This window comes from Podarcis filfolensis (genome assembly GCF_964270895.1).
Source record: "Podarcis filfolensis genome assembly, chromosome: 13".
In the NCBI taxonomy this organism is placed as follows: Eukaryota; Metazoa; Chordata; class Lepidosauria; order Squamata; family Lacertidae; genus Podarcis; species Podarcis filfolensis.
The window spans coordinates 20,634,198-20,912,815 of NC_139615.1; the positions used below are offsets into that span (position 1 = coordinate 20,634,198).

General features: G+C 43.5%; 14 protein-coding genes and 1 long non-coding RNA gene across 28 annotated transcripts; 5 read left to right on the forward strand and 10 right to left on the reverse strand.

The window, feature by feature from the left end:
* Positions 1-14,926: 14,926 nt before the first annotated feature.
* Positions 14,927-21,166, reverse strand: ELOB (elongin B). The gene is made up of 4 exons (XM_083580532.1): positions 21,006-21,166; positions 16,990-17,124; positions 16,201-16,309; positions 14,927-15,289 (listed from the first exon to the last, which is right to left on the reverse strand). Exons 1-4 carry the CDS (start codon positions 21,006-21,008, stop codon positions 15,177-15,179), a joined length of 360 nt encoding a protein of 119 aa, XP_083436658.1. The 5' UTR covers positions 21,009-21,166; the 3' UTR covers positions 14,927-15,176.
* An 89-nt stretch (positions 21,167-21,255) lies between these two features.
* LOC310746587 (serine protease 27-like) lies at positions 21,256-31,909 on the forward strand. Of its 9 annotated transcripts, none has more exons than XM_083580502.1 (7): positions 21,256-21,343; positions 24,613-24,873; positions 26,799-26,825; positions 26,925-27,093; positions 29,037-29,314; positions 30,413-30,588; positions 31,444-31,909. In XM_083580502.1, the coding sequence occupies exons 2-7, from the start codon at positions 24,822-24,824 to the stop codon at positions 31,684-31,686; spliced, it is 945 nt and encodes a 314-aa protein (XP_083436628.1). In that variant the 5' UTR covers positions 21,256-21,343; positions 24,613-24,821; the 3' UTR covers positions 31,687-31,909. The 9 variants fall into 9 exon arrangements, with proteins under 9 accessions (XP_083436628.1, XP_083436625.1, XP_083436626.1 ...); XM_083580499.1 differs by having other exon boundaries at positions 21,308-21,949; XM_083580500.1 differs by having other exon boundaries at positions 21,333-22,036.
* Positions 31,910-31,960: 51 nt separating this feature from the next.
* On the forward strand, positions 31,961-43,060 carry LOC310746585 (serine protease 33-like; the record flags this gene model as incomplete). 4 transcript variants are annotated; one of them, XM_083580494.1, is made up of 6 exons in its annotated part: positions 31,961-32,114; positions 35,916-35,942; positions 36,488-36,653; positions 37,978-38,255; positions 38,871-39,049; positions 40,456-41,505. In XM_083580494.1, 6 exons carry the CDS (start codon positions 31,961-31,963, stop codon positions 40,708-40,710), a joined length of 1,059 nt encoding a protein of 352 aa, XP_083436620.1. In that variant the 3' UTR covers positions 40,711-41,505. The 4 variants fall into 4 exon arrangements, with proteins under 4 accessions (XP_083436620.1, XP_083436619.1, XP_083436622.1 ...); XM_083580493.1 differs by having other exon boundaries at positions 32,018-32,644; XM_083580496.1 differs by lacking the exon at positions 31,961-32,114 and adding an exon at positions 32,516-32,998 and having other exon boundaries at positions 40,456-43,060.
* Positions 43,061-43,699: 639 nt separating this feature from the next.
* Positions 43,700-84,569, reverse strand: LOC310747360 (transmembrane protease serine 9-like; the record flags this gene model as incomplete). The annotated part of the gene is made up of 10 exons (XM_083581724.1): positions 43,700-44,117; positions 45,540-45,709; positions 46,422-46,690; positions 47,838-48,000; positions 49,545-49,565; positions 52,876-53,043; positions 79,020-79,218; positions 81,586-81,755; positions 83,649-83,923; positions 84,346-84,569. The coding sequence occupies 10 exons, from the start codon at positions 84,567-84,569 to the stop codon at positions 43,872-43,874; spliced, it is 1,905 nt and encodes a 634-aa protein (XP_083437850.1). The 3' UTR covers positions 43,700-43,871.
* Positions 58,071-62,886, reverse strand: LOC310746595 (serine protease 27-like; the record flags this gene model as incomplete). The annotated part of the gene is made up of 4 exons (XM_083580523.1): positions 58,071-59,809; positions 60,973-61,142; positions 61,970-62,244; positions 62,663-62,886. The coding sequence occupies 4 exons, from the start codon at positions 62,884-62,886 to the stop codon at positions 59,564-59,566; spliced, it is 915 nt and encodes a 304-aa protein (XP_083436649.1). The 3' UTR covers positions 58,071-59,563.
* Positions 84,570-96,091: 11,522 nt separating the features above from the next.
* Positions 96,092-103,312, reverse strand: LOC310748360 (serine protease 27-like). The gene is made up of 7 exons (XM_083584082.1): positions 103,230-103,312; positions 101,214-101,367; positions 100,287-100,307; positions 98,956-99,121; positions 98,314-98,588; positions 97,307-97,476; positions 96,092-96,814 (listed from the first exon to the last, which is right to left on the reverse strand). Exons 2-7 carry the CDS (start codon positions 101,269-101,271, stop codon positions 96,575-96,577), a joined length of 930 nt encoding a protein of 309 aa, XP_083440208.1. The 5' UTR covers positions 101,272-101,367; positions 103,230-103,312; the 3' UTR covers positions 96,092-96,574.
* A 4,584-nt stretch (positions 103,313-107,896) lies between these two features.
* On the reverse strand, positions 107,897-119,976 carry LOC310746593 (serine protease 33-like). Of its 2 annotated transcripts, none has more exons than XM_083580520.1 (7): positions 119,924-119,976; positions 115,673-115,990; positions 114,213-114,233; positions 113,620-113,782; positions 112,025-112,299; positions 109,955-110,124; positions 107,897-108,808 (listed from the first exon to the last, which is right to left on the reverse strand). In XM_083580520.1, exons 2-7 carry the CDS (start codon positions 115,731-115,733, stop codon positions 108,530-108,532), a joined length of 969 nt encoding a protein of 322 aa, XP_083436646.1. In that variant the 5' UTR covers positions 115,734-115,990; positions 119,924-119,976; the 3' UTR covers positions 107,897-108,529. The 2 variants fall into 2 exon arrangements, with proteins under 2 accessions (XP_083436646.1, XP_083436645.1); XM_083580519.1 differs by lacking the exon at positions 119,924-119,976 and adding an exon at positions 118,210-118,237.
* Positions 119,977-123,990: 4,014 nt separating this feature from the next.
* LOC310746594 (serine protease 27-like) lies at positions 123,991-133,359 on the forward strand. Of its 2 annotated transcripts, none has more exons than XM_083580521.1 (6): positions 123,991-124,632; positions 128,974-128,994; positions 130,423-130,582; positions 131,057-131,328; positions 132,088-132,248; positions 132,440-133,359. In XM_083580521.1, exons 1-6 carry the CDS (start codon positions 124,578-124,580, stop codon positions 132,725-132,727), a joined length of 957 nt encoding a protein of 318 aa, XP_083436647.1. In that variant the 5' UTR covers positions 123,991-124,577; the 3' UTR covers positions 132,728-133,359. The 2 variants fall into 2 exon arrangements, with proteins under 2 accessions (XP_083436647.1, XP_083436648.1); XM_083580522.1 differs by having other exon boundaries at positions 124,570-124,632; positions 130,423-130,496.
* Positions 133,360-134,908: 1,549 nt separating this feature from the next.
* LOC310746605 lies at positions 134,909-143,676 on the reverse strand. Its single transcript, XR_014540764.1, has 4 exons — positions 143,567-143,676; positions 142,705-143,236; positions 136,234-142,454; positions 134,909-136,013 (listed from the first exon to the last, which is right to left on the reverse strand). It is a non-coding gene; the product is annotated as an uncharacterized lncRNA (long non-coding RNA).
* On the forward strand, positions 134,981-151,576 carry LOC310746592 (serine protease 27-like). Its single transcript, XM_083580518.1, has 7 exons — positions 134,981-135,111; positions 141,901-141,927; positions 143,344-143,370; positions 143,591-143,753; positions 145,623-145,894; positions 147,091-147,260; positions 149,231-151,576. The coding sequence occupies exons 1-7, from the start codon at positions 135,060-135,062 to the stop codon at positions 149,513-149,515; spliced, it is 996 nt and encodes a 331-aa protein (XP_083436644.1). The 5' UTR covers positions 134,981-135,059; the 3' UTR covers positions 149,516-151,576.
* Positions 151,577-155,979: 4,403 nt separating this feature from the next.
* LOC310746591 (serine protease 27-like) lies at positions 155,980-166,235 on the reverse strand. The gene is made up of 6 exons (XM_083580517.1): positions 165,991-166,235; positions 164,133-164,159; positions 163,114-163,276; positions 161,140-161,411; positions 158,220-158,389; positions 155,980-157,576 (listed from the first exon to the last, which is right to left on the reverse strand). Exons 1-6 carry the CDS (start codon positions 166,070-166,072, stop codon positions 157,280-157,282), a joined length of 1,011 nt encoding a protein of 336 aa, XP_083436643.1. The 5' UTR covers positions 166,073-166,235; the 3' UTR covers positions 155,980-157,279.
* Positions 166,236-195,316: 29,081 nt separating this feature from the next.
* On the forward strand, positions 195,317-211,229 carry LOC310747535 (serine protease 27-like). The gene is made up of 6 exons (XM_083582001.1): positions 195,317-195,679; positions 204,690-204,716; positions 206,252-206,414; positions 207,634-207,905; positions 208,577-208,746; positions 209,237-211,229. Exons 1-6 carry the CDS (start codon positions 195,529-195,531, stop codon positions 209,531-209,533), a joined length of 1,080 nt encoding a protein of 359 aa, XP_083438127.1. The 5' UTR covers positions 195,317-195,528; the 3' UTR covers positions 209,534-211,229.
* A 13,952-nt stretch (positions 211,230-225,181) lies between these two features.
* Positions 225,182-226,081, reverse strand: LOC310747361 (vomeronasal type-2 receptor 26-like; the record flags this gene model as incomplete). The annotated part of the gene is made up of 1 exon (XM_083581725.1): positions 225,182-226,081. One exon carries the CDS (start codon positions 226,079-226,081, stop codon positions 225,182-225,184), a length of 900 nt encoding a protein of 299 aa, XP_083437851.1.
* Positions 226,082-248,765: 22,684 nt separating this feature from the next.
* LOC310747362 (vomeronasal type-2 receptor 26-like) lies at positions 248,766-257,309 on the reverse strand (the record flags this gene model as incomplete). Its single annotated transcript, XM_083581726.1, has 6 exons — positions 248,766-249,667; positions 250,047-250,173; positions 250,519-250,746; positions 251,441-252,295; positions 252,734-253,025; positions 257,224-257,309. The coding sequence occupies 6 exons, from the start codon at positions 257,307-257,309 to the stop codon at positions 248,766-248,768; spliced, it is 2,490 nt and encodes an 829-aa protein (XP_083437852.1).
* A 1,987-nt stretch (positions 257,310-259,296) lies between these two features.
* On the reverse strand, positions 259,297-267,330 carry LOC310746575 (vomeronasal type-2 receptor 26-like; the record flags this gene model as incomplete). Its single annotated transcript, XM_083580467.1, has 4 exons — positions 259,297-260,198; positions 262,355-262,481; positions 262,873-263,100; positions 266,494-267,330. 4 exons carry the CDS (start codon positions 267,328-267,330, stop codon positions 259,297-259,299), a joined length of 2,094 nt encoding a protein of 697 aa, XP_083436593.1.
* Positions 267,331-278,618: the final 11,288 nt, after the last annotated feature.

Here is a 278,618-nt window from a genome sequence, read left to right on the forward strand (position 1 = left end):
GTGGTCCTCTTTAGTCGTGGTGGCTGCGTGGAACTTCCTTCCCCTTGCCTCATGCAGCTGGCCACTAAATTCCAGCTGCCGGGGGGCAACAACAGGTGAGGACTAGTGCTTTCAGCACCTTCCTGTGGGCATCCAAGAGACATCTAGCTGGTACTGGGAAGCAGGGTGCTGAATTAAATGGGCTGATCTAGCAGGGCTGGAGGCAGTCTAGGGAACATGGGCTATTCCATTTTCTGAGCTATGGCTAGCTGAGACACCATAGCGCTGCAGCAAGAGGAATTAAATGTTTTTCCACCAACATAGAAAGTCCACCTAACCCAGTTTTGTCTACTTTGACTGGCAACAGCTATCCAGGGTCTCAGGCAGGGGTCTTTTCCATTGCTTGCCATCTGATCCTTCTAAACTGGTTAAATCCATAGATTGAACACAGGACCTTCTTCATACAAAGCAAGGGTTCTACCTCTGAATTCTTATTCTTACTTTTACATATGTATAAAACCAACTTTACAGCCTGAGGCCATTGTGTGCAACAAGACAAAAACAACACACACAAAAATACAAATTCTAAAAACAAAACCGTTCTTACAGGCTCTGAAAGCAATGAAACCATTCCTACAGATTCCTATGGAAAGCCTTAAACAAAGATGTCTTCAGTAGATACCCAAACATCAGATGTTGGGTGCCTGCCCAATTTTGGCTGGGAATTGATGCTGGAGTTGGCCACACCAAAAGCCCAGTTTCTAGGACAAACTAAATACACCCTTTGAGGAGCGTAGTTGCTGGGCAGGGATATATGGGGTGAGGTAACCCCTTAGGTAGCCTGATCTCAAGTTGTTTAAGGTTTTAAATGCTAAAAGCAGAATCTTGAACTGCTCCCAGCTGCATAGTGTGGTACCTCTGGGAATCTCTGTTGCAGAGGCCTTAATTGGGAAGTTTTCCAGGACCTGAAATTTTATTCTTCTGACTAATTTGCAAGGTTTGGAAACTCCTTGGCTAGGTGAGGCAGCCTCAGCCACCTTGATTAATCATCACTGGGTTATTTATATCTTTGTGGAAGCCACAGATATAGTTGACCAACACCACCCACAATTTTGCAGTAGTGAGTTCTAAAAATGAGTGAAGGAACTGGTTAAGTAGAATGGCGCCTTTCTTTGCTTTAAGACTCATTTGTCTTCTATCTTTACCAAGCGCTGTTGGTGGCATTCCCCTGCTTTCTCCTCAGTCACTTGTTTCAGTCCAATTCACGAGTTCATGTACTACTGTAGTAACCCCCTGACCCCTATTAAATAATTACTTGAATTAGGCAATCCGTTTTATGACTTGCTCTTTTGCCAGTCCTTTTTGTCATTCTCCTCTATGCATTTTCCTGTTCGGAGGTAGGAAGTAAACACTCTGTGCTGTTCTCAAGAAATAGTACAAAGAAGCATTAGGAAAATCAACCGTGAAAACAAGGGTATGATTTTTGCCGTCAATCTCTTTTTATTGTTGTGTCCCTCATCAGTTACTTTCCAAAGTAGCAATGGAAAATCATGCCAACAATAGCTGGTGAGCCGTGGCTTAGCCACCCCTGATCTACACCTACTGGCAGCAGCACTCTTGCCTAAGATTTCAGACAAGGGTGAGTTGGCAGTGAGTTGCCAGGGGTTAAACCTTCAGCTCTACCACCGAGCTATGGCTATTTGGCAAATTCTTGGGTGTGATGGCTGACTGACAGAGACTTGTATTAAGTCATCGTTTTAAAAATGATAATAATAATAACAGCCTGCTTTTCCAGTTACATGTTCAGAGAGAAATGATATAATTATAAAAATTAAAAAATAACATGAATAGAAAATGTATTTGTCTGAAAAGTATCTAGGGACAAATCCCACATGAAATGGGGATTCAGGTGTTAAGATTTGAATGGGGGCTTCCTCATTTTTAACATCCACTCAGCCTTGAAGCAAGCTGGCTGTGTCACTGAGGGCCAATCGCTCTGTCTCAGTCTTAACAGCCCTCACAGGGTTGTTGTGATGAGAAAATGGAGAAGAGGAACAATGCATGTTCCCATTGGCCTTGACTATTAGCCACCCTGGCTGGGACTGATGGGAGATGTAGTTCAGCAGCAGCTGGAGGGTCAAGGGTTCCCCTGCCCTGTGCTACATGATAAACAGACATGCATGTTAAATTGGTTCCCATGTCCATTTTTTTAAAAGTATATCTAGCATGTGCTCTCCAGAACCTGCTGTGATTATGGGTGGGTCTGCTTCACCCCTCTGCTGTCTTGAGGTCTAATGTCAGCTTCAGGCATTTTTTTCTGGAGGGACTGGCTTGGGTGAGGTGTTCTCTGTCCCCCTCTCTTGAGAAGCACTCCTTATTCACTCCCTACTGTTCTGCTGCCCTGCCTCCTGCCTCTGGGCCATTTCTGTATCGCCACTTGGAGACAGAGTTTGCTATCAGAAGGAACAAGTGGGACTTGCGCTAAAACATTGCTGTGTAGTCCCACCCCCGAAGGATGCGCTTGTTTAGAGCTTGGGACAAGAGTCTTGTAGGGCTTCATCAGACGTTGGGGCAGTGGGGAGTATGCAGGTGTTAAGGAAGGGGTCTAGCATCCTCTCACAGTAGCCAACCAGATGTCTACAGGAAATCTGGAAGAAGAACCTGAGTGCAACAGCTCCCCAGCAGCTGGTCTTCAGAAGCATGCTGCCTATTGTAGCTAGTAGCCGAATCTGTTTAATTCTCTTTGGAACCCACCCAAGTTTTTATCCTTCCCTTGCCTCCTGTGGGAGCAAATTCCATTGTTTAGACTTGCGGTATGAAGAAGGCTAGAGTGTTGTGTTTCTCTAGATTAGATAGGACAGAGGCTGATGAAATTATGTACCTAGGAAATATAATTTGTTTCTTTGTCCCCCTTCAACACTATAATTTGGGGGCACTCTCAATCTGATTGACAGGAGATTCAGAACAGCCCCAATTCATAGGGCGGTGGTGATGGGTAAACAGAATCTCCATGTACAGAGATATAAGTCCATGCCAGTTAATGGCTGCTGTTGTGTGCGTGCCGGTGGGATGTTTCAACAGTGAGAAAGACCTGTTGCCTTTATCTCCGGCCTGTGAGCTTTCTAGAAACTTCTTCCTGGCCAGGGAGCTAGATGGCTCTGTCAGCAGGCACTTATGTTCTTGACACATATTAGGTCACCCTGCCCTATATGCTTGTGTTCTCGCCTCTAGTTCCCTTTGCAGGGAGTTTCAGCTTAGCCTGGGAGAGGGAACTGCAGAGACCCAGAAACATTTGTCAGAAGAGAGACGGGGCAACCACATCCTGCCCAGAGCCTGAGAGAGGAAAAGCAAAGGCAGGCTTGCACATCGGTCTGTCTCTTGTCTCATGCGTAGTCTGTCTTGCTCTGGCTCCTCCTCCTTCCTCTCAAATTCACAGTCTCCTTTGCTCAGTATGGCCTTGCTGTACCCACATGGCAACAGCCCAAGGTCACAATCCTGTCACACATCTGCTTAATAACTGGGGAGAGGGGGCTCAGGAAGAGAGGCTTATTTGCAGTGTGTGTGTGTGTGTGTGTGTGTGTGTGTGTGTGTGTGCACTCATAATATGAGCAAAGTTGGTGGACCTAGCAAGGAGGACAAAAACTGGAGCTCGCCGGTTGTAAGCCTTGTAAGCCTCCTGTTTCCCTCAACCACTTCCTCATAACAAGGATGGACCTGTGGCTCTCTTGGCATTGCTGTAATCCAACTCCCATCATGCTTGACTGTTGGCTGTACTGGTTGGGGCTGATGGGAGCTCAAGCCCAGTAACACCTGGAGGACCAAAGGTTCCCCACCTCTGAGGCAGTGGATGTTGGAAATGACCTCTGCCCTGGGACTCAGGAGAGAGCTGCTGCCATTCAAAGCAGGCACCATCAGGCTAAATGGTATTAAACAGTTGGGTGAGTGTCAACACATGGCACCCTTAGGGAACTGTTGAGTTCACAACATCTTGGTAGGGTCCAGTGCGGACACATGCCTTTGTTCCCTGTTTAAGAAAACAAAAACACATTGACCTGGCACTCCAGACGATGCTTCTGGGGTGCGGTGGGGAGCTGAGTGTAGCCACCATTTAAATATCCTACAGTGCTCTGTAGTGATGCTACATTGGGGGCATTGTGAGAAACAAAAATGGAGGCTTGACTCAGCTGCCCGGCACTGCTGGAGATCTGCTGCTGTCTCCATTGCCAGATAAACCCACCAGGTCCCAGTGGCGGATGAGGGGGTCCTCCAGCGGGTGCTTTCCCCAGGGACCCCCTCCCAACCTAGAAGCAGCCCCATTAAGATAGTCCCCTGTGTTAAGGGGGGAAATGTGTAGCTTTCTTTACTGCAGATCTGTGATCTGCCTGATGCTGCCAGGCTGCTATGACTCCCCTTCTTTGTTAGGGGGCATGTAGAGGGAGGCAGGCTGGTGAGCCAGGGCCCATCCCCAGCTAGTCCTGTTGCCTGCAGTTGCCTTTCCCGTCGCACCTCTCTGTAGGCGACTAGTGCTGCTGGCGGCATACCAGACTCCTCAAAGGGCTGGATTTAACTAGGGGAGAGGCCTCTAGTTTCTGATCTCTCATCTTGTCCCCTTAGGTGGATCCCAGCAGGGCAGCAGGGTCGCCATCTATTCCACTCTCATCCTTATTGACCCAGCATTGACTGCTGCTGTTCCCTGCGGCTGTCGCTGCCTCAGCAGCCTTGTTGACCCTGTTTTCCTAAGAGGTGAATGTCTAGCAGCAGCCTGCCAGAAAAGGTCACAAAAATTGGCAATGTCTCCCCACTCTGCCATGTTATTAACCTCCCTTGCCATCTCTGCCAGTCGTTTTGCAGCCTATTGGCTCCCAAAAAGTGTTGGGGGATTTGTGGGGCAGGGAGGTGAAGCTCTTCTTGTTTTCAGGTTTGGCTGCCCAGTTTGGTTGTTTGAAGGCAATTTTACCTCAGGTACATGCCTGTTTTACAGCATGAAATTGTTTTAGAATTGGATCTTCAACGCTGACAAATCTCCCACCCCACAATTCAGTTGCCTCCCCATTTTACCACAGCATATATGATAGAGAATTTAGGGGAGGGCATTCTCACAGTGTCTCCCCCCCCCATTTGTCCTAGTGTGTCCTTAAAGCATCCTGACATTTAGCAACTGAGGCTTTCCCACAGCCTTCAGATACAGTGATGGGGAAAGCACCACTTGCTAAATGTCAGACTGCTGAGAAAGAGCAGGACCCATAAAGAGGTTGACTGTCTTGCATAACAGGCAGGGCTTGAGAGTAGGACTGCATCTGACGAAAGAAACATTTCTTATTTTATTAAGAATTTCTTGTAAGTAAATCGAAACAGATAACTTTGTCCATGAGTCATCGAGCTGATACGAATTAATTGAGTCTGCGTTAATTTGCGTATGAAGAAAACCAGCTTTTTCCGAACAGAAAGTACTGTTACTTGATGCCCGCAATACCTTTCCTGGGGCCCCATTTCCTGTTGCGCTGAAGATTGGTGTGTGTGTGTAAGAATACCTCTTCTAAAGTCATTTTGTATTGGGGTATGTGTATGAAAATAATTTAACATTAAAAGCTGCACAATTTTGCTGGGGGCACTTTTCTAATGAATCCAAAGGTTTTCCACCGAGCTCTTCTTAGGAGTTTGTCTCTAGGGCTAACGCAACAGTCACCACTTGAGCCTCTCAGCCCGGGTGGGAGATGTCATGGGTGCATAACCCCCCAGGCTTTCAAATTTCTGCTTTATTGACTGAGCTAAAAAAGGCCTGGCTTGTAAGCCTCCCCTTCCCCATCAGAAACCCCACCTGCTTCCTCTCCAGTTATACCGTTCCCTTCACTTCCCCATTCTCTCAAAACTTGGGGGGGGGGGCAGGCCAGTGTGGGGCGGGTAGGGCAGAGTGGTTTCTGCAAGGGCTCAAATCAAAACCTGTGAAAGTGAGTGAATGTTGGGGTGGGGTGGGGGAAGGGACTTCAACTCCCTGCATACTTGTCGCTGGGACTGTCACCAGAGCCAGCTGCAGTTTCATCGTTTTCTGAGAAACATCCCCCCTCTCCTCAGAGAAGCAATTTCAGGGGTTGTTTGGAAAAAAGAAGTGCAGCTGGGACATTGTATATAAAGGTGTACATCTGGAGGATTTAAAGAACCCAAGGCTGGAGTGGCCTCATAGGCAAGACACCTGAACGAGGATCTATGATCCCCCCAACCCTCCCAGGATTCGCACTGTGCCCTTGGGCAAGTACGATACGATAATCTTTATTGTCATTGTCCCATACAGAACAACGAAATTGAAAAATCTACATCAGACATTCAAAGACCAACAAGCCTGCTATCCCAACTATCCCAGCCAGGTTACTCTCCCTTTGCTTCAGTTCTCATCTCGTCTGTGAAATGAGTCTAAAGAGAAGTTGCCTCCTAAGGCTAGTGCCACAAAAACCTAAGAAAATAAAGTTTTTGTGGGGTGAGGAGGGTTTACTCTATTAAGGGTCAATACAAATTCACAAGGACTCAAATGATCAATGGCCATGAGCCCCCTTTCAAGGACAGAATAAATATGGCTACCCAGTTTAAGGCACGAGGCACAAAAAACTCCTGGGGGGCTGTGGTTGAAGCAAAAAAAATGCTGGAGTAAGGTGCAGCTTTTGAAGAAAAGGACATTTGTGTGTGTCTTCTAAAGCATCACCATCATCATCATCATTATATTTATACCCTGCCCATCCTGCTGGGTTCCTCCAGCCACTCTGGGCGGCTTCTAACACATATAGTATTTGGGCCAGAATGGGTCAGAAAAGCAGGAAATGGAGGAAAATTTGCTACTTCTTCAAGATGGAGCAGTCAAAGTTAGGTGGAGGGGTTTTTCTTTGAACGCCTCCCAGTTACCAGCTTTTGTTTGCACATTTGTTTGGCTTGCTTTTGCCCTGGAGAAGGAGGTGGCTGTTTCACCATTTAAAGGCAGATTTGCTGCCACCATCTCAGTAGCTTTTTTTCTTTTCTTTTTAACCTCATGGCAAATGAGACAGGAAGGACCCACCCTTATCTGACAGAACTGATCTTCTCCGAGCAATAAGGGACCGCTGGCGGGGGGGGGGGATATGGGGGCTGCCGGTTTTGAGATGAGCATGACGGTTCTTCGTGTGCAAGCCTACTGAATTCTATAGTCATCCTGGGTCATTCGCCCCTACTTGCTCCTTCTCTAACCCTTGTCTTGCAGAGCTGGGGCATGTATAGTTTTCAAAGAAAGCAGAAGTCTGAGCCCTTCCTTCATTCTTACTCTCTTCTCCCGAAGCTTTCCTTTCTCGGAGAACCCAGGAAACCTCAACTCCTAGCATCACAAAATTTCCTGCAGAGAAAACCAGGAGTCCCAGTTCTCAGACCTGCACCTCCCTTTCCTCCTTGTTGTGACCTACTAGATTCTTCCTCCCCATGCCCTCTGGCCACCAAGTGGGGCAGGCTTGAGCAGTTGCTAGGCTGCTGAGCTTTGACTTCCCATGGTAGGCTGTGGGGCAAGCTGTAGCGCTGCATTGATTGCCTTATATGGGCAGAAACACACCAAGGGCGGAGGGGGAGGAGAGGGCGAGGCCTTTGGCGCCATTTTTGTGAGGCAGGATGTGGTCGGCCTGTGGCTTCGGCTACTTGCAGGAAGACGTTCAGTTATGTGCTTGGGGGGGGGGGATGTCACCTGTTAGCGTTTTAGACTCAGTGACCTGTTCTGAAACTTTCCTGGCGTTCTGCCCGCTGTGCATCTCCATTTCGCGCTTGCATCTCTTCCCCCTCCCTCCCCAGCGCCTGCAGCTGGATCTTGAGCATGCAAAAAGCGAGCGAGAGATTGAACTGCACTACAGATTGCACCCGGAGAACTTGCAGTGGATACTGAGAATCATGGAATTGTAGAGTTGGAAGGGGTCCCCAGAGTCATCTAACCCAATCCCCTGAAATGCAGGAATCTCAACTAAAGCATCCATGACAGATGGTCATCCAGCCTCTGCTTAGAAAACCTCCAAGGAAGGAGATTCCACAACTTCTTGAGGGGGACCATAAATTGTGGTGACAGCAGTTTGCTAATCGGCACAATTCTGTGTTTGGAGGTTCAGAAATTTTAAAACCTCCTGATCAAATTTGGGTGATAAGCACAGAACTACAATTGCAGATCTATGATTTCTTGGGGTGGGGTGGGGTGAGGAAGCTGACAGGAACTGTGGGTCCAGTTTGGAACAAATTTTCCCCTGGGATGAATGTGATAAAAGTGATGCACATTTTAATGGGGGAGGTGTAGAACAAGGCATAGCAAGGGGAGGAGCACAGGATAGCAATTCGGAAAGGGCAAAACACCATGGGACAAAATGCAAGTGTCAAAGGCACTCAGAGTCTCTGTTTATAATCAATGGTAATTATTGGAGTATGGGTGAGGTCCATGTGGACTGGAGGCGATCAGAAGTCGTCCCCATCTTCAAAAAGGGGTGTGGGAGTCCGGGGAGAAGACCCAACTACTAACTGCTCAGCTTGACACTGATACCAAGAAAGGTGCTAATACAGATAAAACAGTCAATTGGTAAGCACTTAAAAAAGGATGCTGTGATTACTAAGACCCAGCATGGATTTCTCAAAAACAAGCCATGCCAGACAAATCTCATCTTTTTTTGGATAGAGTTACAAGCTGGGTGGATCAGGGCAATGCTGTGTACGTAGAGTATCTTGATTTAAGTCTGGCTTTTGACAAAGTCCTCCATTATATTCTTGCAGAGAAGCTGGTAAAATGTGCGCTGGACAAGGTTACTGTTAAGTTGATTTGTAGCTGGTTGATTGAGCCCAAAGAGTGCTCACTAATGGTTCCTTGTCGTCCTAGAAAAAGTGACACGTGGGGTGCCACCAGGTTCTGTCCTGGTCCTGTGTTTGTTCAATGTCTTTATAAATGACTTGGACGAAGGAATTGAGGAGATGTTCATCAAATTTGCAGATGACACCAACCTGGGAGCGGTAGCAGAAAACAGAATAGGGATTCACTATGACTAGATTGGAGAACTGGGCCCAAACTAATAAAATGAATTCCAATAGAGCCAAATATAAGGTTCTGCACATGGGCAGAAATAACCAGCTGCAAAAAGATGGGGGATACTTGGCTCTCCAGCAGTACATGTGAAAAGGATCTAGGGGTCTGAGCAGACCGCAAGCTGAACATGAATCAACAGTGTGATGCAGCAGCAAAAAAGGCTAATGCAATTCTAGGCAACATCAACAGAAGTCTAGTGTCCCAATCAAGGGAAGTTCTGGTCCATTTTGCCTTGGTCAGACCACACTTGAACACCTGTATTCATTTCTGGGCACCACAACGTAAGAAGGAAATTAACAAGCAGGAATATGTGCAGAGAAGGACAACCAAGCCTAATGATGAAAGGTTGAGGGAGCTTGGTATGTTTAGCCTGGAAAAGAGGAGACTGAGAGGAGATACAGCCCATCTTCTAATATCTAAAGGGCTGTTACATGGAAGATTGAGCAAGCTTGTTTTCTCCCGCTCCTGAGGGCAGGACCTGAAACGATGGCTTCAAGTTACAAGAAAGGAGATTCCAACTAAACATCAGGAAGAACTTTGTGACGGTAGGAGCTGTTTGACAGTGGAATGATCTCCCTTGGGAGGTTGTGAGTTCTTCTTCCTTGGGGTTTTTAAAGCAGAGGTCAGATGGTCATCTGTCATGCTTTAGTTGATATTCCTGCATAGCAGGGGGTTGGACTAAATTACCTTCCAACTCTACAATTCTATGATTCTATGGAGAAAGAATACAGGTGGTTTTTTCATGATAATACTAGAAGCCTCTGCGCCAAGATAGATGAACTGGAGTCTTACAGGGTAGCATTGATATAGTGGGCATCATAGAAACCTGATAGAATGGAGAGGACCAGTGGGTGCAGAAGATAAAAGATGTACTTGAGGTGGTGTCACTCTATATGTCAAGGAAGGCATTGGGTTCAGCAAGCTAGAAGTCCTAAAAATGCAGACTCCTCCACAAAATGGTTGTGGGTGGTGATACTGGACCCTAAGAGCAATTTAGTACTGAGGATGTGCTAACACCCCCCAGATCAAAATGTCACAGGGTGGGGAAGATACGTTGTAGATGAAAAATATTTTCCACCAAACTTTTGATATATAGAATTGGAAAGGAGTCTGAAAAGCATATTATTTTTGTGAAGTGGATATGTGGGGACCTTGCAGCCCTGTGCAACACAAACTTTGTTTTTTTGTTTTGTTTCTTGAGTCATCCTGCCTTGCCATTAGGGTGTTGGAGCAGCGACACTCTGTATAGGATTATCATTTTAGTGTAGCTTATTGCCCAAACTTTGCTAAATCCCACTCTGCTGTGGCCACGTGGGTTTACTTCTGCTCAAGAATAGGCGAATTATGCAACTTGAATTCATTAACTACATTTGCATGCAATTTTAGACATAATTTTATCTGCTAGGCCTGAGGAAGGGCAAGGAGCAACACCCAGTACCGACATCTAGCTCCATAACAACTGGAAATATTTATCGGTAAAATATTTCAGCAAGCATCACCCATGACTTTTCATCATTTACTTTTGTAAGCTTAAGGACCCCATATTTGCTTTTATTGGGGGTGGGGGGAAACCCCAAAAGCAGAGATTCCCAGAACGAAATCACATGCTTCCACAATGCTACTGTGCATACACAGGATAAATTCAGCTTGAAAACCTATTGCAGTTGAACACTCCAATCCTGTACCTGGTTTACTCAAACAGGTCCACTGTGTTAAATGAGGTTTACTCCCAAGTGGGGTTGCCATATTTCAAATAGTGAAACTATGAACAAAAAAGGTATTGAGCTTTTCTTGAGCTATTTTTATGGGAAACTGGCAAAAACAGCACTGATGACATGGACTGCCATACGTCAGTTTTTTCCAAGACATTTGTTACTGATTTCCACAAGGACACTGCTGCCGACTGCAGTATTCTGGATATTTCCGGGAAATCCTGGACGTAAGGCAACCCTTCTCCCAAGTAAGCCTGGATACATAACTCAGTAATGTATACTGGAAGGATTTCAGAGTCTCAAAAGCTTGTTTTCTCTTACACGAGGACTGCAGCTTCTTTTCAGAGAAAAGGCTACAGACAGCTGTGTAGTCACACAGCTGTGCCTTTAAAAGACATTTGCACAGGGGCCCAGACCACGCTAACCATTTGTGGTGAGTCTCCCCTTCGCACAGACACCGACTGTTACAGTAAACTGCTGCCACCCAACCGGGACGTTGTTCTCCCATCTTAGCTGTTCCGTGACATGGTTGATTCGAAACCAAACCAACGTCTTCTACCCACATGCCTCGTTGCATGAAGTCAACCACGTGGTCTCCAACCGACGGCAGCGCTGCAAGGGAACTTGCTAACTCGGGCGGAGATACTACAAACCAGAAACTTAGCGTTTGAAATATAAAAATGCACTTGCTAATTTTGTGTCAGTTCATGTGGAGTAAATGCTACCCTTCACTTCTGCACTTGCAAGCATTATAGCCCTCCCCCTTTTCTTTAAAAGAAAATTTGCTTTTTTACTATTATTAAAAAAAGAGACGTTTCAGATTTTGACAGACTCCCATCAGTCCAGCCAGCAAGTGCCAGTGGTAATTGTAGATGGGAGCTGTAGTTCATTGGCCCCTGGAGGAACTATTGATTGACTTAAGACGGGGGAGACCAGAGTTCAAATTCCCAGTCAATCCTAAAGCTCACAGAAATAGGCTAGGGATCTCAGCCTCACCTACCTCAAAGGATTGTTATGACGATTAAAATGGCAGAGGGAGGAGCTGTGCACACCGCACAAAGCTCCTCCGAGGAAGGGTGAATTGGGGCTTCAAGGTTTGCAATGCAATTCTATATAAATCTACTCCGAAGGAAGCCTCATTGATTTCTGTGGGACTTCCTCCCAGGTGAGCATGCACAGGATTGCAGCCACAGCTGATAAAAAACAGACACTGCCAATTCAGAGACAACGTGGCCCTGTTTAATTGGGCAATTTTTAATTAAAAAAAACAAGTTACAAAACTTGGATCTGGTTAATGCCACCTTGAAAGGGGCAACTCTCCATTCACAAAGCAGGTAATGTCTCTCTTAAGCTAGTGTGCAGCAACACACATAATCTAAAAACAAAGTTTACGTTTGTATTTCTCACTAACGTCCCCTGCTTTGAACCACTCCTATCCCCTCTGCTTGAGCCACCTGTTTTAATGCAGCCAGCATACATAGTTGTTATTTTTTAATCTCCAACAAGTCTGTGAGGTGTCTTAGGATGGTTGGTTGAGGCGAGAGAGAACAACTTGACGTTCGTGACAAGGCTAGGCCGCTTGAATCCAGCTTCTAGACCAGCACGCCTCAAAATGACTCCCCAACTATCTTTTGCTTTTAAAACTGTTTTAACACCACCTGGTGGTTTGTTCCTCCTATTTACGAGTTTAGACTTCTCCCCCCCCTCCCGGGAAGTGAAAGCGAGGGCTGTAAAAACCTGTGATCCTTCTCTTCTCTGCCTCCCAACACCTTGCCATTTCACATAATCTAGGGATAGGGAAGATATGCCCCATCAGCTCCCACCCAGCTTGTTCATGGCCAGGGATGATGGAATCTGTAGACCAACAACCCATAGCAGGGGGCATAGTTCCCCATCCCCGATATGCACCTTCAGTGGCAACAGGACAGTTGGTTCAGGCTTCCACCAATCTACCCAGCCACATTAACGTGTTTGTTTAGGAAGAGATATCTGTCATGAAATTGCTCCACAAAAGAACCCCCTCCGAATAGTATCCTGAATCTCCAGATGTTCAGTGCCAGATGTGGAGTGTATGTGCAACTATAGCTCAGTAGAGCATGAGGCTCTTAATCTCAAGGTTGTGGGGTCCAGCCCTACATCAGGCAAAAAGATTCCTGCATTGCAGGGGGCTGGACTAGATGACCCTCTGTGTCCCTTCCAACTCTACGATTCTATGAATTAAAAAAACAAAAACCTGAGCAAGAGCTGTTCTTTTAAGCCCATTGAACGGCATATATTTTAATAGGAATCCGTTCTTGCAAATCTGCTGGTTTCTGAAATGAGAGAGCCTGACCCAGACGGGATTGCTTCCTGGCCATGCTTTAGATGGGTAATTTTAATAGCCTCTTTTCTTACCTTGCAACTATTTTAGCACATATATACTCTACAAAGAAAGGGGGTGCCACCCCAAGGTGGCTCCCAATCAGAAAAATGATAATAGCCTTTAGGGCATTGCTAGTAGCTCAATGCAGAGGTGATCTACACATTCAGGTAAGTTAAATGGGAATTTGAAGCTGTATGAAATACTGACAAGGAACTCCATGGACTTGCGAAAAGATAATAATGACGCTCTGTGGTAGGAACCCTTTAACGAGCTGCAAAGGGTTTTGCTGCGTTAGTCTGCTCCATCAAAATCAGCAAAGCCTTGTGAAATCTTAAAAGACCAATAAATTAAAAACCAATACCCTTAGAGAAGAAAAATCTGGGGCCCTCCAGATGTTGAATGACAACTCTCATCATCCCTGACCATTGACCATGCTGGATGGCTGATGGGAATCTAGTGCCATCTAAAGGACCACCTCCACTTTCAAAAGTGCCTCAAGTTGTGTTTTATTTCCATTTTTAAAAAAGGCCCAGTGGCTGGGGAACAAAATGTGCTGCTTGAAGACCATGAAGATTATCCTTGAAAATTTTGGGTACTAGCCATGCTGAAAGATCTTAAAACAAGGGTTTCTCCAAGTACAGCCAGCCTGCAACTTGGCAGTTGGCCCAGTTTATGGATGGGGAACCTATGGCCAAGATGTTATAATTTATTACCCACCCTTTATTTACCTCAGGGCCACAAGGTGGGTTACAAAATCAAAACACATTTCTACAAACAGTTTAAAACAAATTGCCACCACAGAATTAAGGTGGGTTCTAAAAATATGCACCTTAAATGTCAAAAGCCAGGGTAAAGAGGTGCATCTTCAGCTGTTACCAGAAACAAAAATAAAGGCGCCATAAATGCCTGTGTCAGGAGTTCCACAACTAAAGGTCTGCCATAGAAAATGCTTTCTCCTGGGCTACTGCCTCACAAGCCTCTGAGGGCAGAGGAACTACCAAGATGGTCCCTCTGCCTCTCAGCACTTGAGAGGGTCTGTAGGGAAGGAGGTGGTATTTAATGTAGCTGGGGCCTGAGTCATTTAGGGCTTCACACATGAATGTGAGCACCTTGAATTGGACCCAGAAATGAACTGGCAACCAGTGCAGCTGTTTTTAAAGGAGTTCTATGAGATCCAACAGAACCCAAGTCAGTATCTGGCTGCTGTATTTTGACTAGTTGAGTTTCTGAGTCATCTTTAAGAAGAAGAGAAGAAGAGTTTGGATTTGATATCCCACTTTATCACTACCCGAAGGAGTCTCAAAGCGGCTAACATTCTCCTTTCCCTTCCTCCCCCACAACAAACACTCTGTGAGGTGAGTGGGGCTGAGAGACTTCAGAGAAGTGTAACTAGCCCAAGGTCACCCAGCAGCTGCATGTGGAGGAGCGGAGACGTGAACCCGGTTCCCCAGATTACGAGTCTATCGCTCTTAACCACTATACCACACTGGCTCTGCAATGTGATAATCCAATAATAAAAAAGTTGTTGGACTCAAGTTCCCACCAGCATGATGGGAGATGGCTATTAACATTTGTTCGCTGACAATATACCTACCCTGGGGCTTAGAAGAGCATTTTTAGCACACAACAAATTCCAGAGTGGGAGCCTGTCCTAGTCTTTAAGGTCTCGTAAGACTCTGCTTGCTGGAATCTCAAAGACCACCACAAATTCAGTGTGGCATAAACTTTCGCTAGTTGTCACGACATGATCCCAGTCCCCGAAAGCAGGGTTCTTTTTGTGTTTCATAGCACAGGCCCACAACACAAGACAAGGGGAAAAAAAAACCAGCTGAACTTTTATTGTTTCCAAAACCAAAAATGAAAACATTGCTCTGTTTGATGAGTGGGGAGGGGCTTGGAAGGAGGTGTGGTCTTGTATAGAGAGGGGTGGAGTAAAAGGGGGATCTGGATTGGAGGGGTGGGACAGTGCCATGTCTCTCTCCACGCTGGAGGGTTGAGGGAGGGAGTGGGTGGTGGGGAAGGGGCGCCACGGGTTGTGCAGCTTGCTCCGTCTCCCTCTGGCCTCTCACTGCACCGCTTGCTCGTTGGCGCTGCTGCCAGAGTCCTGGGGCTTCATCACGTCTGGGAGCTCCGGGGGGCTGGAGAAGGGATCAATGCGGAGGGGCTCAAAGGCATCTTCTGCACGAGAGGAGAAAGAGGAGAAGACGACACAGTAAGTTTGAATTTGTGCAAGCTGGCAACTAGCAAGAATGGAACCAAACAATTCCAAAAGTCAACCAAGAGCGGCCCAAGGGTGGTGGACAAGGCCTGCGGTCAAAGAGTGCAGAGCAACGAAGGCAAATTTTCCATTTGCACAGTGGGCTAATTTTCAACACACACTCGCACACCCCTCTCTATCTAGGCAAACGAGAGGCATCGCCGCAAGTTCAAGGACAGGTTTCAGACAGTCAAAAAGACACAAGGAGGATGCAAAGCATGGCTGGTGCACGGATGTGTCCTGGGGAAGAGTTCTGAAGACCAGGCAGAGAGGACCGCATTTGTATCCCAGGCCTGAGGTTTCCAACCCCTTAACTGAAAGCTTTTGTAAAGGCACGGGTGAGCAGAGTGCAATGCAAAATAGCAGCTGCTTACTCCCACATCAGCCCCAACACGTCTTTCTTAAAAAGAGGATTTTACTTCTATACTGTTTCGCACAGATGCTTTGAATTGGGTGAAATTATTGTAGCATTTCTCTGCTTTGCCTCCTGCAAACTAAGGGGAAAGAAACTACCTATCGGCTTCCCCTATATTCCTTTGCACTGCAAGACAGCTTTCTGCCCCAAAGCAGCAGCTACACACTATTCGCCTTGTCAAAAAGGGTCAAGAGAAAAAGCCAAGGATCCGCAGCACCCAGATTCTTCCCACCGACTCATTCCTGCACAAGGCAACGGGTGCTCTGATAATTTCCACCAATGTGAATGGCAACAGGTGATTTAATGGCTAGTCAGCCTAAAAGTACCCAAATTGTAGGGCAGACAACAGATGCATGGCACAAATAAATTTTATTCCTTCCCCTTCCCAAATCTAGAAAGCAAGACACCCCAACTCACCACTGGCTCTGAAGGCCAAGCCAACTGTTGCTGGGGCCTGAGGTCGTGCTGTCTGGCTGGTGAAGCCACAGTCTCCGAGGGTTTTGCTGTCATCCAACAGTTGGTCATCCTGGAAGGTGAAGTGGCAATTGCACAACAAATTAAATCTTAGCAATGCACAAAAAACCCCAAAAAACTAACCTGGTAGCACAACACAACTTCTGCTGCAGTGGGGTGGGTAAAGAACAGCAGAGATTGCCTCTGTGAGGACAGGCTGTAACGTGGCCCCATAACACCAGCAGATTGGAGCATGCAAAGGCACACACCATTGTCACAACAGCATGCATCCTGGGGGGGGGGGGAGTGATGGGGATGGGTGTTTAATGAGCAACAGTAGGATTGAAGGGTAGAGCTGATATTTCAAGACTTGTTCTGGGGCATTCCAGCAGGCTGTGAGAGGAGCGGAGTGAAAAACTAAGCCAACGTGTTTGGTAAATCCACAACCCTATGCTTTTCACAATGGGGAGGCCCCCCACAGCCTTGAGCTCTGCTCCACTCCATCTGTGGGCAGTGGCATTACCCTGAGAGGGCAGGGACTAAGGACAAGGGGGAATCCCAGGGGCATCACCGCTGCCCAGGGTTGGGCCCCAAGATAATTTTGCCCCCCTAGGCAAAGGGCGTCATCTCTCTCTCCACCCTTACCGTATACAAAAGTTGACCAGACCAGCTGTTATTATAATAGCTGCAATCTACAGGGAGGGGATATTGGGGTATGCTCTGCAGTGAGAAAAAGCATCCCCCCCCCGTTACCTTGTATAGCCTTTGTTCTTCTGGGGGTCTCTTAAGTATCCCCTCAACAATTCTTTTCAGCTCATACACCGTACTGGACTCCTTGGCGTCTGTGAAGATGGTCGTCTTGTGACGTCGGATCATTAAAAAGACGTCCTGTCAAATGGAAAAGTGGCAATGGATGGTGAGCAAGTACAGTGGTGCCCCGCAAGACGAATGCCTCGCAAGACGGAAAACTCGCTAGACGAAAGAGTTTTCCGTTTTGGAGGTGCTTCGCAAAACGTATCTCCTATGGGCGTGCTTCGCAAGACGAAAATGTCTTGCGAGTTCCTGCGGGTTCCCCCCCCCCTTTTTCTAAGCCGCTAAGCCGCTTATCCGCTAAGCCGCTAATAGCGCTAATCCGTCAATGGGCTTGCTTCGTAAGACGAAAAAACCGCTAGACGAAGAGACTCGCAGAACGGATTCTTTTCGTCTTGCGAGGCACCACTGTATTCGCTGATGCACAACACCTTTTCAGGAGCTTGAGCCGTGGAAGCCATTTATAACTTTAAAAAGAAAGAAGAGAGAGAACCTCTAAGTTCTCAAGAGTGTTCCTACTCACTTTCATAAAGGCAGTTATGACCTTTCACAAGTGTCCATGTGAGTGGCTATTTACAGGTTGGAGCAACTCATAGAAACCTGCATTATACTATGTCTGACTATTTGACCAGATAGCTCAGCTCCAATTGACACTGGGTTTTCTATGGCTTCAGTTTTTGCCACCACCCTCTCCCCAATCCTTTCAACTGGAGACACCAACCCAGGATTTTTTTTGCGTGCAATGAAATCTTCTCCTTAACAGTTGTTTGAACCAAACAAAGACACCCTGAAAGCTGTACAAGTTGGTGGAAGGCACTGAACCACTTCAGACTGTAGGTGGGGAAAAAGCAACATTTTCAAAATCCTCCCCAAAGCTTAAAAACAAAAAACAACAACTCCACTTTTGTTAGAGAACTAGCACAGCAGCATCTAGCCTAGAACCTCTCTTTCTAGTGTTCTAGTTTTCTGCTTGCAGGGCATTTTTACACGGAGGAGCAGTCCAAAGTGTGGTGTCCCACCTGCGTCCTGATGTGGTAAAGTCTGCTGTACCACCTCAGTATCCAATCAACTCATTCTGCTGCATGTGTAGACTAGTCTTTAAAATTCTTTTGGCAAAAGGTGCAACATGCCCCTGGCACAATGACAGCATCCAGGTGTAACTTATTTCTTTTGAATTTGGGTAAACAAGGTTAATACCATGTTCTCATGGTACATACCAGCATTTTGCAGGTATGCAAGTCAAAGTGCTCAATGGACAGCAACTGCTGCATATCATGTGGTGTTTATATTGGCTTTTCAGCACCTGTGGAAGACTTACTTCTCTCAACAAGCTTTCTAAGCGAAGTTTTTTTACCCTAATGGGATATGGGATCCGAAATTATTTTTTACATATGCAATGGTTTAATATGTTTTTATTGTATTTTAATTAAATCACTTTCAGATGTTTCATAGGAAACAATTCATAAATAAAATAAATAAATATCCTTTAATAAGTCAAACTAGCATGGAACAGTCTCCATTCATGTTGGAACTGAAAGAATCCCAACTTGTCTCATTATTGCAAGGTCAGATGTTCATGCACTGAAATACGGTAACAAAAGTGATAAAGAGCTCCAAATGCAGACTGTTTCCTCCCCATTGGCCCAGTATTTTGATTTCTAAATGTGTTCACTGGATCTTGTTTCAGGGGAAGACTCAACATCTTTCCTCTTTAGGGCTGACAAATTCTAAAACAGTAATACCCCACAATAGGCAGTGCAGCAGTTTTGACACTGCATATAATGCAGATACATAATTTCAAGTATCCACATTAGCCTTTGTTCTCACATATGTGGGCATAATTTTCCAGCTCATTTTCTTTGAGGTGTAATCTACAGTCTTTTCTCCTCTGTTGAAAATCTTAGGACTGTCTTGGATACCTTTCCATTAAGAATTTGAGGGTCTCTGAAAGGCCATTTAGCTTCTCCTTCACCATGAAAGGAAGCCTCTCTTAAAGGTAAAGGTACCCCTGCCCGTACGGGCCAGTCTTGACAGACTCTAGGGTTGTGCGCTCATCTCACTCTATAGGCCGGGAGCCAGCGCTGTCCGCAGACACTTCCGGGTCACGTGGCCAGCGTGACGAAGCTGCTCTGGCGAGCCAGAGCCGCACATGGAAACGCCGTTTACCTTCCCGCTAGTAAGCGGTCCCTATTTATCTACTTGCACCCAGGGGTGCTTTCGAACTGCTAGGTTGGCAGGCGCTGGGACCGAGCAATGGGAGCGCACCCCACCGCGGGGATTCGAACCGCCGACCATGCGATCGGCAAGTCCTAGGCGCTGAGGTTTTACCCACAGTGCCACTGATGCTTAATCAACCCATTCTACACAAACCAATCCTTTGCTGGTTACATCTCCCGGAGTAAGAAAATCTGTATGACACCCCTGCTGACTGGGTGATCTCAGGCTAGTCACTTTCCTTTAGTCTACCATACCTCACAGGGTGGTTTTGACAATAACATTGCGTGGGGTGAGAATGACTGTGTATGTTTCCCTCAGCTCCTTAGAGCAATTGTCTTCTGCATTTTCAGACACAGAAGCCACCTTTAAACACTTTCCCCTTCTCTCAAGTTTAATTAGGAAACAAGAAAAGATTGGTGTCTTGACCCACCATAGGACAGGATGAGACCCAAGTCCCACCCCACCCCTTGAAGCCCAAGGAAGGATGGAGTAAAATAACAACAAAAACAATAATAGAACAAATACAGCTTTCTCTCACCCAACTCTCAGCGGCTGTAGGTTGGCATCCTGCTTCAAGCAACCTCTTATATTGAAAAGTCTTATCCCCCCCCCCCCAGCTCCACAAACTAAGAGCACTCAGGCTCTTCAACCTTTCCTTGCCACTCCTGTAATCCTGAAATATCACTGAATGCATTTTCCACTCCCCTCAACTTCTTGGCTTTTTTGTCGACATAAATCAGCACGGACAGCCTTGCTTCAGAAGCGTCAAACAGCTCATTTAACCTTACTAGGGAGTGGGTGGAAATCTTAGATAAGAGGTCACCTAACATAGGAAGCTCATCCTCTTCCCTATTTGCTAGTGATGCTCCACAACACAATGCAACCATAGTCTGTGTGTGTTAACGTGCGTTTGTGGCATGCCAGAATTAGCAACACAGGATAGATGTTGGTGGGTGGGTGACAGTAGAAATGAGGCATGCTTTGCAGAAAGACAGAAAGGACTATAACCAGGTCATTGGGTGTCATGGGTGCATTCTAGAGTGGGGCTAGAGTTCAGATTCTTCCAGAAAAAAGGGGCGGGGACTGTGAAACTTCCTGCTCCACCGTGTGCCAATCATCCCTTCCCAGCCCAACCTACCACACAGGGCTGTTGTAAGCATTAAATTTCGGGGGCCGGAGCAGAACCACAAACACGGCCCTGGGCTTCATGGAGGAAGGGGAGGATTAAAAAAAACACCGCCTGGACGCTATTATTAGTGTGAACAACAGCAAGGGAGCGCACACACCCAATGCTGGGCAGAGAGGGAAACAGGAAAGGGAAGAAGAGGACGAGACGCGGAGGGACCTCCTCCCGTTTGGACAAGGGAAACTGAGGGGGGCTGGAAAGGGTTGCTACCCAAAAAGGGGAAAGGAATGGTTGCCACGAAATAACATGGTAGGGGGTGAGGGGGAGGCAGAGAACAGGGGGATTGGAGGGTAAGAGGGCAAAAAGAAATGAATATATGAAAAAGATGGGGCGGAGTGGGGGGGGGGAGGCGCTGGGGGTCGGGAGGGAGATGCTTAAACCTGGGTCATGGGGGGTGTAGAAAAGGGTGAAGGGGGCCGGCGGAGGGGCGGGGGCCGGCGGAGGAAGTGGGAGGGAGAGTATCCCTATCCCTGCCACTATTATTACTACCAGCACTATTGTTATTATTGCCGACTGTCCCCCCTCCCTCCTCTCCTGCTCCCCCTCCCCTACTCACCATCTCTGCAGCCGCAACCTCAGCCCAGACCCCCCAGAGAGGAAAAAGCAGCAGAACCCCCAGTATCCCAACATGCACCGCAACCTCGGGACGGCCCAGCCGGGTTTGACGGAAGGAGCGGAGCGGCGCATGCGCTTCGGGAGCGCTCGGCTGCTTTCGATTGGGTGCGGAAGACCATAGACAACTAAGTCAAAGGGACGCTCGAGAAGGAACCATAGAGATAAAAGAGAGAGCGGAGAGTGGTGGTGGTGCGGGCGGGGCGGGGAAGGCAGGCAGGTTATGACAGGAATCGCCGCCATCTTGCGAAGGGCGCGCTCAAACGCAGCCATGCTGAGAAGGTCGTCTCCGCACATAAATTCTCTTCCCAAGTCCCATTTTATGAGGCGGCAGCGCGGGGGGCTTGCTTCCGCCAGTTTGGGGGAGGTCAAAGGTTGCCGTCATGCTATCCGTCTGTCAAGGCTCCTGCGTCTCTCTGTTCTCCGGGGAAGCATTTAATCCTTATCACTGGTGTTTTAACCCTGTCTAAGCCTTGACAGCAAGCCTTACAAGGAAGGATAGAAACGGCGATCGCCGGGAGCCATCTTAGGAAGGTCGTTTCCGCATCCCCGAGCCAAAGGAGGCTGCCCAACGACCGCTGGGATGAGGTGGTCAACTGTGGACTGAGGCTGCTGCCATCTTGAGAAGGACCCCCCCCCCACTTCTTGGAAGGACCACCATTTTGTAGCATTGTGTTTCATGGACTCTATTGAGTCCATTGCTCACTCATAACGGCAGCCAACTGACAGTTTGGATGTTGGCTGGAGAAAAGAGGCTCTTCTCTTTGCACCAATCCTTGACTCATTCATTATTGCTTTTGGAGGAGACCTGTGGAATCCCTGTGCGATTTTTATGGGCGACAAAATGCATCGTTACATTTACATGTAGCCATAATCTGACAACTACAGGTAGAAAGGGCCAGCTTTTTACAAAATTACTGGAGTCTCAATGATAAGGGATTATTCCAGGGTGTGGTCAGTTATGACTACAGGGAGGTGAGGATTCCCTAACACCTGTGCACAACCTCTCCCCTTGCCACAAGCTTGCGTGTGTAAACCTTGCATATCAGAAAAAGGCCATCTTCCTGACATGTACGCTTTGTGATCGCACTTGAGATTTGCATTTGCTTCTCCCTATTGTCCAGGTGACTGGGAAATTGCTATTTCTATTGTGTTGTATGCATCAACGTTCACTTTTCCTCTAGCCTAGGAGAAACCCCAGCCAGTGAGCTGCACAGGACCCTGCTTAACAAACCAGCTTAAGCTCCCAATCACAGTATTGAGCCTAAATTTAAGGCTCAAGGTTCAACAAAGTGTACATTTGAAAACATCTGGAGAAATGTTGGGAGTGCCTTTTGAAAATGTTAATCTGCATACAAATACAACCAAGTTCTGTAAAAAAACAAAACAAATGTAGCCATGTTGCCCCATGAGGAACCACACTCCTCTAAAATCTTAATACATTATTGAATCACATGCCACAAAAGCGTGGCAAGCTTTCGGGTTCCGAGCTCTTCACCAGGCAAAATGTTATATGAAGCAGGGGGATGAAGCAAAATGGGGTGGTGGTGGGGAGTTCATCAGGCTGATGTCACGGCCACGAGGCCACCTTCCAGAGTCAAAAATTAGTACAAATTATTGACTCTTTTGAAGTATACAATGAAGTTGGGCAATGGGACCAAATGGCTGCTAGGCATATCTGCATGTGCCTCCATGTCTCGCCACCAGGGGCCAGCAGGCACTATGTTGTCCAATCAATATTTTATTTGACCAGTGGGAGGTGGGGTGAGGTGTTTAGTCCACCATGCCCTGTCCTGCCCCACCACTCCATTCCATTCCTCCACCCACACTCCATCCACTTTGGTTTGAAGCAGTTGTATTGTTTTGTTTGTTAGAAATAAAGACTGGACTTGGGAGTGGTTCAGGTCATAAGTGCCAACTCCCTGGGGCCCTGGGTGCCCGAGCACCCATAAAAATCCCCATGAAGGGACCTGGCACCCACAAATTTCGGTGCCAAGGCCATGCATGCTGCATGGCACCCACGGCCCTGGGCACCCACAGTCGCGGGACCAAGTTGGCACTCCTGATTCAAGTAGCTTGGAATTGGTGACAACAAGAAGTGTATTGCATGTGTGAGAGAAGAAAATAGGCAGGAAGAGATCAAAGAATCATAGACTTGTAGAGTTGGAAGGGGCTCTGTGGGTCATCTAGTCCAAACTCCTCTTATGCATGCTCAATTCACTTTGAGCAGTAACCTGGCATAACTAATAATAATAATAATAATAGTAATAATAAATTTATTAATACCCCACCTTTTTCACTGATGGGACTCAAGGCTGCTTGCAGATACAGTAGTACCTTGGGTTACATACGCTACAGGTTACATATGCTTCAGGTTACAGACTCCGCTAACCCAGAAATAGTACCTCGGGTTAAGAACTTTGCTTCAGGATGAGAACAGAAATCGTGCTCCGGCGGCGCGGCAGCAGCAGGAGGCCCCATTAGCTAAAGTGGTGCTTCAGGTTAAGAACAGTTTCAGGTTAAGAACGGACCTCCAGAATGAATTAAGTACTTAACCCAACGTACCACTGTACTAAATTGACCTCATAGCCCCCATGAGTGGGTCAGTAGCAGTGGTAAACCGTCCAAAAGGAACTGGCATAAGTTTCCCTCATATCCTGTGTGTGTCAGTTGCTGTTCTTTATCTTGGAATGGGAATAAGAGTTTCAACAGCAATCTGGTATGCACTCTGTAGTAAGGATAGGTTAAAAATGAATGAATTGAAGTTTCTGAACCAATATGTGAATAGGAACACAGCTGTCTCCTTTGAAAATTGCACTTGCCTGAATAGTCAGATGCAGCTCTTCAAAAGAATGTGCATCCAAAAATGTGTGTATTAGTGAAAATAATGTACAAGAATGCATTCTGTTAAGGAGGTTTTGCTTGCAAAACATGCCTCTACTAGGAACAATTGTGCACAACTATACAAATATTAGGAGAAATGTTCATTTTTGAGGAGGGAATGTGTAATGACTGGGAAAAGCTGAAATGACAGATTCATCTACCCCGTTGCCTGCTGCTGTTACCTTATAGCAGAGTTTTGACTTTCAGGGGTTTACAACTTTTTGAGATCATGTGGCTCTGCCTCATCATGACACCACAAGCCCCACCCCCTTGCCCTTCAGGCCTTGGGGTGCTGGGGGCCTTGACAACTTTAGGTCTGGGATGTGGATAAAGGCTGGGAGGAGATGGGATGGTGTTTGAGTTTACACTGAGTGCTACTGCGGGCAGAGCTGAAGATCATTTACCTGTTGGGTTTTGTAGCACAGCGGTTGTGCTTTGCTGGCTTAAATAGAGGGCAGGGCAGACCACAACCTGTGATCAGAAGCCATCCCCCAAATTCTGTATTGTATCAGTCCTCCAAATTTTGTATTATTCCCCCAAATTCTATATTACCTCATTTCTCCTACCCCCCCACCTATGAGATAGTTCAGTATTATTACTGTCATATTTTATTGTTTGTTTTATGCTGTTCACCAACATTATCCTTTTTCTCATTATTGGTGCTGTAGAAATTTCTGCAAATAAATATCGTGAATGGAGTGGTAGATGTTGAAAGAACAGCTAAGCAGACTCCACCAGGACAATAACCACCAGCTCTTGGGTTGTGCCCTTTCCCTGGTGCACTGATCCTGCAAAGGTTGCTTGGACTAAGCAGCCAAGCCCAGCAGTCTCTTCTCTGGTTGGCATCAGAGTTGGATGATCCAGGGCTGCCCGGACTATGCTGAGTTTCTGCTCTTCCCAGATTGTGCTCCTCCTCCTGTTGCTGAGAGGTGAGGCATCAGGAGTGGTGTATATTTGTCTGTGTGGTCCCCTGGGAATGTGACAACTACCCCTGTTCTCTTTCCCTCCAGGCATGGCAGCCATTCTGTGTCCCATCTGAGCTGCCAGTTTTGCTTGTTTTTGGGAAGGAATGATCCAGGACTCCTGGATTCTCTTGGGGGGCGGGAGAGGAATTGGGGTTGGGATACAAAGTGGATACTTTAACTGAGAAAGTAACTGAGAAAGGGCAAGGATGCTTTAACTGAGAGGACAGTGGGTCATAGCAAGAGGCCCTAGAAGCCAGGGGATATGCAGATTCTTAGGTGTGGACTCTAGCTGTTAAAGCAGTTGTGTTAGTAGATGGGGTGAAAGTTTGGTGGGAATTAAGGGGCCTTGAGAAATGAGATCCAGGGCCCCAAATACTTAAACTATATCCTCTGCTCTGGGAACACTTTTTGCCCTTGCCAGACCCACTGCATCTTATGGAAACATTCAAATGGGTTGCTTTTCTTTTGGAGATGCAATATTGGGGAAGATTTCACTTGTTGATCCCTTGCAAGCAGAAATCAAATGCACTGGGACCCTGCCAGAATCTGGTTGGCAACTCTAATGTGTGATTGAAAAAGAGATGTCTTTGTGTATCTGGAGCCCAGAGTCTGGAACGTGGGAGGACTTGAATTCTGTTTTCTGGTACTGTATGATCAGACTTGTGGCTAAGTCTTAGCTGGACCAAAACATGGTCTGCCTTTCAATGACTTTTGGGAGGTTTGGATTTCCTCCGTGCACCTATTTCTGTGCTACCAAACTCAGAAGATATTTATTATCAACACCCCAGAGGCAGATTCATTGCTGTGTTAGAAGCTTCCCAAGGTATCTCCTTTTGGCCATTTGTGGCTTTTTAGTGACTTGCTCTGTCATGCTCTTGACATGGCCACACTTCACCATAGACTAGCTTGGCGTTCCTGTGGGCTCATCTCCATGGAGGCTATCCATCACATCAGTCTACCCTCAGGCAAACCCCAGCTGCCTGCCTGCTTGCTTCCTTCCTTCCTTCCTTCCTTCCTTCCTTCCTTCCTTCCTATGCCACTTTTCATTCACATGAGTCACAAAGTGGCTTATAAACAATAAATATCAATAACATAATGTTGTTGTTTAGTCGATTAGTCGTGTCTGACTCTTTGTGACCTCATGGAGCAGAGCATGCCAGACGCTCCTGTCTTCCACTGCCTCCTGGAGTTTCGTCAAATTCATGTTGGTTGCTTCTATAGCACTGTCCAACCATCTCATCCTCTGTCGTCCCCTTCTCCTTGTGCCCTCAATCTTATCCAACATCAGGGTCTTTTCCAGGGAAGAAGAAGAGTCTGGATTTGATATCCCGCTTTATGACTACCCTAAGGAGTCTCAAAGCGGCTAACATTCTCCTTTCCCTTCCTCCCCCACAACAAACACACTGTGAGGTGAGTGAGGCTGAGAGACTTCAGAGAAGTGTAACTGGCCCAAGATCACCCAGCAGCTGCATGTGGAGGAGCGGAGACGCGAACCCAGTCCCCCAGATTACGAGTCTACCGCTCTTAACCACTACACCACACTGGCTCTCCCCCTGCCCCCTGCAGGTAGAAAAAGCCCTTGCCTGGTGGAAAAAGCCCTTGCCTGGTGGTCAGCACAAAGTCTTATTCTCCTTCCTTGCTTCTAGTCCTGAAGGTAGCACTAACTGGCAGCTTTCTCCTCCTTGGTGTTGCCCCTTGTAGAATTCAGTAGGGAGGAGGATGGGGCAAAATGAAAATTAGTTGGCTCTGCCAGCTCTGGCACCACCTACTGTTGGCCTCCTTGCCTCCCACCCTATCAGTCCCAATGGGGACCAGCCACCACTGCTCCACCTTAATGCTCACAAGTTCCCACCCTGCCTTCTTGACTCCTGCTTCCTTTCCTTTTGCAGGTACCAATAAAAATTCTGCTCAATCAGGTGAGGAAGATATGTGAGTCCATAGCTACAAGGGGCAGGTGTTCATCAATCTTAGCTTTGCTCCCTGCCCCTCTGACTGCTCCGGGTTCCTTCCTGCAGCCTGCGGCCAGCCTGAAGTGAAGCACACCGCTCGTTTATCTGGGTGGCAGGAAGCTGATGAAGGGGAATGGCCGTGGACCGTCAGCATCCGAAGGAACAGGGTACATGTGTGCGGTGGAAGCCTGATCTCATCTCAGTGGGTGGTGACAGCTGCCCATTGCTTTGATGGGTGAGTCGAAAGCAGCCTGTTGGGAAGATCAGTGCAGCCAACCATTATTATGGGGTAACTGTGCCCCTGAAGGACCAGGTGCGCAGCCTGGGAGTCATTTTGGACTTACAGCTGTCCAAGGAGGCACAGGTTAATTCTGTGTCCAGGGCAGCTGTCTACCAGCTTCATCTGGTATGCAAGCTGAGACCCTACCTCCCTGTAGACTGTCTCGCCAGAGTGGTGCATGCTCTTGTTATCTCCTGCTTGGACTACTGCAGTGCGCTCTACATGGGGCTACCTTTGAAGGTGACTCGGAAACTGCAATTAATCCAGAATGCAGCAGCTAGACTGGTGACTGGGAATGGCCGCCGAGATCATATAACACCGGTCCCAAGAGATCTGCATTGGCTCCCAGTACATTTCTGAGCACAATTCAAAGTGTTGGTGCTGACCTTTAAAGCCCTAAACAGCCTCAGTCCTGTATACCTGAAGGAGCGTCTCCACCCCCATTGTTCAGCCCAGACACTGAGGTCCAGCACAGAGGACCTTCTGGCGGTTCCCTCATTGCAAGAAGTGAGGTTACACGGAACCAGGCAGAGGGCCTTCTTGGTAGTGGCGCCTGCCCTGTGAAACGCCCTCCCATCAGATGTCAAGGCAATAAGCAAGTACCTTACATTTAAAAAACATCTGGAGGCAGCCCTGTTTAGGGAAGTTTTTAATGCTTAATGCTGTATTGTGTTTTTAATATTCGGTTGGGAGCTGCCCAGAGTGGCTGGGGAAGCCCAGCCAGGTGGGCGGGGTATAAATAATAAATTATTATTATTATTGTCTAATCAACCATTTCGAGCCTTATGATTGGCCCGGGAGGCCCTGTTGGTGGTGCCACTTCTGGCTGCTGCCCAGTTAGCATTGACCTATGACACGGTGTGACAGGGACTTCTCACTGGTGGTTCCCCATTTATGGAATGCCCTCCCTGGTGAGATGCTCCTGTTTCCCTCTGTATTGGTTTCATTTGGAATTTATTAACATTCCTGTTGACTCAGGCATTTGATGGCCGAGAGGTACAAGTCATGGCAACCCTGAATTTGATGAGGGAATGTAATTGCTTTTAAAGGATTCTTAGAGGCTCTAAATTCGTTTAGACGGTTTTAAATTGTGTTTAAATGCTTTTACTTGATTTTAAATTTGCACTGTTTTAACATTTTGCTATTTGCCACCCTGAGCTCCTTTGGGATGAAGGGCCTGATTACAAATCATCATCAACACCATGTGATCCAGCATCACCACTGAAATTCTTCAGTGAGAGAAATCCATGTTGCTGATACCAAAAATGGCAAAATTTGGAAACTATGTTTAGAGTTAACAACTTGAAATGTGACTCTCTAAAGTGTAATATTAATTCACTTTAATAAAATACAACATTAATAATAGTTATAATAGTTACTCATAGTTAAGAGTTCATCATGTCAAATGCAGAATTAACACTATTATGCTGGCAACTGATTCATAGAATTGTAGAGTTGGAAGGGACATTCAGGATCATCTGGTCCAACCCCCGGCAATGTAGGAATCTCAGCTAAAACATCCATGGCAGATGGCCATCCAACCTCTGCTTAAAAACCTCCGAGGAAGGAGAGTGCACAGTGTCTGCTTGATTTAAAGCCTTATTTGGTGTATTATAATGGTTTAGAGCATGTGTCAGAAGCCAGGAACAGCGCTTGGGAACTTCGTCCATTTTTCTCTGAAAATCTAAGCCTGTTTCTATGGAAGCAAATCCTATGTGTGTGTGGGGGGGATGGGTTTTCTTCTGAGGAAACTACTTGATGATTAGCCTCCCAGCAACCCTCTGAAGATAGAGTGGGCTCCTTTCCAAAGGATTCCTAGTGAACTTCAGAGCTGAGTAAGGATTTGAACACAAGCCTTTCCACTGCGCAAGTCACTGATTGCTCCTTGTCTCCCACAGGCCACTGAATGTACGTGAGTACAGAGTAAACCTGGGGGAATATGAGCTCACTGCACCCACAGCTGCCATGTTCTCATCCAGTGTCAGCAAGATCATAGTACACCCGTTTTATGCTGGAGTTGGCCTTAGTGCCGATATTGCTCTGGTGCAGCTGGCAAACGCAGTGCATTTCTCCAAAATGATTTTGCCTGTCTGCCTCCCAAATACTTTTCAACCTTTTGTCTTCTATGGAGGGATGATGTGCTGGATTGCTGGCTGGGGCGTCCCCTTTAAAGGAGGTAAGAACGAGCTTGGGGTCTTGCTAAGTCAGGCTGTTTATTGGAGATGATGGTGCTGTTTTGTGGCTTTAGGGGAGAAGAAGAGTTTAGGTGGGAGGCTGGGAATCATATTGACTAGGAAGACAGAAAACTGTGTTGATAAGAAGTTGGGAAGATGGCAGGAGCGCCCCCATAACAATGATCACAAGTAGGGGAAAGCATGGTAGAAAAGTGTCAGGAACCAGGTTTCAGTGTCCCCTTCAAGTGCACCCCAGAAGCAGTTCTACCAGAGGAACCTGTAGGGCCAGCATGACCCCAGCCAAAGGAGGTGGCACTGCCATCTTTGGACTGGGAAGACTCCATGGAGGGCCAAGCGTGACCAGAGACTCACCCAACCCCATCACAGCATGAGGCTAGTGGAGAGAGCTGGTCTCCTTTAAGCAAGGTAGCATCTTCCAGGATGTGTGGGGTTCACCATGAAGACTCAGCTGTGCTGCTGTTCTAGAGGGCTGAGACTCAGCTTGCTCCTGCTGAATCAACAAAGTAGCTTTGTGGTTGTGGGGCATAGCTTGGGTCCCTGCATTCAGCTTTGATGCTGCCTGGTGCCCAGCTTGAACCTCACCCTGAAGCCAGTCTTAAGTTCCACCTGGCCTTGGCAGAGATCATGACCCAAAGGATGCAGGTGGATACAGGCCACCTCCTCTTCTGGCCCGTCCCTCACTTCTTAGGGGCGTAGTTGCACAGCTAGTGAGCTGACCTTCCAGCCTGGTGGAGGTGCTATTGACTACTAAGTTGGTTCCCAATAGAACCATAAAATAGTAGAGTTGGAAGGGACCCAAAGAGTCCTAGTCCATTCCTTTGCAATGCAGGTATCACTGTTAATCACTTTGTTGTGATTTGATGAAAGAGCTAGCGTGGTCTGTATCACTGAGCTGCAGAATTTTTTTGTGGGGAATGAAGCCTGATTCAGAACATGCCCATCCTTTACAAGCTGGGCAACTTTGTGTTCCAAACCAGCAAACTATGTGCTGGTTGGCTCTTAAAAACCAGTAAGGCTGCAATGAATGTTGTCTGGTGAAATTTGAGACTGTGCCTTATGCTTCCTTTCTTTTGCCCAAGGCTCCCTAGTCACTCAGACCCTACAGAAGGTGGAAGTGCTGATCGTAGAAGCTGAAGACTGCAATGGAGTCTATCACAACATAAGTAGTGACAAGACCATCCCCAAGGGCTACAGGTTCATCTATGATGACATGATCTGTGCTGGGTATTCAGAAGTTGGGAAGCATGCCTGCTTTGTAAGAATCATGAACCAGAGTATTATAGCAATGATGTAGGATATTGCAGGGCAGGGACAGGAGCAGCCTGTGAGGCTACGATGGCAGAAATATTGTGAGTTTGTGGTCATCGCAGCCAAACCAAAACTTGTTTTCAGTAGCAGTGTCCAGCCCTGGAAAATATAGACGGTGGTGTAGTGGTAAATTTTGCGGTATGTGTCATGACAGTGCCATCCCACCACACTCCAAGAGAGTCCAGAAATACAGGCAGTGGTGTTGATCTTATATTATCTCAAAGAATAGCAGCAATATGTCACATAATATAATGCCAGTTTGTTAGGATAGAGAAGGGAATTTTTTTTTTATTCGGTTTGCATTTAAGGCAAAGCTACCTTATTTGCACTTTGCAAAACAAACACAGCCATCCTTTGAAATATGTTTTGGGGGGGCTTTTTTTGTCAGTGTAGTTCCCCAGTCAAGTAATATGTAAAAAATGCATGTGCCAAAGCAAAGTGTGTGCATTAATACATACGTTAGTCAAAATAACATGTAAAATTGAATTATATCAGAGGCAATTGCTTTGCAAAAAATGTGCATATTAGGCAAAATGGTGTACAAAAATATTCATATCAGGAGAAATTTGCTCTCAAACGCTGATTAAATTTCATGAGGACTTTTTTTTATTAAAAACAGTTGCAAGCTGATGTGGAAATGTGGAGAACTGAACTTCAAACTTGGAAAACGAGAAACAGGAATGGACACCAGTGTGATAAATAAACACATTCATGCAATTTGTTTCAGCTTATCAAACCCTCTGTGCATTTTGGTGCCTCTTCTCAAGAGAGTAATGGAGACCCTGTCTCCTTTTCTTGGCAGGGCGACTCAGGGGGACCTCTAGTCTGTCAGCAGAATGATGTCTGGTTCCTGACGGGAGTGAGCATAACATTTGGTTGTGTGGAGAGCTCTCAACCCGGCATCTACACCCTAGTCACCTCCTTCATGGACTGGATTGAAGACACCACACAGCCACAGAAATTGGCAGCCACTGATGTCCATACCAGTTTGGCTACCCTCTTGATTCCACTCCTTCTCCTGGCCTTAACCAATGTCCTTTTGTGACCCACCCTACCTTCTCCCAATGTGTTTCACTGTGGCCATCTTGCTTTGGCGTGCAAGTTGGCCTGTCCTCAGAGAAAGCTTGGAAGGTCTGAATGCTGACCCTCGAAGACTGAGCTTCTACTGGGGGACCGATCTGTGTATTTCCTTCTTCCTTACCTTATTTTGCTCAACTGATGAGAAGCAACTAAGCTAGATTTGAAAAATAAAATGTCTGGAAATGTAAGGAGGAACCAGAGTTTTAAAGGCACAAACACAAATCAAAACAAGGTAGCCAATGTGCCTTCCAAATGTTTTATGGACTACAACTCCCATCATCTCTGACCATTGGCAATGCTGGCTTGGGTTGATGGGAGTTGTAGTCCAACATTGTCACAAGGGCACCATGTTGGTTAGCTGTATAGGAGAAAGCATCCAGAGAAAGAACACAGGTAATACCAATAAAACCTGATGGCTGAATATGGGGACAACCTTGGCCCCCTGCAACAAGCCAATATTAGTACTGAAATTTTGTACTGTACTTAAGTGGTGATTTTCTGTTCTTCTAGAGAAAAAGGGATCGACTAGCTTGGGGCAGAACCTCTTCCAGGGGTGGGGAGTTGCAACATTTGGTGGAGAAGTCCTTCCTTTGCTTATTGGGGGTGCCTCCAAACCATCCCTATGAAAAATGGGTCCTGGGCATAGGGTTCCAGGAATGATTGGTCCTTTGAGTGCCCATATCACAAACCATTCAAAGGTCAGTCTCAGCAACTTGAATGGAGCCCAGGAACAAATGTGTAGCTTTGTATGATGTTGAAGGAAGAATTTCTGTGGGCGTGCAGAGCAGCTTTCCCCTCTCTGTTGAAGAATGAACTACGCCAACTGAAATTCTCTGTTCCACGTGACTTTAAAGAAATAGGAGCCCCATCCTCCGTAGCTTATGGTAATCCTACAATAGGCACACATCTATGCATGCAAACAGGTAGGTGTGCACATGTTTCATGAACTAAGAGCTCACTAGCCCTTGCTCCCCAACCAGAGAGACAGTGGTGGAGATGGAAAGAGCTAGGGAGCCTTGCTCTCCCAGTGGTGAAAAGTAGGCAGCTGAGCTGGCTTCACTGTGTGGCTGTAGGCGGGTGGTGGACGGCAGCACCCAACAGCTTGGATTTAGCTACTTGGCAGCCAGTGACACCAAGAGGCTGCTCTGGGCTTTGTGCCAAGGGTGCTTCAGCAACCAAGCCCAGCGCTCTCTCCTTCCCTCGTTGACCTCGGAGCAGGATTACCATGCTGAGTTTCTGCTGTTCCCAGATTGTGCTGCTGCTGCTGTTGCTGAGAGGTGAGCCACTAGGTGGGGGGGGGGGGGGGACGGGCTGGCGCTGTGGTCTAAACCACTGAGCCTCTTGGGCTTGCCAATCAGAAGGTTGGCGGTTCGAATCCCTGTGACGGGGTGAGCTCCCATTGCTCTGTCCCAGCTCCTGCCAGCCTAGCAGTTCAAGTAGATAAATAGGTACCGCTGCGGCAGGAAGGTAAACGGCATTTCCATGCACTCTGGTTTCCGTCACTGTTTTCCATTGCGCCAGAAGCAGTTTAGTCATGCTGGCCACATGACCTGGAAAGCTGTCTGTGGACAAGTGCAGGCTCCCTCTGCCTGAAAGTGAGATGAGCACCACAACCCCATAGTCACCTTTGACTGGACTTAACTGTCCAGGGGTCCTTTACCTTTTTTTAACCTTTAACCAACCTGGGGAGGTGAGAACAACCCCTGTTCTTTCCCAGAGGGGAGCAGTTCTTCCGCATCTCACCTGGGCTGTCCATTCTGCTTTTCTTTGGATGATTCAATTCTATGGGAGAGGAGTTGGAGGGCTCTGGTAGGTTGTGAGGTGGAAGGATCTGGGAGCAAGGCTACTACAAGAAGTATATTGGAAGATTTGGGACACACAGAAGAAAGGACTTCTCCACACGGCACATAAACTCCGGAAGTAGCGTTGGCCGCTGACTTGGATGGCTTTAAAAGATCAGACCAATTTCATGGAGCACGGAATCATAGAACTGTAGAGTTGGAAGGGACCACCAAGGTCATCTAGTCCAACCCCCTGCAATGCAGGACCCTTTTGCCCAATGTGGGGCTCAGACCCATGACCCTGAGATGAAGAGTCTCATGCTCTACCAACTGAGCCAGCCACAATGTCTATGCTCTCCCTCCATTGTTGGAGGCAGAATGCCTCTGAGTACCAGTTGCTGGGAATCTCAAGTGAGCTTTTGCTTTTAGGCTTCCCACAGAGAGCTGCCCCCGGTGAAAACAGGATGCTGTACTAGGTGGGCCATTGGCCTGATCCAGCAGGGGTCTTCTTAGGAGAAGGGAATGGGCCACAGCAGGGAACCCTAGAAGCTATAAAATTCCCAAATGATATACTGGGATGCTTGCGTATGATGATTTGCCTCAGCTGGACCAAAATGGTTTCTGCCTCCATACCCCTCATGAAAGCTTTGGGTTTCTTCTGTGTTCCGTGTTAGGTGATGCAATGATAGAGAGAAGGAGTTGGTTGTTGTCAGTGTGGTGTAGAACGTTAGACTAGAACCCACTCAAGTCATGAAGCTCACTTCACCAGTCAGCAGGGCCGGATTTAGGTTTGATGAGGCTACTGAAGGTAACGGGGCCCTTTACAAATTGCCACTGTTTTTTGTTGTTGAATATATGCTATATGGTAATTTATGGACCTAATACAGGGGTCAGCAAACTTTTTCAGCAGGGGGCCGGTCCACTGTCCCTCAGACTTTGTGTGTGTGTGGGGACTATATGTTGCCATGATTATGACCCACATTTCTGGCAAAAACCCTTATTGGGACTAACCCCAATGTTGCCCAAATGTGATCCTTTTTTTTGGGGGGGGGGTGCTCCTTCATATACCTATGCTGCTTCCTTTGCATTTTACGCATTGACAGTTATTATTTTCTCGTAAGGTGGAGTGGGGGGCTGAGGTAAGCGCGCCATTCTTGTCAGCCCTGGAGAGCATGTGCACATGCGTGGGTGAAGGGAAAAGCCATTGGCCACGTTAAGTCAGGCCGGTGCCGCTCAAGCAAAAAAGTTCTTTTCCCCGTGTGAAGGAAGACAAGGCGTTGGCTATTTACCTTTCCATGGCTTGCACCTTGTAGCTAATGAGTGGCCTCCCCAGCAGAGCGCAGAACTGCTTCCAAGTGCATAGCCGCCCAGGCGCTCCCTGCTTCCTTTGGCGGGGAGCACCACCGCCACAGACATCCGTGGGCATCGCTCCCGAGGCGCCTCTGAGCCCCTGCTGCCGCAACTGCCCTTCCTGAGGTCAGTCGCAGGCAGCTCCATGGTGGAAATCCGAACTGTGGCTCCTTTTCCCTCTTCCCCACCCCTCATCCTGGAGGAAAAGATTGCTGCAGGCGTGCGACAGATGGAGAAGGGGCTTGTATCAAGCAGTTGCCCTCCTCACTTTTGACCCCCAAGCCTGACTGAGTCGCAAAAATCATCGCACGTGGGCGCTATGCCGGCTGCCTGGATTCCGGGACTGTCAGCGGGCTGGATCTAGAAGGCAATTGGGCCTGATCCGGCTCATGGACCTTAGTTTGCCAACCCATGACCTAATAGGTATCCAAAGCCATTTGCACATAACAAAATATGTATTTTATCAAAGCAATTGTTGAACTGAAATACAACTAAGAAGAAGTATATTAATAGTGAAATACAATTAAGAAGAATTATATTAATAGTGAAATAATTATTAAGCTCTAACTTAAAATGATGTAGGATTTATTTTATTTGTTTTTTATCCTATATTTTGGAAATGTGCATCCAGTTTTTCCCCCTTTAATTTTTTTGGGGGGCCTCCAAGAGAGTGGGGCCCTAAGCTATAGTTTGTTTAGCTTATATGTAAAACCGGCGCTGCCAGTCAGTATCTCTCAGCCTAACCTACCTCTCAGGGTTGTTGTGAGGATAAAATGGAGTGGGGAGAAGCATGTAGGCATGCTACCTTGAGCTCCTTGGAGGAAAGACGGGATAGAAATTTAATTGTGAATGAATGAATAAATGAAATCCAGTGCTGGAGAAGAAACAACCCTTTGGTGTTCTGCCACACCCCAGGCTTAGTGGCATTTCACCACGGACCAGATTTTGGAATGGGGGAGGGGGTGGGGCTGTCAGGAATAGGACAAAAGTGTTCGGTCCTATCTCCGCCTTCTAATGCCAATCATCTCCCATTATTTTGACCCTGTCTCATTTTCTCTTGCAGGTGCTGAAAATGCTTCCACACAAAGAGGTGAGAGGGGATTTCTGGGAAGGGATACCCATGCCCCCCTCCTCCAAGAAATCAGTGGGATCAGGCTCCAAGTTGCCTCTGGAAAAGTTGCTTCCATTTCCCTGGACTCAGAGAGATAGACCCCTTCTTGTTTAATATCCCGGGTCCCCTCTCTCTCCCCCCCCCACAACTCTTTCTGCCTCTCTCCTTTTAAAAAACAACAACCAAGAGAAAAATTTGGTGGGTCCACCAGTTTGAAGATGGACATATTTCTAAGGCCACTGGGAAAACACAGGAGGACAGTGATCTGACTAGAGCGAGTGGCACGCCCGTGTGTCGTTTTATTGCCATCTCAGTCCTCCACCTGCAGGCAAGTTCTGCACAGCAGCATCCCAAGCCAGAGCTGATACAGCTCTGCCCTGGGAAGACAAAACTATTAGCCGCAACATTTAGCGTGGCTTACATTTGCTGCAGAATTGCAATGAAACCGCATCGAGGGTGATGCTCGCCCGCTTCTCCTCCGCTCTCTGCCCCATGCCTGACGCCTCTCCCTCGTTCCTTTGCAGCCTGCGGACGGCCCCACGTGTTCGCCCCTCGGATCATCGGGGGGAAGAAGGCCGACGAAGGGGAATGGCCGTGGCAAGCCAGCATACGAAGGAACCGGCTGCACATTTGTGGAGGAAGCCTGGTCTCGTCCCAGTGGGTGGTGACGGCTGCTCATTGCTTTGAAGGGTGAGAGGGAAAGGACGCGGCTTTGCACTGCTCCACTAGAGGGCGGTCGAAGGACGGTGTCAGGGAGAAGGAGCAATATTAGTTCAGGAAGGGACAGATCTGATGCTTGCAATGATTTAGGAATATATTTACGGGACTGGCTCTGATGGTCTTCTTTTATCTCAGTTACTGAGAATGTGTGTATTATTGCCCCACTGACTTCATTTAGCGCCCCCTGCCTGCTTGCCTTCCTTTTTCCAGCCAGTAATGGGGGTTGATCTGCCTGTCGGCTTTCTTTGCCTCACTCTCAGTGATGCCCTTAGGGACCTGAGCAGGGAAGAGGACGATGAGAACAAAACTGTAATTAGTTTTCTCTGCCTGTCAACCCAACATACACGGAATCCAATAAACGGCATCTCAGAAGTAAGTTCCGTTGGGTTTTCTCAGGTATGATGCAAGACATTTTGGTGCCTGGTGTAGAGCAGCAAAGGGCAACTCCCTCCTTCCCCAAGTCAAGTCAGTTCAGTTATTTTATTTTTTTTATTGATTGATTGTATCCCACCTTTCCTTGCAAAGGAGCCCAGGGCAGCATTTCGGAGCACATCGACACAATACAGACAAACACGATTATACCACTTTAACCAGTCATGGCTCCCCCCCCCCCAACAACATTTTGGAAGCTGTAGTTTATTAAGCATGCTGAGAGAAGTTAGGAGCAGGGTGTCCCATCCCCGCCCCCCCCCCCCGTCAGAGCTCACCAGAGTTCAGTTCTGGCACCTTTCAGGTGGGTGCCATTGCTGTTCTATGAGAACAAGGAAGAGGTTTGAAGTGAGTTCTGGCACCTCCTTTTCTAGAAAAATAGCACTGGTAAGAGGCCCCTGTTTCTCTCATGGAGCTACAATTCCCAGAGTTCCCTGGGAAGAGGAATCCATGGTTAAACCATTCTGAGAACTGTAGCTCTGTGAGGGGGAAGCCACGACTATTTAAAGTGATAACATAGAACTTTACATGTATGGTGTAAATATGGCCTAAAAAGTACTCTGTGTGGGCGTAAAAATGCCACAGGAACAAATGTCCTATCAATTGCTGCTCTTTAATTACAGTTGAAATAATCTGCCCAAGGCAGCTGCCTCACTCTACCAAATGGTAGGACTGGCTCTGGGCTTCCTCCCTGTCAGGTGGCTATAGGATTGCAGCCTTAGGGTGTTAATAACCCCAAGTTACCCACCAGGCAAACCTGTAAGGCAGAGTAGGATAAGAGAATGTCTTTCATCAGGGCTGAGGTGGGATTTGAATCCAGGCCTTCCTACCGCACAAGATGCTTATTGTTCCTTGTCTCTCACAGGCCACTGAACCTACCCGAATTCCGAGTAAACTTGGGAGAATACGAGCTCCCCAAGCCTGCACCCAGCATGGTCTCCTCTGCTGTCAGCCGGATCATAGTGCACCCATCTTATGCTGGAGAAGGACTTAGTGCTGATATCGCCCTGATGCAGCTGAAGGAGGCAGTCAATTTCTCCCGAACCATCTCCCCTATCTGCCTTCCGAGCTCTTCGGATCCTAACACCTTCCCTGTAGGGATGGCGTGTTGGGTTACTGGCTGGGGCCTCATCTCTGCAGACGGTAAGAACGGGTTGTAGTGCCAACTACTTCATTCACATGAATGGCCCTGAGTTGGTCATGTCCTTTAATTTAAATGGGTCTACTCTGACTGGCAAAGGGACGCGGGTGGCACCGTGGTCTAAACCACTAAGCCTCTTGGGCTTGCTGATCAGAAGGTTGGCGGTTCAAATCCCTGCAACAGGGTGAGCTCCTGTTGCTTGGTCCCAGTTCCTGCCAACCTAGCAGTTCGAAAGCACGTCAAAGTGCAAGTAGATAAATAGGTACCGCTCTGGCAGGAAGGTAAACGGCGTTTCCGTGCGCTGCTCTGGTTTGAGTGTTCCGTTGCGCCAGAAGCAGCTTAGTCATGCTGGCCACATGACCTGGAAAAACTTTCTGCGGACAAATGGCCTGTAAAGCGAGATGAGCGCCGCAACCCCACCCAGAGTCATTTGTGACTGGACTTAGCTGTCTGGGGTCCTTTACTTTTTTTAACTCTGACTATGACCAGAAGTTGCCCAAAGGGGAACTGCATTTAGGCTGAAAAAAGGGGTTCACTATGTCTGGTGTAAATGGTATATCCTGTTAAGGGACAGTGAGTCTGTGGCTGATCTTGGTCCTTTGCTTTCCTTGTCTTAGGCTACTTCATGGCTCGGACGTTGCAGGAGCTGGAAGTGCCAATCCTAGGCACTGAGGAATGTGATCAGATGTTCCACGAGGACTCCAATGGCACCGAGACTGTGCCTCTGGGCCACCGGTTGATCTACAAAGACATGATCTGTGCTGGGTACCCAGATGGAAATAAAGACACTTGCCAAGTAATTGTGGTTCAGAGCAGAAGATTAAGGGCAATGGAAACTGGGGAGGGGTCAGGGAGGAAGCAACTGGCAGCTAGGATGAGAGGGTGACTGTGGATTAGGATAGATCAGGGCAGAGCCAGAATCTGGCTTCAGTACAACAGTTCAGTCCTTAAAAATACAGATTCCGAGAGAAGTGGATCTTTGGGGCACTTCCAGACAAGCAACTGCTTTTAAGTGGGAATTCAAGTCACATACTGGCAAATTCAGGTGGTACAATTATTATTGATTGGGAGTTTTCCCAAAACACTATCAGACTGTTGTGATCAAGAAAGCACTGGAAAGTGTGGGATATAACACTTGCATCGAAGCAACCTTGTCTAGCCTCCCTGCAGACAAATCAGAACGGATGCTCATTAAACACCCAACATTGTCTAATCTCCCTGCAGAGAAAGCAGGATGAGAATGCTCAATAAAGAGGTTGTCTGGAAGCACCCCTGGTTTCTGCAAGAGGTTTATCTCAAGATCTTGGAGCCTTCCAACGCAAGAGGGACAGTGGGTGCTTCCAGATGAGTGCTTAATATTGCAAATTCAGATATTGCAAATGGGCCATTGGAGCTAGAGATGGGGGAGAAATTTGATTCCACTGGTATTCAAAGGCTAAGTTGCCACATTTGCATCATCTGAAACAATATGTTGACTGAAATGTAGTTCTCCAGCCAAGCAATATGTGCAAAAATGCATATACTAGGGTAAAACGTGCCTATAGATGCATATGTTAGTGAAAATCACACACAAAATTGCCCTTGGTATCTCCACTTTGATCACTGGAGAATTGCTGCTTTTGAATTGTGGTGCTGGAAGAGACTCTTGAGAGTCCCATGGACTGCAAAAAGATCAAACTTATCCATTCTGAAGGAAATCAACCCTGAGTGCTCACTGGAAGGACAGAAACTCCAATACTTTGGCCACCTCATGAGAAGAGAAGACTCCCTGGAAAAGACCCTGATGTTGGGAAAGATGGAGGGCACAAGGAGAAGGGGACGACAGGGGACGAGATGGTTGGACAGTGTTCTCGAAGCTACCAGCATGAGTATGACCAAACTGTAGGAGGCAGTGCAAGACAGGAGTGCCTGGCGTGCTCTGGTCCATGGGGTCACGAAGAGTCAGACACGACTAATTAACTAAACATCAACAATATCCACTTTAAGGATCAGGCAGCAAGTGATAAGAAAGTCCCTTGCCTGGGACCCTGGAGAGGTGCTGCTGCCAGCCAGGGTAGATAATATTGGGCTAGATTACACAGTAGTGAAAAGAGGTCTACAAATAATGGAAAATGAATGAATGGATGAATGAATGCACAAAAGTCTGGCCTTTTATAAGGCAATCTATTATATTTCCTTGTCTTTCTCTCTCCCTCTCTCTAGGGTGACTCTGGGGGGCCTTTAGCTTGCAAGCAGAATGGCACCTGGTTCCTGGCCGGAGTGGTGAGCTTTGGGGTGGACTGTGCAAAGCCCAAGCGGCCGGGAATCCACACACGGGTGACTTCCTACATGGACTGGATTCAGCGCACCATGGAAGAGAAAGCAGCCCATGGTGGCGTCGATGTCCATCTCTTGAGTGCCAGTTCTGCCACTCCCTTGCTTCTACTTCTTCTCCTGGTCTTGACCCACAGCCTTTGATGACCCATGCTGCCTGCACACTTGGGGCTTCAGAATGGCCATCTTGTGTTGATAGGTTGGATCAACCAGCTCAGAGTGACCGGACTCTGGTCTTCTGTAGGCTGAGCCTGAAGCAGAGGACTTCAAGGACAGAAGAAGAGCCCTGCTGGACCCATCTAGACCAACATCTTGTTCTCATCATGGCCAACCGATGCCCAGGGGAAGCTTGCAACAGCAGCTTTTCCCACCTACGATTCCCAACAACTAGTGTTCAGAAGCGTATCACCTCTGAATATTTTAAACAGCTTTGCCTCCATCTGAAAGATCAGCCTGTTTTTGTTCAATAGGTGAAGAGAAACAATGTGTAACTGAAAGAGGAAATAGAAACAGAAGTAGGGACAAGAGCCATTAAAATAAGATCAGAGCACATGGATCTGCAAGGGGTGCTCTTCTTCGATGTGCCAGCCAGCCAGGCACACCTTCTTTCAGGCTACTCCATTCCATCTGTCTTCTGTCCTTCCCCACCCAACAGCCAATCAGCATTCTGTGGCTACTGTACTTTTTTTTTTTTGTTCTGCAAAACTTTGAGTGCCTTCAAACCTGCAAGTACCACCCCTGCTGTGGGTGGATAATGCCATTTTGGTTACATAAGGATCATAGTTCTCAGAGCAGGCGGTCAATATTAGTTATTAGTACATAGGCTTAGCGGATGGCAGTAGAGAGAATCCAGAGGAATAACAGAGAAATTAAATACAGATCGGTAACAGATAAATGTAAGTCAACCGGTCGAAATTAAAAGGGTACTTTTCTATCTAACAATGGACCATTTTCCCAATTCACAAGTAATTAGACCTAGGGGGTGGAGCCTTCGTGGGAGAATATCCTGGTGGCTTGTGTCCAAAAGTGAACAGGCGGCAGATGTTAGGGCAGCTTTTGCCAACCTGGTGCTCTCCAGATATTTTAGACTGCACCTCACATCAGTGATAGCCAGCATGGCATGAGGCTGCTGGGTAAAGGGACCCATGACCATTAGGTCCAGTCATGACCGACTCTGGGGTTGTGGCACTCATCTCGCTTTACTGGCCGAGGGAGCCAGCGTACAGCTTCCAGGTCATGTGGCCAGCATGACTAAGCCGCTTCTGGCGAACCAGAGCAGTGCACGGAAACGCCGTTTACCTTCCCACCGGAGCGGTACCTATTTATCTACTTGCACTTTGACATGTTTTCGAACTGCTAGGTTGGCAGGAGCAGGGACCGAGCAACGGGAGCTCACCCCGTCATGGGGATTCGAACCGCCGACCTTCTGATCGGCAAGTACTAGGCTCTGTGGTTTAACGCACAGCGCCACCCGTGTCCCATACATGAGGCTGCTAGTCCGCTTCAATCTTAATCATACAGTCCTGTGAACATGAGCAGTAGCTGCTAACTGACCCTTGTTTGAACACCCAACCAGCAAGAAAGCCTCACAGGTATGTTTCAACTGTTGGTCTTTATCTGAGACAGTCCCTGTTTCCCTGTACCCATCCCTTGAAAAAGTCACTGCTAATATTTTGCCTCCTGGATTGGTTTTCGGAGATGCCTTTGACACACGTGGGTTAGAACTGGGTGTTGGTCTGTTTGTTTGTAGAGTAAATGAACACAGGAAGGGGGAAATTCAGCCATATATAATGAAGTGCCATGTTTCGCTGGGATGGAACTAGCCAGACAATGTTGGTATCGAACTATCAAGCTGCAAATCTGTAGAACAGAAGCTACGAGGTGATCTCAACTAAGACAAATGCATCTCACGGACACCACACAGTGACCAGGAAACACTCTCCCAGGTGAGCTGCTTATTTAGCACAAAATTGACTTGGAGGTTATACGATGTCCACTGTTTATTGAGCATTCATTGTTTGCACTCATTTGTTTTCACTGAGCTATGGGGAAAGGGCCGTAGCTCAGCAGAGGAGCGTCTGCCTTGCATGCAGAAGGTCACAGCTTTGATCCCCAACATCTCCAGGCAGGACTGGGCATGTCCCTTGCCTGAAACTTTGGATAGCTGCTACCAGTCACGGCAGACAGGAGATAGCCTAATAGTCTGACTCCATATATGGCAGCTAGCATGCCATGTTTCAGTGAGATTATATAGCTCCCTTTCAATCAGTGGTTATCCCAATGCATTTTCCTGTTGCTTTGCATACTCCAAAAATCCTGTCTTTTTTGTATTTAGTGGGTTTGTTGGACTACAGCACTTTAACCCCCTTTGTGAAAATTTATGTTTTCAATTGGATTCCTCCTGCGAAACAGTGACAGTCTAGATCATCCCTTTAATTTTTTTCAATGTGATAGTACCAAAGCATTGGTACGTATGCTGAATACACATTAAAAATTGTGCAAAAAAAAAAAAAAAAGAAGAAGAAAGAAAAAGGTTCCTAAGGAAGGTAATTCTCCAAAGGTGCTGACAAATCACACCGTTTGGATTGCAAAACTGCCTTTGGTAATCCCAGGTATGCACCTGAGCGATGAGAGGAAAAGAGTGTATGAGCATTCAAAGAGTGCAAGAGCCAAAACATTTGTAAATACAGTGGTACCTCAGGTTACATACGCTTCAGGTTACATACACTTCAGGTTACAGACTCCGCTAACCCAGAAATAGTGCTTCAGGTTAAGAACTTTGCTTCAGGATGAGAACAGAAATCGTGCTCCAGCAGCGCAGTGGCAGCAGGAGGCCCCATTAGCTAAAGTGGTGCTTCAGGTTAAGAACAGTTTCAGGTTAAGTACGGAGCTCCGGAACAAATTAACTACTTAACCTGAGGTACCACTGTATAGCAGTAGATTGATGATGTAAACAAACGTACCACAGACAAACCTGGACCGCATCAAAGACATTCACATAATTCAAAGAAATTAAATTCAACATTTTTCACCCACCTAAGCTGCGGAATTGATTCGCATAATTTAAACTATCTCTGGGGATTTCCCTTTTAAAACTGAGTGATTGACATTAAACACCAGCACTATCAAAGAGTTTATTTTTACTTTAAAAAATGGGTAATGCAGATGTGCCCCAATTAATTTGACAGAAGTGGGAGAAGATTCCCAGAAACTCTACCCTACTTCACACAGTCCTTTTGGGTATTTCTTAACAGAGTCCAGTTGGCAGTACCGTGCGGGCTGCGGGCCAACAGAGAGATGGCACCTCAAGGGAGGGCCAGAGCAAGAGGTGCAAGGAAGAGTGTCATAATGGGGACACTGTGCCATCCAGCATGGTTGCACGCCACAAAGCTTATGTTGGGTACGTTGTCGGAGATCCAGTTGGCATAGTAAGGCACTAAGGTGTAGACACCAGGGTGTTTGGGTTCGGCACAGCCCTGTCCCCAACTCACAACCCCAGCCAGGGTCCAACCTGCATCACACTTGCAAACCAAGGGTCCTCCAGAGTCACCCTGTGGAGAGAAAGAGAGAGGGGGATATGGCAGCTAGAATGTGACTATGGGAAGCCTCCTGAGACCAGATTTGGGTTAATGGTTAGATAAGTTGGAGTAAGGCTCAGGTCTCACTTGCAAGCCAGGCGCTTGCAAGATCCTATAACTGAACTCTCATTCTTACTCGTGGCCTTCTCCTCAAGGAATTTGTTTAATTCCCCCTTTAAAGCCACCCACATTGATGGCTGTCGCTGCAACTTGTGAGAACGAATTTAAGTTTTAACTATGCAATGCATGAAGTTGTATTTCCTTTCATCCGCCCTGCATCCCTCAGCATTCCGCTTAATTCGATGGTCCTGGGTTCCAGTATTATGAGAGAGGCAGGGAGGCGAATTATCTCTCTGTCCTTTCTTTATATCAGGTATATCAGTGGCGGTACAGTTTGCCACTGAAAGATTAGCTCCTTGATCCCCTAAAACTAGCTTGCTGGTCCCAAACCTCCAACATGCCTCTGAGTGAAATTGGGACATGCGCCTTTCGGAGTGGAGGTCCTGCATACCGTATTTTTCGCCCTATAGGACGCACTTTCCCCCCTCCAAAAATGAAGGGGAAATGTGTGTGCGTCCTATGGGGCGAATGTAGGCTTCACGGACCTCTCCGCAAGCAGTGGGAGCGCTCCCGCTGCTTGCAGAGAGTTGCTTGCATGCTGAAGCCTGCGCACGCTGAGCTCAGCGCGTCCAGGCTTTGCGGACCTCTCCGCAAGCAGCGGGAGCGCTCCCGCTGCTTGCGGGAGTTGCCTGCATGCCGAAGCCTGCACGCGCTGAGATCAGTACGTCCAGGCTTCGTGGACCTCTCAGCAAGCAGCGGGAGCCAGCGCTGGGCTCCCACGGCTTGCAGAGAGCTGCCTGTTTTGGGGCTGGGGTCGGGGGAAGCTCGGGCGGGCCTCCCCCGCCCCAGCCCCGCGCCTGGGGGGAAAATATTTTTTTCCCCTTTATTTCCCCCCCAAAAAACTAGGTGCGCCTTATGGGACGGTGCGTCCTATAGGGCGAAAAATACGGTAAGTTAAGAGACTCTTCTGAGAGCATGCCCCCTCCAACATTCATCTTTTGGGGCTGTGCTTTTGTGGGAGCCAAATTGGGACATCCCAGGAGCTCATCAGAATCTGAGGTGGCTTCTGTAAATCATGGGTGTCTGGGACAGTTGACGGGTATGACTGATCCATGGACTAGGTCCAGGTCAGGAAGACATGGCTCGGGGTTCTGTAAGGACATGTCTTTTTACAGTGCATTTAGTTCCCTGTCTTTTCTCAGGATACTCTAGAGTCAGGGATAGAAGTTCCCACTGAGTAAACTTACAACACTTCTGAACAGTTGGTTTTCACTAATAATACTAGGCCCAAGACTGGCAATGGTTTTATGACATGTAGGATAGGGAGTATCTTACATGACAGGCATCCTTCCCGCCTTCTGGGTAACCAGCGCAGATCATATCATCTAGGACAGGATTCTGAGGCAGGTCTGGCGCTGGGGCACTGTTGAAGAGAGAGTTGCATGTGTCTCGGTCAATGAGGGGCACCTCCAGTTCCTGAAGCGTTTGTGGGGGTGGCAAGGCCTCTGCAGAAGACAAAAATTGGACAGCTGAATGAAAATGGAATAGAGGGTCTCTGGGGCTGGATCTCTGGGGCTGGACACGTCCAAAAAAAAGTTTCAGGAAAATGCGTTCTAAACTTCATAAATGGAAATCACGTTGACAAAAGACGGGACCCCACAGCGCCATCTGGTGTCACAGTGTTATAACGCATATAAAGCACTTTTTATTTGCCAATGTAACTGAGTTCTGGGTGCCTCACACATACTTTTAACAGTGAGCACATTGTGGAAGAACACACCACACTTTGAACACTCAGACAAACCCCCGCCCCTGGTAACCTGTACTGGGGAAGCCTGTTCTACTGCTTTTCAGAAGTAAACAGTACTTGGCTTGGAATACAGCAGCTGTGAAAGGCTGATTTTTCAGCAGTAATTGAGTTTGGAAACGCTTCCCTGCAAATGTGGATCACGAACCCAGTTGCATACTTTCCCTCCAAAATAAAAGTAGTCATTCTAAGCAAGCATGAACAACATAATATTTAGTTTGGCCCTCAAAATTTAAAACAGATTTCTTCAACCAGGTTCTCCCTGGATACTTAGATTGCAACCCCCCATTGTCCCTGTCCATTGGCCATGCTGGCTAGGGATGATGGGAACTGTAGTCCAAACCATCTAGAGGGCACCATGTTGGGGAAGGCTGGTCTGCATGAGAGCATGCCCTGTCTCTTTTCCTCACCTCCATCTTTAACCTGCCCCCAGCCTGTGACCCAGCAGGATGTGTCCATAGAGAACTGTGCAGAAGAGTCTGGCAGACAGACTGGGAGGATGTAGTCGTTCAAACCCAGTGAGGCCTTCAACTCCACTAAAGCGATATCCCCGGGAGAGCCATCATTGCCGTTATAATTCGGGTGAGAAATAACCTGTTGCACAGCAGTTACCACAAGGCTGGAAGGGGGGATTGAGAGTTGATAGGCCCCCAGCAGCACATCATACTGTTCATAACCCCTGGAAGAGGGAAAACAAGAGTGAAAAGCAAGTGAAGCAGGGATTTTGGTTTCTGTGCAACCTGAGATCCTGTCTTGCTGAGTCCGCAAGCAAGACTGCCTCCTTTGAGTAGCTATGCTTTGTTGACCATGCCTTATAACACGACACATCTTTAAACATGCCACTATTCATAACATTCACCTCTACTCAGGGCCGTCTTAAGTATATCCAGCGCCATGGTGCAAAGATCCCTCTGCCCCCCCCCGTTTCCCAGAGTTGCCAACCTTTTTACGGCGCTACCGGCAGCTTTGTGGGGCTGGAGGAGGCAGGCAGCGGCTGGAGGGCGGCTCCTCCAGCAGGGAAGAGGCGGAGGCTCCGGGCGTGGTGCTGCTTTAGTGAGGCGGGCGAGGGCGGCAAGCTGATACCAGGAATCACTGCGCCTAGCCTCCGCCTCTTCCCTGGTGCCCATGCCATGGTGGGCACGGCAGGTGGAGGCTCCGGGCACGGCGCTGCTTCAGTGTGGCATGGCGGAGGTAGGCGAGGGCAGCGACCTGATGCCAGGAGGCTCCACGTCCAGCCTCCACCTCTTCCCTGGCACCCTCCAGAACTTGGCGCCCTGTGCCACTTGCCTCTATGGGCAAGTCACCCCATGCCTCTACTTTCCACTATTCCTTGTCATAGGCTTGGTGGGCTATACACTGTGAAAGAACTGCTCTATCATTGGACAGAGGGAGGTGGCCACCTTGGGCAAAAGGTGCAATGGCAGCAGCTGTTCTTCCTGAGTCTGTCAGGTGTTGAGTGGACATGGCTGTGTGCAGCATGTAGCTTGCCTCAGACTCCTAAGCTAACCTGCTTCGCTTAGGTGTGGTGGAGGAAGCTGTCCCACTGCCTGTGTTGTAGGAAGATTCAGCTGCCTGTCTAAGTCACTTGGGTACATAGCCTGGAGAGGATACCATCTTCCTCTTCACTTCAGTCAGAAAAATATTGTTGGGCCCGCCCTGACACCATGGCTCACCTCATGGAACAGCAGGTTTTTGGTTCTCAAATGTTCCATCGTTTTTGCAACTGGTCTCTCAAAGACCTCCCTCCATCTGTCTGGCCTTACAGCTGCCTCTGGGACAAAGCTGCATAATGGCTCCCCAGTGGCATGTAGGTATTGGATACTCACTTAGTGAAGCAGTGAGCTGCAGACACCACCCACTTCTCGTTGATGAGGGAGCCTCCACATATAGGCTGGTTCTTCTCCATAAAGCTGACTTGCCATGGCCATGCGCCCTCGGGGGCTGGATTCCCTCCCACAATACGTGGAGATATCACAGACTGTCCACAGACTGTGAAAAAGAGAGAAGAAAGAAAGGTAGATTGTAATGATCACAAAAACTGAATTCTTACAAGGCAAGATGTGAAATGAAATGTCTCAATTTGCCTTGGCAAATTTATTTGTATAATAATTTCTAAGTAACATTTCCAATGACTGATCCTTTTGGGTATTGAGGAATATTTCCCCCCGGCAAGTAAATACTTAAAATTTATAGTGCGGTCTTATATATGTCCTATCCAAAAGTAAGTCCCCCTGGAGTCATTTGGTACTTACTCCTAGGTGTGAAAGGATTGCAGCCTTATGATTTTGTTTCCCCTGAAAAACACAATCCTATGCAGATTATCTTGCAATGTTGAATGTATGAAACACGTTTTATTACATAGCTGTCTGTATAAACAGGTTAGACAGCATATAATCAAACCAATACTAACAGAACAACCTGGAATTGCTGACTCTTTTCATGTCAAGGTTCTCCTTGAGGATAAGATTGATACTATTACACTGGCGGTAGCAAAATTCCTAGGATTTCTTTAGGGGATAGCCTGAACCCTTGGAGTAGGGAGGGCAGCCCCCATCCAATAGACTAAAGATCCAACCCAATGCCATATCTGACACCAAGTTGTGACAATTGCTATGAGGTTGGCTAATTCCCTGAAAGGCCCAATTAGTCTGAAGGCAAATTCATCCCTGGTCCCAAATATGGCAACTGAAGGGTGGGTGGAGGAAGCTGCCCATGACTGAGGCTGGGGCCTAAGTGCAACTGGCTTTTATGGCCAGGGAGTGAACCAGAGGGAAGAAGTTTCCCCTCTGGTCCACTCCCTGCCAATGCCCCCGAGGTTGCCTGTGATTGGCTGCAAGTGTGGGTGAGCCCCACCACTCAGTGCGGCTGATGGAGGAGGAAGTGATGTCCTCCCCTGGCCATGTCGACAGTGACGTAGCGTGGGTTGTCAGCACCCAGGGCAAGGCAAGTAATTTGCGCCCCCTTACCCGTGGATTTTAGCACTCGAGTCTCTTCCACTAGATTAGCGCGCCCCCCCCTCAGATGTTGCGCCCGGTGCGGCCGGCCCTCCTGCACCCCCCACGCTACGCCACTGCATGTCGAAGCCAGAAGGCTGCCACAAAGTGCCTTGGCTGCACCAGATTGCACCAGTAAGCAGTCTGGCGGTAAGCAGTCTTTCTGGAAAAATGCAGTTATGTCTGTGGGACACCTTGTTTGCTCTGGCTGTCTATTTGTAATGGTCTAGATTCAGTACAACATGGGTGAATTGGATCTACAGCAGCCTCACACAACCTGTGGCCCTCCAGATGTTTTTGGACTGTGACTTCTATCATCTTTGACCCTTGGCCAGGCTGGCTGAGGTTGATGGGAACTGGAATCTAACAACATCTAGAGGACACTAGGTTGTGATAGGCTGGGATCAGAAGTTGGACTGGATGGCTGTTAGGTTTGTATCACCACTATAATTCTGAGAGTGCTTATTTTTGTTTAACCATTCACTCTCCCCCTGGCCTGTGAAATTCCTGTACAGAAATAGTTTCCAATATATTACATACCTGCTTCGGAGCCAGAAGCATCTGGGGAAAAAAGAGTAAATATATTTCAAATAAGAGACAATGCACAAAAACAAGTTTGTAGGTAAGAGCAGAAGGAAGACCCTGCCCAATTTTGTTAGAAAATTAATACTCCTGACTTCATGCAGCGCATAGTTAAACTATGGGATTTGCTTCCCCAGGAGGCAGCGATGGCCACTAACCTGGACTATATCTGTGATGGCCCTGACTATATCTGTGATTAATGCATGTCATCTCAGGTGTATTTGCCTATTAGTCGGTGTTACTTGTTCAGTGAATTGCTGAACTTATTTAGAGCAACAGAGTAACTTTGTACTTGTATGTACTGTATCTGTATCTGTATACTGTATATCTACATCTGCAAAAGCCTACAATCTGTATATATCTAAAGCCAGACCTTATTGAGCCTAATCTTCTGCAGGAGTAAACTATCTGAAACTTTCTCTTGATTGTGTGCGGTGACTGGTACTGGGAACAACTTTTACTGTGGGGGTATCTCACCTCAGATTCCCAACAGGTTTGCCACGAAAGAGGGTAAGTTTAGCAAGGATACATGCACACCATAATTTGCATTACAAGATCGAGAAACCCAGCCTATGCATTCCATAAAATGACACATATGAAATATTACTGGAAGATATCTCTTTGTTCTAAAGGTCAGAACAATATTACAGTGGTTCATTATTAAGAGATAGCAGAATGCTGAAAGGTCTTCAGTTAAAGTTAAACATTAAATCAGCAAGCTGTGGGAACTTGTTCACATTCAGGACTACTTAGTGGTCCTGAGCAAAGGGCTCTACAGGACCAATATTTGTATGAATGAAAGTGAAAGCATGTCTGGCTATCTCAAGGAGCCAAAACAAAAAGAGCTTGGGTGAAATTTAGAGAGAAGAAGCAAGCTGGGGTGAGGATGTGCAGCCATAGGTGTCTGGGTGTGGGGTTAGTTACTCCTTGATGTGCTAATGCTCTAGATCTTCCATAAATGTCAGATATGGGCAGGGTGATTGTAAAAAAATGATGGTGATGTCATGCGGACATGGTGCAAACACAGCAATGAAACTGTTTGGGTAATGGTATAAAAGGTTCATCTGGAAACACTCCAAGTTTTGCACTTTGGAGGATGTGTTTTCCTTGCTTGTCAAAGGAACAAGTTGATGTGTGCATAAGGGGAAAATTGTCACGATGACCCTGCCCATCCCAGGTAGTAGAAGTTGGAGGGCCAGGGAGGTGGCACTTATCTGACTGCCCATCAACAATGTCACTGCGATGTATTGGGTGTGTGTGTGTGGGGGGGGGTAAAGCAACACAGTTGACAGGACACCAACTACATGCTTCTGCTCTGCCTCTGTGACTGCTATTGCCAAGGGCGTGGCTTGAAAAAGGCACAGGATACAGAAACTTTGCGGAAGCTAAGCTGGACTGTGTGGGATCAGTGCTTGGATGAGAGACCACCGGTTAACCCTGCTCGTGTGACCTTCAGTTCCATGGCTAATGGGAAGGAAAATTACCGTAATAGCTAAATAATCCTGAAAACAGAAGTGCATTCCACATCCTCCTCTTTTAATTTATCACAGACATGAATATATTAATAAACAGACTAAGACAATGCAGAAATTATACCCCCCCAATTGCTGAGATGACTGAAAACGATATGAATTTGAACAAGGGTTGCATTCACAAGGTAGTTTGTTCCATTTTCCTGATGTTTTCTTAACTGTTAATATCCACATCTGAGCTTTCATATGGTGTAAAAGCCATTTTCAGAAAAACAATGGAATATAGCACATTTCTGGGTTATTTGATTGCAGAAAAAAATCTGTTTGTAGCCTCCTTAACTCTGAAAATCACAGACGTAAAGTGATGGAATTTGGGGCAATATATCAGCATACAGTGATGCCCTGCTGTTTTTGTGGGAGAATAATGGGGGAACAGAAGCACCCATGTGCAGAAGGGGTGGGGGAGTAGAAGCACTGCCTGACAACATTGCTTGTTGTGTTGTACACACCCACTGGTGTGAATGCAATTGGGAAAGACATGCCGGTATATTGGTCAAAAAGCTACAGTTCCATAACACAGCATGTACTTCAGTGGGAAAGGAACATTAGGAAACAGGACAGAATCTCTAGCATTATAAAAACAGGAAAACTAATGCAATATTCCCCGGGTTTGAATGCACCCAAGGTCTCATCACATTTTGGAGTGAAGAAGACAGACATAGATCCTAAGTGCCTTGAAATGGCTTTTGAAAACAGATTCTCTGTCCTGAAAACAAATCATAGAATCATAGAATCATAGAGTTGGAAGAGACCACAAGGGCCATCGAGTCCAACCCCCTGCCAAGCCACAATCCTTGGCAGCAAATTCCACTGTCGAACAGCTCTTACTGTCAGGAAGTTCTTCCTAATGTTTAGGTGGAATCTTCTTTCTTGTAGTTTGGATCCATTGCTCCGTGTCCGCTTCTCTGGAGCAGCAGAAAACAACCTTTCTCCCTCCTCTATGTGACATCCCTTTATATATTTGAACATGGTTATCATATCACCCCTTAACCTCCTCTTCTCCAGGCTGAACATGCCCAGCTCCCTTAGCCGTTCCTCATAAGGCATCGTTTCCAGGCCTTTGACCATTTTGGTTGCCCTCCTCTGGACACGTTCCAGTTTGTCAGTGTCCTTCTTGAACTGTGGTGCCCAGAACTGGACACAGTACTCCAGGTCAGACCTCGCCTGGAGTACTGTGTCCAGTTCTGGGCACCACAGTTCAAGAAGGACATGTTTTAGAATACAGTGAATGCATGTCAAAATCCCCTTAACCACATATACTGTCCACATCTCTTCACTCTTTGTTTTCAGAGTGCGTGTGAGAATGCGCAGAGTGTATCTAACTGAAACGGGTCCCCATAAAGGAGAAGGCTGAATATATGACTCTCTAGTGGTCTCATTTTCTTTTACACATCAAAGATGGTAATGGAGGAAGAGTCCTCTGCCTACAAATCAAACAGATAAAGCACCCTCTGAAGAATCCTGAGAACTGTAGTTTACCCTTTACAGAGCATCTTTAACAACTACAGTTCCCAGGATTCGTGTGTGTGTGTGTGTGTGTTTGTGTGTGCACTTTAATTGCGTGGTTTGTACGCAGCCTGCGTTCACCCTTGACTTGCCACAAACCCTGTATCTTTGTTTCACCTGTGTCACTGATTACTCAAAGACTCCCTTCTATACCGTCCTCCATCTTACTTCTCTTAAAGATGCAGGAAACTTAAGAGACTGACTCTCACATTCATTCCCGCCCCCCCCCGCCCCATCTCCCCATCAATCACCTTTCAGCACAATCAGTTGCAGCAGCCCCAGCAGCAGGGAGGAGGGCACAACTGCCATCGGCTCCCCCCTTTGTCTGCTTGCTTCAGTGGTCCTTCTTTTACCGGGTCCTCGAGATAGTTCTGCTCCAACCAGTTCCTGGGGAAAGCTGTTTTGCTTCAGTTTCGGTCACCTGTGCTATACAATTTCATGTCCAAAGGTGAAAGGGAAGGGCCGGAGGCATTTTCCTCTTCCTTGAGCTCACAGGAGCCTCCCTGAGTTCTGGGGGTGGAGATGCAACTTAGAAGCCCGGCTTCCCTGAATCCTTCCTCTTGGCCGCTCAGTAAAACTCCTGGCTCTCTCCCAATTACCTGAGATCTCCCAGCTCCCCAGTCCTAATGCCGGTGTGGCCGAGCTTTCTGGCAGAGCTCCTGCGGCAAACATTCCACAGTGAGATGCTGTGATTGGGCACGGCAGTCCCTGTTGAAACTCTACCTGCCCTGTGACGCCGGCAGGTGCAAGGACGTTCTGGTGCAGGGGGCACCCTCTCTCCCCGCCCTCCATGCCTCCTGCACAACTGACGGCCCAAACAGAGCTCAAGTTCTCCTTCCCATTATTCTGCAGCAGACGCAGCAGGGAAAATAGCTGTCTGTGTACAGCAAACAGGTATGAGGTAGAGAGAAAATATGCACCCCCTGCGTCCTCCTTCCTTCCCCTGAAGGGGGAGATGTGCAATGAAAAAGAATGACAAGGCTCACAATTCACTTTAAGGCTGTGTGCGCGCACACACACACACACACACACACACACACACACACACACACTATACATCTAAAGCACATTTAAAACACATTTCCCACCTCCAAGAGTTCTGGGAACTCACTGAGCTACAATTCCCAGAACGCTTCCCAACTCCAGTTCCCAGGAGTCTTAGTGGTTGTGGTGGGATGTGCTTTAAAAGTACAATAGTATCATCTCCCGAAGCCAAAAACTGGGGCAAAACAATGATTTCCCAGAACAAAGGATTTGTTCCTGTTGCAGCATATAGGAGCCCTGTCACTTTAACTGCTAGATACTCCTTCCCTCCCATAGCTGAAGCATAATTCAGGCTCCTTCCCTTTATGAACTAACCATTAAAAAGTTATACATTTCTGCCTGTCTGTTTTATGGTCTCCTTCCTGGCTGCATTAGCAGGTAAGTGGTTTAATATTCAATCCAAAGACGGCGTTTCTAACCTCTATGGAGAGAAACGTCTGAGCTCATTGCTTAAATAGATGGAAGTTAATTTCAGAATAAGCACATGGCTTAAACAGAGGTCTGATGATGTTCCTTCGACCACCCTCCTTCCCTCTGAGGGAAGGGCCTTAGCTCGGGGCTAGAGCATCTGCTGTGAATGCAGAAGGTCGCAGGTTCAATTCCTGGCGTCTCCAGGTAGGGCTGGGAGAGATCTCTTGCCTGAACCCCTGGAGAGCCACTGCCAGTCAGTGAAGACAGTACTGAGCTTGATGGACCAAAAGTCTCACTCAGGATAAAGCAGTTTCCTGTATGTTCCTGCAATTCCCCCCTTAAATGCTACTGACCTCTCCTCAACGCTGCCACCTCCCCTCTCCAGGAAGACAAGCGTTCTCCATTAGCTGCAGCACCCTACCTGGCTCTTTCTGGTCTCACCTGTCTGGAAAGACTGTATACCATGAAGGGTTGTTGATTTTGGAGAGAAGGAGGAAAACACACACAAACACACCACATTCTATAAATACTCAATCTCATTCTTTCCGTACAATTACACCACACCTAAATCACTTCAAATAAAGACATTTGCTTCCTGGTTCGAACAAAGAGATGCCATCATTCATTTTTGTTTTTCATTTTGAACTGGCTGCCAAGAGTTTGACTCAGCATGTGCAGAGTGCCTTTGACACGCACAAAGTGGCCTCGTGTAGTGAAGTCAGGCTGTCAGTCTACTTGGCTACGAGTGAGTATTTCTGGGAGTCCAGCTAGACACATGGCTAGCAATTGCATGAATGCAGAGGATGTCCATACCATTAGACCGCTTGAGGTGGCTTCCTTGGGTGGCAGATGCCTGGAGTAGGGCAGTGGTGGTAGTTCTCCTGCCATTCCTCCTGGCCCTCTAGCTATTCTCCTCTATTGGAGGACATAGCTGCGTGTGCCACACAACCAGCTCTCTGCCCCTTAGGCTATCATGCTGCTCTGAGGTGAGGTGGAGGACTCTATCCTGCCCCCAAGGCTGAAGAGCCAACTTCCAGCCCAGTCAGTTGGAATGGAGGGGGCTGCCATTTTGTTCTTTGCTTCAGGAGACATTCACACTATACATTGAAAGCACTATTGCACTGCTTTAACAGTCATGGCTTCTCTTAAAGAACTCTAGTGTGTTAAGAGCATTGTTGAGAGACCCTTTCATAGAGCTATAATTTACAGAATGATTTTACTATCAACCCCTCTTTTCGGGGAACTCTGCCTCCCAGTTGATCTTTCCAGGGCCAACCCCTTTCCACGGAATTCCAAGTTTTATTGAAGGATGTTCTTCAGTTTCTGTTGCCTGAGGAGACAATTGAACTTGCTCCATTTTTAATCTTTTAATTAAAGGGCAATTTTCAGGGGATCAATTTGGTTTAGCAGCAACATAAGAAAGCTGAACACTGCGCTGTATTATTAAGATAACATTGTGCTTTGTAAGCAATATAAGAAGAGTTCTGTTAGGTGAGAGCAGAGGCCAATGTAATTTAGCATTATGTTCCCACAGTGGTCATCTAGATGCCTATAGGGAACCTCAAAAGGAGGATATGAAGACAATAGCCCTCTTCTGCTTGTGACACCAAAAGTCAACCCATTTACCAGACTGTAATGCAGAGGCAGAAACATCTTTTCTTGAACTAAGTGCCCCTGCCCCATTTTGCCTGGCCAGGTTCTGCAGGGTATATGGTTCATTGGTAGGTAAAGGTAAAGTGACCCCTGACCATTAGGTCCAGTCGTGGCCGACTCTGGGGTTGCGGCACTCATCTTGCTCCACTGGCCGAGGGAGCCGGCGTACAGCTTCCGGATCATGTGGCCAGCATGACTAAGCTGCTTCTGGCGAACCAGAGCAGCACACGGAAACGCCGTTTACCTTACTGCCGGAGCGGTACCTATTTATCTACTTGCACTTTGACGTGCTTTCAAACTGCTAGGTTGGCAGGAGCTGGGACCAAGCAACAGGCGCTCACCCCGTCACGGGGATTCGAACTGCCGACCTTCTGATCGGCAAGTCCTAGGCTCTGTGGTTTAACCCACAGCGCCACCCGTGTCATGGTTCATTGGTAGAGATGGCTAAACATGTCAGTTGGGGTTTCTATCAGTTTCTCCCCCCCCCAATTTTATGTTCAATTTGATCTATCTCTGCAGCAGTTTTTAAAACATCACAAACCTTTCTGTGCATTTTCATGCATTTTTGCAAAATAATTTGCCTACTATAATGCATGATGTGCATTATTTTAATCAACACACACATTTTTATGCATTTCCCCCTAATATACACATCTTTGTGGTTTTGGATTTTTTTTGGGGGGGGAGTATGGATAATTGCATTTGGAGAAGTGTGAATTTAAGTAGATACCTGAGTTTTGATCTACATATTGGTTTGGTTGGTATAAATTCAGGCAGATGTGCATTAAAATGTGAAGGAAATTAATTTGATAAGTAAGGGCTTGACAGTTATTGAGGCTGTATGCACAGACGCAGGACTTTATACCAGTGTGTCAATCCTGAAAATAAACTTAGCATTAGAGAGTAGAATATTTCTACTTTTCTTTTCCATGTGTATGTGTGTATGTGTGGGATCATGAAAATCATCAGCATTTTAGTGTGTCTCTGAATATGCACATACCGTATTTGTAAAACCAATTTTCTCTAACATAATGCATTTTTAAAAATATTATTTCTGTGAACATATGCATTTAAACACACACTTTAATATATGCATTTTTGTACATATTCATATTTTGGTGTGTGTGGATTGCTTTGGAAAGTGTAAATTATATAGGGTTGCCTTTAAATGTGAACAGAACTGAATTTCTCTGCTATTCTCATTTGCTTCCCCAGATTAATGCCCATTCAGATAGTCATTGTTGCTGAATGTGTGGACAGTTTGTGATATTCCATGTTGTTATCTGGCAGACTGAAAGGCTGTTGGTTTCTTACAGAAGAGCTAGAATAAGACACACCAAGGTGAATGTCACAACATGGGGCATTGGGTGGTCAGCCATTTTGTTTACCAAACCTGTTTCTACTGTCTTGTATGCACTTGGCATAGAAAGGAACTGAAATGTAGATGCCTTCACAGCCTCTTCCCAAGCTCACAACCCCAGCCTGGGTCCAACTTGAAATGGCAAACTAAGGCTCTCCTGGAGTCACCCTGTGGAGAAAGATATGGGAGATAGATCCCACAATGACACCAGAGCCAAACAAGGTAAAGGAGATGGAATAAGTGTATCAATCAGGGATGGGGAACCTGAAACCCTCCATATGTTGTTGGGCTTCACCTCCCAGCAGTTCCATCCAGCATGGTCCATGGTCAGGGATGGTAGTTGTTGTTGACCAGCAACAATGGAGGGTCAGAGGTTACCAGTGTCTGGTTAAATCTTTAGTATCTCCAGCATTTACTGGCGAGGTAGTTCTAGTGATTCTGTTAGCCTCTGCCCCTTCCCACAACGTCTGGGCCAATGGTCTAACTCAGTACAATGGTACCTTGGTACTTGAATGGCTTGGCTCCTGAACACTGCATACTCGGAAGTGAGTGATCTGGTTTGCGAAAGTTTTTGGGAAGCCAAATGTCCGATGTGGCTTCCGCGGCTTCCGATTGAGTGCAGGAAGCTCCTGCAGCCAGTAGGAAGCCGCGCTTTACTTTTTGAATGGTCTTGGGAGTCGAACGGATTCCCGGAACAGATTAAGTTCGAGAACCAAGGAACCACTGTATACACATGCATGCAGGATGCAGAAAGAAGAGGAAAAAGCTGAGCAATGCATAAAGAAATGGAGGTAGTTGAAGCAGACAGAGATAGTACATAAAAACATTCACTTTCTCTTTGTGTATACATACAAATATTAAAAGAGAAAAGAAGAAGAAATAATCATACAAAGAATAAAGCAATAAAACTATTGCAAGTATTTTATAATAATTTATTAATAATTTTAAAACCCTGAAACATCACAAATAAAAGATCAAGTGACTGAAGAAATTCAATTTAAAGTTCATAACTTATTATGTTTTGTCCCAGGGGCTGAATTTATCTACCACTTGTTTCCACGTCATTTAAAAATGTCAATTAAAAATGTTAATTTTCTTTTAAGAACGGAACGACAGGCATCACTTTCAGTATCACTGTAAAAGTCTGAAATATCATAGCTTTCAACTGTTGTCCATGGATGGAAAATTCTCAGCTTCTTCTCCAGGTGGCAATCCTGGGGTTCTTTGGGTGTAACAGTGAAGTGTCATGGTTAGAGTGTTGGACTAGGACTTAGGAGACCAGGGTTCAAATTTCCAGTCAGCCTGTTGGTGACCTTGAGCCAGTCATACACTTTCAGCTGAACCTATCTCACAGGGTTGTTGTGAGGATGAAAATGGGGAGGAGGAGAGCAATGTACAGTATGTCATCTCAGCTCCATGGAGGGAAGTTGGGATCAAAATTTAATAATAAATGAGTGCTCACACCTCCCTTTGTGGGTTCCCTTGCGGGACCGCATGCAGCACCCCCGAGCCACGTGGGACTCACCAGCTGTTCTGTTGGCCCACCTCCCTGTGGTCAGCCTTTGGAAGTTCCTGCCAAACCCCAGTTAAAACCTTTTAGTGGCTTCTTTGGAGGTGGGGCCAGCCGAGCGGACCTTGAATGGGCATGCTTCCCATTGGTCCGCTTGAGATGCATAAATGGGAGGCGGAGCCAGCAGCAAGCATGCAGTCAGCTCCCAAGCTTCACTCACCCAACTCTCCCTTTGTATAATGCTTGATTGCAGGTTAACCATTATCCTTCCTGTTCAGCGGGCGTTGCTAGGGTCTTTTGATGGTTGCTGTTGAGGAGCCGGGAAGGAATTGCCTTCCCCGTAGCAATTGTCACAACTTTGGTGGCTTTTAAGCCTTGGACAGAATCTTTTAGTCTATCTTCCCTAAATGGGGGGTGGACGTGAAGTGGTGACTCACCCCCCCTCCTGCTATGGCGATTCCAGGGTTCCCTCTTAAAGGGGTTTGTGAAAAGGGAGTCACTGGCCATACATTGAAAGGTTGTCAGTGATCTCCCCTGCGTTGCACGGATATGGGGTGGGCTGCCTGTGTACACAAGTGTCTTGCAGTGCACCCTCCCCTATCCCATTAACCCCGAGGAGCCCCAGTTCCCAAGCTGGGAGGCTGGGAGGGATACATGCCCAATGCCTAAGCTAAGGTCTTCCTACATCTGAAAGGTTTAATAAAGTTGTAGCCAATTTTAATTCCATAACATGTTGTCATGAGTTATTATTCCTTCTGATGGCCTCTCTCTTCTCCGCCTGGGCACGCAATGCTTAAACTATGATCAAATGGTTACAAAGGAATTGAAATGTGACAAAGCTAATGCCTGTATTAATCAGAGAGAAGTAGGGGTAGGTTTCCCTGGATTTAAACAGAGTCCTCCAGCAGCCTAAATATTCCAGGTAATTATAGGTAAAACGGAAAGCCAATAGATTGGTTTTTCACAGAAGGGCTAGCAGAAGAGATACCAAAGTGAATGTCACAACACGGGTGTTGTGTAGTTGGTCGCTTTTGCCGCCACTCCCATTTCTACCACTCATCTTGTCTTGGATCCAGTTAGCATAGAAAGGCACTAAGGTGTAGACACCAGGGTGGTCGCTTCCACCACAGCCAACTCCCCAACTTACAACCCCAGCCTGGGTCCAAACGCCTTCAAGCTGGCAAACTAAAGGTCCTCCAGAGTCACCCTGTGGAGAAAGTAGCAGAGGATCTATGGTGAACACTCTGACATCAGACTCTGAATCTTGATTGGGTGAAGCAGCTGGAATCAGTGCGATAATCAGGAATGGGGGACTCTACCTCCTAACAGCTCCAGCCCATGGTAAGGGGTGTTGGGAGTTGTAGCTGAGCAATATCTAGGCTCGTCCTCAGACTAGGCTTGTCCCACCGCTCTTGCCCAGGAAAACGTGCTGTTTACCACTGAATTGGAATGGACGTCAGTTTGTTTTTCTGCGGATTAATGTTAACGGTAAACAGTAGGTTTTTCCGGGGAACATGGCAAGACAGACAAAAAACCGCTTATGCCTCAAATCATGGGACAACACTTGTAATGTAACAAGAATTATGGAAAAATGAGATTTTAAGGAAAAATAGAGAACATTACTACGATGCAGTTGAGAAAGATTAACAATGGAACCCATGGAGGGAAGTCCAAGGATTCAGGGACTACTATATGTTTATGATTACGATTTTGGTTTGAATGTAAATGTTAATTGTAAAATTGAATAAAAAATAATAATAAATCTTTATCACCTCAGGCATGAATGGATAAGATAGTTCAAGTGTTTTATGAAGATCACCCGCTCTGAGACCCCACAGCTAATTCTCCCCTGGCCTCCTCACTGGCCCAAGTAGGACCAATTCAGCCAGCTAGCCCTGGGGATTATCTAATTGATTTTTGATTTTTATTGTTATTCGTGTTTTTATACTGTATTTTATGCTGCTTTTATAATTAAGTGTTTTAAAGTGTTTTAAATTTGTTGTTAGCCACCCTGAGCCCGGTTTTTGAACCGGGAAGGGCGGGGTATAAATAATTTTTTTTTTTTTATTATTGATTCTGCCAGCTTCTGGCACCTGCAATATTTGGGGTATTGCCCAAAGAAGCAGCATCATAATATTTAAGATGAAACAAAAGCAATAACATTTTGAAAAATGGGAGAATCTGAAAAATTGTCAAGAACCATCTCCCTAGCTAGAGCCAAATTAGTAAGCAATTCCCCAAGTACTATATTCACACAATGTAAGTTCATAGATAATGACATGAGGGATTTTCAAATGCCACCACCCCAGAACCTGCCTTTGTCTACCACCTGCAATGGCTGTATGAAGAACAGGTCATGGAACAACCTACCTGGCAGGAATCTTTCCCACCTTCTGGGTAACCAGCACAGATCATATCCTGCTTGATAGGATCCCTGCCCAGGCCTATCACTGGGCGACTGTTATAGAGAATATTGCAGATTTCTCGAATTATGAGTGGCACCTTGACTTCCTGGAGGGTTCGTGGATCTGGCAAAGGCACTGGAAGAGAGAGAGAGAGAAATGGAATGCGGCCATGGAAGGCAGAGGCAGAATAATTCAAGTGCATTCAGACACATGCACTTTTAGCAGTGAGTGCATGGTGGGTGTGCACTCACTACAGCTCAGAGCATGAGATGTGCAGAAGGCGGTGTGAATTTGCCTCCAGAGTGTCAGCATTTTGTGGGAGAGATTCAAGCACATACCAGAATGTTAGGTTTGGGGATTCCAAGTGCAGTATGATCATATCTTGCACAGGCGTTCAGTTCCAGGTGTTCTGTGCATGCACAAAAATTGCTAATACCTAAACCCTTGGGGTTGCACCATAACCAAACAAGACTGAATGCTCAAGAAGGACTAGAATTGGGGTCTTCTGGATATCATTTTTATTGTTCATTCCACTTTCAATACTGCTTGTGTCTGCAAAAGTTTTGAGGTGGACATACTGCTTCATTTCCCATTGGTGCATGTTTTGTAACTTGCTGAAATCCTTTAACTTCTGATATCACAAATGTACAGGGACTCTTTTTTTTTTTTTTGGTCCTACTTCTGTTGCACTATAGTGTAAAAGTGCCCTACCAGATAGTAAGAATGCTAGGACATTTGAGAAGCACTGCAGAAAAATGGCAAAAGGGGAATCATGTGTGGATGGCCCTGTATAAATATACCACTAATACACTATTATAGGGCAAACAACTTGTTGCAGAACGCACCCTCAAAGAAACACCAGTCTGCAGGCGCCCGTAAAATTAACCACTATTTAAGCCTTATGCAGGTGAATCAGGATGAGCCCCAGAGTGTGAATGAGCCTTTTGAAGAACACCCCTCACCGTCTGATTGAATATCTCCCCATCCGGTCACCCAGCAGTATTCGTTCAAAGGGAACTGTGTAGAGGACTCTGGCAGGCAGATGGGGAGGATGTAGTTGGTGAACTTCACAGGGGACTTCAGCTTAATTAAAGCAATATCTCCAGTGGATCCACTCAAGCCATTGTAGTCAGGGTGGAGGATAATCTGCTCCACGTCGGATATCACTGCATTATCTGAGAGGTTTGAGAGCTGATAGGCACCTAGGAGGACATTGTATTGGAGCATGGACCCCATTCTGTGAATAGAAGGGCAAAACAAACAAACAAACAAACAAACAAACAAACAGATGGATCTGGCAATGCTGACTTATGAGTTTCTGCTTGTCACCCTAACCCTGGACTCCCCAAAGAACTATAATTCCAAGAGCTCAATTCCCTGGGAAGAGGGATGGATTTTGAAACCATTCTGAGAACTGTAGCTCTGTGTGGGGAACAGGAGTCTCTTAACAACTCTGAGCACCTGTAACATACTACGGTCCCCAGGGGTTTTTGGGGGGAAGCCATGACTGTTTAAAGTGACATGGTTCTACTTTGAATGTATTGTACACCTGAGACACCAGGTAGCTGACAGGCAGGCAGAGGATATTAGCCTGGCCTTGAGCCGTCTTTTGGGTGACGCTTGATAACGGCTGCACAGCAATACCCATCACTCACCTGTTGAAGAAGCAGTGAGCTGCTGAGAGCACCCATTGCTCGGCTATGAGCGATCCTCCACAAATAGGATAAAGCTTCTGTAAAATGCTGACCTGCCAGGGCCACGACCCATTTGAGGCTGGTTGGCCACCAACAATTCGTGGAGAATTTATTGGTTTTCCACACCCTGTGAAGGATGAGGAGGAAATGAGAGGACTTGCTATTATGGTTTGCAGCACAGCCATGTTGGAGCTCTTTGAGCAGAACATGACGAGGACATGAGGAATCAAAATTTCTGAATTTCAATTGGTTTTCCAGTCAGTGTTTTCAATCTTCAAAACAAGATTTCCAGTTATCAGTTTTGATGGATTTAGTGAGCATTTCATCTGTTAAGTAAAACTAACTTACTGTTTCTTAACACAACATTTATTGACCAATAATTTCTCCTCAGACCATGTGGCCCAATGCTGTGCATGTTTATCATAAGTAAGTCTCATTTTCTTCAATGAGACCCAGCTACACGTGATGTTAATTATGTGGTTTGCCACTGAGTGCAAAATCTTTGCATCCCCCCCCCCACGCCACAAAGGCTTTAATGAAAATTCACCTGCATTTTTGTACAATTTCCCCTAATGTAAACATTTTTGCAAAGCTATTTTCCCTACTATAATACATCTTTGTATGTCATTGCTAACATATGCATAACACATCACACTTTACGCTAGCATATGCATTTTTCTGCATATTACCTGACTGGAGAACTGCACTGCGAATTCTGGAGAAGGGAGGATTTGGAAGGAGAGCTGTGTTTAAGTTCATGTATTGTTTCAGAAAATGTTAACCAGGTAGGTTCATCTTTAAATGTGAATTGAATCAAATTTCCCACCCAGCCACCCAAAAGTCCAGCGGTTTCTACATCCCCCCACCACATCTCTCTGTTGTCCATCAAGGCAAGGAAGAGGCACCAATACAGTTCAAGGATGCTTTCCAAGCAGACATAACCACTCAAGGACAGCATGGAGCCTGGCTGGAGAGAGATGTGGGCTTTGGAGGCTCCATGAAATGGGGAGAGCCTTGAGGACTGACTAGCTTCTCCATCCCTGTTTGTGGCTTGGCTGAATAATAATAATAATAATAATAATAATAATAATAATAATAATAATAATTTATTTATACCCCGCCCATCTGGCTGGGCCTTAAGGAAGTTGGGTGAAACTCCTGCACAGAAATGCTTACAATATATTGAATTGCTCTTACCTGCTGTTGGGTTGGCAGCACCTGAGGAAAATGAAAAAGCAGAGAAGGTACTTCAGGTAAGAAACAACAACAACAACAACAGCAACAACAACAACATTTTGAGATCCATGTTTTCATGTGAATGTGTCTGCACAAGATATATATCTTGTAAGGAAATGGGCTGGGGCAGAGGCATAAACATCTAAAGAGGATTGTGGGGACTTGACATAACATCCTGGCGTCGCAAACACAATGTTGTAAGGCACCAAGGAGCAGAGCTTAACACCCTTTGAAAACTGAGGGCCCCCTGAAAGTGCCATGACTCCTAGGAGAAGGTGGCTATGGGGTGGCTATGACTCCTGAAGGGGAGTGAAAGTCGGGATATCAAAGCCAAACTCTTCTTCTTCTTCTTCTTCAGGTGTGGTGGGCATTCAGTATTGGCAAGCAATGTGAATGGGGGGGTGTTCCCTAGGGCTGCAATAGAACAATGGCTCTCAGAGCTTTTAGATGCCACTATGTAGCGGCAGCAGGGGTACAAGAGAAAGCTCCTAGCATAATTTTTCCCTCTAAGTTTAGTAGAGGGCAAGTTTGCCCCTCCACTCTTTCAGTTTAGAATGAGGGACACATGATGAAGCCAGGTAGACTTGACTCTCAAAATCCTTTCCTCTTAGAAATAAGAATTCTGTGTTACGCTGAATTCTGTGTTATGCTATTCCTCCTCCCTCAGGCTGCCTCCTCAGCCACCCGTCTCCTCACGACGTGCCCCTGAGGGGGGACAGGGAGAGACGGAGATGTGGCAGCTCGTGTGTGCGCTCTCTCTCGTGGCGGAGGACCCCGAGCCGCTGCTTCCCTCCCAAGCTGGGCGAGCATGAAACCCGGGAAATTTAAGGGACGTCATCAATAAGGGAAAGCAGCGGGACACGGCACTTTGATAAGGGAGTTTCCCGCCAAATAAGAGACGGTTGACAGCTATGCCCCTAAACGAAGGCTACATGGAGGGAATTTCTGCATTTCCCAAACCCTATAAGTCACCTTGTAGTATGGTCAGCTGCAGAAGCCACACAGCCAGCATGAAAGACACAGTTGCCATGGCTGTCCCTCTTCTGAAGTGTCCTCTGAGTGGTTGAGCACCAGTCGGTTCTGGATAACTGATGTTTTATTTCGGTCTGGATGTCTTCTAGGATCAAATACAGTATCAAGGGTGAAAGGATAATGCTTCCTTCACTGAATCTGGAGATGCAGCACAGAACCTCCAAGTCCCTCAATCCTCTGCATCCTAGCACCCCAAATTGCTGTTGACCTCCTGAGACTTCCTGTCTCCTTCATGCCTTGGGCTATGGTTGCCAAACTTTCTGGCAGTGCTTGATTGATATTGTGGATTTGGAATACTTAAATAAAAAGTAGTACGTAAGTGTTTTAAAATAAATCAATGAAAATAAACAAATTACCAATTAATAACAGTGTAGAATAGTTATTGGGGTGTATGGGGTATCAGGGGAGGAGTAATACCAACAACAACAAAATAGGTAATACCAACAACAACAAAATAGTTGTTGTTATTATTATTTAGTGGTACTATTGGAGGTAGTTTATCTATAGCCCCCTTTATATGCATGGCATTTATGAAGAACAAAGGAGTAGGTTTTTTCCCTGAGCTGCTTTCAGTCTAAAATTCAGCACAGAGGAGATAAAAGAGGAAAGGGGAGAAAAATGCAGGGGTAAATGAATGAATCATATTGATGCTTCTTGCTTTCCAAGACTGTAAACGGCAGCACTCTTTTGAGTTTTTATTTCCTTTGGGGGAGAAAACTTTGGATTTTTGGGGGGTAATATTTAGCTTATTTACAGGTATACAAGCTGAGCATAGTACACTTCCCCCTTGCTGCAGGTCTTCCCCCTCCCTTTAGGGAGATATTGGCCCCACCAAGGTGTCTTCCCAGCTCTCCCTCTTGTTGCTTTTGCATCTCTCCAAAACTGCTTCTTCTCTTCATTTCTGCATGCACATACCTCCTCCTTAGCTTGAGAGAGGGAGCTGGGTGTGCCGCTTTCTCCAATCTCAGGACTTGGGCCAGGACCTTTGCTTCCTGACCAAAGCACTCCCTGCATGTGGGTGTGTATAAGTGCTTAGCTTCACACCCAAGTTGAGACACCCAGTTTCACATTGAAAAATCGTGTGCTTCTTTCAATGTCAGGACCCCCCCCCCATTCTGCCTGTGGTACAGTGTTATGACACCCCTGAATCAGTGGATGCTGGCTCTTGAGGGCAAATGGAACATTCTTCCACCAGCCTCAGCCAGCCCCCACCTGCTGGAATTCCTACTTAATAGCCAGTCCAGGGGCTGGAAGTGCCTAGATCTCAGTGTTTCCCTTGTAGATCTCAGCAGGTAGAGTGATGGGAACAAAACTAGAATTATTTGGCCCTGCCTATCATAGGTTCTTGCTCCATCTATAGTTGGTCTTCACCCTGACTTCCACTCTACCATTACAATCAGCACCAGCTACCTCTGCTCAGAATACCCTAAGGCATGCTCTAAGGCAGGGGTAGGCAACCTAAGGCCCTGCGGCCGGATGCAGCCCAATCGCCTTCTCAATCCGGCCCGCGGCTGGTCTGGGAATCAGTGTGTTTTTACATGAGTAGAATGTGTCCTTTTATTTAAAATGCATTTGTGGGGCATAGGAATTCGTTCACCCCCCCCCATATAGTCTGGCCCACCACATGGTCTGAGGGACAGTGGACCGGCCCACGGCTGAAAAAGGTTGCTGAGCACATAATGCAGAAACTTTGGAGAAGCTAAGCAGTTTTGGAGGAAGACCACCAGTAAACCCTGTTTATGGAGTCTTCAGCTGCAAGGAAGATGGGAGGAGAAATGAACAAACAAATAACCTCGAAAACAGAGGGGCACCCCCCTTGCCTCTTTTAATCTACTAGAGAGAGAGAAAAATACTAGGTTAACAGAATAACACTGACTTTTCCATTGCTGAATTTCACACACCACCCAGTAGTTTTAGAAAGGACCCAGTGGAACCCTGGTTTTTGAACGGTTTGCTGACTCAAAAGTTTTTTGTTTGAGCCATTTAATTTTATTTACGACTTCTTTGTTTAGTAAATTCTCAACTTGTGTTTGTTATATCCTAAACCCCACTTGGGCTTCCTTGTTCTTAGGATGTTTGCCAATTCTTTTACATTCTGTCTTATTTAAGCATTAGGTTGAAGTTTTGATCTCTGTTTTTCTTTTTCATAGCAGATTGTTGGATGCAGAACCCCCTTATATATGCCTTGCTGGCATCCCAAATTGTCTGTCATTTGTTTGTTATTAATTTGAAAAAATTCTTCTAACGTATCTTTGGCTTTTTAAACTATATCATCATTCACGATACTCTCATTTAGTCTCCACCTTTTCATATACAGTGGTACCTCGGGTTACATACGCTTCAGGTTACATACGCTTCAGGTTACAGACTCCGCTAACCCAGAAATAGTGCTTCAGATTAAGAACTTTGCTTCAGGATGAGAACAGAAATTGTGCAGCGGCGGCGCAGCGGCAGCAGGAGGCCCCATTAGCTAAAGTGGTGCAGTTTCAAGTTAAGAACGGACCTCCAGAACGAATTAAGTACTTAACCCGAAGTACCACTGTACTCATTCTTCTGTGTTATTTCCAGCATTGTCAGGTTATGGTCTGACATTACTCTGGGCAAAATTTCTGCTTTACTTGGTCTTAATACTATTTTCTTGGAAACCCAAATATTATCTATTTTACCTCCCAATTTTTGGGATTCTGAGAAGTGTGTAATATCTTTCCCATTTGGGTGTTTAATCCGCCATATGTCGCAAAGATCAAGATTCTCTACAAATTGGAAGAAGATAAGAGGCAACTTCTCAGTGTTCATAACCGTGTCTCTTTCTGTTCTGTCCAAGTCTACAGAGGTCACGCCATTAAAGTCTCCTACGAGAATTATATTTTCATTATTATGATCCCAGATTTTTCTTCTTCTAAATTCTTATAAAATTCTGATTTCTTACTATTTGGGGAATAAATTCCTATAATAGTTAATTTCTCTTTACCATATTTTCTTTCCACTCCTAGTACTCTACCTTCCTCATCTTTGAATAGTATTTTTGGTTCTAGGTTAGGGTTAACATACATCACAACGCCCTTCTTCTTCTCTGAACTTGCTGAAATAAATTCTGAACCCAGTCTTTTATTAATTAGAATTCTTCTGTTTCCTATTTTATATGGGTTTCTTGGAGGCACATAATATCCTTTTTTTTCTTAAAAAAAGAAATTATGTTCTATTTAATTTTTTTAGATTTATTATTCAGTCCATCAACATTCCATGATATACATTTGAGAAGGGATGCCTCTTTTTAAGCCCTTGCCACAAACAATTTCCCCTTACATCCAACCTGTTTGTGGAGCATTCATCCTAATTTTTCGGCAGGGAGGTTCTCTTGCATTGCCTAGTGCATTTCTCTTCACTCTCATCACAAAAATATCTAATTTTGCTAGGAAGTGGGTTTGTTACGCACAACCTGATTTTGCTGGTTATGTCATTGAATCCCCCTGCCCCGCAAAATAGTGACAGTCTAAACTGTCACTCTTTAAACCCGTCTCCTTTTTACACCCCTGAAAGGTGGGAAAAACTTGAGGGATTGATTCCCACTCACCAATCCATCACCTTTTAGCACAATTAGTTGCAGCAGCCGCAGTACCAGTAAAGAGGGCTAAACGACATGTTCCACTCGCTTCTGATTCTGCAGTCCCTCTCTGAGGTAGTTTCCGGATGGTTCCTTTCCAGTGAACGCCAGGAAAAGCTGAACTTCGATCTTAATTAATTGTGCTATATAATGTTCCATATCAAGGGGAAAGGGTGGCGCTTCTGTGCATTTCCTCCTCTTTGGGTTCCTGAGAGTCTCTCTATGTCTGGAGTGGGGGTGCAACATATAAATCTCAGTTCTTTGAATACATACCCCCCAACATTTCTCTGATGAAAATAGGGACGTCTTTTTCCATAATAATAATTTTATTGTTTATATCCTGTCCCTCTGACTGGATTGCCCCAGCCACTCTGGGCAGCTTCCAACATATAGAAAAACATAATGAAACCAGGGCTTTTTTCAGCTGGAACCAGTGCTTTTCTTTCTGGGGTTACGCAGGGGTACCCATACCCCTAAACATTTTGTGAATCTAAGTTTGGCCTCATTGAGGGGCAGTATTTCAATATGAGTAGGAAAATGAGCACAGGCCAGAACTCACCGGAACTTAGTTCCGGCACCTTTCAGGTGGGCCCCATTGCCATTATAAGAGAACAAGGGAGGTGTTCGTGGTGAGTTCCAGCACTACTTTTTCTAGAAAAATAGCACTGAATAAAACAATAAACATTTTAAAAATACAGGGCTGCCTTCCGATGTCTTCTAAAGATTATATTGTTACTTATCTCCTTGACTCAGAGGTCACATGACTCCATACCCACCAACATTTATCTGATGAAAATAGAGACATCCTGAGGAAAAGTGGGACATTCTGGGATCAAATCAGAAACCAGGACAGCTTTTGTAAATCCAGGACTATCCCTGGGAAATAGGGACACTTGGAAGGTCTATTGAATTATCTAAGCCCCATTGCAAAACCTCAAATTCTACCTCTCTCCCACAATCCCAGACCTCTCATCTCCCCATTCCGACTACTGGTGTTGACAGGTTTTCTCGCCAGGTTCCTGTGTCTTTAAGTCAGGCAGGGCCGACTCAAGGCATTTTTGCTGACTGAGGTGAACAATCAGATGCTTGAGGTGCAGGAACAGTGACAGACTGACTTTTGAATCTTATTTCAACACTGATAAAGCACAGTGCCCTCGATGGCACCTGAGTGCAGTAGGATTGTGTAAGGGGCAAAGGGCAAGCTATGTGGCATGTACAGAATCATAGAATTGTAGAGCTGGGCCTCCATGAGTCATCTAGTCCAACCCCCTGTAATGCAGTATAGTTCAGCCCTCCAACTTTTCAACCCTCTTCGCTGTAGTATCTGCCACAGAGGGGGAAGTGGCAGTTTCAAACAAGTTTTTAATCCAGAGCTTGTTTCCAGAGTTTGGAAAGGCTTTGTTGTAGTAGCTTTTTGTGTTGTGCTCATCTCTGCTATCTGTACTTGTTAAAAGTGGCTTAACAAAATAACAACCCCTCAGTGTTACTCCATCCCTGCTTTACTCAAACCTTTATTGTTGTATAAAACCACCATTTTCTTCTCAGTGTACTGCTACTTCTGCTTTACTCAAACATCTGCTGTTGTTTAAAATCACCATTTCTTGACCTAACTCTAATCTTGTTCTGGAAGGATCTTGCTGGTGCTAATCTAACATATTGTTATTTGAAAGTTTGGGAAACGTCACGTCTTGAAAAATCACCATATTAAGCGAAGGGTCTTTAGGGGTCATATTAAAGAGATTTGTCTGTTTCGTACAATGTTATTATGTTTGTCAACAATGAGGAATACCATATTGTCTTACACTGAATCTAACCAAAAGACTTTATAATCTAAACAAAAAAAGAGAGACATTGCATCTTATTTTGTATTTCATGAAAATATTTACCTAATAAAAATTAATTTTGTCAGTCCCGAGGCATAGAAGGTTAACCCTTCACTACACCCAACAAAACCAATGAAGAATACAATCAATTGCTACTGAGGTCTTTCCAAAGATTTTGGTTAATATAATAATTCTTCCTATCTATGCCTCTCCCCTGACATGTATTCCTATGGTGAGATTAATATGAATATATTTGGATATTGAGTTCTCCCCTTTTTTCTGTAAGTACATTCATGCTGGACAGAATGGGCCCTTTGCCTGACCCAGCAGTTTCTTCTTACATTCTTATGGAAACTTCAAGCCAAGAGGCAGTCTATCTAGATTCCTAGATTCCTTGGGGTATTTGGCAGCCAGACTCGTCTGATGTTCTTATGAGGGCACCAGGTTGACGAAGGCTGAATTAGATACTGGAGGTGGGAAGATGCTATTCTCTGGCCCCTCTCCTTCTAGCAGTCCGTCTATTATTGCTAGTGTTGTGTGATTTGTGTGTAGGGGTGCTGCTGCCTTGTTTGCTTTTAATTCTTTGAAGACTTTTAGCAGACACATCCCCTCCTTTTGAAGTTTTTTTTATATATATAAAAGCCTAGCAAGCAATGATTCCCTCATCAGACATTCCCCTTGCCTTCTCCAACACCCACCTACACCCAATTCTCTTCCATGTTGTGATATTGGGCCTGCCCAATCCGGCAAAGGTGCTTCACCCAGAGCAAGGATTCCACCACAAGCTAGGAGAGCCCTGGGCTCAAGCTTGACTTCTTGGCCAATATGAGATTGGACAGCGCCCCCTAGGGAAATCCAGCATCACTATCTGCTGTGATCAGCAAGTAGATTATTATTTTTACCACTCCTCTCAAATATCACCAGAGTGTTCCGAGTGCTTCATGCCCATAATCTCCCTCCTCACGCTAGAACTCTGTGAAGCTGAATGTTGGATGGCTCAGGACAGAGAAAAGAACGGGCTCCTTCATAGTTAAACCATGAAACTTGCTCCTGCAGAAGACAGCGACGGCCACCAAATGGGATGGATATTGGGTGTGATCACTTTAGTCATGCTCAAGGTAGATCCCCTGCAATCAGAAAAAACAGTTAGCATGTTAATGTGCATTTTTGTAATTTTGTATGCAATTCTCCTTAATATGCATGTTTGCAAGCCTCCGAGAGTGGCCGGGGAAACCCAGCAAGATGGGCGGGGTATAAATAATAAAATTATTATTATTATTATTATTATTATTATTATTATTATTATTATGCATTGAAGTTTTCACCCTGGCCACCAGGGGGTATTGTGTATATAGTTTTCACTCAGGTCCATGTAAGTTTATTTAGGCGGGAAACCCTGGGCTGTTGTTGTTACAATGTTGACAGCTGGCTGCCTATAAAAGCAGGCCGGCTGAGCTGTTTGCTGTTCAATACAGTTTCAGCTTACTTATAAAGAACTACTTGGAGAAATCTTTGTGTCATCTACTATGTCCACCCACTACTTAATACTGATGACGAGAATGGGATAGGATGGACATCAGAGCATAGCCAAATTCGGACACTCACTGAGTAGAATCACTGAGCTGAAACACTGAGCGAAATCACTGAACAGAACCCAATTCAGAGCTGACCATACTGGCTGGAGCACTGTGTTAATGGGTGGTGCCAACCACTTCGGCATTGGAAACATGGCTTCACTTGTGCCTTTACTGCCATTTGTCCCAGCCTCTGAATTATGGGACTCATACCTTGCTCAGTTCGCCTGCTACCTCCAAGCAAATGAGCTGACAGAGGGGTCAGAGGAGCATAAGCAGGGCCTATTCCTCAGCCTCTGTGGGCCTGAGGTGTTCGAGACGGCCCGAGTTTTGGTCGTGCCACTAGCAGTCCAGGCAGCGCCATGGGACGTGCTAAAAGAGAAGCTTAAAAACCACGACGCTCCAAAGCTGTCCAAAATTGCTGTCCGCCATGCGTCCTACCATTGGGACCAGGCAGAGGGGGAGTCAATCAACAGCTACATTGCCACCCTCCGAAAGGCTGCACTGCAATGTGAGTTCCGAGACTTAGACCTGATGGATCGACTGGTCTGCGGGGTTCAGGACAACTGTCTGCAACGGCGTCTCCTCACCAAGCCAGACCTCACACTGCAGAAGACCATCGAGGAGGCTGCGGCCTCAGAAGCTGCTGAGCTCTCCACCCAGGAGATTTGCAAGGACAGCAGCCCGCATCCTGCTAAGAAGCCAATCCCAGTGCACCACGAGGAGGCCAGCAGTAACGAGGCGTCCCCCAGCGAAGATGATGACATGCGCCAGATGAAGTGGGAGCGCGGGAAGTTCAAACAGAGGTCCAAGGACAGATCAGAATGTGCTGGGTGTGGAGGCAATCATTTCTGTAACAAATGTCAATTCAGAGATGCCATCTGTCAGCAATGCTCCAGGAGGGGCCACATAGCTAAGGTCTGTCAATCGGCTCCGTCCGACAAGCCCCCTTCACTGTCTCGCAAGTCCAAGTCTTCCCCCCGGTCCGCCAACGGAAGCTGTTTTGCCCTCACCAACTGCCACTGCTCGTCTGGATTCATGATTGGACAAACCAACTCACCTACGTGTCGCAAGCTACACATCACTGTGCTCATTGAAGGAGCTCTGTGTGATATGGAGATTGACACCAGGTCTGCCTTGTCCGTCATATCCTGGAGCAAAGACTCGTGCCCAAGCTGTCCAAGAGGCAACTCAACCCACACCGCATACATTTGAGAGACTACCACGGAAATGACATCCCCATGGTAGGCGTTGGCTAGTTCCGGGTCGCTTTCAAGAATTTTTCAGGCCTGCTCCGACCGGTGGTGGTCGAAGGCCTACAGCCTAGCCTTCTAGGGCTAGACTGGTTTGATGCTCTCAGCCTGGAAGTCACCGGCATCAACTGCATCTCCTTTAGCCTTGATCTGCAGGTCGCCCCCATCCAGCTAAAGCCACGCTGGGTTCCGTTCGCTCTCAAAGCTAAGGTAGATGAACAACTTGACAAGCTGATCGCACAAGGTGTTTTGGAGCTGATTGACCACGCCAAGTGGGAAACTCCCATCATCATGCCTGTTAAGCCGGACGGGTCGGTGAGAATATGCGCAGACTACAAGTGCACGATCAAGAAGGCGCTTCAGCAGCACGCTTATCCAGTTCCCGTCGTCCACCACCTGCTGCATTCCCTGGGTGATGGCAAGGTCTTCGCTAAACTGGACCTTGCCCAAGCCTATCAACAACTGCCTGTTGAAGACACCACCGCTGATGCTCAGACGATCGTCACCCACTGAGGGGCGTTCCGGTGCCGCTGGCTGCAGTTCAGGGTAAGCGTGGCTCCTGGCATCTTTCAAAGCCTATGGAGCGTCTCCTGCAGGGGCTTCCAGGCGTGGTGCTGTATTTCGATGATGTGTTGGTATCCACAGCAGCTGTTTGAGTGCATCCACACTGTGCTGACCAGGTTCCAGGAGGCTGGGCTCAAGGTGAAAAAAGAACAGTGCCAGATTGCTGTTCTGCAGGTGGAGTTTCTGGGCTACCTTATCAATGCCTCTGGTCTTCACCCAACTGCATCCAAGATCCGGGCCATTCAGCAGGCCCAGGTCCAAAAAGCAAGGTGGAGTTGCAGGTGTTCCTGGGGCTGCTGAACTTCTACAACATGTTCCTGCCCCACAAAGCAACGCTAGCCGAGCCTCTATACCACCTCCTCAGCATGAAGGTACCGTGGTCCTGGGGTCATTGGGAAACTACGGCCTTCAACACAGCCAAAGCCCTCCTCTCATTGGACAGTGCGCTGGTACAGTACAGTGAAGCCAGGCCGCTGGTCCTTGCCTGCGATGCCTCGCCCTTTGGCATCGGCGCCATCCTCAGTCACCGGTTTCCAGATGGTAGGGAAGCACCGCTTGCCCACTTCTCCTGGACGCTGTCTCCGGCCGAATGGAATTACAGCCAGCTTGACAAGGAGGCACTGGCACTTGTGGCTGGAGTAAACAGGTTCCACAAATACCTCTACGGGAGAACATTTGACCTCATCACTGACCACAAGCCGCTCCTGGGCCTCCTCGCCGGTGATTGACCAACTCCACCGGTCCTCTCGCCACGTATGCTGCGATGGACTGTCTTTCTGGCAGCTTACAGCTACCAGCTCGTCCATTGCCCTGGAAAATTGATGGGCCACGCCAATGCTCTCAGTCATTGCCCTCTCCCAGCATTTGTGGAAGACCCAGCTCCTGCTTCATCTCTCCTCCAAATTCCAGACCTCCCAGCAGCACCAGTATCAGCAGCTGATGCAGTCTCCGCATCTGCCCAGGACTGCACCATCAACCATGTACTCAACTGGGTGTGGAGGGGGTGGCCGGAGACATCTTTCGCACCAGAGTTCCAGCCGTTTGCAACCAGACAGCACGAGCTCTTGGCTCATCGCGGCTGCCTACTGTGGGGAGACTGAGTCATGATTTCCCAAAGACTCCGTCAACGCGTCCTTGGGGCTCTGCACATCGACCACCCTGGGATCGTCAAAATGAAGGCATTGGCTTGGTGTTACATCTGGTGGCCTAACATGGAACATGCCATCAGTTCTTGGGTTGACTCCTGTCAAGCATGCCAAGAGTTGAGACCTGCACCATCGGCAGCTAAGGGCAATACCTGGGAGATTCCCAAGGCACCCTGGTTGAGGGTGCACATCGATCTTGCCGGCCCCTTTCACAGCCAGACCTTTATGGTAGTGGTGGATGCCTATTCCAAATGGCTGGAGGTGGCCCTGATGCCCTCCACCACTACCGAAGCTGTCATCCAGGTGCTGTGGGGCCTGTTTGCAACTCATGGGTGTCCTGATGTTCTCATCTCAGACAACAGACCTCAGTTCATGTCAGGCACCTTTGAAAGGTACCTCTTGGGGCTAGGCATCCACCATGCCCTAACGGCACCATTTCACATGGCCAGCAACGGGCAGGCAGAGAGAATGGTGTGCTCAGCAAAAGAGGCATTGGTGTGCCTGGAACAGAGGGACTGGCATGAGCAAATCACCCCTCATGTAGACACAGGGTGGAGCCTGGCTGAACTGCTTATGGGCCACCGCCTCAGGTCTCTGCTTGACCGGCTGCACCCAGACTTTGGTATGGCCGAGCCCCCAGGCTGTACTAACACACCACGGTCCTTTATTCCGGGGAATCAGGTTTTTGTCCAGAACTTTGTGGGGGACATTCCTTGGGTGCCGGCCACGGTAGTGGGAGTCATGGGGCCCCATTCGTACCAGGTGGCACTTGTGAACGGACGCTTGTGGCGCCGGCACATAGACCAGCTAAGGCGCAGGGTTGGGGATATGGACACAACCGCTGTGCCCCCAACTGTGACCCCAGCTCCGGAGCGGATGCTAATGGAAGGCAAGGCTTCACCTTTATCTTCCTTACAACCTGCAGGCGTGGAGCCGAGCCAAGACGTTTCAGTGGGTCTGCCTGGCTCTCCAGAGACTCGGACCACTGCCATACCTGTCTGCTCGTGGTGGTTTCTTCGACAGCAGGGGAGCCAGGGAACTCGGACTAAATGCCACATTTGGTCACACCACAGTCCCAGCCAGAATCGGGCGGCCACCCAGACTCTGGTACTGGCCCTTGGCGGTCTGGCAGGGTTTCCAAGCGCCCAGCTTATTTAAAAGACTATGTTCACCGGACAAACTGCACATGTAAAGCTGTATGGTGAATAGGGTCAATTAATATATGGTGGTGAGTCTTACGGACAATATAGTTGATAGTGAAACAGTTATGCCTGCAAATTTGTAAAATTGGAATCGATATACGTATGTGCCTTACTGAATCAATAAGGGTATTGCTGTATGGAAGGGAACCACTATGATTGTAACTATGCCTTATCTCGGTGAGGAGGGGTGTTATGTATTGAAGATCTCACCCTGGCCACCAGGGGGTATTGTGTATATAGTTTTCACTCAGGTCCATGTAAGTTAATTTAGGTGGGAAACCCTGGGCTGTTGTTACAATGTTGACAGCCGGCTGCCTGTAAAAGCAGGCCGGCTGAGCTGTTTGGTGTTCAGTTCAGTTCCAGCTTACTTATAAAGAACTACTTGGAGAAATCTCTGTGTCATCTACTATGTCCACCCACTACATAATAATAATAATAATAATAATAATAATAATGCTTTACTTTTTGAATGTTTTCGGGAGTCGAACGGACTCCTGGAACAGATTAAGTTCGAGAACCAAGAAACCACTATATATACATGCATGCAGGATGCAGAAAGAACAGGAAAAAGCTGAGCAAAGCATGAAGAAATGGAGGTAGTTGAAGCAGACAGAGATCGTACATAAAAACATTCTCTTTCTCTTTGTGTATACATACAAATATTAAAAGAGAAAAGAAGAAGAAATAATAATCATACAAAGAATAAAGCAATAAAACTATTCCAAGTGTTTTATAATAATTTATTGATAATTTTAAAACTCTGAAGCATCACAAATAAAAGATCAAGTGACTGAAGAAATTCAATTTAAAGTTCGTAATTTATTATGTCTTCTCCCAGGGACTGAATTTATCTACCACTTGTTTCCACTTCATTTAAAAATGTCAATTAAAAATGTTAATTTTCTTTTAAGAATGGAACGACAGGCACCACTTAAAATAAATAAAAAGGAATTGTGGACATTAAATCATCACTTTCAGTATCACTGTAAAAGTCTGAAATGTCATAGCTTCCAACTGATGTCCATGGATGGAAAATTCTCAGCTTCTTCTCCAGGTGACAATCCTGGGGATCTTTGGGTGTAACAGTAAGGTGTCATGGTTAGCGTGTTGGACTAGGACTTAGGAGACCAGGGTTCATATTTCCAGTCAGCCTGTGGGTGACCTTGAGCCAGTCATACACTTTCAGCTGAACCTACCTCACAGGGTTGTTGTGAGGATGAAAATGGGGAGGAGGAGAGCCATGTACAGTATGTCATCTCAGCTCCATGGAGGGAAGGTGGGATCAAAATTTAATAATAAATGCTTAAGCTATGATCAAATGGTTACAAAGGAATTGAAATGTGGTAAGGCTAATTGCAAACATGCACTGGATTATGGAGAAAGCTAGAGAGTTCCAGAAAGACATCTACTTCTGCTTCATTGACTATGCAAAAGCCTTTGACTGTGTCGACCACAGCAAACTATGGCAAGTTCTTAAAGAAATGGGAGTGCCTGATCACCTTATCTGTCTCCTGAGAAATCTCTATGTGGGACAAGAAGCTACAGTTAGAACTGGATATGGAACAACTGATTGGTTCAAAATTGGGAAAGGAGTACGGCAAGGCTGTATATTGTCCCCCTGCTTATTTAACTTATATGCAGAATTCATCATGCGAAAGGCTGGGCTGGATGAATCCCAAGCTGGAATTAAGATCGCCGGAAGAAATATCAACAACCTCAGATATGCAGATGACACAACCTTGATGGCAGAAAGTGAGGAGGAATTAAAGAACCTTTTAATGAGGGTGAAAGAGGAGAGCACAAAATATGGTCTGAAACTCAACATCAAAAAACCGAATTTCATGGCCACTGGTCCCATCACCTCCTGGCAAATAGAAGGGGAAGAAATGGAGGCAGTGAGAGATTTTACTTTCTTGGGCTCCATGATCACTGCAGATGGTGACGGCAGTCACGAAATTAAAAGACGCCTGCTCCTTGGGAGAAAGGCAATGGCAAACCTAGACAGCATCTTAAAAAGCAGAGACATCACCTTACCAACAAAGGTCCGTATAGTTAAAGCCATGGTTTTCCCAGTAGTGATGTATGTAAGTGAGAGCTGGACCATAAAGAAGGCTGATCGCCGAAGAATTGATGCTTTTGAGTTATGGTGCTAAGAGTCCCATGGACTGCAAGAAGATCAAACGTATCCATTCTTAAGGAAATCAGCCCTGAGTGCCCACTGGAAGGACAGATCGTGAAGATGAGGCTCCAATACTTTGGCCACCTCATGAGAAGAGAAGAGTCCTTGGAAAAGACCCTGATGTTGGGAAAGATGGAGGGCACAAGGAGAAGGGGACGACAGAGGACGAGATGGTTGGACAGTGTTCTTGAAGCTACAAACATGAGTCTGACCAAACTGTGGGAGGCAGTGGAAGGCAGGAGTGCCTGGTGTGCTCTGGTCCATGGGGTGACGAAGAGTCGGACACGACTAAACAACTAAACAACAACAACAACAACAACAAAGGCTAATGCCAGTATTAATCAGAGAGAAGAAGGGGTAGGTTTTCCTGGATCTACTGCATGTGGTGATTTAAACAGAGTCCTCCAGCAGCCTAAATATTCCTGGCAATTATAGGTAAGATGGAAAGCCAATAGATTGGTTTTTCACAGAAGGGCTAGCAGAAGAGACACCAAAGTGAATGTCACAACAAGGGCATTGTGTAGTTGGTCACTTTTGCCGCCACTCCCATTTCCGCCACTCCCATTTCCACCACTCTCATTTCCGCCACTCCCATTTCCGCCACTCCCATTTCCGCCACTCCCATTTCCACCACTCTCATTTCCGCCACTCCCATTTCCACCACTCTCATTTCCGCCACTCCCATTTCCGCCACTCCCATTTCCACCACTCTCATTTCCGCCAGTCTCATTTCCGCCACTCCCATTTCCGCCATTCATCTTGTCTTGGATCCAGTTGGCATAGGAAGGCACTAGAATGTAGACGCCAGGGTAGTTGCTTTCAGCACAGCCAACTCCCCAACTTACAACCCCAGCCTGGGTCCAAACTCCTTCAAGCTGGCAAACCAAAGGTCCTCCAGAGTCACCCTGTGGAGAAAGAGATGGGAGGTAGCAGAGGATCTACGCTGAACACTCTGATATCAGACTCTGAATCTTGATTGGGTAAAGCAGCTGGAATCAGTGAGATAATCAGGAATGGGGGACTCTACCTCCCAACAGCTCCAGCCCATGGTAAGGGGTGTTGGGAGTTGTAGCTGAGCAATATCCAGGCTCATCCACAAACTAGGCTTGTCCTGCCGCTCTCGCTCAGGAAAACCTGCTGTTTACCACTGAAATGGTAAACGCTTTTAAAAACATCTTTATGCGCCCCCTCCCAGATTGTCCAGAGCTTTGGGCTGGGTTTTCACCAATATGCTGATGACACCCAGCTCTATCTGCTGATAGACGGCCACCCCAACTCGACCCCGGACACACTGACCAGATGCTTGGAAGCTGTGGCTGGATGGCTTCGTGGGAGCCGACTGAACTTAAATCCTTCAAAGACAGAGGTCCTCTGACTGAGTCGGGATGGCATGGGGCTGGGGGACCAACTCCCTTCTCTTGCAGGGGCTCAACTAGTGCCATTGCCTTCCGTTAAGAGTTTGGGTGTAATCCTTGACGCCTCCCTTTCCATGGAGGCGCAGGTTGCAGCAACAGCCAAGGCAACATTTTTCCATCTTCACCGTATCAAGCAGTTGGTCCCTTACCTTTCTTGCCCGACCTGGCCACAGTGATCCATGTGACGGTCACCTCCAGGCTTGACTACTGTAACTTGCTCTATGTGGAGCTGCCCTTGAAACTGTCCCAGAAACTCCAGTGGTTGCAGATGCTGCAGTGAGGCTCCTCATAGGGTCCTTGCCATGGGAGCATATTCACCCAGTGCTCTACCAGCTGCACTGGCTCCCGGTGGAGTATAGGGTCAGGTTTAAGGTGCTGGTTTTGACCTTTAAAGCCCTATGCAGCCTAGGACTCTCGTACTTACGGGACCACCTCTCCTGGTATGTTCTGCAGAGGACCCTAAGCACCATGAATAATAATAGCTTAAAGGTCCAGGGCCCTAAGGAAGCCAGACTATCCTCCACCAGGGCCAGGACTTTTTCAGTGATGGTTCCGACCTGGTGGAATGCTCTGTCCTACAAGACCAGGGCCCTGCAGGACTTGATCTCCTTCCGCAGGGCCTGTAAGACAGAGCTATTCCACCTGGCCTTCAATTTGAATTAGCCTGTTCTTCTATTCCCTTTTCTCTTTCCTCTTTTATGAAGAAACCCTTTCTGGGACCCCACATTTAAATTCTTCCCTGGTCTCCTTGCTGGCCCTAGTAGGACCAACTTGGCCAGTTAGCCCTGGTGATTATTCGATGTGAACTGACTGGGGTCCCCCCCCAAATGACCCCCAAATTTTTGAATTTTATTGATATGCTGCATTTTATGTTGTATTTTATGCTGTTTTATGCTGTTTTTAAGTCACATTTTAATCAATGTTTTATATTTGCTGTTAGCCACCCTGAGCCTGGTTTTTAAACTGGGAAGGGCAAGGTATAAATAAAAAATTATTATTATTGCAATGGACGTCCATTTTTTTCCCTGCAGATTGATGTTAGCGGTAAACAGTAGGTTTTCCCGGGGAACATGGCAGGACAGACAAAAAAACACTCATGCCTAGAAATCATGGGACAAGCAGAAAACCTCTTGGACAAGCAGAAGTGTGGACAAGTTCCCAATGTCTGGTTTAAATCTTTATCTGTATTTGCTGAAATATCAAAAATGACAATGAAGATCAGAAACCAAGAAGGCAATAAATCCAATAAAGAATGGGGGGAATTTATAAGTTACCTGGGAGAACACTGTAAAGGGAGGATTTTAACAACACTTTTAATGTAACAAGAATTATGGTAAGAATGAGATTTTAAGGAAAAATAGCGACCATTACTACAATGCAGTTGAAAAAGATTAACAATGGAACCCATAGAGGGAAGTCCAAGGATTCAGGGACTACTATATGTTTAGGATTACGATTTTGGTTTGAATGTAAATGTTAATTGTAAAATTGAATAAAAAAGCCTTTAAAATAATAATAAATCTTTACCACCTCATGCATGAATGGACAAGATAGTTCTAGTGATTCTGCCAGCCTCTGGCACCTGCATATTTGGGGTATTGCCCAAAGAAGCAGCATCACAATATTTAAGATGAAACAAAAGCAATAACATTTTGAAAAATGGGAGAATCTGAAAAATTGTCAAGAACCATCTCCCTAGCTAGAGCCAAATTAGTAAGCAATGCCTAAGTACTATATTCACACAATGTAAGTTCATAGATAATAACATAAGGGATTTTCAAATGCCATCACTCCAGAGCCTGCCTTTGTCTACCACGTGCCATGGCTGTATGAAGAACAGGTCATGGAACAACCTACCTGGCAGGAATCTTTCCCACCTTCTGGGTAACCAGCACAGATCATATCCTGCTTGACAGGATCCCTGCCCAGGAATGGCATTGGGCGACTGTTATAGAGAATATTGCAGACTTCTCGGCTTATGAGTGGCACCTCGACTTCCTGGAGGGTTTGTGGGTATGGCAAAGACACTGGAAGAGAGAGAGAGAGAAATGGAAAATGGTCATGGAAGGCAGAGGCAGAATAATTCATTCCTCCCCTCAAATAATTTTTATTAACAGGCTAATCAAATCACATTAATTCCAAATTACACAGCCAAATTTTTAAATTTTTGTTGGGGGTTCCCATGCTTCGAGCTCAGAAAGGGATCCAAACATCTCTCTTGCTGCTGCTTTAATGTACACAGTTCTGTCCAAATAGTATTCACAGTTCTGTTGAATCTTCTCTTTGTTATTTTCCTCATCTTCTTGTTGTTGTCATATATTCCTTTCTTTGTGATCTCTGGTAGTCTCCACAAGCGGGTTGAAAACAAATGTTGTTATATCCTGTGTGGATTTTACACTCCTCCAAGAGCCATATCAAGATAGACAGACGCCATTTCCGCACCTCCGTACAAAACATTCCCAAAGTCTGTCCGTTAATTTCCACAGGCCTGCCAGTCTCTCCTCAATTTTCTCAGAGGGCCTTGCCAGGTCAAACTCACAGTTCGGTATAATAACATGCCATGGTCCTCCTCCCCCTCGATCATCCTGTGGCCAGGCCTGCCGTAACAAATCTCTTTTTATAACTGCGTCACGATACTGTGGGAACTCCTTTCCCGATGTTCCCACAAACCATGTCTTTGATTAGTAATTTATTTCCACACAGTTCTTAATCATCCTGCTTGTAATCAGTGAGGCAGAATAATTCAAGTGCATTCACACACACACACTTTTAGCAGTGAGTGCATGGTGGGTGTGCACTCACTACAGCTCAGAGCATGACATGTGCAGAAGGCGGCTATACTGGTGCTTTCTTTAACATGCGCAATGGGACATCATATTTCACTCAGGGGTGGCATGTCCCAATTTGGCTCCTGAGGGAAAACCGGAACGTGCCAATGCTGCTGCCACCCCCGCCAAATCCTCTGTTACCTGGGTAACAGCAGCAATGGCAGGTTTGGGTGAGGTCTCATCAGATCTCATTGAAAGCTGTCACCGCCACTGTCACTGCTTCTATGCCAGTAGTGGAGTCTGTGGGGCACTTGCAGGGGTGCTGCCTCACCGGTGAGCCGGCTGGGCTTCCACTACACCTAAGGGCAGCAAACGAGCTTTGGAATGAAAGTCAGATAACATGGATGTTCCACATCTCTCAGCGCTTGCCAGCTGAGGCACCTGCTTCACTCTGCCTAATGGTAGAGTTGGACCTCGGGAAATTAAAAAAATGCATTTTTAAAAAAGAAATCCTCATGAAAATCCAGTCGCACCCCACTGCAATTTTCTCCTAATATATGCATGAATTTTCATTAACCCATGCATTTTTCTACAGACTTTACCCCAGCATATGTAAGCGTTTTGTACACATTACTTGGCTGCCGAACTGCATGGCAAAATTCAGAGACTGACAATATTTTACTTTGAGTATGGTTTGGAGAAAGTGCAATTTAGGTAGGTTTGTCTTTAAATGAAAACAGAATCAAATTTCTCTCCCATTTGTACTGAATTTGCCTCCAGAGTGTCAGCATTTCGTGGAAGGGATTCAAGCATGTACCAGAATGTTTGGGGATTCCAAGTGCAGTATGATCACATCTTGCACAGGGGTTCAGTTCCAGGTGCACAAATTTTTTTTGCATGCACAAAAATTGCTTATACCTAAACCCTTGGAGCTGCCACGTAACCAAATCAGACTGAATGCTCAAGAAGGACTATAACTGGGGCCTTCCAGATAGCATTTTTATTGTGCATTCCTGAGGATTTGTTCTCATGAAGGTCTTGGGGCAGTTTCAATGGGTTCCACTTTCAATACTGCTCGCATCTGCAAAAGTTTTGGGATGAATCAGGATGAGCCCCAGAGTGTGAATGAGCCTTTTGAAGAACACCCCTCACCTCCAGATTGAATATTTCCCCATCCGGTCACCCAGCAGTATTCGTTCAAAGGGAACTGTGTAGAGGACTCTGGCAGGCAGATGGGGAGGATGTAGTTGGTGAACTTCACAGGGGACTTCAGCTTAATTAAAGCAATATCTCCACTGGAGGCATCCATGCCATTGTAGTCAGGGTGGAGGATAATCTGCTCCACGTCAGATTTCACTGCATTATCTGAGAGGTTTGAGAGCTGATAGGCACCTAGGAGGACATTGTATTGGAACATGGACCCCATTCTGTGAATAGAAGGGCAAATCAATCAATCAATCAATCAATCAAATAGATGGATCTGTCAATGCTGACTTTTGAGTTCCTGCTTGTCACCCTAACCCTGGACTCCCCAATATAATTCCAAGAGCTCAATTCCCTGGGAAGAGGGATGGATTTTGAAACCATTCTGAGAACTGTAGCTCTGTGTGGGGAACAGGAGTCTCTTAACAACTCTGAGCACCTGTAACATACTACGGTCCCCAGGGTTTTTTTTTTTTTGGGTGGGGAAGCCATGACTGTTTGAAGTGACATGGTTCTGCATTAAATGTATTGTACACCTGAGACACCAGGTAGCTGACAAGCAGGCAGAGGATATTAGCCTGGCCTTGAGCCGTCTTTTGGGTGACGCTTGATAATGGCTGCACAGTAATACCCATCAGATACTCACCTTTTGTAGAAGCAGTGAGCTGCTGAGAGCACCCATTGCTCGGCTATGAGGGAGCCTCCACAAATAGGATAAAGGTTCCATAAAATGCTGACCTGCCAAGGCCACGACCCATTTGAGGCTGGTTGGCCACCAACAATTCGTGGAGAGTTTATTGGTTTTCCACACCCTGTGAAGGATGAGGAGGAAATGAGAGGACTTGCTATTATGGTTTGCAGCACAGCCATGTTGGAGCTCTTTGAGCAGAACATGACGAGGACATGAGGAATCAAAATTTCTGAATTTCAATTGGTTTTCTAGTCAGTGTTTTCAATCTTCAAAACAAGATTTCCAGTTATCAATTTTGATGGATTTAGTGAGCATTTAATCTGTTAAGTAAAACTAACTTACTGTTTCTTAACACAACCTTTATGGACCAATAATTTCTCCTCAGAACATGTGGCCCAATGCTGTGCATGCTTATCATAAGTAAGTCTCATTTTATTCAATGAGACCAAGGACCCAGCTACACGTGGTGTTAATTATGTGATTTTGTGTGAAGGAGAAATGCTGATTTGATAGCTTCCCACCTTTGTATTGCACGGCTTAAAGGTGCAAGATGCATCAACCTTGCTGAGGTTAAGATGTAGTTAATGAGAGATCCCCTACAGAAGCTGCTTTGAGCTACAGGGAAGAAATGTAGTGGCAAGCTCTTTATTCAAAATATTTTTATCGCTCCAGATTCCCTTCCTGTCCCCTAAACATAGCTGTCAACTTACAGATTTGAAAATAAGGGACCAGCAGCCTCACAAATAAGGGATCAGCAGCCAAAAAAAGGGATTTTGCTTCGCTTATACATAAATCCGCCACTGATGGAGCCCATGCTGCTTTTGCTGCGACTGACTGTGTTTTGCAGGGGGTTGGACTAGATGATCCTAAGGGTCTACAACTCCAACCAAAGAAGAGTGGCAGACAAAACTGATGAATGACGTCCAGATGGCAAAGCTTACAGGCAGAATTAGAAACCAGGAAGAGGACCTCTTTCATAAAGAATGGGGAAAGTTTATGATTTAGTTGAAAAGCTATTGTAAAGAGTTACATACATTGGTAGGATTGACAGAAAACTTGTAGTAAAAATTTAAACTATGGATGGACAAATGATTTATAAAAATAGAGTTATGAAAGGGATGCAGAGGGGGAAATAACTACATTAAGATGCCGCACTGGTTGGGGGGGAGGGAGAGAGACTCTCGCCCACGCCGCCCGCGAGCCTGGCATGAGGTGCTTATGGCGCCGCGGCGGCTGCTGAAGCGCCGCCCTTCTGCGTCCCTCCCCATCCCCTCCTCTTCCTCCTCCCTCAGGCTGCCTCCTCAGCTACCGCTGCCGCCTCCGGCTTCCCCTGGCAGCGTGGCGGAAGTCTCGCAAGAGAGGGGCTGCCCGCCCGCCCGCCACCACCCGTCTCCTCATGACGTGCCTCTGAGGGGGAAAAGGGAGAGACGGAGACACGGCAGCTCGTACGCGCTCTCTCTCTCGTGGCGAAGGACCCCAAGCCGCTGCTTCCCTCCCAAGTCGGGCGAGCATGAAACCCGGGAAATTTAAGGGACATCATCAATAAGGGACAGCAGCGGGACACGGCGCTGGGATAAGGGAGTTTCCCGCAAAATAAGGGACAGTTGACAGCTATGCCCCTAAATGAAGGCTACATGGAGGGAATTTCTGCATTTCCCAAACCCTATAAGTCACCTTGCAGTATGGTCAGCTGCAGAAGCCACACAGCCAGCATGAAAGACACAGTTGTCATGGCTGTCCCTCTTCTGAAGTGGTTGAGCACCAGTTGGTTCTGGATAACTGATGTTTTATTTCGGTCTGGATGTCTTCTAGGATCAAATACAGTATCAAGGGTGAAAGGATAATGCTTCCTTCATTGAATTGGAGAAGCAACACAGGACCCCCAAGTCTGTAATATTGTAATATTTAGCTTATTTACAGATATACAAGCTGAGCATAGTACACTTCCCCCTTGCAGCAGGTCTTCCACCTCCCTTTAGGGAGATATTGGCCCCACCAAGGTGTCTTCCCAGCTCTCCCTCTTGTTGCTTTTGCATCTCTCCAAAACTGCTTCTTCTCTTCATTTCTGCATGCACAAAACTGTTCCTTAGCTTGACGGAGGGAGCTGGGCGTGCCACCTTCTCAGAACCTGGGCCAGGACCTTTGCTTCCTGACCAAAGCACTCCCTGCATGTGGGTGTGTATAAGTGCTTAGCTTCACACCCAAGCTGAGACACCCAGTTTCACACTGAAAAATCGTGTGCTTCTTTCAATGTCAGGAAAAACCCCCCATTCTGCCTGTGGTACAGTGTTATGACACCCCTGATCAGTGGATGCTGGCTCTTGAGGGCCAATGGAACATTCTTCCACCAGCCTCAGCCAGTCCCCACCTGCTGGCCTTCCTACTTAATAGCCAGTCCAGGGGCTGGAAGTGCCTAGACTCAGTGTTGCTCTTGTAGAACTCAGCAGGGAGGGTGATGTGAACAAAACTAGAATTATTTGCCCCTGCCTGTCACAGGATCTTGCTCCATCTAGCGTTGGTCTTCACCCTGACTTCTACTCTACCATTACAATCAGCATCAGCTACCTCTGCTCAGAGTACCCTAAGGCATGTTCTAAAGGAAGTGCATAATGCAGAAACTTTGGAGAAGCTAAGCAGTTTTGGAGGGAGACCACCAGTAAACCCTGTTCATGCAATCTCCACCTCCAAGGAAGATGGGAGGAGAAATGAACAAACAAATAACCTCGAAAACAGAGGGGCACTCCCCCCCTTGCCTCTTTTAATCTACTAGAGAGAGAAAAGTACTAGGTTAACAGAAAAATACTGACTGTTCCATTTCCCAGTTTCACACACAGAAGCACAGCACCCAGCTGCCAAGGTAACTTTAGAAAGGATACAGTGGAATCTCGGTTTTTGAACGTAATCTCTTCCGGAATTCCAAAACGTTTAATTTTGCATCCTGATAGTTGTCCAAATTCCTTTGTTTTTTTCCAGTGCTGCTGCAATACTCTCTAGTGGGTTTTCTGTTGTGATTATTAGGTTGTCTGTGAAGGCTCTAACCTTCTAAGTCCTACGACCAAATTTTATTCCTTCTATCTTAGTCTTCTCTTATTGCTTTCAAATATACTTCCAAAACTATGATAAAGAGGAGAGGTGAAAGAGGACAGCCGTGTCTTGTTCCCTTAGAAATACTAAAGTGAAATAAAAGAAGGAATTGCAACTACTAAAAGTTGTCCAGATAGTATATCTATAATGTATTATAAAAAATTGGAAGAGACAATATAACCAGTGTTAGAAGAAATAAAAACAAAATTTTAGAAGGAGGTCAAGTGCCAGAATCATGGCAAGAGGCCTTAATTACCTTAATACCAAAACAAGGATCCAACTTAGAGGAAATTAAAAATTATAGACCAATTTCCTTTCTAAACTCAGACTATAAATTATTTGCAAAAATTCTAGCTAACAGATTGAAAAAGATATTGGCAAGAATAATAAATAAAGATCAGTCAGGCTTCCTACTGGGAAGACAAATTTATAATAACATAAGACTGGAAACAGATACAATAGAACACTTAGAAATGAGACCAGACAAGAAGGCAGCACTGATCCTGGTGGACGCAGAGAAGTTTTGATCTCTGTTTTTCTTTTTCATAGCAGATTGTTGGATGCAGAACCCCTTCATATATGCCTTACTGGAACCCCAAATTATATCAATGTCCGGCCCTTGTTTGTTATTAAATTGAAAAAATTCTTCTAACGTATCTTTGGCTTTTTAAACTATATCGTCATCATTCAGGATACTCTCATTTAGTCTCCGCCTTTTCATGTACTCCTTCTTCTGTGTTACTTCCAGCACTGTCGGGTTATGGTCTGACATTACTCTGGGCAAAATTTCTGCTTTACTTGTTCTTAATATTATTATTCTACCTCCTGATTTTAGCGATTTTGAGAATTGAAAATTGGAAGAAGGTAAGCAGTAACTTCCCAACGTTCATCTCTTTTCTTTTCTGTCCAAGTCTTCAGGTCACACCATTAAGGTCTCCTATGAGAATTATATTTTCATTATTATGATCCCAATTTTTTCTTCTAAATTCTTATAAAATTCTGATTTCTTACTATTTGGGGCATAATTTCCTCATTTTAAACACTTGCCACAAACAATTTTCCCTTACAGGCAACCTGTTTGTGGAGCATTCATCCTAATTTTTCAGCAGGGAGGTTTGCTGTTACTGTGCTGAGCAGATATTCTCCTGCAATTCCTAGTGCATTTCTCTTCACTCTTATGACAAAAATATCTAATTTTGCTAGGAAGTGGGTTTGTTACACACAACCTGATTTTGCTGGTTATGTCATTGGATCCCCCTGCCCCGCAAAATAGTGACAGTCTAGAGCCGTCACTCTTTAAACCCGTCTCCTTTTTACACCCCTGAAAGGTGGGGAAAACTTGAGGGATTGATTCCCACTTACCAATCCATCACCTTTTAGCACAATTAGTTGCAGCAGCCGCAGTACCAGTCAGCAGGGCTAAACGACATGCTCCACTCACTTCTGATTCTGCAGTCCTTCTCTGAAGTATCTTCCCGATGGTTCTTTTGCTATGAATGCCAGTAAATGTTGAACTTCGATCTCAATTTTTACTGTGCTATATAATGTTCCAAATCAAGGGGAAAGGGTGGCGCTTCTGTGCATTTCCTTCTCTTTGGGTTCCTGAGAGTCTCTCTATGTCTGGAGTGGGAGTGCAACATATAAATCTCAGTTCTTTGAATACATACCCTCCAACATTTTTCTGATGAAAATAGGGACGTCTTTTTCCATAATAATAATTTTATTATTTATATCCTGTCCTTCTGACTGGGTTGCCTCAGCCACTCTGGGCAGCTTCCAACATATAGAAAAAGATAATGAAACCAGGGCTTTTTTCAGCTGGAACCAGTGCTTTTCCTTCTGGGGTTACGCAGGGGTACTCATACCCCTAAACATTTTGTGAATCTAAGTTTGGCCTCATTGAGGGGCAGTATTTCAATATGAGTAGGAAAATGAGCACAGGCCAGAACTCACTGGAACTTAGTTCCGGCACCTTTCAGGTGGGCCCCATTGCCATTATAAGAGAACAAGGGAGGTGTTTGTGGTGAGTTCCAGCACTACTTTTTCTAGAAAAATAGCACTGAATAAAACAATAAACATTTTAAAAATACAGGGCTGCCTTCCGATGTCTTCTAAAGATTATATTGTTACTTATCTCCTTGACTCAGAGGTCACATGACTCCATGACCACCAACATTTATCCGATGAAAACAGAGACATCCTAAGGAAAAGTGGGACATTCTGGGATCAAATCAGAAACCAATATAATAATTCTTCCTATCTATGCCTCTCTCCACTGACATGTAAGGGGTATTCATACGATGAGATGAATATATTTGGATGTTGAGTTTCCCGCTTTTTTCTTTAAGTACATTCATTCTGGACAAAATGGGCCCTTTGCCTGACCCAGCAGTTTCTTCTTATGTTCTTATGGAAACTTCAGGTCAAGAGGCAGTCTAACTAGATTCCTTGGTCCTTTGAGGTATTTGGCAGCCAGACTCGTCTGATGTTTTTATGAGGGCACCAAGTTGACGAAGGTTGAATTAGATACTGGAGGTTGGGAGATGCTATTATCTGGCCCCACTCCTTCTAGCAGTCCGTCTATTATTGCTAGTGTTGTGTGATGTGTGTGTAGGGGTGCTGCTGCCTTGTTTACTTTTAATTCTTTGAAGACTCTTAGCAGACACTCCCCCTCCTTTTGAAGTTTTATATATATATAAAAGCCTAGCAAGCAACGATTCCTTCCTCAAACACCCCGCTCGCCTTCTCCAACACCCACCCACCCACAATGATGTTCCATGTTGTGTTACTGGGCCTGCCCAATCCTGCAAGGGTGCTTCACCCGGAGCAGGGATTCCACCACAAGGTAGGAGAGCCCTGGGCTCAAGCTTGACTTCTTGGCTGATATGAGATTGGACAGCGCCCCCTAGGGAAATCCAGCATCGCTATCTGCTGAGATCAGCAAGTAGATTATTATTTTTATCACTCCCCTCAATTATCACCAGAGTGTTCCGAGTGCTTCATGCCCATAATCTCCCTCCTCACGCTAGAACTCTGTGAAGCTGAATGTTGGATGGTTCAGGACAGAAAAAAGAAAGGGCTCCTTCATAGTTAAACCATGAAACTTGCTCCTGCAGAAGACAGTGATGGCCACCAACTTGGCTGGCTTTAAAACAGGGCTGGACAAATTCATGGAGGAGAGTGCTACTAATGGTACTAGTCACATGCCCTCATGACTAATAATTTCAGGGTTGTTAGGGACAAGATCTTTCAGCCATCCATGATGGGATCTTGCTATGCAACCTAAATGGTGCCTTTATGTTTCCCCTCTGCAGCTAATTGTAGCTGCAAGTGGATGGGGTTTGGATTTGGGAAATCAATGTAGGAGGAAATTCCACAGGAAGATACATAGATCAACTATGCAATATCCACTTTGGCCCCCTCAAACAACATTGCCTGTGCATTCCAAACATACAAACATCCTGTCCTAGTCTTGCCATTCCTACCTGTTTCCTTCATAGCCGGATGGAAAAGACTCTGTATTCTAGGAATGGTGGCTAGTTTTATAGGGAAGGAGAAATCACTCTTTATAAATATACCAGATGTGTTATTTCATCATGCGGCATTATGTAGTAGTCACTCCAAAGAAACACATTAGTTTCCTGGTTTGAACAACAATAAACAAAATATTTTGATTTTTTTAAAATAAAGAAACACTGTAAAGGGTGTGACTGCATGCAGCATGAGATGCAAAACAGACCATAGAGAAGGAAATGGTTAGAGCAATCCACAGAAGCATAACTGGGCAAGATATTGGGTGTGATCACGTTAGTCATGCTCAAAGTAGATCCCCTGCAATCACAAAAAATAGTTAACATATTAATGTGCATTTTTGCAATTTTGTATGCAATTCTACGTAATATGCATGTTTGCAAGCCTCCCAGAGTGGCTGGGAAAACCCAGCAAGATGGGCGGGGTATAAATAAAAATGTTATTATTATTATTATTATTATTATTATTAGTAGTAGTAGTAGTAGTAGTAGTAGTAGTAATGTAACATATTTTTGCATGTCAATTTCACTACTATATCTGCTTTTAATCACACTTCATCCTAATGTATGTGTTCTTGTATGCATTATTTGTTTGGATAACTGCAGCACAAAATTAGGAGGATTTCAAAGGATAGCTGTGTTTTCGTTTGCACGTAGTTTTGGAAGCATGAATTACGTAGGTTTGCGTTAAAATGCAAACTCAACCAAATTTATCCCCTAAACCTATTCTAAGGAGAGGGCACTTATGAGGCAGTTGCATCAACTATTGGGGCTGTTTCCTCATTCCAAAGCTCTACATAGTTTTATAGAATCCAGCACCAGCTATAAAGATTTGCATGTCAGTATCACTGCCACACCTACTGCAGTGAATACCGATAGGAGGAATTTATTTCATTTGCTTTTGTTCTTTTACTTCCATTTATTCCATTGTTATAGTATCATTCGACAGCAACTATAGACTTGCTTTGGTTGTATTCAAAGCATTACGTGTAGCCATCGATGGCCAAACAAATAAAGTTCCAGTGTGGTTGGTAACCGTACACACTCGGTCATCCATCATTGTAAGTATTGTATTGATCTTTATTACGGCCATTGGCCCATCACACGACAGTTTCCCATACCACCATAATGTACTTAAACCTCCAAATTTAAAACCGCCAAAACTTACAAACAACAGACAAAAACCAAAGCAAAACAAAAACAAAAGACCAACATCATACATTACAATAAATTTGTAACATAAACATCGCCCTCTGCTCATAAATTAGCAGAAGACATCAATGGTGATATCACCTAATTACAACCTAAAACATAGATCATAGTTTAAAGGGATTATCCGAGCCGCACAGGAGTCCGTTTCTCTTCTTTAGGGATAGGACGCTGATCAAGAATCTGGCAACCATGAGTGATCTTAGGGGGTCATCATCATTTAATAGATATCTCAGTTTGGCTTCATTCGTATCATCGGCAATTCCCTTTAGATATTGAGCAAGAAACTTGCTCCTGGCCGATGAGTGAAAAGCACAGTCAAGAATTATGTGATGCAACGATTCCGGTGCCCCACAATTACAATAACATAAGAGCGATATCTGTCCATTGGAGAATCTATTTCTCAGCACGTTCGATGGGAAGGTGTTGAATCTTGCCTTTACAAAGGCATATCTATGAGCCGAAGAAGTCAAGGAATTCAAATAGTTTGGGAGCCTTAAGAGGGGTAATAAACCAAGGTTTAGAGGTGAGCAGGTACCATTGCCCGAGACCATTTTCTGCTGCAAGTCCATCTCCTCTAGTTTACAGGTTACTGTTCTTTTAGCTGGAACTATATCCTGCTCTAGTAATTTGGATGGGGAGATTCCCATTGCCGTAATTTTCAGTTGTAAGTTTTTTACCCATGGGCTCTGGAAATTGTCTCTCCACATACACTGTATCAAGTACACGTTTGGGAGACTGTGCCATAGAGATAACCAGTGACAAAGTATGTGCTTCCACAGAGCGTTTTCCAGGGATACAATATTAAGTTCTATGCGTAGCGCTGAATTACTTACACAGTTGGGCATCATTGTAAGTCATGTCAGGCCTTCTATTTAATAGGTTTAATGCTAATAATGCAATGGATGGACACAAACCACTCACACCCACTACCCACAGTGAGGTACCAGGCACAAACATTCCCCTTCAACCAGGCCTTGTGATGATTAACATGCGATGTCCTTTTAATTATGGTTTTACTTTGGTTTTGTTCTTTTATTAAGCACTTTGTGTTTCTATTTTGTGTTTATATACTGTGATGTGCCCTGAGATCTTTGGATGAAGGGTGGTATGCAAACTTAATAAATAATAAAATTAATAGAAGAAGAAGAAGAATCTGGTGCATTGGTTCTGCACATGCCAGTGCTGTACTGACAGCCTAAGGCAACATTACAGGAGGAGCTAACATGGTGCCTATTAGAAGCTTTCGGTCTTCAGCCCTGATGTGCCACAGCCAATAGCAAGAGAGGCTGTAGTTTAATAGCATATGGAGGGCATCTCGTTGAATCCCCCATATCACCCCCATATCGTGTATTTCCTGTTCGTCATTCCCTCTTCCTTTGTGTTGAGCTTCTGGCAAAATGACAAGTCTATGGGCAGGGACTGTTTGTTTTTGGCTGTGGTACAGGACCGTACTTACCAGGTAAGCAGCATGCCACTTACAGACTCGGACAAACGCATATGGTTCTTGAAATTGCACTTCTCAAATAGTCGCTGCTAACATAATTCAATATAGTTCAACAGCTGAGGAAATTCTGAGACTTCCTGATCTCTGCTGGAAATTTGCAGCTCAAGGAATGGGATTCTAGTGTTTTGACAGCTGCTCTTTCAGGCAGCGGGTTCAGATAAAGATGGATTTTTGACTGACTTTCCAAAGCAGTCCCTTTTTTATACAGGGAGGAGATTGTGGTGTACAGACTGCCTGGTGGCCCATCACAATTTTGATGTTGCCCTTTATGCAGTGGAGGACCTTGGGGGTCTCACATTTTAGTGGTGCCCTATGCGATGCCAAAATGTGGTGGCCCCTGGCCTCTTGCCTTTCATTCTACATCATAGTTACAACATTCCCTGTAGCACCCCCAAGGCTCTGTGCCCAGTGTGACCTAAATTTGCCTCTGCTTTATGTAAAGGGCTCAGTCTGTGGTTGAGTTCTTCCACCTTCTGTCTCTAGAAGGTTCCTGGCTGTCATCTGCAATAAAACAGGAGGGCTGATGTGACTGGACTGTAATTTCCATCCTGCCTGACTATTCATGTTGCTGTTGAAGCTGATGGAAGTTTTATTCCAACAATGTCTGGAAGGTACAGTGTTGGCTACCCTTGAAATCAGAAAATTTCTGAACATTTTTCTTCTTCTTTTCAATATCATATTAAAACCGCCCCAGCATTTTCCAACTCAAAATGGACAGTCTTCATTTTTTAAAATCCTTATCTTTCTCAAAATTGTTTGGTGGTATTGCTGGTCTGTCATAATAAGCCATAATTATTTATTTGTTACACAGTTGTTTCATATATTTCTACTCTTTTATCCAGGAACACAGTTCAATTTACAATAACAATTCTGTGAGGCAAGTTAGGCTGGGAGAGTGTGACTGGCTCAAGGTCACCCAGCGAGCTTCATGGCTGAGTGGGAGTTTGAACTCTGGTCTCCTTGGTCCTAGTCCAACACGCTAACCACAACACCTCACTGTTACACCCAAAGTGCCCTGGAATTGTCACTTGGAGAAAAAGCAGAGACTTTTTTCATCCATGCTCTTCATTTGCAAGCTATGATACTTCAGACTTTTACAGTGATACTGAAGGTGCTGCTTTCACAATTCTTTTTTATTTATTTTATTTTTTATTAAATTGACATTTTTAAATGACATGAAAACAAGTGGTGAATAAATTAATCACCTGGAACATACTGAACTATGAATTGAAATTTTTCAGCTCACTCAAGTCTTTTATTTGCAATAGTCTGGATACAATAAGATTGCTTTGTATTTTACTCATGATTTTAAAATTATCAATAAATTGTTATAGAATGCTTGCAATCGTTTTACAGCTTCTATTCTTTGTATGATTACTTCCCTATTCCCTATTCCTTGCTCTGATCCGAAGTAATGCCTCAACCTTGATCAGAATGGTAATAGAATGAAATCTCTTACCATTGACAAAAAATATAGTTGATGGAGCCATTATTCTTTACAGCAATCTTCAGAAACTATTTGGAACTATGATGCTTTTGTGCTGGCATAGCTAAGCCACTGTATTATCACTGAGAAAGCAGCAAGGCCCTTTGTGGGATAAATCAGCCTCATATAACCAACATGCTTAACCAACATGCATGAAGGGGTTAAGACCATACAGCAAGCTGTCCAGTCAGGTTTAGCTAGGTCACACCCCCTTACTTGGGGAGAAAGGTTAACAAAGCCTTTGCTCTCTCTCTTCTTTTTTTTTAAAAAAAAGATATTTATTGAGATTTTCCATTTTATACAAACCAAAAAGAAAAAGAAAAAAGAGAAAAAAAGATTAAAAAGAAAAAATATTAAAAACACATAAATTTCATGTCATATTTTCCAATAACAGCCTTTGCTCTCTCTCTTCTACCATGTAGCTGCTCAGTACAGATGTCTGGGCTGGTTGCTGAACCCACTATCAGATGTTTACAAAACAGTTGAAATGTGATAAGGTAGACATGCTGAGATTAAATATAGAGAAGTAAAGGTAAGCATCCCTGAATCCCTACTACATGTGGTGATTTAAATGAGTCCAACCAGCAGCCTAACTCACGATATTCCATACAATGAATTGAAAAGGATGTTCAAAATAACTTTTATAAAAATAACCCCAGAAGCTTTACTTTTGGGAATTATAGGGACAGAACTACCTAAATTGTATAGGAATTTATTTATATATGCTGCTACAGCAAGAAGAATGCTACTTGCCCCAAAGTGTAAAGAAGCAGAAGTCCCAACAAAGGAAGAATGGATACAAAAACTTTTGGAATATGCAGACATGGTGAAACTTACCGGAAGAATAAGAAATCAAGATAACAAACTTTTTATAAAAGAATGGAAATGATTTATTGAATATTTACAGATAAATTGTAAACAGATAAAAACAATAACAGGATTATTGTAATAACCTGCAGTTATATAAGAGTATATATTTGCAGTCGATAATGAAATGAACAAGTTAAATGAATTTGGATATGCAGAAGATATTAAAAAATAAATTTAAGGAACCGCGGAAGAAGGGGGAAGGAAGTCAAAGATTATCCTGCATGCTGTTAATAATAAAACTCAAATGTATACTCTAATGTAATCATATTTAGTTGTGAATATAGCAGCTGTGAACATATCCATTCATCTGCTCTTGATTTTGTTTGAAAATTATATATTCAGAGGAGAAAACGAGCTCAAATGGAGAATGTTAAATTGATTGTAAAACTAATGAAATGTATACATTTGCAAAGTATAAATAAAAACTAAAACTAAAAAAAGAAAGAAAAGCTATTCCATACAATTGGTGGGCAGACTGGAAGCCAGCAGACTGGTTTCTCACAAATGGGCCAGTACAAACGCCACCGAGGTGAATGTCACAACATTGGGTAGCCCACCAATTTCCCCACCACCCCCATTTCTACCCTGTATTCTCTCTTGGATCCAGTTGGCATAGAAAGGTACTGAAATGTAGACACCTGGGCGGGAGGGTTGGCCACAGCCCCTTCCCCAGCTCACAATCCCAGCCTGCATCCAACCTTCTTTGAGCTGGCAAACTAAGGGTCCCCCGGAGTCACCCTGTGGAAAAAGAGATGGGAGATGGGAGAACTCTTGGGGAAATAGGTGAATCTGAAAAGCTGCAAGGTGCCATCTCCCAATGGTAGACCAAAATTATGAAGAAATGGCTAAGGGCTATGTTCACACAATGCGATCATTCAAAGAATCGTAGATTTATAGAATTGTGGAGTTGGAAGGGACCCCAAGAGTCATCTAGTCCAATCCGCAGCAATGCAGGAATCTCTGCTAAAGCATTCTTGGCAGATGGCCGTCCAACTTCTGCTTAAAAACCTTTGAGGAAGGAGAGTCCACCACCTTCAAAGGGGGTCTGTTCCACTGTTGAACAGCTCTTACCATCAGGAAATTTTTCCTAGTGCTAAGGCAGAATCTCTTGTAAAATTCTCTTCATAAAGACATAAGGTATTTTTCTGTTTATAATGCCATTACACCAGAGCCTGCCTTTGTCTACCTTCTCTGATGACTGTATGAAGAACAGGTCATGGAGCAACCTACCTGGCAGGAATCTTTCCCACCTTCTGGGTAACCAGCACAGATCATATCCTGCTTGACAGGATCCTTTCTTAAGCCCTTCTCTGAGACACTGTTTAAGAGAGCATTGCAGACTTCTCGGCTTATGAGTGGCACCTTCACTTGCTGGAGAGTTTGTGGGGCAGGTAAAGACACTAGAAGATAGAGAAAGGGAAAGTGTTCATGGAATGCAGAGGCATTCAGTAGGACAAAAATTTAGCACTGAGCACACTGTAGATATGTAGCTGCCACACTCTGGGACAACTTCTCCTCCCATATTTATTTCTAGGGAAACTTAGGTGCAGCCCAATACATTTTGCTGTCTGAGGCAAAATACCAAATTCCCTCCCTCTGAGATTCCACGAACAATACTGGTGTTTTCTTTAACACAGGCAGTGGGACAGAATCCTCCACTGCACTTGAGGGCACCGGGCTAGTTTGAGAGCGCAAGGCAGATCACATGACACCTACAGTTCTGACTGCTCCACAATCTACACCACCTGAGTCGCTTGTACCACTCTGCCTAATGGTAGGATTGGTCCTGGGGGAAAAAATGTTCATTTTGCAATTCTTTTTTTAAAATCCTCATGAAGATTCACCAGCATTGTAGTGCAAATTTAATTTTGGTATGCATTTTCCTATGTTACTTTTGTGAGGGAAATGGATGGAGTATGCACACGTGCATTCAACCACCTAACGGCATCCGCGTCGCCCAGGTGATCACAGCAACAGAGATAAGAAAAGAAGAGTCGTTCTGTTGTCTGGAGAGGTCACTTCCTGGTTTGCATGGAGAAACCGTTTTCAACAGAGCCCAGTGACGGAAGCACACAGATGTATTGAGGCAGCGTTGGATGTTGAAATGTTGTGTCCCTAACAATTTTGCGACCAGGGCAATCGCCCCTGTGGACCCCCCCCCCCAATGCCACACCCCGGAACTGTTCATTTGGATGAGTCACAGAGTCTGAAAAGGTGCTACGAAGAAAACCCCTCACCTCCAGTTTGAATATCTCCCCATCCAGTTACCCAGCAGTATTCTTCTGAAGAGAAGCGTGTAGAGGACTCTGGCAGGCGGATGGGGAGGATGTAGTCAGTGAAGCTCACAGGCGACTTCAGCTTGATTAAAGCAATATCTGCTGTGTGGTCAACGCTGCCATTGTAGTCAGGATGGAGGATAATCTGTTCTGCAGCAGATGCTACAGCATTATCAGAGAGGTTTGAGAGCTGATGGGCACCTAGGAGGACATTGTATCGGAACGTGGGCCCCAGTCTGTGAATACAAGGGCAAAAGATTTAGCTGACATTTGATTTCCTGTGGCTCACCCTAACTGTATACTTCACAAAGAGCTACAATTCCAAGAGTTCAATTCCCTGGGAAGAAGGATGGATTTTGAAACCATTCTGAGAACCATAGTTCTGTGTGAGGAGCAGGACTTTCTTAACAGCTCTCAGCAAACTACAATCCCCAGGTTTCTGTGGGGGAAGCCATGGCTGTTTAAAGTGGTATGATAGTGTTTTAAATGCAGCAGAGGCCTAAGACACCAGGAAGCTGACTGGTAGGCAGCTGAAATTAGTCTGGCCTTGTATAGTGAAGCTTTATAATGGCTGCAAAGCAATACATACTGTATGATACTCACCCATAGAAGAAGCAGTGAGCTGCTGTCAGGACCCACTGCTCAGCTATGAGGGAGCCTCCACAAATAGGATAAGAAAACAGCGAAATGCTGACTTGCCAAGGCCATGAGCCATCAGAGGCTGGTTGGCCCCCAACTATTTTTGGAGCGTTTATCGGCTGCCCACTCTCTGTGGAAGAGGAAATAAGAGGATTTGCCATTACGGTTTGCAGCACACACATAATGGAAGTAATGTAGCAGAAGAGGTGGAAAACACGAGGAAACAAAATTAATTTACAAGTAGGTTTTTTGCAGATTATAAAACCATATTTCTTGTCATTGATTCTCCTGGGTTTAATGGGCATTTCATCTGCTAAATGAAATCGACTTTTTTATTTCTTAGCATGTTTACAGCAGTTTAATTTCTGCAGTGCAAAATTAGGAAAAGGGTGAAGTTTGAAGTATAGTTGTATTTTGCTTCACATATACTGCTTACTGCTTGAGAAAGTGCAAACTAGGCCTTTAATTACCTTTAAATGTGAACCAAATTAAAATTCTCATCCATCCTTACTCATATACGTGGTAGTGGAATCCATGAGTCCTGGACTCTTAGCTCTCAGTTTTGGCATCCCTTTCTCCCATACGTCTACCATCACCATAGCTAGAAGTAGAACCATGTAAAACCTTGGGGTTTTTGGTTTCCATGGGTCAGAGAGTAAGATGGCAAGAGTCATTATAAGATTCTTCATGTGAGATGCTTGATGGGTGGGCCTTTCTTCCACAGCTTAGTGGGCAAAGGAATTGAGACAGTTACCTTTGTAAAGTAGAGCACATTCCAGCCACGCAAAAGTCCAGAGGCTTCTGCATCCCCTCACTGACATCTCTCCATCCAGATAAGAAAAAGGTAGCAGCACAGTTGAAGGACACATTCCAAGCAGGCAGTATGAATGGCTGGCTGGTGAGGGTGGGTGACATGGGGAAAGCAGTGTGGCCTTTGGAGGGGGCATGAACTGAGGAGAATCTCGAGGACTGAATATTTCCTCCACCCTGGCATTACAGTGTGCAGCTTGGCACCATGTCTTAAGGAAGTTGGACACCTAAAACCAATTCTTACTGAAGACCATGCAATCACATCTAGAATGCAACACCTTGTTTGCTCTACTCTTTACTTGTGGTGTGGCAACATCAGCTTGTGGGTTCATGTTCCTCATATCAATGTGACATATTAAGGAGTATCCTATCTAAGGTGAGGATGTTGGATTACAAGACCTCTAGTTTTTAGGAGGCCTTTTCTTTAGTTTCCTCCACAGAGATTCCTGTGAAAAACTCCTTCCAATGTATTGAACGACTCTTACCTGCTTTTGAGCTTGTAGCACCTGAGGAAAATAAAGAAAGAAGATACCCCAGGTAAGAGTCATTGTAGAAGAAAGACACAGTGTAGGATTGTATGTATGAACAAGGGGGAAGGGAACTTGTTTACACTGGCCCACTTCAAACATGTCTCGATTCAACAAGCCAAGGTATGCACAAATTCTTTGCTTGTGAACAGAGCCCCTCCACTCTTCTCTTTGGGCATGCCACACTCAAAGCAAGAAGCCTCTAGTTAACTCTATTATCCCATGTTCTGACAACCAGGTTAGGATGGTTAATCACTTTTAAACAAACCAGGTTATAAAAAAGTGGGTTGATAGCAGTTTAATTGCCTGGCTAGTTCTGAATTTGGTAACCATAGTTCCCTGGTTTGGACAAAACATGAAACATGAAGATTCCTTAGAAGCTTCCTCCTTTAATCACAGCTTGTGGTGAGGGGAGGAGCAAATAGACGGTGTGGGGTGGGGGTGGGCAAAAGGCACCATGTGCATATGTCAGCTTAATAACCTGACAGATGATTGTCTGTGAATGCAGCCATTCTTTTTCCAATTGGTTGAAAAATTAACACCTTTGACAATTGTGCCACAAGTTCATTCTGAAACATGGTTCTTAGGGGATGTATTCAGAACCACATTTAAACCTGGGCTCATCAGGACTTTAGCTCTTTTAATATTATGGCTTTACCCTGGAACTATCTAAGTTGGAAAGAACAGATGTCCTAAGGAAAAGTGGGACATTCCAGGATCAAATCAGAAACCGGTATAGCTTCTGTAAATCTGGGACTGTCCCTGGAAAAATATGGGCACGGAGAAGGCATGATTTCCCAGGAGCCCTCACAACTTTAATTTTTTTAAAGAAATGAAACCTTGGAGTAACTGTTCTCCAAGCACTTCCCCAACTCCATCAATCACCTTGTAGCATGGTCAGCTGCAGAAGCCACACAGTCAGTGCGGAAGTAACAATTGGCATTGCTGTCCTTCTGAAGTATTCTCTGAGTGGTTCAGCTCCAGTCAGTTCCAGACAACAGATGTTTTATTTCAATCTGAATGTCCTCTAGGAGCCGTACTATTAAAACACAATATCAGCAATGAAAAGGTAGTGCTCCTGTTATTGGCCTGTCTGTTGCTGAGTCTGGAGAAGCAGCACAGAAGCCCCAAGTCCCTGCAATCTCTGGATCCCAGAAGCAGCAGCATCCCAAATCTCTGCCAACATCTGAGAACGCCCACAGGTGTGCAGGTTGCGCATAGGTGGAGGCAAGGCATGTATACACTTTCCCCATTGATATCCACATCTGAACCAGCTCCCCGCTTGTTTGGAATAGGGAGAAGGGGGAGAATATGAGACTCTCCAAAAGCCCCCACCCACCTTTTATCTTTCACATTAAGTCCACAAACATGGAAATGAAGGTGGAGACCTCCTTCTTCATACTTGCCACCAGCTATGGTCACTTACAGGCAACCTGTTTGTGGAGAAATAGTCCTAATTCTTTTAGCTGGGAAGTTAGACGGCATGGTGAGAAGCAAATGTCACCCCATGCTTTCTAGTGCATTGCCTTTCATTCTCCTTATCACAAAAACATCCAATTTGGGGGAAGTGGGAACCTGAATTTGCTGCTTATGCAATTGAATCCAGCCTGCAAAATAACAACAGTGTAGCTGTTGCCTCCATCCATCTTGAGAGACAGCCCAGGACCCCTATCCACACTGCCAAGGCTTGCGCCCCAGGGAGGTCACTTTGGTGCTGCTATTGCACTGGTTTGACTTCAGGCCTGGAGACACACTTCATTGTCTCTGGAGACAGACAGGTGCCAACAATCTGCTTATGTATTTATTACTGCTAGATTGCACTATCTATAAAGATTTGAGGAGTGAGGTTATTACTCATCTACTACTACCCAAACCAGGATGCTCAAGCACTGCTACTGTGTCTTTTTTCTGGTAACAGATAGGTAGCCGTGTTGATCTGCCATAGTCAAAACAAAAAATTTTTTTTTCCTTCCAGTAGCACCTTAAAGACCAACTAAGTTAGTTCTTGGTATGAGCTTTCGTGTGCATGCACACTTCTTCAGATACACTGAAACAGAAGTAGAACAAGATAACCAGGTAGAACAAGATAACAAGAAGTAGAACAAGATAACCAGGTGACAGCAAAAACTGCAAAATTTTTAGCAGGGGAAATTAGAATAAGATCTATTATTTGATTAACTTTCTAATATTCCTCAGCTTAGGGGGGGGGCGGGGAAATAAAAAGAAAGCCTATTGGCTCACATGTTTTATCTGTGGTTAAAGGATCATGTATCAGTTCTGTCATTTGTATTGATGTAGACCTCCAGAATGTATTTTGTATACGTAACTATTTAGTTCTATCCCCAGTATATTTTTTCTTATTGCTATGGCTAGTGGCTAATGCAAATAAAGTTTCTATCTATGCATGCTTTTATTACAGTTCTTTTAAAAGGGACCAGGGCAGCAAACACCAAAATGTAACAACAATGTTAATACAGTATAATGAAAATACAGTACAATAAAAAAAATAAAGTAAATATATATTAAAAATGTTAAGAACAATGTAAAACATTTATAAGGATCTAAAAAAATGAATAAAGGTCTAAAACATTTAAAAGACAAATGCATATCATCACAGCTTCTAATTTCATGATTGACAGGAACAATATATTTCAGCCATCCAGTACTGGATCTTGCCATTTAACCCAAATTGTGCCCCTGTGTTCACCCTCTGTAGGTAATTGCAGCTTTAAGGCACTGTGGATTTGGATCTGGGGAATCAGTTTGGGAGGAAATTATGCATGGAGAGACATGCATGGAGCCATAGATCGCCTATGTAGCATCTAGTTTGGCCCTCTCACATGACTCTGCCACTGCGTTTCAAATATACAAACATCCTTTCCTAGTATTTATCATTCTTACCTAGCTTTTTCAGAGCTGTTCAGAAAAGTCTTTGTACTTCTAGCAGAAGCAGTTAGTTTTAGAGGGAAGGAGAGATCACCCTTCATATGAAGTAGCACTATGTTCCGTCATTCAAAACAAACATATTAGTTTCCTGGTTCCCCCTCTTTCTTTGTCACACACATGCCGTAAAGGGTGTGACTTTGTATGCAAAGTGAGAAGGTTGCAACAGTAGAGTTGATTCCAAAAGAGAGAGACAGACCATAGAGAAGGAAATGTCTAAAGCAATCCATACAGGCCATAACTGGGCTGAATATCAGGTGAGGTTGACTGTTAGTCATACCCAATGTGAATCCACTGAAATCACCAAAAGGTCTGAAAACAAGACCCTGCTTGTTCTCCTGGACTTCTTTGGTGGCTTTCAATACCATGACTGGCCCAGGACATATTGCAGCCTGAGGGAAAGGAGAAGATGGTACTTTATCCCCTGGGCAGAAACCAACTGGGCAGACACTTGAATCTTACTCAGCAACAGTGATGGGGAAGTATACTTCACTTAGAGAGCCAGTGTGGTGTAGTGGTTAAGAGCGGTAGTCTCGTAATCTGGTGAACCGGGTTCGATTCCCCGCTCCTCCACATGCAGCTGCTGGGTGACCTTGGGCCAGTCACACTTCTTTGAAGTCTCTCAGCCCCACTCACCTCACAGAGTGTTTGTTGTGGGGGAGGAAGGGAAAGGAGAATGTTAGCCGCTTTGAGACCCCTTAAAGGGAGTGAAAGGCGGGATATCAAATCCAAACTCTTCTTCTTCTTCTTCTTTTTACAAGGGCAGCAGGCTAGCTTAGGAGGTGTAGGCAGTGCTCTATTGATAAAAGTGCCATGGCTGTGTATGGGAAATGCACCTGGAAGATATAATGTATCGAGGAGTTATTGCTCTGACATGGAGCTCTTTCTGCCTCTGTCCCCCCCCCCCCATGGAATGTCAATATGAATGTTTTGAGAACAGTCTTAAATATTTTGGGAACACTGGGAGGAAGTGAAGTCCTCCACAGCCCCCCACAGCTGCCTTATCAGTTGTGGAGGATAGTGCTACTGGAGGTTACCACCCACACACTTCTGCTGCTCCTTCTGCTTGTGTGGTGGCACCTCAGCAAAACCTCATCTTACTGTTTACAGCAGAGTATTTCCCTGGTGGCAGACGAGAAGAACAGTAGTCATAGTCAAAGTCCTCAGCCAAGAGCTTTTTTATTGCTTGACTGGTTGCACAAGAATTTCTATTACAAATATATACAAACTATTTAGTAAGGTAAAGGTACCCCTGATCATTAGGTCCAGTTGTGGCCGACTCTGGGGTTGGGGCGCTCATCTCGCTTTATTGGCCGAGGGAGCCGGCATACAGCTTCCGGGTCATGTGGCCAGAAGGACTAACCCGCTTTTGGCGAACCAGAGCAGCGCACGGAAACACCGTTTACCTTCCTGCCAGAGTGGTATCTATTTATCTACTTGCACTGCGTGCTTTCGAACTGCTAGGTTGGCAAGAACAAACTATTTACATGCCTTCTATATTTCTCCAGCACAGTATAAACTCAGTGTGTGTGTGTGCTTTCTTCGTGCCTCAAATGGCAAACTCATAGCTCCTCCTTTTAACTGCATCTTCAGCTGACTCCAATTAAGCTGGCACTCCCACACATTGAAGAAACTTCTGGAACGCTTTTTGAAGTTTAAAGGAACCTTAGCTGTTTCTTTAAAGAATGTATTCCTAACAAGTGCTGGGTACCTTTTTTATGTTTGACATATTTTGAGAAAGTGAGGCATTGGGAGGGGGTGGCTAAAGGATGATTTGCACGTCGCTAGTCTTGGAAGCCACACATGTATAAAATCGGACAGTTTGGGCAGAGTTTCTTTGAAACTCATGCATGGACTGATCGGCCACAGGGCCGTGCAAACTGAGGCTACCTGAGGGGAGTAGCTTTGACGCTGCTTGAGGGCTTCCAAGTGGCAGATTGAAGTGCTTGCTTGGTATGTATACATTGCTTGCTGTTTTAGAATAAAATCTTTAATCTTCTCACTCGTGTATTTTGTATTGCTTCTGAATCTCATTTTAAAAGAACCACCTTGCATTTGGCAAGACAGGCTGCCAGTACAAAATGGCTGCCATGGGCAGCAAGGAAAGGGGATAATAATAATAATAATAATAATAATAATAATAATAATAATAATAATAGGCTGCGATGATTCACTATACCAGTGAATAGTGTCACAAAAAAAGCACTCGGTGTAGGACCAGGGCTTTTTTTGCAGCTGAAACTCACAAGAACTCAGTTCTGGCACCTCTCAGGGGTGCACCATTGCCAATAAAAGAGAAGAAGGGAGGAGTTCGTGGTGAGTTTCAGCACCTCTTTTTCTAGAAAAATAGCACAGGGTAGGACAGAAAATAAAGCATGCACAGCAGTGGGGGCTGGGGACTAGTGGGATAGGAGCAGGGAGCCCAAACAGTCTGTGGAGCCTGAGTTAATGACTAACAGAGCCAACTAATTCTAAAATGGTCCCCTGCTCCCTGCTGAGTTCTAGAAGAGCAAGAGGAAGCTGACAGCCAGTGGCACCCCATGGACTGGTTGGAAGTAAGATATGTGGGCTTGCTGAGGTCAGATTGAGGTTGGTGGGGCAATGGCCCATTCGGCCTAATGGACCAGCATCCACTGAGCTCTAGTCACTCCACACCCCTTGGCATCTGCCACCTGAACTGGCCATCTTACTCTGCCATGAGTACTTATTCCCAGGTAAGTCAAAGTAGGATTGCAGTATTATTCAACTAAGAGAAAGAATACACATGCACACAGCTTACACTCTGCAGAACAACTGCTGTAATAGCCTTTCTTTGGTGCTGACTATTAGCTGTATTTGCATAGGTTTTTTGAGTGAGTAAATATGCATAAATAAATAATCAGCTTCAGCAACACCGGACAAAAGCTTAATTGATACTTTTGTACTGTATACTCAGTATGGCAAACAGGAAGAAAAATAAATCTAGTCTGTTTGGTAGGGCAAATAAATTGAAAGGAGGATAATTCTGCACTTAAGGTTCACTTCAGTGCATGACTGAACCCTACTTTTCTATGGGAGTATCCAAATCAGTAACTCATTTAAAGGGCAGCATCAAAATTTAACAAATCAATAATTAGAGGATTCCTCAAGGGTGCAGAAATATATTGATTGATCGGACCCTTCATGGAAAGGTCCCACAATGGCTTACAACAATACAGAGATACAATATTAAAGTCAGTTAAAGCAATTAGCAATCAGAAGAACAAGGTGGGTCCTGAAAATATATTTAGGTATCAGAGGCCAGGGCAAAGAGGTACATCTTTAGTGTATGAATTGTATATGCAAATTGTGAACTTGGTGGCATCAAGCCTATCAGTGAAATAGACTAACCACAGACAAAGTAGGGATTTTTACATACTTCCGAGATTCCCCCATTAAGCAGATAATTATAAGCATATGAAAATAAAAAGGTACCCCACCCCGAAGCAAAACAGCCACTTACTTTCTTTCCCATTCTCCTTTCCTTCTCTTGGTATTTCTCTCTCAACAACTGATACTCAACTTTATTGCAAGGGCTGGTAATATGCCCACTTGCCAGACCAACATAAAAGCGTACGCCACAAACAACTGAGATCAATCACACAGGAATGGATTTGCTGTGTAATATACAATGTATAGGAAATAATAAAATACAAATATGCTTCATTTTTCTTTTTATTTACATTAATGTGTAATTTTTACAATAAAACCTTGACAAGGAGGAGCTAGGCTTACAGTAACACTGAGAAGAAATCCCAAGGATATCCTTATTTTGAAACAATTACACCCACTCTATACATTTAAAGCGCTCTTCTGCCATTTTAACAGTAATGGAGAATCCTGGGAATCATAGCTTGGTAAGGGGGCTGGGGATTGTAGTTGTGTGGTGTCAGCACCCTTAATAAACTACAGTTAACTGGATACTTGAGGAAGAACCCATATCCGTTAAAGTGATATAAGAGTGCCTCAAAAAGGTGGTGTGGATGTGCCCAGAAAACTACTCAATCTCCATTTCCCAATGAATTTATCAGTCTTCTTTCTAGAGAAGCATCTTGAAAGTGTCAGTTTACTCCTTCAGGTGATGTCCCGCATTCTCCTAAACTGTGGATTCCCAAACTGTGGCCTGTGGACCACCAGTGGGCTATGAGATATTTTGAATGCTCTCTAGAGTACGATGTAGAAAGTGCCAAAAGAAGGTACTTCCTCAAAAGTATGTGTGCACCCCCCCCATAGAAAGTTGGTCCAATTGCTCATTTTAATAATCCTGGATATTTCTGGGTACTTCTTCCAACATGTTAAGCAAAGCAAAATATACAGCAACTTTATATAAAGAGTAACAGCAAGAAAATATTCACAAATATTTATAAATACCATATAACAATTCTTTGATCAAGTACAAACAAGCAGAAGTATAAAATTATCTGAATTAACAGATAATAACTTTGAACTGAAGATAAATTACAACCCCACTATTCTGGGCGCCATATTTATTTGCGGACAAATTAAAAGAATATTGAGCTTTGCATCCAAAAGGTCTTAGGTTCAATCAGGGGTGGAAGAAGGGGTGTGTGGTGGGGGTGGGTCACCCCGGGTGTCAACACTGGGTGTGTGTGTGACAAAATGCCAGGCGGCACTCACCGCGGGGCCTGCAGCGTGCCCAAGCCACGTGTCCCTCCTGGGAGTGACTAGGTGGGTTGGGCGCCTGCAGGCTCCATGCTGCCCCAAATGGTCCGCCCACCGCTTCCCCCTCAGCTGTAGGGCGGCTGAGTGGGAGAAGGCAGGCAGATTCCTCAGAGGTCCCATGGAGCATCCTGCCCTGGCTGGCCCTGCCCCGTGGGCAGCTGACCCCACCCCCACAGGCGGCTGGCCCTGCCTCTGGGCGCAGAGCACGCATGCCACCCCAGTCGCCTGATTGGCTTGCTCCACTGCTGGGTTCAATTCCCAGCATCTCCCAGTAGGGCTGGGAAAGGCTCCTGTCAGAACCTTGGAGAGCTACTGCCAGGCAGGGTATAAAATCCTAAACTAGATGAACTGACAGTCTGTCTTGCTGTAAGGCAGTGAGTGGCCTGTGTTCCTGTTGCGTCCCTAAACCAGACCCCTTGGTTCAATAAATTGTCAGAGCATATAGGACTTAAATCACTACTGATCAGTAAAACAATTTAAATGCACCTGTGCCCAAATTCTGAACAAATTCCACATAACCCATCAGTAGATGGGCTGAAGGCAGAGAGAGGAGCATCTCATAGAAGGGTCAATGTAAAAAACACTAGGAGGAGTGTCACAACAGGGTAATTCTGTTCTCTGCCATTCACCTCACTTTTCCCACTTGTAGTCCCACCCTTTCCACACGTCACAAAGGTCATATTGGGTACATGCTGGGAGATCCAAGTGGCATAAAAGGGGGTTGAAGAATAGACACCAGGGAGACCAGGGTGGCCACAGCCTATCCCCCAGCTCACAACCCCAGCCAGGACCCAATGTCCATCGCATGGGCAAGCCAAGGGTCCTCCAGAGTCACCCTGTGGAGAGAGAGATAGGAGTCAGTCCACAGTTACAGGAAGCCTCCTGAGAGCAGGTTTTGGAGACTGGTTTCAAAACAGATTATGCTTATTTCCTTTACAGATCTGGTCTTGTCCTCACGTATAGTTCAGGAACTATCTCCCAGCTAGACTAAGGTAGTGGAGAAATGGCTAAGGTATGGAGGAGAAACTATGAATAAGGCTGAAATGACCAAATTTGAATTTCCCAAAACAATATGGGAACTGAAACATAGCTATCTATTGAAATTCGCACATATCTGAATTTTGTGATTCATTTCTCCAGCTAAACAATGTTAACAAAGATGCATATATTATTAAAATATTGCTTGCACAGACATGTATATTTGTCAAAACGACAAATGAAATTGTGTTTATTGGGAGAAATTCACACTAAAATGCTGAAAGCCGAAATTGACAGATCCTTCTATCCCTGGTCCAGACTTTCAGTTTCAGTTTAATGGATATATAATGCAGCCTTGTAAAGCAGTCTTCCAATGTTACTGGCCTGCAAAAATGTATGTTAGCTTGCTGTGGGCCTGCAAAAATGTATGTTAGCTTGCTGTGGGCCTGCAAAAATGTATGCTTGGTGTGGGCCAGGAGAGGAGAGACAAATAGCTCAGTCCTTATCACAGCAGCCCACTGTATTTTAATACAGGGCCTGGAGCGTGGAAATTGCCTCCTCCAACAGACCTCTTGGCTTCTATGGTGGATACAGATTAGAGATGGAGCACCCTCTCTGTCCTCTGCCAGCCTGCTCACTAGCTTGCATGCAATGCCTTGCCACCTATGTCTACTACCCCACTGCTAAAATACAAGGCTGACATATTGCATTTCCACATCAGGTCTATTTAAGTAGGCCTGTACTCATCTTCTGAGAAGGCTACGTTTCTGAACTGCTGGCCCTGTGAATAAAACCAAGACAAAGGATGGAAAAATCTGTGACCTCCCAGCTGTTGTTGGACTCCAACTCCCATCAGCCCCAGCCAGCAGAGCCAATGATCAGGGGGATGACAATGTCTGGAGGGCCACAGGTTCTCCATACCTGAGCTAGACATTGAGTCTGTCCCCTCCTTTTCTGGGGTGCTCCTGCCCACCACAGCCAACCACACTTATGGAGCATCCTACCTGGCAGGAATCTTTGCCCCCTTCTTGGTAGCCAGCACAGATCATACCAGGGCCGACTGGATTATGGAGTTGTGGTTCATGTTGGGTAGCGTTGAAGAGAGAATTGCATTTTTCTCGGTCTATAAGTGGCACTTTCACTTCCTGGAGGGTTAGTGGGGGTGGCAATTCCACTGTAAGAGGAAGCAAATGTATCAGGGATGTATTAGGGATGTGATCAGGTGGATAGCCACCCATCCCAATTATATCTCTTACCCCAATGTATACTCTAATAGCTGCCTATTTTACATTGTCCATTCTGCATTTAATATAGACAGAGGAAGGCAAAAGCAAATAGTGACTGCGTCCATCTCCCCTGACCACTGGTTTCTGAGATATCGCAAAGCACTGCCCAGACATGTGCGAATCTTTACAGCATACAGAGAAAGAAATCTGCATTTTAACATCAATTCCTGATAATAAAAAAAACAGGGACAATAATAAGGTATGATTAAGTGGCCAGCTGATTGCCCTTTCCTTCTGCTCTGCTTATAGAATTGTATAAGAGGGTTCACTTTCACCATCTACTGGTGAGAAAAGTGGTAGCACTGTTAGCTTCCAGACTGTTGTGAAATTCTAACTTGGAGAATAAGGAACCTGTGACCCTCTGGAAGTTGTTTGACTACAACTTCTCCATCCCCTACCCTTGGCTCCATCCATTTTCCAAGGGGAGAAGGTGTGCTGGGAAGTTGCATGCTTGGATTTCAAACCATGCCTCCTCATCTGTCCTATTCATTTGTAGTTACTTTGTGGTTAATAAAAGCAGCAATGAGTCTTGAAGCACCTTAATGACTAACACATTTATTATGGCATAAGCTTCTGTGGACAATTCCACAAAAGCTTATGCCATAAATATATTTGCTAGTTTTCAAAGTGCTGCACTTGGCTCTCTCTCTCTCTCTCTCTCTCTCTCTCTCTCTCTCTCTGTGTGTGTGTGTGTGTGTGTTTGCTGCAACAAAGTAACATGATTACACTATCAAAAGGCACTCTGTCTCACAGACATTCTGTCTCACAGACATTCTTTCTAATGCATGGGTCTGAAGGCCATTTTTCTACCATTACAAGGCAGCCCAGAAGTTGAGCTCTGGCCTGGCCTGGCTCAAATTCAGGCCTGTAGATCCCATCCCACTGCTGCAATGACATACCCTCCAACATGTTGAGTCCTAAAACCGGGATATGTGTCTTCCCAGCTGTGCTCCTGTGTAAGTCACGTGACCTGCGTGAGATCACAGAGCCCAAAATACATACTTTTTTCAGGGCTGTGCTGTCACACAATAGCCTGACACCCCAAAACGCATGTTTTGGGGCACTGCATGATATCACAGACCTGAAAAAGCACTTCTTCCCAGGAGAGATCATGGCACGAAATCGTGCAAGATTACAGAACCCAAAATGTGCTCTCACAGGACAAAACAGGAAGTACTGGTTTTTCCCAGGACACTTGTCGGGTATGTAATGGCTGCACCAGATAACATAGTGGTGGTCGGTGTGAGTTGCATTCTCGGATTAGTTCCCTTTACTGCCTTCCTGTTCACTCTCAGGTCCAGCAAAAACTCTTTGTCTTCAAAGTAATCTATGGTCTTGTCCTGCTTTTGATGTTTCTCTCCTCATACCCAGCCTGAGGCCCTATTCATGGTTTGCAGGTATTTATAACCCTTAGGGGTAGGATCTTTTTACAGTGGCCCCTTGTCTCTGCAATACTTTACCATCTAAGATCCATTAGGCCTCAGCACTGGGCTGATTGGAGGTTGTGATGCTTTCCAGATGTTGTGGAATATAACTCCCATCAGCCCAATACATTATTGTCCATGGTCAGGGATGATGGGAATTACAGTGGACAACTTCTGGAAGGCACCTCCTTGGCTACTCCTGGCTGCAAATCATACCCGCTCTATCCTCCAGCATTTCAACCGCATCATCCAGCATCTTCCACCTGAGCCAGCTTGCCCTATAAAAGTGCAGTGTACATTGCTAGCATGAAAGTAAACAGAGCTTGAAGGAGAACCTCAAAAAAACACTTCTCCATCTCCTCACCTCCAGGTTGAATATCTCCCCATCCAGTCACATAGCAGCTTTCTTCCATTGAGAACTTTGCAGAGGTCTCTGGCAAGCAGATGGGAAGAATGTACTTGGTGAAACTCACAGGGGACTTCAGCTCTACTAAAGCAATATCCCCTCTGGAGCTATCACTGTCATAGGTGGGATGGAGGATAATCTGTTGGATATCAGATGTTACTGTGTTACTTGAAGTGTTCAGGAGCTGATAGGCACCCAGCACCACATCAGAATGGGTAGTTTGGCTCTTGATGCTGTAAGTGAAAAAAACAAGAGCAAAATGCAACAAGATCTTTGCCAAACTGGTCTCCAAGAGGTGAGTGCCCTTAGACCTTGTAATTCAGTCTCATGTCAACATGTCTAGTTTAAAGGGGAGACTAGGGCCATAGCAATGCAGTGGAGAAAAGGTCATACCTCTTTCCAAGCAGAGGACCCCAGGTTGACCCCTCCATGTCTCCGGACAAGTCATTAGCACCCATTCATTTTTGCTTTCCCTCTGGGTTTTTTTAAATTGTGCATAAGCATAAGCCCTTGCCATTTCTTGCAACCAGGCTATAGGGCAGGGATGGGGAACCTTTGGTCCTCCAGATGCTGGACTTAAACTCACAACATCTCTGGCCACTGACCACATGGGATGGGGCTGATGGGAGTAGGAGCCCAACAATATCTGCAGGGCCATTGGTTTACATCTCTGACCATTGGCAAATCACCTTGTTCTCTTTACCTCCAAGAGGGAGCTACTGGCATAATTTCTGACGTGTTTTGTTATTTCAGTGCCCTCCCAAATCAGGTGGTCAGCAGATATCAGATGACACAATAGCACAAAAGTGGAGATGAGCACCACACCCCATAGTCAAATTTGACTGGATTTAACCGTCCAGGGTTCCTTTACCTTAATGGCATTCAACTTGAGCCTATAAAGTTTGTGATTTGAGTTTGGCTCTGGAGTTTGAACAATTTACTGCTCAGGCATAGACAGAACTATGCTTGTCAGTGCATGCTTGTCTCCATTTGCATGTTTTAAAATATGCAATATGCCTTCAGAGCTACATGGCTTGAATGTAGCCTACTGTACAAAGGTGAAAGCTGCTGCTGTTGCTCCACTGACATTCATCTCTGGCCCCAACCACCTCCAGGCTGAAAAAGATCCCCCAGCCCCAATCTATACCTTCTGCCAGCTATCTGCTTCCTTTAACTTTATTATTCATTGCTCTGTCAGGTTCTGCTTTGGCAAGGCCAAGGCACTGAGTAGCTGTTAGGCCAGCCATGGGCAGTCATTCTGGGCCAATGGGCACATTGGGAATGTTGAGGAAGTGCTTGGGTGCTAGTCACAAAATGGCTGCTCTGGGCTGTGAGGTACAAAACAAAATGGCCGCCACATCTATAAGAGACAGGAGATGTTATTTGCTGAGACATTTTGTGGATGCCATAAGGCGTACTGGCAGGGACACTGGTGCCTGTGGGTGTCACATTGATGCCCTCTGTGTTAGGCATATAATATTAGTTTGGCCTTGCAGCTGCCTCTAGGGTGAAACTGAATGATGCCTTCACAGCCAAGTACACCAGAAACTTACTTAGGGAAGCAGTGAGCTGCTGACAGGACCCACTTCTCGGCTATGAGGGCGCCTCCACAAATAGGTTGGTCCCGATATAAAATGCTGACTTGCCAGGGCCATGACAACCCATCAGAGGGAGCTGGTTCACCCCCCATAATTCGTTGAGCTGGCTTTCCACAAACTGTGGAAGAAGGAAAGAGGTTTTAAAAAGATAGGTCACAATAACACCAGCACTGAAGCAAACCTAGAAACAAACATAAAAAGCCTTGCCTGAAACAAAAAACAAATATTTGTATGCGACCTTTTAAAGAACATTTCCAGTTATTGATAATGGTTTCCAGTCAATCATATTTAGAGCCATAATGCCTCTAACTGCAGCAAGGCTGCTCACCATATATTGAAGCAATTGAAGCAATATTCAGTTTATTTATTTATTAATTATATTTCTAAATCCGCCTGGAAGCTCCTGTTTAACAATAGGTCTGCATGATCATTAGGTTTGTAGCAGCCCTACATTTTGATGAGACTCCCCTTTGGTTCAGCCCATCCATGAGCCTGTGAAGCCTGTGAAATTGTTGAGTAGGAAAGACAAAATAGACAAGGGTTCCTACCTGCTTCAGAGCTGGCAGCATCTGTAGAAAACAAAAATGAAGGGAAAACATTTCACTTTTTCATATAAGAGACACTGAAGCACAAATACTGAAAAACAGGTGCCTATGTAGGAGAAAGAGGAAGAGGCCCAGGTTACAATCTGTTACCAATGTGTTTTTTTTATAAAAAAGAATACAGCTCTGTATTGTGACACATATGTTATGAGTATATTTATGAAAATATACTCATTGGTAGAGCCAAATTGGTAGAGCTTATTACAGGGCTTCATTTGAACAGAGACTCTTTGGGACTTTAGCTCTGGAGCACGCTTCTAACACCAAGACTCTATCCTGAAGCATGTTAAGTATTTTATGTATGTATGTAAGTAAGTGTTTTGCATTTATCATTATGCAGTTATCAAATGTCAGCCTCGTGTGGTACATACTAGGGAGCAATAACCCTCAAATCATTTACCTGAGGTCCCACCTTCCAGCCCTCTGTGCCACAGGACTAAATCTGATCTGCTTCCTCAGACGCAGTGCAAGGATGTGATCCTATGGCCAGTGTTGAAATAAAATTTGGCTGCCAGTTCAGCTGGTTTCTTTATGTGGAACAAGGAGAGGGCACCATCTTGTTCTTTGCCTCAGGTGGCTACATGTCTTGTGCCAACTTTGGGCCTAGTGAAGGCTAATTGCCTGTTGCCAAGTACTACTATGAGCCAAAAAAAATCTTCCACACACATACACACATCAAGTCAGCTGTAACACAGTGAAAGATGGGCCAGAACAACTAGAACATTAATGAAAACAGAGACTTGGATTTCAAATTCTGCTAGTCCAACTTGTCAAAGAGAAAGAGCCATAGGTAAGGCAAATGAGCATACCTTAGAGTAGAAGAGGGTGGGGGAGTGAGGACAAGCTTTGGTTAAGCAATCCTGTCATTTTTCAACCAAGAATCACTATCCAGGTTCACTAGTAATGCTAAACTAGTTAAGCCAACATCAAACCACAGTTTGCTAACAAACCCTAGTTAATAAACCATAGTTGAACATTACATGAGAACAAGGCCACTATCTGCTGACATACATTTGTCTCCCTAGCGGAAAGGAAGATGAGTTCCACTTGAAAGGCCAGTGTGTGAGTAACTCCTTTATTTGCGCTTATAAACCATGCATCTCCTTTTTTTGGCTTAGTACATCTCCTACTCCCATTTTAACTCCTCTGAGAAGTGACTGATTCTCTCATCCTCAATTATCTTCCCTCCATTGTCTCCCCACACCATAGAAGCCAACTCCTAGGGACCAGGGTCCCTTCAGCCCCCCCTAAAATATTTGAGGGGGCCACCTCGCTTCCCAAGTTGATGGGCATTGCCATTCAAATGGTGTCTGTGCACTGAGTCTTGTGATTGATTATGCAGGGCGGGGCTTACCTGGGTCCCCAATATTTTCAAGCTGGCACCCCTGCCCCACACCATCGCTCACCTTGTAGCAGCACAGGCAGTAGAAGCAGCCACACAGCTAGCGAGAAGGGCACCACTGACATTGTGATCGCTGCTTCTGAAGAGCTCTGAAGTGTCCCCTGAGTGGTTCTGCTCCGAGTCCAAGCAACAAATCTTCTGCTTCAGTCTTAATTCTTTTGTTATCTGTGCCACAAAATGTAATATCAATGGCAAAAAAGTATTCCCCCCGAATCCTCTTGGTATCAGCAGGATGGCAAATCCTTGATCTCCCCTTGTATCTGGGATCTTCTATCTTCACCAGCTGTTGTGTTGCTAGACTTGCTGGTAGAGCTCAGGTGACCTTAATAGATGCACAGCATAATGATGATGTTGATGACTTTGTTCCAGTTATCGTTGATTATGATAATACTTACTTAGTGTTATCAATATGCACGACACTTTTACAAAGTGCAAGGCGGCCTGTTTCTACCCCATGGAACCTACCGGGCGGCATTCAATCTTATGCTGGCAAATTTAGGTTGTACAATTAAAGATGATTTGGAGCCCTTGTACAAAGAGACACTTCCCTCCCAAAACTGAGCCTTATTGCAGTACGGAATGCGATGGGATAACTTTTTTCTGGTGATAAAGAAAGTAACAGGATAGAAATGCCCTGGGAAGTGTGGGATAACAACTGCTTGATGCAATATTGTCTAACCTCCCCAGAAACAAATTTAGAACGAATGCTCAATAAGTAGCTGATGCCATCTAATCTCCTCCTCACAAACTTTGTTCAAATGTATCAGGATGAATGCTCAAATAAACAGGTTGCCTCTAAAAGTGAGCTTACCTGGGGAGGAACGTGAACACTGAAAGATTACAAAGCTAGCAACTCACTATAAAACTGTTAATATCCCCAAAGGCAAAAGCTAGGGGCACTGTTTTTTCAAGGGTAGATACAAGGAAAGAGAGTTGCCAGCCCTTTGCTTAAAGCAGAGGATACTACTTCCTTCCCACAGCTGCAGTAGAGCCCATGATCATATCTTAACAGTCCTCTGACCATAAGAGCAACAAAGCTCTATGGAACTGCTTTACAGCCCCTTTCTTGGCTGTGGAGCAAGCCTGTGGTTTAATATACAATCCGAAGATGCTGTTTCACCTTTATACAAATAGGTTTTTGGCTCATGCTTTGAAGTGGTAGGAGTTGATTCTGGAAATAGTGCACACATCTGTTAAGCACAACCCTGTTGAAACCTCTTAGACTATCCTTCCATGCCTCTGAAATTCCTGCTAGGGCAGGTGTGCTGAAGCTTTGGCCAACCAGATGTTCCCTTCCACCATCCCTGGCCATTGACTGATGGGAGTTGTAGTTCAGCAGCATTTGGAGGGCCAAAGACTCTCAACTCCTGTGCTAGGGCCTAAGCAGACATTACCTGGGAAACGTGGGATTGGATACCCTTGTGTATATTTAATAAATCCATATAGTAGAGATACAGTTGTCCCTCTCCAGCTAAGAGCAACTTAGGAAAGGAGGAGTGATTTACAAAGGGGTACCACAGAATGTTAGTGTTGGAAGGGACCATGATGGTCATGTAGTCTAACCTAAGGTTACCAGATATCCCCGTTTCCCAGGGAATAGTCCCTGGATTTACAACTCAGTCCCCATACAAAACCCACTGAAGTTGAAAAAAAATCTGGTAACCTTAGTCTAACCCCCTACTCCAAAGCATAAAGCAGCTACAGGCTGTCACTCATCCCTGTATGAACCTCTAGCAAAGAACAGCCCAATCCCTCCCGAGGAAGTCTGCTCCACTGCAGAACAGATCTTACACTTAAGAAGTTGCAATTTCCACCCATTGGTTCTAGGCTTGTCCTCCTCCTCAGCAGAGAACAAATCTGGCCCAACTTCTGCACGATAACCCTTCAGACATTTGAAGGCCACCACCATGGCTCCCCTGAATCTTCTCTTCTGCATACAGAATACATACCAAGCACTTTCAACCATTCCTCACAGGATTTGGTTTCCAGACATCTCACTATCCTCACTGTTCTCCTCAGGACACCTGGTGTAGGGGGAAATGGCTGGGCTCCACCTTCCCACCCATGCTGAGGCTGCTTTTAGAAGAAGAAAATGATGTGGGGAGATCCAAGCATAGATCCCCCATGTAATATTAGAATCATAGAATTGTAGAGTTGCATGGCACCCCAAGTGTCATCCAGTCCAACCCCCTCCATTGCAGGAATCTCAGCGTAAGAGGCCATCCAACCTCTGCTTAAAAACCTCAAATGCAGGAGAGTACACTGCCTTCCAGGGATGTGGGTGGCATTGTGGTCTAAACCACAGAGCCTAGGGCTTGCCGATCAGAAGGTCAGCGGTTCGAATCCCCGTGACGGGGTGAGCTCCCGTTGCTTGGTCCCTGCTCCTGCCAACTTAGCAGTTCAAAAGCACACAGTGCAAGTAGATAAATAGGTACTGCGGGAAGGTAAACGGCCTTTCCGTGCGCTGCTCTGGTTTGGTACCATCTCTGAACTCTACCATCTCTCATCTTCAAATATACAAGCATCCATTGCTGTTCCTACCTGGTTCTTTCTGGGTCCGTTCAATAAGAGTCCCGTATTTGACGATTTGCTCCTGCTTTTAAAGAGAAAAATCCTCTACACAAAGCTCCCCGATGCATTCTTTCTGTGAGATAGCATTATGTCTTAATCACTCAAAATAAACATATTAGCTTCCTGGTTTCAACAGAGGTTCGATACCATCTTTTGATTTTTAAATTGTTTAAAACAGCTGTCTGTGAAGGATGTGACTCAACTTGCACAGAGTGATGTTTTTGCAAAGGTGGGATTTGAAAAAGAAGAAGAAAAACTAAGGTGGAATGCCTCTGTGTATACACCATGCCTCCCTTCCCTGAAGGGAAACACGTAAAAAAAAAGAGAGCCCCAAAAGTAGGTTAAATAAATAATCACTAGAGAGTTGAATGGTGTCTACAGAATGTAGATTTTAAATGTGAACTGAATCAAATTCCTTGCCTATTCTGAGTAATAATGCATGTTATATAATGCATCTAGTACTAACCTGCTAGATTCAATACTGTTTACCCCCACAAAACCCCAGATTGAACAGTTTCTATAGATACTAATATGGGAAATATGTATTGGGATATTTTATAAGCAAACATTATTCTTTATTATTTTGTTCCTGCTGTAGCTGAAATAGATTGACACACTCTCCATTGAAACTAGGGGTAATGAAGGCCAGACGTTCTCAAGACTTCATATGAAAAGAAGAAATCAGCAGATTTTCTGCAGTTTTTATTGCTTGAGGTTCTCAAAGTTCTGAGTTGTGCTTGTTGACTTACTATCATTCAATTAAGAGGCAAACATCCATGGGTTGATGGCTGCCCCACATCAATGTGCATAGTGTCCAGAGCTGGTCAAATTATTTTAGCACCAGAGGTAGAAAATTCCATATTTGGCTTAAGGGTTTTGTTGTTGTTAAAATAATAAATCTCCCAAGAGATTTGGGAGGCTTTTACTGTATAACTAAAGATACAATCAAACAACAAGCTGTTAAATCCTTGTCAGCCTTTGAACATAGCAAGGGTCCAGGTGTCACAGTAATATAAAAATTTTAATAGCCTTAGACAGAGAGGTCTTTGTCAGGTTGGAAACAAGCTGGGAGGTTGTTCTACACACCAAGCATGATTTAGCCAGGTGGAATAATATGTGGTAAATTCTTCTCTCTGTTTTATCTAAGCTCATATACAGGAAACCATTAAAAAAACTTCTTAATTTTTATTTTATTTTTGTAAATCCTTTTGTAGTTCTTGGGTTTATTATAGCCAAGGGCAATATAAATGTTGTGAAATAATTAAACTACAAACACTATATAAAGGTCACCTTACCACGACTGAGATTTCCTGTTTTATCCTGAATCTCTCTTCTCAATGTTGGTGCTGCAGATCCAATAAAAACCTATGCTACCAGTTATGGTGGGCCTGCGAACCAGTGGCCAAATTTTGGGACCTGATTTTTCTGAAATTAATTTAATTACAAAACAGTAAATCTTTTCTGTGAGGTGTCTGGGACAGACTGAACAAAGACTGTTGCGACAATACTCTGGTCAAACACCTACTAGCTGCAGCACAAATGCTTATAGCTAAAAGTTGGAAAATATTTGGATGGGATTAGCAAAGAGACTTGGTACAGACAGTTCTTTTTTAAAAAAAAATAGTGATAATGGAAACGAAAAACAACAACAACAACCAACCAACCAACCAACCAACCAACCAACCTCTATTAAAAGAGTCCCACTTTTGGGGGGACTCCTATGACAGCACTGTATGGCTCAACTGCAAGGGAATTGCAGGCAAAAGAAATGGAAAAGATGGGGCACATAGGTCACACCCACACTGTACTTTTAAAGCATGGGGCTCCTGCAAAGGATCATGGGAGCTGGGAATTGTTGCTCTGTGAGGAGTAAACGATAGGTCCCAGAATTCTTTGACGGAAGCCATATGTCTTAAATGTGCTTTAAGAATAGTTTAATGGAAATTTAATACTGAAATTGTCAAGGCCGATGGCTAGTACAGTTCAGCTGATAAAACATACCAGCACAGAGATTAAACTGGCATGCCTGTAATCTCCTCATTCTCACTGACCTACTTTTTACGGTATTACCTCTTAGTCAGTTGTAAGGAGCCTTACTGTAGAGTCAAGATAATAAGAGTATTTTTTTAAAAAAACCCTCAATAGGCGATATATGTATTTTATTTTATTTTTTTTAATTGTGAGAACATGATGTGTCACTCACTGGTGTGACTCATTTTTTTTAAGTAGTCAAGCCTGGGAACTTCTGGTTGAGACAGTTTTTCAGAAACCTACACCATCTTTCTCGCACTCACCTTAATGAGGGCAATTCAATGAATTTATTGAACTTACCTTCAGTTTCCTTGTCCTCTAGGGTTGGGCAAATCTGTACATTTTGGTTTCTGTCAGTTTCTCACTTTTCCAGTATTAAGTTCAGTTCTCCACATTTTTACATCAGCTTGCATTAAAAAAAAATGCCCTCAGGAAAATTCACCAGCATTTTTGTAAGAATTTCTCTTAAAATACACAAAAAAATTCCTTCCAATAGCACCTTAGAGATCAACTAAGTTTGTTAGACAGCATCTTAAAAAGCAGAGACATCACCTTGCCAGAAAAGGTCTGTATAGTTAAAGCTATGGTTTTCCCAGTAGTGATGTATGGAAGTGAGAGCTGGACCATAAAGAAGGCTGATCGCCGAAGAATTGATGCTTTTGAATTATGATGTTGGAGGAGACTCTTGAGAGTCCCATGGACTGCAAGAAGATCAAACCTCTCCATTCTTAAGGAAATCAGCCCTGAGTGCTCACTGGAAGGATAGATCGTGAAGCTGACGCTCCAATACTTTGGCCACCTCATGAGAAGAGAAGACTCCCTGGAAAAGACCCTGATGTTGGGAAAGATGGAGGGCACAAGGAGAAGGGGACGACAGAGGACAACATGGTTGGACAGTGTTCTCGAAGCTACCAGCATGAGTTTGACCAAACTGCGGGAGGCAGTGGAAGACAGGAGTGCCTGGTGTGCTCTGGTCCATGGGGTCACGAAGAGTTGGACACGACTAAACAACAACAACAAGTTTGTTATCGGGATGAGTTTTCGTGTGCATGCACACTTCTTCAGATACCTGAAGCATGCACATGAAAGCTCATACCAATAACCAACTTAGTTGGTCTCTAAGGTGCTACTGGAAGGAATTTTTTTATTTTGTTTTGACTACAGCAGACCAGCATGGCTACCTACCTGTAATTAGATTCTTAAAATACATGTTTGTGTGCAATTTTGCCCAATATACCTGTTGCAAGTTTCTCCTAGTCAATGAAGACAGACATGGGTTCTTTGAGAAAGGTCTTGTTTATCAAGCTGCGCAGTGGCTTCAGAGAGATATTTCTCAAAGACTGAGTCCCAAATATAGGCGTGCACTCCTTTATATAGATTGTGACAAACAACATCTATATCAGTCGTATAGCAAAATGCATGTATAAGCAAGATTATACACCCGTTACACAACTCTCACCATTCCCTTATCTTGTAACAGGTGTTACTCTTACTGTTCCAGGAACCTTACCCCCCCCCCCGTCTCTGGCTATAGAGGAATTTACAAAAGACCTTCTGGTAATCTCTCGGGTGAGGGTTGTTGTGACAAATAGATTCTAACTTCTTCTTCCCTCATACCCAATTTTGTAAAAAACAAACAAACAACTTCCCCATAGCTAATGCATTTTTGTATGTTCCCTCCCCCAAAACTATGCATTCTGTGCACACTTTGCCAGAGTAGTTGCATTTTTGTACACATTGCTTGGTTGGAGAGTTGCATTGCGAAATTCAGAGAAGCATGAGTTTTGAAGTACGGGGCTGTGTTTGGGTTCACCTAGGGACAAAGCGTCCAAGATTTCCACTGCCTTGTTATGATCCCTTGGGAAGAGCTCTCCTGAAGGCAACTTCAGTCCATCTCCCCTCCTGTTTCTCTAGGCATGTTAACAACCAGTAGCGTAGCCCAACTGGTCTATGCAATGGGGGGGGGGGGGGAAGGATACAGCAAACTCTTGACTGTGTTTAGAAAACAGTATGTGCAGCCCAGAAATGCAAGTGAGCAGTTTATTTCATGGGAGCACATAAAATACGGAAATGGGAGGGGGGAATAGTGAGTATGTAGCTCAACATGGAAATGAAGCACTGTGGATTGTTGGTTGAACTGTTCCTATACTGGAACAAATTCAACACAGCTAACCCTATTTTCAACTGCACTGGCAGCTTGTGATGTAAGTTTATTTATTCATTTGATTCCATCTACAAATCACGTCCCATAAAATACTTCAAAGTGATTTCACAATTCCATATATGAAAACAATCTGGCATATGCAAACAATTAAAAACAATCTCTAATCCAAGTTTCATACAGACTGGGATAAAGAGCCAGGCTGCTGGTTGAAGAGGTCAAGAGAGATGAGGAAGTTGGCAACAATCCCATTCAAAAGGCTCTTGGCCTAGTTGGGTTTTGAATGATTGACAGGGAGCACTGTCTAGACAATTGAATGAGTGCCACGTAGCCAGAGGCTAAAGGATGAACAGAATTGTAGAGTTGGAAGGGACTCCAATGGTCATTTAGTCAACCCCCCCCCCCCAGAAATGCAGGAATCTCAATTAGACATTACATGACACATGACCATCCAACCTCTGTTAAAAACTGCCAAAGGAGGGCAATTCATTGCCTCTCATGGGAGTCTGTTCCACTGTTGAACAGTTCTTACTATCAGAAAGTTCTTCCTGGTGTTTGATTGGAATCTCCTTTCTTGTAACTTGAATCCATTGGTTCAGGTCCTAGCATCCGAAGCAGGAGAAAACAAGCTTGCTACATCCTCCATGAGACAGCCCTTTGGATATCTCAGTTGCTGTGGCAGGGAGATGGGGTTGCCAAAGGGTTAGACAGCAGTTATTTCATCAAGAGTGTGCAGTAGGAAGTTGACCAGTAGGACACGATCCCTCAGCCTGGGCAGAGTGGAGGATGAGAGACACTGGGCAATTTTAAAGAGACATTAACTTGGGTTCCGGATCACAAGACAGAGGATGTCTGAGCAGGATGCAGACTGTGGTGTGGGAAGCCTTTTATCCAACCTTTAACTTGGTGCCCTCCAGATGTTTTGGTCTAGAGCTGCCATCATCTCTGGCCATTGGTCATGGTGACAGGAACCCATGGGAATTGTGGTCCATGACATTTGGAGAGTTCCTAGTCAGGGAGGGCTGCTTTAATCCTTTGGCCTTTCTGGTCCTGATCAAACTGAGTATCCTGAGCCCTGAAATTTGCAGTAGGAGGAAATAGCTAGTTGATGTTCCTTTCGTTTACTTAATAACTTTTTAATGACTGCTAAGCAGAAGAAAGGTTCACATTTATCCTGATGCTGAATTGTTTAATGCTTATACAATGAGGGGGCTTAGACTGGTGAGAACTGGCTCCTGATGTGAGGTGCAGGGATAATTGTACACACTGCCCCTGGCACAGAACACACCTATGGTTCCTGTTTAGACCATCCCACCACCTGCCACCCACAAATCCCCACTCGTAATTCTGCCAATGGGAATCCACCCAAACCCTCAGGCTTTTCCAGCGTAGTTTCCCTCTTGAGTCCCCAAATCCTTCTCCCCGCTATTAAGTCTAATCCAGGTGGTGACAAGGCTCTTCTTCTATAAACTCATTGTTACCTCTTCTGGTTCTGTTTCCCACTGCAATATTTATATGGCTGAATGACAGGTGGAGGAGAGGTCTAGGGAGCAGAACACGTGTGATGGTTATGTGGTGTACAATATGGGTGGGATCTAGAGGGTTTTGGGTAGCAGGCGGGACTACTGGGTTCTTTCTCCAGCTATCGCTCAGTCACAGTGGGGATTTGGTTCTGCAGCCAGTCCTAGAAGGGAACTTCTAGTGGGTGAGATTGGAGCAGGACCCCTGGGTTCTCTTAAAGGAAATAGGATGCCTAGTGTTTGCAAGGGCTAAGAGCCAGCGTGCCTGAATTCCCAGAAGGAGATTTAGCTCATAAAATTTCATAGATTTGTGGTGGGGTCACAAGTGAGTTAAAACAATGTTGTCCAGTGGACTTTAGAGTCTCTACAATCCAGGTTGGTTCGCCATGTTTTTTAGGGAGAAGTAACAGAAAGAGTGAAACTGTTGACACTCTGGAGTTTTCTACCCTACTTGTGGTTGGACTCTTGGGTTCTTCCTGTTTTGGGGGGAACATTAGTTCCCTTTCTGTTGGGTATAGGAGCTTCTTAGACTCCTTCATAAACCTGATTGTCTGCCTGGAGATATCTGCGTCATCCTGTCCTTCCCTACACTGAGGTCGCCAGACAAGAGGGACAAGGTCTACACCATGGCCATAAAAACAATGGGGTTCTTGTTTCTTCTGATGCTGCCCCTGCTGAACAGTGAGTACAAGAAATAGTTCCTGCCTTTCTCTATACTCTCCCCCTGCATGCTTGATTATTGCACACATCTTCATTCCCCTTCTGACTTTATTTATATGAAGCCAAATTGCATACAGTGGGATTTAAAGAAAATACATTTATTACTATGAAACATTTGTAAACCACATTTGTAACACATCACAGAGTGGTTAATAGTTAAACATTTTTTAAAGACAAAATAATGAAGCCATTTAAAACAAAGCAGTACAATCAAAATTACCCAAATTACAGAAAAGTCAGAAGAAAATGAGACCCAAGGGCAACACACCATGTCACCCAAATACCTGCCAGACCAGAAGGATGTTACATCCTTTCTGGAGCTATACAGCTGCAAATAAAACCTTTAAAGTGTGTTTTAAGTGCAATATACAATGTGACACTGGATGGTGATGGTGAGCCTTATGGAGAATTCAGTGTATTTTTTAAAACTTTTTTTTAAAAAGCATTTTCAGAATGGTTTTTATATGGTAAAGGAGTTTGTTAACATTTTATTCAGTATTTGTTTTTCAGCTATGCACATAATTCTTGACCAGCGCATCTGAATATATTGAATGCATAGGTGAACAAAACCATTGTGGCACAGAAGCATGGGACCCATTTCAAACCTTTCCCATTTATTTTTTTAAAGTAAATATTTAGAACAAAAGAAATAGTTATAACTATTAAGAACAACATTTACAGTAGAGAAGATCTCTTGTGCAAATAAATCTCGAAATACTATACCCTCTTCATAAAGTCAACAGAAAGGAAATATTTTGGGCACAGTTTGGTAGTGAAGATCAGCCGGCTGAGGAACAATATGATTTGGCAGAAGCCCAACTGTGGTAGTGGAATATCAGCTACAGAGCCATCACGACAGGGATCATTCTCAGGATGGGGGAGGAAAGGGCCATTAAAAACAAACAAACAATAAAGCAAATAAACATGCACCTAGATTGTAAGGGGTTTAAATACCATTAATTCAGAACTTTTAAATAATTTCTCTTTATATATACACACACATTACGTGTGTGTTGGCTAGGGAAACCGGTCATTTAGTACAAATTAAACACCAGAGAAGGTAAATTATCACTGAAACACACCGGCAATGGTTTCCGTACTTTAGCCTAAAGTTATCTCTTTTAAAATACTGTTGTACATCTGATGACCAATTGGAAAATACAACCTAATTCGGTTATATACTGTTGCGTTATGAGATGACTCTTGGTGATATGAAAGTCCTGTCTCTGGTGGTATTACGGTAAATCAGGGATGAATTGATTAGCAGATGGGGATTGTGACTAACAGCGGTGGAGGAAGCCGCGAGGGTGCCTGGGGTGAGGGTGGGGTGAGGGCGGGGCGCACTGCGGGGCCTCCGAGGTGTTTGCCTGCCTCCTCCCACTCAGCTGCCCTACTGTTGAGGGGGAGGCAGTGGGAGGACCATTTGGGCAGTGTGGAGCCTGCGGGGTCCCAAGCCACTGCGTCTCTCCCAGGAGAGACGTGTGGCTCGGATGTGCTGCAGACCCCACGGTGAGTGCCACCCGGCATTTTGTCATCCCCCTCAGTGGTGACACCTGGGGTGGCCTGCACCCATTGCACCCTCCTTCCTCCACCCCTGGTCACTGGACTGTGTAGTGATTAAGCAATGAACGAGCAAGTATGATCCTACTGAAAGGGCATTCCTTGTGCTGGGAAGTGTCTCTAGCATTTTCCCACAAGCCCCTTAGAATAGGAGAGTGATGTTTTTAACCAGGGTTGTGGGATGGTACATGGGGGCACAGCTAGGCTGCAGTGGAAAACTTTATGTTTTTCCAAATCATGGTTGTGTTGAAAGAGTGTTGTGTGACAGTGGAGTGGGGAGTACACGGTGAAGTAAAACACTGAAATAGGAGAGCAGGCCAATCTCTCACAAAAATGGAAAAGAATAGCACTGGTACATTTTGTTTCATATCTTGATTCTATAAATGTTAGAAACTTATTCTTTTTCTTTTAAATGAAAGCTGGAATCTGGGGTTATATTTATGGGGGTGGAGGAGAAGGAAACTGCTCCCTCCCCTTCTTTGTGGGCACCCATGCATGGATAAAGAGTTCAGATTTTCTTTTTAAAGCATGATGCAGAAGCCTAAAAATGGCCTGGAAGCTACACTCCCAGAGCTGAAATGCCATTTCCTTGAATGTCGCTGTGCCTGCAATTTGGTGACAGCTGCTCTGTGGTGAGGAAAAGGCACTTTGCATGTTGTCAGGAGAACAGTCATCTTTCTGATGGCTCTGATAAGCCCTGGCACTGAAAAGGGATTATGGCAAACTCTGTATGGATGTACATGTGAGAGACTTTCTGCTTCAATGTTTCCGATGCTGTCTTAGATACTTCATTGGATGATTTCTTGCCGATATTAATGTTGCAGTTTTGAAGCAACTGGAAGCATAAGAACTGACACCTTCTGGAATAAATTACTGTCCAGGCCCATAAAAATATTATTCAAAATTTTACTGGCATGACTCTTTAAAATGAAACAGAATACAGTAAGTGATTCCTCCAAAACACCCATGCAGTGTCTTGTGCTGTCCAGCACAGGCTCAGCATCTTACAAAATATGAAATAATCCAGACCAATTTAGGAGCAAAGGTCTCTCCTTCTCCACAGTCTGCATTCCAGCCTCCAGGCTGTTTACTCTCCCTTCAGGAGAGCTTCATTTACATCTTCACTCCATTGAGTTTGGGAGACAACAACAACAACTTATTTATACCCCGCCCATCTGGCTGGGTTTCCCCAGCTGCTCTGGGCAGCTCCCAATAAAACATTAAAAACTTCCCTAAACAGGGGTGCCTTCAGATGTTCTCTAAAAGTCAGGTAGTTGTTTATTTCCTTGACATCTGATGGGAGGGCGTTCCACAGAAAACTCCCTTCAAAATGGAAATTTTGCAACCTAATACCTCTCACATGATCTAAGGTTACAACACCCTGATGTTAACTACCAGTGGACAACAATCCATTAGTTAATCATTAACTTAGCAAGAGCTCTAAGTGCTCTCCTTGGCTTTAATATATCCCCATGGAAAACCCCATGTTGACCTTTTCACCAATACACAGCTAGGCATTCTCACTTCAAACCTTCATTAATACACATACACTTTTCATTTCTGTGTGAATTAAATCCATTATACTTAACAGGATTGGTCTGTCTAACCCTTCATGGTTCAGTCCACTTAGAAGCAGCTTTCCATGTTTTCAGATAGAGGCCTGGCTTGCAGGTTACACTTAGCCAAACCATGAAATGGTAGGCTGTGGGAGCATCAACTGTGGGGAACGGGTGAAGTTGCTACTGTGACAGCAAACGATAGTCCAGTGCCTGAAGCAAAACAACCCCCAAATAATAGTCACGTCCCCTCACAGCAGTAAACTAACTGAGCTACAATCCTCTGCCCTTTATTGGTGCCTCAGAGTGTTCCCTCAGCCTGTCTCATGCAAGGGCTAATTCTACTTCCCACAGCACAAAAAGCTCTGCAACTCCTGCACATTTTATTTTTTATTCATTTGCCGACAGGTAACACCTTTGTTTGTATGAGATAGCTGCAGGTGGAGAGAGAAAGAATGAGATTTGGTTCAAGGCTGCCCCCTGATGGATTGTTTGCATGCCTGAGGTGTGGCAGATCTGAAAGCTCACCTTCCTCTCTCACAGCCTCTTTCCAAACACTGTGCCTTTAGGATGCAAATACATTATCTAAACATTATGAAAGGATAACTTAAGAGATATCTGCAGTGGCTGCCATGAATGTTACGGGTGTTATGATGACGTTACATTTTAATGCTGCTTTTTTTTGAGGGGTGTGTGCAAGGCTCCCCAAAACAGAGTGCAAAGGGATTACATGACATCACAGAAATGGCACGAGCAAATGGCAAGCAAGCAAGTGGACAGTATTGCTATAAGCCTCATCAATGAGGCAGCCAGCTGAGGCAGCTCATTGCAATAGTGCACTTTGAAGCCTTCCAGTGCAATCGGATACACGCTTACTTAGATGCAGGTCTCGTTGAGTCTATGCACACACCATACATTTAAAGCACTTTCCCACCTCCCAAGAATCATGGGGGCTGCGGTTTGATAAGGGTGCTGGGAACTGTAGCTCTGTGAAGGGCAAGCTACAGTTTCCAGGACCCCCCTGCCTTCATTTATGCTTACTCCCCAACCCAAGCAAGTGTGCACAGGACTGCAGCCTCAGAGTTTGGAGGGTTTTTGAAAAATAAAAAGATGCATCCTCTTCCCAATGCTAATAATAATTTACTTCTTTCTCCCTCCACCCCCATTTCCTGAATTCTTTTCCCAGGGGCAGATGAATTGTTTTCAGGTAAGAATGTCACCCGTGCAATACAAAGCAAACTAGCCACCTGGGCTCTGTCCTCAGGTTCAGCTTCAGAGTGGGTTCCTCAGTTTGAGTGGAGGAGAAGCAAGGGGTGTGTGCCCTGGGAATTATGATCTGTAGATTCTCCAGAGCATGGGTTGGCAAACTAAGGCCCGCGGGCTGGATCAGGCCCAATTGCCCTCTGGATCCGGCCCGCAGACAGTCCTGGAATCACTACTTGGATCGGTGTGATGTTCAGGCTGTGCCACTTTTTTTGCACTGCGGGGGGGGGCACCATTTCCCCCCTCCCTTACACACACTGTGGCGGCACCTTCTCCCTCCCTCCCCTGGCTTTTCCCTGCCCTGCAGAGGAAGGGAGCTGGGCTTTGATTGGTGCCAGCCAATCCGAAGCCTTGCTGCCTGCAAGCTGAGGTGCGGCCCAGACTCACCACCCACTCGCTGGCCTCTCTGTCCATGGTCGCGCTGTGGGCATCATGATGGGCTAGAGCTTGGCATGCCTGCTGGCCCCGTGCCTGGCGCCCAGGAAAACTGGCCCAGAAAGGAGAGGCACCGCTGCTGGCTCCCAACTGCAGGCGGGAGTAAACTGGTTTGCAAAAATGTGTGTATTATGCAAAACTGCATATGAACATATATATTAGGAGACATTTGCACTATAAGCCTGATGAATTTTCCTGAGTGCTTTCCTTTCTCTGTTAAATCGCAAACCGATGTGTAAATGTGGAGAAGTGAACTTCAATTTCGGAAACAGAGAAACTGAAACTGACGTATTCACAGTCATCCCTGCTACAACATTAGGAGGACCACAGGCTCAAATTCCTACAGTAGAGGTTGGGCATCCTAGCGTAGAAAGGTTGTTGTTGTTGTTGTTGTTTAGTCGTTTAGTCGTGTCCGACTCTTTGTGACCCAATGGACCAGAGCACACCAGGCACTCCTGTCTTCCACTACCTCCAATACTTTCAGGCAGTTAGATCCCAAACAGATGTGATATGGGAGATCTGTGATTGGCTTTCCTTAATCCTCTCTTTTAAAGCTGGTGTGGGGAGCCCTGATTTAGACAGGAGCAATGGCACTGGGATCAAGCCTAATAGCTATTTCAGTGTGTGTGTGTGTGTGTGTGTGTGTGTGTGTGAGAGAGAGAGAGAGAGAGAGAGAGAGAGAGAGAGAGAGAGAGAGAGAAAGAAAGAAATATGGAGGAAGGGAGGTTTAGAACATGAAAAAGGATGCTAAAATACATGCCGCCTCCCATAGGTATTATTAAGCAAAGAAGGAAAAGAAAATAAGATAATCTGGCCATGTTTGCTTTAGCTCCCAGGAGCTAAAATATCACCAACCTTTCGCAAGGAAACAATCAAAGTGCACTTTTCCAGCTGTGTTGTGATCTATGCATTTCCGTGTTCTTCTTTCCTCTTCAAGTCTGTGGTCAACCAGTGTTGTCTAACCGAATTGTGGGTGGCCAAGCCTCACAGATTGGAGCCTGGCCATGGCAGGTCAGTGTCGGTTGGAAGGGGAGGCATTTTTGCAGTGGGTCCCTCGTGGCACAACAGTGGGTTGTGTCAGCCGCTCACTGCTTTAGGTAAGTACCAGCAAGGAGGTAGTGACATTTCACCGGTGTGCTTCAGAAATGTTTCAGTCTTTCTGCGTGATGGGGCCAGCTAGGCATGGCAACACAAGCAGTTGCATCAATGTCATGTTAGAATGAAAAGCTCGTGAGTATCCTGATTTGGATTGGGACTCCAGTGGTGGTGTGTGTGGCATTTAACTCTTTGGCGTTTAACCCTTTGACCCCCTGCTGACATCCCAGTCCAAATAAGGCCCTTTGCACCTGCTAATAACGCTAAAAAGGAACTTATTCAGTGCAAAGGCTAAAAGTGTGAAGGTGTCATGGCTATTATGGACCACTGTTGGCTTTGAATCACAGCCTGGAGGTTGCTGGATCCTGTGAAACCCATTTTTTAAATGCTATTTGACTGTTAGTCAGCGACTCCATCCCTTGCTGCATTATCACACCCCAATGCATTTTCTTTTTTGTTTCATTTCTGTTTCTCAGACTGAATCCTTTCTCAGACATCACCGTGACCTTGGGAGCATATCAACTTGCAAATCGAAGCTCTAAATCCCAGACCGTTCCTGTTGCCCAAGTAATCCGTAACATAGCATTTAATGGGACTGGGACAAGAGGGGACATCGCCTTATTGAAGCTCCAAAGACCCATGAACTATACCCCAAACTTCCTCCCAGTGTGTGTGCCATTTCCTTCGGCTGTGTTCCCTGAGGGCATGGCGTGCTTTGTGACTGGATGGGGAAACATTGGATTTGATGGTGAGAGCCTGGTGAGAACATGGGGGTTGGAGGTCAACCTGAAATGAATTCTGAAAGAGAGTGGCATGTTTTGGGAGGGTTTATCATGGCGGTCCCTTGAGCCAGAAGTGGCTCACTGGATAGCACAGATGGCTATTGTAGCTTCTTGAGAGAGTGGTTGCTTACTGGTAGGGAGAGGGAATGGATCTGCTGGTGTTTGTGCAATGTCAACCTTCCCACACCTTGCCTCTCGCCCTCCTGGTGGCCACCACTGATAAGGCCCTGCTCTAACTGATGTGAGTCTAGTTGTTGTGAATGATGGTACCTGGAAGAAGCCTTCTTCAGAGGGGGAAAGGTTTATATGGGAAGATATGCTGATTAGATACTCGCATCCTAAGCTGTTTACAGCTTTAAAGGTAAACACCAGTACTTTAACTTAGCCCCTGTAACTATCTGGAGGTAGCTGGTAAGGACATTTGAAAACTGGAATTGTATTCTCTCTGTGGCTGGCTCCAGAGAGTAGCCAGACCACCATGTTCCGGTAAGGCTTATCCCTTTTGTGTTGCCTGTTGACCACTGATTCAGTCACCATGCAGATCTTTACAGTGCAACAGGTTTGTTAAGCGGAGTAATATAGAGACTCTTAATTCAGGCCTGCAGCAGAGTTTCTCCTTGGCCACAGAAAGAAAGGGAGAGGGCAGTCTTGAGGCAGGGTTGCACAGGGTTGCACATTCACCATGCCTGAATACAACTCACTTTTCTTCTCCTTTGCATTCTTAGAACCACTTCCATCCCCTCAGACGCTGCAACAAGTCCAGGTCTCCCTCATAGATGCTGACAGATGCAACGAGATGTTCAATGTGCCCCCAACTGGGTCCAATCCTGTCAAAGACACCATGATTTGCGCTGGATATAAAGAAGGAGGAAAGGACGCTTGCCTGGTGAGCAATTTGACAGTTGTCTTGAATGGTTTCTCAATGTTTTCAGGTGTTCCTGGCCTATTTCTCAGAGACTTCTACAGATGCTCAATAAGGTCTCTATATGGTCAAGGAGCAGGCACTGAGATGCTGGTTGCCTGGGGACAGATTTCGAGGGGCGTTATTATTCCCTGCTTCTGTTTGTTTGTTTCTAGGGTGATTCCGGGGGGCCCTTGGTCTGTGCCCAAAATGACTCCTGGTTCCTGGTTGGCATCGTGAGCTGGGGACAAGGCTGTGCACTCCCGTACCGCCCCGGCGTCTACACCAGAGTCACGTCCTATGGCGATTGGCTGCAGCGTTACGTTCCTGGCCTGCGGTTTGGAATTGTGCCCATCGCTCTGGAGGGGGGAGTGAACCATTTTGGACTTTTCACTTCCACTCCTCTTGTCACTTCCTCTCTTTCCCTCCTCCTGCCTTTCTTGCAGTGGGAATTCTTGAGGTGAGGAGTTCCTTGCCAGCTTGACGCTGTAGAATCAGTGCTGAATTTGGGTACATTGTAGGCAGCCCCAGGTTGTGGGGAACCTTTGGGCCTCAAGATGTTGCTGAATTACAACTCCCGCTGGCCATACTCACTATGACTGATGGGAGTTGTAGTTCAGCAGCACCTGGAGGGCCAAATGTTTCCCACACCTGGTTTCCGGTTGAAGGATGATTTGGCTTGCAGCTTGAAGATCAGTAGGGCAAAGCATTTCTGTCCCATAGTAAGTGAAGGGTAGGTGCCATAATTGTTCTGGTTCCTGGACAAAGTGCCCTAGAATTCTTCATTTTCTGCCTTCTTGCATTGTGACAAGATCCTCTCATTTGAAAAGTAATAATATAATCAGGTTTCTACTCCAAATAGCAGTGAAGACAAATGTGAAAGCACGTTGACTATCCCAGGGGAAATCTCAGAAGCCAGGAAGGGGACTCACCCCCTGTTTGTGGGTCTTGCATGGGCTTCTGGTTGGCTATTGTGAGAAAAGAATGCTGGTCTGGATAGGCTAGTTCTCAAACTTTTTTCTCTGGGCAACACTTTCAGAATAAATTTTTCCTCATGCCACACCATTTTTAAAATTGATAAGCAATACACTGGAAAACAAAACAACAACAACAACTCATAGCAGTGCTTGATTTATAACATAGAACACTACTTTATAATATAATCATGGGACATCCAGAAAATATAAAACAATGCATACTACTACTACTACTACTGCATCATTTGTACCCCTCTCATGCAACTGGGTTGCCCCAACCACTCTGGGCATCTTTCAACAGAACCAGAATCATTCTCAAAACATAATATTGATTGTCCTTAAATCTTCCTGCCACACTTGCCATCCTCTCCTTGTGAGGTTTGAAATCCAAAGAGCTAAGTCTTTTTGGGGGGTGGAGTGGGGAATGGGACAATGGAAAGTTTGTGTGTATATGTGTTAACACTGTGCTGAAATCTGTCACCCAATTTTTGGAAATATTTCTTTGTTGCAATAAAGGCCTCTGTTTATTTGCCTCATCACAGGTTGCTTTCAAATTACTTAAAATTTCAGTGAGTTTGGGACTGAGCTTTCACCATATCTTTCCAAGGGGGCTGAAAGTAGTGTGTGTTCCCCTTGACACAGAGGGTCATCGAGTCCGACTCCCTGCAATGCAGGAATCTTTTTGCCCAATATTTTGTGGGGCTTGAACCCACAAAACTGTGAGATTAAGAGTCTCATGCTCTACCAACTGAGCTATCAGCCAGGCAAAAGACAGCATGAGAATGGTGCAGAGCAGGTCTGAGCAAGGCTGTGGCTTGGAGAGAGTCCTGAGAGTCAGATAAAGGGGCAATACACCTGCAATAAAACATGTTCTTGACACAAGTGCATTCATGGCAGATTTATTCTGCTTTATTAGTTCTAGGATGCTTCCCCAAAGCTACCACATTATTGCTGCCTGGTGGGGCTATAGCACAACAAAAATGGAATACTCCCCCCCCCCCGCACTAGAGAACATGTATGGCACAAAATGTTGCAGGATTTCAGCAGGTAATTACAGGATATACCTTGATTGGAAATGAAGCAGTAGAATGTCCTCCCCCCAAAAAAAGTTTTGCAGGAGCAAATACTATTGAAAGCATGATCACTTATGCAGGCATGAATATAAATACTCATGATGCACAATTAAAGGGTCATCTGGAGGGTCATCTGGCCCTAAATTCTGGTGAATTTGCCCATGTGAATCAGGGCCTGCATGCTCCCTCTTGAGCACGCCTTCCTTGGTTCGCAACAACACCATTTAGCAGTTCTACCATTGAGAAAATGGAATTTCCGCTCAATGTAAGTTGCTGCAGTTTTTCATTTATTCCACAAAGAACTGGCACCAAGTTCGTATCTGGAAAAAGGCACACTAACAGGTATCCTGTTTTGTTTATTCAGGCCAACACAGCACAAGATGGATTTCTCCCTCCCTCCCTCTCTTGCCTTCGCTCCTGCCGCTCTGCTTGGAGAAACACCTTATTTATTGGAAGAGGGCCTTATATCTAGGAATCTAAGTTGACCAAACTCATATGAATATCACAGCAAAACCTGACCAAGCTGGGAGGGGGCAAAAGGCCAGTAAGGCGTGGTTACCTGGAGGGGACAGAAAGCGTAGTGGGTGGGCAGACAGGTTGGGTCACATTCTCCCAGGAGGCTGCCAGGAAGTGCCTGCCTGTTTCGTTGCACACCTAAGTTCTCGCAGAAGCAGAAGCAAACCTGGAGGGCTGTAGGTTTGAGGTTGCCCTGCTCCCCTGGAGGTGAGGCAGGGCCCTTCTGCACTATGAGAATCTTCCTCTCCTTTTTCTGCCTCTCTATGCCACCCCTGATACAGGGTAAGTCATTGTGTGTGTGTGTGTGTGTGTGTGTGTGTGTGTGTGTGTGCATGTATCTAAGATTCTCTTTCTCTGGATAAAACTAAAGTGGGTGGTAGTTTCCATTGGGGTATCTGGGCTGTTTGGGAAGAGACAGAGGTGATAACAGGGAAGTTACTACTCCAGAGTTTTGCTTTAGAATATAAGAAAGGAGGTGACACTAGGACTTCGTTGGTTAGAATGTAGATTATCTTCCTCCCCCACATCTGCTTTGAAGACAAGTGATTACATAGGACTGTGTTTTCCATTCTGTGGAAGCATGTCCCTGTGCAAATGATGTTCCATGCTAGATACTGTGCCCTTGCTGACTCCGCTCACCAGCCCCTTCTCATTCCTCTAGATTCACCCCGTAGAGCTTCCCCTTCACACCCCATGCAGCTACTAAGTTTGCTCTTCACTTTCCCAACTTCATTTCCCAAGTCACTTCTCCCTTCTATTCTACAGCCCCACTTTGCACCCCGTTTTTACCTTCACCCCATGTCCATATCTTCCTGTTTCTTTTGTGCAACCCACTTGCCCATAATCCACTTGCAGGGTAATCTCCTGCATCTTCTACCTCTCTTGCATTGCAAATACTGAACACCCTTTTCATTTTTTGTCCAACTATGAAGCCACCACCAGCTCCTATTCTTTAGACCCTTTCATGCCCCGACATTCTGTTTCAACCCCATTTCCATGCCTTCTTCTCTCTCCTTTTTTGCACCCCCCTATGCACTTTCCATTTTCTCTTCTGCTCTCCCTACTTCTCTCAGCTCTCCCTTGTACACAGATCAACCCTATTTCCATGCCTCCTCATCTTCCCCATTCTGCAGCCGCTTTCATGCCAACACTTTATGCAGATATACAGTATGTTACAGTGGTACCTCGGGTTAAGAACTTAATTCGTTCTGGAGGTCCATTCTTAACCTGAAACTGTTCTTAACCTGAGGTACCACTTTACCTAATGGGGCCTCCTGCTGCTGCCGTGCCACTGGAGCACGATTTCTGTTCTCATCCTGAAGCAAAGTTCTTAACCCAAGGTACTATTTCTGGGTTAGCGAAGTCTGTAACCTGAAGCGTCTGTAACCCGAGGTACCACTGTACTGTAGATTCTTAACAGCAAGTACTTGGCTTATTCTGCTAGAGAAGGCTAAACTCTGTTGATCAATGTTGTGTATATATATCTGTATATTGCTACAAAAGTTGGGTGCCACCCCCAATTTCTATTCAACTGTGCCAAGATTCTAGGAGAGTTCCAGACGCTCACCCAGGATCTGTGTTCCTTTGAGAATAAAGACGTGGCAGAGACTGTCGTAGCTTTAGGAAATATTATCCATATATTTACACCTGTGTTTGCTTGGAGGGAGTTCAGATCTTACAGGATGGTCATCTCAAGAGTGTTCCCCGCGTCTCCCCCAGCCTCCCTTCAGCCATCCTGCCAAAGATGGATCTCTGTCTTTGTTCCCCCCTTCTCGTTCCCAGCACACCTTGCTAAATGCACTCTTTCCCTGTCACATCACATGCACACCCTGTCACATTGCCAACTTCTGTCTGCTCAGGCCCAATGATTCCTCTTAGATGGGCCATCAACCCCTTTTGTCATGTTAACACCTCTTTCCCTGGTGGGGCGTTGGCTTGGAAAGGAAGCTTAACCTGTATTTTTCCACTGGCCTGGAATCTTAATATTAACAAGGTTCTGACATTCACTAATTTCTTGGGTTTAGGGGGGGTCTCTCCCTTCTGACTCATAACATCATGTCTATCTATCTGTCTATCTATCTATGGGTGTCCACTTTGACTTCATCCCCAAAGGCTCATTCCTCCATTGTTTCCTGAGACAGAGAGATGCCAACAATTTTTTCTCTAGTTAATAAAATATGTCTTCGAAATTACTGTACTACACTGAATCTGGAACGGCATGTTGAAGACAACACATGGTATCAGGAGTAAAATACATTGTGTGAAACTTTTGAGGGCTATTCATCCTTTATTCTGTCACCTGAAGCAGCTGAGGAATGGCTTTTTGTTTCTCGTCTTTTCCTTCTCACTGTGCTCAAACAATGGCAGAAGTGTGAGGGGGTGGTGGTGGAGACCATCTGAGATGAAAATTGTGGTTTTAAACAATGGCAGAGGTTTGACTAAAGCAAGGCTGGAGTAACACAGAGGGTTTTTATTAAAAAAGCAACAACTCCAAATCCCAGTTTTAACAAAGAGAAGTAGCAGAGATGTGTACTATGTAAAGAGATGTGGAGGGGATGGTCAGTTCCTGAGGAGTGGGAGGAGATCAAGGGTTTGGAGCTAGATGACACAGGGGAGGCTCCAAGCAGGTGGTGGTGAAATTGGGGTCCCAAGAAATATCTGAGCCAGAGGAGGGGACTAGGGATGAAGAAAGCCAGGAGCTGGATCTTGGGGAGGGTCCAAGCAGGTTGACAGACACGTGTTCTGCCCCTGTGTCACTGAGTACCTCTAGTCAGGCATCTCCTAAACTTGAGCTATTGTTTGCCACACTGAGGGTTGTGTCCACCTCACTCTTCAATTGGAAGAGACAGAAGGTGTGCCCCTTCTTGGATCAGCATCTCTGCTTTTGCTCAGCCATGTAATTTGCCTGCTGTGCCTTTTAACTATTGCCCTGCCTCATTAAAGATTTTGGGAGAAACAGAAGCCTAAGCTTGAATTCTTCAGTGTGGGCCAGGACAACACAGAAGCTAACACCACAGAGCTGTTGCCAACTCTTTCTTCTATTTTAAACTGCCACTCTCCCTGCCTCAGTGTCACCCCCTGCTCACTCTATTCAAACCTCCGCCATTGTTTGAAACTACCAATTCCCCACTCTGTTTCCTCCATCCCTGCTTTATTCAAACCTTTGGTGTTGTTTAAAACTGCCATTTCCCCATGTCCTTCCACTCCTGCTCTACTCTAACTTCTGCTGCTGTTTTAAACCATTGCTTCCACACTCTCAGTGTTGTTCCCTTCTTGCTCCCATGTCATGGCCGCTGCTGTTGTGCACCCTGCCTTCTGCTTTGCTCCCCTCCCACACTCTGACGTCAAGCTATCCATGTTTTGATGAGGTACGTGCAATGGGGACTGCACGATTACAGCCTTGCATTTTTATGTATACAGGAAGATAATTGGGTGGGATGACTGCTGACCTTCTTGGGAGGGAGTAGGGCCTAGTGATTTGGGCAGATGAGTTGGGAAATTGGGGGCTCCCCAGTACCATCTCCAGTGGTGGAATGGGAGTGGGAGGCTGTATGGATGTTTGACGTAATTGAATGTGTTTCCTTCTTCAGACTTCATGCAGTTATTATGTGGTAGAGATTACACAGGGCTAAAAAAGGTAGCATTTCAGCACTATTACAGGGCACACTCCTGCACAGCCTTCTCAGTTGTGTGTGAGTGACTGTGGGTCACTTCCCTCAGTTATCTGGATCCTTGTCTTTGTGAAGTTAACATTTCTGGAATGCATAGAGATGTGTGCTTGTGTATGTGGGAAAATATGGAATTAGGGAAGAGGATCAGGATTCCTGGGTTCATTCCCTAGCTTTGCAGGGGAATGCTGTCAAGGAGCCAGCACTCCTGGTTTGGGGGTGGGCAACCAGAACTTTCTGGAAGCAGAGTAGAGTGTAGTTTGCATAAGAGCAGGTGAGTATGGCTGCCAATTGAGCATTTTCTGGCTGGCTTGACAGGCGTCTGGGCTGGCTGCCAGACTGCAAATGGGAAGCTCTAAGAAGAGAAAAGCTTTCTTGTTTTGTTTGCTTCCAGTTCTGGCTTCTTCCCCTGCTTGTTAGTTAATTCGCTAATTCAAAAACAATTTTCAACATGCATGCATTGTGCATGCAGGTATGCCTGCGCAGAAGAAAGTTCGCCTGGAAATTTTTTGGAAGTGTGTGTGCACTTGGAAGGCGCCATGTGCATGAAAAGGTCTTCCTGCTGGTGGCACCCAATATGTGGAGATGTTGTCTTCCACTTTTCCAGTGTCCCGCCACTATTTGAAGATTGTTCTTTCCTAGTGAGCCATATGGGCAGACCCTCCCCACCCCCACCCCCCATAATGTCCCTGGGCACAGTTTGTATGTCATGACATTGTATCAGTCTTAGTGACATTCTGTTCCAGGAACATGGACAGGATCCAAAGAGCAGCCAAGTTCCTGCTTGAAGAGGAGGAAAGCCTTTTCTTTACATATATATAAAAAAAGGGGGGGGGGTAGAGAAAATCCCATATATATATATATATATATATATATATATATATATATATATAATTGCATTTTCAGTTTTACAAACAGTAACAAAAAAGAAATAAAAGGAAACAGAATACAAACAATGTATCCCCTTTGACTACCCTCCCCCCTTTTGTGGATCATTATGTTATTATTTTCCTTCTGCATCTTCTCATTAATTCCAATTATTATAAACCCTTAATCAATCCATCATTCCATTTTTTACTACAAGATTTCTGTCAATCCAGCTAATGTGTGTTTACAATAATTTTTCAAATACATTATATACTTTGCCAATTACTTATTATAATTTGATTCTTCCTGGTTCCTGATTCTTCCTGTAGGTTTTGCCATTTCAGCATAGTTCATTAGTTTTATCTGCCACTCTTCCTTGGTTGGGACTGTATCTTCTTTCAATCTATGAGCTAGCAAAGTCCGGGCAGCTGTGGTCGCAGACATAAACACTTTCCTCTGGTATTCTTGGTTTCCTTGGAAGGTTAATGAGTCAAGAACTAACCAGACTCACTTTTTTAATGACAAAGCAGTTGTATGCTGTTTGATTGGGGAACCAGCACAGAGGGAGGGGATGTTTAACCCTTTCCTACTGTGTCATTGTCATGATCTCAATGGCTCCCACCAATTCCAAATGGATCCCTAGAAGGATAGACAAATACAGCAGCCTTTTTCCAGGGGCGACTGAGTAACAATGTGTATTCTAAGCGCCCCTCTCCTAGTGCCACTACTTCCATCATATCAGAAGTCCCATGTAGCCTCTGTGAAGTACAAACCACTTTCTGGAGTACCTGGTCATCACACTCCTGCTTCACATCTAGTTTGGTCTTTTGATCAAAAGTGTGGGATCTGTGACTGCAGTACATGGGTGGTATGTTTGCAATTCTTCCATACTGTTTGTCACATGCACTAAGCACACCAACCTTTTGCAGAAGAAAAAAAAACCTGCCTGAGGTGTTTACTCTGTTCGGGTCATTTACTCAGCTAATCCTCTTTAACCCACTGAGTTTACAGTGAGATCCTACTGTAAAAGTTTTTTTTTTTTTTTTGCTTCCATGCATTTAGGTATTTAGAGAAAGAATAAAAATTAATAAATGCCAGTCCCCCCATCGCCCCGTCTCCTCCACCTTGCAAAATCTTCTTGCCAACAGGTGTCCTGTCGAAACTGCACTTTGTAGTCAATGTGACTCCCTGACTGCCTGGTTAGTGTGTAAAGCTCAATCAGTTCTTACAAACAGTTGAAGGGATGGATCTGTGTCTGAACTCTACCACTCCAGACTGTAGGTGAGAGTTCATATGGTTCAATGCCCATTTGCTTTGTGGGAATAAATGAATGTCTTTTCTAGCATGTCAAGGGCAATGGTGGTAGCCTAACCTTAACCATGAAACACCAAGGCTGTGTACACACAATATCTTTAAAGCACATTTGAAACACATTGTTTGCTAGCCAGCCTTCGGCTCCACAGCAGCATGAGGTGGAAAATGGAGAGAAAGCCCTGGAATAAGAAAACTGCAATTAAATAACAATTTCAATAGGAGCCTGGCAAACCTTTTTTTTCCATTTGGAAAGAATGTTCTCACTGTTTGTGGGGACAAGGCCTAAGATAAGGAAACCGCAGTTGCTCTGAACCAGAATCTCACAAGAGCCTATGTGGGGCAGATGTTAAGTACACAACAAGCATTCATATCTGAAGCGAGTTCTGTTGGAATTATGTGTTTTAAGAAGCTGTGCCCATAAAAAGGTGTGGCTTGGAATGCTCAAATGACTACCAGGCTCCCCCTGGGCTCCAAGAAATGGCAGGGTGGGAAACAAAACAGTCAGTGTATTACAAAATGGTTATCATTTTGCAGCTTTCCCCCTGCCACACTGCCACAGGCAATCCTAAGAGTCTCAAGACATACCTCACCAAAGAGAAAGATTTCACCCTCAATCAAAGAGCTCAATCACTTCTCTGTTGTTTTTGGAAGGGTGGGCAACAATATTAGAACGGGGTGTGTGTGTGTCAATATTGTAACAATATAATATGGGAGTAAATATGGTAACAGAGATCACGAGTTGTTGGGATCCATTTGTCTCAGGAGACAAATGGTGCCACTTTGGGGGTGAAGTCAAACTGTTGGGAGGTTACAGTCCCTGCTGTGGCTGTAGAGACCAATGCGGGAGAGACATGTTTTGTTGTAGCTGGGGCAGGTGAAGGTGTCTGGTTGTGCTGCTGCAGATGCACCATGGCGTTTCTTCAAGTACTGCAGGGTTCCACTCCATTCCAATATGTTTCAGATGACTAGCCACCTGAGGCAGCGCTGCCTTATGGTAGGGACGACCACAAATGCCCCCATGAACCTGGTGCCCCAAGTTGTCACCTGGGTTGTCTTGCCCCTGACTCACCATTGTTCCTTCAAGGACACCTTCTGTTTACCTTTTTCTTTTTTCAATGTTATGATTTTATTTGGTTTCCTCTTCCTGGTTCTTGTTTATACCTAAAGAATCTGGTTCCCAAGCTTTGCCTCTGATGATGTCATTTAATCATTTTTCACTCAGGTGTCCTGAAACATGAAACTCAAAGCGGTGAGTATCTCTTTCATCTGGACCATGTGCAAAATGTACCGAACCGTGCACTAGATATGCTAAGCAATGTGTGTAAACAAAATGTTCTCCCCCCTCCCCTGCAGAATTGTTAACATCGCTGTTGTTGTACTGGCAGGGGTTAAGGCAAAGGCTGTGTACATACCATAAGCTATATGGTCCATCAAAATTGTTGCAGTGGGTATATGATTTATCGAATTCTTTCCTAAAGTTGGGGATTTTGTGGAACACAGTCTTGTTTTTCTTTGATAACCGAGAAAGATTAGGAAAAATTATCACATTCAAAAGAAAAATTGGGTAAAAAAATATTGCTTCTTTTGAACATTTCTCACCACTTTTCATTTTGGGAGGCCCATATGACCTTTTGCTTGCTGCCCAATATTCAGGAAATTATGATTTAATTTGGGTTTCTCAGCTCTGCGTCAGTAATCTATATTTTAGAATTTTAATGCTAGCACTTTACGAAGTTTCTCATGTTATTAACTTCATTTATCTTATTTTCTGTAGTGCTCAATTAAGTTGTACTAATTAAATAAAATTGATTTTCTGCATGTTTGAAGATTCATAATTGAACACTAGATTTTCTGTGTGCTTATATGAAGGGGTCTAACACCCCCCTCAATGTGGTAGTTGCTACAAAGGGAACCATTTCTGCCACATAGAAATCACATTTAGATTTGTCCTCTGAATGGAGCAAACTTCTCACAATAGAACAAACATGTACTGCTGGAGATGTAAATGAATGAAAGCAGATTTCACATGCATTTTCTGGAATTGTAGCAAAGTACTGTAAAAAGATTCTGGTCTATGATATTTAACACAACACTGGAAATGTCAGAATATGCTTTATCCCCAAATTCTAAAACAATTCTTTGAGGATATTGATCATCAGTTAATACAAACTCTACTGACCATATCAAAACTATGTATTGCCAAACTTGCAAATGTACTGCCACCCCAACTGTTACACTTTATAATAATTATCAAAACAACTACATTGAAATACAGTCTACACTTATAGAATTCTGGAATGACAAATTAGCATACAATATATCTCCTTATAACTCATTTACATTAATCTTATTTTCTATCTGTTTATTTCTTACTCTTCCTAATACAACTTTGCTACTCGTATTTTCTCTTCATTTTATTCTTGCGCAGTTATACTAGAATTAATTAAAAAGATTAGCAAGAAAACAAATCTCGCTTGATTTTTCAGTGCTTGAAATCAGCATCTACATTTTTTAAATCAAATGTTGAAGCCTCCAACCTAAAATAATGAGATAAGGTACTTTGTTGCTCACTGTTTTGTTCATCACTAGTTTTGCTTTTAAATATTGCTTACTATGTACTGAAGACTCAAACCTCCTGTTTCCTCTCTTCCTCTTTTATTTTTAGGAGCTGTGGAAAATGGCACTCAGACAGGTAAGAGATCAGCAAAAATAGGTTCTCTCACTGAAAATCACAGGGTCATTGTAGCAGCACAGTGAAACTAGGGGGTGGTCTCTGAGGAATATAGCCTGGCCCTTGGCTTCTGTCCTTCATACTGGGAGTTACCCCCTTTGCCTGGACTTCTTGGTGAAGAGGTCAAAACCGAGATGTTTGTCAATTTCCTGCCAACTTCTTTTTCTCTCTGTTTTGCCAGTGTGTGGTCGGGTGATGCCCCAAAACCGTATTGTGGGGGGAAACGATGCTTCTCGTGGGGATTGGCCATGGCAAGTCAGCCTCCAATATAATGGACAGCATGCCTGTGGAGGGACCCTCATCAGTGCTGACTGGGTGCTGACAGCAGCCCACTGCTTCCCCAAGTGAGTAACAGGGAGAATGGCCTTGGAGTGTGTAATGGGAAAAATGAGTAGGCTAAAGATCTGACCTAGCATTTTCAAAGAACACAGAAGCAGGACTTGTGAGAGCCTGCCTTACACAGCCTTTGGAGATAATACAGGTCCGTCCCTGCGTGTTTAGTGTTCGTTTTCTTAAAAGCAAGTCACTAGCCCTCATGGAGGAATAAGGTGAGGCAGAATTCCCCCTATTTGTTCTCTATGTAGTAACAGATATTTAAACATATTAGGCCTCTGGAATTATGCTCTGGCTGTTTGGCAATGATCCACTGCCATGTTAGGTCCTGTCCCCACAAAGTTTGCCTTCAGCAGCTTTAAAAGAGCACCTGAAAAGGAGCTGTGCAAGGCAGAACTTTGTGGTGAGAAAGGCCTGCTCACAAGTACAGATGTAAAAAGACAATGTTTTCCATTCTGCCCTTTATTTGTAACACACAGTACTGTTTGTTACACTGCAGTTTGTCTTTACTCAAAACTATGCTATCTGTCCCTCTGCCCATTGTGGCAAAATTATTTAATTTACAAAATTAATGACATAAATTATGTAATTTCTGTTGGAATTATCTGATATCCCTATTCACAAGTCTTCAATCCTGTCGTTCTCTGTTCTCTCCCTTGAGAAAACCCAGGAGCTTCAAGAGACAGCCTACCTGATATGTCAGGTCAGCTGAGCTTCTACCCCATTCCCCCCCCCCACAGCTTTCTCTTATATTTCTTGTTGCCACTGGTCCAGCAGTGCCTGCCATCATCATTAATTAAATTTCTATCCCACCCTACATTGCAAAGTGACGTGTGTATGATATTGTTCATGCACAACGTAAACCAAAGTAGCCGCCTCAGGTAAACAAACATGGTGACTAACTCTCTGTTTGTGTTACTGCTGCAAAACAGAACAGGGCTGTGGGGAGTGCCTCTGGCTTCACCATGGTGCTGCTCTTGTGTTTGGCTGCTGCTTTTGAAATGGGGAGTCTCTCCCCACATGGAGGCTCCCAATGTACATTTGAATCCTATGTCCAGGTATTCGCTTGTACATGCAAGTGACCAACTGTGGTCACATTCGCACTAGGTAAAAAAAAGGTAAAGGACTTCTGGACGGTTAAGTCCAGTCAAAGGCGACTATGGGGTTGTGGCGCTCATCTCGCTTTCAGGCCGAGGGAGCCGGCATTTGTCCACAGACAGCTTTCCGGGTCATGTGGCCAGCATGACTAAACAGCTTCTGGCGCAACGGAACACCGTGATGGAAGCCAGAGCGCATGGAAATGCCATTTGCCTTCCCACCACAGTGGTACCTATTTATCTACTTGGACTGGCGTGCTTTCGAACTACTGGGTTGGCAGGAGCTGGGACAGAGCAATGGGAGCTCACCCCGCCGTGGGGATTCAAACCTCTGACCTTCTGCTTGGCAAGCCCAAGAGGCTCAGTGGTTTAGACCACAGCGCCACCCGCGTCCATAGCTGTCAACTTTCCCCTTTTTTAATGGGAAATTCCCTTATTCTGAATAGGATTCCTCGCAAGAAAAGGGAAAAGTTGACAGCTATGCCCGCGTCCCCTACATTCACACTATCCATTTAAAGCACTGTAATAATACTCAAAGCAGTTATAACTGATAATTTGAGTAAAGCTGGCAGAGGAACCTTTGGCTTCCAGATGTTGCTGAGCTACAACTCCCATAAGCCCCATCAAGCATGGTCAATATCTAGGGATGATGGGGATTTTAGTTCAGAAACATCTGGAGGCCACAGTTTCCCCATATGTGGAGAACATGATACAATACACCCTCTTTTTAATTCAGAAACTACCCCACCCCATGTCCTGACTCTTGTTTGTTTTTCCTAACAGGACGTCAAAACTATCTCACTTCCAAGCAAACTTGGGGAACTACCAGCTCTTGAACCCAGAACCCAATGCTAAATGGTTGAAACTCTCCCAAGTGATCGTGAACAAGCACTATGCTGGAGATGGGACCAGTGGAGATATAGCTCTGGTTCAGTTGGAACATCCCGTACGCTTCACCAAAAGCATCCTCCCAGCCTGTCTCCCAGATGCCAAGGTCCAGATCCCAAATGGCACCCTTTGTTGGGTGACGGGATGGGGAGCTCCACAATATGGAGGTGAGGTGCTGTAGCTCAGGGGCAGAGCAGCTGCTTTGATTGCAGAAAGTTCCAGTTTTAATCCCTGGCAAAAATCCTTACCTGAAACTCTGAAGACCTGCTGATGGTTAGCTTGGAGCTGAACTTTAGTCTGACTCGCTGTAAGGCATGTTTTCCAAACTGGCATAAAATGGTTCAGCTGCGTGGCAGTTTTAGAATGGGTGTGGATTAAGGTGCTCAGTGAGGTTCATGTTTGCTTTTAACCTGTATTTTAATAGGCTTTCTCCCCCACCCCTTTGTACGTAAACCACGCTGGGACCTTCTGAAGGGCAGTATAGAAATGTCTAGAATAAATAATAAATAAATAGGAGCACAGAGAACATATGGTTCAGAAGGCTTGGGGATTTAAGGGGACAGATAACCAATATTACCACTTGACTGGAAGTATGATGTTGTGAGATATAGCTGCTTGGAATAATCCAGATTCGTGTCTCTGAGGGTGGGATATTAAAAAAATACAAAAGAAATGGTTATTGTTAATAATAACAAATAATTTGGAGTTCACATGGTTAAAAGGGCAGATAAGGAAGGGGCTTGATAGGGTCTGGATACTTAGAAGGTGCAAATTAAGGGGAACTGAAATGTGAATTACTTCATGAGGGATACCTTTAGCTGGGTGCCAATATGGTTCCCTCTAGGTGTCTTGGACTACAACCCCCATCAGCCCCTGCTGTTGCAGCTAGATCCAAAACATTTGGATGGCACCAGGTTGGCAAAGACTGGGATAGAGAGAGCAGCTTAGACCAGAGTACTTAGCCATGACTGAGGTGAAAAGAAAAGGTGAAATTAGTGGCAAGACATTTTAAATTCTGTTGCTATGTGGTTAGATCAGAGATGGGCAACTTGTGGCTCTTTAGATGTTATCCTCCAACTCTCATCTGTAGTGAGGTTAGAAGCAAGTGTCCCACATTTTCCCAGTGCATTTTCCTATCACTTTCCACATCACAACAAGTCAGATCTTTTGGGTAAGTGGATTTGTTGTGTAAGATCTCCAACCAACTACATTGTGTGACCTGAATTTGCCAGTATATTTTTGAAACACCCACTGTTGTTTCTGAGGTGGATTTGCATCCCTTTCCTCTTGCAGTATTTAATTTATTCTGAATTGCTTGATTTCTCCTCTTCTTCCATCCTTGCCATCTTAATTTTGCCTCAAGCTACCCTCCGGGCTCCCAAGACCCTGCAACAGCTCCAGGTGCCCTTGATAGACACAAGATCCTGTGATGCCATGTACCACATTGGCTCCGGTATCCCCCCCAATATCCGACAGATCCAGGATGACATGATCTGCGCTGGCTATGCCAAAGGAGAGAAAGATGCATGTTTGGTAAGAAAGGAGTACCAGTGGATACACAAATGGCAGAGCAGCAGTGAGGGCATAGGGCAAGGATGAGGAACCTGTGTCCTTCCAGATGTGGTTGGATTTCTCCTAAATCCATTCCGTCTCACTTATTCCCTCTGCACTCTCCACTTACTAATAACCCTGTAACTGTGGGCCACAGCTGTGGCACAAAGCCAGTCAAATAAGATATTATATTTAAAAAAAGTGTTTACATTTATTTATATCAAGATTAGAAAGTGAACAACCTTATCTGGTTTAAAATAGTACTGTATCTTTAAGTCAGTATACACTTTGTTAGCTTGTTACTGTCACTTTAAACATCAACACATTGTATCCAGCTATTAATGTTAAACTGAGACAGCTTTAAGGATGCAGTTGCCTCCCCCCCCCCCGCACCCCAGTTAAGTCTCACCAACAGTCATACCTTGGAAGTCGAACAGCTTAGTTCCTGAACGTTTTGGCTCCCAAATGCTGCAAACCCAGAAGTGAATGTTCCAGTTTGCGAACTATTTTTGGAACCTGAACGTCCGGTGTGGTTTCTGCGGCTTCCGATTGGCTGCAGGGGCTTCCTGCAGCCAATCAGAAGCTGTGCTTTGGTTTTCAAATGTTTTGGAAGTCAAACGGACTTCCGGAACGGATTCCGTTCGACTTTCAAGGTGCGACTGTAGTTGAGGACTCTGTTGGAAGCCTCTCCTCCCAACCCCTTACTGATTTATCAAAGTGTAGGTTTGTCTTGATGTACTACTTGGAAATTTCACCTCTGGGATTCCTCCTGCTCATCAGAAACCAACATTCCAGGTTGCTTCTCATTTTCCCCTGTCCGACAATTCTCCCCTTGCCTCTACAGCCTAAGCCAAGCAATTCAGTCAGCCCAACAAGTATTTGGTCACCAAACTGCTCTACCTCCATCTTAGATCTGCTTTCTTATTCCATGATCCTCATCCTCTGCTGTCTTCTTCTTCTGGCTGAACACCAAGCACCAACAACTCCAACTGTCCCTCTGCTGACCAGCACATGGCTTTATATATACTTCCTCTGGGCCCTCTAGTCCAGTCCCAGCCAATCAGAGTGTCCAGCTGAAAATTCTAAACCTACACCCACCAATCAAAATGTGCAGGCATTCTATACTTCTTTTGCATACGGAGAATTCTAACACTAGCCTTTCCTCACAGTTGTCAGTTAAGGCTCCTGTTGGCAGTTAAACTGACTTTGGCCATACCAAGACAGAAAACTCCTCACCTAAAATACATTACAATCAGTGCTTTTCTTCTAGAAAAAAAGGTGCTGGTACTGTGTACCCTCAGCACACCCAGAAAAAAAAAAGAACTGATTACAATGTATACTACAATACAAATGTATTGTACACATTACACAATGCTCATTAAAACCTGATTCAAATAAATAGGATTTCCCTCCATACATTCTGAAGAAATATGGAGAACCAGATGTCAGCCACTAGGGGGGAAATTGCTGTTACTAACTGTCGAGACTCCAAGGAGTTTTGTCGCTGTTGCTGTCACAACTACAAAACAAAATTGTGCAAAAATTGTGTTTGTGTGTAGGGGGGTATTCAGGGAAACTTCGTGCTCCTTCCTAAAATTTTCTGGGAAAAGTTCCAGTAGGACTATTTAGCTCAGCTTTCATTACACCTGTCTGGAAGTCCTTTAGCCTAACTCCCAAGGTAGGTTTAGCCTGGTTGTTGCTTCCTAGTGTGGAGGAGAGGGTGTACTGTCCATGCTCAGAGGCAGCATGGAAAAGGGACTTTTTTATTCTAGTTATACCTTTAGTAGGCACAAGACATAGGTGACGGAGATCTTACCCAGGGAGATGGTTGTGCATGCAAATGGAACGTCCTGGCAGTGGTTGGCTGGTAGCACCAGGCTCAACATAAAACAGATAAAGTCTGGAGCAAGGGGCATGTTACAAACTCTCACTAGCTGCTTTCTTTAACTTAGGGTGACTCCGGAGGTCCCTTGGTCTGTCAAGAGGATGGTGCTTGGTTTGTAGTGGGCGTTGTGAGCTGGGGTGAAATGTGTGCCATGGCCAACCGCCCAGGCGTCTACACCCGTGTTGGCTTCTACGAGGACTGGATAAAGAGGCACTACGCAGGAGCTCAGTTTGGCCTCGTGAATGTCACTTATTACAGAGATGCTTCATCTGCGTTGGCCTCCACCCTTGTCCTCAAAGAGTTTCTGCTACTGCTCACTGCCTCCTGCCTCACTGCCATTCTTCTGACATAGAGGGATATGAGTGTGTTCCAATGTTTCCCTCACTCAAACGAAGTGTTATGGGAAACAAACAAAGAAAAACCCAGGTTATTTTCACAAAAAAGATTACATACCTCGGGGATGTATCAGGAATGCAGTTCTGAGTGGATGGATTCTGGAATGTTCTGGAAAGTTCTATGTTTTGATGAAGAGAACAACAAGAAGGACAACGTTAGACTTTATGGACTTATAGAACATTGGAGGTGTGGGGAGCGATATTTTCTGGTGAGGGAGCAGGACTTCTTCACTTGGAACACTGCCCTCTAAGCTCTCCCCCTCTCCGCTGCTTAAAATATCCCTTACATTGGAACAGGGGTTCTTGCATCCTGCCCTAAAAGGTGCTAATTTTGTGAACTGTTGACTATACGTATGCACATTTGCACAGTCTATGCAGACCACAACATTTCTTACTTCATGGAGTAGAATTTGGATTCTCCTATTGAAATTTCCTAACAGCTATGGCTTTTGGGGGAGCCCATGCATTAAAAGGAGGAAATTGTGGGGCTGTATGAGCAGAACACCCCTCACTGCCACCTCCATGCTCCCTGATGTCTGCGTCTTAATCAAACGTTTTATTCTTATAGTGATACAAAGGACACTCCATACATTTGAAGCAATAGGATACCACTTTAAATAGTCTATCTCTGTGAGGGGAATAGGGGTCTCCTAGCAAATTTCAGCACCGTTAACAAACTACAGGTCCCAGGATTCCTTAGGGGGGGGAGCCATGACTGTTTTAAAGGGTATCATACTGCTTCAAATGTGTGGTGTGAATGTGGCCAAAATGATCCTCTCTGTGAAAAGGGACCTTGATTGGGCCAGGGCCTCTCCTCACATAGAAGAGCACAATGCACATGCATCACTACACAAACAACATTCCTCCTGTTGTAGTTTGAGCACATGGATGCCGTGTGTGTGTGGTGGTGCTGTGTGGAGTATGCAGGGCTTATCAGCACAGCCTTTGAGTCCCCACCACACCTTCTTTTGACATGTGGAGGGAATCATGTGAACCCCCAGAAAGTGGTCCTAATCAGGGGAGTGACTGGAAGGTAGTTTTGTACAAGGGTGTGTGGTGTGGTGAGGGACAGAGATGACAACCTCCTCATTTGATTACAGTGGTACCTTGAGTTACAAATGCTTCAGGTTACAAACTCCGCTAACCTGGAAGAGTTACCTTGAGTGGAGAACTTTGCCCCAGAATGAGAACGGAAATCGTGTGCCGGCGGCACAGCAGTAGCAAGAGACCCCATTAGTGAAAGCACATCTCGAGTTAAGAACAGTTTCAGGTTAAGAATGGACCTCTGGAATGAATTAAGTTCATAACTAGAGGTACCACTGTAGTTTGGCCTCTTTCCCTCCTCCCTTATCCTGTCCTACGTTTTCCAGGGCAAAGCAGGCCTCAGAATCCAAAACTCAGCAGCACGCCATCTTGCTACCCACTTCCTCCCTCCCTCCCTTCCAGAATTCACTGTTTTGTGGTGTGTGAAGATTTGGGGATGGGTGGGGAAGGGTGTTATTTCAGCGTTTAGCAACTTGTGCCTAAAAGTCTAGGGAGAAACACACACACCCCTACTTCCTTACAGGACTATTTACAAGAAGGAATTTAAACAAGAAGGAAATTACAAAGCTTATGCTAGAGAGCCACATTCAGACCAAAGAGGCTAGTCCCCATGGTGCATTGAAACTTCTTGCCACCAGCACCATATTATTGGGCTTTTAGCTGGGCGTTGCTGTGGTGCATTACCTCTTCTTATTTCTGGGGAACCATAAAATAAGGAACCACTGCTGACTCCTATTTTGCTCCCACCATGGTATGTATCTTTCAAAACCTGTTACTCACTGCCACCTTATATCTGTAACATGCTGTTTACCAAACCTTTCAGTATCATCCAGTGGCTGTGGTACTTTAGATGTGATACAAAAACCAAGCAAACAACTTTATCAGTAGTAAATACAAATAACAAGATGTTCTTTATTTATTATTAACTATAAAAGTAAAATAAGGCAAAAACTATGCCTAAATTGGTTACTGTTTCTCTGAGACTTGTGTTTTCTTTTATAAGGGTACTACTGTTACAAATGGCAGCTGCTTTCAAATACAGAAAGTTACTTATGAGTAATTTGTAATACATTGTTCCTATTAAATTTATATGCCAGTTAGTCTCTCTTCCCACCACTGCCAGGCAGATAGGACTTCTGCTGGTTTCCTATGAACCAGGCATTCAGGCACTTCTCTCTTTGGTCAGCTTCAGAGGCCTCTCTGCTAATCTTTGGCTTAAGCCAGTGTTTCAGCTTCTGGAGGGCAAACTCAGTCTCAGACAATGATTCTTTGTGAAGTGTTAAAACTAGCCTATTTATGTTCCAGCCCCACTGCGATTCAACCAGATTTGAGTGGCACATAATTCTCTCCCATCACCGGACTACTTTTCCCATCCAATGAGTGACCAAGGTCTTCAAGCCAATCAAGGAAAACCCACTCTTTAGTGCTAAATTGGAGCAAATGTCAATCTAGAGAAAACCTGAATTCCCGGTTTGCTCTGACTAAGCACTAAAGAGCAGTTTTCCCTGGGGGTGGGGGGAAAGAGGAAGTGTGGATAAGCCCTAAGCAACCACCGGCCACCAATGGATACTTAGCATTTTAAACGTAACTGTTCACATGACCCTCAAATGCACAATATTGTAAAAGGTGATTTCCCCACAATTGCAGCATTGCTGCTTTCCCACTGAAACACATGGCAAAAGATGTTTGTTGCTCAATGGGTAGTACAGATGTCTAGTGGTTGACAGCTGACTCATGGCACTTTATTATTTCCAACCATTCTTCCCAATTTGTTGGAGTTCTGGTTGTAACTGAAAACACACCTGCCTTTTGACACCGCCTTTGTACGTTTTTAGGACACACCTTAATTCTGTGATTGTAAGTTGTTTTAAGCTATTTTTAAATATTGTGTTTTAATTGTTGTAACCCGCCCTGCTGCTTCTGCAGCAGCAGCAGCAGCAGCAGCAACTTCCACATCCCAGCCCCCAACTCTGAAATCTACAAGTGAAAGAGGGAGTTTTTGCAGTGGATTTGATCACAGGCCAAATGCATTTTTATTTCCATTCCACAGAGAGTATTGTTACACTACAAATATTGGTTTGATATCATTTGAGGGGGGCTTCCCTGAAAACTGTAGTTTGGCTCAGGTACTGAGAATTGTCTCTTGGAAGCACCTCCTCGCCCGCCACCCAAACTAGGCATTGCCTGAGAGATGTGAGATGTCTCCCAGTATGTGTGCTCGTAAATCTAAAGTTGTTGTGCAAGTTTTCCTGTTTGAGAAGAAGGAAGAAGTGGAGGCTGCTGGACAAGGGGCCATGTGGCCTGAAGGGCTAACTTAACCCTTTCCTTTCCTGCGTTTGTCAGTTCATGGAACTGTGCACTTGTAGGTTATTTGCATGTATCACTCAGTTAGTGTACTGTCTGTGTACCTTTATTTCTTTAGAGCTTTTGGACTAAGCTCTTCAGCCAAAAAGGCTCTCTTGAGTGGTTTATATACCACCCATTAGAACAAGACAGTTCCTGTCTACAGGCTTACACCCCCCCTTTTTAAAAAGACATACAAGGGGAAAGGGACAGGGAGGGAAGAGGGGGAAAAGCAAACGCAGGTGCCAATTCCTAAATAACAGCTCATCTAATGACCAGATGGCATAGGAATAGTTCAGGGGAAGGAGGTGCGTGATGGAGTTGGTCTTCCAGCAAAACTGCTGGAATGAGGCCTGCTTCTCATTTCTCCCACTGAGGCAGCCTGATGGAAAGGCTACCACTGGATGGCAGTAGAGGGAGAGGGTGCCCTATTGGAGCAAACAGCCATTTGAGTTTTCTCCAGATAGATGTTTGCTCCAATTTAGCACTAGAGAGAGGGGGTTTCCTCTGGGAAAGGAGCAGGATAAGCGGAAAACTGCTCATACTTGTGCTTTCTCGGTGTGGGATGAGTGGAAGTATGAACAAGCCCCAAGTCCTACTTCCCATTTCTCCCACTGACATAGCCTGATGGAAATAGTTGAGCTGTACACCAGGGGTAGGCAACCTAAGGCCCGTGGGCCAGATGTGGCCCAAGCGCCTTCTCAATCTGGCCCGCAGACGGTCCGGGAATCAGCATGTTTTTACAAGAGTAGTATGTGTGCTTTGATTTAAAATGCATCTGTGGGTTATTTGTGGGGCATAGGAATTCGTTCATTCCCCCTCCCCCCAAAAAAATAGTCTGGCCCACCACATGGTCTGAGGGACAGTGGATGGGCTCACGGCTGAAAAAGGTTGCTGACCCCTACTGTACAGATTAGCAAGTATACACTCTTTCACACAAATACTTGCATATGGGGTGTCAAGAATATGGTGATAGAGGTGAATGGCTGCTTTGTGTATTCAAGAGCAGAATTATATATTTATAACATTTCCTAAGAGGGTGTCACAAGACTATTTCTCTCCTAACCCCCCCCCTGCATTTGATACTATCGCCTAATAAAGGCTTGCAGAGCAACATTGCTCAAATTCCTCTCAATTTAAGAGTCACCTCAGGTCAGAGAGAAGTATTTCTCAATCCAGGTGTCAAGGTTCAAAGAGTTTATTGTGAAGGGAAGGAAAGAGATAGACAAGGAAATGCGGGAGCCCACATAACAGACGGGGCTCCTTTACTCACATGATGGGTGGGGAAGAGGATTTCACCACGGAGTTACGTGCGTGTTACAAAAATATGTCACATGATACACAGTACAAACAATAAATAAAGTCATAAATATATACACTTGGCACCATGCTAGTAAGTCAACTTCATGTCATGAAATAAACCAGGCCAGAATGTCTATAGCAGCTGAGATTTTGCATTGGTGAGAATAGCAAAACCCCATGAACAGAGGTAGCGAATGGTAGGTTTGGTGTATCTGATATATATGTTGTTGAAAGGAAGAAAAGGCCCTTGGGTATAGGGCGGTATATAAATTCAATAAATAATAATAATAACTTAAGAATCTTGTGCCCCCCCTGAACATCCACATCATATATTTGAAGCACTCTTCTATCCCTTTAACAGTCATCATGGCTCCCCCCCAAAGAATCCTGGGAACTGTAGTTTATTAAGGGTTCTGACCCCACAGACCTACAGTTCCTAGCACCTTTAAGAAACTACAGCTCCCAGGATTCTCAATGACTGGCATAAGTGTGTTTTAAAGGTATGGTGTGGTTGTATGTCGTAACAGACTTTTTATTCAGAAGCAAGAAAGAACCGGTTTATCCTGAGTGTGAGGCTAGCTTTCCTCCTCTGCTATATCTTTAGGCAGTATAATTCCCAGAGGAGGAAACAATTCTGGGCTTTTGACTATCCACCCCCATCTTTTAAGACACCGAGGATCAAACTACACATGTTGTTAAGAGATCTGTCCAATTTCTGTGGTTCTCAAAGTTACAGCAACTGTGAAGCCCCCCTAAACTGGATCACAGCCACGGGAGAGATAAGGGGCAAAATTTCCTCCTCTCCATATTCCATGCTCTTTCCAGGAAGAGGTCTGCTCTATACAACACTCTGTGTTCAAGCATCTCTTGCCTACCTGTCAAGCTTTCCCCATGAAAACCCACCCCTTAAAGCTGAATGAGAGCAAACGTCAATTCGGGTTTTCTGTGGATTGACGCTTGCTCTGATTGAGCTTTAAAGAGTGGGTTTTCACAGGGAAAGCTCAGGAGCTTAAATGGTGCTCAGGTTTAAATCGCAGACTGTGCCTGGGAAGAGCAGAGGAAAAGGTAAGTGTGGATAAGCCTAGAGTGTGTGTAGTCCCATCTATGTTTGGTTCTGATTCCCTGCACCCCTTTGACTCTGAGCCTGAAGGCTTTGAAAGATTACCCCAAGGGAATGCAACCTGCAACAGCAAAAGGTTGCCCATCCCTGCTTTAGTAGCTGCATGACAGGCAGAAATCACATGGTTGACATGAGTCATTAGTTTTTTTTTTGCTGCTGCATCACATGGTTGACATGAGACAACCATGTGATGCAGCGGCAAAAGAAGCTAATGCTATTCTGGGCTGCATCAACAGAAGTGTAGTGTCCAGATCAAGGGAGGTAATTTTACCACTCTGTTCTGCCTTGATCAGACCACAACTGGAATACTGTGTCCAGCTCTGACTGCCAAAATTTAAGAAGGATATTGACAAGCTAGAACGTGTGCAGAGGAGGACAACCAAGATGATCAAGGATCTGGAAACCAAGCCTTATGAGGAACAGTTGAGGGAGTTGGGTATGTTTAGCCTGGAAAATAGGAGACTGAGAGAAGATATGATAGCCATCTTTAAATATCTCAAGGGCTGTCACATAGAAGGTGGAGCAAGCTTGTTTTCTCCTGATCTGGAGGGCGGGGCATGGATCAATGGCTTAAGGTCACAAGAAAGGAGATTCCAACTAAGGAAACCTTGGAGGTTTTTAAGCAGAGGTTGGAATCCATTTGTCATGGATTCTCTAGTTGAGATTCCTTCATTGCATGATTTGGACTAGATGACCCTTAGGGTCACTTCAAGCTCTACAATCTATGATTCTTTGAAATCAACAATAGGTGATATTCTGTCCATTGCATCTCCTCCATGCTAGGAGGAAGGCCCACCTGCTGATTTCAGCCTGCTTGCTAGCTGCTAGAGGTGATGAACCCTGAGGGAGGGGGCTTTTGCTCAGTGAGATACAACACATGCATGCAGAAGCTACCTGGTTGGACACCTGGAATTTATTGATAGGGATGGGGAATGGTCCCACCTGAAACCCTGGAGAGCTGCTGCCAGCCAGTCAGTAATGAGATAGATGGATCTGACTTGGTATAAAGCCACTTCTTGCACTGACCGGCTAAATGACAGCAACCCTATGACCTTTTCCTGGAGCTTAAGACAGACCTGAGCATGGATATGAACATAAGAAGAGTCAGCTATCTTAGGCCAATGGCCCACCTAGTTCAGCAGAAGAGGATCAAAAGAACCGTTCTTGGGAACTGGAATCCTGCCTGCATATCCTCACATTTTAAGGAGAGAAGCCTCTGATAGCCACAAGAGCAGAGCCACTTCCAGATTTGAGGGGTCCCCAGGCAAAGTGCTTTCTGATGGGCCTCCTGAAATTAACCCCACAACAAGCTTAGTAGTGGAGGGAAGCAGGAGTAGTGTGATCTGTGGTGAGTGGACCGCAATTGTAACTACCCACATTGTCCCAATGGAGCACCACTCCATAGGCAGTTTAAGCCAGCAGCTTCCCAGCCACTGGATAGCTGTTTTGTAAGTTTGAGCCTGGGTTGAAGGAGGACCAACAGGGCCACAACATGTTTTAGCATGGATATGGCTGAGGATGCCAACTGAGTACTATCGCTGGGCATGCTCAGTGGCTGAGAAAAAAATATCCAGGTGTTAATCTTTCTGCTCCAATCCCTTGCAGCAAAACTTGTTCCTGGAGTGGAGGACTGAGTCCATGAAGAAAAATGTGAAATAAATTTCAGAAATGGTAACGGGGATGGGATAGCCCCTTAATTTCTGAATGCCCACAAATTTCTGTATCAGAAAGGCCAAGAACGACTGCTTTAGCCGACAGTCACTTCTTAAAACCGTACAGCAGCACAGCCAATAGTCTCCTTGATGGCCTCACTGGCAGTTCTGATGATCTCCATCCTCTTCCAAACTAAGCCTGCAGGATTGGCACAAAGGTCTCCCCAGGAAAAAGGGGCTGCCCTCCTTTTCCAGAGAGTCTACTCAGAAGATAGTAGCAAAACGACAGTGGCTATGATGATGGAGATGAAGCTAAAACTTCCAGCTGATGCTCCATTGATGGTGCTTCTGTTGTTCACCGTTGACCCATGGCCCTTGGTTTCCACGCTGGTGAAAGTCAGCTCTGGTATCAGGCTGTGGATCCACGACTGATAGGATGTGACACGGGCATAAACGCCAGGGCGATTCTTCTGTGCACACCCTTCTCCCCAGCTCACCACGCCTGCGAGGAGCCAGGAGTCCCCCATTCGGCAGGCTAGTGGTCCTCCTGAATCACCCTGTGCAGAGAAAACCCAAATGGATTATGGGAAATGCAGGCACAGGCAGTGGCGGAGCAAGCCAATTGGCACCTGGGGCGGCGCGCGTGCCCTGCGCCGAGGGCCAGGGCCAGCCGCCCACGGGGCAGGGCAAGCCAGGGCAGGACACTCCACAGGGCCTCCAAGGAGTCTGCCTGCCTCCTCCCATTCAGCCACTCTATAGCTGAGGCGGAGGTGGCGGGTGGACCGTTTGGGGCAGCATGGAGCCTGTGGGCACCCAAGCCATCGTGTCACTCACAGGAGAGATGTGTGGCTTGGGCGCACTGCAGGCCCCGCGGTGAGTGCCGCCAGGCATTTTGTTACCCTTCTCAGTGGTGACACCTGGGACGGACCACCCCCACCGCATCCCCCTTCCTCTGCCCCTGGGCACAGGGAGGGGAGCTGATGCCGAAGAGCTATGGCAAGGGCAGAAGCTCAGTAGCAGAGCATCTGCTTTGCATTCGGAAGGTCCCAAGTTTAATGTCTAGCAGATTCAGGTAGGACTGGGAGGGAGTCTTATCTGAAACACTGGTGAGCTACTGCCTCTCAGTGTAGGCGAGATTGAACTAGATGGACCAAAGATCTGGATGTACTAATAATGGACTAAAACTGATCTGGGTCTCACCTGGCAGGCATCCCGATGTCCAGCAGCAAAGCCAGCACATATCATGTCATTTTTAATGTCCTTTGTGAGTTTGAGCTCTCCGGAGTCTTGGTGATAGAGGGCATTGCATGTGTTTGTGCTGATTATGGGGACCTCTAGCTTTTGGAGTATATCAGAGGTTCGCTGTTTGTCTGAAACAGGAGCAAGATAAGAGAATCAGTGCCATTGTATAATGAAACATTAAAATGGTGATGCTCTGCAACCAAAGGGATTTCATTTCTGTCTCACTGGAGTTATTGGAACAGACTGGGAATGATTGCAGACTGCATTCTTTGCAAATCCCTGCGCATGGATCAGGTCTTTGCTACCTACCAGATTTTGCATGTCACAGAATGGTCACTGCATTTATCAGAAATTTAGAGCTATGCAGATTGCAGATTTAAGTTTCAAAAGACTATATATAAAAATATATATCCGCTTGAATATGTATTTTGAGAGAAGATACACTTTATAAATCCATTTTTTTAGAGGATTTCATAAAACAAACAAATTCAAGTACAAAATGGAATTATGGTTAAAATTATGTGAGTGACAGGTTCTAGACATATATCCCTGTTTGTATAATTGGCTTACAAGTTGTCACAAATCACCAAAAGTTTTCAAAGAGAGACTCCTTTGTTAGCTGCAATTTATTTGCAGACCTGACACTAACAGACTTTGGATTCAATAGGGGATTAGGAATGGCTCACTCACCACAAAAGGTAATTGTCCCTGTTTAGGCATTAATGTACATTATTCATCTTGCTTGGCCAATTCATCACCAGTTGGGAGCGTGTCACACCCACTCTTTTTCCTCTTTTGATGGGATCTCATTTTCATTTTTCTTGGCATACGATTGTGGCACACCTGTCTCTTAGATTGCTCAGCTTTCGGGCCTCGCTTTCTAAAGACATTCTGACACTCTATTATCTATCTATCATCTATCTATCTATCTATCTATCTATCTATCTATCTATATCTATCTATCTATATCTATCTATCTATATCTATCTATCAATCATCTATCATCTATCTATCTATATACCTATCTATCATCTATCTATCTATATCTATCTATCATCTATATTCTATCCATTCACACCTTGAGGGTCCCACACCATACATCTGATGAAGAAGGCATGTGAAAGCTTCTGGCCCCATAGATGTGCTAAGATGGAATCCTATTCACACACTTGCCAGGGCATAAGTCACATTGAGCTACATGATTTTTTTCTTCTGAACAGACTCATTGCATTGTTCATGTTTAAGGTGCCATTTGGTTCATTGTTTTTAATGAGAACTTATATTCTGTTGTTGGGAGCTAGACCATTAGGGTAGAGATTACCTCCCCTGGCTTTCCCCCTAATGGATTTCTATTTTGTATCTATATTATCTTACAATTCATCTTTTGTAAGTTGCTATTCCCATTATACAATAGTGGTAGTAACAGTAACAATAATAAAAAAACGGTAGTAGTGGTAGTTTGTTAATGCTTGGGCCATAGGCCATTCACATATAAGATAGGTACAATACAAAAACCAATAGTATAAAATACTGCATAAAATCACATTGCTACCTAGCAATGATAAAAATTACAAACATTTTATAGGTGATATAGAATATTTTTTTGATTATAGAATGCTCTTATGAATTTATATAAAAGATTATAGAATGCTCTTATTTTGGGGAAGCCTTTGCACTATGCTGCACAAATGAAAGCCCACTTGTGTTATGGCAGCCATAATTGTGTGCTCCTCTCCCCACTGCCCTTGGAACCAGGCATTCAGGAGGAAAAAATGGTAGCTACCAACCAAACTTTTTAAATAGCTTGACAACTTCTCTCCTTGCCTCTACCCCGGGCACAACTTAATTTGCCTTTAAGAGCTGTATAAATAAACAGAAATCCAGCAAGAATAGCATTTCCTGACCTGCAGATGCTGTTACCGCTGGATTTCTTCACTTGCAGGACTTCTGCCTGTCACAAAACTGTTAGAGACACAGTAGCCAAAAATTACAAGCTCCAGACTAGTCCTGCTGCCTTGTGTCTGTGAACTGCTATTGTTAGGGATTAACCGGAGAAATCAGAGAGAGAGAGAGAGAGAGAGAGAGAGAGAGAGAGAGAGAGAGAGAGAGAAGCTGGAGCATTATAGACTCAGGCGTGCATAGCTAAGGTCTCTCTCTCCCTACCATAAAGTATATATTGGTTTCATAACACTAGAACTGCCGGGTCTTCTTCCAGAAGGATCTTGGGAATTGGAGTTTGGTGAGGGGTGATGATTCTCTGTTAAAGATTCTTAACTCCTCCCAGGACTCCCAAGAAAGAGGGAATGGCTGTTAAACCACTTACAGTCTGTAGCATAAATTCCCCTTTAATGCAGCCTTCTCCAACCTGGTACCTTCCAGATGTTTTGGACTACTGTTCCTATAATTTCCTCACCATTGGCCATGCTGGGGTGGCTGATAGGAGTTATCCCCAGTTTGTTTCAGCAGAGGGAGTCGATCTGCTAAACGGCCTCGGTCCAGTATACCTGAAGGAGCGTCTCCACCTCCATCGTTCTTCCCAGACACTGAGGGCCTTCTGGCGGTTCCCTCCCTGCGAGAAGCCAGGTTACAGGGAACCAGGCAGAGGGCCTTCTAGGTAGTGGCACCCACCCTGTGGAACGCCCTCCCACCAGATGTCAAGGAGAAAAATAACTACCAAACTTTTAGAAAACATCTGAAGGCAGCCCTGTTTAGGGAAGCTTTTAATGTTCAATAGGTTATTGTATTTTAGTGTTTTGTTGGAAGCCGCCCAGAGTGGCTGGGAAAACCTAGCTAGATGGGCGGGGTATAAATTATTATTATTATTATTATTATTATTATTATTATTATTATTATTATTATCTCTCTCTTTTGAACCTACCTCTGCCTTGCACATCTCCCCAACCCGTGACCCAGCACATGTGTCCTGGGGGGAAGACGACATCGGAATCAGGGACACAGATGGGGACGATCTGTTGAGAGAAATTCACTGGCCTGTCCAGCTGCAGCAGAGCAATGTCTCCGGATTTCAGATCCCCCTCGTATGTAGGATTGAGGATGATGCGTTTCACAGCAGTGGTGATGGAGTGGGGACCAGGACTGGAGAGTTTCAGTACTCCGAGCATCACTGTGAAGTTGGAAGGTGTGCTGAGCCTAGAGAGACACAATGGGGTTGAGGAGACAGAGAGAATGTCAGCGAATTCTTATCCTTAGGGTTAAGTGGATGGAACAGGTTAAGGAGTGGGGTTGTGTGAGACAAATCCCAATATTTCCCATTTTTAATTTGCACCCCCAATTTTAAAAAAGTTCAATTTGATTTTTATCAGCTGATCTTTCAGCATTATCTCTAGATAAATAAAACTATTAAGTAAACATTCAAAATAATGCTGTTATTTTAAGATAATGATTTAAAATAATTTAAAAATCAGCTGAAATCTATTCAAAAGCTAGTTAAATAAGAAAGTTTTAGCCTGGTGCTGAAAGCTTTTCAAGCTCGTTGGCAGACAAGCAGCCCAGGGAGGCCACCAACGTTCTGAGGGTGGGGGCACCCAGTGAAGGGCGACTGAGACACATCTTGGAGTATGGGCAGATTCCAGTGGAAGGATGTAGCACTTCAGTTCTTTTCGTTGCAACCTCCTTCAATATCCCTTCAGTTACTGTTCGGTTTAGAGATTTGGAGAGAAAAAAACCACCACCAATGTGTAAAATGGTGGTGTAAAACCTCAGGCTTTGTGGGGGGTGGGGGTGGGCTACTTTCACTGGCTTTCCTTCAGGGCTTTTGCATGGCTGGAATGTCAACTCTCACTTGCCTGGATGGACAACAGGGAGATGTGTCTATATGCATATAAGGTAAAGGGACCCCTGACCATTAGGTCCAGTTGTTTCCGACTCTGGGGTTGCGGCGCTCATCTCACATTATTGGTCGAGGGAGCCAGTGTACAGCTTCTGGGTCATGTGGCCAGCATGTAGACATGACTAAGCATGACTAAGCTGCTTCTGGCAAACCAGAACAGTGCACGGAAACGCCATTTACCTTCCCGCTGGAGCAATACCTATTTATCTACTTGCACTTTGACGTGCTTTCGAACTGCTAGGTTGGCAGGAGCAGGGACCGAGCAATGGGAGCTCACCCCATCATGGGGATTCGAACTGCTGACCTTCTGATCGGCAAGTCCTAGGCTCTGTGGTTTAACCCACAGCGCCACCCGCGTCCCTCTATATGCATATAGAAGCCTCCATTTTCAGTGTGGCTGCAATGCAGCCTAGTGTATAATGGTAAGAATCACAGCCTTTGCCTTGCATACTTTTGCCTCTGCTCCTTTCCCCGCTGACATGTGTCCCACTACAGGAGATTGTCCATGAGAGTATGAGGCCCTCAGACTGGATCACCACCCTTCGTGTAAACCACTGGGCTGGTCCAGCCCAAGTTAGAAACTTATATAGTACTGGAATCAGTGGGCATTTTTGGACTCAGTGCTGTCCACCAGTGCTGTCTACAGCCTTGCACAAGCCATTGACCAGTGCATGTAGCTTAAGTTCTTTATTTTGTTCCAAACAAGCCATGATCTGAAGATTCATTCTTGGCTTCCTGCTTGCTGTTCTGCATCTATTTTCACACAGCTTTCGCTGACACTGATGCAGTGAAGCCGATGTAGACAAAAAACCAAAAAACCCCCGACTGAATTAGGCCAGTTATAATAAACAATATTGTCCTGAGAAATCCGTGAGCATGAAGAGAGGCCCTTAAAAATGAATATTTCAACATTCAGCATTGAAAGCCGACTTTGTAAAATGTGTGTGAAATCTAATTTCAGTGATACTTGAGGGATGGATGGGATTGGAAAGGCATACTTACAGTTTAAAACAATGTGAAGCTGTGATGACCCACTGATCAGTGATGAGGGACCCTCCGCAGTGGTACGCTCCATCCAACCTTATGCTGACCTGCCAAGGCCATTCTCCATCCTGCGAGTCTTTTCCCCCTATGATCCGGCTTAGGATTCCCTGTTTTCCACATACTGAGGAAGATATCATTATTAGGACAGGTATCTCAATGGCTATTAAGCATAACTGTTAAATAGAGCTTCTGTGTTCTGATGCAGCAGACAAGTATATATGGCATACCAGTTACTAGTATAACTGCACCAGTTGCTAGGGGGACAAGGCAACACAGGATGCTTCTATGGTCCTGAACGCATCTACTTGGCCACTGTAGGTTGTGGTGTGGTTCAGGGAACCAGTGAGCCTGCCATGCCCCTTTTCAGGCTACTCTATTCCATATTCTTTCCCCTAAGTTTTCCACCCATCCCCACACAGTGGACATGCCATTCTGTAGCCATTGAGCATGTCCAGTCCTTATTATAATATTTTTTCCAGCCCTTCAGTTCCTCCTCCCATATATATATTACTTCTGCAAACCATGGGATTCGCCCAAACTTGCCAACATCACCCACTTGACAGTCACATTCTGGCAGCATAAAGAATGGCACTCAGAGAATCAGGCTATGTGTACACCATACATTTAAAGTATCCGTCCTTGTAAGAGCAACAATTCCCAGTACCCTTAATTAACTACACTTCTCAGGTTTCTTGGGTGGAAAATGTGCTTTAAATATATGGTGTGTATGCAGCCTGTGTCTCATGTTCATCTATAGGGTGATATTGCAGTTTTAGGGTGCAGGTGCTTGTGAGACAAGACACTAGTGCTATTCTAATTTGATAGGGTTATAGCAGCCATGATCCACAGGGCTCTGTGACCAAGACCACCCTTCTCCACAGGGATTCCTTATCTCTAAACATGTCAATTGAATAATTTTCCTAATTAAAAACTCATCGGTTTCAAGCACAATAAAAGCATATAGAAATAGTACTCACTTCTGCTTGCATAACTTGGGTTGGCATCTGAAAAGAAAAGAAAAAGGGGTCAAAACAAAATCAATGTATTGGAACTAGAATCTACAGTCAGACCGTGAAGGTTGCTGAACTATCATACCCCTGCCTAGGCTGGCTTTGGATCATCTGGGATGGGGCACCAAGGAATTTCTTTGACAGTCTGTTAGTGCTGCTCCCAAATGCTCCCCTAATTACAGTTACCCAGCAACCCCAACACACTCTCTTCTGACCCTTTCAAAATGGTGGGAAAGTTACGTTGCACAAGCAGAAATCCTTGGACTTGCAGATCTGTTTTGTTGGATACTGCCCATTATCTTGAAATGACTTGCCAGATGGTTATATTAAATGTAAAGATTGTGGCTGAGAGCTATACATTCATCCCCCATGACTAAACATGTTGTTTTGGATTCAGAACTAGCCAGTGTTGGGCAGTGTAATTGTTGCAGCTAAGATGTGCCTTCCTTGATTCTGCCAATGCATTTAAGGAACCAGCCAAATACTCAAAACATGGCTCATCTTCCTGACTTTCAAGTCCATTCTACTCTGTTCATGGTGAGAATGAAGTGAAAAAAAGACAACACAGGCATTTAATCATCACATTAATTTATATCAACACAGGAAATTGCTTTATCCTAAGTCAGAACCTGGGGCATTTTGCAATCAAAACACATGCTCTACCACTGAGCTACAGCCCTTCAGACTATATACTGACAAGTATATTTTTTAAAAAAATACTTCAAAATAAATTGCTTTAAGAATGAGCAGTTGATTACACTTGTCATTAGTTCTATCTCTCTTTTTTTTAAAAAATTCTAACGTAATCATCTCCTATTTTGGTTGAAAATATAGCCTACTTGTAAGACCTTGGAACTAGCCCCTCTAGAAACTCAGATTCAAGATGACTAATTTTCACTAAAGCAGTTAAGGTCTTGCAAAGTCTGCTTGCCACACATCGATCAGCACCAACTGGCAGCTGTGGTTTGGCAAATGATAACTTGACTTCAAGATGTATTGTAAACATTTTCACCCCTAAATACCGCCACTAACAGCTTACAATACCCTAAGCCAATAAAATCATTAAACAAACTAAAACATTAAAAGTAAAGCTTAAAAGCAAAGACATATAGAAATAAAAACTTCAATTTTGTAATTAAACCCCACTGAAATTCAGATAAAGTAAGGCACTTTTTTCTGCCCATCTAAAAATCATCTGGGTGGGACTAATCTAACTTTTCTTGGGAGTGAATGCCGTAACCAGGATCCTTCCAAAGAGAAGACTGTCTCATGTTCCTATTAGCCAAGTCTCTTTAGGTGGTGAGAGAGAAAAAATGAACTTTGATGATAATTGTAACCCTTGGGCAGGCTCATACAGGAAGAGACAGTCTTTTGGATAATCTGGTCCTAAACCATTTATGACTTTGTAAATGGTGGCCGAGTTCTTGCAAAGTTGACTTGGTTTGCTTTGTTCTGGAAAACTTAGCTCAAGGAAAGCATATCTTAATTTCAATTGATTGAGTTTAAAAGAAATTTAGGAATGCATATCCTATTGTCCAATGACCAGGCTGATCCGATGTGGGGAAGTCCTCTCATTCCTCAGGGTGGAATACAAAGGGCCAACAAGCCAAGTGAGGCTCATTCTTACAGTCTTTCACAATGCAATTCACCACCCATCACACAGTTTTTAAGTCGGTCCCCAGGACAGGCACTGGTGGTAGGCCCTCCTGCTGGGGTGCTGATCATCTTCTCCAGATTACTGTGTGGTGATGTGGGGTGGAGGGTCCATTGTGCCCCCTACTGGTGGTGAGGAATATTAACTCATGCAGAAAAATGTTCCACTTACCCATCAACACCTGCAGAAGCATCAGTACCGTCAATCCCATTAACCTTCTTTTCCCCCCTGGCACTTGTCCTTGATGCCCCATATTGCTACAGCTTTCTTCTTCTTCTTCTTCTTCTTCTTCTTCTTCTTCTTCTTCTTCTTCTTCTTCTTCTTCTTCTTCTTCTTCTTCCTTTTTAAATTGATTGTAGGTAAGCAGAGGTAGAATATGGCACTCTTTCAAGAAGGAGCAACTGAGACACACTTTACTATTTATGTGGTGCAAGCTTTGGGTGCTTATATATGGCACCCCAGGAGGGCGTATTCACACTGGGAATGCTGCCAGATATGGGAGTTTGTCAGCTGGGAATGTTACGAAACCTGTTGGGTAAATGCTGCTTGATGCTTCTAACCTGCCTCCTTCCTTCCAAATGTCTTCATTTCCCTGTTTCTAACTCTATTGTATATCCATTTCCCTGTTTCTCATGACTGGCCTTTGTGCCAGAATCCTTCCTTCCCACTCATCACAGTGGTTTCTGCATGCACCATAAGGTCAACTCTCTCTGTCTTCAAAGACATCTCTACAATGTTCAGTCTGGTTTTCACCCCCTGCAGCTACGAGTTCATGTATTCCTTCCAGTTTTCATGGGAAAGTGCCCACACAGTGTCATTTCAGCTATACCTTAACATGTTCTAACCCACCTCTCCATTCAATAGGGGTGGTACATGGGTGGACCTCAAAGTCCACTGTTAGAATGGTGGGAGAGGTACCGTATTTTTCCCTCTATAGGACGCACCTGGCCATAGGACACACCTTGTTTTAGAGGGGGAGAATAAGAAAAAAAACCTCTCCCCCTCTCTGCGCAGCGCCTCTTCAGCGAAGCCCCTTCCATTTATCCTCCTGCTTAGCTGAAGGGGCACCTACCCTTCAGCAAAAGGAACCTGAAGCCTCCGGAGTGCAGTGGGAGCTCCCGCTGTGCTCCGGAGGCTTCAGGCGGCTATCTGGAGAGCGAGAGGGGTCAGTGCGTACCGACCCCTCTCGCTCTCCAGATAGCCTGTGGTTCCTTTCGCTTGTGGGGCTGGCGGTGGGGAAAGCTGAGCTTCCCTCACCGCCAGCCCTGGGGAGCAGCGGGAAGGCTGCGCGAAGGCTGCACACAGCCTTCCCGCTGCTCCCCGACCTGCTGCCTTTGGAGCGCAGCACGAGTTCCTGCTGCGCTCCGCAGGCTTCGAGTTCCTTTTGCTGAAGCCTGGAGAGCAAGACTCTCCGGGCTTCAGCGAAAGGAACCTGATGCCTCCGAAGCGCAGCGGGAACTTGTGCTGCACTCTGAAGGCTTCAGGCGGCTTCAGCGAAAGCAAAGCAAAGTCTCCAGAGCATGGAGGGAATGCTCCCTCTGTGCTTCAGAGGCTTCGCGTTGCTATCGCTGAAGCCAAGGAGCCTGCATTCGCTCCATAGGATGCACACACATTTCCCCTTAATTTTTGGAGGGGAAAAAGTGCGTCCTATATAGAGAAAAATATGGTAGGTAGCTGATGATGGTGTTCTCATCTGTGTTACTGATCAAGCCTATTGCTGACCAGTGTGTTGGGATGTGGGTGGCGCTGTGGTCTAAACCGCTGAGCCTCTTGGGCTTGCCGATTAGAAGGTTGGTGGTTCGAATCCCCACGATGGAGTGAGTTCCTGTTGCTCTGACCCAGCTCCTGCCAACCTAGCAGTTCGAAAGCACACCAGTGCAAGTAGATAAATAGGTATTGCTGCAGCGCTCTGGTTTCCATCATGGTGTTCCATTGTTCCAGAAGCGGTTTAGTCATGCTGGCCAATTGACCTGGAAAGCTGTCTGTGGGCAAATGCCAGCTCCCTTGGCCTGAAAGCAAGATGAGCACCACAACCCCATAGTCACCTTTGACGGGACTTAACCATCCAGGTATCCTTTACCCTTTTTAAAAAAAACAAAAACAAAAAAACCCATTTTTACCTGTATTTATAAGAGTATTGGACCAGGATTTAAATCCCCACCCAGTCTATTGGGTGTTCTTGGACCAGTCATTGTCTCTTAGCCTATCCCACCTTACAGGGTTGTTGTGATGATAAAATTGAGATTGGGGGGAACCATGTATGTAACCTGGAGCTTATTGGAGGAAAAGTGGGATATACATGTAAGATCAATGTGCTGTGTTCAGTACTAATCCTCATCAGAGTAGAACCATTGAAATGAGTGAACATGAGTAACTTGGGCCCATTAAATTTAGTGCGTCTCCTTTGAGTAGGACTAGCACAGAATACAACTCATAAATATGATATGACATTTTGCTGCAATAGATGGACAAGATGGTGTCCTTCTTCATTCCACACACAGCTGACTAGATTGGAAGTTGAATCTCATTTCAGCACCGGCAATGGGACAGCATTCACTACACTTGAAAGCTGCAGGCTAGTAAGGGTGCAGGCACACATAGGGTGAGATGTGACTAATAAATCCCATCAGTGGAAGTCTGCACAATGGGGCTTCCTCCCTCTTTCTCCTGCTCCTTCCAAAATTGGCTCTGGCAGGGTGGGAGAATGCCCAGAACTTCAAAGGGTGGGGAGAGGGGGATGTGGAATTGTTCCATTTGCCAATATGAAATCTTTGCTCTGATGGGACGATAGACATAGCACAACACAGAATTCCTCCCAAAGCTCTGCCCTCCAACAGAAGAGAATATCCAAGGGTTCTGGAGGAACAGCACCTGCAGCCTGAGGCGACCACCTCACCTTGCCCAATGGTAGGGCCAACCCTGTTACTGATTGTTTGTTAATGTATTTGCAGATGAAAAACATGGCATTGCCCAAATAGTCTTATGACCTCCCAAATATACTGAAAAATTAATCCTGTGTGTTGACTCCAGTAATTAATACAGTGGTACCTCAGTTTAAGAACAGCCCTGTTTATGAATGATTCGGTTTATGAACTCTGCAAAACTGGAAGTAGTGCCCCAGTTTGCGAACTTTACCTCAGTCTAAGAATGGAATCTGAATGGCAGAGGGGCACCGGCATCAGGAGGCCTCATTAGGGAAAGTGTGCCTCAGTTTAAGAACGGTTTCGGTTTAAGAATGGACTTCCGGAATGGATTAAGTTCGTAAACCAAGGTACCACTGTATGCTTTGTTTTTAACTGCTGGTTTTTACCCCATCCTGATTTTATTTTGCTGTTCTTTTTATTGAATCTTTGTAAAAAGCCTTGCACATTTTTTTGGGGGGGGGAGGAGAATGCATATATCTTCAAACATTCACATATTTTAAAGGTATAATAACCTGTGACATGTGTTTAGTTATGGTAATTCAGCAATGAATTACCATAATATGTACTTTAACTATACCAAATGTTATCGACAAATTGCCATAAATTGAACCCCAAGTTTTGTTTTTCTGTTCTTCTGTGGAAAAACCAATAAAATATATATTTCAAAAAAGAAGTAGTATACATTGTCTTGAAGTCCAGACTGCAGATAAGAATTATGATGGATTCCAAAATTACTCCAGTTTAACAGGGGTAGTTGTTGTTTTATAGATTGTATTGGTATCACACTCCAAAAAAGTAGTCTGGAAAGCTGCTTGGGGAACGTTTGGCCCCACAGTGTTAAAAACAACAACAAAAAAAGAGCAAAGTTAAAGTAGATCCTCTGAAATCAAGTGACTTCATTTACTCATGACTAATGCTCACTGGTTTCAATACATCTAATTTGAGTTGCCTACAACCAGGGCTTTTTTTTTTTCAGTTGGAGCTCACCTCTATCACCTCTCAGGTGGGTGCCACTGCCATTCAAAGAAAACAAGAGAGAAGCTCTGGTGAGCTCTGGCACTACTTTTTCTAGAAAAATAGCACTGCCTACAACCCAAAGTAAACAATGGAAGGGTTCCAATGCATCTTGATTTTTCATTGTCACCATACAATTAAAATATGTCACTTCCCCTCCCCCCCAGAATCATGGGAACTGTAGTTTGTTAAGGCTTCTGGGAATTGTATCTCTGTGAGAGGTAAACTGCAATTCTCAGAATTCTTTGGGGGAAATCATATGCTTTAAATGTATGGTGGTGTACACCATACACCTGTCTGGAAGTGTAGATTATCAGGAACAGAACTGTTACATTATACCTCTATAGCTATCTAGAGTTCTAATGTACTTTCCGTTTAAGCAAATAAAAATAAGAGTGGACCTTTGTGTGAACATCAGGTCATGGAGTTTTCTTCCTCATAAAACACAATGCCACAATTACATGGATATTTTTGATCTGACCTCTGCACTTATTTATGCTAGAGTGTTGCTGGTCTGGCTCATCTCACTGCATGCTTCAGTTGACCACGCCAATCTCTTTGTAAATTACAGCCTCTGGATGCATTTGGTGAGGATTACAAGCTGAACTGAAAACCAGAGAGACCAGGCAGGGATCCTCCTGACAGAAGCCCCCCCTTTATTTTTTTGCAAAAATAAAAAAGGAAGTAGGAAGAGCCTCCTCCTTCCTTTCTGCCACCCACAACAGTCCAAGAAAACTGTGGGTAAGTATTATTCACTCACACTTTTTCATGTTTCTGTGGAAGACCCAAAGCAGTAGAAAGCAGAGTGCAAGTGGTGAAACCTTCTCCATTACAGGTTTCTAAGGAGAGGCTGGATGGCCACCTAACAGGGATGGTGTTGCACCAGAAGACGGCTGGACTAGAGGACCTCTGAGATGCCTCCCAAATCTATAATTCTGTGTATCCCCCACCAACTGGGGCAGCCAAGCCATCACAAGAGACAGGGGAATTGGAAGCACGAACACAAACAATTTAACACACACAGGATTATCTTTTAATGGCTTCATTTCTACCAGAAGGAAAAAATAATAATAATTCCAGCCAGGTTATTCAGCACTCTTTTGTGTGATTCAGCCCTTTGAATATTTATGCCTGTTCAACTGGCAAAGGGTCTATGTGGAAAGATGAACTTGTAAGCTCTGGGTGTGGAAATACATTAAGAAAGAAGTTTTCATGACTGTCTTCTCCAGTAAACAGTTCAGGGGTGATTCATTGAGGGAAACATCTATTGCTGTTCCTCATGTCCTGAGCTTTACAAAATCAGGACAAAAGTGATGTCATGACATTCTAACCATGAATCATGCTCCCCACCCCCGAAAATGACCGAACACAAAAATGAGGTCACAAAAAACAAAAAACTCTCAAGGCAGAGGGCCTTCTCGGTAGTGGCACCCACCTGTGGAATGCCCTCCCATCAGATGTTTAGGAAATAAACAAATATCTGACTTTTACAAGACATCTGAAGACAGCTCTGTTTAGGGAAGTTTTAATGTTTTATGTTTTATCGCTTATTATTATTATTAATATTCTGTTGGGAACCACCCAGAGTGGCTGGGGAAACCCAGCCAGATGGGTAGGGTATAAATAATAAATTGTTGTTGCTGTTGTTGTGACAGTTTGTTTACTTTATTTATTGACATTTGTACCCCACCCTTTAGCCAAAAATGGCTTACAAAAATTAGTTCTGAGATTCTCCCTGTCCTCAGGTTCACAATCTAAAAAGAAATGATACACAAGGAAAAAGGAATGGGAGGGAGAAGGGAACAGCAAGCTCATGCAGAAGTTCTCTAAGTTACAGCCAGTGTCAGTGGTGATTGTGGCTGCCTTCACCTTGATATAGAATAATTCCACCCCCCTGATGCTCTCTTCCTGTTCAGATCAGATCCAGGAGTAGACAATGGCCGGGTGATAATGTCCTTTGTTAGCTGGATTGCTGGTCAATGACTGTTTCTTGTGTGGGGAGCAAATGGTTAGAAAAGGGCAGTAGTCCAAGCTGGAGATAACCAGAGCATGTACCACTTTGGCAAACAGTGCACAGGCAGGTAGGGTCTCAGCTGTACCAGATAGAGCTGGTGGACAGCTGCCCTGAATACTGACCTGTGCCTCCATGGACAGCTGTGAGTCCAAAATGACCCCAAGGCTGAACACCTGGTCCTTTAGGGACACAGTTACCCCATTCAGGACCAGGGAATCCCCCCCACTTGCCCCCACAAACAGTATTTCCGCCTTGCCAGGATAAAACACAAATGGCTTGAAATAAATGAAGTTCATTCATTGTATACTTTTACAGATTCCATTATTTCAAAAACTGGGAGACAAGTTTTATCCTTTAGGATTAAGACCAGATTCAAATTTCCTTATAAGGGAATTTTGACAAGAGCTGCTCGGAGTCTCCTTATCAGCGCATACTACAAAAGAATAATGTGTGTGTAAATGCATGATTATTTCCCTAAGAGCAGATCTAAGTTCATATTTCCTATTGATTTTCAGTTAGGGAGTATTGATACTAGAATCCTTTATACAAGGGAACTGCTGAAGACATGTGTGCAAATATTCTATTATAAACACAGAAAACCACCCCTTCTGATTTACAAATCATAGCAAAGGACAAGTTTTCTATTTCTTTAGTGTTTCTTTCTTATTAGCTGTTCCCTGCTGTTCAGCTCTGGCTTCAGCAGAGTTATATAACATTTTGGGGAAAATATGAATTCCAGCAACCCAATACTGAAGGCTAAAATAGAGAAGTTCTCCACAGCTACCTTGTATTTCCCCTTGGTGCTCAGGTAGGAGGGAATAAAGGACAGCCAAACACTGCAAAAGACCAACATGCTGAACATGATAAACTTGCCTTCATTGAAACTGCCTGGTAACTTCCTGGCAAAGAAAGCCACAGTGAAGTTGCCAGGCAGGTCATGTAGATGAGGACATAGTAAAGCATTGTCACAGACCCCTCATTACATTCTAGTATAATTTCTTCAGTCATTGAGTGCATGTCAACATCTGGGAATGGGGGAGAGGTTGCCAGCCACACAGTACGTATGCCTGCTTGAACAATGGAGCAGGAAAGGAAGAAGGGACAGGTTTAGCCTTTCCGCCACCCAATTCTTCATCCTGGAGTCTGGTCTTGTGGCCACGAAGGCCAAAAGCACAGTGAAAGAAACAGCAATTGAGAAGATGATACCAAATGTTGTTTGTCGAAGGAAACATGTCACCTTCGAAGGTTTGCCAAAGAAGAGCAATGCACAAAGGAAGCAGAGCAGGAGAGAAATGAGGAGAGTGTAGGTGAGGTTCCTGTTGTTTGCAATGACTATGGGAGTGTCATGGTGCTTCATAAATGTACCCAGCACCAGAGCTGTGATCAAAGAAAATGAAAGCTAAAAACAGACTAAACTGATGCCCAAAGGTTCTTCATAAGACAAGAAGCTTATATCCTTGGGAATGCATGTATCCAGATTCTTGCCTGGATAGTCTTTGTCTGAGCACTTATTACACTCATTCATATCTGGAAAATACAGGAAATGGCTAGGTACTGTGCCTGTGGTATAGTCTTGTTTAATCAGTTTGGAGCCATGTGGTGTTGCAAGGAAAGCGTATCAAGGGGGAGGGTGGGGCAATGCCACAACCAAGACCATTCATGTTCATGCTATCTGAATGTATATTCACTACAGCCTGGGTGGAGCCTGTGGAAGTCAGAGTCAGAAGTCCCCCTCTAGATATGAGCTGAACCACATACCATCTGACTACTCTCAATGCATTGTCATTTTCTTTTGATTAACATATTTAGAATATCCCAAGGGTAATGATCAAAAAGAGGTAGACACACACACACACACACACACACACACACGCACGGTAGATTATCATATCTTCTGAAATTGAAACCCAGCTGTCCTTACATCACTGTTCATTCATAAATACTGAGTCTGGATCCAATGAGTCTATTTATATCTCTTATCATCCTGGTTTGCAATCTTCCCCTCTGGGCATGGGATGCAATCGTAGCAGCAAGGTGGCTGTCCCTCCTTCACTTCTTTGAGATTTACAACTCTCAGTACGGACAAAAAGAGGCTGGTTCTAATCCATAAATGAAACAGCAGAAGGGTCATCATGAGAATAATAAGTTTGGAATCTTTCAGGTTCTGGGGCTCTTCCCTATGCTACTAAACTAACACAGCATTTCAGTAAGATGGGGAACTGCTCTACGGAGAACATTTCTTTCTTTCTTTTTATTACTAGTAGTGATATTTGAAGTGGTGTGATAGGCTGGAACTAGACACATCCCAAAAATGTTTCAGGTAAATGTGTTATAAAGCTCATAATGGGAAATTACGTTGCTGAAGGATTGAACTTTACAGCACTATTTGGTGTCATAGTGTTAAAAAAACTAATGTAGCTGAGTCCATAGTCCTCTATTGTTCTGGGATATGGAGGTGTTGTACTTGCATAGCTATTGGAAACATACTGTGAGATATCTCTTATCTTGAAGACTGGTGCATCAATTCCTAATGCCCTGTCTCTTGCTCTTCACACCTTTCCTGTCAGATGCTACCTTCACTCTCTCAATCCTCACCCGTTCTCTTGCTTCCACCTTTTCCACTGGTCCCCTTCAAAGTTTATGAGTCTTCTGCATCTGCTCCTGCCTGTTCTCAGTTTTTCTCTCTGGAATTATTATGCCTCCTTGTGGACCTCATCACTTCCCTCAACCAGTGTTTTGTTGCTAGAAAAAGAATAAGTGTGTTTATGCATTTTAATTCTTAATACTTCTTGTTTATTTATTTTTGGATTATATCTAACATTAGCTATTTTCAGAATAGTCCCATTTAGATTAAAGAATACAGTGGTACCTCGAGTTACATGTGCTTCAGGTTACATACGCTTCAGGTTACAGACTCCACTAACCCAGAAATATTACCTTGGGTTAAGAACTTTGCTTCAGGATGAGAACAGAAATCGTGCTCTGGCGGCATGGTGGCAGCAGGAGGCCCCATTAGCAAAAGTGGTGCTTCAGGTTAAGAACAGTTTCAGGTTAAGAACAGACCTCCAGAACGAATTAAGTACTTAACCCGAGGTACCACTGTATGACTAGCCTAAGTCCATTAATTCCAATGGCTTTACTCCAAATAAAACATAGTTGGATACAGTGCTCTGTTTTTTGCTGTTTGTGACAGCTCTGATTTATCACGTTCCCCCCTCCCCAAGGCAACCCTATGCATGTTGACACAGAAGTAAGCCCTAATGATGTGACTTACTCCCAGGTAAGTGTGTGATGGGATTGCAGCCTTGGCCACCTTCATCTAAATGTCCAGGAATCTCTCAGTTCGTGGCTGTTTGTTTCCTGTTGTTTGTTGCCAGGGGTTGTGTCATCTGTTGTTGTTTTCTCTGTTGCAATTTCCTAAACTGAGTTTCCTTTTACTCACTTTGGCAACATGACAAATTCAGAAAATAGATACCGGTACTTGATGAATGATACGCCATGCCAAATACCTTCCTTCTTCCCTCTTGCAGTGTCATCTTGCAGTGACAGGAGCAGAACCCCAGTCTAGAGACCCACATAGATTGCGAGTTGCACACACATCACAAAGGGTTACATTGCCTTTCCCCTCAACACCAGCAAGGGCAGTCTGAGTCCTCTCACTCAGCTGCTTTTTACAAAAAGCTGCTTGTGGCGATCACTCAGGGCCCCTGGACGTTTCACGGTCTATTGACCCTGTGCCACCACTGCGGTTGCTTTCTTCACTGCCACCACCCCGCTTCTCACGGGGACACACGGAGTCCAGACAGTTGTTTACATAAACAAACAATAAAGTTTATTTTTACGTGCAGGAATAAGCGTATGGTTTCAGTTTATTTTTCTCTTGTCAGTTTCTTAAATCTTAGTTCCTACAACTTCAAACTGAATTATTCCCAACTATCTATCTAACTCCCTAACAATTCCTCTCGCTCTCTCACAATACAACTCTAGCAACCCACTGCCTATTCCACCCTCTTCCTTCCCCAACACTGAAGCCTCAACACCCAACTGACAAAACTCAACTCCCAACTCCTAAACCTAAACTGTCTTTTCAAAATCTCCCACTCTATCTTTTACTCCCCCCTTGCATTCTCACTGGCCAATCACATCACACCCATTTTTAACTCTTTCCTTGACGCATCCTAGGGGCAAACGCCACACTGCTTTTTACAGCCGCTTTTTACAGAAATAAAATAGAAATAAATACCAACAAGCCATGTGGTGCTGGACCTACAAATATTTCTGGGGTGAAGGACAGATATACACCTCTCTATCAGAACAGGGGTGAGGGACACATTTTAGACTGAAGGTCACATTCTCTTCTGGGCAAATGTTTGAGGACCATATGCCAGTAGTGGGCAAAATCTCTCCCGGCCCTGCTTGGAGATGCCAGGGACTGAATCTGGGCCTTTCTCTACTATTGAGCTTTGGCTCTTCTGCTAGCCTAAAGGAGAATAAGATTTGAAATAGGTGCTTTGTGACAGAAAAAGAATGAAGGCTGGAAGGATTCTGCTTCTGCCCATCCAGACGGAAGATTGAATTTTCCCCATCCCAACTTTACAGGGAGTGGGAAGACGCTAGGTTGGCTTTTGTTGCTCTCACATGGTGTCTTGATGCACCAAGCGACCTCAGACTGGGCAAATACTTTGCAAATGGAGATCATGGGTTTTGTTTTGTTTGTTTTGCTTTGTTTTTGTTTTACTTCCCCTTCCTTTTTCTGGACCTTTTGTCATGTCCAAGAGGAGGAGCAGCAGGGGACATTGTAGGCAGTTCTTTAGTAGTTATGGTGAGAAGTTGGCAGGGGAAATGGGATCACAGACTTGAATCACACCAAATGTTTTGCAATAGTAAAGGTATGAGCAATTATTATGGGGCACAAGGTTGCCCTCTGCAGGGCAGATTGAATGTCGCGGATGGTGTGTTTGTATGTGTGATATCCTGATAGATGATTTGTTGTACAGTGTTAATGGCAGTGGACCATGGTAGTGGAGCATGAATCCATTTTTTTGGGGTGGGGGAGTTACAATAGTTTAATCCCATATATCTTTTTTTTAATAATAATTTTTATTAAGTCTTCCATTTAACAATCCAATCATATCACATTAATTATTCCAAATTATACCAATACATATTATGTAGTCCAAATATTTTGCCAGATTTTAAATTTTGTTGGGGGTTCCCATGTTTCGAGCTCAGTGAGGGTCCAATCATCTCATATTTCTGCTGCTTTTGATGTTCACAAATCCCATCTTCCAGTCTTCTTGTTATTATCATTTTTCTTCTTAATAACCTCTGAGTTGTTTCTGCAGGCGAGTTAAACCAAACATTGTTATTTTTCTGTGTGAACTTTGTAAGGTTCTCCTTAAATCACAACACGCTGATCCAACAGAACTGCTCAAGCGGCAGGCGCCATTTTAGTCTGTTCCGATGTAATAAAGTAGTTTAATCCCATATATCAGTTGTCTCCCACCTGCAACAAATGTGGTGGGTTGGTTTTTTTTTGAAAATTTGGAATAAAGGTTGCAAAGCAAACAGTCTCTTGATCTTAAGACCAGTGGGCCAAGTTTGAGAAAAACAAGTCTTACTTTTCTTTATGATATCATCAAACAGGATCTTCAGCAAAATGTTGCAGTAGGCAGTGCTCTTGTTTACAGTGCCATCTAGCAAGCCCATGCTCCATTCACGGAGCAATGGATCCAAACTACAAGAAAGAAGATTCCACCTAAACATTAGGAAGAACTTCCTGACAGTAAGAGCTGTTCGACAGTGGAATTTGCTGCCAAGGAGTGTGGTGGGGTCTCCTTCTTTGGAGGTCTTTAAGCAGAGGCTTGACAACCATATGTCAGGAGTGCTCTGATGGTGTCCTTTCTTCCTGCAACTTTTCTGAACTTTGGAAACTACAACCCGTGAGTAAATTTGGACATTGAAAACTTTCTGAAACTTTTGTCAACTTTCTGAAATTTTTTGAGAACTTTATGAAACTTTTAAAACTTTTTTAAAAAAGTTGAAATCTGGCTGAAAACGGAGTGAGGATAAGCAGGAAGCCCATCTCCCGCTATACTGAACTTTAAGCAAAGAGCAGGAGGAGTGGAGACAAAAAGTTATGCGTTAACTAAATGCTGGCACCCTGTTAAAGCAGTTTTCTGAGTGAAAGACTTTGAGCTATTGACTTTTGCTGGTTATATTCGGGGTGCACTGATATTCTTCTTCTGTGGCACCAGTGGATTATAAAATAAATAAGAATCTCTGATGCTGGAGCTGCCTGGATGAGCACCAGTTTGCAACTTTGGATACATTGAATTCAGATTTTGAAACATTCTGAGTTGGAACTGGATACTTTGAAACTGTTGCAGTCAAGGCACTGTAAGAAACACTGTTTTGCTTTAAGTTTTACTCTGCTAAAAATAATACATGTGGAGGCGATAGACATGGATTTAAATTTATAAGTTTAACTTGGATTTGATCTTTTCCCTGAAGACGTATTAAGCTCCCTCTAGAGGATTTTGGACTTACAGCAGTGACTTTGTTTTACTTTCCCTTTCCCGGCCTCTGATTGACTATTGTATCTGGGACTCTGCTTTCTCATGGGAACAACTTGGATTGACCTTGGATTACAGATAACTTTGGAATGAGTGGCGCAAGGAGAAGAGGAAGGACTAAACAAACAACTCTAACTTTATCTGCAGCCTCACAGCGTAGATCTTCTGTGCCGGCCTTGCCTTCCACTTTGCCTCCAGACATAGAGGCGGCCTCCCTAATACAGGCAGGGGAGGGTGAGACAGAGGAGCTGCACCTGGGAGATATGGCTTCAGGGACAAGTAGCTCTGTCTTGGAGAAAATTTTGGAGAAACTGGAGGCTCTGGACAAGAAGGCTGATTTGCATACAGCTAAAATTGAACAGAACACAGAAAGCTTGAATAAGCTGACTGGACAAGTTGCACAGAATGCCCAGTCTATTGGAGAATTAAAGGAGGCTGTAGGTGAAAATCGTAAACTGGCTGAAGATACTAGTCAAAGATTGGAAGAACTTGAGAAAGAAGTAAGACCACTCAGCAAACAAGTTGGAGAACATCAGATTTACTTTTTGATGACAGAACTGCGAAACAGGGAGACCAACTTGAGGATACGGTCAATACCAGAGGTGGAAGAAGATAATTTTATTGAATTTCTAACTAAGGAATTTGCCAAGTTTTGGAAGTTAGAGGAAAAAGACTTTAAAATTGTATCTGCTTTCAGGCTTGGCAGAGTCAGAAGGACAGAGAAGCCCAGAGATTGTTTGATAACACTGAGATCAAAGGAGGAAAGGGACAAGATTTTGGGCCTGCACTACGAAAAGTCACTAGACATTTTGGGCAAGAGAATTGAAATCTACAAGGACATTCCTAAGCAGTTGCTGGACCTTAGATCTAACTACACGGAATTGGCAAGACTGTTGAGAAGCAACGCAATTATCTTCAGGTGGGAGTTTCCACAAGGATTATCCTTTACCTACAGAGGGAGAAAGATCAAAATCAAAACAGTGGAAGATAGAGACAAGTTTTTGGGAGCACACGGAGAAGACCTCCACAAAGGACTTGGATTGCCAACGCCAGAACTTCCAGGGGAGCCCGCCCCCTCGGATCCTCAAGGACCGGAGAACAAGGTACCACCCCAGAAAGAATAACCAGATCTATCCAGGATGTCTCTGCAGCTTTTGAGTTGGAACATAAATGGCTGTAACAGTCCCGAAAAAAGGTCTAAAATTTTTCATATTCTAAAAAAGGAACAATTGGACATTATATGCTTACAAGAAACACATGTGATTAGGCTCCATAGAAAGGTGTTAATAAATAAAAGGCTTGGTCAAGAATTTATATCATCGGATACAGTTAAAAAGAGAGGTGTAGTGATCTATGCAAAAGAGAGCCTTTCACCAAAATTTCTCTTTAAAGATGAAAGTGGAAGAATCCTCGCAATAGAAGTACAGTATCAAGGAGAAAAAATTTTGATATTAGGAATTTATGCTCCAAATGAAGGAAAATCGGATTTTTATAAGAAGTTGCACGAGATCATGCTGGATTATCTGGATTACAACAACGTCATCATGATGGGGGACATGAACGGGGTCGTATCAACAAATATGGATAAGTCACAGAACCAGAACATTACTAAAGAGGGAAGACTACCTAAGACCTTTTTTGAAATGACTGACAATATGGACTGGGTTGACATCTGGAGAGTTAGAAACCCCCTGGGAAGAGAAGGAACATTCTTTTCTGAAGCTCAACTGACTTGGACACGAATCGACCAAATATGGATAACTAGAAGTCTGGCACCTAAGGTGAGGAAGGTGGAAATCTGCCCCAAAACATGCTCCGACCATAACGCCTTGAGAATGGATATGACATTGATCCCAATCGGCTCCTTTAGATGGAAGATGAATGATGGCCTGTTTAGAGATCAAAGAATTGTAAAGAAGGCCCAAAAAACCTTAAAGGACTATTTTGAGATTAATTTGAACACTACGGTGGAAAAAAGAACTATCTGGGATGCAAGTAAAGCTGTGATGAGAGGGTTCTTGATTCAACAGAATTCCTTAAAGAAAAGACTGCAAAATGAAAAGAAAGATAAAATTCTGGAAAGTATCAAAGAGTTGGAGAAGAAGTTAAGATCTAACCCGAAGTCCCAACCGATTCTGAGAGAAATTAAACTTTATCAGGCGCAATATTCCAAGCTGATAAATCAGGAAATAGAATGGAAGATTAAAATAATGAAACAAAAAACTTTTGAATCGGCAAATAAATGTGGGAAACTGCTAGCTTGGCAGTTGAAAAGGAGACAAAGATTAAACACAGTAACAAACTTAGAGGTTGAAGGAAGGAACATTCAGAACCCGGGAGAGATTAGAAAGTGCTTCCAGAGGTATTTTAAAAAGTTATATACTCAAGGGCCACAAGATGAAATAGAGATTACACAATTTTTGGAGAGAAATGGATTAGCAAAGCTGTCAGAAGAAAATAGAACAATTTTAAATGGCAAAATAACACGACAAGAGATTGAACAGGCCATCCTGAGTCTGAAACAGGGCAAATCACCAGGGCCAGATGGACTGACCTCTAACTACTACAAGACATTGAAGGATTATTTGATACAACCTTTGTTGGAGGTCAGTAATGAAATAATGGAGGGGAAGAAGGCGCCTGAATCGTGGAAAGAAGCATTTATCACATTGATTCCAAAGTCAGAAACTGAAAAGACACAACTCAAGAATTACCGTCCCATCTCCCTTTTAAATGTGGATTACAAAATATTTGCAGATGTTTTGGCACGAAGATTTAAGAAAGTTTTAAGTGAGATAATCCATAAAGACCAGGCAGGCTTTCTCCCGGGCAGACATATGTTTACTAACACAAGGAACATCATAGACATATTGGAACTTTTACAAACAAACATAAACACTAAAGCAGTTTTAATTTTTATAGACGCGGAGAAAGCCTTTGACAACATTTCTTGGAAATTTATGAAGGGGAATTTAAAAGAAATGGGAGTGGGACGGGGGTTTGAGAACGGGATTGAGGCAATATATTCAGAACAAAAGGCTAAACTGATAGTTAACAATGTGGTTACAGAAGAGCTTAAAATTGAAAAAGGTACACGACAAGGCTGCCCGATTTCCCCATTACTGTTTATTTCGGTTCTGGAAGTGCTCCTGAATATGATTAGGGGGGACCGGTTGGTGGAAGGGATTCAGGTCGGAGCGAAACAATATAAACTTAAAGCTTTTGCAGATGACCTAGTTCTGACATTACAGGAGCCGGAGTCTAGTTTGAAAAGAGTACTACAACTGATTCAAAACTTTGGTCGAGTGGCAGGATTTAAGTTAAATAAGCAAAAAACTAAAGTTTTGGGGAAAAACGTGACAGATATTGAGTTGGAACAGCTTCAGAAAGAGACAGAACTAAATGTGGTTAAAAAAGTTAAATACCTAGGGGTAAATATAACAGCAAAAAATCTGAGTTTATTTAAAGATAATTATGAAAAATGTTGGTCAGAGATTAAGAGAGACTTGGATAGTTGGTCAAGACTAAAACTTTCTTTGTTAGGCCGAATAGCTGCCATCAAGATGAATGTATTGCCAAAAATGTTATTTTTGTTTCAGACACTGCAGATTGTAGACAAGACAGAGTGCTTCCGGAAGTGGCAGAAAGATATTTCTAAATTTGTCTGGCAGGGCAAAAAGCCCAGAATCAAATTTAAAATATTAACAGATGCGAAAGAAAGAGGGGGCTTTGCCCTGCCAGATTTAAAGTTGTATTATGAAGCTGCAGCTTTCTGCTGGTTAAAAGATTGGTTACTTCTTGAAGATACGGATGTTTTGGATTTGGAAGGTTTTAATAATGCGTTTGGATGGCATGCATATTTATGGTATGATAAAGCTAAGATAAATAAGGCCTTCAAGAACCATATTGTCAGAAAATCAGTCTTTAATGTCTGGACAAAATATAAAGACTTACTGGAGAATAAAACTCCGAGGTGGCTGTCACCCCTGGAGGCTAAGGCTCGGAAAAGAGCCAATATGGAGGCCAACTGGCCAAAATATTGGGAGATAATAGAAAAGGATGGTGACAACTGGAAATTGCAGAGTTTAGAAAAGATGAGAGACAAAGTGCGAGACTGGTTACACTATGCTCAGATTAAAGAAGTGTTTAAAAATGACAAAAAGCTAGGATTCCAAGTGGAAAAGTCAAAGTTAGAAACTGAACTGTTAGAACCTAAGACTAAGGTACTTTCAAGAATGTATAACTTGCTGCTGAAATGGAACACACATGACGAAATGGTAAAATCAACAATGATAAAATGGGCGCAGGATATTGGGTATAATATTATGTTTGAAGATTGGGAAAGGTTGTGGACCTCTGGGCTGAACTTCACTGCATGTAATGCGTTGAAGGAAAATGTGATGAAAATGATGTATAGATGGTACATGACCCCTGTTAAACTGGCTAAAATATACCATTCGTCTGATAGCAAATGTTGGAAATGTAAGGAAAATGAAGGAACATTTTTTCACCTCTGGTGGACCTGCCCTAGAGTGAAGGCCTTGTGGGAGAAGATATATAATGAATTAAAAAAGGTGTTTAAATACACCTTCACTAAGAAATCAGAGGCCTTTCTCCTGGGTATTGTCGGCCAGAGTGTGTTAAAAGAGGACAGAACATTCTTTTTGTACGCAACAACAGCAGCAAGAATATTAATTGCCAAGAATTGGAAAACTCAGGAGCTACCCACTGTGGAAGAATGGCAGATGCAACTGATGGACTATATGCAATTAGCCGAGATGACCGGCAGAATTCGAGACCAGGGAGAAGAAAGGATGGAAGAAGACTGGAGGAAATTTAAGATTTATTTACAAAAATATTGTAATTTGGCTGAGTGCTGAATTGGATGCCAGTGCAGACAATTGTCTACCATTAAATTAGATTTAAGGTTGAATTATATGTCAAACCAAATTAAGATTACTAATTAAGATGAATTAAATGATAATTTGTTTGAAACTAATTTAATAATGATGTAAGTGTATGCGGGAGGTGTGGGGGAGTCCCATGTAACAATTGAGAGATGTTAAATGGACAATGATAAGTGCTTATCTAATATATGCTTTATTTGAAAACTTTAATAAATATATTATAAAAAAAAAAAAAGGAGTGCTCTGATGGTGTTTCCTGCTTGGCAGGGGGTTGGACTCGATGGCTCTTGTCTCTTCCAACTCTATGCTTCTATGATTCTATGATTCTATGATTCTATTTTCTCCCTTCCACCCAGTTTTCTGAATGCCCCTCTACAGTCAGGTAGTATTATGTGGCCACTCAGTGCTCTGTTGGCTGTTTGGGGTTTCCATCCTTCTTAGGGTTTCCCCCTACTAAAGTTTTTGTTTGTTTGTTTGTTTTTACATTGAAAACTTTCAGGGTGGGTCATATCTGGCTACTTGTTAATTTTAAATTTGTCAGAAATCTTTGGGTCTCTTGTTGCCACCCAATCCAATCCAATAGTTACCATGGTTTATTTAATTTAGGAATTTATGCCCTGCTTTTCAACATTGTTGCGTGCCACCCCATTCTGTAAGCAGAAAGGAGATCCAGGGGTTCCAGGCATTTGCCCAGGGTTTGGTTTCCTTGAAATGAGGGACAGCAGAGACTGTGGTGTCTTCATGATATACGGTTTATTGACACATATGTACAACCTGAGCCTATGATGGAGGGGCTCAGAGCATTAACACCCCAGAAGGTGTCACTTCTCTCCAAGGCTCACATTCTCAAGTTTCTGTCCACTTCTTGCTCAGATTTCTCCCACACTCCGTCTGTAGTTATTCTCACTGCCAGCCAGGTGAGGGACGGGCCATCCATTTGCCTTCTGGCACACAGCAACTTCCTTTCTTATACCAATGACCAATACTTAGGGGCCATTATGACCCTTGCCTGGCTAATTCAAGAATTGGGGTGCTCCATTAGATTTTAACCCCGCTGGATCCAGGAATTAGAAGAGACTCAGGCAGAGGGTCGCCACCTTTGTTCTGGCAGAATACAGGACAGGGCGGGGTGGTTGGGACTGTTTTTCCTTTTCTTTTTCATCTAGTGACTTTTTCATCTAGTGACTTCAAAGCAACCCATTACAATCTATTGCATTCCAACAGGATGGAATTTCCATAGCTGTCAACGTTTCCCTTTTTAAAAGGGAAATTCCCTTATTCCGGATAGGATTCCTCGCAAGAAAAGGGAAAAGTTGACAGCTATGAATCTCTCTCTCTCTCTCTCTCTCTCTCTCACACACACACACACACGAATTTGTAAATCTGTTTGTGCTTGGCTACCCAGAGCTTAAATACATGACCTTTCACACACCCTTTCAAACATGCATTTGGAGAGGATCCTGAACTTGGCAGAGAGAGAGAGAAGCTGAAATGCAGGACAAAACTGTATCAATACAGGATGTAGCATTTTACATTGAAATGCGGGACAATCCTGTATTATACAGGGCAGGCCTACTCAGGCATCATACATTATACTAACCCCACCTTCCCAAACTTACAACAATATGTTACCAGTGTGGCTGATAACAGCAACAATGCAACAATAGCTACAATAATCCTTTCCAGCCAATTATTTTTATGATTTCAGTTCAGGGCCTTGAGCACTAGGTGGAAGCAGATAGCCGTGAATGGAGAAGCAAAGCCACTTTTGCAGCATTCCCTTGGAGAGAAGGAGCTGGGAAGAAGGAGAGGATAATGATGAATGAATGCCTGGGTTTCTGGGCTAGCAATACATCTGTTGTTAGAAAGAGTGGTGGGAGGGAGAGACCTTGTATTACACAGGAACTGATGGGAGCGGGTGGGTGGAGGAATGCATATTTCAGGGCTGGTCAGGGTTCAGGACAAGTGTGGTTCAGTCATTTAACAGCAGCTGTTGAATTCTGGGAAATTCAGCATTCTCAGACCACTCAGAGTGGGTGATGGTACACAGCCAAAACTTATTTAGCTGGTTTCGGTAACATGTCTTGATGTCTTGATTTGTGGACTAATTACATACATTTTATTAACTATGATTTTTTTTAAAAAAAATGTGTGGTGCCAGTTTTAAATCCAGTCAAACTCATTAAGACATGCCGATGCCTTGAATTGATGGGTACCTTCCGAACAGCAGTAGGAAATATGGAATGAAAACAGCAAAGATGAATGTGTCTCTGAACATGGGCAAAGTGCCAGTGAAAACTTACAGGAGAATGGAATTCCAGTTCAGGAGGTGGTTCTTGATAGGTCTGACCCTCTGTGGGTCTTGGTATAGAAAGCAAGTCCTCTGTAGCTGTGGGATGGGATTCAATCTGCTTCACATTTTAATGCGAGCCTACCTCATTTGCATTTCCTGAAACAATGCGCAAAGTGCAATGCATTCACACTTCTCCAAATGTTCCGATGCACTTCCTCAAATAAAAAGAATGGGGTGCAAAAATGAATATATTATACATCACATCAGGGAAAATAGCTTGCTAGAATATGTATACTGGGCAACACTGCATACAAAAGTATGTTTATTAGTAGAAATAGGCTCTAAAATGCTGACATTTTTTGTGACCACTTTTTAATTATTAAATACAAACTGATGCAGAAATATGACGAACTGCACTTAAAACCGAGAGAAACTGAAACTGACAGATTTTTTCCACCCCAGCTCCAGAGGTACTCATTTCTGTGGCAGACCCTGTTGAGATTTGAAATCAGAGTTGTCTTCAATGCTAGTCCTACTCAGAGTAGACCCATGGAAATGAATGTCTTGACATTGGTCAAGTCCATTAATATCAGTGGGACTACTCTAAGTAAGGCTGGCATTGGACACAACTCATAAGTACCTCCCTACCCACTGCCACAAATCTTAATTCTACCTTTACTACATTTCCTTCCAAAGGGGTGGAGGTAGAAATCTCTAGGTCTCTTAGTTCTCAGACTACTTGGCAATTGCTCACCACCCAGGAAAATCCAACTGCTTTCCACACTGGCTGGAACTCTTGTCTTTAAGCCACAAGTAGGTGGAAAGACAAACATAGTGTTCTTTTTCCTTCAGTTTCTGCATGCAAATTGGCTTGCTCACCTCTCTCTTTTTTTTAAAAAAGAAATAGCAGTGTTTTATTGCTTTACGGGGAAGGATGGGTTGGATGTGCTGGAAAGCCTGAAGGTGCACACCTCAATAAAAAAAAGAGCATTTTTATAGCCTGGTAGTGTGAAGCTGAGGCAATCTGAGGTAAAAGGTGCAAACTCAAGAATCTTGGTTCCGTTCCCAGCTTGATAAAGGGATTAAAGTTTTGAAGAAATCCTACATGTCCCTCTCAATTAGTGTTGTCCCTGTCCCTGTTTGTTTGGCACGGTGGAGATATTCACTATCCCTTTAATTCACAGCACTCGCTTTCTGCCTTTTGGCCAATATGTTCAGAGTTTAAAACAATGGCCTACAGATTTAATAGACATGATACAAAGTGGGAAAGGGACTGGGAAGGGAGAGGGAAACAAGCCAGTTCAGGTTTAATGAGGCAGTTTTGGCAAGAAAGGAGCCAGATAGCAAAAGAGTCCAGCTAGGCTGATGAAATGGGCCTTGCTTTCTCACCTTTGTCTCTGAGGCAGTCAGAAAAAATGTCTGCTGATGGAGGCAGTTTTGGAAGGAGAGGAGTCAAATAACAGTAAGTCCTAGCCAGGGTTATGGAGGGGGACTCACTATAAACGAGGAATGGAGGCTCTCTGGCTCTCCAGATGTTACTAGGCTCCAACTCCCATCAGCCTCAGCCAACATGGCCAATAGCTAGGATTGATGGGAGTTTTAGTCCAACAACATCTGGGGGGCCACAGGTTTCCCATTGCTGGGCTTGGTCCAGTAATGGCTATTAGTCATGATAGCTCAATGGAGCTTCCATATTCAGAGACATCAACCTCCTCTTGGTAGTGGTTCACTTACTCTGTTCTTCCCCCTCGCTGATCGCAGTTCCAATTGTGAGAAGGTTATCTAATCACTGAAATATGAGCTGGTGTCTGCTTGCCACATGGAAACAGCTTGGCAAACAGTATTACAAAGGTTTTGGAAATTACTTTTACGTTTTGCCTAGAGCCGTCCTTGAGCTTAGAGGCCTCTGCCCCTCTTTTGGTTGCCCAGATGCTGATATTTGATTCTGTACACATTGGGTAGATACAGAGAAAAACAAGATGACCAAAGTACACCCCCTCCACACTTACAAAATACATTTTACGTAAAAGAGTGCTTTCTCTATGGATGAAGTATGGGGCTATATATTCACACAGTTTTAGACCCAATGGTCTTATGCCTCTCAGGGGTGATCTCAGGGGTGGGAGTTTCTTAGATGGACTTCACTTACTGCAAACGATCCTACAGATTCCTCCCTCTTTAGATGGCAAAGTGAGGTGCCCTACCTAATCATGTGGTTGCTTGTTCTGCTGTGTAGGGCCCTAGGCATCTTTCCCCCAGATTCTTCCCTGCCAGCCATTGGGCTGTGCACTGTTATCCTTCACATAGTGCCTCCCCCAGAGACAGTGTCTACATTTTGTACATACCCATTCTATGCATGAAAGGAACGACTCATAGCCACTTTTTACAGAAGCATTGACCATGGAGGGGCAGCGAGTAACAAAACAATCACTTTGTTCCTGGCTTTTAAATTTCTGGATCAGACTTGCCAATTACCAGGGGTACTGAGGGGGTGGATGAACAGGGGGCCAGGCCCCCCATTTCTGTTGAAAGCCCCCCCCAAGTTCTGCAGTGGCCACGCACACACGCCACAGGGTGCGTTTGTGTTAAGCTAGCAAGCTGTGGGGCATATGCACAACATGTCAGCATGCTCCACAGCATGCGCGAGTGACGTTGCTTGGCCCTGTGGCCCCTCAATTGCGGGGGCAAGGTGGCGCGTGTGCCAATTACAAAGGAATCTGCCAATAAGTGCTGTGCCTTGGTAGTGCAATTAAGTCCAGGATGATTAATCCCAGCTGGTTTCATAACACAGTGACACAATTCCTTGAATAAGTAAAAGAGAATTCAAACACTCCCCAAATCCCATGGGGGAGCAACACATCGCTATTACGATACCCAGTGCACCTCATTCAGGCAAGCGCTCGGTTCAGGAATGTTTCCAAATTCATGTATAAACAGATGTGAAATGTATACATTTGCAGCAAAGAGTTGGAAGAGTAAGGAAGCCAAGACCACACTGGAATGGAGAATGGCTTCCCGGGGGGTCTTAAGGAATTTGCTCTAGCTACAATTGGCTATAATTAAGGTTGGGACACAGTACTGTCAAGCCAACACATGCATTTAAGATAATACATTATGACTACACTGCAGATGTAGTAATGACAGATTGGGAGGGCAATTTGGATCAGGAAAATTGTGGTGCCCCCAGCTAGACTGTTTCATTTTATTATTTTTCAAACTAAATGTCTAGAGATCATTTCTGGCTTTCCTGATGTATTTTGTAGACTGGCTCTAAAACACCTCCAGGTGTGTTCTCTCTCACTCCTCTCACACAGGGATAGATGGATGAATCTGTCAATTTCATCCCCCCCCCCGTTTCTCATTTTTCTAATCTTAAATTCAGTTCTTCACATTTCCAAATAAGTCTGTATTCTTTTTTAAAACTTCTCTTGAATGTTCAGCAGATAATTTATCCTTATATGCATGTATGTTAATTTCACTATACAGTGGTACCTTGGGTTAAGTACTTACCGGTAATTCGTTCCGGAGGTCTGTTCTTAACCTGAAACTGTTCTTAACCTGAAGCACCACTTTAGCTAACGGGGCCTCCTGCTGCTGCCGTGCCGCCGGAGCACAATTTCTGTTCTCATCCTGAAGCAAAGTTCTTAACCCGAGGTAGTATTTCTGGGTTAGCGGAGTCTGTAACCTGAAGTGGTACCACTGTACAGTGGTACCTTGGGTTACATACGCTTCAGGTTACATACGCTTCAGGTTACATACACTTCAGGTTACATACGCTTCAGGTTACAGACTCTGCTAACCCAGAAATATTACCTCAGGTTAAGAACTTTGCTTCAGGATGAGAACAGAAATCTTGCTCTGGCGGTGCAGCAGCAGCAGGAGGCCCCATTAGCTAAAGTGGTGCTTCAGGTTAAGAACGGACCTTCGGAATGAATTAAGTAATTAACCCGAGGTACCACTGTATACATTTCACGCACACTTTGTCCTGTATATTTTTGCACACATTGCTTGGAGGGACAACCACACTGCACAGTTCAGAGAAGTGTTAATTTCAAAGGATAGTTGTGTTTAAGCTTGCTTATTGTTTTTGAAAGTGCAAATTTTGATAGATTTGGCTTTCAGTGCATAATGAACTAAATTTCTTCTCCATCACAATACTTGATTTCCCTTAGATATGTGCAACATGTAATGAAGAGTTCTGCAGTCAATAATTTTAATCAGCTCATTGTTATATATGCCTCAAACTCCCAGCATGTTTTTCAGGACACTGAAGCTGCAATTCCAAGCACACTTACTTGGCAGTAAATCTTTTTCTCCTCCTTGAAGCATACTTTTGAACAGAGATACATATTGTTGTGCTGCCAGGAGAACAACAGTTCCCACATCATGCACATGCACTACGCAAGATTTCCACAACACCCTGCCGTGTCATCACCTCAGTTTACCTAAATCCTGCAAGTCACACCCATCTTGCAAGTTGCAGCACTGGCCAGTTTTATATAAGCTCCAAGAGGTGGCGAATTGCTTGATGCCCAGTCTGTTGAGAAACCTCAGGGGCTTCTCCTGGTGATGGCAGTGTAGCTTCTGAGTCCAGGTGGATGCTTTGGGTCTTTCCAGACCACACACACACACACACACACACACACACACACACACACAGACAGACATTTCATGATAACTCTGGATGCATTGTCCCCACCACCGCTGATGTTCCAAATCTGGCCTGGATCTGAAACGGCATTTGAAAATTCACAGAGGCCCAAATCCTGAGCAATGCTGATTCTTTTTTTTTTTTGGTAAAGTTTTTTTTATTTGATTTTACATTTAATGTTTACATTCAAACATAAGTCATAATCACAAAAATATAGGATTCCCTGAATCCTTGGACTTCATTCCACCCCTCCATGGGTTCCATTGTTAGTCCCTTTCCGCTGCATCTTACATTGTCCTCCATTTTTTTTTAACCTTACAAATGTTATTACAGTCCTGCTAATGTTTTTAATGGTTTACAGTGTTCTCCAAGGTAAATTATAAAATTCCCCCCATTCCGTATCTTCCTGGTTTCTGATCTTTCCAGTCATTTTTGCCAATTCAGCATAATCCATCAACTTGATCAGCCACTCTTCTCTGGTAGGGATTTTGTCATCCTTCCTGAGCAATGCTGGATTCAGTGGGAGTCTAAGATCAGTGTAGGCAAGATGAAGCCAAGAGCTTAAGTAGCCTCAATATGTAACAATCAATTCAGTCAACATGGTTTAATCCTTCTTAGTCCGTTTCAGATTGGGCTGGCAACTGGTCCTGTATCTTGTGGTGGCCCTCGTGTCCTGCTTACAGGTTTCACATAGCCATCTGTAAGAACAGAATTCTGGACCTGATGGGTTTTTGGCCTGATCCAACAGAGCTCCTATGTTATGTTCTGACCCTGAGCCTGTCAGAGGCAGTTTTAGGGTAGTGTGACCCACCAGTCACAGTGGGTGCCATACTACAGGGAATTTCACAATGCTGTAGAACAGAGTGCAAGAGGTGGGGGGATTTTAGCATTGCACAGGGCACCGCTGAAATTTGAGAGCCCAAAGTCCACCACTGAGCCTGTGCTTTCAACAATGCTCAATAAATCCTGCCAGTAGAACATTGCCCACCCTTGTACTTCCATGCCAGGAAAAAGCTTCCATTGCTTTATTTCTGCTTGTCAGGTTTCTATTACAGACCCAGGAGCATGGCCCAGTAAACAAGACAGCCAGGAAACAAACAAAACAAAAACAGTGCTGGCAACACTAAAAGGAACCTCAGAATCCTAGTACAGTGGTACCTCAGGTACAGACGCTTCAGGTTAAGAACTTTGCTTCAGGATGAGTACAGAAATTGCACAATGGTGGTGTGGCAGCAGCTGGAGGCCCCATAAGCTAAAGTGGTACCACAGGTTAAGAACAGTTTCAGGTTAAGAACGGACCTCCAGAACGAATTAAGTTCTTAACCCGAGGTACCACTGTACCTGATGACCTCCTCCCTAGTCAACTGCATCCAATTCACAAGGTTATAAAAAGCTGACTTACATTGGTCCATTTGGCCCAATAATGTTCACAATGGCTGGCAGCAGTTCTCCAGGATTTCACCAGCCCTAACTGCAGATGTTGGGGTTTGAAGGCCTTCTGCAGGAAAGCAGATGCTCTACCAATGAGCTACAGTCTTTCCCCATGTCCAGATTCCCTGCCCAGATCTGGAGGAGGAAACCACTGCATCTCCCATTCACCTTAGCTTTCAGTTCACCACATGTAACCCCCCAGTCCTCTCTTGCTTCCCAGATCTGGCAAAGAAACCCAGACATTTTGCCTCATGTTGCCAGACCCCACATCTTCCAACAATGAAAACTTGGAATCTTATGTTCCAAGAAATCCTACGTTCCTAATAGCTGGGTTGTACTGGAGTTGTCTGAGTTAATTCTCCGTGGTGCGTAATAACAGTAACTATGCTTGCTTAGCACCTCCGAGCTTTTTTATGAACGTTAGCTAATGAGCTCCACCACACCCTAGCTTAAGAAATGATTGTTATCTTCATGTGACGAGGCTGAGAAAAGTAGGCAATTGAAAACACTGTGACTTCCCTACAGGCAAATTTCTCCAATATGGAAAGGGTCCCTTCCCTAAAACAGGTAAATGCTACAACATATGCACGCTTACTTGGGAGGGAGCCACCAAGTGATTTACTTCTGGGTAAATGTGCATAAAATCAGCATGCATTCATGCCCTTTGCTCCTCACCCCATTTTCTCTCTCTCCCTTTTGGAACCTGTACGTAGATGCAGTTAATGCAGCAGACAATGATGACCTTTTAAAATGAAGAATAAATCTTAAACTATGGAATTCATGGCCACAAGTTGTGGTGATGGCTGCCAATTTAGATGACTTTAGAAGGAGCTTAAACAAATTCACGGAGCATAAGGCTATCAAAAGCCATTAACCACTATCATAATATTTTGCCTTTGGTGCACCTCTAAATAGCAGTCATTGGGGAACAACAAAAGGAGGGTGAAATTGCTTGTGGGCATCTGGCTTGGCCACTGTGGGGAACTGCATGCTGGTCTAGACAGGGCTTTGGTTGGAGCCAACAGGGCTCTCATTGTTCTTACCTCCCTCTTATTCAGTGCAACGGCTCCACTCAGATTCAGCACCCCACACCTGCCCCTATGCAGTTGTCCTTAATCAAAACCACAGAAGATTCAATCCCAAAAATATTTTCACAAGTTTGGCCCCAAAGTTTCTGAACTGATTGCACGAATCTTCTGAGAGTTATGCTTTTATTTATGTCTTACATTTATGCCTGGCCTTTCTGCCATCATGGAACTGAAGGCAGTGTGTGCACAGTTCCTTGCTTAACTTCAACATGCTCCTGTGCCTTTAAACTGTGCTCTGGAATTTTATGTAATGGGGCTGAGTCTGGTTGTTGTCTAAAACTTCTGGGGGGCACCAATTTGGTGAAGGCTGCCCTAGAGAAACACTACCAGTCCAAGTAAAGCAGTCCAGGTCTAGATAGCCCAATAGATTGATTCAGTGCTTTTTTCTGGGTGTACGCAGGGGTACGCATACCCCTAAACATTTTGTGAATCTAAGATTGGCCTCATTGAGGGGCAGTATTTCAATATGAGTAGGAAAATGAGAGTACCCCTAACCTTTTTTTTTTAATAGAAAGAAAGCACTGGAATGATTCAGTATATGGCAGAGTCATACAGAAGCATGTGTGTGTGTGGAGATGAAAGGACAACTTCCTTTATGCCTGCTGAGAAATCAGAAGCTTGAAATTCTACTTTGGCTGATCCACCTAGATCAGAGTTGGCCAACCTGCAGCCTTAGGCCTAATTTCAAAAACCTTCTACAAGATATCATATCAGACCTCTGGCTAGCAAGAACGATGCTCCACCCACCTCTGGCTGCAGTCTTGCCCCTTATTGGCAAGAGGCCACTGGCAGATTACCCCTGAGGGAATGTGGCCATTGACAGACAAATGGTTGCCTACCCCTGATATAGAACATCTCAGGTGGCCCAACCTGCTAGTAGAACACCCTTGGCAGCAGTTGGTTGATGTGCTGGGAAAGTACATGACTATGCTTTCAGCATAGCATAGAGAGACTTTTTTGTTTAACATTTCAGGCATGTTAATTTAGGATGAGAAATGAGTCCTGCCAGATAGAGATCCATCAAGGTAATGCCATTGATTCCAATCTTTGTAACCCCACGGTAAAAGCTAAACCTCGTTCCCTGAAGAGTCAGATTTCTTGAGGGATAAGGAAACATCACACGTATTTTCTTTTTTCTTTTACGTCTTAGTTCCTGTTAGGGAAACCACAGATAGAGAGATACTTCTGTCTCTCCGTCTCATATATACAGTAGACGCAATATAGCCAGACATATTAATTAGAACATTGCAATAATCCAACCGATACATGATAACAAAACCATGATGTTGAATATTTATCGCCGGGCAGATCATGGAGAAACAAAGGCAGCACGCTGTAACGGTTCGCCCACATGCCGTGTACCTGATAGCGGATCTCGGAGGCTTTCAACTAAGCAAAAGCCTATTTGCAAAATTCAATGGAAGAGTGGCAGCAGCCACAGCAGAGCAAAAAATCAACAGCTCTACCTCCATCAGAGTACAGAAAACACCACAGAAAACCGCAAAGCTGATGGTTGGCCAACTCTCAGTCTATGGAATGTGTTTTCCTTGGACACCAACTGTGTTTAGCGTCAGGGGCCAGCTAAAAACCTGCCTGTTCTGTCAGGATTATTATTTTCATTTTTTATGTAGAAGGATGGCTGGGTGGCTGGAAAAGTGACCAATGCTCTGTTTTACTATATTCTTGATTTTCTTTTCTTTTTATTACTGATTGTTATCTGTTTTTATGTCTCTGTGTTTTTATGTTTGTACATATTTTATGGGCTAATAGCCGTAAATAAATAAATAAATAAAATTACTGATTGTTGTATGTGCACATTTAAAGCATTTATGAATCCACCATAAACATAGATCTCTAAGCAATTTGCAACAAAATAAAATACGGAATAATTTACCTCATAAATGAAACAGTAGAGTACTAAAAGTGACCAGATAAGTTAACGTTTCAGAAATGAAAATGTTTTTGTGGCACATCAAAATCCTTTCAATGTTGGCATCTGTCTCGCCTCCACTGGGCAGGTGTTCCATCATGCAGGGGCTAATGCGCTGAATTATGAGTCTAGAGATTTGATTTTGGGAGCCAGAAACACCTCCTAAAGCTCAGCCCCTGTCAATCTCTGTGATCTAGCTAGCCTATAGGGAACGAGGTACTATGTGTTCATTCTTGCAAGTCACCCTAGGATGAAGGGCGGAATATACTCATCATGTCCCTGAAGTTCAACTGGCCTTTACCAGAGGCCAAGCTTTCAGTGAGGCAGGCTCATTGTTGTGGAACTCGTTGCTAATAGAGGTTCAGCAGGAGTCATTTACCTCCTACATATAATTTCTAATCTGCTAAGCTCACCCTCCTGTTCCTCAACACATGGAAGTATTGAAGGCTAATTGGCCCATACGATCAGCCCCATCTTTTCCAAGAGCTGCGGTTTGGATTAAGCAGTCTCTTATATCTTCCTGGCTTTGCCATTTCTCCACCTCTTATATCTTCCTGGATACCATTTCTCCACCAGGTACTGGCACATCCTCCAAGGATACAGGAGCACAGCTGGCTGGATTCTCCGGGTGGATATCTTAGGCTTCATCAGCCGGCTTCCCCACTTGGCTGCCAGACGCCACACTCGCAACCCAGCACATCAGTCAAACCAGTTTGGTGACATTGTGCCCGCCCTTCTGAGGGCTAGGTATTAAAGCATCTGCATCTTGGAGAGAAACAAGCCCTGTCACCCCAGAGGGCATCCCTCTTGCCGCTCTCTCCCAGTTCGGGGAGGATTGAGTGACAGCAGATCCGAAAACAAAAGAAAAAGAAAAACGGAATCATGGCAAGACAGCAAAGGGCACCCAGATTTGGCACCGCAGGAGTTCTGCTGCTGCTTTTGGCTACCCTGATGATTCAAAGAGGGATCTGCAAGCAGTGGCATTATGGATATAATTCTTGTGAGAATGACCAGCAGATAATACCCGACAGAGGTAAGCATTAGAAGTTCCCATTGCATTCATTTAGGCCACCTTTATTTCAACAATTTATATACTGCTTAAACAGCAGATAACAAGCTGAACAAATGCAAGAAAGATTAAAAAAAATCAGGCAATAACTATCAGATCAGAAATGCCTTAAAATGCTCTATGGGGAAGGACCATAGCTCAGTGGTAGAGCACTTGCCTTGTAAGCAGAATGTCCCTGGTTCAATCCCCCACATCTCCAGGTGGGGTTGGCAGAGACCGCCTGCCTGAAATCCTGGATAGCTGCTGCCAGTCCATGTAAACAGTACTGAGCTAGATGGATCAGTGGTCTGACTTGGTATAAGGTAGTTTCCTATATGCCTATGCTTTCTGAAATATAAGAAAGTATTCAGTAGGTGCCAGAGGTTTAACAGGGAGGGTCCCCCTGTCTGATCCCATTTGGAAGAGAGTTCCACCAAAGATTGTGGGATCGAGACACCTAAGAGTGGGTCTAGGATCCAGGATTCCTGAATCCTTTCACCAGTCCTGGGGGGAAAAGTAGTACTTCGGGTGTGGTGAATTTGGGAGGCAAAACACCTAAGGTTTATAGGGGCAAACATTCAAGATCCTTGGAAAAGTGATCCTTTAGCCAGCTTCGTTTTTATTATTGTTAATGAACAGAGTGATTAAATGATGATAAAAAATGATATTTCTGTCCTTCTAGTGCGTGGTTAGGGCCAAAGAATGAATTCTAAGCTATGATTTTTAGTACAGAACCAGTGGTTGCCAAATGATTCTGGAGTAATTAGGTTAGTGCGGCCAAGCTGTGGGGTTTTTTTTTGTTTTTTTGGGGGGGGAGGGTGGCATACAGGAGAAAAGTCTCTCTTGACCCACGGTGCAAAGGCTCCTGCTTTTCCTGATTCGACTCTATGGTAGTGATACTGAGTGGGTGTGTTGTTTAGTTTTCTTTTTCTTTATATTTCACTTTTCTATTAAAATAATAACCAAAGCACATTACAAAAAAAAACTACACGCATGCGTGCACACACACATAATAAGGGAGTGCAATGATACATCATTAAAACAAAACAACAGTAGGAGACCATGGAGGAAAACATCAAGAGGCAGAAAAACTAAAATTAGACTTAACAATTAACAATAATTATACATTTAGTTTTTCTGCCTCTTGATGTTAATTGCTGCTTGAAATATTATTGCTAGACACTGGACAGATTTACTAGGGACCACACTTCCAGCAAGTATGTTTACTAGGAAACTCACTCATAAGCTAAGTAGCAAGAGGACAAAGCAAGACATCCCCCCACATGGTTTGATTTTATTCACTATGTAAAAGATGACTCTTGCATTCTGAGTCCACATCCAACTTTTCAAAGTATACGGCTACCCTGAGACAATGCAATAAATCATTCTGTACCTCTCTCCTCTCCCACACACTCTCAATGCACATTGCTGTATGGGTTTGTAATGTGACTTTTTAATCTTTTAGCCATTATCAGCCTGAGAATTCCATAAAGATGCTCCTGAGAGTGTCCTCTTTCCCTTCCTCCCTCCGACCTAATTATTCTTTTTATTGCTAGTTCCTTGTTTATGTTTGCATTTATATTTGCTACTGATCTCTGCATCCTATTTTGAAACAAAGTGCCTCCTTGAGATATGGAAATCTGTAAAAATATGTTTGTTTTATTTTTTATAATTTTTTATTTTTAAAAAAAACCCCACAACCAATTAAAACTATTGATATAAAAACAAAACAAAACTACAATTATATTGAGACTAGGGAAGGGTATTTTTCAATTCTCCACATTTCCACAACAGCTTTCAACATTTTAGTGCTGATTTATGCTACCATAACACACTTTTGTGTTCAATTTTGCCTAATATACATTTTTTTGCAAAGCAACTTTACCCCATATGCATTTTGTATGCATTTCCACTAATATGTGCATTCATATGCACACCTGCATTTCTGTGCACATTACTTGGCTGGAGAATTGCATTGAAGAAGAAGAAGAAGAAGAAGAAGAAGAAGAAGAAGAAGAAGAAGAAGAAGAAGAAGAAGAAGAAGAAGAGAGAAGAAGAAGAAGAAGAAGAAGAAGAAGAAGAAGAAGAAGAAAAGGAGAAAGGCTAATTTCAAAGGATGGCTCTTCTCCAGTCCATATCTTGTTTCAGAAAGTCCAAACTGGGTAGACATGCCTTTAAATACAAACTAAATCAATTCCCCACCCCCCCCATCCCATCATAAAACTAGCAAGTTACTGATTATGGAAGAATATAATGAAAGGGATGGTAGTCATATGGTCTTTGGAAATTCCAGTGCTAGGTGAGGTGGGTGTACATGGATCGTATAACAACCCTTATAATTTCCCCCTATTCAGCATCATTCTGAAGCATTGTGGGTGATTAAAAAGGGTGGCTAGACACAGCTACCCAGTCCTATTTGGGTCACTGCTACTGCAGCCAGGTAAGCCCACTAACAGAGGGAGGGACCCACTAGAGGTCACTTTGCCCAGGGAGCCCATCTCAAACTCTGAGCTAACCCTCCTTCCCACCCTGTGTCATCTTGCATATGGAAGGGAACTGAGACCATTGATGTCCTAACAACTGCACTGTTTATATCTGGATGCACAGAAAGAAGAAGAGAGTGAGAAAGGGAGGTTGATACCAGAGAGCATTTCACCCAGACTAAACTTCTTTGGTCACCATCTCTCTTTCTCCTACAACACACCATTTACTGTAATATGTGGTTAAGCCTGCCTAGTGCTTCCTCCTTTGTTAGAAGTGGGCAGAAAGTATGTTGCCAAGTTCTGAACTGGCCCCAGGAGCATCACTTCAGGAGCAGGCTGGATCAACACCAGCTTAGCAGGTGATAGTGCTTATCTCTACAGCCTGGAAAAAACAAACACCAGTTGCTGATTTCGGCATATCAAACAGCTGCTTCAAGGCATAAGAGCAAGCTAGGCTGGATTGGTTTCCTCATCTCCTGGCCAGTTGCCATCCTGATGTACAAATGCGAAGCTTAAGAAGGGGCCCATCCTGCTGATCCTAAAAGATGGCTGAGACGAGGAAAAGCGCTGTAGGAGACCATTTGTGGGAGACCATTTGCTTTGTGTGCAGAAGGTCCAAGATTCAACCCCTGGCCTTTTCAGGTAGGGTTACGAATGCCCTCATATGGAAGCCTTCCTTATTAGGTTGTCCCTAGCATCTGGTGTCCAGATTTTGCTGCCACAGAACATGGAATTTCCATGACTTTAGAGCCATTGATAGGCCTATTTCTTACCCCTCAGAGCAAATGTTTGGAGTCACTGATGATGTGGCTGAGTTAGGGGTGGGTGGCACCACTTAGCAATAGTTCTGGTCCTACTTGGATGGTCGTTTCCAGAGGGTGATGCTTGGTCAGTGCTCTTCAGCCATGTGGAGCCTTCCATATGGGTTCCCTCAGGGTTCAATTTTATCCCCTGTGCTATTTAACATCTACATGAAACTGCTAAGTGGGGCTATCTGGAGTTTTGTCAGCAATATTCTGATGACACAAAGATCTACTTCTCCTTTACATCTATAGCTATGGCAGTGGATGGGCTGGACCATTGTCTTGCTTCTGTAATGGACTGGATGAGAGCCAACGAACTGAAGCTCAACCCAGATAAGACTGAGACACTGTTAGTGGGTGGTTCCCTAGACCACGTGGGTGCCTGCTCTTGATGTGTAGCTTGCGGGTACTTCTGGATCCTTTGCTGTCACTTGAGGCTCAGGTGGTCTAAATGGCCCGGAGTGCCTTCCATCAACTTCGGTTGGTGGCCCAGCTGTGCCCCCATCTGGACAGGATTAGCCTAACTTCTGTTATCTATGCTCTGGTAACCTGTAGGCTAGATTACTGTAATGCGTTACATGTTGGGCTGTATAAAATGGTCCTGAAACATCAGCTGCTGAAGAATTCAGTGGCCAGATGGCTCACTGGGGCAGGGCAGTTTGAGAATATTACACCAATCCTGGCCGAATTGCACTGGCTGCCAATTAGTTTCTAGGCCCAATTAATAGTGCTGGCTTTGATGTTAAATGGCTCAGGACTGCAATATCTGAAAGACCGCTTCTCCTCATATGAGATGACTCGGACCCTGCGATCATCAACTGAGGCTCTTCTTCATGTGCCTCCTTCATGAGAGGTCTAGAGGGTGGCAACACGAGATCAGGCCTCTTCAGGAGTGGTTCCCCATTTGAAGAGTGGTTCCCCATTTCTCCAGGGGGATTCATCTGGCACCTTCATTATACATCTTTTGGTGTTTCTTTTCTGCCAGGCCTTGGGCTGATTAGCATTCTATGTCCTTTTAAATGTGTGTGTGTGTGAGAGAGGGAGGAGATTATGGGTTTGTTTTGTTCTGGTTTTAATATGTATTTTGTGTTTTTATTTTGTATTTTTATGCTGTGAACCACCCTGAGATCTTCAGATGAAGAGCAGTGTATAAGTTATAATAATAATAATAATAATAATAATAATAATAATAATAATAATAATAATAATAATACTGAGACCTGCCTAGCCCTGAAATAGAGAATTTGCTACTCTTGGTGACCCTTGCTTTCATGAATTCCCAGCTGCACACATATGGGTGGAGCTATTTGGAAAAAGAAGGGTGTGTGAGGTTTCTGGGAATGCTACATGATATTCCAAAAGATTATGGGATAAGCTGTTTGAGGACTTCTTGAGTGTGCTGTGTGCCAATCTGGGTGGTGTGGCTGATTGGATTAATTATGTATGGATTGTGTGCATATGGGGTGCGGATAATGTGTCTGTGATTCTAGTCCTGAATGATTTATGCAGTGCGCTCTCTCTTTCTCTCTTGGTAAAAAATGAGATGCCAGTATTCGTATCTTGATAAAAGTGTCATGGGTGTCAAAACAATATAGTTGCCATGGGCACCAAATAATAATGAGGATGAGGTGATAGTACTCTCTACTGGCGGATATCATCACCCTTTGATCTAGGACAGAATGGTTGTTGAAGAAGCTTCCAGGATAATCCTACAGCCACAATATTTTCTTGCAAAAGTTGTAGTTTGACAAGTCTGCCACTGGAGTCCCCTAGTTTCTTTCACAGAATTGTAGTTCCCAGGATTTCCCCTGGGAATGACTGTCAAACCAGTTTACATAAGTAGCATCAATAGGCCCACATGGAAATGGGAGGCAGCAATAAATAAATACTTGTGAATAAAAATTTCACTGTATTTATTGCTACAGTTGTCTGCAAATTATTACATGATGCAGGCTTCCTTGTTGTGAAACTCCACTGTGAAGTCTTCAAACTAAAACCTTTATGCTGAATAAATGGATGGTTAATTAGCTAATGTTGATTTCCATAATTAGATCTGATATAACTTTATTTGTTAGCTTGCTCCTCTATGGCAGGTTAAATAGCTCCGTGACCACATGATTGACAAGCTGTAATTTAATCCTGAGGTTGGGAGAGTGGTTTTTAAACATTCCATGGCATCAGTTTAATGAATTCAAAGTCTGGCACTAATTGAACTAATGAATACCGAACACCAAGCTAATTGCACTAGATACATTTGCTCTTCAACTCATCTGACATAATGGTGCCAAGGTTCAAGTGAAGATTCCACTTCCCTTGAATTTAGTTTAAACACAGTGTTTAAATAATTTGCTCCCACTTAGCACATCTTATGCTTTTGTTCTTCTATTGTCCTCCTCATGAATTTGTGTGGTATGCATATACCATACAAATAATAACAGATTTGAAGTTGGCTTTTTCTAGACAAATCAAAGTTAAAGCTAAGCATGATTTATTCTTGAATGGGTCAAATGTCAAACTGTGATTACATTTGCAGATAGTTTTGCTCTTGTTCTTGTGACCATGCCAGAGGAGGAGCAGGGGAGTGCGAGAGGGGGGATCTGGGAGCCTGAGACTCATTTGTGTAGTGCTAATGCAGGGGTAGCGAATGTTGTAGTCTCCAGAGGCTGTTGGACTACATCTTCCACAAGCCCCTGCCAGCATGGCCAATGGCCAGGGATGATGGGAGTTGCAGTCCAACCACAGCTGGACTGCCCCTGTACAAAGCAATGGATAAAGGTGTATGCACATATCCACCCTGTTTCACCCCTTCCTTTCCTCCTCTGCCTGAAAGAACTGCATGCTACTGCACGCCACAGCCCAAACCTCCAAGGGATATGGCACTCCCAAGTTCTATATAACCTTCCAACCTTTCTGTTGCTTGGGAGATTTTGTTAGCAGCTTGTGAATCACCTTAGTCATCCTGTCTTTGGATGTGACTGCACACCTCACCCTTTCCCATCTTGTATCTGTGGCTTTGCCATGGGTTGGGAAATCACTAATCTCACAGAACGGCACACCCTTATTTCTCCCACTGTAACAAAGCAAAAAAAAGCAAACTGGAAAACAAAAAACCTAAAGCAAGATTCAATTTGTATTGAGAAAGATAGTTCTGGCTGAAAATGGATTAGGATGATGTGAAATCATGAATATTAAGATTGTGGGTTCTGACTCTGCATGTGTGAGATGTATTAGAGCTGCTTGTCTGATTAGGAATATCCATCAATTACGTAATTGCATCCCTTTTAGGGATCTTAACTGATTGAGGTTGCATATGTTGCACATCAGGAAAAATATGCATATACTAATGAAACTAGCATACAAAACTATTATATTCAGGAAAGCTGTGCAAAACTATGTTTACTGGGCAGAATTACATATAAAACTGTGTATATTAGGATAAATTTGCACTAAAATGCTGATGAATTTTCACAAACTGTTGCAGAAATGTGGAAAGCTGAACAATGAAAAAAATGAGAAACTGAAATTGACAAATTTGCAGTGCACATTCAAAACATTGTCTCTAGAGGAGTCCTGTTCAAAGCAGATCCCTGCAATTGATGTGTCTCAGTTAGTAATGTCCAACTTAAACCTTTTTCCTAGCTTCAGGATCCTACCTGTAATTTATTTGTCAGATTTGGCATTCATGCAGCCTGACAGAATTTGACATGGAAGTTGGTTTACCTGGTGGTTATGGGCAAAGTGCACACATCTTTCTTGGGCCTGACCGTGGGTTAGCAGCCAAACCTAACAAATGCATATTCTTGCTAGTTAGCATGAGAAGGGGCTAAGTCCATGGAGCTGTATGGCTGATAGGCAGATACTCAGACCATAGAAATGCAATTGGTAGAGAGGGCTCAGTGTAGGGTTGCCATATTTCAAAAAGTGAAAATCCAGACACAAAGGTTTTTGACCTTTTTTCATAAAAGTTATTGAACTTTTCTTTCTGAGGTTTTTTTTTAGTTTTTGATAAAATCTCAACAAAAAATATATTTTTGAGCTAATTTTTAAATGAAAATCACCTATATTTACACTACTGACATGGGCTGCCATATGTCGGAATTTCCTGGACATTTCAGTGATTTTCGCCCGGATGTTGCTTAAGGGGGCTGAATACCAGCTATGTCTGGAAAATTCTGGATGTATGGCAACCCTAGCTCTGTGCATATAGTATTTTGCCTGTATAGTTTTGACTGCTACTGTTTCTGTGAACTAAAACTGAGAAACTGTAAACTGTCCTGGTGGTAGAGGAAGTAAAGCGCATAGACTCTCCTACCTGAATCAAAATACATTATACCAGACAATCAATGGTGATTACATGATATAAAAATTGATTAGGATTGATTACATTTTTGGTTATGTCAGACACAGGAGATTAGTTAACATATATTATAAAATTTAAAAAAAGCAATTATATTTGATTTGGAATGAATTAGATTGTGTGCATTTCTTGTAATCAGAAAGTACCACAGTGTTTGTATGTAACTGGGATATATATTTAGAGAGAAAATGCTATACTGAAAACGAAAGGTTTTCTAGCACTGGATTCTTTTTAGCTTGAAAGGTATACAACTGATAGGCACATTTCAGATCCCTAATGGTAATCAGGTAAGTGCCTAATTTTCTGGGAGAGGATGAACTCCAAACCAGCTATTGTTTCAGGAATTCCAAGAAGAAACTTCCAGGCAAAGATTTGCAATTCAAATCTATTGTGATGTCATCAGACTTGCTGTGTGCTACCTGACAGGGCGGACTAATTCAGGGTGACTAATTCAGGAAACACTGCCCTGCATCTCAGTTGTCCTCATTTGCCCTCAGTGATGTCAGTGCATAGCTAAATCTGTTTAGCTATGTAATTGTGCTGCGCCTCAGTCAACCCAAATTTAATATCTTATATACTGCTTGATATAACAAAAACTCTAAGTGATTCACACAAGCTGCAATCATAAAACTGCAAGCAAAAACAAATCAGTACACAATATCGACATGCAATAAATACCCAGTAAAGCATTTAGCAAAACGTTAAAACAAAAACACTGAAATTGCAAGTGCACTATTACCGTGATTTGGAGAAAAGACATGATGGACCACATCCCTGAAGCATCTCTGACAGTGAAGGAAAAACTGGGCAAGATGGACAAAGCGTCTTCTGTCAAGGCAACTTCATGTGTTCCTTTCGTGACATCATTAAATGATATTGACTTGATATCTACAAACTTAAGGAGTGCCCCCCATTCTTTTAGTAGGAAACTCTTCCCATGAAACACCATAGAGCAAAAAACAGTTCAGTTATTAGATCAGCTGTGCTCTCCTCCAACAGTGCATTCGCCGATGCCATTCACATTCAATTGACATCTTATTGGCCAGCATCTTGTGTTCCCACTGCTTGCCCTTGTCTGAGAGCTGCAAGATGGAGATCCTGTCTCCTCCTGTCCATTTCACACCAAGGCTTAGGTTTAAGCACAGTGCCTGGGGAGGTGAGAGAGATTTAAAAAAGCAGTCTCAGCATCAGGAGCTGGGGAGAATATTTGGGGCAATCCAATCATCCCCCCAATTATTTTCTTCTTCTTGGAATAAAAGTCCTGTGATTACTTCTGGGTTTTGATTGTGTATCTTTAGCTTTAAATCCTGGGTCACAGTTGTCCCTGTTGATTCCTCCTCTTTCTGTTGCAGGTTATCATATGACCCGTTCCCATTGGGGTAAGTTTTTATCACCAGACTTTTTAACCTTTTACACTGGGTTCTGGGGATAAGCAACCTGTGGCCCTCCAGATGTTGCTGGTGTGGGCAATGGTCAGGTATAATGGGAATTGGAATCCAACAACATTGGAAGGCAACAGGTTGTCCATCCATGTCTTGTGCATTCCAGGGGACCCCACTAAGCAACACAATATGGACATCCACATCCTGCTTCTCTACTACATATGTATCTTAGATCCTGTGTTTAGAGGTCACCTATGACAAGGCTAAAAGTGCAAATCTTTGCAGTGGGATGCAACAAATTCCCCATGAGCACAGGCAACCCAGGACTCAGCTATACAGCTGCAAATAAAATGTTTTAAGTGTGCTGTAGAGTGCATTATACAAATGTGACAGTAGATGGTGATGGTGAGCTATGGCAAATTCAATATATTTTTCAAAACGTTAAAAAAAAGCATTTTCACAATGTTTTTTTATATGTGTCTAGATTCCACCCCTGTTACTTCTTAAAAGTTGCTTTAGCATGGAATTTGGTCTCCGTAGTTGGGGTAGATGGTTTCAATGCCTTTCATCTCTTGATATAAGGCAGCTTCCTATGTCCAAAAATGGTAGAGGTCTTGGTCTCCCCTTTGTTGTTCCCACAAAGGTTGTCTTTTCAGTTAGGGCAACATCAGTCCCTCACACCTGTTAAATTTGAAGTTTGATGCAAAATTCAGAATGCTGAGAATCTTGTAGTGTCTTTAAAAGCAAACTTACGAGGTCTCGTGGCTGAAAAAATGAATCTGAAAATGAAGCATAGTAAGGTGACGTAGTTCAGTGCTCTGTGTTATCCCTTTTCCCTCTTTGTGCCTAGCAGAAATAGAATAAGACTGCAATCCCTTTACACACTTGCCTGTGTTTAAGCCCTCTTGTCAGTGGAACTTACTTTCCAGTTCATAGGCTGCGCCGCATTTTAAACACAAGATGTAGACATGTGCCAAATCTACTTCCTTTGCAAAATGCATTGTCTAGGAGGCTTTGGAAAAAAATGGAAATAAAACCAGTATCCATCCAAAAATTTTCCATTCCCCACTCCTCCATGAGTGATTTTACACCTCTGGTCACACAAGAAGGCTTCCATTGAAAATATCACCATTCCAATCTCTGAAAGGCTTTCAGTATCATCACCAGCACTTGAATTAGGCTCAGAAACAAACTGGAACCCAGTGCCATTGCCTTAGCAAGAGAAGCACATGTACCCAGCAGGTGGGCCCCTACTAACAGTTGGCCCACTGCATTCTAGACCTTTTGGAGTTCTTGGAACTTTTCAAAGGCAACCCCAAATAGAACACAACAGTAATCTAGGAGTGATGCAACTAAGGCATCAGATGATCACTCAGAGAACAGGATGCTGGGCCAGATCTGGCCTTTTGTCAGATCCAGCAGGGCTGCTCTCTTGTTCTTAAGGAGTGTGTTGACTTAGCCAGATGTGCAGTGTACAGAACAGATTGCTCCCAGTGTTGAGTTTAACCCCACCCATCTCTTTCTTTTCCTAGTATGTGGGCGACCAATCACCCTGAATAGAAATGTCGGGGGTGAGGACTCTGTGGAAGGTGAATGGCCATGGCAGGTCAGTGTGAAGAAGATGGGCAAGCATATCTGTGGAGGGGCTTTGATAACCCATGATTGGATTGTGACCGCAGCACATTGCTTCCCACCGTGAGTAACCCAGAAATGGCTCTTTTCCTCCCACCTGCAGTCCACTGAGCCCAAGACTCTTTACAAGTCAGGTGGGAGACTATCCTATAAATGCACCCCCCCACTGAAAAGGCCCTGTTCTCTGTGTCATCCATGTCATCTCAGATGTTGTGGGAACTATGAGAAAAGCCCAGAAGATATAGGCTGTTTTCAATATATAGATAGGTTCGCCTGAAGATGTGTCATCCTTTGGATATCCTGGCCCAAGCCCTGCAGGTCTCTGTGTTAGACTACAGTCTTGGGGGTAATGCAGATTATGTCCAAGGCAAAGAATCCAGTTGTCTATAGACTACAACCCTGGTCATCTATCTTTCAAAAATAATCTCTGCTGAATTTCTCTCCTGACCATTGGAATTCCCCGCTCAGCATTCCTTTTCCTTGGAAACCAGGTTGCATATTTTAATTTATACATCCACTGCATTTCTGTTTCTAAAAATAAACTGAAGGCAAAGATTATGAGGCAGCTTCATATTGTTTTAATGTTTCACAGTATGTTAAAGCTTATAAGGTTCTGCAAAGTCTGCTTTCCAGACCCAGGTTTAAGAATAAAGTATTCAAGTTCAGTTATCTTGATTAGTTTGCAAAAGAGCTGAGATATGGACACATGTTTCTATTAAAGTGCCTTAACAAAAGGTATTTTCAGGGCTTTTCCCCCCAGCTGGAACTCATCGCAAATCAGTTCCAGCACCTCTCAGGTGGGTGCCATTGCCATTCTAAGAGATTGAGGGAGGTGTTCATGATTAGTTCCGGCACCTCTTTTTTTGAGAAACATAGCACTGGGTATCTTAATGAACTTCCCAAGGACATGAAATTAACAAGGAGCTCTGATCCAATCTGTTAGCTCAACTGCTGCAAGGCTTATTTTGATTAGCTGAAAGAATTGTTTGGCAAGATTATTTGTTTTGATCTGGTATACTTTGCTCTTGGCAAACTTCCTAGCTGTAAGATGCTTCAGATAAAGTGTACCCAGAACAAAGGCAGAATGGGAAATCAGAATGCCCATGGGACCATCTCAGGCTTAAAGTGCAGGTTTGCCCAATGTGTCCCCCCTTTTTGTTGTTGTTGCAAATTTGAGATAGTCTGAATGCTAGCATCCCAAAGCCTCCTGATCCCAGCCAAGTAAATTGTATGCAATGGCGACAATGTTCCTCATAGCAATTTTTCATCCATCCCCTTGCAGAGAAGGTGATCTCTCCCAATACTCCGTGCTGCTAGGGGCCAACAAACTGGAGAATTCCTGGCCCCACAAACAGTCCATAGGAGTTGGAGACATAATCAGGAATCCCCGCTATGCAGGGGAGGCCACAAGCGGAGACATCGCCTTGGTGAGGCTGATCTTCCCAGTGAGATTCACCAATTACATCATCCCAATCTGTGTACCTGCACCCAACGTGGACTTTCCTGCAGGCATGATGTGCTGGGTCACTGGCTGGGGAGATATCAGTGAAGGACGTGAGTACTGGGAGAGGGGAAAATGTTAGAACTGGACAAGGTTTCCTTTCTTGTCCAGGAAAATGCAAAATAATAATGATGCACCCTTCCTGCTCTATAAAGCCTGTTTCTAAGATCCGTGCCCCAACTTTCCTTTCCCTTGTAATGGGATTTGCTGAGAATACGTATGAATGCTTTGAAAAAATACTGTGATCAATGGTTAGTGGTCATGATGGCTGTATGCTAATTCTGGGATCAGAGGGAGAAGGCTGCTGCCCTTGTGTCTTGCTTGTAGGCATCTGATTGGATAGTGTGGGAAGCAGAGTGCTGGAGGGAAAAGGATGAAGCTTAGTGCTAGAGCACATGCTTTGCGCTCCAGCTTCTCCAATATATTACAAACACCCAGCCTGCTTGAAGAAAATTAGGAACTTGACTTACACCTGGAGCCTGGTAAGTATGCTAGAAGTAAAGGTTGGTCTTGCATGTTACCCAACAATTAGAAACTAGTAAAAACTTTGTTCCAGCTGATTGCATCTATACCCTAAAGGTATACTTGCCTGACCTTCTTGCACATCTGTTTACGGTGTGCCTTCCAACTCACAAATGGATTGTGCAAGTGGTAAATGAAATATAATAAAATGATGACCGTGTCTCCATGTTTCTGCTTCACTATCCCATGTTCTTCACGTCAGAGGATCTGCCTTCTCCAAAGAAGCTCCAGAAGCTTCAGGTGCCAATAATAGATCTTCAGACCTGCAGACGGCTCTATAGTATTGACATGGGACCAAACCTGCCCCAGAAACCCATCCAGGATGACATGATGTGTGCCGGGTATGCTGAGGGTATGAAGGACACGTGTAAGGTGAGGGATTTCTCTCATCAAGACCTGCCTTCAGTTCCACATGGATAAGGCCCTTCCTGTCTTACTTGCTATCCAATTCTATTATTCTTTAAGACACCTGATATTCAGCCTTGCCATTGAAAAGAGACTGCATGAGATGGCATACATTAACTGTCCAGGGGTCCTTTACCTTTTCCCTTGTGGGTTCTGCTTGTGGGCTTTCCTGGGGCATCTGATTGGCCCCTGTAAGAACAGGATGCTGGACTAGATGAGCCTTTGGCCTGATCCAACAGGGCTCTTCTCATGTTCTCATCCCCTCCCCACAAAAAACTATGCATTCCCAAACATCTTCTCCACCTTCAACGTACATTTCTTTGTAAAATGCATTTTGCTTTGGTTTCTAAGCTGAGAACTACACTGTTGGGAAGTATGAGAAAGTTTCCCCACCCCCTAACAACCATGCCACACTGAATCACAAATGCATCTAACACCCATCTTTGTGTTGGCCTAGGGTGATTCTGGTGGCCCACTGATGTGCAAGATAAACCAGGAATGGCTCTTGGCTGGTATTGTCAGCTGGGGAGAAGGCTGTGCTGAGAAGAACCGCCCTGGCGTGTACATCCGCCTTACCGCATACCACGACTGGATTCACAGGATTATCCCCAATTTGGAATTTGTTGAACCTAGAAGGGGTTACAACACCAGGATCAGGAATCAAGGCACTTCTGGAGCTGTTGGGAGTGGACAGGCCTTCATAACTGCTCTGCTACAGGTTTTGGTGTGGACCTTTATTCATATCTTGCCATAGGATTTGTGGGAAAAAGAAGTTATACGTGGTCAAGTGCTGCAGGGTTACCTCTCATCTCATCTTTCTCCCATTTCTTGGTCACTCCTAACTTCATCTGCCCAGGATTCTATCCACTTGGCCGTGATCAGCACTTGCATAGGGAGATACAAATGAAGTGAGGGTATGGATGTCTCTGCAGATGTAGAGATGGTTTGGGGCTTCCTTCTCAGCAGAGGGATGCAACACCCTTTCTCATGAGCCCTACTAGCCACTGTCTCCTTTCTTGCCACAAAACTTTTACATATGTATGGTGCAATCAGAAATCATGGGTAGCTGGGACTGGGGAGCTGGTGGTCTCTGGAATCATCATATGCCTGTTGCTGGGTGATGCCTTAAGGCAGGGATGCCCAAACTTTTTTCAAAGAGGGCCTGATTTGATGAAGTGAACATGTGTGAGGGCCTTTTACCCCACAGTTTTTGAGCTTTTTTAAGGGTTTTACCCCAAGACATATACTGCCACGGGGGCCGGATTAAATCGACCAGCGGACCAAATTAGGCCCGCGAAACGGACTTTGGACATGCCTGCCTTAAGGGACAGAGTTGGACCTCTGAGGCAAATTAATTGAGGCTCAAACTACAGAAAACGCTCAGCTGTCTGATTCCCCCACTTGTTTTTTTAAGGCAAAAGAGCTTTGTAAACTGTCTTAAACTTTCCAGTAGCACCTTAGAGACCTAGCTGGTCTCTAAGGTGCTACTGGAAGGAATTTTTTAATTTTGTTTTGGCTATGGCAGACCAACATGGCTACCTACCTGTGTTTTAAACTTGATTGGACTCTTTTGTTTGTCCCACACTGTAAGTTAAAACACATGACCTCTTCCACAGAATCCCAAGGCTGTAGTTGTTTTTTTTTTTAAGGGTGATGGGAATTGTAGATCTATGAGGGGAAAACTACAGTTCCCAGGATTCTTTGTGGGAGGAGGGGGTCCTGTGGTTTAAATCTGTACTGAATACATTTTAAATGTGTGCTGTGAATTTCAGCAGACAAATGGCCATAAAGGAAAGAGTTAAGCAGCTCTTCCTACTACCAACTGCAGTTTCCAAGCCAGTTTTGCATTTAGCAAGCAAACCACTCCTGGGAAAGTACCATGCTACGGGACCTCACTTAATTTAATGGTCAGGAAAGCCGAACCTATCCCTTAACATGCCACCTAAGAGCCACCTGAGCCTCACTATTTTATGTCAGCAGGCATTCCCCAAAGCACCTTTCTCACCCATGTGTGAGACACACACAGAGAGAAAGAGGGCTGGATCAATTCATTTTGTTCCCTGAGGCACAGCAGCAAATGGCACCTCCATCTCTAGTCAACATGCACAGAACCCAGGGCCGATTTATTTTGAGGCCTCTGCCCTTCTCTGGTAGCAATAATAATAATAATAATAATAATAATACAACAATAAATCCAATAATTAACAATTTGATGCCCTTTCACGACACTGAAATTCAGCTACCTGAGGTAGCTGCCTGATTCATGGTAAATGCCAATTTCTACCTCTGATACTGAACTTGCTTTTTACTGGATCAAAGTTGAAAAGCAAAGTCATCAAAGTATTTTGATATGTTCTAATTGCTAAAGGTCAGCATTATCTTCACCTCACCTCCCCCCACCCAGGTCAGCATATCACAATATGCATTAAAAAAAAAAAGTTTCAACTTTAGGATGCTAGTGTTATGACTATTTTAAAAGTCCATATTTCAGTCTAATACAAAACTGTCTGTTTGGAATACGTATGTTTGAAACAGGTTTGTGTAAGAGTTGCTTCAAGGAATCCTTACCTTTACTCCCCCTTTTTCTACTTCTATCTGCCCACATCACTTTATGTTTTCAAGTATACCTGAAATACAAAATTATAGTGATTTTATGACAATTTCATTGTCATGGCATCCTGGGAGTTGCAGTCTGGGAATAATGGTCTGTTAGGCAGTGTTTCCTCACAGAACTGCAATTCTCAGGAGGAAAGGATGACTTTTAAAGTAATTAAAAACTGTGATGTAGATGTTCCCTTAATTAATCACATGCACTATTCCTCAGCTGGCCATGACACTAAACAGCAGCCATTATCCTGTCTTCTATGGGTTTAACTATTTTCCATTACACCAACCAAATTATTAGCAATCATGTAGTGGGTTTCGGAGAAAAATGAAGATGAGGCATAGACCCTGATGGTGATTGGCACCACAGTACAAGGGCAAGGGAGATCTAAGAATAATTTTTTATTAACCGACCAATCACATCAAATCAAACCAAATTACATAAATTCCAAATTACACAGCCGAATTTTAAGTTTTTGTTGGGGGTACCCATATTTCAAGTTTCAAAGGGGATCCAATCAACTTCTTGCTTCTTGCTGCTGTTTTAATGTCCACAAATCTAACCTTATGATGTTCACACTACTATCCAGTCCTTTCTTATTGTTTTTCCACATCTCTTGTTGTTATTTTTATATACCGTATTTTTCCCTCTATTACACGCAGATTTTTTCTCCTAAAAAGTAAGGGGAAATGTCTGTGCGTGTTATAGAGCGAATGTGTGGTCCCTGGAGCTGACAAGCGCGAGTGAAGGCAAAAATCAGGCAAATATCAAAACGTCCGGAGAAGGGAGGAAAGAAGAAGCTGCTGCTTTCCTGCATTCTGCCTCAGGGTCTTACTGCCCACCCGCTTCTGTTTCCTTACTGTGTTTGCTCAGACGGAACAAAGAGCAGAGAAAACCCCTCCCCTCCAGGCAAGCAGAGTGGAAAACAGATTCCTCTCCGTGCGTCTGGGACTCGAAGGCAACATGCAGGTTGGGGGGGGGGGGAGAGAGAGAGCTGGTTGGCTTGTGGGGGGGGGACTTTTGCCTTCCTTTCCTCCCTCCGGTAAAACCCCTCTCCTGCATTCTTAGCCAGCTGCTTCTCTGCACACCCCTCTCCTTGTCGCTTCTATGTTTTTCCTTCCCTCCCTACTTAAAACGTGGTTCCAATCACGGATCCACATGGATCCTCAGGATCTTTGCATTGAGTCACCCCAAATTCACCATCAGATCACATAGCAATGATCTGATGCAAAAACAGGGCTGCAATGCTGCAAAAACATGGTTACAAAGCACGGATCCACATGGATCCTCAGGATCTTTGCATTGGGTCACCCCAAATTCACCATCAGATCACATAGCATGTCCATGGCTACAGCCTGCACCAAAAAAATCACGCACCCACTGTTTCCTGGGGCTGCAATGGTGCAAAAACGTGGTTACAAAGCACGGATCCACATGGATCCTCAGGATCTTTGCATTGGGTCACCCCAAATTCACCATCAGATCACATAGCATGTCCATGGCTACAGCCTGCACCAAAAAAATCACGCACCCACTGTTTCCTGGGGCTGCAATGGTGCAAAAACATGGTTACAAAGCACGGATCCACATGGATCCTCAGGATCTTTGCATTGGGTCACCCCAAATTCACCATCAGATCACATAGCATGTCCATGGCTACAGCCTGCACCAAAAAAATCACGCACCCACTGTTGCCTGGGGCTGCAATGGTGCAAAAACGTGGTTACAAAGCATGGATCCACATGGATCCTCAGGATCTTTGCATTGGGCTACCCCAAACTCACCGTCAAATCACATGTCTGTGGCTGCAGCATGAAGCACAAAAATGATACATCCACTGTTTCATTCAGATTTTTTTTTCTTGTTTTCCTCCTCTAAAAACTATGTGCGTGTTATGGTCAGGTGCGTGTTATCGAGCGAAAAATACGGTATTTTTCCTTTCTCTTTGTGACCTCTGATAGTATGCACAAGCTGGTTAGAACAGTTTGTAATCCTGCGTGGATATTTTTTTTTTTATCCAGTAGCCATATCCAGATGTTTTCCATATAACATCACTTCCATACATCAAAACAGTCTTAGCATCATTAATCTTCACCAATCTGCCTCTGTTCTCAAAACCTTTGAGGAGATTCACCAGGAATGCAGTCTGAAAACAAGTCCGTTCTGTCCTCCCGGCTATAAATCCTTTGGCAAGAGGGCAACTCCAAATTAATTGCTGCGCCATTCCAAAATCTCTTATTGCTTCTCGATCTCTATAAAGCATACTTTTGGTTAAAGTTTATCTCCACACAGACCTTAATCATCCTGCTTGGGTCAGTTCAACCGACGATTCTAATGAGGAGGGGTTCTTGTAAATCACATAGAAGGAAAGTAAAAAAGGTCCCCCCCCCATTCAGTCCCGTTGTCAAACATACCCAGCCTTTGGTGTATCTTCATCGTAAAATATTCCTGTTTCTCCAACCCGTCGTCTTCTTTTGCAGAGGTCACTTAAATTAGCAGACTTTACTCCCCTTCTTCACTTGAAATATGTGCATTTGCTTCTTTTGTAATTAATTATTCCAAATTGCTGCAGCTAGTGCGCGATCAGAGACAGCGTCCAGGAGAGCTGAGGTCCACACGGGGGAATTCTGCCTAGGGCCCTCACCCCCTTCTTTCGAATTAGGGGGTGATTTATGGGCACAGCAGGCAAGGGCAGTGTTCCCCATTTCCTTGGGGCAACAAGGGAGGTTGCCTACTCCCATAACAGTCTCTTAATTACCCCGTGTGGGTCGGAGAGATGGTATTGTCGGCCATCTTCCAATGCGCCCCTAGTGCCCCCCCCCCCCAGGGCAAGGGAGATCTAAGTCTTCCCTCCACAACTGTGATTTGGTAAATATAATCTCCCATACAGTAGTTAGCATTAAGGAAAAAAACCACTCCCATTGACAGCAATACTTCCCCCCCTCTAATGTTATCTGCTGGACTGGGCAAGGGAATATTTTTACTGAGACCAGAGTTGGGGAGGGATGACTTAACCCTCCCCTCCCTCACATGCTGCAGTGGTGATTACAGCTGTCCCGACCCTGCAGCCAGGTATTTAATTAAAACAAATTCATGACATGATAGCTAATCACATTCTAGCACAATGTGTAGTTAGGGGCCTCACATTTTGCTTCCTTTATGGAGTCCAGAGCCAGATGCCCTGAAACTTTAGCTCTCAAAATATTCTCAAGAATCTTGTAAATGAATGAAAAGTGGAAAAAATTAAAGGGGTGGAAAAGTGAAAAAAATGAGGGGTGGGAAAATTAAGGGGTGAGTGTTCAAAGTGTTGGCCACTGGAGTGTATGGTTTGTGTGATTTGCAAAACGTCACATATTAATAAAATACTTTGCTTAATAAAATCCTTTGTTGGTGTTCAAAGGCTCTTTAATGGTGTATTAAAGTAGCTGGAATAAACAGCAGCACTGTTGAAAGATTAAAGCAGAAGGGGAAAATAATGTAATGCACATTGGATGAAAACAGCCAAGAAAAACAGTCAGATGTCACTTATCAGCTTTCAGTATATCCCTTTTCTGCCCAAGGTGGAGCAATTAATATAAGCTATGAACACCTTTCAGTAGCTGTACGAGGTGAAATAATGTTAACATGTTGTTTCAACAAGTGGGCGGAATGAAACCCAGGTGCCATGGTTGCCAAATCTAGGCAACAAGAGCAGAGTAGGAGCAGAAAGACATACTGTTCTGAAAAACACACCATAGAATGGCAGTTATGGCCACAACCCTAGCATCAGTTACACCACCACCAGCATCTCTCTATCATGGGTCACTGCCCCCCCCAGATGCTCAGACATGTAGGGAGCCAGTACATTGGTGCTGGCAAGCACCTCCACCCACTGACCCACCTAAATAGTAAGTTGCCTTGTGACTGCTTTTAGTTGGAAAAATCAAACATGAACATAACTAAATAATAATACCCTCCATTCTGTGCACAATGACACCTCAGCACCTCCATGCTGGGAGACCTTGCTTCTCTGAGATCCCAGGTAGCCTGGAAGGGAGAGCTGGGGTAAGATATTTTTCTGCCTGAGGTGGAGCAATGAATGGCACATCTCTCACACACAAGTCTAGGTGCGTAGGACCCAAGGCTGGTCAAGTTATTTTTTTGGACACCTGAGGCAGAAAACCCCCACAAGCAACTCTCCCTGACCCTGGCAATCAAAATGGATTGGGCCAGATTAAACGAACTTGGTGTGCTAGTAAAAGACTGCACAAGGACTCCCATGAGCGTAATGGGGCTTCTCCCATGCTTCTTGGCCACTTGCCCCCACATCTCCCCCAAATCTGCTCTGGGGAGTCAGGAGAGCTCCCAGAACAGCATACAGAGGGAGGAAAAGGGAGACAAGCACCAGAATGCTGTTGCTACCCAAACAGCCACCGTCCTCCTGCCAACCTTCCCCCAATTATCCTGAATTCTATTGCGTAGGTAAGGGGAACCTGTGGTTCTCCAAGTCCCATCCGCCCCAGCCAGCATGACCAATGGTCAGGGTTGATGAGAGTCATAGTTCAAAATATATGGAGGGCACCAGGGTGGGGAGGGATGTAGAGTGCCATGCACATTGATACTGCTATATCAAAAACAGTTGTCTCCCTAGCATCTGTTATATGGAGACTTTTTGAAATATGGCAACCATACTTCAGATATAAAATGTGTGTTTTCATATAACAGTGTCCTGGAATGCGTTTTCCAATGCTTTCCAGATATAAGCCTTCAACAATCTCTTTAAGAAATGGAGCAGCAGTCAGAGCATGATGATGATGATGATGATGATGAATAATTTATTTATACCCCACCCATCCGGCTGGGTTTCCCCAGCCACACTGGGCAGCTGCCAACAGATTAAAAACAGAATAAAACATCAAACATTAAAAGCTTCCCTAAACAGGGCTGCCTTCAGATGTCTTCTAAAAGTCAGATAGTTGTTTATTTCCTTGACATCTGATGAGTTTGAAACCCATTGCTTTTTTTCTTGTTGCTGTTTTTTCACCTTAGCTATATGTACTCATATGTTCCCTGCTTCCCTGAAATGCACACCTTAACAGAATCATTGGATGCTGTGTTCTACAAAGCTGGAAAGACACAGCTATAGACATTTCAAAACACGCCTCAGGGCTTCCCTGTTCCAGTGCTGAAGAACATTCCGCTTTCCTCTAGTACAGCAATTGTGCACTTGGTAGTGATGAAAGAGGCTGCATATTAATCTGCCAAGTTTAAAAAAAATGAAGAAGTGGTAAATGCAGCCTCCTCACAATCTTGACATTGTTTAACACTGATGACAGCAGAGTTGTGAAAGTCTAAATTATTTATTAGCATCTGCAGAGCCAATCAAATCATATTATTAAATATATACTGCAGGATGCACAAGACTCCTACAAATCAAGGTCAAAAGGTTGACCGAGGTTGCAACACTATATACACTTACCTGGGAGTAAACCCCATTGAACTTATTAGGGTTTACTTCAGGTAGACATATATAAGTTTGTACTGTTAAAAAATAAATACCCTATACTATGTATCACACGCCCCGAACCTGGTTGTGCATTGGCCACAACCTTTTGTACAGCAGGCTAGTTTCTTCATACTCTCACACCCCTCTCTACTCTACCCCCCCATTCAGGCAAACAAAAATCCGAGTTCAAAGGACACAGTCCAGCCAGGCAAAACACCTGAGGAAGGTACAAAGCAGGGCCAATAAGTGGTGTGATTCAAGAGGGTGTGGGGCTATGGGGAAGGTCCTGAGAGCCAGACAAAGAGACTCCTGGGCCTGAGGTTTCCCTATTTCTGAACCAGATGCCCAGCTTGTTAAAAAAAGAGAAAAGAGTCAAGGTTGCATTTTCAGCCAGCTGCATTCCTCTTACAAGTATGATGTAGAATAGTTTATACAAACCTCATTAAACGGTAAGTTTTACAAGTCCTTGGAGGCAGCATCCCCAGAGTGCGATTGGTGGCTTGTCAGCTTTAGACTGTGTTGCAAATGAGAATTTATGCGATGACTATACATGACAGAAGATAAGAAAGCAAAGTGCCTCTCTCTCAACATGGAGGCTACTCTGATTAGTGCCTCTGAAATCCCCAGCTCTACAAATATTTGTAGCTCTTTAAACCTGGTTTGCAGAAGCTACATCAGTTCCCAGGCCCATGGACTGCTAGGGATGTTAGATATCTGGGAGGCTTGTTTAAGTTTATAGCAGTTTTTTTTTTTTGGAAACCTAAATTTAACAGAAGAAAAACACATGGCACCCAGTTTATTGGAGGTGGGTGGAGATGGAAATCTGAAGCAATAGCTATTCTCATCAAATGCCCTACTTGTGGTCCTCACCACTGTTTGGTTTGTTCTTTTGATGGAATTTTTGTTTATATTATTTATTGAAATTGTGGTTTTTTAATGGATACTGCAAGTTTTGTATATTGGTATCTTTCTTTTCCTGTATATTTATATTGTTCTTTTATTGCACTGTTCCCTGCTCTGGGATTGAAACATTCAGCGAAGAGTGGGTTATAAATATTAGGATTAGGCACTGGATTTGGCTGAGTCCTGAGGCAAATGGGGTTTATTTGGGCACCAGCCAAGTTGGGATGAGACAGCCACAGGATCGCTGAGGGTCTGTGTCCTGCCATTTTTGGAAGTGGGTCCCACATTATTTGCTGCCTAACGCTCCTCTTTTTTTTTTTAGTATGCACTGTGCTGCTTTGCTTTGCCTTCTCCACTCCCTCAGTGTCAACAGGAAGAGGTGAAACAGCACACAAACAGTGCACACTCAACAATCACTAAAGTACAAAAAAGGTAGATTGCTCTGAAAATTTCTTAGTCAGCAGATCCCATGGGAGAAGTATTTGAGAAGCAGCTCATGGATTTCAAGAAGAGCTGCTGAAAGGGAGATGAGAGTAAGATGTATAGGCTCCATAGTTTACCTTTAGACAAACTTTTATCCAGTATTCCAAATGAAACTTTTAACTTGGGGAAAATCGAAAATCTTCTAAAAGAAAATATGAGTTAGAAAGATAATGATATATGCATTTCCTGCTTATGAAACACAATGTGTTCCTGGAAATCATTCATTAGGCAAGTGTTTGCATAAGAAGTCCATAATTTCCATTATTTCCTATGGAAACATTTCTAATCAGGGATTTGTCCAATCCCCATCCCCACCTGATTTCTTCCTGAAATGACTGCAACCAATCAGTAAAAGAGAGACAAAGGCAAAAATTGATTTGTCCAGTTCCCCTGGACTCTGATTCATTTGTTCAAGTATCTGAATTTGCAGAGTGTATAGTGAGGTTTGGGCATAATTCTTTATGCTTGAATATGTAAATTTACAAAAAGTGAGGGGGCGGATAGTGGGACCCCTGTGTTGATAGATGAATAAGATTTATCTGTGCTGACTACTATAAATATTCTGCTCTGCATATTTGCAACTCTAGATCATAAACTAAAACAAAGGTTGCAGGTTCTTAATTTTTTCTGTATTTTCTTCTTATTAGCTCTTCCCTATTGTTCAGTTCAGGTCTCCATAATATAATGTAACATTTTGGTGAAAAGATGCACCCTAGCACCCCAGCGCTGGAGGCTAAGATAGAAAAGATCTCCACTGCAATCATGTATTTTCCTTTGGTGCTCAGGTAGGATGGAATAAAGGACAGCCAAACACTGCAAAAAACCAACATGCTAAAAGTGATAAACTTGGCTTCATTGAAACTGTCAGGTAACTTCCTGGCAAGGAAAGCCACAATGAAACTGATAATGGCCAGGAAACCCATGTAGCCAAGAACAGAGTAAAACAGAGTCACAGACCCCTCATTACATTCCAATATGATTTCATCTGTTACAGAGTGCATGTCCACATCTGGGAACGGGGGGGAGGTTGCCAGCCACACCATACAGATACCTACCTGAACCAAGGAGCAGGACAGAACAATGGAGTTGGCTAGTCTTTTCCACACCCTCATCTTGGATCCTGGCCTGGTGGCCATGAAAGCAAGAACCACAGTGATTGTTTTTGCCAAGACACATGAAACAGCCGCTGAAAAGATTATGCCAAAAGCAGTTTGTCGGAGGAGACATGTTACCTTCTCAGGTCGGCCAATGAATAGCAGTGTACAAAGAAAGCAGAGCAAGAGGGAGATGAGGAGAGTGTAGGTAAGGTTGCGGTTGTTAGCTTTGACGATGGGTGTGCCATGATGCTTCATAAATGCTCCTAGGATCAGAACTGTGATCAAAGCAAAGGAAAGAGAAAAACAAGCTAAACCGATCCCTAATGGTCCTTCATAAGCCAAGAAGGTTACAGTCTTGGGAATACAGAAATCCTGGTTTTTGTTTGGATAGTTCCCATCTGTGCATTTTTGGCAGTCGTTCATATCTGCAACATGAAATGATTTGGTCAAGCCATTAAGCTTTCTGGCACCAGTTTGAAGAACACGCCAGAGCTCCAAAACTACTATAAGTTCTCTATTTAAAATTAGTGCAGATATGATGAAATGTGGCAGAGGTTGAGTGGTTAAATTATTTTTAATGGCCATCTATTCACTGATTTTTTTTTAAAAAAATTAATAACAGATCATAGACGCACTCCAGATACACACTCCAGATTATTTTGTCTCCAGTAGCTTCCTCACAGCCTCTCCTTACCAAACTGTTCAATCATACCACCTAAGAAAAGTATTGCTATATACCAATTCCTCTTAATTACATTTGAAATATATTTCTTACCATTCTGGTTTGAAATCTTCCCTTCTGGACACAGGATGCAATCATAACAGCAGAATAGCTGACCCTCCTTCACTATCTTGCTGTAACCAGGAGCACAACTCTCGCTACATATTGACAGGGGTTGTGTCTAATCCATACATGAAAGAGAATAAACATGTTCAGACTAAAGAGTTTGGGGTCCTTAAGTTTCTAGGGCTTTTCCATATGGATTTGAAATGACATGACAATTCAGTAATGCATGAATGGGATCAATACTTCTATTTCCCCCTTTTATAACAATAAAAATGGCACAACATTGTGGCTCTCACCAACCTACATGGATTAGAGAGAGCCACAATGTTGTGCCATGGTCGACAGTATGAAAAGCCAAGGAGGGATCAAAATGCAGGAGCAAGGTCACATAGCCCACCACATTCTTGGCATAGGTCATCTACCTGGGCAAGCAAGGCCAATTCTAATCTCTGGCCATTTCTGAACCCAGGTTGGGACTGAATCTAAGTAATCTGTGTCTTCCAAGGATGCCTGCAGCTGCCCTTACAGGGCCCTTTCTGCCACCTTCCCGCCAAAGCGGATACTTACAACTGGTCAATAATTGCTCCAGTCCAAAGGGTCCAAAGTTAGTTTCAGCAGGAGCAGTCTCCCCACTGCCTCTTTCAATGCAACACTTGCAACGGGGACCACCCTCTCATGCAGTGCAGTGTTAACCACACACTGGACCAACCAGTCAGCCCCTGGCCCCTCTTGCTGTAAGGCAAGAGGGATGGGGCCAAGGGAGCACATGTAATGGCCTCAAGTTGCAGGTCTGCTTCAGTTAGCTGCTACCTAGAGATTAATATTTTAGTCATAAAATGTTTAGCCCACCCTCCAACATTTAATAAACTCAGGGCAGCTTAAAAATACAACATTTGAATAATTTCCTACTTGTCTAAAATTGGATCCTACCTGGTTAAACCAGTTGTGCCATGTTATGTCATCCTCACTGATTGTGAATGCTTGGTCTGCAGGACTCTCAGGATCAACCTTCCCAACTTTCACGGAACGAAATGATTGGTTCAGGGAAAAAATCCAGTTGACAATGTCCAATCCAGCTACTACCTCCCCATTCTGGTTGAAGGATATTTTGTCCCCCACACTGTTGTTAAATGAGATAACTCTAAGGAATTGATGGAGCTAAATAGAGACATAAAAGGCAAGACTTGAAAAAGGCTCCATTTAGATCTTTCAGACGATGCTTTACATTTGAGTGGAAAAAGAATGATGCAAAATATGCCCATTCTTTATAACCCAGAGAAGACCACAAAAAGTCAAACAGGATGTCTGATTCGAATAAAGTCTATCGTGTTTTTTCTAGGTGGAAAGGAAAGGAAGGAAGAAAATGTTAGCACAGTAAGAATTGGGAGAGAATAACATCCAATATAGTGTGATGCCAAATGAAAGATTTTTAATTCAGTACCTGCCAGAGCTGTTGATTTTGAAGTTTTGGTCCTCTTTCATCCACCATTCCTCTCCGTTTGGGTATAGATGAGGACATGTCATGTAACGCATGGGCCACAGCATAGACAGCATTGTAGATGCTGTAGCTATGACCAGTCATGGATAACTCAAAATAAGTTCCTGGAAGGCTTTCCATCTTCTCCCACCCTGTACAAATGTCTCCATTCACATTATCCACAACCACATTAGGGAATGTGCAGCCAAATGCCTGTTGCCAGAATGGCATTATAAAACTATCTCCTCTTCTGTTGGATGGGATTCTGCTTGCAACAAATTGGGGAAAACTGGGTATATTACTGGAGTGAATTTTGAAAGACAGAGCTCCATGGAATGATTCAGTTTCCCAAGTTCTTTGATAGACCAATGAAGTGAACTCCACTTGTGCTGTCATTATCCATACTGTACCTTTTGGATTCTCGCTCATGTGTTCGAGTTGTGATACATATGGAAACCATCTGAAAATGGTCATGGAATATGATTCTCCATAGGCTACCACTACATTGGCTTTGCTGGCAATTATGGTATCATGAATTTTTGCTCCCATTTCTAGCATATCATTAATTCCACTGACAAAATTAAAACTGGGGATTTTTTCTAGGAAAGCAAAGCAGATACCATTCTTGGAAAACAGTGGAACTACAATATGTGCAAATCTTTCTCCAATGTCATTATTCATAACAATGCCCCCAATCCACGTCCATCTAAAATGCAGCAGCAAAGAGAGAATCCCCATGTATTGTTGGCTTTCCTGAGGTGCCATCTGGTAGAAGGAAAGGCCTGGAGTTTTATCATTCATCACAGGAGCAGAACCATAAATGAGCTAAGGAAGTATTCACAACAGGGGAGAAAGACAATAATAAGAATGCTATTTTCAAATGTAGGGGAAAACCCCCAATCCACATTCAATTAATAGTTAGAACAACCATCTAAGAAAGGGAAATTTTATTGTTCCTGTGACACAGAAAGGAATCTGATTTTCAGGAAATGGGAGCCAGTCTATTGTCATCTAGTGAGTTCAATGCATAATGGATAACTGCTGTTGACTCTAATGAAAAGAAATAGACTTGAACTCAAATACCTTTGCTAGGACACTCCATTAGAATGGAGTTAAACAATTCTTCATCTCACCTACCTCAAAAATGGTTGTTTTATCGATGGGGAAAGCTATATTCTAAGGTGTTTTATGAACTTGGAAGCAAGTACTCCCCCATCTGAAAGTCGTACAAATTTTGCACTAACCTGAAGACCCTGAAGGCCACTCACCTTTTCATGAGAAGGGAAGTCTGGTGAAAGTGTGTGTGTAGGTCTGTCTGTATAAGCCCCTGTCTACTCCACAGCCTATATTTTGATATCAAATGCAATTGGCTCAGACAGCAAGAAGTATGAGGCAGTGAGAAGGTTGGTTTCATGCTCATCTCCAACATGTCCAGGTTCATAATAAATATAGATTCCCCTCCCACACTGTAGCCAAAGGGGTGAGCACTTTTTATTTCTGGTTGAACTTTTACACATGTTTGGCTCTCAGAGTGTGGACCTTGGCATGCAGATAAAAAGTTAATCCTTATCTGATTAGCCACAACATTCAGCTGCAATGAATGGTCATGAAGAATGTCTTTCTCAGCCAGCACAAGACAGTCATAAATAAATATAAGATCTATAAGATTATTTCATCTGCACCCATTTCTGACCCCAATCAATGAAATGAAAGCAGAAAAAAATGGATTCCAATACTCCACATATAACCTACCTGTGGAATCTTATAGATATCCAAGATGGTTGCAATGTAAAGGGATACTTCAGAGTCCAGTCCTCCAATGACTGCTGTCAGACTATTCTGGACACCGCATCTGAAATTGGGGACAAACCTGTCTAGAGTGGATTGAAATAGCAGAGTGGCCTGATAGGTCCACTTTGCACTTAAATAGCTGTCATAGATGTGGAAACCCAAGGTGACATTGGGTAAGAGCTGTGAGTTTTCATTGATTTCCTTCACCGCGTACTCCAAGGCCAGAATGTGTTGGTAGTTCTTAGGCACAATGCTAGAATGAGAGATGGATTCTGTATCAGAAGGGTTTCCCTTATGTCGGTAAAAAAGAGATGAATGGAAGAAAGAAGTGGAAGAAAATGTAAAGAAGAAGAAGAAGAAAGGTAGCTTTGAAAAGTGTGACTATGTGGAGTAAAGGGAGCTTCTTTTCTTCATTGTTCTCTTTACCATCATAACATTTTCTACAGCTCAAATGAATAACCCAGAGTTCTGCAAATCCAATACTTTATTATATTCTGATTATTCTGGTGGAAGAAAGGAAGAAAGAAAAGTCCTTACACAAGCTCTTCCAGTAATGCTGGAGGGGGTTCTTTAGTGAAGGTGAATGAGCTGAAGATGAAGCGAGCCTGAGAGACAATTCCACCAATGATAAGATCTCCTGGTTGATGGTACTTTTGAGGCGGAGGATGAGGACTAGGGATCCTGCATTGAACATTGCAAACTTTGCATACCATGTGAGGAAGAAATACCAGCTGCAAGATCACTAAAATCGACTTCATGAGTACAATGGAAATATTCCTTCTAAACCCAGATTCTCTTATTTTGTTCTTCCACAGTAAAATTGGGTTTTCTGTGATGATAAGCGTCTGCTAGTTTGGTCTGCTGATAGGCCAGAACCCAGGAACACCAGAGTTCAAACTATAAAATAGAAACTATAGAATGAAAAGCAAAGGTGTGCAGAAGATAGGTCAGAATCTACTAATACATGGTATTATGAGTGCAGTTCTGGTTCTGAAAAGAAATTCCAGGGCTGAGCATGTGCTCAAAGGTATCCTGTTCCCTAATCCTTAGGGTATGTTGTCTCCCTGCTGCTATCTGATACCTGGCTCCACTGGTGGTTCTTGGGCTTCTATAATAAAACAATGGAGATTTTGCAAGCCTGATATCTGCCAGCTCCTGATGCCAAGTGTCCAGGTCCTTTCTCTGATTCTAAATGGTAGTGGCTATACTTATGGCATTGTTCACCGTCTTAGCTATTAGTTTTGCTCCTGATCCCTGAAACTGTCTAGGATTTTTGAGAAGCAGCAGAGTTATAATTAGAATTCTTTTGATTATGAGAGAAGCGGGCTATTATGGTCAAAATTGGGTATTCCTGTGGGTTTTGAGATGGCAACAGAATTAATCACCATCATTTTGATCATTAAATAGGAAGTTAATCACCATCTGAAATCTGGGGAATTGCTGAAGAAATCTTGTTTTTCACATCTGAACTATAGTTTTCTCTCCTTTTAAGAGAGTAGGACTTGGAATGATAGAGAACAAGAAAACTGCGTGTGCGCAGACGTGGTACTGTGGGTTGCGAATGCTGTGGGTTGTGAACATGCCTCCCGCATGAATCACATTCACAACCCAAGGTTCCACTGTATTTCAATGTAGCAGTTTCAGTGGTACAGACCGCATGCTTTTCTGGTCAAGTTTGACTTTAAATTGGCCTTTATTCTGCAGCCAGGGCATTACATAGGGTAGCTGCTGAAAATAAGATTCTCACAAACTATTGTATAAAGACACAAATTATTCATTCTTTTCTTCTTATTAGCTGTTCCTTGTTGTTCAGCTCAGGTCTCAAAATAATAATGTAGCATTTGGGGGAAAAGATGCAACCCAGCAAGCCAGCGCTGGAGGCTAAAATGGAAAAGATCTCCACAGCAACCAAGTATTTTCCCTTGGTGCTCAGGTAGGTTGGAACAAAGGACAACCAAACACTGCAAAAAACCAACATGCTGAAAGTTATAAACTTGGCTTCGTTGAAACTATCCGGCAACTTCCTGGCAAGGAATGCCACAATGAAACTGACAATGGCCAAGAAGCCCATGTAACCAAGAACAGAGTAAAACAGAGTCACGGACCCCTCATTACATTCTAGTATAATTTCATCAGTCATTGAGTGCCTGTCAGCATCTGGGAGTGGAGGAGAGGTTGCCAGCCATATAGTACAAATGCCTACTTGAATAACAGAGCAGGAAAGAACAATGGTGTTAGCTAGCTTTTTCCCCACCCACTTCCTCATCCTGGATCCTGGCCTGGTGGCCATGAATGCAAGAACCACTGTGATGGTTTTTGCCAAGACACAAGAAACAGCCACAGAGAAGACACTTCCAAAAACTGTTTGTCGCAGGAGACACGTCACCTTCTCAGGTCGGCCAATGAACTGTAAAGCACAAAGGAAGCAGAGCAAGAGGGAGATGAGGAGAATGTAGGTGAGGTCGCGGTTGTTGGCTTTGACGATGGGAGTGTCGTGGTGCTTCATAAATGTTCCTAGGATCAGAACAGTGATCAATGCAAAGGACAGAGAAAAACAAGCTAAACTGATCCCTAATGGTTCTTCATAAGACAAGAAGGTTACAGTCTTGGGAACACAGAAATCCTGGTTTTTGTTTGGATAGTTCCCATCTGTGCATTTCTGGCAGTTGTTCATATCTGTAAAATGAAAAGTTTTGTTTTACGCCATTAATCTTGAAAGAACACGCCAAAATCATTCCTCCAGGACCAATAAATACCATGTATTCAAGTTACAGGATATATTTAATGCTGATACTCTGCAATGTGGCAGCATCTGGGTATTTAAATCTGGAAGTTTTAAAGTCATTTAAATAGATATAAGTCCAATTTTGGGTTTAGGCATGAGGATGTAGTAAGCCAGCTGTGATCATGGAGTCCTGACTAGAGTCCAATTATTATTAAACTTTCAACAAAGATTGACTGCATCAGTGTATTGGACACACAGCATACTGGGTATAGCTGACCTCACAGTAGTTTTTTTAAAATAAAATATGTGCCATGAGCATACCTATGATTATTTATATAGTTGCTACAATATTAAACATGTATACAATATTGCAAATAATGATTGTACAACTGAGCAAGAATAATCTGTTGTGAATACTGGTAACAATGAGTATTCAGATCTTGCAAGCATAACATATGCTGCCTGAGCAGCCTACGCGCATGTCGCATAATGCATAATGCATATTGTTGCTGCAATTTTCTGTCATTGCATCAGTTGCAAAGATGACACCCTTCTCTTTTCTCAGTGTCAGCGGTGCTACTACTTCTGAGGGTGCCTTACTTGATGTTCAATGGAAAGTAGCTTTGTTTCTAGACTCAACCCAGTGCTTGATTTAGGGATCACAGAGGAGTTTTATTTAATCTGCATTATGGAGTGAACCTGTGCATTCCATCCCTCCCAGAGCCATGTGCAGAAATGGATTATTCTGCATCTATGCAAACGGATGTGCACATGGGCAAGAGGTGGCCCAAAGATGGTCTTCTTTATTAACAGTTTACAGTAGGGACCAGAGGAGAAATGACCACTGGGGGGAGTGTAGAGAGAAGAAAGACCATGGTGCATCTGTAGCAACAGAAGCGGACTCCTTCATCTGCCCCACCTGCAGTAAAACATGTCTCTCCTGTATCAGTTTCTACAGCAACAGCAGGCACTGCAGCTCTTCAATGGTTTGATCTCAGCCCTGAAGGCACACTCTTTCATTGTCTCCTGAGACAGATGAATGCCATCAACAAGAGTTGCTGCTTGGAGCACCAAGAAAAACCCATGCTCCATGGGTTGCTCTATGTCAGGGGTCAGCAACCTTTTTCAGCCGTGGGCCGGTCCACCGTCCCTCAGACCATGTGGTGGGCCAGACTATATTTTTCTGGGGAGAAATGAGCAAATTCCTATGCCCAACAAATAACCCAGAGATGCATTTTAAATAAAAGCACACATTCTACTCATGTAAAAACACCAGGCAGGCCCCACAAATAACCCAGAGATGCATTTTAAATAGAAGGACACATTCTACTCTTGTAAAAACACACTGATTCCCGGACCATCCGTGGGCCAGATTCAGAAGGCAATTGGGCTGCATCTGGCCCATGGGCCTTAGGTTGCCTACCCCTGCTCTATGTCATAATATGCATAGTATATGCACATATTTCATTTCAAACTGAATTGACCCCCCCCCCAGTTCACACCATCATTGGCTGTTCAAGCGCCACTAGAATCAGAAACCGCCCACCCTGGCTACTGTTTGATAAAGTATGTGGACATGTATGTGGAAACCATCTGCTCTTATATGACCATATCACCTTTACTTCTGTTATCATAAAGAATGATGCCCACCATATATAGCAAAACATAGGTCCCAGAGTGCAGAAGAGTAATAACCTCACACCACTTTTTTTTTTTAAGCAGTTCTGTATACCTATTCCTCTGGATTATATTTGGTCTACTTGGTAAACCAGGAGAATATATTTTTTACCCTTCTGCTCTGAAATCTTGCCTTCTGGACATGGGATGCAATCATAGCAGCAGAATGGCTCCCCCTCCTTCACCTTCTTGCTGGACCCCGGGTGGCAACTCTCGGTACACATGGAAAGAGGCTGCGTCTAATCCAAATATGAAAGAGGAGAACAATGTTCAGAATGAAGAGCTTGGAATCCTTAAATTTCCAGGAATTTTCCATATGCTTCCAAAGTGACAAGACTTTTCAGTAATGTATGAATCAAAGCTACCACCATTTTCTTTTTCTACAAACAATTAATATGGTACAGCGTTATTCTTTTATTTATACCTACACAGACAACATATTGTAAAAACTGAACAGGTTTCTATAAATTTGGTCGCAATTTTGCTTCCTACACAGTAGTATGATTTCACTATTGTTGCCATGTTTTTAAAAAGAGTAATTCAGAGCTGGAATATCTTTTTTGTTCCATTTCTTTTTACAAGATGACAGTGATTTTGTTCACTGCCATTTCCCTCCAAACTGACTCTTGTTTTAATGCATATTTTGGGCACAGTATTTTCAACAAAAACAACATCTTATTGAAAATATTTGTAACATGGTGGCAACAATCCTATTTTTCTTTATTAAATCTCCAAATTTTGAACTCCCTTGCCCCCTAATTAATGAAATGTGATACCCGATTTCTCCTAAGAAATCTATTAGTTTTATTACAGAAGCCAGAGGGGAGATACCTGGACTTAATTCATTTTTATACTTATCCCATATTTTTAATAATTGTGACCGTGTCACATTCCGCTTCAGAGTTTCTTCCCTCTATTTACCCCTTAGCAAATATTTCCAATGTAATAAAAACAATAAATCAATCTATTATAAGGGAATAGGAGAGGGGAATGCAGAAAACAGAGGTGAAACAACAGAATATATATAGGGTGGGAAAATGGTATATTGAACACCATTCCAGAGTTATAATTAAATTGCCAGTTTTCACAATTATTATTAGAATGAGTCCTTCAAGAGGATCCGATTAGTTTCTTTTAAATTACTTCTAGAGGGTAAATATGGACTATTATTTCATTATCTGCTTCTCTCAGCAAGTGTAGATGGAGCAGCAGGTACCACTCCTTCCCACAAGGAAATATTCAACCTGGACCCACCGGATCAACTCTCCCTCACTTGATTTCACCAGCCATGATGGTAAGGGTTTGAGAGGGCATGTAAAAAAAAAAAGGTAAAGGACCCCTGAGAGTTCAGTCCAGTCACGAACGACTCTGGGGTTGCGTCGCTCATCTTGCTTTACTGGCCGAGGGAGCCGGCATTTGTCTGCAGACTGTTTTTGGGTCATGTGGCCAGCATGACTAAGCCACTTCTGGCATAACGGAACACCGAAACCAGAGTAGCGCACAGAAACGCCATTTACCTTCCCACCAGAGTGGTGCCTATGTATCTACTTGCACTTTGACGTGCTTTCAAACTGCTAGGTTGGCAGGAGCAGGGACTGAGCAATGGGAGCTCACCTTGTCGCAGGGATTCGAACCGCTGACCTTTCAATCGGCAAGCCCAAGGCTCAGTGGTTTAGACCACAGCACCACCCGTGTCCCCTTGAGAGGGCATGTAGTCAGACACATTTCTGCAAGCACCCTCTTCACATAATTAGGCCATATAAGCCACAAATTGTGCTTTGGGCTGAACACTGCCCAAAGAAATTAAATGTACAGATTAGAAGTGAATGTTCACTCAACATTTGAATACTTCCTTGTCTGCTAAAAATTGTACCATACCTGGTTAAACCAGTTGTGCCATGTTATGCCATCATCTCTGATAGTGAATGCTTGGTCAGCAATGCTTCCAACTTTCACAAGATGAAAGGATTGGTTTGAGTGCAGAATCCAGTTGACAATATCCAATCCAGCTACTACCTCTCCATTCTCATTGAAGAATACTTTGTCCCCCACACTGTTGTTAAATGAAACACCTCTGAGAACGCGATGGAGCTAAATTGAAAGAGAAAAGGTAAGACTTTAGAAAGGGCTGCATTGGGGTCTTTCAGATTAAGGTTCAATGGCAGCAGCAAAACAACTTTGTATATTTGTGTGGGAAAAGGGTTATGGAAGACATGCTCATTCTTGATGACAAAGAGATTGCATGAAGGACTTGTACATGAATCTGCAAAAATTAGTACAATGTACATATAGTAAATTAACAAACCACAAACATTAAAACAGAATAGCAGATTGACATAGGGACTATTATATGCTGTCAATGTGGAAGGAAGAAGAAAATGTTAGCACAGTAAGAATTGGGAGAGAAAAACATCCAATATACAGTGTGATGCCAAATGAAGGATTTTGAATCCAGTACCTGCCACAGCTGTTGATTTTGAAGCTTTGGTCCTCTTTCATCCACCATTCCTCTCCATTTGGGTACAGATGAGGACATATCTTGTAAAGCATGGGCCACAGCATAGACAGCATTGTAGATGCTGTAGCTGTGACCAGTCATGGTTAATTCAAAATAGGTTCCCGGAAGGCTCTCCATCTTCTCCTGCCCTGTACAAATATCTCCATTTATATTGTCCACAACAGTATTTGGAAACTCACATCCAAATGCCTGTTTCCAGAATGCTGTAATAAAACCATCTTTTGTTCTGCTAAATGGGATTCTGCTTGCAACAAATTGGGGGAAACTAGGTACATTACTGGAGTGAATTTTGAAGGACAGAGTTCCATGGAATAAATCTGTCTCCCAGTTTCTTTGATAGGCCAGTGAAGTGAATTCCACTTGTGCTGTTGTTATCCATACTGTACCCTTTGGTTTATTTCTCATGTGTTCGAGCCCTGATATATATGGAAGCCATCTGAACATTGTCATGGAATAAGATTCTCCATAGGCCACCACAATGTTGGCTTTGCTGCTCATCACTTTATCATGTATTTTTGCCCCCTGATTTATCATGTCATTAGTTTCAGAGACAAAACTATAACCAGGGATTCTTTCTAGGAAGGCAAAACACACACCATTCTTGGAAAACAGAGGAACTACAATTTGCACAAATTTTTCACCATTGTCATTATCCATAACAACTAGCCCAATCCAAGTCCATCTAAAATGCAGCAACAAAGAGAGAATCCCCATGTACTGTTGGCCTTCCTGAGGTGCCATCCGGTAGAAGGAAAGGCCTGGGGTCTTATCATTCATCACTGGAGCAGAACCATATATGAGCTAAATAGATATTAATAATGGGAGAGAAAGACAATAATAAACATGCCACTTGCAAGTATTCAATTCAATTAATAGTTATAACTATCCTCCAAGATAAGTGAATGTCGTTGTTTGCATGGTGGAGATAGGAATTTAATATTTAGGAAGCAGGAGGCAGCCTATGGTCATCTAGTGAATTCAAGGTTGGACAGAGATCTGCATTAGATTCCAGTGATAGAATAGATGTTGGAGAAAAGTAGAGACCCGAATGAAAGGGTTATCCAGGAAGGGGACAGGGGAAGGTGTTAGAGTTCACAAGTACATTTTATATGGGATGGGTATTGATAGTGGAGGATAAGAAAACCTCCTCACTGTCACACATGATTATCTGAAGCATGTCTTAAAACCACATTTGCCTTGCTGGAAATGTTGCTCTTTGGGGGAAACTCAGGTGCCACAATTTTCTCTTCTGCGCTTTGAGAAAAATAGGGAGGAGAAGGTGAACTGCAGAAATTTAAAAGCACATTTCCTATGGCCATTGAGATCTGGGATAAAATAGCCTCCTCACCTGCACACGTAATTCTGGGAACCACTGGTTTTTGGGGAACTGTAGGGGAAGGGCCATAGCGGTTGCTGCTGATAATAATAATAATAATAATAATAATAATAATAATAATAATAATAATAAAAAAAAAAAATTATTATTTATACCTTGCCCATCTGGCTGGGTTTCCCCAGCCACTCTGGGCAGCTCCCAATGGAATATTAAACAGAATAAAACTTCAAACATCAAAAACTTCCCTATACAGGGCTGCCTTCAGATGTCTTCTACCCTGGCGATCAATGGGGTGACAGATGTTGCAGCCAGATCGCCCTCACATCCTCCTTCAGATGTCTTCTAAAAGACAGGTACAATAGTTGTTTATTTCCTTGACATCTGGTGGGAGGGCGTTCCACAGGGCGGGTGCCACCACCGAGGAGGCCCTCTGCCTGGTTCCCTGTAACCTCCCTTCTTTCAGTGAGGGAACCACCAGAAGGCCCTTGGCACTGGACCTTAGTTTCAGGGGTGAACGCTGGGGGTGGAGGCGCTCCTTTAGGTATACAGGGCCAAGACTGTTTAGGGCTTTAAAGGTCAGCACCAACACTTTGAATTGTGCTCAGAAACATACTAGGAGCCAATGTAGGCCTTTCAGGACCCGTGTTATGTGGTCTCGGTGGTCACCAGTCTTGCTGCCGCATTTTGGATTAGTTGCAGTTTCTGGGTCACCTTCAAAGGTAGCCCCACGTAGAGCGCATTGCAGTAGTCGAAGCAGGTGAGAACTGGAGCATGCACCATGCTGGTGAGACACTCTGCAGGCAGGTAGGGTCACAGCCTGCATACCAGATGGAGCCCTGGACACAGAATTGACCTGCGCCTCCATGGACAGCTGTGAGTCCAAAATGACTCCCAGGCTGCACACCTGGTCCTTCAGGGGCACAGTTACCCCATTCAGGACCAGGGAGTCTTCCATACCCACCTTCCTCCTGTCCCCCCAAAACAGTACTTCTGTCTTGTCAGCATTCAACCTCAATCTGTTAGCCGCGCCTCGAAAGAGCGAAAGGGAAAATTATAGTTTATCAACACAGTCCTATCCATGTCTAATCAGAACTGAGCCCCATGAGATAAGTAGGATTTGATAAAGGTAAAGGACCCCTGGATGATTAAGTCCAGTCCATTTGATAAAGAAAAAAACAGACTCCCCTCTCTTATTTTATAGCCAAGCAGGTAGGCACTTTGTTTGTTAAACATACACAGGTTCAGTTTGGCTCTCAGAGTGTGGACCTAAGTATGTAGATAAAAAGTTTATTGGTATCAGATGATCTGAGTTTCAGCAGGAACCAAGCTATATATGAAATGAACGTTCATGAAGAATATTTTTCATAGGCAGCACAGGACGGTCATAAATAAATATCTATATTAAAGCAGAAAGAAAAATGAAGTAGATATTATCCTATACCCCACTAAAAACATACCTGTGGAATCTTATAGATATCCAAGATTGTTGCAATGTAAAGGGAGATTTCAGAATCCAGTCCCCCAATGACTGCTGTCAGGCTATTCTGGACACCACACCTGTAATTGGGGACAAACCTGTCTGGATTTGATGTAAGTACCAAAGTAGCATGATAGGTCCACTTTGCACTTAAATAGCTGTCATAGATGTGAAAACCCAAGGTGACATTGGGTAAGAGCTGTGAGTTTTCATTGATTTCCTTCACCGCGTACTCCAAGGCCAGAATGTGTTGGTAGTTCTTAGGCACAATGCTAGAATGAGAGATGAATTCTGGATTAGAAGGGTTTCCCTTATGTAGTTAAAGAAAGAAACGAGTGGAATAAAGTAGTGGATGTGGAAGGACAAAGAAAATCAATAAGGAAGAAGTAGGGTAGCTTTGAAAAGTGTGACCATTCTTTTAACATGTGGAGTAAAGAGAGCTTCTTTTCTTCAGTGTTTTCTTTATCATCTTAACATTTTCTACACCCCAAAGGAACAACACAGTGTTCTGCAGCTCCAATAATTTCTTATACAGTGGTACCTTGGGTTACAGACTTTTCAGGTTACAGACTCCGCTAACCCAGAAATAGTACCTCAGGTTAAGAACTTTGCTTCAGGATGAGAACAGCAATCGCGTGGCAGCGGGAGGCCCCATTAGCTAAAGTGGTACCTCAGGTTAAGAACAGTTTCAGGTTAAGAACGGACCTCCAGAACGAATTAAGTTCTTAACCCGAGGTACCACTGTATTCTGATTATCCTGGTGGAATAAAGCAAGATTATTTTTTTAAAAAATCCTTACACAAGCTCTTCTGTTGAAGCTGGAGGGGGTTCTTCTTTGAAGATGAATGAGTTGGAAACCAAGCGAGCCTGAGAAGCAATGCCACCAAGGATAAGGCTTCCGGACTTATGATACTTTTGAGGTGGCGGGTGGGGATTACGGTCCCTGCATTGAACACTGTGAATGTCACATACCACATGAGGAAGAAGTACCAGCAGCAAGAACACTGCAACTGTCATCACAAAAGTGAGTGGAAATCTTGACTCTACAGTTCCCCCCTATTTTCTTTAGCAACACTTTTCTTTAGCAAATAAGCACTGTCATTAGACTCTCCATAATTACGTCTATCTGACTTGAATGGTAGATTCAAGATTTGAAATTGCAAGAACTTAGTCTGATAGATCTGATTCTTATTTTATATAATGTGAAGTATGCAGAATCATCACCTGTTCCCAGCCCCCCTCCTTAGCTCTATATGGCTACTGGCTCTGGGGTTTTGAGAAGCTTCAGAATTAAATACAGTTATGTTGATAATCAAGGTAATTATTGCCAAAGCTAGAATTGCCCTGTGGAATCACTAAAGAAAATGTGTTTGTCACATATTCTGAAGAGAAGTTTTTTCTTTTACTGAGTTAGAAAACAAGGGGCAGTAAGTTTTGGAATGACTAAGAAAAGAAGTTCAGAAATAGAGTATGAGTGTGGATCTGTTACAAAGGCTATGCATGTTTCCTTTTCTTTATGGAGCTATTACCACAGGAAGCCATTTTAGGAAGATTGCTCCAGAACTGAAGCAACTGAAAGAGAATTGGTTTTAGTACTGAGAGTGAAGCACAAAACAAGATTTTGTGTTAACAGTTTGAAAGAAAGAACTTTAAAAGGACAACACACCAATATTTTATTGCTTTATCACGGCACTATATATTTAAGAGAGGTTATTGCTTTATTTCCCCTTCATGGATCACTGCCTTGCCGTGGCGAAGCGGCTTGAATAACTCAGAGAAGCTATGAGCTATGCCGTGCAGGGCCACCCAAGATGGATAGGTCATAGTGGAGAGTTTTGACCAAATGTGATCCACCTGGAGCAGGAATGTATGTATGTATGTATGTGAGTTACATGCCATTTGCCTCTGCAGCAGTTCTTTCAGAGCCTCTAAATAAAGAGCCTAGATTGAATATCCATTTTACACTGTCAAATGTGGTCAAAATCCAAGGTGATACTTATTTTCCATAAAAGCCTTTAGCCCCATGGAACACCAAGGAGGTGGATTTGTGCCCACAGTGAAATTGCTGGTGAAAGTTCCCATTGGTTGGAATTTTCAAGCTGAGGAAAATAGCCATAATGACATTATTCTCCTTTGGACTGAAACACCCACACCCACCCACTTTTGGATACTGGACATTATGACAGGACAGGTATTTCCAATGTGTGACTCATTTGATTTCATTACAATTAAAAATTCAGAATAAATTGACACTTACCTTGACACTTAACCTGAACACCACAAGAAAACTGATAATGTCCAAGAAGCCATTGTAGCTAAGAACAGAGTAAACCAGAGTCAAAGACCCCTCATTACATTCAAAGACCATTTCTTCAGTCATTCGATGCCTGTCAGCATCTGGGAATGGGGGAGAGGTTGCCAGCCAAACAGTACAAATGCCTGCTTGAATAACAGAGCAGAAAAAGAACAATGGAGTTAGCTAGTCTTTTCCCCACCCGGTTTCTCATCCTGAATCCTGGTGGCCATGCATGCAAAAACCACTGTGATGGGTTTCCCCCCAGTACACAAGAAACAGCCACAAAGAATACAATCCATATCTATATCTATAATTTTATTAAAGTTTTTCACAATACAGAAGATAACAGCTACAAAAATAACAAGCAAAACAAGTAGAATACAGAGTCCTCTCAGCCCCCACCAGCTAAAGAGGGTAGCAGTCGCTCCCAGGAATCATCCTTTTCCCTCCCAGCCTCTCACTGTGGAGGACCCACCCAAGGTTCTCCATCGACCATCCATCATTCCCATGACTACTTAATCCCTGAACTTTAACAAAAATCCTAAACATAGGACTTCAAAATAAAAATGAAACGGAAAGAAAAAGAAAGAAAGAAGAAAGAAAGAAAAGAAGGAGAAAGGAAAGAATAAGGGAATAAGAAGATAAAGAAAAGGAAAAAGACAAAAGGAAAAGAAACACAAAAGATAGATAAAAAGAGCTTCTAATTTTCCATCTTCTGGTTACGTTAAAAAAGGATTATTTGAAACATTCAGTCCATGTTAACATTCGTCTTCACCACTTTCTGTTAGACAATATTTCTTTGAAGTCAAAGTGTCTCAGAATAATTTATTTATCTTCCCCATGAAAAGTCCAAGAGGGATTCCCAATTTGTTATTATTATTGGTAATTAACTTTACCTCCATTAATTCCCATCACTATTCCAATGCATTGAGTAATAATAAATTCTTCCATCCATATCCATATTAAAATTTCTCCACTGTGATCACATATTGGATTAATATTCCATATTTTCCCTCATTATATATCCTTTAATTCATGCCCAGTTCTGTATGGTCAGATTCTATTTCTTGATGTTTCCATTTTCTGCTGTGTTTATGGTAGTATTCTGATCACCTCCTCTAGGTCCTTACATTTTTTCTTTTCTTTCCAGTCTTTCCAATCTCTTTCCAGAGGCAAAGTTCCCATGAAGGTGGTTGCTGTCCAGATCCAGGCTTTCTTGGATGAGATCAATTTTTAAAATCCATTTCAGTCAGGGTTTAGGTTCACTTTAGGCACAGAAACTACCTTGGCCACCCTGCATGGGAATCTTTGTTGAAAGAGAGACAGAGCTCATTTCAAAGTGGTGTTTTGGAGCTATAAAGCCTTACAGTACCTCAAGAATTTCCTGTGATCGTATGATTTATAACCAGAGGCCTTTCTCCATGTGTCTCCTGAGGAAAATACAGAGGATGGCAATATGAGTGTTGGCTTTCTCAGTGATAGATCTCTTTTTATGGAATGCATATTGGGAAGCATGCCTGGTGCTATCACTGTTTGTTGTTAGGCAGAAGGCCAGAACATTTCTGTTTCTATAGGCCTTTGGAAGGCAGTGAGTGATGGGGTGTGTGTTTGTGTGTGTGCATATTTTTACTGTTTGTGGGATCATCCACACTTCTGTCTGCCCTGCTTCTTTATCTTGGGAAAGCCTGAGTTTCCTGCAGATTGCTGTTCCGATTTAGCGCAAAACAGTGGGTTTTCTGCTGGAAAGCTGTGGGGTGTTTTGGAGACCTGTAGATAAGACTAACATAAGACAACTGCCGAGAAATTATTATTATTATTGTTTACAAATAGTCAGTTTCATATGCATGCATGCACTTGCTTGCGCACGAGTACACACACATAGATTTATTGATTATAAGCTGTATCAAATACACATTTCTTCATTTTTTAATTCTTATTAGTTGTTTCCTGTTATTTAGCTCAGGTCTCAACAAAATAATATAGCATTTGGGGGAAAAGATGCAACTCAGCAGTCCAGCACCAGAGGCTAAGATAGAGAAGATCTCCACAGCAACCATGTATTTCCCCTTGGCACTCAGGTAGGATGGAATAAAAGATAACCAAACACTGCAAAAGATCAACATGCTGAAAGTGATGAACTTGGCTTCATTGAAGCTGTCAGGTAACTTTCTGGCAAGAAAAGCCACAATGAAACTCACAATTGCCAGGAAGCCCATGTAGCCAAGAACACAGTAAAACATAGTCACAGACCCCTCATTACATTCTAGTATAATAAGTTCAGTCACTGAGTGCATGTCAGTGTCTGGGAATGGGGGAGATGTTGCCAGCCACACAATACATATGCCTATTTGAAGAAGGGAGCATGAAAAAACAATGGAACTGGTCAGTCTTTTCCCCACCCACTTCCTCATTCCGGATCCTGGTTTGGTGGTGATGAAAGCCAGAACCACAGTGATGGTTTTTGCCAGCACACAGGAAAGAGCAACTGAGAAGATGATTCCAAAAGCAGTTTGCCGAAGGAAACAAGTCACATTCTCAGGTTGGCCAATGAACAATAATGCACAAAGGAAGCAGAACAGAAGGTTGATGAGGAGAATGTAGGTGAGGATTCGGTTGTTGGCTTTGACAATGGGTGTGTTGTGGTTCTTCAGAAATGTTAGCAATACCAGTGCTGTGATCAAAGCAAAGAAAAGAGCCAGGAAGGCTAAACTGATGCCCAAAGGTTCTGCATAAGACAAGAAGTTTATGTCCTTGGGAATACACATATCCTGGTTTTCACTAGGATAGTTTTCTTCTGAGCATTTATTGCAGTCATTCATATCTGGGAAAAAAGGATGCGTCTTGATTATCTGAGCTAATATACTTGTCATCAATTTCAACAGCATGCTGTGACTGCTCTCCTTACCCAGATCCTTTGAAATAAGATTATACAGTCAATGTGGTGTGTAGGGGTGAGTATGACGGCTTAAGTTTTACATGGATTTAAAGTAGCATCTGACTGGGGTGAGGAATGCAGCAATGAAAATGATGTCATAAGCTATCTGGCATCAAAAACATACGCTAAATGTGGTAGCAATGTTATTCTCTAGGAAACTGCACTAGCTGATTCAATAATCATTGAATAACTAAAAAATTAAAAAAAATAGCACTTGGAGCTGCATAATTTGATGTGCATATTCCTCTGGATTACAGCCATTTTGCATTATAATTCAGTAGCCTTTGTGTTTGATCCAGACTAATTTAAATATGCTTACATGTATTTGAGAGCAATTTGTCAGACACGACTTAATTTCAATACCATTTATTCCTTTTCTCTTATTTTGGAAAGTTTTATTGAGAATTTTCACAATACAATACAAAAAAAAACCTAACTAAACAAAACTAAAAACATAAAAAGAGGGTGGGAAATATAGAAATTCCTCTCTCAGAGGTATATCTTAACTTTTATCCCACACAGAAATCCTTGTATGGAGGTCATTTCCATTTTCATGTGACCGTCTGCATCTTTCAATTTGATTATTTCTTGATCCAGTCCTGCCAACTTTTCATCAATTTCATCTGGGCCCTCTGTTTATTCCCTGTTTCCATTTTCTATGTTGTATTTCTGTGGTTCATCATCTGGCTCATTTTCTTTATTTTCTTCATCTTCATCAAATATTATTTGATCATTTTTAATTGTTCAGCCATCAACTGCTGAACAATATCAACAGTTATTGGTTGATCCAAAAGTACCTTTACCATACTGGATATTTTTAATAATCTGGTTATTATTAGCTTTTCAGTCCTACTTAATGCATCCTCCATAGGATCATAGTCCTGAGCAGCAGTGACTGTTATCTCAAAGCAAATAATTTTTCCTCACAGTTTACAATAATCACTCCTCTTATCATATATTTCAAAGGAAACTAAGTACAATTAACTCTTACCCTCTTTGTTTGAAATCTTCCCCTCTGGACATGGGATGCAATTGTAGCAGCAAAATGGCTCCCCCTCCTTCACTTTCTTGCTAGATCCAGGTTGACAACTCACAGTACATACAGAATGAGGCTGAGTCTAATACATAAAGAGCAGAATAATGATAACGAGAACAATGATTAATTCAGGAATCCTTCTGGTTGTAGGTCATTTTCTATGGGGAGAGGGAGAATTACCTGGTATGATATACCAGACATTGATAAATCAAGTTTAATTGGGCATTAGGAGAAAGTGCTGATAATACCACAAATGTATTCATTTCAACTAGACAAAGCATTGCCACACAGGAAACACTTATAGGAACTACTTTTGGGGACTGATATTGAGGTGTTTGGGCAGTATTCTATATGATCAAGGTCACAAACTACAGTACAAGAAAACAACCACAATATAACCCTGAAGCACCTCAGGACTGCAATTCCTCAAAGACTGCCTCTCTCCATATGAACCTGTGATTGGCCAACCTTTTTGTATCAATACAAACACATTAATAGACATTAACCTTTTAATGAAAAATCAGTTTTTCATAGGTGTGTGTGATTGTCAAATTAAAGAAGTTTTAGAGGTCAAGACAGATGATCAGTGCACATTTAGAATTAGAATTCTTCAAAATAGCTCACACAAGGGCCCTACCTGGTTAAACCAGCTGTGCCACATTATGGCATCTTCATCAATCATAAATGCTTTGTCTGGAGGAGCCTGTGAATCCATCCTTCCAACCCTCACTCTAGTAAGGGAGTGGTTGGATGAAATAATCCAGTTGATAACGTCCAAGCCAAATACTACCTCGCCATTTTCACTGAAGGAGACCTCATCCCCTGCAGTGTTGTTAAAGGAGACACTTCTCAGAAAGTAGTGGAGCTAGACAGAAAGAAGATGAAAGGAGGCATTCATAGAAGACTGCACTTTGATCTTTCATACAATGATCAAACGTAAGGATGGTAAACCTGTTGCTCTGAAGGGATATTGACACAAAGGAAAACATTAAGGCATCATCTAATAATGAGCAAAGTCCCAAACTAATGGTGGATGTTGAGAGAGGGCTTGTCCTCACTTCCGCTTATTCCATGCCTCTGATTCAGCAGTAAACCATGAGTTTACCTGGGGGAAAGTAGTGAGGCAAACAGAAGTGTGGACAAACTCTGAGTCAGATGTGGGGTGGCCTCAGAGCCAAAAGCTGAGACAACAATTTTTTTCTTTCTCTTTTTGCTAGTCAGGAGTGGTGTTACTTGCTGATTCTTTTTGTAAGGAAACCAAGCACTTTTTATGTCATTAGGATTTATTTATTTATTTACAAAATATTTGTTTTACTGCCTGCAGATGGAGACTTACTTCTGAAACTCTGAGTTAAATATTCACTTACTGTATTTGGAAAGCTAAGTGTCTGTAATTTATTCTGGTTTAAGTATTTTTGTGAGGAACATTTGTTTAAAGGTGGATGAGGGGAGATGTAAATCTAACCAAGTTTAATGTGCTTGGAACAATTGGCATTGTGCTAACTCTGCTACGAGGCAGTAAGAATCTCTCTTCCAAACCTCTCTCTTCAACAGGTGCCACAAATGTCCAGAATTTGGAAGTATCACAATATATCATAAATCAACCAGGCCACCTTTAACTTCAATTCCTCCTGCCCTGCCTACAAAGTATAAATCCAGCACTGGTTTCCTCTTCTTGATACACACAAAGAAAGCTGTGAAGCTAAGCAGCAAAGACCAGGTCTGCAACATTGAGGTAGCCCAGATGTTGGAAGGAAGTAAGACCCAATTTCTGCCACTTGAGACTCTTCAACTCAGGAGTGCCTACTTGAATAAAATATTTTGGGGACCCAGGTAAGCCCCACCCCACATAATCAATCTCATGACGCAGTGCACACACACCATTTGAATGAGAATGCTCATAAACTTTGCGGGGGCCCAGTCCCCTCAAATATTTTATTGTGCGGACCAAAACCCCACAGCCCCTAGGAGTTGGCTCCTATGGTTCAACTCCTTACCTTCCAGAACTGTTGGCTCCAATTCTTCTGTTTCCTTTTGTGCACAAGTCCTCTGTGTCTAAGCCTACCTGCAGACATCACATGTAAAGCATGGGCCACAGCATAAACAGCATTGTAGATACTATAGCTATGACCTGTCATGCTCATTTCAAATAAGTCCCCAGGAAGGCTCTCCAGCTTTTCTTCCCCAGTGCAAATATCCCCCTCCATTTTATTATCCATGGAATCTGGGAATTCACAGCCAAAGGCCTGTTGCCAGAAGTCCCTGATAAAACCATCTCCATCTGTAATAGATGGATTTCGGCTCTTGACATATTGCTGAAATCCTTCTACGTGGTTCAAATGAATTGCAAAAGATAAAGTGCCATGGAACATATCTAAATTCAAATTCCTTTGAATGCTATATGCAATGAACATCATCTGGGCTGTTGTTATCCATACTTTTCCTTTTACACTCATAGCCACTTGTGTAATGCCCTTTAGATATGGAATCCACCTAAAAAATGCCATTGAGTAAGATTCTCCATAGAGCACCACAACATTAGCTTTACTAGCCATTATTTCATCATGCACTTTCCCCCCTTGTTCGAGAATATTATCTGAGTTACTGACAAAAGTAACTTTTGGGATTCTTCCTACAAAAGCAAAGCAGATACCACTTTTTGTAAACATTGGGAGTACAGTTTGAACAAATCTTTCTCCATTGTCATTATCCATCACAACAACCCCAACCCATGTCCATTTGAAATGTAGAAGCAAAGAGAGGATCCCTGCAAACTGTTGGTTTTCCTGGGGGGCCATCTGGTAGAAGGAATATCCTGGGATTTTATCACTCATCACTGGAGCAGGCCCATATGTGAGCTAAAGAGAGATCAGAGAAAGGTGATATAGATTTTATCATTTAACAGCAGATTCAACTATTTACAGCCACTCACACACATTTCAGGAACTGTTTTCTAGTCTGATATCCAATTTAGTTAATCTCTCAGAGATTAACAGGGTTTAAGTTTCAGTGAACAGAGATAATGCTGGTAAAATTTCAATCTGGTCTCAATCTACAGTTTATCCCATTCCCCCCACTCCCAGTCAATACACACAACAGAATTTATACAGATGCACTCTCACTTTATACCCCTTTCTTCATAACTCAGGTTGGGAACCTTTCTTACTGCAAAGAAAATGAGAGCTTTGCTATTTAGGGGGTGCTGATGCTTTTCTGATGTGGACTCCATTTTTTTCAGGTGAAATCTGGTGGTTGCCACATGGCAGTGAAGCTGAAGCTAAAATTCAGTAGAACTGGAGTCAAATGTGTGTTGGGCAACTCCCCAAACAAATTTCTTTGTGCCCTTCATTTTTCTCCTTCTCGCTTCCTATCACCACTCCCCTTCATGTTACACATATGAAATCAGGGCAGCTGAAGAGATATATTAGAAGTGCATTCTTGGCATCTGCAACCACTCCATCTCAGTAGTTTTAAAAATGCAAATTACATATTTGGGTGGGTAGGAGGAGATCTGGATCAGAAAAGTGGCATATAATTGGTAGGGGGTGTTTAACCCTACCGTTACATTGTGTTCCCATTCCAAAATTAATGCACACCAAAATCTTGCTTTGGGAAAAAATAATTATTTCAAAGCAAAGCAAGATCCCAAGTTTGGATTGGGACCATAGTGGATTTGTATGTGCAAGGAGTTAAAGCCTCCCTAAATCCATGACTACTTATATAAATTTTAATATCAAAAATAATTTATCTCTCTACTTTCCCCCCAAAAGAGCCTAGTATACAAAACCCACAAACAGTAAAATACCTAAAAAAAGTTCTAAAAACAATTCCAATACAGATGCAGGCTACGTAACATCCACTGAAAAGGTTTGTGTGAAGAGGATTGCCTTAGGCACTGAAACGGCAACAGGGACTGTTTCTGCCTAATATTTAATGCTCCTTCAGGGGAAGAATAAACTGAACCAAAGCAGGCAATAGATCAATTAAATGGACCTGGAGACCCTTCCCCAAGGTGCCTCCATCTTGCTAGGATTCAGAATCAGTTTGTTAGCCCTCATCTAGCGCACCATTGAGTCCAGGCTTGCACAATATCTAGTGATTTAATATTGCAGTGAAATAACGTACTGATGACTTCCAGTACAAATCTCCTAATGACCACACTCAGTGGCTTCATAGAGGTGTTAAATGACATGTGGCATTTGATGGTGCCCTGTGGCACCCCTCACGGCACAACTGCCATGGGACTGAAAGATAATTGCCCAATGTTTTTCCTGAAAGCAACCCTGCAGATAGGATCACAACTAGTGCCTACAATCCCAATTAACTGATTCAGAAGGACCATATGGTTAACGGTATGAAAGGCCATTGAGAAATCAAGTCAGTCACATTCTCCTATCAACTCCCCGTAAACATCATCCATCAGGACAACCAAAGATGATTCAGTTCCATAACCTGCCCTGAACCCAGATTGAAATTGGTCAGGATAATTGGTTTTATGGAACAGTACTTGAAATTTTTGCACATCAAACCTTTCAATCAGCTTCCTTAAAATGTGATTTGTGCAACTGGGAGCTGTTTGTCACAAACCAATGAACATCAAAACCTGTCTTATATTAAAGACCAAATAGCAGTCTGAGTTTGCCTAGTTCTGAATACCAATTATATCTTACAAACTTCCTGTTCCCAATCCCATTTTCTCCCCTCATTTATGAACTTAAAGGAGGGCTTTTCTTAATCTGGGTATAAGAATGAAATAACAACGTTTGATCAGATTACTCTTAATGCATCCATTTTGCTTCCAATGCACAAAATAAAATCTCGAAGAATAAAAGATGTATGGAAAGAGTATTGGATTTTCACACAGAAGTGTTCTACCTGTGGAATCTTATAGATATGTGAGATGGTTGCCACATGAAGGGAGATCTCAGTGTCAAGTCCCCCAATGACAGCTGTCAGATTATTCTGGATATCACATATATAGTTGGGGACAAATTTCTCCAGTGTGGATAAAAGCAGCATTGTGGCATGATAGGTCTTCCTTGCATTATCATTGCTGTCATAGATGTGGAAGCCCAAGGTGTAGTTGGGTAAGATGTGAGAGTTTTCGTTGATCTCCTTTACTGCAAATGCTAAGGCTAGGATGTGCTGGTAAGCCTTAGGCACCACGCTGGAACAAGAGTTGCAATCTTTATCAAAATGATACTTCATACTGGTATGTCCTTTACATTTAAACTCAGAAGTAAATCATTTCAGTGTTATGTGGCCCTCACAAGGACCATAAAATGGAAGAATGAGATTTCTACTTCAGAAAAGAAGCTTTCCTATTAATTCTACTTGTTGCAGAAAGATTATAAGAATGAACTGCTCAAAGGTACACAAATTTCAGGCACATAATTATACATTCCTCCCAATAAAGTGTTATTCATTCCCCTGTGGAGCAACAGGACTTTTCCCTGTTAAGTATTCAATTAATTGCCTTAATTTAACAGTATAATCCCCTGTATCTTCAGGCAGAAATGGATTTGAAGGGTGTTATTCTCACATAAGTGTGTATAGGTTTGCAGCCTCAGCAGGTGCTCTGAGGCTGCTGTTCTAGGACTGTGCATTCCAGTAACAAAATAAATAGAAGTATAATAATAATAATAATAATAATAATAATAATAATAATAAGAAGAAGAAGAAGAGGAGGAGGAGGAGGAGGAAGAAGAAGTTCTTACACAAGCTCTTCGGACAACTCCGGTGGGACTTGTTCAGTGAAGGTTACTGAATTGGAGAGGAAGCCACCATGAGAAGCAATGCCACCAATTATAAAATCTCCTGACTGATGGTACTTATAATGTGGCTGATGTGTAAACTGAATCCTGCACTCTTCTATGTGGACCTGACATACCTTTGGAGTAAATATTGCTAGCAGCAAGACAGCAAAAAAGACCATCTTCCACATAAGGGCACATCTACCTTCAACCACATATTCATCTAATCTCTTCCACAGCGCTGTCATCATATTATATTACATTACAACTGTCTAACCTGAGAGGTAGTTTAGTTTTGGGAGAGGTGGGAATCTAGGACATCCAGGATCAAAGTAATGTACCTACCCCATACCATTTTTTCATGATCATGGCTATATTTATAACATCCTCCAACAGCTTTGTTTTGTGTTTTTCCAGGGCCACTGAAAGTACACCAAGGATTTGTGAAGCAGCAGAATTAATTACAGACCTTTCAATCATCAAACAGGAAGGTAATTATTAAGACAAAATGCTGGGTTCCCTGTAGAATTGCTGGAGAATATTTACAACTCTTATTTTACCTTTGTTAGATTATATGGTGGAGAGGGGAATTTTGAAGGTAGGAACTTATCATAACAGTCCCTGTAGCCAAAGGAGACTCCAAAATTTAAAGTGGTATATGTAGCATGTAGGAATTAGGCAATGGTTCACATTTGTGATCAGAGAGAGAGAGAGAGAGAGAGAGCGCTCCATTGAACTCTGGATTTATTAACTAGGCATAGTTTTACAAATTTCAACATGCAAACCACATTTAGTTTTAAGAAAAGATATTCAGTGAGCTAAAAGACAACCTTTTGCTTTTAATTAAAAGGACAAAAAGAGGGAGGAGACTGGGAGGACGAGGTGTCAGAAGTGGAAGAAGTAACAGGGTTTAGTGAGCAATGAGAGTCGGTGGGAGAGAGAAGTCCAGAATCAGAATCAGAAGCTGAAGCAGGAGAGGAGGAAGGCAAAACAGCAGAAATAAGTTTGGCTGGTGAAGAAGCCAGGTGTCTTCCCCTCCTGCTGCAAGAAGTCCCCTCCCCATCTCCTTGGACCAGAAGAGATATAAAGAGGGAGGAGCAGAGACCTAACGAGAAGAGTTGCTGTGCTCATTAGGCATGGCACTTCTGAGCAGACCTTATTTCTTCTAATAAGGAGTTAACTTCACTTACTTTGTGTGATTTATTCTTGAGACCCGCTCCTGACAGTCCACCATCTCCCAAGCGAGCCCATTCTGCTGCGTAACAACACTTACTGTCAGAGAGTTAGTCCTGATGTGCAGTCAGAATCCCCTTTCTTGTAACTTGAAGGCATTGGTTCGTGTCCTACCCTCCAGAGTAGGAGAAAACATGCTTGCTCTGCCCCCCCCCCGTTCCTATGCCAGACACAACCCTGCTCAAGCGTCCACCTGGAAGCTGGAAAATGGATAAGCGCCTAATGCCTGGATCAAAGCCTACCTACATTTGTAATCAATAAAAGTTGTGGCTAATTTTAAATCCCAGAATGTTGTCATGTGCAGTTTGCTTACACCTGTTGTTGGTATTGCCTTTCACCGCCGGGGGGCACTGTGAGTAGGTCGGCAATAAGAATTGCAGCTGTAGTTCATATTGGTTGTCTCTAGCAAAGAACAACCAGGCTGTGGGATACATGTTGGGAGAGCACCAATTATCAGTCAAGGAGTGTTTTAATAATTTATTTAACAGAAATTGTATATTGTTTAAGTGTAAATCAAACCTAAGCAGCTTACGGAGACTCTAACACATATAACACAGCCAAAGATCTGACTGTGCACCATGACTGGACAAGGCTTCTCACTGTGGATAGAGACTGCAAACTCACAGAGGGCTGCAAATGACCCGAAGGTGCCATGCACTTGATTTGTGGTCTGGGGAGAGGCTAAATCTGATAGTGCCTGTTATTTCCAGAATTGTGGGGAGTGGAGGTTGCGGCCTGGTGTGGTCATGGTGGGATGTGGGCTATTCCTATTTATCAGCTACATTACAGTGGGAAGGGTCATTTTTGTGGTTGAACTGGACTAGATTGGATTTTGATCTGATCCACCAGAGTTCTTTATAACTTTGCATGGTATAAAAAAGAAGATAGGTGATACATGATTTCAATTCCCCTCCTCCAAATTCTCAAATGCCAGAAACTGAAATCCTGGTTTGTTTGGTTTGTATATTAAATATCACTTCACAAAACTTGCTTCCTGATCCCTCTTTGGTTTTTGTCTCTGTAAAGAGTGATGCCAACCACCAATCAGGTGGGGTTGGTGATCAAAATGAATAGTCAAATCCAGATGGTTCTCCTTTCATTGAGCCTCACGCTTTAACTGAGGAGCACAGATGAAACACACAGGTAAAAAAAGAGACCACTTTTTTCCATAAGGAAAGAAAAATGAGGAGCAAAGGAAGTGGTTCAAAGGAGCTATCCTAATTCCATTTACCTGGGAATAAGCCCCCTTGAGGTCAATGGGACTTACTTCTGATCAGACAGAATTACCATTGAAGCCTTAGTGCATATTGACTGTCTCTAGTAATAAATAATGAAGATATGAGACACAGGTCAGGAGAGAGACGATATTGTATGCCGCTTAATTGTAAATTGTAATTGGGAATTACTTCTGATCAGACAGAATTAGCATTGAAGCCTTAGTGCATATTGACTATCTCTAGTAATAAATAATGAAGATATGAGACACAGGTCAGGAGAGAGACGATATTGTATGCCGCTTAATTGTAAATAAAACCTCTACTCATTTTACATAAAATATAACATGTACATTAACATTGTAAATAAAATTCAGGGTTAAAAAGAAGGTGTTTTTTAAACTAGCAAAATATAAATGAAGTCAATAGTTACAAATGTTCATCATAAAGTAGTATTACAGATTTAAATGCATAAATACTTAAATAATGTGTATTGCAGAGCAATTTACACTTCTGTTTACATATAATGGATACATGATTTAATTTTTTATATTTTTTTCTTTCTTTTAGCAAACCAAGGTGGAAAATACTTTTTTGAAGGTTGAATAAGTGGGAGGAAGGCTATACACGTGAGAATTCAGTAGATTGCTTTGACATCCCCACTCACATGTGAACAAATATAGAAGAGGAAGCTGAATCACACTGCAAAGCCCCACCCTCTCAGGTTCATACAACGCACCATAAGCTTTATAGTAAGAGAGGCAACTAGTGTATCATGACATGAAAAGGCTCCCCAATGCACATACAATAATTTAAAATCAAGGAGGACTGCAAATGAGCCAAAGGTGATGTACTGGAGTGGGCAGCATTTGACATGCTCCTCTTCCTACTTTTTTTTTTTTTTTGACTTGGAGTAGATGGCTCTTTGGCATCTTCCACCATGACTTGTTTTCTGTTTGCACGGAATAAGAAGGACTGTAGACTTGATTCTGCTCTCCAAACACATTCCTCAACTGGGAGAGACTGAAGTCTTGTAGATAAAATTTCCGTTAAGCTGCTGAAGAAAAGGGAACTACAAATATTGTGCTGTACACAAACATCCATAAAACACATCAGCATAAATCAACATTCCATAACAAAGAACTCACAATAATAACTTCATTCTTTTCTTCTGATAAGCTGTTCCCTGTTGTTCAGCTGAGGCTGCAATAAAAGAATATAACACTTTGGGGGGAAAATACAACCAAACAACCCAGCACTAGAAGCTAAGACAGAGAAGATCTCCACGGCTACCATATATTTCCCTTTAGTGCTCAAGTAACTAGGAACAAAAGATAACCAAACGCTACAAAAGACCAACATGCTGAAAGTGATGAACTTGGCTTCATTGAAACTGTCTGGCAACTTCCTGGCAAGGAAAGCCACAGTCAAACTTACAATTGCCAGGAAGCCCATGTAGATGAGGACACAGTAAAACATAGTCACAGACCCCTCATTACATTCTAGTATAATTTTATCAGTCAGTGAGTGCATGTCAACGTCTAGGAATGGGGGAGAGGTTGCCAGCCACACAATACAAATGCCTGTTTGAATAAGGGAACAGGAAAGAACAATGGAGTAGGCCAGTCTTTTCCCCACCCACTTCCTCATCCTGGAACCTGGTTTGGTGGCCATGAAAGCCAAAACCACTGTGATAGTCTTTGCTAGCACACAAGAAACAGCTACTGAGAAGATAATGCCGAAAGCAGTTTGTCGGAGGAGACATGTTGCATTCTCTGGTTGGCCAATGAATAATAAAGCACAAAGAAAGCAGAGCTGTAGGGAGATGAGGAGAGTGTAGGTGAGGTTTCGGTTGTTGGCTTTGACGATGGGAGTCTTGTGGTTCTTCAGAAATATTCCCAGCACCAGTGCTGTGATTAAAGCAAAGGAAAGAGAAAGGAAGGCTAAACTAATGCCTAAAGACTCTTCATAAGACAAGAAGCTTATATCCTTGGGAATGCATGTATCTTTCCTCTTGCTAGGATAGTTTTCATCTGAGCATTTATTACAGTCATTCATATCTGGAGAAAGAAAGATGTTTATTGCCATTAATTTCAACAGCATGCCATAATTGCTCTCATTTCACGTATCCATTAAAATCCAGTGAAACCGTCAGTGTTGATACTATAAAGTTGTTCGATGGATATAAAGTATCATCAGAGTGGAAATAGGAATGCTGCATTGAAAATGATGTGGTCATCCATTTGGGGCTTAATGTGGCATAAATGTTTTGATAACATCTCAATAACATTCTAAACATTCCTCTGGAAAACAGAACACAGCAGCCTTTGTGTTTGATCCAGAATAACTTAAGCAAACTTACACCGCTTGCATTTATTTCATTTGGAGGTGAGGGCAAGTAATGGCAAGTGAATCCTGCCGTCTGTGTCTATTGCTTACCCTCCCTGTTTGAAATCTTCCCATCTGGGCATGAGATGCAATCGTAGCAACAAAAAGGCTCCCCTTCCTTCACTTTCTTGCTAGATCCAGGTTGGCAACTCACAGTACATACGGAATGAGGCTGAACCTGAACCATAATGAAAGAGCATAATGATGATAAAAAGAATAATTATTAGGAAATCTTTCTGGTTCTGGGTATCTTTGTGTGGGGAGAGGGAGAAACTACTTGGTATGATATAGAAGATATTTTTCCGAACTAGAGAAAGCATTGCTGTTCACTGAAAGCCAGTATAAACACCCTTTATTTTCCACCGATATGGAGGTGTTTGGGCAGATCACTGTATAACCAAGTGCACACACTTCAGTGGGTGTATATGATTTTCAAAGGAAAGCAGTTTTAGAAATCTGGACCGATCCCCAGTGCTCATTCAATACTGGAACTCATTTGAAACAGGAGATACTTGGAGCCTACTTGGTTAAACCAGCTGTGCCATGTTATGGCATCTTCATCAAGGGTAAATGCACGATCTGGAGAAGCCTTTGGGTCCATTCTTCCAATTCTCACTCTATGAAAGGATTGGTTGGAGGAAATAATCCAGTTGATAATATCCAAGCCACTTAGTACCTCTCCATACTGGTTGAAGGAGACCTCATTTCCTGCAGTGTTGTTAAATGTGATACTTCTCAAAAAGCGGTGGAGCTAGATTGAAAAACAAAACAAAACAAAACAAAGGAAGGAATTTAGTGAAGACTGACTTTTGATCTTTCAAACAAAGATCTATTGTAGAGATGGTGAAACTTGTTCCTATAAAGGCATGTTCCTATAAAGACACAGGAAAACCTTTCTCATTTAATGTTGAATGGAGCCCAGAGTCAATGAATGGAGCCTGATATGGTGTATTTTCCAATAAATTTTCTCTGACACACATCCTGCTTTCTTGTTGTTTTTGTCAGTGTCCTACCTCTCAGGAGCAGTGTGGGATCACTTGATCTGATGAAGCATTTGTGGAATAGGGGATGCTAGGAGAGTGATGCAGATGCCTCTGGCTGCCATCACTGCTTCCTGGCTGGAATTGGAGCCGCATCTGAATTGATTGTGTGGGATCTCACAGCCCCACCCCCCACCATGGACATTTTCTGCTGGAATAAGCTCATTGACCTATTCCCCTTTCATCTGTGTAGTACCACCATTGTTTAGCTAAAATTTGCAAGCAATTCAATATTTCATACTAACTGAAAAGTATAGCTACAACACTGGTTTCCTCTTTCTCACACCCATGCAGAAAGTTGTAAATCCAGGCAGCAAAGAGCAGAGCAGTGAGGAACCCCAGTTTTTGGGAGGAAAAAACATTATTCCAAGGTGCTATGCAAGGTGAGAAACTTCTGCCCATTACCTTCCAAAACTGTTGGTTCCAATCCTTCTGTCTCTTTTTGTGAACCATTCCTCTGAAGTTAGATGAGGTCAACACATGCAAAGCATGGGCCACGGCATAAACAGCATTGTAGATGCTATAGCTGGGGCCTGTCATACTCATTTCAAAAAAATCCCCAGGAAGACTCTCCAGCTTTTCTTCTCCAGTGCAAATATTCCACTGCACCTTGCCAGCCATGGAATTTGGGAATTGACAGCCAAAGGCCTGTTGCCAGAAGTCCCTGAGAAAACCATCTCCATCTGTAATGGATGGATTTCTGCTCTTAACATATTGATGAAAACCTTCTAGTTCTTGCAAATGAATTGCAAAAGATATAGTGCCTTGGAACACATCTAAATCCCAATTCCTTTGAAAGCTATATGAAGTGAATAACACCTGGGCTGTTGTGATCCACACTTTACCTTTTATATTCATTGTCACAGGCACTATGTTTTTTAGATAGGGAAGCCATCTTAAAAATATCATTGCATAAGATTCTCCATAGACCAGCACTACGTTAGCTTTGCTGCTCATTATTTCATCATGCAATTTTGCCCCTACTTGAATCATGTCATCAGTTGCAGTGGCAAAACTAATTGTTGGAATTTTTTTTTGAAAGGCAAAGCAAATACCACTCTCTGCAAACATTGGGAGCACAGTGTGCACAAATCTTTCTCCATTGTCATTATCCATCACAAGGACCCCAATCCATGTCCATCTGAAATGCAGAAGCAAAGAGAGAATTCCTGCAAATTGGTGGCGTTCCTGGGGGGCCATCTGGTAGAAGGAAAATCCTGGGGTTTGATCATTCATCACTGGAGCAGGGCCATATGTTAGCTAAGGAGAGATTGGAGAAATAAATGTTAGGTTGGAAATTCTTATTTTAACATATCAAAAGTGGCATCATATCCTATGAATAATTATCCCTTAAAAGGGGCTATAGGTAATCAGCTGGTATTCACCACAAACCAATTAATAAAGGGACATCAGAAGATGTGTTACACTGAATCAGACAAGTAGTCAGGGTTGTGTCATTATGAATCTCAGTTATACTTTGTGACTATCATGTGACAATCATTTCATTCCCCATCCTTATTTATGAGGGTTTTCTTAGTCTTGGAACAATGAGAAGAGGAAGGAAGGAAGGGCCACCCATCCATTTCTAGTGTACCCCCTTCTGGTTCCAACCCACACAAAACCAAATCTGGAAAGACCAAGGAAGTATGAAAATGGTATTGGATTCAAATATTCCACACACAGACAGAAGTGCCCTACCTGTGGAATCTTATAGAGATGCAAGATAGTTGACATATGAAGGGAAGTTTCAGTGTCAAGTCCCCCAATGACAGCTGTCGGATTATTCTGGATATCACATATATAGTTGGGGAGAAATTTCTCCAGTGTGGATAAAAGTAGCATTGTGGAATGACAGGTCTTCCTTGCATTGACATAGCTGTCATAGATGTGGAAGCCCAAGGTGACGTTTGGTAAGATGTGATGGTTTTCATTGATCTCCTTTACTGCAAATGCTAAGGCCAGGATATGCTGGTAACCCTTAGGCACCACCCTAGAACAAGAGTTGCAATCTTTGTCAAAATGATATTTCGTACTGCTAAGTACTTTGCATTTAAACTCAGAAGTTAATTATTTTAGTGTGAGGTGGCCCTAATAAGGACCATAAGATGAAAGAATCAGATTTCAGCTTCAGAAGAGAAGTTTTCCTATTCATTCTACCAGGTTGCAGAAAGTTTATAAGAATGGATGCCTCTCAATAAAGTGTTATACATTTCCATGTGGAACAATGAGATTTTTTCCCCTTTTGGTATTCTATTAACTTCCTAAACCTAATACCACCATCCTCTCTATTTTCAATAAGAGATGGATTTGAAGGGAATTATTCCCAAATATGTATGTATAGAGTTGCTGCTCAAGCAAGTGTTCTAGGACTGTACATTTCAGTGACAAAATAAGTAGAAGTAAATAATAATAGCTAAGTTCTTACACAAGCTCTTCAGGCAACTCCTGTGGGACTTGTTCAGTGAAGGCTGCTGGATTGGAGAGGAAGCCACCATGAGAAGCAATGCCACCAATGATAAAATCTCCTGACTGATGGTACTTATGAAGTGGCTTATGTATATACTGAATCCTGCAGTTTGCTATGTGGACCTGACATGTCTTTTGAGTAAATAGTGCTAGTTGCAAGACAACAAAAACTGCTGTCTTCCATACAAGGGCACATCTAACTTTTATCCACATATTCATGTAATCCCTTCTACAGCACTGTCAATACATTAAAACTGGCTAACCTGAAAAGTAGTTTAATTTCACGAGAGGCTATATTTATAACATTTCCCACAAACTTTGCTTTGAGTTTTTACATTGGCCACTGAAATTGCACCATGGATTTGAGAAGCAGCAGAATTAATTATAGTCCTTTTGACTATAGGAAGGTGATTATTAAGTTAAAATGCTGAGTTCCCTGTAGGATTGCTGGAGAATAGTCAGAACTGTCATCTTAAATTCCCCTTGGTTATATAATATAGGAGCCGTAGTGCAGAGAGGAATTTTGAAGTTGTAGCCAAAGGAGATTCCAAAGTGTAAAGTGGTATATGTAGCAAGTTGGTATAAGGGCATGGCAACCTGGGTTCACAGCTCTGGTCACTGAGATCCAGCACCAAGGGCCTTCTGGTGGTTCCCTCATTGCAAGAAGTGAGGTTATAGGGAATCAGACAGAGACCCTTCTCGGTAGTGGCGCCCACCCTGTGGAACACCCTACCATCAGATGTCAAGGAAATAAGCAGCTATCCTATTTTTAAAAGATATCTGAAGGCAGCCCTGCTTAGGGAAGTTTTTAATATTTAATGCTGCATTGCTTTTAACACTCGATTGGGAGCCGCCAATCTCAACCAGATGGGCGGGGTATAAATAATAAATTATTATTATTATTATTATTATTATTATTATTATTAGGCATGACAGCAATTCTGTGTATAGTAGTTATTTGAGAGAGAGCTTCATTGACTCCTTTGAATTCTTAACTCAGCTGTCAGGAACTGGAGTCAGAAGTAGGTCACTAATAAAACACCCAGTGAGAGTGAGGTTAGCTTCTTATTTAAAGAAACCAAACCAACGCAGGCATAATGATCACAACAATTCATCCCAATAGGTCTTGCCCCAATGAGGCAGTTGTGAGGACTGAACATCCTTGCCTTTCCACTACTCTCTAAGGCTCCTCTCCTAGGCCATTCCCCAGCAACCGGAGGCTCTTTCCTCTTGTCTCTCTTTCCTCCCCCCTCTTCATTCCTTCTGTGTTTTAGAAGACCAGGGAGGAGGGGAGCTGGTCACAGCAGGAGGGTGAGACTCCCTGGCTTCCTCAGCTGTCTGCCCCCACTCCAGTCTCTGCTTCTGCCTTTGATTCTGGACTGCCTTTTGCCACAACCTCTTCCTGCTCACTAAACACTGTTACCCCTTCAGCTTGTGACACCTCCTCCTCTCAGCCTGCTCCCTCTTCTCCATCTGACTACTCATCATCATCCGACCACCAATCTCCTGGATCTGAGTCTTCTTCCCCTTGGAACAGCTGATGCACCCTACCACTCTTCTGCATCTAGCCAGTCCATGACATCAGCATGGTTTTTCAAATTTCAACATGCCAACCATATTTAGCTTCAAGAAAAGATATTTAGTGAGATAAAAGGCAACCTTTAGCTTTTAATTAAAAATATAAAATACTTGTAAACTGTTAGTATAAATGAGGAAGACTAGCAAAAGAAAAAATCCTGTCTCTGCTTAACAGTTTTCCCTAATCTCTGAGTTTTGTATGCTGTTTGTTCACAAGCAATAGCAAAACTTGAAAGGTTCATTATCTTTGCATTAGCAGAGAAGCCCCACCATTTGCCCTTGTGCTGCGGCAGATGACACCACTCCTGTTCTGGAGAAAAAACATCCCAGAACTGTGCTCTATCAGTTCCTGCTGCTGTTCACCATGACAAGAGGCATTTGGATTTGGCATATCAAGAAACAGACACCAGAAATAACAGCAACAAACTGTTTATTGAGGTTATTAATATTGTACATTTGGAAGCAATGTTGTTGTTGTTTAGTCGTTTAGTCGTGTCCGACTCTTCGTGACCCCATGGACCAGAGCACGCCAGGCACTCCTGTCTTCCACTGCCTCCTGCAGTTTGGTCAGACTCATGTTTGTAACTTCGAGAACACTGTCCAGCCATCTCGTCCTCTGTCGTCCCCTTCTCCTTGTGCCCTCCATCTTTCCCAACATCAGGGTCTTTTCCAGGGAGTCTTCTCTTCTCATGAGGTGGCCAAAGTATTAGAGCCTCAGCTTCACGATCTGTCCTTCCAGTGAGCACTCAGGGCTGATTTCCTTAAGAATAGATACGTTGGATCTTCTTGCAGTCCATGGGACTCTCAGGAGTCTCCTCCAGCACCATAATTCAAAAGCATCAATTCTTCGGCGATCAGCCTTCTTTATGGTCCAGCTCTCACTTCCTTACATCACTACTGGGAAAACCATGGCTTTAACTATACGGACCTTTGTTGGCAAGGTGATGTCTCTGCTTTTTAAGATGCTGTCTAGGTTTGCCATCGCCTTTCTCCCAAGGAGCAGGCGTCTTTTAATTTCGTGACTGCTGTCACCATCTGCAGTGATCATGGAGCCCAAGAAAGTAAAATCTCTCACTGCCTCCATTTCTTCCCCTTCTATTTGCCAGGAGGTGATGGGCCCAGTGGCCATGATCTTCGTTTTTTTGATGTTGAGCTTCAGACCATATTTTGCGCTCTCCTCTTTCACCCTCATTAAAAGGTTCTTTAATTCCGGCTTGGGATTCATCCAGCCCAGCCTTTCGCATGATGAATTCTGCATATAAGTTAAATAAGCAGGGAGACAATATACAGCCTTGCCGTACTCCTTTCCCAATTTTGAACCAATCAGTTGTTCCATATCCAGTTCTAACTGTAGCTTCTTGTCCCACATACAAATTTCTCAGGAGACAGATGAGGTGATCAGGCACTCCCATTTCTTTAAGAACTTGCCATAGTTTGCTGTGGTCGACACAGTCAAAGGCTTTTGCATAGTCAATGAAGCAGAAGTAGATGTCTTTCTGGAACTCTCTAGGTTTCTCCATAATCCAGCGCATGTTTGCAATTTGGTCTCTGGTTCCTCTGCCCCTTCGAAATCCAGCTTGCACTTCTGGGAGTTCTCGGTCCACATGCTGCTTAAGCCTGCCTTGTAGAATTTTAAGCATAACCTTGCTAGCATGTGAAATGAGTGCAATTGTGCGGTAGTTAGAGCATTCTTTGGCACTGCCCTTATTTGGGATTGGGATGTAGACTGATCTTCTCCAATCCTCTGGCCACTGTTGAGTTTTCCAAATTTGTTGGCATATTGAGTGTAGCACCTTAACAGCATCATCTTTTAAAAATAGGATGAGTAAAAACTGATACTTCTTGAAATAAAAATTGCCCGGTCAAAAAATATAGTTCAAAAGCTTTACTAACAGAACTTACTCCAAAACAAACTTAAAACAATAAAGTTGATGCATAACATTATGTCCTGATCCCAACTCAGACAAAAACATCATAGAAATATGAATATCTCAATGCAGAACTGAAATCAAAGCTCTGCCTCTCCAAATAGCCTGCATTTAAGCCTTAGGCTGTCTTTCTTGGAGAGACTCAAGAGATGCTGTTGACCTACTCCATCTAGTGAACACACTTTGCTCCTGACTCCAGTGCTTCTCCATTCATACTTCTGGCTACTAGGACAGTTTTGCTGATTGCTAAACCCCACTGGTGCAACCTTTTCCAGACTCCTTCTTTTGATCTTCACCAGCATAGTGTAACTATGACACAGGTGGAAAGTAGCTTAATACTGAAGCATCAGCTATCCACTTTCCCAACAGCTTTCATTGGTCTTTGCCAAACGATATAACCTGTATCAGTTGAGAAACTGGTGTCTTTTGTATAAAATGTTTCTGCTGATGGCTGCTGCAGGCCTTGCTGACCCTGATCCTTTTGTAAAATTGATTTATATTGTTTGATGTGTGACAAATATAGCTTTGCTCATGGTAAAACTTTAAGTGTATTTATTTATGTATCAAACCCTTGGTTCAGTGGTTAAAGCAGTCCCTTAGATCATTCCAGAAACAGCTACCAATACAGAGCTCCTCCTCTGTATTCAGCTTACTGAATATTTAGGATTCAGCACGGAATCTTAGTCTATTAGTTTTGATCAATCTTTCTCCTTACTGAAGCAAATATAATTCACAATTACAGAAGAGGGATAAATGTTAGTCAAGCACATGTAAAAATATAGAGTAACAGGCCAATAATGCAATATAATCAAATCTCTTGAACTGCAGAGTAAGGCACAAGGCTTGATTATTATTAATGCTAGAGCAATAATAGTATCTCCTAGAAGATGTGATACAGTATACAAAAAAGTAGCAACTCTCTTTTGAAGAGGAAAAAATTATGGTACCTATTTAAGATTGATTATACCTTCCCAGTTAACAGAGAGGTATATCTATTTCTGTTCAAAGCAAAACTACCATTTTACAGCATATCTGTATCTGTTTTGTAGCCCTTAAAGTTTATTATTTTTGAGGAGAAGGGGAAAAGTAAAAGAGATTGGCTTTCTTCTCTGGAGTCTTGCATTTTTTTTAAAAAGTATTCATTTAAACAAAAATATTTATTTCAGTGACACAAGAAGAGGAAAGAAAGAAAAACAACAGAACTGAATGTAAAGGAAATTTAAACATACAAAGAAAGTGCAAATCTAGCTTGAGTCACGAAAATTTGTTGAAAATAATTACTGGAGTTGAGGGTAGTAAAAATGCTTTATTTATAAATATCAGGAAATGGTCCTCGAGGTCTTATGATATTCTCACTTAAAAGTAACTAAGCATTCCAAATTGCAGCCTATTTCAAAGGAAGCATTTGAACATCGTTATAATGATAAACATATTTTTAATTGCCCACATTCCCCCCCAAACGTTTTTGTTTGTTTGTCCTGTATTATACCTTCATTGCTGAGTTATTTATTCCGCAGTAGCTTTGGACCAGATTTGATGATACGATACATCATTATTTAGTTCCTCTCATCATTTCCATATTCTCATACTGGCGGCTATCAATAACAACATAATCAATTATTTATCCAAACTATATTTGGCCCACCTCTTACCCCTAGTAATGCTAATGAAGGAACTGGTATCAGTGCTGGTTTGGTAATTAAATTAATTTCTAGGAAAACAAACTCCCCAAAGTGGAAATATGTGACACTACGGGGTGTTTTTTTTAATAAAAAAAACAACACCTGCATTTAGGGGACAGATTGGAGTTAATGGATGGTAAAATTACCAGGGTATAATATCACCTAAGGAGTATCTTAAAAATAGGGGAGAAATAGATGAATCTTTGCTGAATTAATTTCGTAGGCATCTTGTTCCATATTATTTTCTATTTAATGAGGTAAATATTAGAACACAAATTTATAGGAAATCTTGTATAATTGATGTGTTGATCATATATAAAAAACTGGGTTTTATTTTTGTAGATAAAAGAAGAAAGTGTGGATTGGGTGGGAATTAGTTGCATTCATCTAGATTTGAAAGTTGCAACTGTAGTTTTTAAGCAAGGGACTTTTCTGTGCTTTTTTTGGATTCCAAGTGATTTTTTTTCCCAGCCAAGGAGAATTAGACAACAGTGAAATATGTATAAGCCTTTATATATATGTATGCACAAATATTTGATGTATACACAGAGAGAAAAATGCACAAACACCCTTTTGTTTAGAAAAGGACAGTCTCCCCCCCCTTTCTTTAGTTTTTCTTCCTTATTAGCTGCTCCCTATTGTTCAGGTGAGGCCTGAAAACAATAATATAACATTTTGGGGAAAAGATGCAACCCAGCAGTCCAGCACCAGAGGCTAAGATAGAGAAGATCTCCACAGCAACCATGTATTTTCCCTTGGTGCTCAGATAGGATGGAATAAAGGATAGCCAAACACTGCAAAAGACCAACATGCTGAAAGTGATGAACTTGGCTTCATTGAAACTGTCAGGTAATTTTCTGGCAAGGAAAGCAACAATGAAACTAATAATTGCCAGGAAGCCCATATAGCTCAGAACAACATAAAACATTGTCACAGACCCCTCATTGCATTCTAGTATAATTTCTTTAGCCACTGAGTAACTGTCAACATCTGGAAATGGGGGAAAGGTTGCTAGCCACACAATACAGATCCCTGCCTGGACAAAGGAGCAGCAAAGGACAATGGTGTTGGCCAATCCCTTCCCCACCCATCTCCTCATCCTGGATCCAGGTTTGGTGGCAATGAAAGCCAGAACCACAGTGATGGTTTTTGCCAATACACAAGAAACAGCCACTGAGAAGATGATGCCAAAAGCGGTTTGTCGGAGGAGACATGTCAGCTTCTCTGGTTGGCCCAGGAAGAGCAGTGCACAAAGGAAGCAGAGCAGGAGAGAAATGAGGAGAGTGTAGGTGAGGTTCCTGTTGTTTGCAATGACTATGGGAGTGTCATGGTGCTTCACAAATGTACCCAGCACCAGAGCTGTGATCAGAGAAAATGAAAGCAAAAAGCAGACTAAACTGATGCCCAAAGGTTCTTCATAAGACAAGAAGCTTATATCCTTGGGAACACATGCATCTTGGTTCTTGCTTGCATAGTGTTTGTCTGAGCATTTATCACAGTCACTCATATCTGGAAAAATGAAAGGTACAGTCCCCAGTTAATACACATTCCATCCATCACATCAACATTGAGGGATGCTCAAAAGCTGTAACATGACTTGGTAATTCAGAAGATATTTTGGTTACATTAATATTCCCAACGTAAAATCATTTTTAGAAATACATAAATTCATTAAAAATGACTTTCAAGTACTTGCAGTTATATTATACATTAATATTATTTACAGAACCTCGGGTTAAGTACTTAATTTGTTCCGGAGGTCTGTTCTTAACCTGAAACTGTTCTTAACCTGAAGCACATTTTAGCTAATGGAGCCTCCTGCTGCTGCCTCGCCGCTGGAGCATGATTTCTGTTCTCATCCTGAAGCAAAGTTCTTAACTCGAGGTACTATTTCTGGGTTAGCGGAGACTGTAACCTGAAGCGTATGTAACCTGAAGCGTATGTAACCAGAGGTACCACTGTACTTGACATATTCAGAAGATAAAATTAAAATTCTTTCATTTTCCGAAAGCAGTATATATGCTTCTTAATCAAATGTAGACTTAGCAAGCTAATTACTGTTCAGTCACCAAGATAATATAGTGGAACCCTGGTTTTCGAATGTAATCTGCTCCAGGAGACCGTTCGACTTCTGAAATGTTCGAAAACTGAGGAGCAATGGGTGGTCTGCAAAATCCATTGAGAAAATTGAAAAACATGCAGTAGAAGCTGTTTGAATTCTGAGGCACGTTCAAAAATGGAAGCAGGTATGATAAGAAAGGCATGCTAAATTTATCCCATGTTTGTGAAAAAGTAATGGTAGCTGGTTACATAATTAAGTTGGAGAGATCTCAAAGGAAAAGATGAGGTACTGACTAAATATGCATGGTTACTGAATATATAGGGTGCATCAAGATTACATTATTTGGGTGTGGGATTCAATCACATATATGCAAATTCAAGTTCTGCCATTAAAGTGGATTTGGAGCTCTTGCACAAGAATGCCCCACCTCAAAAAGCACAGACTTTTTACAATATGGAAAGTGATTAGGAAGTACACTGGAAAATTTGAGATTACCATTTTTTCCATGTATAAGGTGCCCCCATATATAAGGCTACCCTTATTCTTTTGAACCCAAAATTAAGGAAGCAAAACCCAAAAATAGAAGTGAAAATCAGGATGATCTGTGTTTATCTTTTTTTGGGCAATCGCCTCCGGGGAAGCGAAGGGAAGGAGGCTCCCAAGTAGGATACCGAGGAAGAGCTAGGGGAAGGCAGCACTCACTCTGTGCCGGGCTATGCCGTCGAGCAAACTAAGCTGAGGAAGGTGGTGAGAGGGCATGGGGCAGGGCGGTAGAGAGGGGAAGCGAGAAAAAAAGGAAAGAAGGGCAAGGAGAGGTAGCTGAGGCAGCTCTCCGTGGTGGCGGTGGCAGCCGCTCTTATTCCGGTGGTTGAGCCAGCAGGGGCTTCAGGAGGCGAGCCAGTCATTAGCATGCAGCCCGGAGGGGGAGGAGAAAGGGGGAATGGCAGCAGGAGGGACCGCCTCAGCCCGCCCAAGCCAAAATCCTGGACATATGCTCAAAGAGTTTAACAAATCCTCCAGGATGCCCATGTTCCGTGTACAAGATGACCCCCATTTTTTTACTATTTTTGAAAAGCAAAAACCCTCGTCTTATACACGGAAAAATATGGTACATTTGCTTGATGCAACCTTTTCTAACATTTGCACAAACTAAGCAGAATGAGTACACAATAAACAGCTGCTTCTGTTTTTTCTCAAACAAATGGCATGTAAACATTGAGCACACAAATCAGAATTAAGGCTTAATAAAGAGAATGCTTGGAAGTAACCTCAGTGGGTAACATTTGGTCCCCTTGAAAGCAAGTGGACCAGTTAGTCATAAGAAAATGTGTGTGCAATGGCGGGGATGGCTGGTGCGGATGCATTTGAACGGCAAGCCACGCCCCCGCCGAGCTTCCCTATTGGGTGCCCAACCAAGGAGGGGCGTGACATGCCAACCCCGGAGTTGAAGCAGGGGGCGGAGCGCCCCCTGCATGACACGGGAATCGTCTCCCGCTCACAACCTCTGCCCTCTGGGAGGAGGAGAGGCTTTGTCCCATTCTTTTTAAGGGAAACTCAATGGAAGTACTGTATCTGGATCCAAATTTCTGTGTATTTCTCTTACCTTCCTGGTTTGAAATCTTTCCCTCTGGGCATGGGATGCAATCATAGCAGCAAAATGGTTCTCCTTCCTTCACTTTCTTCCTTGATCCTGCGTGACAATTCTCAGTACAGACAGAAAGGGGCCGAACCTAACCAGTAAATGAAGGAGAAACATGAGAATAATCTGGAACCGGCCAGGTTCTGGAGACCTTCCCTATGTTGCTAAATTGTCACAACATTTCAGTAAGCCGTAGATCAGCTCTGCAGAGAGTAATTCATCATCGTCTGTATTAAAACAATGAATACAAAGGAGATATTATACATATTTTACCAGATTGCATGATATTACCCCCCCTTTGGGATGGAAAGTGTGCACAATTTGATCCTGGACAAATATGTGAATTTACATCCACTAAAAAAAAGAGAGAATTTTGTAAGTTTCCTGATTCTCCAGTGAACATTATCTTAGACATCAAAGCATAGAACAATTGCTCATTGAAAAATGAATCTCTTTTGAATTAGCTAAGAATGTGACTCCACCTGATTAAACCATCCATGCCATGTTATGGCATCTTCATGAAGGGTGAAGGCTTGGTCTGGAGGAGCCTCAGGATCCATCCTCCCAACTTTTACCCTATGAAAGGACTGGTTGGAGGAAATAACCCAGTTGATCACATCCAAGGTAGATATTACCTCCCCATTCTGATTGAAGGACACTGTGTCTCCAGCACTGTTGTTAAATGAGACACCTCTCAGAAAATGATGGAGCTAGAATCAAAAGAGAGAAGGCAAGCATTTAGAAGAGGGTGGATCTGAATGTTTCAAAGAGAGCTCTAGTGCAAAGAGTGTAGCCCCGCTGCCTGCAACATACATGTAGCCTATTTTAGGCTCACACATAGTCTGCAGTGTTCTCTATACTCCACTCCCCATTAGCACTGCTAAGGTGTAGTCTAAAGTGTGTGGGGGTGGGTGGTTGGGGGAGGGAATCCTATTTGTTTGACAGGCTTCAGATGGAGGTAAAGGTAAAGGGCCCCCTGACCGTTATGTCCAGTCGCGGATGACCTTGGGGTTGCAGTGCTCATCTCGCTTTACTGGCCGAGGGAGCCGGTGTACAGCTTCCAGGTCATGTGGCCAGCATGACTAAGCTTTTGATAATATTTCTTGGAGTTTTATGAAGAAAAATCTTCAGGGGATGGGGGTTGGTCAAGGTTTCGAAAACGGTATAGGTGCAATTTATTCAGAACAAAAGGCAAAATTGATAGTTAATAACGTGGTGACAGAAGAATTTAAGATGGAGAAAGGGACACGACAAGGCTGCCCAATTTCCCCATTGCTTTTTATTTCGGTCCTGGAGGTTTTGCTAAACCTGATTAGAAGGGACCATCTGATTAAAGGTATTCAGGTCGGAGCTAAACAGTACAAACTTAAAGCGTTTGCAGATGACTTAGTATTGACATTACAGGAGCCAGAATCTAGTACCAAAAGAGTATTAGAATTGATTCAGGAATTTGGTCAAGTGGTAGGATTTAAGTTGAACAAGTTCTTGAGAAAAATTTAACACCGATTGGGAAAGAGAGGTTTCAGAAGGAGATGGGTTTAACACTGGTTAAGAAAGTAAAATACCTGGGGGTTAACATGACCGCTAAAAACTTAAATTTATTTAAAGATAATTGCGAGAACTGTTGGTCAGAAGTGAAAAAGGATCTTGAAATATGGTCAAATTTGAAGCTTTCCTTGTTTGGTCGAATTGCCGTTATAAAAATGAATGTATTGCCAAGAATGTTATTTTTATTTCAATCATTGCAAATTTTGGACAAAATGGACTGTTTCAAGAAGTGGCAGAGAGATATTTCTAGATTTGTCTGGCAGGGCAAGAAGCCCAGAATAAAATTTAAAATATTAACTGATGCAAAGGATAAAGGTGGATTTGCCCTGCCAGACCTTAAACTTTATTATGAATCAGCAGCATTTTGCTGGTTGAAAGAATGGCTGCTTCTTGAGAACACAGACATTTTGGATTTAGAAGGTTTTAACAATGTTTTTGGGTGGCATGAATATCTGTGGTATGACAAGGTTAAAGCACACAAAGCATTTAAAAACCATATTGTCAGAAGAGCATTGTTTAATGTCTGGACAAGATTTAAAGATTAACTTGAAAATAAAACCCCAAGGTGGCTATCACCGATGGAAGCGAAGGCTCAGAAAAAGCTCAATATGGAGGCCAAATGGCCAAAATATTGGGAGATTTTGGAACAGGAGGGTGACAAACTGAAATTGCAGAGTTTTGAGAAACTAAAAGATAAAGTGCGAGATTGGCTTCATTATTATCAAATAAGGGAGGTTTACAACTTGGACAAAAAAACTGGTTTCCAGGTGGAAAAATCAAAATTGGAAACAGAACTGTTAGATCCCAAAGCTAAGATATTATCAAGAATGTATAACTTGCTGTTGAGATGGAACACTCAGGATGAAACGGTTAAATCTGCTATGATAAAATGGGCACAAGATGTTGGACATAACATAATGTTTGCTGACTGGGAACAGTTGTGGACCACAGGTATGTACGGCATGTAATGCCTTAAGAGAGAATATTATGAAAATGGTATACAGGTGGTACATGACACCAGTCAAGCTCGCAAAAATATATCATTTGCCTGATAATAAGTGTTGGAAATGTAAAGAAAATGAAGGTACATTCTTTCACCTTTGGTGGACGTGCCCAAAGATTAAGGCTTTCTGGGAAATGATCTATAATGAAATGAAAAAGGTATTTAAATATACCTTCCTGAAGAAACCAGAGGCCTTTCTCCTGGGCATGGTCGGCCAATTGGTGCCAAAGAAGGACAGAACTTTCTTTATGTATGCAACAACAGCAACAAGAATTCTCATCGCAAAGTATTGGAAGACACAAGATTTACCCACCTTGGAAGAATGGCAGATGAAAGTGATAGACTATATGGAACTGGCGGAAATGACTGGCAGAATCCGAGACCAGGGAGAAGAGTTGGTGGAAGAAGATTGGAAGAAGTTTAAAGACTATTTGCAGAAACATTGTAAAATTAATGAATGCTAAAATGATGCTGGATTGAAATGAAGTGGCTTTAGCAATAAGGTTAAAAAGAATATGTAAAAATGGACTGATAACTAGATGAAAATATAAAGTTATAATATGTTAAGAATTAAGATAAAATTAAAGAGGGAAAGGATTTGCTGAATTAACTATGTGAATTTGAATACAAAAAAGGGAGGTGTGAGGAGGTCAGGAAACAAGTAATTGAAATATAAGATACGAAAAGATTGATCTGTTTTTAATTGTTTTTTTATTTTTTCATGTATGTTGTATTTTTCTTTGCATTTTTGTATTTTTTTTCTTTTTCTTTTTCTTTTCTTATTCTGTAACTTTCTTTTGTCTGTAAAATTTCAATAAATATCTTTTTTTTTTAAAAAAAGCATGACTAAGCTGCTTCTGGTGAACCAGAGCAGTGCACGGAAATACCGTTTACCTTCCCGCCGGAGAGATACCTATTCATCTACTTGCATTTGACATGCTTTCGAACTGCTAGGTGGGCAGGAACAGGGACCGAGCAACGAGAGCTCACACTGTCCTGGAGAGGGAAGTGTTAATTCCTCCCAACATCATATTTTAGTGAATGAGATCATAACTGACAATTGGGGGTAATAGTGAGAGAGAGAAAAGGAATGAATGGGTGTGTGAATAGGTACATAAAGTAGTAAATAAATGTCTTTCTGTGCATCTGTACATGGACAATGTATGCATGTAGAGTTCAACGCTGAAAGTGTACTGGCCATCATGCATACTTGGACAGTTATGAAGTACAAGACTGAAGGAAGATACAATCACCCTTTACGACCCAGATATTGCAAACAGGGATGCTACAAAATTAGCAGAGTTGCCAGCATACACATTGTTCATAAACAACAAGGAGTATTGTGCAAAATTTGAAAGACTCTCAAATCACATTTCTTTGTTTTCTATACTGTAACAGAATTATGTAATTATATCTGTGGAAAGTATTATTAAAATTTAGTTTTCCTTTCTCACTGCCAGGAAGGGCAGGGAGGAGAACAAAATGGTTAGTGGTTAGGGAAATCAAAACCTAGTATATATTCCATGCAATGTATGGATTTCTTGCCCCTTACCTGCCAAAACTGCTGCTTCTGAAGCTTCTGTCTCCCTCTACTCAGCATTTGTGAGTGTTTGGGTATTGCTAAAGACATGGTATGTAAAGCATGTGCCATGGCATAGACAGCATTGTAGATGCTGTAGCTTTGACCTTGCATTGTCACTTCAAAGAGAGATGCAGGAAGGTTCTCTAAATTCTCCATTCCTGTGCAGATATCCCCCATCACATCATCCAGAACGCGATGTGGAAATACACAGCCAAACGCATGTTGCCAGAAATCCCAGATGAAATCATCACCTTCTGCATTCAAAGGGTTTCTGCTCTCAATGTATTGATGAAATCCTGATAGATCATTGGAGTGAATTCTGAAGGATATACCACCATTGAATATTTCTGCATCCCAATCCCGCTGAAAGGCCAATGAATTGAACTCCACTTGGGCTGTCGATATCCATACTTTACCTTTTACGTTCGTTTTCGTGCTCCCAAGCATTGATAGATATGGAAGCCATCTCAAAAATATAGTGGTCGAAGCTTCTCCATAGGCCACCACAACATTGGCTTTGCTACCCATCACTCTATCGTGTATTTTAGCCCCTTGTTGCATCAGAGTGAATCCTTCAGTGAGAAAACTAAATTTGGGGATTGTTTCTAGAAAGGCAAAACAAATACCTCTGTTTGAAAAGAGTGGGAGCACATTTTGTACAAATCTTTCTCCATTGTCATTGTCAACCACAGCGACCCCAATCCACGTCCACTTGAAATGCAGAAGCAAAGAAAGAATCCCTGCAAACTGGTGGCTTTCTGGGGGGGCCATCTGGTAAAAAGGTAGTCCTGGGATTTTAGTATTCATCACTGGAGTGGGGCCATATATGAGCTAAAGAGATATTTGTTGGGAAAATGGAGAGAGAGAAAAAAAACACCCTCAATTTATATAGCTGTGTTATGCATGGTGAAATGCAGTTGACATGTGCATTTGAACATCCATCTTCATTCACACAAGGATCTCAGTCTGCATCAGCAACCACCCAGTTTTTGTTAAAGCTTTTCACAGTGAAAAGGTATTGGCTTAGGCATTGGATCTCTCAAGCAAGTGGGTTTATTCACCAGTAGGTGGAGCCTGTTAATGCTAATCCAACTATAGGCTCTCCCCTGATGTCACCGAGGGTCATGCCATGGCCTCCCGCCAAGCAGGCATCGGACAGAGATACACGACCGCCAGATTCCTTTAACGGAATACCCCTAAATTGAAGGCATAGGCGATGGCCACACCTAGCTCTTCGACACACCACAACACATTATTCCAATGCCTAACCTACCCACCAATACCACAAAAGTTGTGACGATTGCTACGAGGTAGGCGTAAAAACCAAAAAGCCTAATGCCAAATGGAAAAACTCCTACCAGGCCCCCTAGACAACCAGGGCGACCAACCTAAGGTCCATAGCAAGGCCAAAGACCTAAGCCCTAACTCAAAGGGAGTGGAGGGTGGGTGACTCGCGGCGAGACGACGAAGAATGAGGCCGGGGAGAGGCTGGCGCCGCAGCAAAAGGCTGCCGAACACGCCCCCTCCAGGCACCTGGTTGGTTGTCTGTCGAGGGGGCGTGGGCGCCAGCCAGGTGAGGCAGGGGCAGGGGGCTCATGCCCTCTGCTAGGGGCGGTGCTCGGCTCCCGCCCACAACCACTCCCCTCTCTTGCAGGGAGGAGAGTTTTTGTCAATTGCCTGACGGGCAGAGTGTCTAATTCCCAGTGGCGTAGCGTGGGGGGTGCAGGGGGGGCGGGCCGCACCGGGCGCAACATCTGGGGTTAGGGCAAATCCATGGGTTAGGGGGCGCAAATCCACGGGTTAGGGGGCGCAAATTACTTGCCTTGCCCCGGGTGCTGACAACCCACGCTACGCCACTGCTAATTCCTCCTCTGATAAAGCCAACTTAATTAGTCTTTGAACTTTATGGTGTTTTCAGTTAAAGCCAGGCTCTGCTTTATAAAGCAGGTCCCCAGCCTATACATACAGATTGTTCATGTTTGGCATGAATGGGCCACAAAGAAGTTTTCAAATGGGGGGAAAGGAGACAGAAGAGGTTTAGCACAGAAAGAGACCACTGAAAAGACAGACCCTTAACCAGATTTGACAGAATTTGACAGACTTTGACAGAATGATTAGAAGGGACCGGTTGGTTAAAGGTATACAGGTAGGAGCTAAACAGTATAAATTGAGAGCATTTGCAGATGATTTAGTATTGAAACACAGGAGCCAGAATCTAGTACTAAAAGGGTTTTAGAACTAATTCAAGTATTTGGTCAAGTGGCAGGATTCAAATTGAACAAGTCAAAAACTAAGGTTTTAGAGAAAAATTTAACACCGATTGAAAGAGAAAGGTTTCAGAATGAGACAGGTCTGAATGTGGTCAAGAAAGTGAAATACTTGGGGATTAACATGATAGCAAAGAATGGGAACTTATTTAAAGATAATTATGAAAAATGTTGGACGGAAGTGAAAAAAGACTTAGAAATTTGGTCAAATTTGAAGCTTTCCTTGTTGGGTCGAATTGCAGCTATAAAGATGAATGGATTGCCTAGAATGCTGTTTTTGTTTCAAACACTGCAAATTGTGGACAAGATGGACTGTTTCAAGAAGTGGCAGAGAGACATTTCTAGATTTGTCTGGCAGGGCAAGAAGCCCAGAATAAAATTCAAGATATTAACTGATGCAAAGGAAAGGGGTGGATTTGCCCTGCCAGACTTTAAACTTTACTATGAATCAGCAGCATTCTGCTGGTTGAAAAACTGGCTGCTTCTTGAGAACACAGACATTTTGGATTTAGAAGGTTTTAACAATGTTTTCGGGTGGCATGCATACTTGTGGTACGACAAGGTTAAAGCACATAAAGCATTTAAGAACCACATTGTCAGGAAAGCTTTGTTCAGTGTTTGGATAAGATATAAGGATTTATTGGAAAATAAAACCCCAAGGTGGCTGTCACCAATGGAAGCAAAAGCCCAGAAAAAGTTCAATATGGAGGCCAAATGGCCAAAATATTGGGAAATTTTGGAACAAGAGGGAGATAGACTAAAACTGCAGAGTTTTGAGAAACTAAAAAACAAAGTGCGAGATTGGCTTCCTTACTATCAGATAATGGAGGCATATAATTTGGACAAGAAAATTGGCTTCCAGGTGGAAAAATCAAAATTAGAAACAGAACTGTTAGAACCCAGAACTAAGATTTTGTCAAGGATGTATAACTTGCTGTTGAAAGGGAATACACAGGATGAAACGGTGAAATCTGCTATGATTAAATGGGCACAAGATGTTGGACATAACATTATGTTTGCTGACTGGGAACAGTTGTGGACCACAGGTATGAAATTTACGGCATGTAATGCCTTAAGAGAGAATATTATTAAAAAGATGTACAGGTGGTACATGACACCAGTCAAGCTTGCAAAAATTTATCATTTGCCCGATAATAAATGTTGGAAATGTAAAGAAACTGAAGATACATTCTTTCACCTTTGGTGGACGTGCCCAAAGATTAAGGCTTTCTGGGAAATGATCTATAATGAAATGAAAAAGGTATTTAAATATACCTTCCTGAAGAAACCAGAGGCCTTTCTTTTGGGCATTGTCGGCCAATTGGTGTCAAAGAAGGACAGAATTTTCTTTATGTATGCTACAACAGCAGCAAGAATACTTATTGCAAAGTATTGGAAGACACAAGATCTACCCACCCTGGAAGAGTGGCAGATGAAGGTGATGGATTATATGGGATTGGCAGAAATGACTGGCAGAATCCGAGACCAGGGAGAAGAGACGGTGGAAGAAGATTGGAAGAAATTTAAAGACTATCTACAGAAACATTGTAAAATTAATGAATGTTAGAATGATGTTGGATAGAAATTAAGTGGTTTCCAGCTGTAATGCTTTAAGAATATGGAAGAAGGGTATAAATAGGTAAAAAAAATAACTAAAATGGTGTTGGATTGGAAATAAGTGGTATTAGCAACAAAGTTAATAAGAATATGCAAAAATGAATTGATAATGGATGAAAATACTGAGTTATAAAATGTTAAGTTATAGAGATAAGATAAATGAAAGAGGGTAAGGATTTGCTGATTTGATTATTTAAATGGGAATACAAGAAGGGGAGGTGTGAGGAAGTCAAAGAAACAAGCAAATGAGTTTTAAGTTATGAAAAATAATTGTTTTTAATTTTTCTTATTTTTTCTGTATGTTTATTTATTTATTTATTTATTTTATGTGTTTTTGTATATTTGTTTTTGTAAAATCTTAATAAATATTTCTTAAAAAAAAAAGACAAGCAGATTGTGGGAATAAAAACAGGGGAAAATGAATTTACGTTGAAAGCATTTGCAGACGACTTGGTAATCACAGTTGAGGAACCAAAACTATGTCTCCTTAAGGCTTTAGAAAAAAATACAAGAGTTTGGGTGAGTGGCAGAATTTAAATTAAATAAAGGAAAGACAAAAATACTAACAAAAAATATGACGGAACTGGAGAAAAGGGAATTGCAGGAGATTACAAAAATAGGACGCGGGTGGCGCTGTGGGTAAAACCTCAGCGCCTAGGACTTGCCGATCGCATGGTCGGTGGTTCGAATCCCCGCAGCGGGGTGCGCTCCCGTCGTTCGGTCCCAGCGCCTGCCAACCTAGCAGTTCGAAAGCACCCCCGGGTGCAAGTAGATAAATAGGGACCGCTTACCAGCGGGAAGGTAAACGGCGTTCCGTGTGCTGCGCTGGCTCGCCAGATGCAGCTTGTCACGCTGGCCGCGTGACCCGGAAGTGTCTGCGGACAGCGCTGGCTCCCGGCCTATAGAGTGAGATGAGCGCACAACCCTAGAGTCTGGCAAGACTGGCCCGTACGGGCAGGGGTACCTTTACCTTTACAAAAATAGAAATTCACAAAAAAGTCAAATATTTAGGAATTTGGCTTACTAATAAAAACTTAAATTTGTATAAAGACAACTATGAGAAAGTTTGGCAAGAGATTAAGAAAGATTTGGAAGTTTGGAATAGAATGAATCTCTCCTTGATGGGAAGGATAGCAGCAATAAAGATGAATGCACTACCAAAGATGTTATTTTTATTCCAATCAATACCGAAAATAAGCAATCTTGTCTGCTTCAGAAACTGGCAAAAAGATATTTCTAAGTTTGTCTGGAAGGGGAAAAAGCCTAGAATAAAATATAAAATACTTAAAGATACAAAAGATAGAGGAGGCTTCTCCCTTCCAGACTTGAAATTATACTACAAAGCAGCTTGCATCACATGGATTCGGGATTGAATTAAATTAGAGAGATGAAATACTGGACTTGGAAGAACATGATAATAGATTTGGTTGGCATTCATATTTATGGTACGGGAAAGATAAAAAACATAAAGGTTTTCATAATCATATAATAAGAAAAATGCTTATAAAAGTTTGGAATAAATATAAAGACTTTCTAGAACCATGGTGGCTCTCGCTGGTGGAAGCATTAGCATTAAAACCACTTAGTAAAGGAGGAAATTGGTCTACATATAGATAATTATTAATAGAGGCAGAAAGAGGGTTAAGGCTGAAAGGATATGAGGAATTGAAGATCTTTTTACAAAGCTGGTTACATCATAGACAATTAAATGAACAGTTTAAGGAAGACAATAAGAAAGGTTTTAGTTATACAGTTTCAAACTTTGAAAAAAAGAGAGTCGAGAGCGACACGAAATTACTTAAAAAAAGTACAACCTCCTACTTAATGGGGAAACGTTAAATGAAATGGTAAAGTCAGCAGAAATAAAGTGGGCTCAGGATTTAGGTCTTAATATACAATTTGAAGATTGGGAAAAGATGTGGAAGGCGAACCTAATATTTACAGGTAGTATCTTATTGAAAGAGAATTATATGAAAATTATGTATAGATGGTATATAACACCAGAAAAAGTGGTCAAAATGTATAAAAAGGGATCAAAAACTTGTTGGAAACATAAAGAATAAGATGGTACACTCTATCCTATGTGGTGGGAATGCAAAAAGATTAGAAAATATTGGGAAATGATATATAATGAATTGAAAAAAATGTTTTAAAAGACATTTGTTAAGAAACCAGAAGCATTCCTCCTAGGAATTTTAGACCAAGATGTAAAAAAAGAAAATTGGAAATTATTTATGTATGCAACAACAGTGGAAAGAATTATATTAGCACAAACTTGGAAAACAGAAGAAATACCAATGAACAATGGCAAGGAAAAATTATGAAATATGCAGAACTGGCAAAACTAACAGAAAATTTACATGAAAAGGACAACAAAGACTTTAAAAGAGAATGGGAACCATTTACAACATATATGAAGAGGCAACATAAAGAAATGGACTCATTGGCAGGATTTGAGTAAGCAATCACAACTGTATACTACAAAAAATGAGACTATATGTATTGGGAAAATTTTGGGGAATACGCAGGATGAATATGGAAATAAAACTAAACGGGAGTATGAGGGAAGTCCAGGGGAGGAGGGTGGAAATATGAAAAATTGTTAAAGATATACTGTTAGAAGTATACATGGAAAAACCATTAAAAAATATTTTTTTAAAAAGAAGTTTTCACATGGTGCCCTATTAATTATTGAACAATGCTTTCCATCAACAATATAGAAAGTAAAAAGAATCAACAACTTGGAGCATTGGAAACAGTAACTGTGATGTCCATGTGGAAAATATATTGCTCAATTTATTTCTAATCTATGTAAATCATGTTCCAGTTATAGGTTCATTAACGCTTTCATTTGTTAATGAACTGATTTCAGTCTGCATAAAACATGCAAAGGAAAGAAAGAAAAAGAATAATTGATCTGATTTTTTCGAATGCACCCATTCCTGTTTCCAAACAGCACAATACAAGCTAGAAAAAACAAAAAATATGAAAGCACTATTAAATTTTCATACTCCTCTCAGAAGCAGGCATAGGTGTCCTACCTGTGGAATCTTATAAATATCCAAGATAGTTGCGACATGAAGGGAGGTCTGGGAGTCGAGACCCCCAATGACAGCTGTCAGATTATTCTGTGTATCACATATATAGTTGGGGAGAAATTTCTCCAGTGTAGATGAAAGCAGCATTGTGGCATGATATGTCTTAATTGCATTGACATAGCTGTCATAGATGTGGAAGCCCAAGGTGAGATTTGGTAAGATGTGAGGGTTTTCATTGATCTCCTTGACTGCAAATGCCAAGGCCAGGATGTGCTGGTAAGCCTTAGGTACCACGCTGGAACAACAATTGCATTTTTGATCAGAAAATATTCCACAGTTTCATTCATATATATATATATCTTATACCCCGTCCGTCTGACTGGAACTCCCCAGTCACTCTGGGCAGCTTCCAACAAGATATTAAAAACACAATAAAACACCTAACATTAAAAACTTCCCTAATGAAATTCATATCTCATTCTTCCTCCCAAATGAGCCCAGAGGAGGGAATATATATTTCTTATCAGAAATATATACTTTGATACAGAGAATTTTGAAGATTGATTTTCAATTGAAACTAGAACTTTTCCTGCTGGAACTTAAGGATATACAGTTAGAAAAGGACTATTGAATTTTATTACAATATATGATTATCGTTGCAAGACTTTTATATGTAGAAAGATTGAAGGACCCATCATTACCAACAATGGAAGAATGCCTGGTAAAACTAACATGTTTCATCAGAGAAAAGTCATTGTTAATATTTGTCAAAGACTGGAAACCCGTCATGGACTTTTTGCATGAAAAAGAAAAAGAAATAATGATATTACTAAATTACGCCAACTTCAGAACACACCATATGCTATACTTTCCCAGTGAGATTCCTTTTTAAAGAAACTTTGTCAAAATGAACAGAATAAAAGAGCTATTTTATTCAAACAATGATACATTTAACCAAGCATATTATTTTACTACAGTACAGCGCTTACCACCAAGCACCTTGAAAAGATCTTTAATTGAGAGATTTAGAAGGAAGAGTTCATTGATCTCCCTGAGTTTATTGAGGTTTTCTCCCTTGTATGTGGATATAAAACTGTAAGACTACAATCCCATGAACTGTTACGAGGGAATAAGCTGCTCTCTCCAGAAAATCCGCTATAGTGCATTTTCTTTCCCTTCTGCATTTTGCTTAATGGCCATGATGCTTTGAATTTTATTACAGTTATCTCGTTTAGATATCATGTGTTCTGAGGCAGTCCTTAGCTTAAGTTGGCTTCAAGAAAAAAAGTACACAATGCCAACTTCAGAATACCATATGCTGTACTTTCTTAGTGAGATTCCTTTTAAAAAAGTTTGTCAAAATGAACAGAATAAAGGAGCTATTTCGTACCTTTAATCTAGTCATACTATTTCAACTATACATTTAATCCCGTACATTCTTACTACACTTACTACACTACAGCATTCATCACCAGGCATGTTGAAATGACCTTTAACTGAAACAGAGATGTAGAAGGAAGATAAAAGAATTATAGCTGTGTGAAAGTAGGATGGTATCAATCATAAGTCACAAGAGTTCTACTTCATAGCTTAAGCAACATAAATATCAGGCAGCATAACCGTCTTCTGGGTCCACAGTACAGTGGTACCTTGGGTTACAAACGCTTCAGGTTACATACACTTCAGGTTACATACGCTTCAGGTTACAGAATCTGCTAACCCATAAATAGTACTTCAGGTTAAGAACTTTGCTTCAGGATGAGAACAGAAATTGTGCTCCAGCGGCGCAGCGGCAGCAGGAGGCCCCATTAGCTAAAGTGGTGCTTCAGGTTAAGAACAGTTTCAGGTTAAGAAAGGACCTCCAGAACAAATTAAGTACTTAACCCGAGGTACCACTGTATTAGATTATTACTGGTTTACGAGAGCAAATTTCCTGACTTGATATAAGTAAGGGAGCTACATATGTTTGCTTGGAAGCTTCATTTTCGAGGAGGAAAGTTCAATATGGTACAGTGATTAGGGCATTGGTCTAGAAAGAGAAGGGCCAGTTTCAAATCCTTGCTCAACCTTAAAACCATGTGATGACCCATCTTTCATAGGCCATATTAAAACCATACATTTATAGTATGATAGCACTTTAAAGAGTCTTGGCTTCCAGAAAGAATCCTGGAAGCTGCTGTTTGTTAAGGGTAGTGAGAGAAATTTCATAGTAAATCTCTCTTTTCAAAGAACTTTGAAAATTGTAGTTGTTAGGGAAACTGCTCTCAGGAGTATCTATGAAAACTGCTGAAACACAAAATGAGAGTCGTCAGAATGGAAATTGAAAGGGGAACACAAGATGAGTAAAAAAAAAAGAGGAACAAAGGATAACAGAGCAAAAAGTGAGAGGAAAGAATCAAAAGGAAGAGGACAAAGATGGTGTAGTAAAATAAACAAATGCATTTTAAAAGCAACAAAGCATCTTGCATTTCCTGTGCAGATTCCTTTGGGTATTTTAACTGCTACTGCAGCCTGCGTGAAGGTTAACACAATCCTTGCTCATGTCTACTCAGAGATATCCCTTTTAACTCAATGGAACTACAAAACAGAAATAAAAACAACACAACAGAAGTTCTTACGCAAGCTCTTCTGACAATGCAGGTGGGGGTTCTTCAGAGAAACTTGCTGAACTGAAAATAAAGGCACCATGAGAAGCTATGCCACCAATGATGAAATCTCCCGGCTGATGATACTTGTGAAGTGGGTGGTGTAGATACTGAACCCTGCATTTAACGGTGTGGGCCTCCTGTGCCATGTGAGGAAACAGAGCCAGCAGCAAGACCACTAAAACTACCATCCTCAATGGAATGGTAAATCTTCAATCTAAACACAGATTCCTCCGTTGTTTGCTGTAGTACAATCATGAGAGTCTCTGTGATGAGAACTTCTTGCCTTAACGACAGTTCACTCTGTACACAGCCCTGAGCTTCAGGGTCAATCGCGCAAAGAATCAGAGATCACAACAGATGGTTATTCTTGGTCCCCAGCCCCTCTGTCTCTAAATGGTGGCAGACATATTTGTAATATTCTTCAGTGTCTTTGCTATTTGTTTTGTTCATGGCAACTGAAATTCCACAGTGGGCTGAATGAGCACTAAAATTGGTGCTTTTCAGAATTAATGAATCAGGAAATCGCCTGTTTAGATGAGGGGATTTCCTCTGGGAATTGCTGAAGAAAACATGTTTGTCACGTTGGAATGGAAATATATCTGTTTTGCACAGTTAGATGGCAAGAGACTATTGTGATTGGAATGACCTACAACATGAAACAAATTGGATGTTTTGCATTATCTTAGCCAAAAGGCTGTGAAGGAAATACTGCATACTTATCATTGACTGTAATAAGAAGATTGAGTGACTGACACTGGAGATAATTGTATACCACCATTAGAGCAAAAAGCAACGTTTTCTTGAAAGGGTTGATCTTCCTGAAAAAATGTTATTGCCAACATAATTTATAGAAAGAAAAGTTGATTCAGTATCTTTTTGTAAGCTCTGCCCCAGTTTTTTAAACATACATACATACAAACTGAGATATTTTTGTTACTTTTCATGCCACAATAACTCAAAAGTTTCTCAATGTGACCCCTTTGTGCTGTCACCCATCCCTTTGCAATGATAGAAACACCCCCGTGGGAAGGAATTTCCACAACTTACTTTAAATCAGCTGGATGCAAGATTAACTATTCACTAAGATTGTTAATTAAATTGATATTTTGTACATCAATGGAAAACTGATACTTACATTAGGCAATTTCTAAGAACTCAGGAGATGGTGCTATGATGCATTGTATACTGTAGCTAAGTGATTCCAATCTATATACAGCCATAGATGGTGTATCAAGTGAAGCTGGTACAAGCCATTCCTAGCCACTGAGGTCATTTGGCCCTCTCATGATTAAGACATATCCAAGAGTATTGCCAAGCTATGAACCTGCTCCTTTAGATGGAGTGCAAATTAACCCAGGACAAGCAGTGAGCCATGGGAAATTAGGAGTGTGCAACCCTGCCCCCCACTCTACAAATCCTGAATTAAGAAATGGAATGAGGCAGCTGAGCAGAAGTGGGTTCTTGTCAAACATCTCAAACTGACACAGGGACCTCTGAAGCACTTGGGGGCATTTTCTTTTTCAGAAAAACCTTTCTAGTTCAGGTTTATCTTAATTCAATTTGGTTATATACAGTCCAGCTGAAGAATAACTGGTGAAAACTAAACCAATTAACAGAAGTCAAATTATTGGGCATAGGGGAGAGAAAAATGGGGAATAAAAATTCAAATAACAAACACATCGTTGTATAATATGTTTAATTTATAGAAAGCATAAAGGATTCAGTAAGTAAAAGAGAACATCCTTCACAAACTGTATAAAGTGCAACAAAAGCAGATAAGCAGATAATAGTTGGAGATTTATGCTCAGGAGGCAGTGACCCCAATGATTTCAGCATCAAATCAAACTGATGGGTTTTCTTTTGCCAACAAAATACTCATGTCAAAACAGCTTTGTGCTTCATTTCTGTGACTCTTCATACTAAATGTGCAGAACACAAGTCTGGACGTGCCCCCCACATCCAAGCTTGTTTTTCTGACATTTGTTTTTTTTCCTTCTTCCTAGCTGTTCATGTCTTATTCTTTTGCAACTTTGTAGGTATCATTAGGCTAGGAAGCAACCATCAATGATATGAGTTCTGAATTCACAGGCAAAATCAAACCACACGAGCAAATAGCAAGCCATGAGCAATAGCAAGCTATGGCTTCAGAGAATGCTTTGTTCCCCAGAGTATAAATAATATAAATAATGTAAATAAATAAATAAAAATAATTATTATTGATAGTAAAAATCCTGAGTAAAACCACTGGCAGAGATCACACTTAATACTAATTCATAACTGTTAACTACAGTTTCTAAAACCTTGCAACCAGCATGATTATCCTCATCTTTCACCAGCTCCAGTCCTGCTTATTTTGGCCATTTGGTATTAACATGTTCCCCAATGGAAAAAGGCATGTACTGCCCAAGGGCAACATGGGGCTCTTTGAAATCCCTATTGCACAAAGCTCTGATGCCTGCCATTCCTTTCCGCACTCCACCCAGCGAAAGATTAGTTGCTTCCATCTAGATTTGAATAATGCAACT

Excerpts from the sequence above, each read along its gene's own strand:
- ELOB (XM_083580532.1), bottom strand. Across the intron at positions 16,310-16,989 it reads AAGAACAAAGGCTATACAAG|GATGACCAACTGTTGGATGA; the intron begins GTAACGGGGGGG and ends TTCACCTTCCAG. Across the intron at positions 15,290-16,200 it reads CTTGGCCTTCAGAGCCAGTG|AAGATGCCTTTGAGCCCCTC; the intron begins GTGAGTTGGGGT and ends CCTCTCGTGCAG.
- LOC310746587 (XM_083580498.1), top strand. The coding sequence starts at position 21,796 with ATGTTGGCTGGAGAAAAGAGGCTCTTCTCTTTGCACCAATCCTTGACT. Across the intron at positions 21,950-26,798 it reads CCATAATCTGACAACTACAG|GTACCAATAAAAATTCTGCT; the intron begins GTAGAAAGGGCC and ends TTCCTTTTGCAG. Across the intron at positions 27,094-29,036 it reads GCTGCCCATTGCTTTGATGG|GCCACTGAATGTACGTGAGT; the intron begins GTGAGTCGAAAG and ends TGTCTCCCACAG.
- LOC310748360 (XM_083584082.1), bottom strand. The coding sequence starts at position 101,271 with ATGCCAATTGTTACTTCCGCACTGACTGTGTGGCTTCTGCAGCTGACC. Across the intron at positions 99,122-100,286 it reads TGCTACAAGCTCAAAAGCAG|AGAGTGGGCAGCCGATAAAC; the intron begins GTAAGAGTCGTT and ends CCTCTTCCACAG. Across the intron at positions 97,477-98,313 it reads GGGAGATATTCAAACTGGAG|TGTCTTTACCTGCCCCACAA; the intron begins GTGAGGGGTTTT and ends TCTATCTTCTAG.
- LOC310746593 (XM_083580520.1), bottom strand. The coding sequence starts at position 115,733 with ATGTCAGTGGTGCCCTTCTCGCTAGCTGTGTGGCTGCTTCTACTGCCT. Across the intron at positions 112,300-113,619 it reads GCAGCTCACTGCTTCCCTAA|CATCAAGAGCCAAACTACCC; the intron begins GTAAGTTTCTGG and ends TTTCACTTACAG. Across the intron at positions 110,125-112,024 it reads GGGAGATATTCAACCTGGAG|TGGAATTGCCACCCCCACTA; the intron begins GTGAGGAGATGG and ends TTCCTCTTACAG.
- LOC310746594 (XM_083580521.1), top strand. The coding sequence starts at position 124,578 with ATGGCCATAAAAACAATGGGGTTCTTGTTTCTTCTGATGCTGCCCCTG. Across the intron at positions 128,995-130,422 it reads GGCAGATGAATTGTTTTCAG|TCTGTGGTCAACCAGTGTTG; the intron begins GTAAGAATGTCA and ends TTCCTCTTCAAG. Across the intron at positions 132,249-132,439 it reads GAGGAAAGGACGCTTGCCTG|GGTGATTCCGGGGGGCCCTT; the intron begins GTGAGCAATTTG and ends GTTTGTTTCTAG.
- LOC310746592 (XM_083580518.1), top strand. The coding sequence starts at position 135,060 with ATGAGAATCTTCCTCTCCTTTTTCTGCCTCTCTATGCCACCCCTGATA. Across the intron at positions 135,112-141,900 it reads TATGCCACCCCTGATACAGG|GTGTCCTGAAACATGAAACT; the intron begins GTAAGTCATTGT and ends TTTTTCACTCAG. Across the intron at positions 145,895-147,090 it reads GGGAGCTCCACAATATGGAG|CTACCCTCCGGGCTCCCAAG; the intron begins GTGAGGTGCTGT and ends TTTTGCCTCAAG.
- LOC310746591 (XM_083580517.1), bottom strand. The coding sequence starts at position 166,072 with ATGGGGCATCAAGGACAAGTGCCAGGGGGGAAAAGAAGGTTAATGGGA. Across the intron at positions 164,160-165,990 it reads GCTTCTGCAGGTGTTGATGG|ATGCCAACCCAAGTTATGCA; the intron begins GTAAGTGGAACA and ends TTTTCTTTTCAG. Across the intron at positions 163,277-164,132 it reads CCCAAGTTATGCAAGCAGAA|TATGTGGAAAACAGGGAATC; the intron begins GTGAGTACTATT and ends TATCTTCCTCAG.
- LOC310747535 (XM_083582001.1), top strand. The coding sequence starts at position 195,529 with ATGGCAAGACAGCAAAGGGCACCCAGATTTGGCACCGCAGGAGTTCTG. Across the intron at positions 204,717-206,251 it reads TATGACCCGTTCCCATTGGG|TATGTGGGCGACCAATCACC; the intron begins GTAAGTTTTTAT and ends TTCTTTTCCTAG. Across the intron at positions 207,906-208,576 it reads GGGAGATATCAGTGAAGGAC|AGGATCTGCCTTCTCCAAAG; the intron begins GTGAGTACTGGG and ends TCTTCACGTCAG.